Here is a 281,738-nt window from a genome sequence, read left to right on the forward strand (position 1 = left end):
TGTGATCGGAAACGACGGTTCCGTTGTATCCGCAACAAAGGAACACTAAACCGCATTAAAAGTGCCTGGAGGTTCTAGATATCTCAAACGATGCGTGATTCTTTCCATTTTAGCTCTGCACCAGAGTGAGGGGAGCCAAGCGTCCAGCTGGAAGTTTCACCCAGAAAATCCAAAATCCCACCCGCCCAGCTCCCCCTAGAGCTGCACACTTTTTTAAACCACTGTTTACTTCCAGTCCCGAGGACTAGCAACCTGGAGTACGCGTTGTTGGGACTGGGTTAGGTGGTCTTTGGGTAACCTCTGACTCAGTAGCTCTGTGGCACACACACACAACACACACACACACACCCAACACATCGCTGAGCTCAGGTGCTGCCTCCTGTGTGCTGGCTGTCCCCATCACCCGCACCCGGTTCCCTCCCTCCAGTTCCTGGCGTCATTTCTCACTTCTGTTCTTCTGCCAGCTGCTCCAGTCCTTACCCAGAGAGAGGCAGGCAGATGCAACCCCTCTCCGTCCCAATTAACACCTCGGAGAAAGAGGTGGCAAAGGATGGCTCCGCTGGCTGCGCCACCGGTGTGTGGAGACGCATGACGAGGGGGACTCCGTCTTTCAGCTTTCTCCGCCGTTCCCTGGCAGCACACACAATGGGGTCCGTCCCCCCAGCTTCCTCCGAAGAAAACCCCTCTGCTGAGGAAACGAGAGGCAGGTTCGCTGGCTGTGGGCCTGTATCCGAGGGCCTCACAGCTGGATGGAGGACTCGAACTCCTAGCCCTGTGAGGACTCTGGGTGCCTGCCAAGGTCTTTAAACCAGAGCAATACTTAGGTCACAAGGGGTGTCCAAGAGGACTAGGCAAAAGCTAAGACATTCTCCCCACAAGCGATGCCCTCCTGCACCTTCTGTCCCAGTGGTTCCCAAATTTTTTCAGCCCGCTGCCCCTGACTTGGTACCGTGGACCTAACCGTAGAACCTCTACCCTATGAAAAGCATTATCCAGAATAGCAGTTTGCACGACCCGCCGAGGAAGATAACAACGAGCAGTAATGAGCAGTTGCACATTTGCTCAAAATCCGATCCAAACTGTTTAGTTAAATTAAGTCGGGAAATTTAAAGAAATTGATTGAGAAATACCAGCTTTTCAAAGATACATCTCCAACGACTCAGTGCTTCCTGACCCTTGGCATTCCCCGACTGCCCACCTCACCCTCGACCGGAGTTTCTGCCATCTAGTCCTGGCCAAGAAGATCTCAACTGTGGCGTGTAGCGGTTAGTGTGTTGGGGACCAGAACCTCGGGAACCAGGGTTCAAATCCTCTCTCGGCTATGAAACTCGCTGGGTGACCTTGAGGGCCAGTCACAGCCTCTCTCAGCTTAACGTACCTCTTGTGAGGATAAAATTTGGGGGTGGGGGTGGGGGGAGAGAGAGAACTGCGTATGCCACGAGCTCCTGGAAGGAAAGTTTGGATGTAAACGTAACAAAATAAATAAAATAAATAGTATAAACCCCAACAGAAGGTTCCCTTCAGGAGCCTCGGTTTTCCACACGCCCAAATCCAGGCACCTCATTCTCTTTTCTGCAGCAAAGTACACTAGGTTGGGGGGGGGGCGCAGTTCACTTTGAGGGGCCAGATCCCACGGGTAATGCAACGGGGGTCCCTGACGGTGCCCTGCCCCTCACCTGGGCCTTTTGTGAACTGGCGAAATGCGCTCAAATCAATCAATCAACAGATGCGCGGCAATGGCGTATGAAAGCAAAGAGAGCATCTTTTGCCTGCCGCCGAGGCCCTTTTCAAAGCAATTTCCTTGGCTAATTTTGAGTCCCTGTGGTATTTTGGATCTCTTCCCCCGTCACCGTAGCAAAACCCAAATAAGAGATGGTTATTTCTGATCCGTCTGACAAGCAGCTGCCTGACCTTTTGGGGAAACAAACTCGCTTCTGAAATGACAGAAATTCATCAAGATTTTCCCCCCCCTCTCCTCCCCTGCCTCAGAGCTGCGGGGTGGGAAAGAGATGCAGGCTTGGCTCTCGCACAAGTACCCCATAACATCACTTCCCCCAAGTTTGAGGTGGGGGGGGGCCCTGGGGGGAAATGTATTCTGGTGACCCCTTGGCCCTGTCCTTGTACCCTGGTGGGCTTATCTAGCCAAACTCGCAGGGCTAGGCGACTGGGTCTTTCTGAATTACCCACAATGCCCCAGTATTCCCCAACCTGCCACTCTCCAGGTGGTTTGGACTCCAACTCCCATCAGCCCCAAGCCAGCACAGCCGTTTTGGCCTGATGGGAGTTGCAGTCCAAAATAGCTCTGTTGGCCTCGGGGCTGATGGGAGTTGGGGAGTCCCCAATGGCCACACAGGCTGAATTTCTCGGGAGTTATGCTCCAAAATGGCCGCACTGGCGGGGGCTGATGGGAGTTGTAGCTCAAAATGTATTTGCTGCCAAGGAGTGTGGTGGAGTCTCCCCTTCTTTGGAGGTCTTTAAGCGGAGGCTTGACAGGCATCTGTCAAGAATGCTTTGATGGTGTTTCTTGCTTGGCAGGGGGTTGGACCGGATGGCCCTTGTGGTCTCTTCCAACTCTATCAGGGCCGGCTCTACGGCCAGCCTGGGTGGCGCAGGGCGCCACGGTGCCCGCCCGCTAGGGGGGGGCGCCACGCAGCCGTGCCTGCCCGCCCACCCGCCCGTCGCGGAGCAGCGCCCTCGGTGACTGCGCTGCTCGCTGAGCCCGGCCGCCCGGCCGCCTGTCACGCTGGAAAACGGGGCGGCGGAGGGATCCGTCGCACCACGGCGCCAGGGCGTCAAAGGTGCTTAAGACGGCCCTGAACTCTATGATTCTATTCATTCATTTATGAAAAGTGCAGATTGGAAATACTTTGCCAATGCAAATTGATGGTAAAATCAGCAAAAACGTTCCATAAAACATCGTTAAAACATAGTTTAAATGGCTGTGGCGGGGCCTGAGGGGAGTTGTAGTCCAGAACAGGCTGGTGCGCACCAGGCGTGCCCCACAGCAACACAAGGTTAAAAAGAGGGCTCACTCCAGCCGCCCGGTGCTGCTTTGAGTGCCAAGCCAGACAAAAGGGGGGGACCCCACAGTCTCCACCATCAGGGCTCCAGGGCCCTGAGGTGCCCCAAGGCTGGGTGCTGCCGTGAAGCCCACCCAGCCTAGAGAGGTGGTGGTGGCCATGGGTGTGTGTGTGTGTGTGTGTGTGTGTGTGTGTGTGTGTGTTAGGCCTCATATCTGGAACAATTTCCCCCAAAAGAGGTAGAGGACCCCACCACCCTTGGCTTTTAAGCGCCAGGGCAAAATCTTCTACTGATCTTGCTTTTCGTAAGACCTTGGCCTTTGATTGATTGATTGATTGATCGGTTTTTCGACCGATCGTTACTCTATTGGTTTGCTTTCCAAAGGAGCCTGAGTTTTAATGCTTTGCTTTCTCTTCCTTTCTTACGGACGTGCAAAGAATGAATGGTTCCTCCGCTGCGTATTTCTGGCGCGAGCTCGTTCTAAAACAACGACAACAACAGTTGACTCTTTAACACTGTAAATGTTTTATTTTGTTGGTACTTTGTGTGCTTCCCTTTGGCGACATTTGCAGGAAAGCGACTAACGGATGCTGTAAATAAAGCAATGTGAGGTTTCTGTTCAAACACCTACAATGGTGGTCTTCCCCCCCCCCCCCGCTCCATATGCCCCCTTAACTTGGGGGCATCGGGATAAAAAATGCTGCAGCATGCATGGAGTTGTTCCTTTTCCAGGATACTCTATTCCGTGCATCCTGCCACCACCACCCCCAAACAGACACATTTTTCTGTGGCTGCTGAGCATGTTCAGGTCGCATTGGGTTCTCCGCCATCCTGTAGAGTTTTCTCTCTCTCTCAAATCCCCCAAACTTCATGGTTTAGCCACCTGACGTCTCCTCTCTGGCACATGGATGCTGCTAATTTACAGTCATAGAACAGGCACTCCCAAAAGCCATCTAGTCCAACCACTGCAATGCAGGCACCACAGCTAAATCATAGAATCATCGAATCATTGAATCATAGAGTTGGAAGAGACCACAAGGGCCATCCAGTCCAACCCCCTGCCAAGCAGGAACCACCATCAAAGCATTCTTGACATATGGATGTCAAACCTCTGCTTAAAGACCTCCAAAGAAGGAGACTCCACCACACTTCTTGGCAGCAAATTCCACTGCCGAACAGCTCTTACTGTCAGGAAGTTCTTCCTAATGTTTAGGTGGAATCTTCTTTCTTGAAGTTTGAATCCATTGCTCCGTGTCCGCTTCTCTGGAGCAGCAGAAAACAACCTTTCTCCCTCCTCCATATGACATAATCCCTGACAGATGGCCGTCCAACTTCTGCTTAAAAACCTCCAAGGAAGGAGAGTCTTCCACCTTGTGTCCCTCCTGTCCCTATCATAAGAGAGTCCGTTCTCCTGTCAAACAGCTCTTACTGTCAGAAAGTTCCTCCTGATGTTTAATCAGAATCTCCTTTCTTGCAACTTGAAGCCATTGGTTCGAGTCCTACCCTCCAGGGCAGGAGGAAACAAGCTCGCTCCATCTTCCATGGGAACAGCCTTCATGATCTCCTCTCTGTCTCCCTTTTCCCCAGGCTACACATACCCAGCTCCCTCAACAGTTCCTCATCAGGCTTGGTTTCCAGGCCTTTGGCCATCTCAGTCACCTCCTCTCTGCACACCTTCCGGCTTGTCGATATCCGACTTAAATTGTGGCGCCCAGAACTGGGACACAGGATTCCCGGTGTGTTTTGACACCTGGAGGAGAGAGAGCTGCTATCGAGAGCTACTAGCCATTACAGTTCTGCTCTGCTGTCGCAGTCGGAGGCAGCAGCAAATGCTTTTGAATCTCAGTTGCTGGAAACCGCAGGAGGGGAGAAGGCTCTCCTTGCTAGGATCCTGCTTATGGGTTTCCCACGGGCATCTGGCCTGATCCAGCGGGGCTGTTCTGATGTTCTTAGATAGATGGGTGGCTGAATGGATGGCTAGGCAGCTTTGAGCCGGATGGACTTCAACAGAGAGTCTTCCCCACTCCCCATGGCTTACGAAGGCACATCACACTCTAAAACCACGCATCCCCAAGGGATTTCCCCTAACTTGCCTGATCTTCTCTGTCCATTGCTCACTGTAGGTTCCCTCCCGCCCCCCCATCCCAAATCCAGGAATTAAACCTTTACACATAACCATGGGTACCTGCTGTGATCACTGCAGATGGTGACAGCAGTCACGAAATTAAAAGACGCCTGCTTCTTGGGAGAAAAGCAATGGCAAAGCTAGACAGCATCTTAAAAAGCAGAGACATCACCTTGCCGACAAAGGTCCATATAGTTAAAGCTATGGTTTTCCCAGTAGTGATGTATGGAAGTGAGAGCTGGACCATAAAGAAGGCTGATCGCCAAAGAATTGATGCTTTTGAATTATGGTGCTGGAGGAGACTCTTGAGAGTCCCATGGACTGCAAGAAGATCAAACCTATCCATTCTTAAGGAAATCAGCCCTGAGTGCTCCCTGGAAGGACAGATCGTGAAGCTGAGGCTCCAATACTTTGGCCACCTCATGAGAAGAGAAGACTCCCTGGAAAAGACCCTGATGTTGGGAAAGATGGAGGGCACAAGGAGAAGGGGACGACAGAGGACGAGATGGTTGGACAGTGTTCTCGAAGCTACGAACATGAGTTTGACCAAACTGCGGGAGGCAGTGGAAGACAGGAGTGCCTGGCGTGCTATGGTCCATGGGGTCACGAAGAGTCGGATACGACTAAACAACAACATGGGTATCTGCTTCCCTCTCCCCTCCCCTGGGCTGTGGATTCTTAAGCCCGCTTTCTCGCCCAGGGAACCCAGGCGTCCGGGCTGCCCCTCAAGCTTCTCTGCACCTTTCGTTCTATCCCTCTCGCGCCCCCTCTAAGAGGGCAGCCGCGATCCCTGGCGGCTGGGAGGGTGTGAGTTGTGGGGGGAGGCAGCTAGAAAAAACACAGCCACCCTCTTCCTCTCCAAGAGGGAGCCTGGGGGTCAGGGCATCTCGCTTGGCACAGTGTGCTTCCTGTCGCTGGGCAACAGGTTGCCATGGTTACAGTTGCTGTTGCCCAGGGCGATGGCCAGCAATAGGAACACCTCCCCTGTGGGGTGTGGTGGTGGTGAATGGAGATGTAAAATTTCTTAAGAGGGGGTGGGAAGAGATGGAAGCATGTGAGGAAAAACGCTCCCTTTTCTTTGGTCTCTCTTTCTCCTTTCAACGCCCCCACCCCCACCCCCCACTTTCCCTAGGGGGTGAGGGAGATGGGGGGCTGGGGAACCCCAGCGGTGGCGGCTATATAAATAATAATAATAAAATTAAATATTTGGCGTATTTGCTTGGCTCTCCACCTCTCCGCCAGGGTTATAGCTTCCAGGCTCAGAAATAATATCTAAAATGAACCCATCTTGACATTCTGATGTGTGCAAAGGGAAACCAGTGTTTGCAGAGAGGCCAGGGAGGAATTAATATATTCAGGACTTTATTGTGGGAGAAATTTTGTCTCTTTCCCCCTTCCACATTTCCAACCAACAGCATTTCCAGTCTTTCCTCGCCAGACTCTCTCTGTCTCTTTGTCTGCGTGTGTCTCTCTCCCACCCCTTTGTCTAAAAGTCCCGTGCAAAAAAGGAGAAAAAATTGACATGAAAATAAGTATTATTTCCATTGCGTTTCATCTCTATTCTGTATCATAATTTGTGAAGTTGGGGCGCAGGGCGCATGTGAGTGGAGTGCTCCTGTTGGCGTTCTCCCACACACCCCTGCTTCCCCAACCTGGTGCCCTCAAGATGTTTTGGGATGCAACACCCACAAGCCTCTCTCTTTCCCTTAAAGCATTTCCCACCTTCCCCCAACCCCACTCGTTGAAAAACGGGGAAACAAACAAACAAACCTGGAGCCTCAGCACCACACCTGAGTTGGGGGGGGGGCAGGAATGAGCAAACCTCGCCCAGCTCTAACCCTTAGGCCTCGCTCCATCTTTGAGATCCAACGTTGTACCTCAGGGAACCACCAGGGGTCAGTGTGCTGTCACGAGTATTGCCGTGCAGTTCCTGAAGCGGGCACCAGAGGGCGGTGCGTTCATCCCAGGCTTTAGTGTTTGGGGTGGTTGTTGTGGGGAAAGGGGAGGGCCTTTTGGGAAAGGGGGGGTTGCATTGCAGAGGAGGAAGCGTGGGGGAATCCCGCTCCCCCTTGGCTGCTTCAGGCCTACCCTGGCCCATCCCTCTCTCTCTCTCCTCCTTGCATCCTCCAGTCTCCCTGTCCTGGCCCATTCTCTGGTTTAGGGGTGGGCCCCATTGTTCCTCTGCCTCAAAAGCAGACCTGACCCTCCCCAGCTGCAGTGGGGCAGGAGCAAGGCGGAGGGGGACGTTGATTGATGAGGGTCCTTTTTTCCCTCTGACAGCACCGGCCCGGCAGCTGCCGCATGTTCCTTTCGAGAGAGGACCCCCGTCTGTCAGGACAGCAGGGCCCCCTGCTCCCCAACCGCCCCATCATGTGTTTGAGAGGACTGGGAGGCAATGGGAGGGACTGGGAGGCGATGGGAACAGGAGAGTTGACAGGAGGAGGAAGAAGGCTGAGGAGAGGCGATGGACGGGCCGCAGAGACCAACCACGGGCAAAGATGCTCCAACAGAGCAGCTCTCAAACTTCCCTGCTTTCGGTGGCACATGGGTAAAAAATGAGGCAGGGGGTGAAGAAAGGAAGTTGGGGGGGTGCAGCCCCCTTTTGGGTGTCCCCCCCCCAGCCCTTTAAGCTTGGCAGATATTTTAAGAACCTGCAATGCCTACGTATGCTAAACTGTGGTTTTAATATTTTTAAGGGTGCGCCGTGGCGATGTTATACTTTCTTGCGCTCTTGAATTTAGAGAAGTTTTTAAAGTGAGCTGCTTCGAGGGCCAACACTCCCGTAAAAATGAGAGGAAAGTGGGTGAAATGGGTGGAGCAGAGAAAGTGGCACTACCCTCGTTTGCTCTGCAAGGAAATCAGCTGTGGGTCCCCTTAGAAAGCATTGAAAGAGGTTCGTCCGTCCATTCATTATTTTCCATGGAGGATAAGGTTATTATTGACAGCTACTAGTCGTGATGTCTCAATGCTTCCTCCAGGAGGAGAGGGGCGGCCTGTCTCCCAGGAGCTTGGGAGGGCGATGGCATCTGTGACCCACTTGAGAGATTCCCGCCGGCTGCTGTAGACTCTCCATCACGGGGAGTTTTTAACCGGAGGTCGGGTGGCCGTCTGTCAGAGGTTCCTCGGCTGTGATGCAGCAATAAAACCGCCGGCACATTTGCAAAGCTAAGCAGGGTCCGGGGTGGTTTCGAATTGGATGGGGAGCCGCTTGCCGAGATTCCTGCGTTGCAGGGGGTTGGACCAAATGATGCTTGCGGTCCCTTCCATCTTTGTGATTCTAGATACGCGCTTCCTGCTTTGCAGGGGGGTGGACTAGATGACTCTTGGGGCCCACAGAGCCCACCACCAGCCCAACCTAGCAAAGTGAGCCTGTCCGTGGTCGGGAGCCAGTTGCAACCTTTCAGGAGATTCGGCCTGCCAGGGCGGATCTCGTTGTGGAGGAGCCCCCCATAAGCTCTGTGACAGCCCCCCCCCCCAGCCAGCCTGGATTAGTCCGGATCAGATCAGTCTGAAACCCACTAAATTAGAGAGGATGAATCTCTTAATGGCTGCATTAGGAGAAGGCCGCCCTGGAATCAATCTTCAGCGAAGGGCGGTGTGTAAATAATTTTCACAAATGAGCAAGGTAAAATGCACAGAGGACGACGGTAATGCTAGAAAAATGGACAGATGGAGAGGTCAGCAGAACGAGAGCTGTCAGCTCTTTCTTTGGCCCTGCCAGAGTGCAGGCCCCTGGCCGAGGGTGGGGTCCACTGCCCCACACATCAGGCAGGCTTTTGGGATCTACTTTGGGGTTTGTTTCTCTTTTGCTAGAACCAGGGCCAGGCCTGAAAAGAGGGCAGGGCCAGAAACAAAATGGCGGCTGCATGGCCCACGCAGGGAGCAATCGAGGCCTTGGATCACGAGGGAACAGATGTCCCAAGAGCCCAAATTGTGGCATGGCGTTGTGAGGGAGCCTCTCTTTTTTTGCTGCTGCTGTTACACAACCTGGCAAATGCCTGCCTGGAAACCACCCAACCTGTCACTAGGGCGAAGGCAGGGCTGCATCGCGGCAGCAAAGCAGGAGCTTTTGGGCGCGGCACGGAGATGGCGCTGGCAGCCGGATGCCGTCTCCTCTCCGCCCTGCGGGGCCTGCGTGGGAGGAGAGTGACAGGGCCTTGCTCCGTCCCGTCTTGCCCTCCTGCCTGCCTTGTTCCTCCAACAGGCCCTGCGCCTTGTCAGGGACAAAGGGCAGGCGAGGCCCCACCGCCCACGCCAGGGCAGCGCCACGTGGCCGCTGCAAAGGGGCCAGCTCAGGCGCCGTGACCCGTACCCATCTGGGGCAGGCCCAGGAATCCCGCCGGCCTCCGACGGCACAAGCAATCTGGGCGTTTGGGCTCTTTGCTGGAGTGTGACAGGCCAGCCTTTCCCCCCCAAGGTTGACCATCGGTTTAGGCCAAAGGGGCTCCAGGTTGGGGAAGGACGGCACTTGGGACTGTGCTGGCTTTCCTATCCCTTACTCTCAGGCTCCCCCAGACGTATACCACCCAGCAGTTTGCAGAACTATAGCATTGGGCGGGACCCCCAAGAGCCATCTAGTCCAACGCCCTGCAATGAACGAATTGCAGCTGAAGAACCAATGGCAGGTGATTCTCCAATGAAGGAGAATCCACCTTCCGAGGGAACCCGTTCCACTGTTGAGTGGCATGGCGTTGTGAGGGAGCCTCTTGAAAAGGATCTAGGAGTCTTGGTAGACCACAAACTTGACATGAGTCAGCAGTGTGATGCAACAGCTAAAAAAGCCAATGCAATTCTGGGCTGCATCAATAGGAGTATAGCATCTAGATCAAGGGAAGTAATAGTACCACTGTATTCTGCTCTGGACAGACCTCACCTGGAGTACTGTGTCCAGTTCTGGGCACCACAGTTCAAGAAGGATACTGACAAGCTGGAACGTGTCCAGAGGAGGGCAACCAAAATGGTCAAAGGCCTGGAAACGATGCCTTATGAGGAACGGCTTAGGGAGCTGGGTATGTTTAGCCTGGAGAAGAGAAGGTTAAGGGGTGATATGATAGCCATGTTCGAATGTATTAAAGGCTGTCATATAGAGGATGGAGAAAGATTGTTTTCTGCTGCTCCAGAGAAGCGGACACGGAGCAATGGATTCAAGCAACAAGAAAGAAGATTCCACCTAAACATTAGGAAGAACTTCCTGACAGTAAGAGCTGTTCGGCAGTGGAATTTGCTACCAAGGAGTGTGGTGGAGTCTCCTTCTTTGGAGGTCTTTAAGCAGAGGCTTGACAGCCATCTGTCAAGAATGCTTTGATGGTGTTTCCTGCTTGGCAGGGGGTTGGACTGGATGGCCCTCGTGGTCTCTTCCAACTCTATGATTCTACTCTCAGAAAATTCTTCCTAATATTTAGTTGGATTGGCCTTCTTGTATCTTGAGTCGACTGGTTCAGGTCCTCTCCTCCGGAGCAGCAGAAAACAAGCTCACTCCATCTTCCATGTGGCAACCTCTCACTCTCCTCTTCTCCAGCCTAATCATACCCGGCTCCCTCAATTCACTGCTCCTTGTAAGGCTTGGTTTCCAGACCCTTCTGTCGCCTTGGTCGCCTTCCTCTGCACACATTTGACCTTGTCGATATCCAGGAAAGAACTCAGGAGTCCTGGCTGCCTGGTGTTGCTGGTCTGGGAGTCGGGGATGTTACTAACCCAGCTTCAGGCTTTAGGCCGTAAGGCCACCACCCAGAGGACCCAGGCGTCCTGGCCCCCTTCCTTCTTTCCCCTAGCCCCTCAGACAGAGAGCTTCTCCCCCTCCCTTCTTCTTTCTCCAGCCAACTGCCTAGGAGGTCCAGGTGCAGAGGAGAGAATTCTGGCAAATACAGCTTCTCTCTCACCCTGCAACGCTGACAAGCGGCACCTGCCAAATTCTTTTTCTCCCCTAAAGGTATGGGAGAGAGCCATGCAGCAGCTGGTCAGCGATGTGCATGGAGCTCAGGTCGAAAGTTGCGCATGGATGGAGCACAGGATTGAACCCAGGGTGATGGGAGCATCAGCCTGACCCTCTCCACCCCCCCCCCCCAAATTCAGGCCTTATTGTTTCCCATTTCCACTAATAAGGCCGGGATTTAGAGATTTAAGAGAGGCAGCATCGCAGCAGGGATTGCTCTGACCACAAACCAACCCCTGCACTGTTGTTTGCATCTGACAAATTTAGGGCTTCCTCTCCTCTTCCCTCCCCTCCCCTTTTTCCTTTCGTGCCGTGTCTCCCAAGATTGCAAGCCCACAAGCAAATGAACCGTATGCCCAGGCTCCTCTGGGAGCCTTTCTGGGTAAAAATGCTCTAACAAGCCTGTAAATTAATGCGCCCGTCCCATCCTGCGGGGGCCATTTGCCACGGAGAGGCAGCAGCAGCAACGGATTGGTGCCCCCATCTTCTACCTTGTGTGCCAAGTTCCGCCAAGAAGCTTTGTTTTTTTTTTTAAAGCACAAACTACGGCGCAGGTTCTGGGTAGCTGTCTGACTTGTCGCTTACGCTCAGCGGCTGAGAATTGACAGCCGCCCGGGAGCGCAATTCTCTGACCTTAATTTGAGAAGCGCGGCGTGGGCTTCCGCTACTCGGCGGCAAGGTAAGGGCGCTTTGCATATGCTCCGGGGTACTGCGGTGCTCCCTAGTGCAGCACAGCGCTGAACTCCAAATATCAGGCCCTGACCTCCAGCACAACCTGGGGCACCTAAAAGTCTTCATCGCTCCCATCCTTGGGTTCGCCAGCTGTTGCTGAACTACAGCTTCCGTCAGCACCCAACTAGCACAGGGTTACTTTCTAACCGTTCTTGCTTCGAAACATCCAGGCCTGAAGCGTAACCAAGGGGTGTTTTCTTCCTTTTATTGAAAAGGAAAACACAGAGATCTGAGCAAGGCCGCTTTCCCTCCTTTGATATCCCTCCTTCCAGGGGTCCGGTGTGACTCTCAAAAAACCTCCCCAAACTGGAGGGATTCTGGCGAAGGGGGCCTCTTTGATTAATTCCCTTTTGTTGCTGGGAAAGCGGCTCTCCCTTGCCCTTCCTCTGGGCCTCAGCAGAGGTAAACTCGGCGAGAAGCATCTGTGTCCTCCCCCTTTGCCAGCGACCTATTAGGCCACGCTGCCCGTTCCGCCAGGCTAGGATGGAGAGCGCCGTCATCCACTCCCCGTCTCTCCCAACTCCCCCAGTGCAAACTTTATCCAGTCGATCCCACCCACCCCCACCCCAAGACGGGAACCCCACGAAAGCAGCCGCCCTCGTTAGCAGTGCCTCGTTCCAGGAGTGGAGACAGGAGGGAAAAATGTGACCTAATTGGGGAGTGACCCCAGGCGACCCCTGGCTCCCAGCCAAGCGGCTCAGCTCGCTGAGCTAATGGGCTTCGCCCCCTCCTCTCCTGCCCCACCGAACAGTGTGGGCTGTGGTTCCCCCCCCCACTCCTCCTTGGCGCCCGGCACAGGATTTGGGCACAAGAGGCCTTCCCACGGCGGGCTGGGAGCTGGAGTCATGAAAGTCCATTCCATCTCGCCACCCTCGGCCCTTTTCGCCTGACCCCGGAGCAATTTTCCTGCCGGCACCTAAGATCTCGGCATTTGGCAGCGAGGCCCACGGTTTTGCAAACCCACATTTTGGAAAGGCAACAGCTTCTGACCCCGCCAAAGGCCCAGTTCGAAGTCAAACTTCCAAGGCTATTCTTCTTCTTAATTTCCAAACACCAATTTAGCGCCGGAAGCCTGCAGCTCGGAACAAATCTTCAGCTTCGTTGGCAGGCTTTGAAGTGATAACGTCGAGCGTTGACTCGACGCACCTTTATTTTTAAATGCGGTGCGATCCGCGACTCGATAAAAAAATTAAGTGTGTGTGAAAGAAGGCCAAAGCTGGAGCCCGCACCCTATTTTGAAAGCACATTTGACTCATGCTTAAAGCGCATGGCTTCTCCTGAAGGATCCTGGGAACCGTAGTTTACCCGGGCCATTCCAAGCTGCCCTCAGCAAACTACAGCTCCCAGGATCCTTTGAGGGCAAGCAATGTGTGTTCAGGGTGCTTTGAATGTATGGTGTGAACATGAGTCGTGGTAGAGTCGGAAGGGAGCCCCAAGAGTCATCTAGTTCACCCCCTTGCAAGGCAAGAATCCCTGGCACATGGCCACACGACCTCTGCTTAAAAACCCCCAAGGAAAGAGAGTCTGCCACCTTCCAGGAACTTGACCGAGAATGTCTTAGCCTCCAATAAAACCTGTGCCAGCCTGGCCAGGGCTAATGGGAACTATAGTTGGAGCGCACCAGCTTGGCATAAGATGCAGAAGGGCAATTTCTTCAGAGCGCCGCCCTTGTGGGCACTGGCAGAAGTGCCTTCTCCGCACCCTGAAAAGGCTTTCTTTTCCAAAGCAAAAACGAATGGGTTATGCAGCTCTCTGCAATGCACCGGGACGCACCCAGAGATTGGGCTCAGCTTCTCAAGACGCCATCAGTGCCCGCTGCTGCCCCCCACGCTTCCCAGGCCGCTCTCTCTCCCCCCCACCCCCCAGTCCGTCCATGTCGGGGCACGTCAGGGCTGGCGTTTGCTCCTGTTTGCCCTGTCGCCGATTTTGCGCTGCCAGTCCCAGAACAACCTACGCCAGCCGTTGTCTTCTTCTAACAACTGACAAGGTGTCTGGATGTGGCAGGAGGCAGGCCCAGGACACATAGGTCTGAGGTTTCGTTTTGGGGAGGGGGGCGGACGCAAGAGAGAGGGAGGGAGGCAGATTGTGGAGGGGGGGACAGGGGGGGAACCTGTCACTGGTGCAGAATGCGGCCGCCCGCTGTGATCTGAGTGAAGATGAGTGTCGGGAGGGAGGGAGGGAGGGGGCGCCCCACTTTGGAGAGCTGCCTGCTTACGTAGCAAATCTCCTACGGAAACTCTCGCCCCGTTTGGAGCTCCCTTTGGGTGCTGTTTACTTAAGGACTGTGTGTGTGTGTGTGTGTGTGTGTTGCGGGAAGAGTCCTCAATTAGATCTCTGGTACATGGGACAGACACAGCCCTGGGGGTGCTGCAAAGCCTGAACGCTGTCAGACTCCATCAGGGAGAAAAAGCGAGGTTTGCTGATGCAACTGCCCCGAAAAGGGGATGTTGTTTGGTGGGGAGGGGGTTACGCAAGGTCAGGTGTGGGGGGGTACAGCACTGGCAGGCCGGTCCGGACCCGTTCTGGGACAGCAGCAGGAGACAATTAAAGGACAGAGCCTCCGATTCTGCCTGCCCCCCCCCCCAAGCTCAAAGAACTGCTGGCTCCCATTTATAGGATGAGCCGGCTTTGGGGTACGGCGGGGGGCAGTAACAGGATAGGAGGCCAACTCCTACCCCCAGTTTATTTCATTGGAAGTCTTCTGACCTGGAGAATTTATTCCCCCCACTAGCCCCGAGCCTGCTAGGAAGGCTGCTTCCCGGCCCTTGGCCTCTGAGCGCGTACAGAGTGACGTCAGATAACTGAAAACCCACCCTGTGCGATGAGCAGGTGGTGGCCAGCGGTGGCTTTCCCCACATTTTGGGTTGTGGGGGCTTTCTCCTCCCACTGGGTAGCAGGGTGGGCAAACATGTGGCACGTTAGTCACAATCCAACCCGCCCCCCGCCAACCATTGCCACCTCCACAAATATCTCGCAGGCCCCCCCTTTAACGCCCCAATGTATGGCTGTCGACATGCAACCTCCAGCAACCAGCTGGCTTGGTTTGGGTGGGTTTCTCTGGGTGGTTCGGAAGGAAATAAGCACAGACGAGTCCAAAAGCCCAGCTCCACAAGAACTTCTATAATCAACAATGTCCAACAGTAAAATTCCACCGACAAAGCTAAGAAACTCTGATAAAAAAAACAACCACCTCTGTTAAAGCTGAAAAAAGACCACATTTTTTTTTCCTTTTTTTGTTTCGTTTCGTTCCCCTGCCAAACGCAGGAAGGGCCCCGACCACATTCCCCCCAAGTCCAACACACACGAAAAGTCCCTCCTCTCTCGGAGCGCCGTGAAAAAAATCTCCACACAGACAAAATACGCTGCTTCTGAAGGCCAGCCAGATGTTGGCCGTGGAGGGTTGGGGGGGGGGAACCAGTCTTTCAGTTTCCTCCCCAAATGGGGGCAACGTGGAGACCCTCAGAGAACAGTCCCCCAACCTTCTCCCCACCCCACCCCCGCCCTGCCCAGTCTTCATCTCAGATGGGGAAGGGTGGCCATTTTGTGCGACTTTTCTTCTTCTAACAACTAAACAACGAAAAAGCTAACAAAACGGCCCCCGGACGGCTAAGCAACCAGTCCTCTTTCTGAGTAATCCTGAGTCCGATCCGTGGATTCTGCCAGTGTCTCTCTGACCCCCAAACTCCGGCAGAGAAATTGCCTCCTTCATTTTTTTTGTGATCAGCAAAAGTGTATGGGGTTAATGGCCAAGGGGATGAGCATGGGTTTTTTTTGGGGGGGGGGCGGTGTATATGTGATGGCGGGGTCAGAAAGGGAAGGAAGGTTTCCTCATGAGCAATGGCATGACGGTGTCTCCTTAAGCCAGCCTCCCCTTGCCTGGCGCCCTCCAGATGTTTCGAACTACAACTCCCTGTGCTGGCTTGACCCTCGAATTCGTGGACGACCCACGAAGCTGAACATTGGACAGATAAAGTCCCTTCAGGCACAGTCGAACTGTGGAACTCCCTGCCGCAGGAGGCAGTGACGGCCACCAACTTAAGATGGCTTTAAAAAAGCTTTAGGCAAATTCATGGAGGAGTAAGGCTATTATTGGTGGCTCCTAGCCAGGATGGCTGCGCTCTCCCTCTGCAAGTCGGAGGCAGAAGTGCTTCTGGGTACCAGTTGCTGGAAACTACAGGAGGGGAGAGGTCTGCTCTTGAACTCGGCTCCCACTTGCGGCATCCGCTTGGTCCCTGTGAGCCTCAACCCATTCCCTAGCGCAACCTAAAATGGGGGGGGAAGCAAAATGGGACAGGCAAAATGGCTCCCCTACACCTGCCCTGCCGTTGTGCTTTTCTTGGGCGGGCAGAGAGGAGGGTAAACTGACTTTGCCGCTGAATTATTTCCTCACAGAAGCCGAGAGGAACAGGGCAGGTTCTGCAGAGCCAAAAGGTAACTTGGCAGAAGAAACCCTGCAAACCTTCAAGATTCTCAGATTTAATACTTGAAATGTCAGTTTTGAGGGATGTATCCGGGGTGGGAATGGAAAGGTAACTATTAAGTCTCGGTAGGGTGAAATAGCAACAACATTATGCTTTAACCCATTGCTGCTTTGTATCTCCCTTCCCCTCCAAACCATCTGACCACCACAGCATGACCCTTGAGTATGTTGTCAAAAAGAATTTGAAATTGTGCAAGGAAATTTGTGCGTGAATTTCTTTTTTTCTTTTTTTTTTTAAAAAAGAGAAACACCGTCCCACTTTAATTCATTTTGGCTGACGGGTGGATGTTTATAAGTAAGGGCTCGTTCACAATTCCGCTCGTCCTTTGCCTAGAAAGCCTTTCCCTTACTGCATTCCCCTGGGAAAACCCGCTCTTTATTGCTAAATCGGAACAAACAGCCAACTGCAGAAAACACGGTTACCGTTTGTTCCGATTCAGCGCTAAAGATTGGGTTTCCCCGGGGCAAACGGAAGGACGTATGGGCCCTAAGTCACCTTTATTTATCAAACAGGGGTGAGAGATCCGGACTGTGGGGCACACCTCACTCCCAGGATGAGTCCTGGAGCCAGGGGAGAAATGGAGGGGTGTGTGTGTGTGTGTGTGTGTCCCTATCAGGAAAGAAATCAGCCGACGTGGGAGCCCAGTCCTTCCCCCCCTCGCACCCTGCAGTGGGGCGAGAGGGAGTCTTGTCCCTGTTAAGCTCGCTGGCGCCTGGCGGAAAGGGGGTTGGCCTCCCTCGGCCTGTCCATCTGAGCGAGGCCCAAATCCACGGAAAGAGAGGAGGAGGAGAGAGCGAAATAGAGGGTCCTCCCCTCTGGCCAAGTCCAAATCCTGGAAACGCCCCCTGAATGCCGTAGGGGGGGGTCCCCGCAGCTGTGCATGGACCCCAGTATCCAGGGCGGGCCAGAGGGGCGGCAACGTCCCGTCCCCCCAGTCCGTGCCGAGGTTCTTCCCCGCCGTTGGGGGGTGGTGATGGCCGAGGGGCGCAGCCTCCGCCAGGAGGGCGCCGTGCTGCCCACCCCTCCTCATACTTTGTAGTAGATGTTGGCAGGGCTCTGGGGGGGCATCTCCTGCACGATGTAGACCGGGTGGCCGTAGTCCCCGCTGACCTTCTCGTAGTGGGGGCAGAAGGCGCTGTCTGAAGTCCGGAGCGGGATGATGATGTCGCTGGGCTCCGAGCCGTTGTTGTTGCCCCCGCCGCCCCCCCGCTTGGGGCTGGTCAGGGTGCTGAGCGACAGCGGCGGGTGGTGGGATTCGCTGTGCTTGGCCCGCCGGCGCCGGTAGCAGAGGGCGCCCGTCACGGCGGCCGCCACCAGCAGGACGAAGGCGGCCCCTCCGGCGGCCCCCGCGATGATCGGGACGCTGGACTGGGGCAGGGGGCCGTTCTCGCCTCCCACCTTCCCGGTCGCATTTCCGGTCGGGGGTCCTAGGTTTTTTTTGGGGGGGGGAGGAGGAAAAAAAGAAGAAGAGTGTTTAGGGAGACGCTTGTTTACCAAACATCAGTATAAGCAAACGGCTCCCTGCTTGCCCATGGCATCACCTGCCCCACGGACTGAGGTCTCACTGACATTAAAGGTGGCCAGCACCCACCTCTGCAGTCGAGGGCCTCCTCTGTGACGGCCCCCTAACTGTGGAGCTGCCTTCCGACAGAGGTGCGTCGACACAACTCTTGAGCCTGTCCTCTGACTGACCTAAATGTACTTTTGCGGCCACTAAGGTGTTTCCTGTCGTGAGACCCTGGAGCTGAATTTGTAGGGGTCTGTTCCATTCGAATGGTTTGATAATTAACAGAATCCTAGAGTTGGAAGGGGCCCACGAGGGTCATCTAGTCCAACCCCTTGCAACACCGGAAGGTTTAATACACCGTAATTTAATTTCAATTGTGAGTTTTATTTTTATATAAGGCAGGTAAAACATTCAAAAGAAGAGGGCGAAGGGCTGTTTCTAGGTCACAACTTTTGTGTCTGGATTGGCAACCCTACAGAGCGAGTCTTTGGGTCTCTGCAAATGCCCCTTGCTCATCTGAGTGGAGGGGATTTGGGGCAGGTTGGGGCAGTTGTAGAAACTTGCCTAGTGCGCAGAGACAACATCTGCATCAATTGCTCCGCCTACTTTTGTCCTGGCCCCGTCCACCACTGGAAGTGGCCAATGGGTGGCTACCCAGAAGGAAATCTGGCCCCCAGGCTTGAGAAAAAAGATTCCCCAGCTGTGCTTTGGATTATGTCAGGCTGACGGTGGAGGGTTTTTCCGTGGGGAAAGTCTCCCTGCTTGCAGAAATCGAGCATGACAAGGAGATGTCTGGGCTCCTCTATTTTCCCACCAAGCTAGCTTTTTAGTGTATTTCGGGCAGGGGCAGGATCCAGTGCCAAGGGAGAGCCAAGCATGCACCTCGCTCACCCCGCCCCCCCCCACCCTGACATGTTCAATCCAGGAAAAAGCCCTTGATTTTTCTCCTCCGAACTGGCATTTTCCTCCCCTGTGAAAAGGAGATTTTAGTTACACTGTTTGCCTTTCCCCCCTCGCCAGTTTCACCGAAAGTGTTTCTTTAGGGTTATGTTTCCTAAGCCACTTCCTGCCGGCAGCCAAGACAGGCAGGAGGAGATCTGCTTCTTTGGCTTCAACGTGAACCAGGCCATGGAGGGAAGACTCGGCCTTCAAACGAAAGGTGGGGCTCAAGGCTTCTCCCTACAGCGGGCCCCAAGTTCAGCCCCCTGGCACCAGTGAAAAGATTTCTGCGTGGGGAGATGTGGTGGAGCTTGGACTGCGCACACCCCATACATGTGCACAAGACAAAGAACCCTGGGAACTGCAGCTTGCTACTGGCGCTGGGAATTGTAGTTCTGCTAGAGCAGGCATGTCCAACAGGTAGATCGTGATCTACCGGTAGATCACTTGTTGTCTGCAGTAGATCACTGGTAGATCATTGGCTCCCCCCAAAGAAGCTGAACAACTGTGGCTCCCCTAAGAAAAGCTCAACATTTTACCTCCTCCCTGAAAAAACTCAACAACTTTGACCTTGATTCCCCCCCCCCAAATTGGTCTTCCTCCTTCCTAAAAAAAGTTCAACGACTTTGACCTGAACCCCAAAACGGAGGGTAGATCACTGCCAGTTTTTAACTCTGGGAGTAGATCGCAGTCTCTTGGGAGTTGGCCACCCCTGTGCTAGAGGGGAACAGAGGTGCCCAGGACTCTTGGGTGGAGGTCATGTGCCTTAAATGCAGGGTGCGCATGCACCCTTTGGAAAACCTTGGCCGCTCACAGAATGAGATTCCTGCATAATATTATTATAATAATTTATACCCTGCCCATCTGGCTGGGTTTCCCCACCAGCCACTCTGGGCGGCTCCCAACAGAATATTAGGAACACGATAAAACATCAAATATAAAAAACTTCCCTAAACAGGGCTGCCTTCAGATGTCTTCTAAAAGTCAGAGAGTTGTTTTATTTCCTTGACATCTGACGGGAGGGCGTTCCACAGGGCGGGCGCCACCACCGAGAAGGCCCTCTGCCTGGCTCCCTGTTAACCTCACTTCTTGCAAGGAGGGAACCGCCAGAAGGCCCTCAGAGCTGGACCTCAGTGTCCGGGCTGAACAATGGGGGTGGAGACGATCCTTCAGGTATACTGGGCCTTTGAGGCTGTTTAGGGATTTCAAGGTCAGCACCAACACTTTGAACTGTGCTCAGAAACGTCCTGGGAGGCAGTATGTTTCCGAGCATTAACATAATAAAATTATTATTGTTGTTGTTATTGGATGACTCTTCAGGTCCCTTCTGGTTCTAGGAAGAAAGGCAGACCTGGTCCGTTGCCCGATTCAGAGGTTATACTTAGAATCATATAATCATAGAATCGTAGAGTTGGAAGAGACCACAAGGGCCATCCAGTCCAACCCCCTGCCGAGCAGGAAACACCATCAAAGCATTCTTGACATATGGCTGTCAAGCCTCTGCTTAAAGACCTCCAAAGAAGGAGACTCCACCACACTCCTTGGTAGCAAATTCCACTGCCGAACAGCTCTTACTGTCAGGAAGTTGCATGGGAGAAGGGTGGTGCGCGGCCTTGCCAAGGAGTCATGCGCCTCCCTGGCGGCCACACAAGACAGCCCAAGCCTTTATGCGCAGAGCTGCACAATGCACGCAGGAAGGCTTCCGGGCTGCGCAAGGTTCCAGCTTTCAAGGAGGTCTTTCTGCATGCAACTGTGCCTCCCTCGCAGTGGGCACCTGTGCTGTACAGACAGTGGGCACCAAGGGGGTAGGGCTAGCTGGCACGACCATCCAGGGGGGGGGGCTGCCCCACGCAGCCTGGATCATGCCCCAGCCTGCAACTTCCAAAACGGGCCTTCCCATCCTTTTTCAATAATAATAATAATAGTCCGATTCGGTATACGGAGAGCATAAAAATAACTGGAAACCTGTTGGTTGGTGGAGAGCCGCTCAAGTAGCAAAGCGGGCCCTGCCTGGAGAGGGGAAGGTGCTCGTTAGTGTCTGTCGACTCTGGTTAATGGAGCTAATTGCCTCCTCGATACCTCCCCCCAGCCCGGCTCGGCAGGGTTCATTTCAGCCATCACTATCAATAAACCTCAACCCCGGGGGGGCCCCCTCTCGCGGCTTCCAGTTCTGTCCCCGACACGGAAGAGAGGCAGAACAGAACACTTTGCAAGGAGCTAGTCCCCCCCCCGCTGCCGCCCCCCCCCCCAGCCACAAAGCCTCGTCTTCGGTTTCCCCGCCTGGGCCTGTCAGGGCCTGACGTGGAATGATTCCGGGAAGAAGGGGAAAGCGGCGAAGGAGGGTCTGCCACCCCTCCGCCACAAACACTGACCCACAAGGCCCCTGTCCTGGTCTCCTTCCCCAACAACCCCGGCTGACCCCCCCCTCCCCTCTATGCGAGCAGAGCTGGGAGCCAGGACTCCTGGGCTGTCGAGGAGAGGTTGGAAGAGGAGGAGGGGCAGGAGCCAGGACGCCGGGGTTCTCCCAGAAATGGGGCGCAATAAGTCATCTCATTCCATTGCAGCGGAATTGGGAGTTATCAGGTTTTTTTTGGTAATTTATCTGCCTTGTTTCAATTTGCGTAAGCCGGTCCAGGAAAAAGGAATAATAATAATAATAATAATAATAATAATAATAATAATAATAATAATAATAATGGCTGCCCCGCATGCTTTGGACCACAATTCATTCCAACCCCAAGCCTGCCATCTTGAGCTGGATTTTTGTGGGGGAGGAGGGTGCCTGATGCCTTAAAGCAGGGGATTCTGGGAACTAGGACTCCTGGGTCCTCCACCTACTTGCCTGGAGGCTGCAGGCTTCTCTTCCCTTAACAATGGACTTTCTGGGGCAAAGGCCCTTCTCTGCTCAGGCCTCAGAATCCTACACACCTAAAGGAGAAGGCATTTGTGGAACGCAGGATGCCGCCTCGAATCCCGCTGCCCGGACCCTCGAGTCCATGGCAGCCTCTTGGGAAAGGAGGGCACTGGGGCTATTGTGCCTGGTGGTGGGGCAAGAGCAGGCACCCCCCAAACTTGGCCCTCCAGATGTTTTGGGACTACAACTCCCATCATCCCTGACCACTGGCCCTGTTAGCTAGGGATGATGGGAGTTGTAGTCCCAAAACATCTGGAGGGCTGAGTTTGGGGAAGAGGGAGGGAGGGGGTTGGGGAGCGGGAAACGTGGGGGGGGAACATGGGGCAGTGTGTGTGGGGGGGCTGTTAGCCAGGGTTTTGGTGCAGAGGGGCTCCCTCCTCTCGTGACTGTGCTTAGGGGGGCGGGGAGGGAGTTGTAGGGTTGGGGCATACCTGGGTTCACCTCCTTGCTGGGCTCGGCTGCCCCAGACGTCCCTCGCTCCTTCTCGGTAGGCGTGTCTGGAACGGACTTCGGGGTTTTGGAGCCTGTGTTGGGATCTGGGGGGCAAGGGCGCACAGTTAAAACTACGGAACCCGGTTCCCGCGGGGGAGAGGCGGCGGCGGCGGCAGCCACCAGCTTGGAAAGAGGACTAGACAAATTCACGGGGGGGGGGGTGGAGAGGGCTCTCGATGGCTACTAACCGCAATGACTATGATCTGTCTTCCGCACTTGGGGGGGGGGCAGCAATGGATACTAGCAGATGGGCCCCTGTTCTGATCCAGCAAGCTCTTCTCATCTTGTGAAGGGCAGAGAGATGGCAAGTGTGGGGGGGAGCTGGGGGGTGGGGTGGGGTAGGGAAGAGACCCGGCTAGGGGCAAAGGGAGACACATTCAGCCCCCCCCAATTTATGGAACGCTTTAACAGTGTGAAGCGGCAAAAAACAGAGCAAAAACACACAAACTCAAGAATAAAATAATAAAATCAACATGCTCTTTTAACAGTGCGAAGCGGCAAAAACAGAGCAAAACGCACAAACTCAAGAAGAATAAAATGAACATGTTCTTTAAAAACAACAAGAAGGAAATGATCCCCACAGACTCCAGAAACAGTGAAACAATTTTGTCAGATGTCTGCCACCTCCCCGCCCCTCTCCTGCGCCCCGACATGTGGCAATTAGGAAACACAAATGAGGCCGAGTTCCTTTTATGGCGCCACTCTGGGACAGAAGGAGGGTGGATTTTTGGGTTGTCTTTGTTTTCATTATGTATGCTGTGTTTTTAATATTGCAATTTTATTTTGTGAATTGCCCTGAGATCTATGGGTATAGGGCGGTACACAAACTGAGCAAATAAATAAAATAAATAAGCAGGCCAGCTTCCGAGTCACACAGAATTCCGCAACCAGGTGGAGAAGGAACATAGGGAGTTCTGTGTGCTTCAGGTGCCTGCATGCTTCTGCAGCTCAAAAAAATTTATATTGCTGCGGTTAAAAGTAAGGGGGGGGGAAGCGCTTCACATTGTCCTCGGAGTTTTAATCTTGCAAAACAGGAGGGTGTGGGTGGGTGGAAGAAGGAGCCTGCAGTACCACACAGGAACCACTAGGTTGTGCTCTCAACACTGATGCGCAGCAGGAGGTGAGGTCACCTGTGGGCGGAGTCTGAGCTCACACCTGGCGAGGGAGGCAGCCAGGTGGAAGTACCTGCCCAGCCACTGCCAGAAACAGCCAGCTCATCTGCTGCTTTTTGCAAACAACAAGGCTTTTTTAAAAACACCTGCGCTAGGTGGCCTGACATTACGGGGAACCTCCGTGGCTACAGGACAGACCCTGACCTTTCTCTTCCCTCTCCCTCCAAAAGTGAAATTCCTTCCAATCCCATCTCACACACCACTATTTTTTTTTTAGTTCTGCCTTCCCCTGCATCTCCTCTCCCAGTCTTGGCAACGCTCAGTCCCGGGCATCCCTGCCTATTTAATTTAATCTACATTTTAAATCACTTTGTGTCCTTTCCCGCCACAACTTCAGAAACGAGGGCAGTTTAACCTATTCGTTTAAGCTTGTTTTCCTCCCTTTGGGAGTAGGCTGATGAGTCGCCCGGCAGCAGGTTTTTTTTAATGAACCCGAAACTGAATTTCTGAACTGTGGTATTTTAAAATTCAGATTTTTATTATATAGCTAGATAGCAATGGAAGGTTTGGTTTAAAACAGGCATCCCCAAACTGCGGCCCTCCAGATGTTTTGGCCTACAACTCCCATGATCCCTAGCTAAGAGAACCAGTGTTGTTGTTGTTGTTGTTGTTTAGTCGTTTAGTCGTGTCCGACTCTTCGTGACCCCATGGACCATAGCACGCCAGGCACTCCTGTCTTGCACTGCCTCCCGCAGTTTGGTCAAACTCATGTTTGACCAGTAGTCAGAGATTATGGGAATTGTAGTCCAAAACATCTGGAGGGCCGAAGTTTGGGGGTGCCTGGTTTGAAATATCAAGTTAACGAGCAAACGAAACCCTCCCAGATTGGGGGGGGGGTTGCTTGAGAAAACCTCGCCCCCAAATTCATTTCGCTCCTCTGTTTTGGATCTCACAACGGCCCTGCGAGGCGTGCTTAGAGGCTGAGAGAGAGAGAGAACCTTAGCCCCAGGCCACAAGGCAAGGCAGTTTGGTGGCCAAGGAGGTGTTCAAAGTCAGGACTCCCGGCTCCAAACTCCTCCTCCTGCCAGCCTGGATTCCTCACATTTATTCTGCTCGTTTGTGTGATTTAATCTGAGGGGCAGGATCCGTGAGAGGCAGGCTGAGCGACAAGCGGGCATCAAGGGGCACATTTGCCCAGGTAGGACGGGGTGAGAAACAGTCAGGGCTGGGAGGAAAGATGGGGAAAGCGAGGGGGACTGACACTCAGGGGATCATAGGATCAACTCCCCCCTCCCCCTTGCTCCCACCCGTCTCCTCCTGCCCCCCTGTATTTCCATTCACTGGGCGGTCACAAGCTCATCCGAGTTCCAGCAGGGGCTGTGGGCCTGCCACATGCCATGTTCCCAAATCCAGGGGTTTTGCAGAGGGAACAAGGGACGGGTCCAAGTGCCCAGGAGTCCTGGCTGCTGCAGAGGTGGCAGTGAATGGGGTGGGCACAAGCCAGCCACTAGGTCAGTCTTTGCCAACCTGGCACTGCTCAGATGTTTTGGGGCTCCAGCTCCAGATAGCGTACGGTCCAAAACATCTGGAGGGCACCAGGTTGGTGAAGGCCGGCCCTGGCACTCTCCCCCACCCTTCTCCCAGGGGTCTCCTCCTTCCCAGGATTCCCCATCCTAACCCGCGCGACTCCGCTCTCTCTTCCTGAAGAGGTTATGGCTCCCAGAATGCTCTGCTCTCGTGCAATGGACCCCCATTCCCCCACCACCACCACCAGGGACATCTGGGTCATCTCCCCACATCCAACGCACACCCAGATCCCACAAAGATACACTTTCTGGATTCTTCTCTCTCCCCGCCCCCCGGAGACTTACGCTGCCCGACTTTCAAGACGACTTTCATTCCTTTGGAGAGGCAAGCACCGCCCTTCATGTTCTCAAGGCCTTCCTTGGTACCATCTGAAGTTGCTGTGGGGCAGGAGAGAGAGAGAAAAAAAAGAGAAAGAAATTAACCATGGTTATGGGTTAGACTGCTGTAATGTACAGTATGTGGGGCTGCCCTTGGAGACTGTCTAGAAACATCTCCCCATCCTGGCATTTCTAACTTGGGCTATCTCTTCGGAACCAGGACGATTATACCTTTTTTAAAAAAAATTCATTTCCCCAAGTCTTTAATTGCTAGAAACGGTGGCGATGGCTGCCAGGTTGCAGCTGTTTTTATCCTGCCGTTTTATTCCCTTCGAGTTTTGCAACCAACTCGTGACGATGCCTGCTTCTGATTTTCTCGGGCAAGGCGCCCAGAGAATACTGATGGGTGGGCATGGGTGTTCAATAATAAATTCATGGGCCGGCTGCGATGGAGAGCTCTGGTGGCTTTGGACGGAGACCGGAGGAGGTGGGAGATGGGAGACTTTTCCTGCCTGGGGTGCAGGGACAGGGTAGAGAAGGCAGGGACAGGCCCGAGACTTCAAAAAGGGCCATTCTGAATTCCTTTCACTGCCCAAGATGGGCGAAAGCAGACTTTGTGGTATTAAAGAGCCGGTATGGGGGGTTGGGGGGGTCCCCCAACCTTCCTACCCAGCAACCCAGACCCCCCTACCTAACCCTGTAGCCCCCTCAGCGCTCTCAGACACACCCAATGCAGCTCTGCCTTTCCAAAGGATGCTCTGCAGGGTCACTTAATATTTAAACAAGATGTTTAATGTTTGCACAGACAAAAGTTCCCCTCGTGATCCGTTAATAAGCCAGAGGCTGCGGAGAGAAGAGGGGGCCGTTTTGACGCACCTGCTCTGCCAAAGCCTGATGGGGATGCAGAGAAAGAGAGAGAGAGAGAGAGAGAGAGAGAGAGAGAGAGAGAGAGAGAGAGAGAGAGAGAGAGAGAAGCCATCCTGGCAAGCGGGCAGCCTCCCTGGGTGCCCCACAACCACTGGCATGGGGCAGCCAAACCCACAGTTCAGGCTTGCCCAGAATAGCACAAGGAGAAATTAAATTCTGCTCGCGATCCAAGGCGAGCCTCACAAACCTCTCCAATGTTGACAAAAATGCGTCAATTATTGTTTATTGCATTTATATCCCACTCTTTCTTCTCCAAGGAGCGCAAAGTGGTGCTCATGGCTCTCATCCTCCTTATTTACTCCCCACAACAACCCTGCGAGGTAGGCTGAGAGAGGCAGCGATCGGCACCCCCCAAGGTCACCCAGTGAGTTTTGTGGCCAAGTTGGGGGGATTTGAACCCTATTCTCTCTCAGGCCCGAGTCCGACTCTCTAACCACTACACCACACTGTTGTTGTTGTTGTTTAGTCGTTTAGTCGTATCCGACTCTTCGTGACCCCATGGACCATAGCACGCCAGGCACTCCTGTCTTGCACTGCCTCCCACAGTTTGGTCAAACTCATGTTCGTAGCTTCAAGGACACTGTCCAACCATCTCGTCCTCTGTCGTCCCCTTCTCCTAGTGCCCTCCATCTTTCCCAACATCAGGGTCTTTTCCAAGGATTCTTCTCTTCTCATGAGGTGGCCAAAGTATTGGAGCCTCAGCTTCAGGATCTGTCCTTCCAGTGAGCACTCGGGGCTGATTTCCTTCAGAATGGAACCACACTGGGTAATATGCATTTAAAAAAACACATATTGACAGAAAAACAACATACGAAAATATGCTTTATTGGGGTAAATTGCTTGCAAAATTAGTCAAAACTGCATGTGTTTATTTGGAGAAATTCACACAAAAATGCTGGTGGGTTTTCATTAGGTTTTCTTTAAAAAAATTTTTTAAAAAATCAGCAAATTGCTGCAGAAACGTGGAGAACCAGATATGAGATTGGAAGAATGAGAAACAGAGAGAACCGGAACTGACAAATCCATCCGTCTCTCCTCGCAACCGACCCAGATCTGTCCCAATTGCGGAAGAGCATCGTCTTGTTCTTAATAAGTCTGCGTTGAGGATTGCTTTTAATCTTCCAGGCTTGCCTTTTGTGTGCATTTTACGAAAATTGTTTTTTTTCTCTCTCCCTGCGATGGCGATTTTAATTTACGTAAGCCGCCTCAAGTGGGGCATAAGGCCCTGAAAGGCTGAGAAGAAATCTCAGGAACTTTTTTTAAAAAAAAAATAAAAATAAAAAACAGAATTAGATGCGAAGTCCTCCGCTTGAAACTCAGCCCACAAACTCGCTGTTCTGTGAAAAATACCAGTCAAGGGTGCCTGTGTTAGCAAGATAAACCGTGAGAAGGACTGGCAGCTGAAACCTAACTAAATTATCGTGAGGTTAAATCATGCTGTTGTTGTTGTTGTTGTCGCAGGTGAATTCCTCACAGCTTTCCTTTCACAGAATCGCAAGCACGGGAGAAAAACCCAGAGGCCGCCTAGTTCAGCTTTCCCCAGATATTTCGGACTAAAACTTCCACCGGCTGCAGCCAACTGGGCAAAGGAGTTGTAGTCCAAAATATCCAAAGGGCGCCAGGTTGGGGAAAGCTGATTTAGATCGACCCCGCGGCCTCAGTGCCTGGGATGGGGGGAAGACGCCATCTTGCCCTCTGCCTCAGGCGGCAAAATGTCTTGGGCCGGCCCCTATGCAATGTGTGGCTAGGGTTGAACAACGGGCTCCCCCCATTTGTGGGGGGCTCTCCCCAGGGAGGTTTGGCTGGCACCTTCATTATACACCTTTAGGTGCCATACAAAAACGTTCCTCTTCAACCAGGCCTTGGGCTGACTGAAATCCCGATACCGTTTTAAACGTGTCGTTGGTACGGCGGAGGGTTACCGCTTTGCTTCTGTTCCGAGTTTTCATTATGTATTTTGTGTTTTTTTATCTTGGATTTTAATGCTGTGAACAGCCCCGAGATCTACGGATGAAGGGTGACATACAAATATCCTCAATAATGTCAACAACAACAACAACAGGGCCTTCTCGGTAGTGGCGCCGACCCTGTGGAATGCCCTCTCATCCGATGTTGAGTTATTATATAACATTTAGGAAATGTCTGAAGGCAGCCCTGTATAGGGATGCTTTTTAAGGTTTAAGGTTTTTACGGTGTTTTAATATATGCTTGAAGCTGCCTAGAGTGGCGGGGGCAGCTCAGTCAGATGGGCGGGGTACAAATAATGAGTTGTTGTTGTTGTTGTTGTTGTTGTTGTTGTTGTTGTTGTTGTTGTTGCAGGGCCAACCAGCCCCAGGTAGCTGAGCCCAGGAGCCGCCATTTTGATCTCCCAACATGGCGCCAACAGAGCCTCACTCCAAAGCCCTGTGGGAAATTAAAATGGTGGCTGGAGCCCCACAGCCCTGTTACCTGGTGCTACCTGCAGCAACAAAAATAAAATTTAAAAGGGTAGCAAGGTGACTGTCTCAGTGGGTCCTGACTGGGGGGCACATCGGTCGCACAAAAGATGTCACGCTTTGGATGTTGGGGCCGGCAAAATAAAAATAAAAAATTATTTGTTTGTTACATTTCTAGATCACCTTTGCCTTCCAAGCACCTCAAAGCACATGGTTCTCTTGCTCCCCATTTCATCCTCACAACAACCCTGTGAGGTAGGTTAGGCTAAGAGATGGTGACTGAGTCCAAGGTCCAGGGCCGGATTTAGGTTTGATGAGGCCCTAAGCAAGGTAATGGGGCCCTTTATATGTCAACAACAAATTCCCGCTGTTTTTTGTGTTGAATATATGCTATATGGTCATTTATGGACCTCATAGGTATCTCAAGCCATTTGCCCATGTTGCCCTGCAACCAGTCCATGCAGAATGTAGGCACCCTATATAAAGAAAGGAGCAAACCGGGGATATTTTAGGGGGCAGGCTAGCAGGCGGGGGCCATGACTTACACCGTAGGAGCCTACACAACACAAAACGCTATTGCTGTAAGTAGGTTTTATTTTATTTGTTTTTTATCTTATATTTTGGAAATGTGCATCCAGTTTTTCTCCTTTAATTTTTTTTGGGGGGCCCCAAGAGAGTGGGGCCCTAAGCTATAGCTTGTTTAGCTTATACGTAAATCCGACACTGCCAAGGTCACTCAGGGAGCTTCATAGCCAAGTGGGGATTCGAACCCTGCTCTCGCAGGCCTTCGTCCGACACTCTATTTACGCCACATTATGCTCTCTTCCCCAATCCTGCAGTTTCCAGCAACTGGTATAAAGCCACAGGCTCAAGTTCGCCACAAGCAGATCTGTTACTCCTGGACCGGGCCCTCTCACGTGTTCACAGGGTGGGACTTTGCCCACCCTACCGAGACCTGCTGGCGGCTGAAACGGGGACTCTGACCCCTTCGGCCAGTGGGGGCTTTTCCGGAAGGTTCCAAGCTGGCGATGCCATGCGGCATCCTGAAACCTTTGGGTTCTCTCGTTCCGCCTCTGCGAGGGAAATGGGGGAGCCTAATGGGTTTAAAAAGAAGAAAGAGAGAGGTTTTTTTGGGGGGGGGGTTCGCGTGCAGCACACGGTGCGGGACTCTCTCTCGCTGGCAGCTGCCGGGGGCTCTGGGAAGCTGGGCCCGTCGGTTCAGTTTAGACTCGCTCGGCTGAGCCCTCACAAAGAACACGCCTGGCCGGTGGGGGGCCACCCTTCGCAAGGCTGCAGACGCAGGACAGGCATGGGAGACGGCCGTGCCCACCCCCCTCTCGGTGCCCACCTCCCCGTCAAACAACCGGGGTGTGCATGCTTGCCCAAGCCCCTCACCGGAGGGAGACACAAGCTAGTCCACGGGCTCCTGTTTAAAAGGACGACACATCCTATTGACTTTTTACAGCTGCACTCTCCAAAATTAAGAGTTTCAAAAAAGAAAGAAATAAAAAGACAAGCCAGGGTTTGGCCCTCGGTGACCACTGCACTTTTGGCCTGGCGGGTGCCCTTCATCTAATCTTAGGTATATCAGGAGGGGCGGGGTGTGGCCAGCTTTGATATGCATTTAAAAATATTAAATTGCTTTCCCCGATACTCGCCAGGGAATAATATCCGAGCGAACGTAGTGATGTACTTTGCGAAACGTGGGCTGTCCGGGGTGGAGGGGGCTGGGGGCTTGCACCGTCCTGAAGCTGTGCCCTCGGGCTTGTTAGTCCTCAGAGGGAGGAGATTTGTACAGGGCCCCCCCCCCTCGCGCGAGAGATGTGCCCCATTTTCTCATGGCACTGGAAACGTGGCCGTCACGGTTTGATCATTTCTGCCCAAGCTTTCTAGGGAAAGTGATGGGAAAAGGTTGAGGTTTCTGCATTGCGGGGGGTTGGACTGGATGACCCTTGGGGTCCCTTCCAGCTCTGCCCTTCTGTGATTCTACGCTGGGTTCTGTGGTGCCAATTAAGGCGTGCAAAGCGTGCTGAGATGCAGCCACTCTTTTTTTTGGGGGGGTGCTTTAAATGAGTGGCCTGCCATTTCCTCTTCCATCACTTCCTGTCCTAGATGGTGCCACCCCCCATCCCTGCCCCCCAGTCAGCCGATTTCCTTCTTCCCTTCCCTCCTTCCACTCGGCTGTCTCGCGCTCTACCCTCATGCTTGGCTGGGCATAAATTCATTTGGAGGGGGAGGAAAAACTGGGTCAACGACGCCTTGCCACCACCACCGGAAAAAAACCCCACTATGTCCGCCCTGATGCTCCTATCACCTGACTCTGAGAGGGGGGGGAAGTGTCGTGTTTGGGGTGGGGGAAAGTGGTGGAAAAGCTGGTGGCTGTCTTGCCTGGTGGGTAGAGCAATGACCTTGATTTGTGTGTGTGTGTGTATATATATATATATATATATATATATATATATATATATATGTATATGTATATATATATATATAATGGTGAAAGCAACGGCAACTGTAGAGATCTGGATTCCCTCGCCTGCCTCCCCTGGTTGGGCGGAAGAGGAGGAGGAGAAGAAGCAGGGTGGTCACAAGTGGGTTTCTTTCAACATTTGTCTGCTTGCCCAGGGGCGCAACCCAGGCTACAAAGCAGAGAGAACTGAAGAAAAGGCAGAAAGAGGAAGATATCTATATCTATATCTATATCCATATAGATTGTGTGTGTGTGTGTGTCTTTGAGAGGAGAGCGAACTGAAAACCGCTGCCCACCATCCTTGGCAGCCATGCAAACCCGTAGATCTGGGCCCGCGTATGCCCTAACCAACAACCCCACAGATATCCCCCTGGGGTGGGAAACGGGGCTTTGCATTAAACGGGGGGTCCCTGGTGCACAGACACCCCCTCCTTCAGAAACAGTCGCATCTCAGAAATGGTCAACACGGGAGTGGGGAGGGTGCTTTATGCTCGCAAGAGGAAGGGGGGGAGTTGAGTTAGGACCCCCCCCCCCACCATGGAAAGAGGCAGACAAATTGGTGTGTGTCTGGGCTGGGTGTGTGTGTGGAGATTGGCTGGTTACCCCAAAGTGGCTGCTGTGGTATAGCCAAGTGGCTGGCTCATACAGGTTTGCCGGGAGACAGTTGCCATGGCGATGGCTGAAGGGCCACCCCAGGCAGCCGGAGCTGATGAGACAGGGATGCTGAGGGGTGGGGAGAGGAAAGGGGGGGGTTAGAGGACTCGGTCCCTCTCCTCTTCCTTAAAAGAAGATCAGAGGATGCTCACTAGCCGTGCCCCAAAATGTATCCCTCTTCCTTTGCCCCGAGGACTGAGATGGGCTAGAATAGGCCTTAGGACGGCCTAGTCAGCCTCAAATTCACTCCAAAGGCCTAGTTGCCCTCCAGCCCCCTTAAACGCTGGACTCCCAAGCCCCCGTCACACGGTATCATTGATAAACCCTGGGCAACAGGCATACATTGAAGGCGAGGCTGCCCGTGAAAAGGAAAAATATGGCGCTGAAACTATTGCAGTTGCCACATTTCCCTACTTTCTTGGAAGAGGCGCAAAGCCTGCCTTTTCCGTGAAGCTGCCAACAGAATCAGCTCGCCTCCGTGCCCAAGTGGCGCCCTCCAGGTGTTTCGAACTACAACTCCCGTCGGTCCCAGCCAGCCGTAGCCGAAACAAACGCACACATACTTCTCTGCCCTCATCTGCTATTCCCCCTGCCCACCTCTCTCTCCCTTTGTTTCCCTTCTGTCGTTTCCTAGGATGTTTGCCCCTTGGGGGGCAGAGACCTGAGCTCTCATTCTTTGTAATTCACCGTGTACATGATGGTGCTACATCGTCCTCGTCATCAACAGCAGCAGCAGCTACGGATGTTGCGAGTTGTTAAGGAAAAGGTGACCGATTATTCATGGAGTAGGTGTGGGCGCTACTTGGCAGCGATGGACGCATTTAATGTTCCGCTCTCCACCGCTGTGCCAAGGAATAGGCGCCTTCTGCCTTCCTTGGCCAAGAAGCGCACGTTCCCGCTTTTCCCTGCCTCCCACTTCTCCTGCCTCAGGTACGCCCGGGGGCCCATGGGAAACAGGCACTTTAAAAGCATCCCCAACTGTGTCTTGTGGACGTGCCACTTGGACCTTGTGCAAAAACATTGATCCTGTTGTGCGGGCCTGCCTCACAGCTCAGGATGGAAAAAATGTCTCAGTGCTGTGCCCCCCCCCCAGTTGTCCAACCTTGTTTTCAATGCATCCCATTTCTGCCCCCGTTTGTACATTTTTCTTTGCGAATGGTTCACACAAAAATCTGCATGCGTTTTCAGGCACCTAACGCTTGCATTTGGGTACACCTTTTTCTTCTTCTAAGACTTCGGAGCACATTTTTGGGTGGCTGGAGAACAGCGTCGCAATATCCAGAGACACGCAGTTTTTAAGGATGTTTGGGTCTGTTCATCGGCCTCGGCAGTGTGAATTAAGTAAATTCGCTTTCGAATGCAATCCAAACCAATTTCTCCCCCATCTGTTCTTAGGGCATACATGCAAAAGAATTGAGGAGCAAATAAAGGGCTTCTCGTTCATCCCTTGCCACCAACGTCATCGACCTCTGGGTGCAATTCAAAGGACTGGTTGTGCCCGAAAAACAGCCCTATGTGGCCAGGGACAAGAATATCTGAAGGACGGCCGCCATCTCTTCTCTCCCCATATAAACTGAGATCTATCTCTGGTTGATTTGTATCCCACCTTTCCACCAGCAGCAGTGCAAATACAAGGATGCCATAAGATGCAACAACATCAATCTGTTTAGTGTTGTTTTTTTAAACAGGCACCCATGTTGTGCTTTAATTTGGTTTTATTGTTTTTAATTTTTGCCATCTGCCTTCCTCTTGAGTCTGTTGGAAAGTTGCAATGGTAAATAAGCACATTCCACATACTATGCATTAGGTAGAAGCACACAAGCCCTGCTCCCACAGGTCCATACGATAACCCGTAGAGAACATTGGAAACACATTCTTACCCTCAAAGGATTCTGGGGACTGTAGTTTACCCCCTCAAGAGTTCCAATCCCTATCAACCCTCAAACTACAGTGCCCAGAATTCCTTTCGGGAAATAATATACTTTGGATATACTTTAAAGCAGGGTTTCCCAATACTTGGGTCTTCAGCTGTTTGGGGACTACAATTCCCATCATCCCTAACCACTGGTCCTACTAGCTAGGGATGATGGGAGTTGTAGTCCGAAAACGGCTGGTGACCCAAGTTTGGGGAACCTTGCTTTAAAGGCACGATGTTTTATGCAGCCACAATCCCTCTCAGCTACCTCTGATCTGAACATTATTTTTAAGGATATCTTTCACTCTCTCTCTCTCTCTCTCTTTCTCAATATCCTGTGTGGTCCATGGTTTTTTACCACGATTTCCTGTTCCTTCAGCCGCCATCTACCGCCTGCCAGACTGGCGGCGGCACCTATCGACGGCTACAGACATCTCAAGGCCTTGCAATTCTGTGCAAGTGTGGGATTTGGTACACAAAGGAAACATCTCAGCTTTCAGAAAGAAAAGGAAGCCCCCCCCTTTTCCCCAGGGCGTTAAAACTTACTGATGATGTAATAGTCCTGGTTGGTCTTGAACTCGTGGCCCCAGAGGTTGGGGCTGTACTCCTGGAACTTGATTGTGAAGCGCATGTCTTGCTCTGGCCGGTCGCAGGTGAGCAGCAGGTTGGGGGTGCGGAGGATCTCGCAGCGCTCGGCCTGCTCCGTCTGGACCAGGTACAGCTTGTAATATTCATAGTCCTCGGTGGAGAAGGGGCCCAGCGGCACAGAGCGGGGGCAGATGAGGTCCAGGCGGTCGCCAATCTGGGGGTACAAAACGTAGCCCTCCTCGTTCTGGAACCTGCAAGGGCGCAACGGATAAAATCAGCTCGGCAGAACGCACTTGGGAGCAAGGAGCCTGCATTCTTCCAACCAGCCTCCCCCCTTAACAACATCACCCAGCGGCCTCAGCCCCTGGGAGCTTGTTCTCTAGCACCTTGGGTGAAAGGATGCTAAGAACCAGGGTGCCCTAGGGAGAAGGGGACCCCGCGGTGCTTAATTACGAAAGCAAAGCAACAGGTGTTGCTAGCAGAGAGGAGGAAGCTCGAAAACACCGTCGTGTCGGGGGCTGGTTTGTGGAAGGGACGTTTCTCCGCAGAAAGACTTTCTGCAGATGCTCAGAGACATTAGCCTTTTAATGCTCAACGGGCCGAGTCCAGACGTCGGAAGAAACGACTGGTGTTAAATTAAGCCAGGAAGGTTTAAGGCTCTCTGTAACCGGAAATTTGGTGGACACCTTCCAATATAATTGGAAACACGTTAGTTTTCCCACCACACGCCCAGCTGCAAACAGCCTCTCGTGGCAACCGGTGGGGTGAGGCGGTTAAGAGTCTTGGACTAGCACCTGGGAAAGACCAGGGCTCCAGTCCCCATCCAGTCATATGGAGCTTGCCGGATGACTCCTGTCTCTTGGCCTATCCTACCTCGCAAGGCTGTTGTGAGGCTATAATGGGGCTTGAGAGAAGCATTGTTTACATTGGTGTATGCAACATTTGGCAGTGAGAGATTTTACTTTCTTGGGCTCCTTGATCACTGCAGATGATGACAGCAGTCACGAAATTAAAAGACGCCTGCTTCTTGGGAGAAAAGCAATGACAAACCTAGACAGCATCTTAAAAAGCAGAGACATCACCTTGCCGACAAAGGTCCGTATAGTTAAAGCTATGGTTTTCCCAGTAGTGATGTATGGAAGTGAGAGCTGGACCATAAAGAAGGCTGATCGCCGAAGAATTGATGCTTTTGAATTATGGTGCTGGAGGAGACTCTTGAGAGTCCCATGGACTGCAAGAAGATCAAACCTATCCATTCTGAAGGAAATCAGCCCTGAGTGCTCACTGGAAGGACAGATCCTAAAGCTGAGGCTCCAATACTTCGGCCACCTCACGAGAAGAGAAGACTCCCTGGAAAAGACCCTGATGTTGGGAAAGATGGAGGGCACTAGGAGAAGGGGACGACAGAGGACGAGATGGTTGGACAGTGTTCTCGAAGCTACGAACATGAGTTTGACCAAACTGCGGGAGGCAGTGGAAGACAGGAGTGCCTGGCGTGCTATGGTCCATGGGGTCACGAAGAGTCAGACACGACTAAACGACTAAACAATAAATGCAACATTTGCAGATGTCGGCACCTTCCAGATGCTTTGCACTACAATTCACAGCTGGTCCCAGGTTTTGGAAGGCAGGTACACACACACACACACACACACACACACACACACACTACTTTTTTCTTCACTCTCACCACAGGACAAACAGGTGCCATTTCTCAAGAGAACAAAAGCCCTACACCGACTCCGTTCACCAGAGGCACAGGAGGGACCGGTGAATACACCACGAGGACCAGCCATCCCGGCCCACTTTGTGTTTTTGCAAATCTCCTTCTAAAGGTAAAGGTAAAGGGGCCCCTGACCATCAGGTCCATTCGTGTCCGACTCTGGGGTTGCGGCGCTCATCTCGCTCTATAGGCCGAGGGAGCCAGCGTTTGTCCGCAGACAGCTTCCGGGTCATGTGGCCAGCATGACAAAGCTGCTTCTGGCGAACCAGAGCAGCGCACGGAAACGCCGTTTACCTTCCCGCCGGAGCGGTCCCTATTTATCTACTTGCATTTTGATGTGCTTTTGAACTGCTAGGTTGGCAGGAGCTGGGACCGAACAACAGGAGCTCACCCCGTTGCAGGGATTCGAACCGCCAATTCATTGGTTGGTTAAGCTAATCAATTTCAGAAGCCTTTTAAAAGTTTCCTGGGGAAGAACGTCCCCGCAACATGCAGGAAGCATTTGTCCCCAGTGAAAGTGTAAGGAGCTATGTGGATCTGAGCCGCTTTAGGGTTGCTGGTGGGTGAAAAAAATTAATTAAGCAGGTAGGGGCGTAGCATTTTGACTAAAAGTCCTCAGGAGAGCTTTGGGTTGTTTTTGATGTAGTGTGGGGTGTTGTAATCTTTTGCCACCTCTTCCTAGATTGCCCCTGCTTGCCAAAATTGTTTGTATTTTGCAATCAACTGAAAATAACGCCTATATTTGACATGTCATTTTGGCTCACCTGCCAAAATCAGACAAAAAACTGTGCATAGCGATCACCATCTCTACAGAGGCATCTACCACCAGACATTTCAGATATCTGACCAGAAGTCTCTTAAGATAATGTCTGCTATGACAAAATGCAGGGATCGTAAAACACAGACAAGAGACTGTGTTTCTCACTTCAGAACGACTGTTTTTGCCCATATGCAAATTATGCAAATTTAATCAACTGATTAACTGACAAAAACTCCCGCGATTGAAAAACGAAGGTTTCCTCAACTGGGTTGGCAGCCCTAGTTATAAATGTCCTGACATTTGGAGGTGTTTAGCACACCCCTTTAAATAATAATAATATTAATAATAATCACACAAAATCCTATTTTAAAAGCGACTAATTGAAGTTGCCTCAAAGACTGCAAAATATAAAGCCCAGACGTTCTGTGTTCGTCGCACCCTCCGGGGTGAAGTTCTTTGCATCTGTCTTTAATTTGCATTACTTGGTCTCCCCCGCACCATCCTTCTCAAAAAACAGCAGGACACCCCCCCCCCCACTCTCTTTGCTCCATCAGTTGCCCGACATGCTCTCGGAGCATCATGCGCCAGCCCCCCCCCAAAAAAAACACCCATGCAAGGAACCACCAGAGAACCGACAAAGAATTCCAACCCTGTATTCAAACCTGTTGACATTTGACCCCAGAGCCGCCTGTCCCCAGCCCCCTGGGACAGATCAGCTGCCAAATGAGATAATAGCCCAGGCCAGGAGAAGAAGAGGCATAACTGAGGCCTGGCCAGGGGTGGTGGGGTGGTTAGCAGAGCAGCAGATGAAAGACTCCTGGGTCCTATCCCTCGCTCAGAAAAAGGAGGGGAGTGGTGGTCATGGGGATTCCTTCAGCCTTAAGTCATTTGGCCCTGCAAATGCCTCGGCTCGAGGGGTGACCTGGGACAGGGGCAGCTCAGTCTAAGCCAGAGCTTCAGCGAAATCTGCAAAAAAATGTGAATATTAGCCACTTTCCGTGCAGCAGTATTTGAAGAGGGGCAGGATAATGGCCGCAAAGCAGCAATGAAGGCAAGAGCAGAAGTTGGCTTGCAGCTGGGTTTAATTCAGAGGCCAAATGGAGCACTTCCGAGAAGGGCCACGTCACACAAGGACTCGGGATTGCGTTGCCATGCAGCTCACAGGCGGCAGGTACAGGCCCTTCTCAGGTTTGGTTCAAGGATGGCATTATTTAAAGCACCCTAACTCCGTTCCCCAAACACACCCCAAATCAAACATGCGTCTAACAGAACCCAGCCAGTTCCACTAATCCCCCATCTTTGATTCTAAATGCTGAACAGACCGACGCAACCAGAGAAAATACCATGGGAAATTCTGAGCTAGGTGGACCAAGGCGGATTCCCGAGTTTCTAAGCATCCCCCTGAAAAAAAAATCCTATTCTCCCTCCTAGAAAAATGTGATTTCCCCCCAAATAATGCAGAATGCAGTTTGTGAATCGTATGGGGCTGGCACCTACTGGCCAGTGCCAATGCCGCCGCGTTGCTTTTTCTTTTTTGCTTCCTCAAAAGCCTAGCTCGCAAAACTTTTGGAACAAATCAACAGGAAACACCAGCACAGCCGCCCCTTCTGTATCAATGAGGCCCACCACTTTTCCTTCCCCCATACTTTAAAGTCAGCCTTCTCCAACCCGGGCTGCTCTTTGGACCCGCTGATGGGAGTTGTAGTCCAAAACGTCCAGAGCAACCTAGGTTGAAGAAAACTGCTTTTTTTTTTAAGGAGTTCTTTCAAAGCTCATTTGTTTTTCTCGCTTGGGGATGGGTTGCCTCGAGCTAGCACCGACAGAGCACTAAAAATAAAAGTCATTTTTTTCGCTGTGCAGATGAAAATAGGGCCTTTTTTTCACATGATGAAAATAGGGCCTTGACGGAAAAAAATGCGAGCCCCCGCACTCTCCGACAAAGTCACACCTGACAACCTGACATTTCCGCGCTGAAAAACAGGGATGTGGCAAAGTCACTTACACCTGTTAACGGACACATCCTGACCTGGCATTATAACCACACACACTTGGATGGACCTTTGACCAAACGAATACTCAAAACGCATAGGTCCGCTGCACAGCTTCAGCAGGCAGGGAGAGAAAGGCAAAAACTTCAGAAACAGCTGATCTAGCAGCCTTGCATAGCAGCCTCCCACCCCACCCGCCTTGTTCCTGGAGGGCAAGGGCCGCGGCTCCGTGGCGGAGCAGCTGCTCTCTGCATGCAAAAGGTCCCGGGTTCAATTCCCAGCAGCTCCAGGTATGTCCGGAAGCCCTGCCTGAAATCCCAGTGAGCCTCTTGCCAGTCAGTGTAGACATTACAGGGTTAGATGGCTCAAGGATCTGACTTGGCACAGGGCAGAGGCGTATGCTCCTATGCTGGAGAGGAGAGAACCCAGGAGTCCTAGCTCTGGGCTACAATCAGTACACACCTTGTTTCCCTTTTATAGAACGGAGGTGGGGGGGGTGTACGGATGACTTCATTAGGGGGAAACCTGGCTCTCATTCCTGGCTCCCGAGTACTTTCTGTTCCAAAAACGTTAAAGAAGCAAGGACACAAAAACAAACGCAGCACACACCCCCGCTCCGCCCTCACCCCGGAGTGGGACCCAGGCATCCGGGCTCTCCTCAGCTCCCTCTCTCCCACACCCCGGGGAAACCAGCTCCCTAAGAGAATGAAACAGGCTCAGCTGCAATCGCTTCTGAAGGAACCCAGGCGTCCTGACACGAGAAGTGTCGTCCCCTTCGCCCTCCCCAACACAGAACCCTGGAGTCCTGGCTGTGAGGCCTGCTCCAAGCACAGGCCTGATCCCCCCTCCCCCGAGGATCCAAGAGGGATCCTTACCTAAACGGCCTCGGTCCAGTATACCTGAAGGAGCGTCTCCACCTCCATCATTCTGCCCGGACACTGAGGTCCAGCACCGAGGGCCTTCTGGGGGTTCCCTCGTTGCGAGAAGCCAAGTTGCAGGGAACTAGGCAGAGGGCCTTCTCGGTGGTGGCGCCCGCCCTGTGGAACGCCCTCCCATCAGATGTCAAAGAGAGAAACAGCTACCAGATTTTTAGAAGACATCTGAAGGCAGCCCTGTTTAGGGAGGCTTTTAATGTTTAATAGATTACTGTGTTTTATTTTTCTGTTGGAAGCCGCCCAGAGTGGCTGGGGAAACCCAGCCAGATGGGCGGGGTATAAATAATAAATTATTATTATTATTATTATTATTATTATTATTATTATTATTATTATTATTATTATTATACCTGTCTCACATCTCCAAAACTACAACAGCGGCCTATGGGAGGCCCTGTCTCCCAACTCTTTTCCAGAGCTTGCCCCCCCCCATCCCTCAAAAAACAAGCTCAGGCATTGGGCCCCCCCAGTACAATATGCCCCAAGAGCTGCGGCCATGCACCTCTCATCCTAGATTGCCCTCGTGCAAAAACCAAGCCCCAATCCTTTCCTCCAGGTGTGTTCCCAGAAGGTAGGGTACAATGGCTGCCGTTGCTGTGGCAACACAAGCCAACTGGTGATGGAGGGGCCTAGCCTGAACGGGTGCAGGAAGCGGGTGGGCACCCCTCGAGGACCACGAGAGGGGGCAAAGTGTGTGTGTCCGTGTGTGTCCGTGTCCATGAGTGTGCATGCATTTTTTTTGGGGGGGGGGCTCCTCATTCTTTCCAACCAGATGTCACTCTTTTGTGGTCCGGACCAAAACTTGGGGCCGGCGGGTAGCAGGTCTCTCTCTGCCTCGCCCAATTCATGAAAATGGGTCTGGAACCTTCCCCCTGCCTTTTTTTTTTTTTGGCAGTAGGACCTGTTGCTTCTTCTTGCCCCCCTCCCCTCACTTGCCCCCCTCCCCTTTCCCGCTGCCCCTCCTCTCCCCTCCTGTAACGGGGTCATGGGCTCAGCTGGAATTGGGGAGGGCCAGGGCGAGGAGATGGAATGGAAAGTGACAGGTCAGGAAAGGAGCTAACGAGAAAATGGAAAAAGGGGGAGAAAGAGAGGGCGGGAGCGAGAGAGAGGAGAGGGGAGATCCCCCACCCATCGCTGGGAACTCAGGAGTCCTGGAATATAATTCCATGTCTGTGATGACCCAGTGGGCCTCCCCTTCCCCCTAAGCCACTGCAGGGGACCCAGGAGTCCTAGCTCACGGCTATAGTCTCCCTTTCCCCCACCTCTTCCTGGTCAAACTCACTATGATCCAGTCTCCAAAAAAACCCAGAATTCTTGGCTCCCAATGATCTCTCTATCCCACCCCCCTCCCACCCCCTTTGCAGAAACTCTCCCTTCTTGCTTGGCTGCTCCAAGCATTCAAGGTAAAGGTAAAGGGACCCCTGACCATTAGGTCCAGTCGTGACCGACTCTGGGGTTGTGGCGCTCATCTCGCATTATTGGCCGAGGGAGCCGGCGTATAGTTTCCGGGTCATGTGGGCAGCATGACAAAGCCGCTTCTGGCGAACCAGAGCAGCGCACGGAAACGCCGTTTACCTTCCCGTCGGAGCGGTTCCTATTTATCTACTTGCATTTTGATGTGCTTTCGAACTGCTAGGTTGGCAGGAGCTGGGACCGAGCAATGGGAGCTCACCCCGTTGCAGGGATTCGAACCGCCAACCTTCTGATCAGCAAGCCCTAGGCTCAGTGGTTTAACTACAGCGCCACCTGGGTCCCTGTGCTCCAAGCATTGGGAACCCCCAATTCAAGAGAGCCCAGGGCTATGTACACACCACATCTTGAAAAGTGCATTCCCCAACACCAGCACAAAGAATCTTGGGAACTGCGGTAGAGCTACAACGCAAAGCACCATTAAAAAACTACAGTTCCCAGGATATACTTTTTCTTGGGGGTGGGGGAGAGGAATCTGCTTTCAATGTATGGCGTCTATGGTGCCCCATCACCCAGCATGCCCCTCTTTAGCCCCTGTTACTGCCCCCCCTCCTTGTCAAGCAGGAATGTAATCTCTGTACTCCTGGTTAAATATTAGAGACCCCACTGCTCTCCTCCCCTGCTTGTGTGACCCCTGCGGCTTACACGGCATGTCCTGTTCCAGCTCGTTGGAGGGAGAAGCTTTCTGATTCCTATCGGTTTTGGGGGGTGGGGGGTGGCCAGACCTGATTGCCTCGGCCAGCTTCCCCTTAATGAAATAATTAACTCCTCCTGACCTCCCCTGCCCCAATACAGAAAAAGGAAAGGCCCCCATCACACACAGAGTCCCCCTTGTTCAGAGGGGGATACGCAGCTGCCACAACGCGGGTGGGGTGCTGGAGAGGCACCCGCAAAAAGTTGCAGCTGCCCCTGGGGTGGAACAGTTGGTGACGCGCCGACCCTGAGATTGCAGCCACTTCTGGGGAGTTGCTGCCTTTTTGAGTCTCCCACACCTCCCTTTTGCCCCACGGAAGACGTGAATCGCCACTTGTTCCGATTCGGCGTTAAAGAGCGGGTTTTCGCAGGGGCAAAATGAAATTAAAACAAGAAAAAGCGGCCAGACGCAGTGATTTAAAGGGCACACCGCACGTGCTCAGAGGCACACTTACTGCTTCATGTTCCCAGGGCCGAACGGAGTGGCTTTGGAAGCAGACAGATAGGCTTGCGAAGGCAGCAATTTGCTAACATCGCAGGCGTGTTTATACGGCGCCATCAATGTGCATGGCCGGGTTTGCAGCCTAATAGGTAAAAACAGGCAGGCCCCTGCTGCCAGGCGCTTACAATCACCGGCAGGGGTGGGAGTGAACAAAGGAAGAGGCTGGAAGTGGTGGGGGCAAAGGCAGTTAAAACACAGTTAAAATTTGGTTACAGTCCTGAATGCGGGCAGCTGAGGATATACGATTCCTTGCCGGAGGCTCTGCTCCAGCTGCCTCTGGAGAGGAGCACATAAGTGTTTGAAAAAGGAGGGAAGGGAGGGTGACCGAGTGAGTGTGCATGTGTGCATTTTTTTCCAGGACTCCTGGGTCCTCGGAGCTGGAGTTTTCTCCAAGCTGCTTTCAAGTCTCTTCCAAGCCACTGACTTTGGGCCTTGGTGAGGTTTGCATCTTCTGGCAATAATTAACGGGGGTGGGGGGTGGAAATGGAGAGAAAGCCCCGGGTCCTTGGCCCTCCTTTTCCCTGGATGGGAGGAGAAGGATCAAGAATTGACAAGCTGGATGTGGGGAGAGAGGAGGAGAGGGAGGACTCCCTGTTTTTAGTTGACGGGACAAAGGGAAATATTTGCAGCTCTTCTCACCTGGAAGCCAGGAACCAACGTACCAAATAAAACCCCAAGTTAACTTCAAGCTGCTTTAAAATAATTGTAAAAATAATCTTGGACTTTTCCCCAGCATAAACCCAGTACGTATTGCTGCCTCTCTCCTTGAGAACTCCCTATCCTGTCCTGGTTTGCGAATGCACCAGGACTATGAGCGAGGAGTCTTGCGTTCAATTTCGCTCTCTCAGCCTAACCTGCCTCACAAGTTTGTTGCAAAGAGAAAATGAGGAAAGGCAGGGTAGATGAAGGACGAAGCAATAAATAACTCATGGAAGCTGCCGGGACCCTCAAGACACAGGCAAATCCCAATGGTTGTCACAGAGAACCCTAAAATTCTTGGCGTCGACCTCCTGCCTCCCCCAGCCCGACTTAATTCTCTAGGCTGCCCAATGCGCTTCCTCTTCCGATTATTATTTATGGATCGCTTCCTATGAAGTGTCTCAAAGCGATTTCACAATACAATACAAAGACTCTTGTGAGTGCGTGTATATAAAATACAGTGGAACCTCTGTTTATGAACACCTCAGTTTATGAATTTTCGGTTTGCGAACGCCGCGGACCCATCTGGAACGGATTAATTCACTTTCCACTATTTTCAATGGGAAAGTTTGCTTCAGTTTATGAACGCTTCGGTTTATGAGCAGACTTCCGGAACCAATTACACCCATGCTTCGGGTTAAGTACGCTTCAGGTTGAGTACTCCGCGGACCCGTCTGGAACGGATTAATCCACTTTCCATTACTTTCAATGGGAAAGTTCGCTTCAGTTTATGAACGCTTCAGTTTAAGTACTCCGCGGACCGTCTGGAACAGATTAATCCACTTTCCATTACTTTCAATGGGAAAGTTCGCTTCAGTTTATGAACAGACTTCCGGAACCAATTGTGTTCATAAACCGAGGTACCACTGTATATATATATATATATATACAGCTACAGCAATTGCACCTATAAAAAACAAATTGCACAGATTTCAAAAATTACAGATTTATTTTTGTAAAGAAAACCCCCATTGCACAGATTTAAAAACAATTTCAAATAAATTCAGAAGCACCGACTGGGAAAAAAATATATACGGTATATAATCTGCACTTAGAGGACTCGTTATGAAGTCGGAAACACGACACTTCAGCAGTTTCGTTGCCAACTTTTCCTGCGCAGGCTGGGAAGGCCAGTGAATAAAGGGGGGGGGGCGGATAGGAAGATAGCATCACTCCCTTTCTTGCTTTGTTCTTTTGCATATTTTCATATGCTCTGTGTCTCTCTCACACACACGCACGCACAAACGTTCACACCTGCGCTAAATCCCTGGGATTTCCCTAGCCCGAACTTGCCTTCCCCACCTCCGCTCCCGACTCCTCAGGCTACATTCCCAACATTTCTGCTGCGCAAGTTCCCTTATTCCGCAGAGCCTTCGGATGGGAAAGGCAGATGGGCTTAGCTGGCGACTCCTGCACTTGCGCACAGCAGCCCAAAGGTTTTTTTTCTTCCCCTCAACCAACGCCTCCGCCATCGCTGCCACCCTCCCCTCTTACGCCCCGGTTGCACTTTCTTCTCCAAAGCATGCAAAACACACCCTTGCTAGGCAGCTTCCCAAGGCCTCCTCAGCCTTCTCCCTCTGGCGCTCTGGGAAACGGAAAAAAGCAAAATCGCTGGACCACCCAACCCAAAACAAGGGTGCGTCTGAAAGCCACGCAGGACTTGTCCTTGCAGATTCCCCACAGATACATATGCTCTGCCCCATCTCGGAAGCGCAAATGCCTTGGCAAGCATTATTTAACATCTGTAAAACTCCAGCAGGGCGAGGTGCCGTGCAACGAAGGCGGGCGTGGCGTGGATCCGGCCCCAAGGTGTAGGCAGGGACGGCGAGGAGACCGGCACCTGCTCAAAGAGGCAGCAGGCTGGCCAGAATTCTTGCAGGCACGACGTCCACTGGGGCGTCAGGAATCGGCCTGACTGCTGGCGCTCTGCTACCTCAGTATTGTAGACACTGGCTGGCAGCCGCTGTTGTTCTCCAGATGAGGCTACGGGTGTCCTGACTCGGAGCCTGGGCATGGCATTGGACCGGGTGAGGGGTAATAAAACATACAGGTCTCCCACCTTTCCTAAAGGACCAGTTTCACTGTCTAGGGCAGGCAAAGGCAATCTTGGCTCTCCAGATGTTTTGGAACTACAAATCCCATGATCCCTGACCACTGGCCCTGTTAGCTAGGGATCATGGGAGTTGTAGTTCCAAAACATCTGGAGAGCTAAGGTTGCCTATGCCTGGTCTAGGGGATGCTTATTGATCCAGCGCATGCGATGGAGGCTCAGGTGGTCTCTGAGCCTCGAAGCACCTTCTAGCAGCTTCAGCCAATACGCCAGATAGGATACAGCTCCCTGTGCTCCAATTGCTGCCAAATCTGGACTACTGCAGTGCATGGGGCTGCCCTTGAAGGTGGTACAGTTGTTCTTTTTAATTCTTGTGAGCCCTGCCCAGGGCGCAGGGGATTCTGGGCAGTGAAGTTACAGGGAACCAAGCAGAGGGCCTTCTCAGTAGTGGCTTCTGCCCTGTGAAAAGCGCCTTCCCATCAGATGTCAAGGAGATAAACGGCTATATGACATTCAGAAGACATCTGAAGGCAGCCCTGTATAGGGAGGGTTTTTTTTATAATGTTTGACGTGTTACTTTGTTTTTACATTCTGTTGGAAGCTGCCCATGGACGGTGGCAGGGCAACTCAGTCAGATGTTGTTGTTGTTGTTGTTGTTGTTGTTGTTATTACTAGCTGGCCCTGCACGTATTATTATTATTATTATTATTATTATTATTATTATTATTATTATTATTATTATTACTAGCTGGCCCTGCACGCGTTGCTGTGCGTTAGTCTGTGAAATGGAGGGTAATAGCCCCCCTTCAGATACCCCTGAGCCTCAGAATCCCCCTGAGTCGAGGCAAGATACTTTGGAGAGGGCAGGTTTCATCCCTGTGTGCCCCCCCTGTTCTGACCCATTACGTATCCCTGCCCTCTATTCGGCCCCCACCCACCTCCACTTGGCCTAGTCTGGAAAGCGGCCTAGTCTGCAAAGCCGAGGTGAGATATTATGGAGAGGGCAGGTTTCATCCCTGTGTCTCCCCCCACCCTGTTCTGACCCATTACTTATCCCTGCCCTCTATTCGCCCGCCCCCCTACCTCCACTTGGCCTAGTCTGGAAAGCGGCATAGTCTGATAATGGCCACCTTGGTGGTTTCAGTTGCTTGGTTGATGATGTCATTTGGTTTGTGGGTGTGGCTTAGATTTCACAGGAAGGGAGGGGTGGAGGAGGGTACTACGCCACTTGAGGGCGCTGTTTGACTTGGTGGAAAACCAGGTCTACACCTGCCCAGGTGTGTGATTTGAGGGATTTTTGTCCCCAACAACGCTCGGGGAGTGGCCTGGATCGTTGTGTCAAAATTTCAGGACGATCGGTCAAGCGGTTACGGAGAAAAGTGTAGAACGCAGTTTCATGATTTTTACATTTTTATATACTGTATGTAGATTATTATTGGTTTAACAACAGTCCTGTTTATGAACGATTCGGTTTACGAACTCTGCAAAACCGGACATAGCGTCCCAGTTTGAGAACTTTACCTCGGTCTAAGAACAGAATCCGAACAGTGGAAGGGCACCGGCAGCGGGAGGCCTCATTAGGGAAAGCGCGGCTCGATTTAAGAACGGTTTCGGTTTAAGAACGGACTTCCGGAACGGATTAAGTTCGTAAACCGAAGTACCACTGTATTATTATTGCTATTGCCTTCTCACATAAATGCCTACCCTGTGCAAACCTTCAAAGGCTTTGCTCTGTGTGCCTCTGTCCAGTGAAGCAACGCAGGTAGCAACTAAGGAAAGGGCCTTTTTAGTGGTGGCTCCCGAATGATGTAATAGGCTCCCCAGATAGGCTCGCCTGGCCTTTGTAGCAACCAGGTGAAAGACCTTTCTATTCTCCCAATCATTTTCAGTCTCAAAATCGGAGTGTTTGAACACCTGTCGCGGGTTTTTACCTCTTCCTTACATGGGTTAAAGATTTTACTCTGCAATTCTGTTCTATTTTGTGTTTCAACATGGCAGCTTGCTGTTTTAATACTCGCGAGTCCTGCCCGGTGCACAAGGGATGCAGGGCAGCCTAGACCAAGGCAGTAAATAAATAAAAGCCAGAAAGCACTAAGATGTCTTGGCCTGGGCCCCAATTAAAGGAAAGCCTTCGGACAAGAAGCTGGGAGAGAGGCCAGGCAGCACGAAAGGAGCAGCGAGAAGCAATCAAGACGGCTTCAGGGAAATCTTTGCTGAACAAAAATGGGCCCAGATTCAAGTTTGGGAGATTTCCCCTTGCAAAAAAAAAATTAAAAAAGATTCTGGCAATTTTGAGCCCTGGGGAGCAAACCTAAGGTGGATGTGGCTGAAGGCAGCTTGGGTGGCAAGCTCAGCCCGCCCCATTCCTCACTTTCTGTGTGGTTTTAAGCCCTTAAGAGGTTAAAAGCGATGATGAAGGCCTTTGCGGAGGCAAGACTGGGGGTGGGAAGGTAGACAAGCTGGGTCTTGTGAGCAGCAGCAGTAGCAGCAAGCAAGCACATCTCAGGGGCTGAGATGCGATGATAACACTTTGCAAAATGTACAGAGAGTGTCAGGCTGGGAGGGGGGGAAATAAGGCAGTTAGTTCTCCTAGCAACTGGGTGAGAGGGGGGGGGGAGTAGGGAGAGAAGGGAAATGGGGTAACATTGCCCAGAGGCAGAAATGACACTTTGCAAAGCAGAAAAGCTCAAAACACTTGGACCGAACTTCAGACGAGCTCCCAAAATGTAGCCGAGTGCAGAATAATGGAAGAGTTCTCCTCTTCCTTAAAAAAATAAAGAATAAAAAGTAGCTAATTTTCTAGTAATTCTCCAGGGCATCAGAGTTTTCCTTTGAGAAATAAATAAGGGGTGGGTGGCCAGTCCGCTCGCTAAAACCAGCAAATCACAGAATCGCAGAGTCGGAAGGGAACCCCAACGGTCATCTAGTCCAATGGCAGGAATCACAGTGAAATCACTGAAGACATTTCTCCCTTAGGGATCAGAACGTGGCACAGAGCGTGGCAACGTATGCCACCACGAAATGCCCAGCAGATGGGCAGGAAGCTGCGGGTAAAACACTCCACTAAGATATCTAGATTCTGAACTGAAAGCTGAATTCAGCATTTAACAGAATGTTAAGTTAGCTACATTCCCCCCTCCCTACATTGCATATATTTGCAAGTCCTCAAGGCCATCCCTGCGAGTGAAAATGTCTAGAAACTCGTGTGTGTGTGTGTGTGTGTGTGTGTGTGTGTGTGTGTGTGTGTGTGTGTTTTTAAAGGGGAGTGGGCGGAGAGGAAGATTCTCTGGGTGCAAAATAATTGTTAATTCTGCGTCCGTTACCAGACCCGACAGTGTACGCAACACAGAAAGAGAAGATCGGGGTGTCTGTGTGTGCAGACATCTCTGGACGCTGTGCAAAGAAAGTCAAAGCCAGCCCAACACATTTTGCTGCCTGAGGCAAAGGACAAAAAATGGCACAAACACCCGTACCCATTCCAGATAATGTGGCAAATCCTGCTTCAGTACTTGCAACTGCAATGCCCCGAATGATGTCAGAAGGGTAGCTCTAAATGAGGAGAGACAGGGCTGTGATACAAAGCTCTCTTCTCCAAGGAGAGGGCCAGGGAGCTCAAGAGGAAGAGCTAAGGGACGCACCCGCCTCCCAGAATGTGCCGCCTGAGGCAGCCACCTGCCTAATGGCAGGGCCGGCCCTGAACACAGAAACCTGTTTAGAGCTGGGCAGTGGGCAGCCTCTCTCTAGGAGTGGCAAGTTGGCAATTCCCAAAAGCCAGAGGACATTCGAGGGCCACATCCACCTTCTAGTCTGTCAAGAGGCCACACCTGCGCCACACATTCAAAGCATTTCGACAGCCCTTTTAACACCCATTTATTTATCTTATTAAATTTGTATACCACCCTTCATCGCAAGGCGGTTCGCAACATAAAAGTACAAAATGAGAAGACAAAATATGTAATAAAACAAAACAAAGCCAACAATCACAAACAACTATTACCATTGTCAAGTTTCGAACAGGGGCAGATTTCAGCTTTTCACAAATTTCCACATATTCCAAGACTAACATACAAGTCACAAATCAGTGGGGAAATTGCCTTATTATACCGTGAGCTGTTGATTCATTTTCTCTCCGATTGCTTATATTTCACAAAACGGTAGCCGACACAAATCGCAGCCCCAATCCTAAGCACTTAGAAAGCTAGCATATCACACACAAAAGGAATGCTTGCTAAGTCCTAGGCTGTGGCTTGCTCAGGTAAATTAATACACATGATTATTTCATCACCGGATGAAATCAACATTGTAGAATATGCTCGCCTGCAGAATCCCGAGTATGTACATTTGCGCCAGCTTTTTGCCCATATACCATTCTAGGTCATCTTCCACAGCCACGCTGCGCAATAATGTCTGACCAAACATGTCACTTCTAATGATTTTTGAGGGTGAAATATACTTCTATGAGGACTCGCAGGAACCATTCTTAGTGGCGTCCGTTCTAGTTCTCACCTGTGAGCTGTCACCTACCACGGCTTCCCCCAAAGGATTCTGGGAGCTGTAGTTTCGTTAGGGTGCCAAGGGTCGCTCGGAGACCCCCGTATTCTCCTCCCAGAGCTACAATTCCCAGAGCTCCCCATGAAGAGGGACTGGATTGTTAAACCATTCTGGGAATTGTAGCTCAGGGGGTGTCTCAGCACCCTAAACAAACAACTCTCAGCACCCTAAACAAACTACGGCACCCAGAATTCTTCCGGGGGGGGGGGGCTGCTGCGACTGTCTCAAGTAGTTTCATAGCGCTTTAAATGAGAGGCCTCTGACAAACACCTTCAAGTCTGTGTTTATTGCACAAAAGAGGCAGGAAAGTTTTAAACCTGCTGTTACCCTGCTACTTAGGTTTGCAGCTGAAATTGCTCCCATTTGTATTTTAAAATCGTGTTCTTAGTGATTCCTGTGGCATCTCTTATTGCTGTATTGACTTATTAATTTGTTGGGAGCACTGGGCATCTGAAAGGGACATCCATACTAGATATATAACAAAACAGCAGCCATTCCTCCTCAGAGTCTCTCTCTCTCTCTCTCTCTCTCTCTCTCTCTCTCTCTCTCTCTCTCTCTCTCTCTCTCTCTCGGCTGTGCACAAACCCCTTCCTTCTTCCTCCTGAGATCTTCTGAACTATTCAAACTCTGCCAAATTCCAGGGTGGAGGAATGCCGGTTCAGCCCTGGAACAAAAACCGAGGGCTACCGTAGATGTACAGTACTCTCTCTCGTCCCTCCTCCTCCTCCTATTTTTTTTTCCTTTTCCTTTTTGGTAACCTAGAAAAGGTAATTTCTCTTCACCCGCCCTCGGAGGTACCTGAGCGCACAGATCGCTATCGATTCCGCGGGAAAATTATTGGTCACCGCCTGCCCGTTTAAGATAGGTTGTGGGGTGGGGTGGGGGGGCGGAGAGCGAGCGAGATGCCTTTTAGAGTGGAAATAAATGGACCGTTTCAAATCTGTAATCCGAATTCAGAGCTCGGTTTAAGAGAGCGGGTTGTTGGTGAATTCCAATGTGTCCCACCTCTCCCCCCCCCCAAATCCCGCTTTGCCATCATGAACTAGCCCACATGGGTCATTGGGGGAGGCGGGTTCGAATCAGGCCACCTGTCTTGTCCTGGAACAGAAATCAAAAATAAACAAACAAACCCCGCTCCCTTTCTTGCATCGTAGAAGCTTAAGAATTAATATGATTTGCTGTCTTGAGGACCTTGAGGGTCAGGAAGAACGTTGCCCCGCCCCCCCTTTTTGATTGTATTGAACTAAGTCCTACTCCGAGTAAGCCCACTGAAATGAATGAGCCTGCAACAGTCAAGTCTATGAACTTCAGTGGGCCTGTTTTGCACAGGGCCAATGCTGGATACAAACGCCCTTTTGCATTGTGCCGATCTTTCCTTGCATGTGCATTAATTGCTGTCTGCTGCCTTGACCACCATTTGGTGGAAAGGTAGAATACACATTTGATGAATAAAACAAAATAGCACCAATAGTAATAATAATAATAATAATTTATTACTTGTAACCTGGTCCATCTGGCCACGCCTCCCCAGCCACTCTGGGCAGCTTCCAACAGGATATTAAAAACACGATCAAACACCAAACATTAAAAACTTCCCTAAACAGGGCTGCCTTCAGATGCCTTCTAAAAATCAGACACAGTCATACCTCGTGTTGCGTTAGGTTCATGTTGCGTCTTTTCGGCTTGCGAATGCGGCGAAACCAAAAGTGTATATACTTCTGGGTTTCGTTCTGCGCACTTCACACATGCGCAGAAGTGTTCTACTGCGCTCCACGCTTGCGCAGAAGTGCCGCTCTGCTTGCAGACTTTTCGGGTGCGAACCGCACCCCAGAACGGATCGTGTCTGCAACTAGAGGTACCGCTGTAGTTCTTTATCTCCTTGACATCTGATGGGAGGGCGTTCCACAGGGCGGGCGCCACCACCGAGAAGGCCCTCTGCCTGGTTCCCTGCAACCTTGCAGGGAGGGAACCGCCAGAAGGCCCTCAGAGCTGGACCTCAGTGTCCGGGCTGAACGATGGGGGTGGAGACGCTCCTTCAGGTATACTGGGCTGAGGCCATTTAGGGCTTTCAAGGTCAGCACCAACACTTTGAATTGTGCTCAGAAATGTACTGGGAGCCAACGTAGGTCTTTCAAGACCGGTGTTATATGGTCTCGGCGGCCATTCCCAATCCCCAGTCTAGCTGCCACATTCTGGATTAATCGTAGTTTCCGGGTCATTTTCAAAGGTAGAGCCCATTGCAGTAGTCCAAGCAGGAGATAACTAGAGCATGCACCACTCTGGTGAGACAGTCTGCGGGCAGGGAGGGTCTCATCCTGTGTACCAGATGGAGCTGGTAGACAGCTGCCTTGGACACGGAATTGACCTGCGCCTCCAAAATGACTCCCAGGCTGCGCACCTGGTCCATTCAGGACCAGGACTTGGCACCGAGGCCCCTTCCTCTACGAAGAGGGAAACTCCACCCAAAGTATTTCATTGCCCTGTATGTGCCCACTTCGATTGGCAGAACTGGCACTGCTACAGGTCCCAAATAAGACCCTTTCCATTTTTGCAAAAACCCGGTCTTCTAGTGTGGCAGCAGAAATTACACTTTGGAACTCCCTGCCCACTGATATCTGGCAGGCACCTTCGCTGTACTCTGTTTGGCATCTGCTAAAAAACATTTTTGTTTAGACAAGCCCACCCAGATGTTTAGAGAGTTGGTTTTGAGTCTTAATCTGCTTTCAGTCTAATCTATTGTTGTACATTTTTGCTTAGTGGCACTTTACAGTTTCATCTTTTTTGTAAACCGCTTTTCTTTTCTTTTCTTTTCTTTCTTTCTTTCTTTTGACAATCAAGTGTTATATAGATTTTATGAAATAAATAAAATAGAAGACACAATTCCGCAAACAGCCCTACGCTTGCCAACGCAGGCAGCTGCCTTGCTCCGTCTAATGGGATGGCCGGCCCTCCAGGTGGGTAAAGACAAAAAGCACTGCTGGCTGGAGGATCACTCAGTCCAGGGTTGGGTGTACAGCACGTGCAGGATGAGGCCTGCTATTCCTCCTTAAGAGGCAAGTTTGCCTTGATCCCATCTAGAGGCTTTTCAGAGACTCAGGGTTTATCCACATTTAGCTTTTGCCCCGCCCTTTTCAGGCTTTAGCGCCCTTTTTTCCTGCCCTGGAGAAAAACCCGCTCTTGAAAGCTCAATCGGAACAAACATCACTCCAGATTTTCCGTGGATTCCTGTTTGCTCCGACTGAGCTCTAAAGAGTGGGTTTTCGCAGGGAAAGCTCTGGAGCAAAAGAGAAAGTAAGAAAAAGGATGCTCAGACATGGAGCTTTGAATCACAGGGTATTCCTGGAATAGCGGAGAAAAGGTACGCGTGGATAAGCCCTCAGGTAGCAGTTCTGGTGGCTCAAGAGCACATTTTACAAGCTGTGCCCTTTCTTTGGGGCAGACATGGTCATGGTTGTCCATGCGCTAGTAGCCTCCAGGCTGGACTACTGCAACACTTTGCACATGGGGCTGCCTTGGAGAAGACTTAGGGTCTCATCCAGAGGCGAGACTGTTTGCCTGGAACTGTTCAGATGAAGCATGCAAATTGCTCCCCTCTCCATGCCTTTTATACCCTCATTATTGCACCAAATGCTATTACTCGTTTAGGCTAAATGTGCTAGCTAGACTGGTCAAGCCATTTATCCTGCCCTAATACATTCCCTTGTTTCCCATAAATGATGCAAATCGATTGTCAACTGTCTAGCCTAAATTCCTATTATTTTGGCTACAAGCCCAGTACAAACTGTTGACTTCTGCCTTTCAGACTTCTGCTGCCTAGACCACTCGCTTTTTGCTGTACTGCATGACTTGGCTTAGAATAAATGCCTACAATTTTCTGAATTTTACAGTAGCGAGCAATGGGCTCGTCCACGCTTTCGCTTGTCCAGTGCCTAGGAAGCACGGGTCCGAGCGGTTTCCCCCTTGCACCGATCCTTTCCCAGGGAAAACCCACCACTTAGCTTTAAACTGGAACAAACTGCAACCCATGGCAAACCAGATTGCCGTTTGCTCCAAATGAGCACCAAAGAGCGGTTTTCCCCAGGGGGACAGAAGCAGAGCAGGAAGAAGTGTGGATACGTCCTAACTTAGGCCTAACTCATATGTCAAGAAGCTGGAATCAAAGCGTTTCAAACAGAAATCAGACTTAAAACAGCCCTGTGGACTTTATTTTTGGTTCCCATATATATATATGGGGCAACCTAGTATATGAGGTGGGGTACAAATATTGTGGTTGTTGTTATTTGCACTGAAACTTGTTTCCACACAATTGGTAAATTTAAATTCAGGTCCAGTATACCTGAAGGAGCGTCTCCACCCCCATCGTTCTGCCCGGACACTGAGGTCCAGCGCCAAGGGCCTTCTGGCGGTTCCCTCGCTACGAGGAGCCAAGTTACAGGGAACCAGGCAGAGGGCCTTCTCGGTGGTGGCACCCGCCCTGTGGAACGCCCCTCCCACCAGAGGTCAAAGAGAACAACAATGACCAGACCTTTAGAAGGCATCTCAAGGCAGCCCTGTTTAGGAAAGCTTTTAATGTTTGATGGGTTTCTGTATTTTGATATTTTGTTGGAAGCCGCCCAGAGTGGCTGGGGGAACCCAGCCAGATGGACGGGGTATAAATTATAAATAATTATTATTATTATTATTATTATTATTATTATTATTATTATTATTATTATAAAAACCTAACAAACGCTGGTCCTATTTCATCTGTACGCAGTGCTAGTTGTTGCTTTTAAGGTCCTAAATCGATCAAGACTTTGGTACCTAAGGGTCTTCCTCCGAGGGGGGGGGTCTGCTCCCCACTCCTCCCTCCTCCCTTTGCATTCCTGGGATTGATATCTGGGGAGGGTCAAAAATCTGCCACTCAACACCAGACGAAGGTTCAGCTAGTTGAAGAACTAAATGGAGATTTCTTTAGTTTGTTTTTTTAACCGCTGATAAGCTGGGTTTTCCTCGCCAAAACTGCTATCTGTTCTGTCTGCTGATTTTGCCGTACCCTTATTTTGATATTTATTGCTACGCCGCTTGCCTTTAAGAGTTCCCTGCTGGAAGACAAGCGACAGCGGGAGAGAGACATTTTAAAAATAAAAGAATGACAGGAGGCTGATTCTTCGTTTGGTGCACCCTAGAAATTGCACTTCTTTGATGCATTTCATTCTTTATTTTTTATTAAAAAGAAAACCAGTAATTCGAGGATTTATTTCCGTACTTAAGAATTTTGGGGAAGCACGTCCTTGGTCTCCAAAACCGCTGAGGCTCTCTCTCTCTCTGTGTGTGTGTGTGATGCCTATCAGAATACAGTAACATTTTAAAAGTCTATTTCATGGGTAGGCAAACTAAGGCCCGGGGGCCGGATCCGGCCCAATTGCCTTCTCAATCCGGCCTGCAGACAGTCCAGGACATGAGTAGAATGTGTGCTTTTATTTAAAATGCATCTCTGGGTGCATTTGTGGGGCATAGGAATTCGTTCTCCTCCCCCCCCCAAAAAAATATATAGTCCGGCCCCCCACAAGTTCTGAGGGACAGTGGACTGGCCCCCTGCTGAAAAAGTTTGCTGACCCCTGGTATTTGAACTGCTTTTGCTTTTCTGTCTTTTTTAAGGACTGTTAAGTTTAAATAATGGCACCACCACCTATCAAAACCTCTCAAGGCCCTTGATTTTGGTGCCGTGCGCCCTAGAGACCGTAAGAAATAGGTTAGCACCCAAAACAACAACAATTTGGGACCAGGAGGTGTCCAACTCTAGAAGGGGAAAAAAAATAATAACATGCAAAACCACAAACGAATAAACACAAAAGGGGATATCTTTCCTCTAACGGGGAAACATAGCATATAAGGTACAGAATAGAATTGCTGAGATTCACATTTTGTAAGCTCCCCCCCCCCCCTCGTCGAAGAGTTTAAAAACTCCTTTCAAACAGTCTGGGGCATAACGTTATTTTTATTTTAGCATCAAACTGCTCCAAATTGTTCGTGACCTAATTAAGGAGAGCAGCACCAGCTACCGTCGTCGGCTCCTCAGCAAAATAACCTCGGGAACGCTCGCTGCCTAGCCTCCGGCCTAACTCCCGAGGGCGGGCCAGCGCCACAGCCCTGCGTTTCAGTGCCCTAGGGAGAAAATCCAAATAGCAACCCCAAACTCTTAACAAAATGAAGCTGCAGCGGCTGTGAAACCCATCAGCCTTTGCCAACCCGGCGCCCTCCAGCTGCTTTGAACTACAACTCCCGTCGACGGGAGTTGTAGCGCAAAGCAGCTGCAAGGCGCCAGATTGGCAAAGGCTGAGCTAAATGGACATTTTAACAATATTCCCTAAGCATGTCACCTCTCCCCAATAGTAGAGCCAATTCTAGAAAGCAGGAGGTGATTGTTTGTACGCGCGCACACACACCATAGCTGCCAAGTCTCCCGTTTTCCCCGGGAAATCCCCGTTTTTCCAGCTGTTCCTAGCTTTAAAAACGGATTTTTTTTGTTTTTTCCCGCTTTACTCTGGCGCGGCGGCCATTTTGGAACTGGGCGGAGCATGCTCAGAAGCGACTTTTGATGCTGCTCTGCCCAGTTCCAAAATGGCTGCAGTGCGACTTCTGGCGCGGTGGCCATTTTGGAACTGGGCAAAGCAGCATCAAAAGTCACTTCTGAGCATGCTCCGCCCAGTTCCAAAATGGCGGCAGCGCTACTTCCGGTCTGCTATTTCCGGCCCGGTCCCTTATTTCTCTGACAGCAACTTGACAGGTATCACACACACACACACACACACACACACACACACACACACACACAGGATCCAGAATTCAAAGCTGTATAACCAAAACTGATATGTAAAATTCTGGCATTAGAACAGAATTCATTGTGTCTCTGCCAAGCCGCCCCAGCCCAAACCAGGATGGTTGGCGAATCTGCGGCCATGTTTCACAAGTCACGCCTGGTTTGCATTTCATCCCGTCTTGCCATTCAAGGCTGTAAACGGTCAAGGACAAAGATTGCCAGATCAGGGGCACCCCAGATTTCAGGGCCCCAAAGCTGAGACCTAGGGGCGGTTCCTTGTGATGTCATGGGACGGGCCCCGGTGATGTCACAGGGCAGACCCTAGCGATGTCATGAACCACAGTTGCTGAGAGCATGCCATTCAAATAAAAAACCGAGGACTGAGCCATGGAGACGGGGGTTAATTGGGAGAGGGGAGGAGGGGGAAGAGGAGGGCTACCCCTGCCCTCCCAGTTTTATACTATTATTTGCAGCCAGCTCCTGCCGGGCTGAAACTTGAAAGCTGCACGCACAATCTTAATTTAAAAATAACAATAATTAAAGGCACTCTCGCTCGCTGGGAGATTCAGACCCTCCGCCAGGCCAACCCGGAAATGCCAATAAGTGATGCATTGTGGGCAAATTGCTTCCACCTCACTGCTACCTCTGGGTGTGTGTGTGGAAAAGCATCACACTGTTTCCTGTTCCCCGCTCCGAAAAAAGCTCCCTTCCACGCTCACGGTTTCGCAAGGGCACCCATAGATCTGTTGCCGACACTCGCGCAGCCCCGTATAGATTAGTGCGGCAAATTACCCGCCGCCCGAACAGTTGCCTGTTGATTTAACAAGAGGGGACTGATTTTTAAGTGCCTCGGGAACATCGATCGGCGGCTGGGCCTCTGCTCTTTCGCTAGATGCACAGAGCCCAGGTGACACGATGGCACTTCACCAACGAACATCTCCCCCCCCCTTTTTTTTCTCCCTGCTCTGGTTTCCAAGGGGCTCTTGAATCACACAAAGGGCTGGAAGGAGGGGAGAGCAAGAAGTCAAAACAGGAGCCAAAGAAAAGCCAGGAGGAGGAGGAGGAGGGAGAAAAATTATGGCACAAATAAAGGTCTCCTTTCCCACCATTCTACATTCACAATAGATGGTGATTTGACCAATTGGACACAATGCCGAGATGATTTGCCCCCCCCCAAAAAGAATCAAGACCAGGAAAAGTGGAAGGGGCAGGAGCTGGTATTACAGCTAGCTAATCCCCCCCCCCATCACTGTGAGCCGCTGAAGGGTTTAATTTGAGCCACCGCTTTCCACCGGAGTTCTTGGAAATGGACACGATTCAGTTTCTCCCCTTTTCCCTTTCTCGGGAGGGGGGGGTATCGAGAATGGCCAAGACGGGAGCCGCCCTCGCCCAGCCGAGTTTCCCTTCCAGTGGATAACTCCAGCTTAATCCTCCATCAACGAGCTTTCAGATATTATTTTCAGCTTTTAAGGGAAGGCCCTCGGCGGCTGGTCGTGATTGATAACCGCCGTTATCGCGTTGGTTTTAAAAATAACAGCAACATGTACACGGCCTCGTTTCCCCCCTCCCATGCGCGGTGCGTGTGTGTTTTCGGTTGTGCGTTTTGCACTAAAGCAGCACGCAATGGGGGGGGGGGGACAACGCTCCCTTCCGGGGGTGAGGGCTGCCAGGACCTGGGCTCCGGGAAGGAAAATTATTTCCCGAGTCAAATTAGGCGGCGACATAAGACGATAAGAATCGCTGTGCCGGGTCAGAGGGAAGAGCAATGTAGTCTGGCACTCCTGTCGGCTAACAGTGGCCGGCCAGATGTTTCTGGAAAACTCAGGAGCAGGGAAGGCATTGGAGCAACTGCTAGGCCTTCTCCTGCCCCCCACATCTGGCGATCGGGGAGATAGGCTGCCTGGGACAGTGAGAGGTTCCGGAGATGTTCACCATTACCTATCTCCCCCTCCATTTGCCTAATCCGGCCTCCCCGATCCTGGTGCCCCCCTCCAGATGTTCTGATGGGGGGGCCGCAGCCCAGGCCATCTGGTGAGCACCGGGTTGGGGAACCCTCGCCTCATCCTGTTAAAAGCCCGCCCGAGCTCGTGATCCCCTCCGCCCAAACGTGGCAATAAATTTCTGAAGTTAATTGTGTGCAGCCGAGGAGGAATTTCCTTTCCGCCCCCAGCATGTGGCTTTGCTCGCTCGCACCCATAACAGCATTAGGAGAGGTTCCTGGATCAGGCCAGCGAAGGCCCACCTCCTGTTCTCACAGAGGAAAACCAGATGCCCCCATCGGAAACACGCAAGCAGGATCTGAGCACAAGATCAACTCTCCCCTCCCAGCAACTGGTAGCCAAAAGCATCGCTGTCTCTCTGACCACGGATGACCATCATGGCTGCTAGCCACTGGTAGCTTTTTCTCCCAGAATCCTCTTTCAAAGTCAAGTTGGCGGCCATCGCTTCCTGCTTTGGGAGCGAGTTCCATGTGGGCTGCATGAAGAAGCCCTTCCATTTATGTGCCCTGAATCTTCCAACATTCAGCTTCCTTTGTTATGGCCACGAATTCTAGCGTTGCGAGAGAGGGGGACCATCCGTTCCCTCCATGCCACGCGTAAGTCTGCCCACACCTCTAGATACAGGTAGGTAGCCGTGTTGGTCTGCCGTAGTTGAAACAAAATAAAAAAATTCCTTCCAGTAGCACCTTAGAGGCCAACCAAGTTTGTCATTGGTATGAGCTTTCGTGGTGCATGCACACTTCTTCAGATACACTGAAACAGAAGTCACCAGACCTTTATATATAGTGAGAGGATGGGGAGGGGGTATTGGCTGATAGGTGTGGTGAACCTGTTGACGACTGTTAACGACTGCAATTGGTCTTACAGGAAAAAGCAAGCGGTGAGATGTATAATGAAGAAGAGGAGGAGGAGGAGGAGGAGGAGTAGTTTGGATTTGATATCCTGCTTTATGACTATCCGAAGGAGTCTCAAAGCGGCTAACATTCTCCTTTCCCTTCCTCCCCCACAACAAACACTCTGTGAGATGAGTGGGGTTGAGAGACTTCAGAGAAGTGTGACTAGCCCAAGGTCACCCAGTAGCTGCATGTGGAGGAGCGGAGACGCGAACCCTGTTTCCCAGATTACGAGTCTACCACTCTTAACCACTGAGCAAGTTTGCAGATGATACCAAATTGGGAGGCGTGGCTAATGCCCCAGAGGACAGGATCACACTTCAAAATGACCTTAACAGATTAGACAACTGGGCCAAAGCAAACAAGATGAATTTTAACAAGGAGAAATGTAAAGTACTACACTTGGGCAAAAAAAGGAAAGGCACGAATACAGGATGGGTGACACCTGTCTTGAGAGCAGTACACGTGAAAAGGATCTAGGTGTCTTGGTAGACCACAAACTTGACATGAGTCAACAGTGTGATGCAGCAGCTAAAAAAGCCAATGCAATTCTGGGCTGCATCAATAGAAGTATTACAGCTAGATCTAGGGAAGTAATAGTACCACTGTATTCTGCTCTGGTCAGACCTCACCTGGAGTACTGTGTCCAGTTCTGGACACCACAGTTCAAGAAGGATACTGACAAACTGGAACGTGTCCAGAAGAGGGCAACCAAAATGGTCAAAGGCCTGGAAACGATGCCTTATGAGGAACGGCTTAGGGAGATGGGTATGTTTAGCCTGGAGAAGAGAAGGTTAAGGGGTGATATGATAGCCATGTTCAAATATATAAAAGGATGTCATATAGAGGAGGGAGAAAGGTTGTTTTCTGCTGCTCCAGAGAAGCGGATACGGAGCAATGGATTCAAGCTACAAGAAAGAAGATTTCACCTAAACATTAGGAAGAACTTCCTGACAGTAAGAGCTGTTCAGCAGTGGAATTTGCTACCAAGGAGTGTGGTGGAGTCTCCTTCTTTGGAGGTATTTAAGCAGAGGCTTGACAGGCATATGTCAAGAATGCTTTGATGGTGTTTCCTGCTTGGCAGGGGGTTGGACTGGATGGCCCTTGTGGTCTCTTCCAACTCTATGATTCTATGATTCTACACCAGACTGGCTCCAATGTCTCTATTCAGACCAGGTCTCTCCATGGTTTTAAGTTTGGTAATAAGTTGCAATTCAGCAACTTCTCTTTCTGGTCTATTTCTGAAATTCTTTTGAATAAGACGGCTACTTTGAGATCTTGTATAGAATGTCCTGGGAGATTGAAGTGTTCTCCTACTGGTTTCTCTGTCTTGTGATTCCTGATGTCAGATTTATGTCCATTTATCCTTTGGCGTAGGGTTTGGCCTGTTTGTCCAGTATAGAGAGGTGATGGGCCCACACCTCCCCGGATTTTGCAATGCGGTTCTCGAGCCGTGTACCGAAAGGCGATCACAGGGGAAGTGCTTCCCGGCCTAACTGATTCCTCCGCTCACTTGATTTCCTCTGCTGTGGCTGCCTCCTCCTCCTCCTCCTCCTCCTCCTCCATCTCCACCTCCAGGAATGCTGGGATATTCCTGAGGATCTTGTGGCCGCCCAATAGTGTGGGAACATGGTCCAGTGGCTTTAGACCTGCGTCCTTCCTGCTTTTCCCTTTGTTGGTGCCTGGCGCGAGGCATACACAGGACAGACAGGCAGCAAATCCCAGGGATCTGGGCTTCCCAACTTTGTCCCCGTGCCGTGTTTTGTTTTTTTACGTTGCATTACACACAGACAGGGTTTGTTCTCAGGGGGCACTCAAGAATACCGCCACCTTTTTTGTTAAAAAGTGTGGCATTTACTGTAACAACTTCACGGTGTTACACTGCACACACAGAGATTTATCGTTTTGATTTTTGCAAACTTTAGGTGGGCTTTCTCCCTCCTAATCACTTATCACTTCCAGGTTCCTTAATTTGAGCATTATCAGGGATTAAGTCTGGTGCTTTTTTGGGGTTGCGGGAGGTTTTCGGGGGGGGGAGAGGAGATGTTCTGGCATTCCCCCCCCCCAGCTTAGGCAATTTTGGGGACAGACCTTCTGCGGGCTGTCGTTCTGAATAGCGCTTGCCCGCTGGCTTATAAAACAAAAATAAAAATACAGACCATAAAATATAAGTAAGATAGAATCGATTTAACTGTACACATAAATAGCTTTCCTGACAGGGGTTGGGGATTTCATTGAACTGTACAGCCGGCAGTCCTCCGCGTGGGAATACGTTACATTAGTGGCAATTACAGTTTTCATTTTAATTCTCTTGGGGATGGCTTCAACCCGGTTCACTTGGAAAGAAATAAATAAATTTGTATTTTAGTTGAGTCTGATCGATTAGTTGGGCTGCTGATCACTGGGTACCTCGGGGAAACAGATGAAGGAATTTATTTATGGCTATAAATAAAGTTATCTTTCATACGTTTCTGAATTAACTAATGGGCTTGATCAGCAAGTATATTGGGAAAATGAATGAATGAATTCGTATTTAGGAATAAATAAATTCATATTTAATACCTTTTGGAACTAAATGCTTGGTTTGCTGGTCGGCGGGTGCAATGAGGAAATAAAAAAATGTTTACTGCTTTCTTTGACTTTGGCACAGTTGCAAACGAGGTTTTTCGTCGTTGGGTTTTGTTATTTAGCAGCGAAGCCTAAACTAAACAACAATTAGTAAGGCAAGGGTGCTGGGGGTGTTTTCCGTGAAATGTCTTGAGGTTAAAAATGGGTGTATGTACCCATAAAAGTTGGGAGCCGCTACACTAGCATAAAGTGTGCATATAAATGCGTAAATTTGCACCCAAAAAAAGCATACAAATAATACATTATATTGTGATAAAGGGTAGTGCAAAAATGGGCACATTAGGGCAAATGACTCTTATCGGAAGAAATTAGTGCTAAAACACCTCCGTTGAATTTTATTTTATTTTTTTAAGTTGCATACTGATTTGGAAATGTGGAGAACGGAGACTCGGAAACTTAGGAGCCTGAGAGAAACTGAAATTGACCGATCGGCCCATCTTGATCCCCGAGTCAAGACTTTCATTTATTACCAGGAGAGGAGATACCGCTTAGAACCTTGCCTGTCCAACAGCTATGATAAGATCAAATTCAAAGGGGACGGAGACCTGGTACAAGGGAGGTTTCCTTCTTCGGCGGTCCAGCCATTGCTGCATGGCATGAAGGTCACACCGGAGTCCGATTAGGGGCGTGCAATTATTTGCTCCTTAATTTTATCGGGAATTTCGACGTCGTAAGCAGAGAAGTCTTGGGAGACTCCGCCGCAGAAGCAGCTGAGCCTTTCCTGGCTCCAGGACACGGAACTGTCGATTTTAATAAAAGGAGAAAGCGGAGATTTACTGGGCCGCATCAGCAGATATTTAAGTACGAACATGGCAGTGGAAAGGACGTGAGAGATGCTCGCACAAAGGGGAGAAAGACAACCCCCAACCGTTTTTTTTAAAAAAAATCAAACCCAAAACTCTTTGTAGATCTACGGTCATCACAATTTCCATTCGGTACCTAGCCAAAAAAACCCAACAAGAAACAAAAATGTTATCCCCCGTAAACCAAATCTGCACCATGGAACAAGGAAAAAAATAGCATCTGAAAGAACCACAATACAAAAAAGGACCTTGTAGCTTCAAAAAAAAAAACCCAGCCCTTTCTTTTTCTTTTTCTTTTTTGCAAGGGGGTGGGCTGGGGAGGAATTAATGTAATGTGGTTTTCCAAATGGGCAGGAAACCAGTTTTTAAAAGCAGTCCAGGGCCGAACAGGAAGGTGGATTTACGGTCACATGCCGAAGCTTCATGCGCTGTCCTGCAACACCTGTGGACAGATGTGCTCCACCTGAAAAGCGCCTTATTGGTCTCCCCAGCCGTCATTACCACCACGGAGCTCATTGCGCCAAGAGCTTTTAAAAGGTCTCGTTCGGCGGGGGAGCGGTGCGGATTTGCAAGGGGGGGGTTTGCAAACTCGGTTTAGGGGAAGAAGAAGAAGAAAAAGGGGAAGAAACCTAAATTCAGGGGTTTTACAAGAGAGATTCTGGTACTTATCAGGTGCATTCTATGCGCCATCGCAGCTGCGTGTGCCAGAGGGGGAACATCCCTGGTCATACTCCCCCTCTCCCCACCCCCCCAAAAAAGTAGAGGGGGGAGAAGGCAAAGGACCTTTTTCGCAGGAGGAAATGTTGCGCTTGTGAACAGACTTAATGCAATATTACGGCACTGAAGGTTCTTGCCATGCTCTTCTCCGTGGAAGTTTATCACAGACTCACTGGCTAATCCAGATCGTGAAGCTGAGGCTCCAATACTTTGGCCGCCTCATGAGAAGAGAAGAATCTGTGGAAAAGACCCTGATGTTGGGAAAGATGGCGGGCACTGGGAGAAGGGGACGACAGAGGACGAGATGGTTGGACAGTGTTCTCGAAGCTACGAACATGAGTTTGACCAAACTGCGGGAGGCAGTGGAAGACAGGAGTGCCTGGTGTGCTCTGGTCCATGGGGTCACGAAGAGTCGGACACGACTAAACGACTAAACAACAACAACATTGGCTAATCCACAGCTAATGCCCTTTTATAAATGTGTTGCGGCAGTATTAGAATCTCATGTATTTTATTTATTTATTTATTTATTTATTTATTTATTTATTTATTTATTTATACCCCGCCCATCTGGCTGGGTTTCCCCGGCCACTCTTGAGCAGCTTCCAACAAATACCAAAATACATTAAAATATCACAGATTAAAAACGTCCCTAAACAGCACCTTAAATTTAGCTTTCGGCCGCCACAGTGCGCTGTCTAGGCACCGTTTTCTCCCCCCGCCATGAAATTTGTTGTTGTTGTTCATTTCATTTCTAAACCGCTTTATATTTTTTTAAAAAACAAACAAACCTCAAAGCGGTTTGCAACACAGAGCAACACCAAATAAAAGAACACAGAATAAAACAAATTCAAACTTCCAAGGGAAATATATTTCCGATCCTTCTCTTGAGGGACATTTTGCTTTGCCCAGTTGCCAAGCTGGCATCCAGAGATCTCCATGCGGGCGCAAATGGACCCATTCGCCCCTGGAGCCTGGCTAATTTCCATCCCTGGTTGCGGGGTGTGTGTGTTATTGGTTCGTTGTTGCTGCTGCTGCTGCTGCTGTTATTTCTACTATGCATTTTGTGTTTTTTGTTTGGAATTTTAATTGTGAACCACCCTGAGATATACCAATACTGTATAATAATAATAATAATAATAATAATAATAATAATAATAATAATAAGACTGTGCTGCTTATCCACGCAAGTAGTTCCCAATGTCTGCATAACACTGTCCTCATCCGAAGGCCCCATCCTGTATTCTCTGCTCCGCTGCCCTCAGTTTAAACCAGACTGATGGTTTCGGCAGGGCCTTGAGCTTCGTTTCAACTTACTGGATGATTTTCATGGAAGTGGTAGGTAAATGAGAATGAACTGAACTTAGAAAGGAAAAGCGTAATGCTGGCGGTCAACAAAAGAGGTTTAAAGACTCTCTCAAGTCAAATCTTTAAAAATGCAGTATAAACACAGACAATTGGGAAACACTTGACCTGCAGGCGCTTCAACTGGAGAACAGCCTTTGCCAAAGGTGCCGTGGGCTTTGAAAACGCTCGAACCCAGGACGCAAGGGAGAAATGTGCTAAGAGGAAGGAACAGTTTGGCAAATCCACACCATGGTCAACTCCTGCCCGGAAAACTATGGCCCCACTGTGGAAGGACATGTGGATTCAGAATTGGCCTCCACAGTCACTTACGGACTCATTGTTAAAACTGTGTTTATGGAAGACAATCTTACTCGGCTACAAGGGATCGCCAGAGAAGAAATGAGAAGATAACGCAGGTTCGGCATTTGGATGAGCATGGTGCTGCGTAGATGCTGCCCTAAATTTGCATGAAGGAACAGTACCAGGGGTCGTATCCAGTGTTAAACCTGCTCAGAGGATTAACTGGGTTAAACTATTGGAGTCACTCGCACAGGAAGTAGCAACAGGCAACAAACCGGCTCGCTTTAACAGAGAATTTTACAAATTCACGGAAAAGAGGGCTACGGGGGGCTACGCTCTTCTTCCACGACTGGAGGCAGCAATGCTTCCGAACAGCAGTTGCTGGAAACCGCAGGAAGAGAGAGGGATCTTGCGTTCGAATCCTGCTCGTGGGGTTCCCACCATGGAGACCTGGTTGGCCGCTATGAGAGAACAGGATGCTGGACTATGATGGCCTATGATGGCCTGATCCAGCAGGCTCGTCTTACGTTCTTCGAGGTTTATAGCAAAACCGCCGCGTGGAAGCCGCCGCAAAACAACCTGCACGCTTTCCGTGAAAATCCACCAAGCTGATTTGCAAGAAAACAAAAAACAAACAAACCAGAAACCTGCTTTATCTATTGAAAGCAGTAAGAATTTAATGCCGTGAGCCCCCCCCCCGCCCCCCATGAAAAACATCTGCAAAAGACTTGCCCCAGCCAGCAAACGGCCCTCTCCCCCAAGATAAGGCACTCGCTTACGATCCCTTGTGAAAAATAGTGGGGAAGATCCCAGACTCCCCAAAATGCTTTTGCGGCCTGGGGAAGAGAATATCTCGGAAAGATCAAAGGCGCTAGAGCAGTTTAGCTTGGAGTTGGGGAGGCCAAGAGGGAACGCGATAGCAATCTTCGCAAACATGAAAGGTCTCGGCTTAAAAGAAGTTGGCGATGGTCTCCATGTCTGCTGGGTGAAGGATAATGGCAAAAGGCAGCCAACTGCCACCCCCCCCCCAAAAAAAAATCCCCCAAATTTCAGATGGACAAGAGGCAGGACTTTCCAAGGATCTTTTATCAGGAGGCATGGGCAAACTCGGCCCTCCAGATGTTTTGGGACTACAACTCCCATCATCCCTGACCACTGGTCCTGTTAGCTAGGGATGATGGGAGTTGTAGTCCCAAAACATCTGGAGGGCCGAGTTTGCCTATGCCTGATCTTGATGGACCACTTAATGATTTCTCCCCTCTTTCTCAGCTGCCAGATGCTTCCAGGTTTCCGATTGCACTTTCATAGCTTCCTTTTATTGCTTATCCATTGCATTTTATTGCCTTAAGAACAATTCTACGGAATTCAAGCTGCAGGACAGTGAAATGCAACAGATAAGGGGGGGGGAGGGAGAGAGAGAGAAAGGGGAGCAATGAAAATACAATTAAAAATCATACGGCATCAAGATGGAACCGAGACTGGACTTCTGGGTTCCTGGCTCCAGCCAACTTGGCCGCCGATCGCCTTCACTCGTCTTGAAGGCTAACTCCTCCCCATCACTTCTGGCCCATCCTGCTCGCCTAAGAACAATCACAGACACACCTAGATGAAGCTCGGTCCAAAATATAATCAGGATCCTGAGGAATTGCACCTCCTGGGTTTCCTAGCTAGGTGTGTGTGTTTTTTTGTGAGCCTGATGATCAGTCAGAAAGACCAAGAAAGACAACCAGTGGCCTTGTGTACTATAGATCAAAATGACCTTAACAGATTAGACAACTGGGCCAAAGCAAACAAGATGAATTTTAACAAGGAGAAATGTAAAGTACTACACTTGGGCAAAAAAAATTGAAAGGCACAAATACAGGATGGGAGACACCTGGCTTGAGAGCAGTACATGCATAGCTGCCAAGTTCTCCCTTTTTTTAAGGGAAATTCCTTTATTCTGAATAGGCTTCCTCGCGAGAAAAGGGAAAACTTGGCAGCTATGAGTTCATGTGAAAAGGATCTAGGAGTCTTGGTAGACCACAAACTTGACATGAGTCAGCAGTGTGATGCAGCAGCTAAATAAGCCAATGCAATTCTGGGCTGCATCAATAGGCGTAAAGCATCTAGATCAAGGAAAGTAATAGTACCACTGTATTCTGCTCTGGTCAGACCTCACCTGGAGTACTGTGTCCAGTTCTGGGCACCACAGTTCAAGAAGGATACTGACAAGCTGGAACGTGTGCAGAAGAGGGCAACCAAAATGGTCAAAGGCCTGGAAACGATGCCTTATGAGGAACGGCTTAGGGAGCTGGGTATGTTTAGCCTGGAGAAGAGAAGGTTAAGGGGTGATATGATAGCCAGGTTCAAATATATTAAAGGATGTCATATAGAGGAGGGAGAAAGGTTGTTTTCTGCTGCTCCAGAGAAGCGGACACGGAGCAATGGATTCAAACTACAAGAAAGAAGATTCCACCTAAACATTAGGAAGAACTTCCTGACAGTAAGAGCTGTTTGGCAGTGGAATTTGCTACCAAGGAGTGTGGTGGTGGAGTCTCCTTCTTTGGAGGTCTTTAAGCAGAGGCTTGACAGCCGTATGTCAAGAATGCTTTGATGGTGTTTCCTGCTTGGACTGGGTGGCCCTTGTGGTCTCTTCCAACTCTACGATTCTATGATCACTTCCAGAGCCTTGTTTACAACCCATATCACTGTCTGCACAGAAGATGGTCGAACAAGGTGTTTTGCAGGTGTGTAATTTTTTTTAAAGTAAATTTAGGGTTATCTAGCTTTCGAGGAAGAATTAAAGAACCTCTTAATTAGGGTGAAAGAGGAGAGAGCAAAATATGGTCTGAAGCTCAAAACATTTTTTTTAAAAAAACCTAAGATCAAAGCCAGTGGTCCCATCACCTCCTGGCAAAAAAAGGGGAAGAAATGGAGGCAGTGAGAGACTTTACTTTCTTGGGCTCCATGATCACTGCAGAATGCAGATGGTGACAGCAGTCACGAAATTAAAAGAAGCCTGCTTCTTGGGAGGGGGGGGAGCGATGACAAACCTAGACAGCATCTTAAAAAGCAGAGACATCACCTTGCCTACAAAGGTCCGTTCTCTTTGACTAGAGGTCAAAGAGAACAATTACCAGACCTTTAGAAGGCATCTCAAGGCAGCCCTGTTTAGGGAAGCTTTTAATGTTTGATGGATTTCTGTATTTTAGAATTTCTGTTTTTTTGGAAGCCACCCAGAGTGGCTGGGGGAACCCGGCCAGATGGGCGGGGTATAAATAATAAATTATTATTATTATTATTATTATTATTATTATTATTATTATTATTATTAGTATTATAGTTAAAGCTATGATTTTCCCAGTAGTGATGTATGGAAGTGAGAGCTGGACCATAAAGAAGGCTGATCGCCAAAGAATTGATGCTTTTGAATTATGGTGCTGGAGGAGACTCTTGAAAGTCCCATGGACTGCAAGAAGATCAAACCTCTCCATTCTGAAGGAAATCAGCCCTGAGTGCTCACTGGAAGGACAGATCGTGAAGCTGAGGCTCCAATACTTTGGCCACCTCATGAGAAGAGAAGACTCCCTGGAAAAGACCTTGATGTTGGGAAAGATGGAGGGCACTAGGAGAAGGGGACGACAGAGGACGAGATGGTTGGATAGTGTTCTCGAAGCTACGAACATGAGTTTGACCAAACTACGGGAGGCAGTGGAAGACAAGAGTGCCTGGCGTGCTCTGGTCCATGGGGTCACGAAGAGTCGGACATGACTAAACAACAACAACAAAGCTTTTGATTGATTAGCTAATAGAACTATCAGGCAGCAAAGTTTTAACCCGTGATTAAAACATTCGTTGATTAGTCGTACTGCCTCATTGATCAGAGCTGATGAAAAATATCTGGGAATCTGGGTATCAGAATCGGCGATGGGGTGGTGACGGCAGCTACAATCTAAATTCACATGGGTTTCAAGACGGATGGATTTTTCCCCGGGTTGGGGCCGCTGCGCAATCGTTAACACTTTGTTCCAATGTAATATTTGGCAATGGCAGACATGCATACACATACTGGGATCTGCCCCTCAATGTTGCAACCGTTAATAAGCAATGTGGAAATATGAATTTGTAAAAGATGTTTCCTGACGCCTACAACAAAACAGAACCTTCCGGAAGGCACTCTGAGGGCCTGCAAAACAACGGCAACTTTTTCGCCGCATAAACATCTGTGCATCCGCCCCAAAGACGCATTTGAGAGATTCAGTGTCGAAATTCGGGAGATTTGTTTATTTGTCTAAAACGAGGAGGCAGAAAACCACGGTTTCGTTCGGTTTGTTGCTCCAGAGAGAGAAAAACGCATCACTTTAATTTTAAAATATCTCGTTTATCCCAAACGGCCTGAGGGACTTGAAGGCGGCTGTGGCGATGGTGCTGAGGCAGTGGATCTGAAGTGCATTAAAAAAGGGGGAATGGTTTTGGAATAATTCCAGACTTCTGAGAGACAAGAGAGGAAATCAGGCTGGGCTTCACAGCGTTCAACATTATTCCTTGTGGCATCACACGCCGTTCGTGAAAACTAGTCGCGAGGGAAAGGCACTTTGCACATGATCAGAGGGACTCTTGTGCCATCCACCCGCATGGCCTGGGCATCACCCGCAGGCAGAATGGACTTGGTAGCCAGGTTCGAATCCCCGCTCAGCCATAAGGCTCACTGGGCTTATGCACGGCCTCTCAGCCTGACCTGCCTTGCAGGGTTGTTGTGAAGAGGAAACGCAGAGGAGAAAAACCACGTGCACCTCCTTGAGATCCATGGAAGTAAAGGTGGAAGATAGACACACGCACAAAATACCGTTAAAGTGCGCCTTTCCCCCAGGGAATCCTGGAAACTATAGTTCACACCTCACAGAGCTACATTTCCCAAGATTCTTTGCAAAGGAGCAGGGATGTGCTTTAAATGTACGGTGCGTACACACACACACACACAAAAGTATCTCTTTTTTTCCCAAAGGAAGGGAAAAGAAATCACTAGCACGCAATGCCTCCTCTGAAATGATAGGCTTTTGAAGGAAGAGTACTGCGTTAGGCAATTACATGTCTGCAAAAGACCATCAAGGTCATCCAACCGGGCCTCGCCGCAGACGCGAGAGCAGGACCCCTCACGCCCCGAATCCTCTCCACAAGATTACTTGGCGAGACAAAAGAGTATAAAGGCTACAATCAGAAAGAGATTACAGTTTGCCACACGCGGTTCGGCCGGGGCGGGGGTGGGAACCAAGGACCATCAAGGCCAGAAGCCCCCGTGAGGGACAATGTCAAGTGACTTCGGATCGGCTGGTTTTTCATTTGCAAGGAAGGCTAAAACCTGGATGCACCAGTCTAAAAAAAGAGAAAAATCAAAACGGGTGCCAGACTGACTCCACAGAAGCACTCAAGATGTGAGAGTCTTACCTATCACAAATGTCACGTTTTAGGCAAAGGGGTGGCGTTTCCTAGTGGCAAACGGGAAGAATATATTCTTCGTGCCGAATTGCCTGACAGGAGATAAAGACAAAAACGCCTTAAACAATTTGACATCTGTTTGCCAAGGAATCACAGGCAACTCCCCAGGTGTCAAGAGGAAGAAAATATTTTACAAGCAGCCGAGCCATCAAAGCTGCGCCCAGACTGACGGCTGGTTTTTACAGCTGCCAAACCGAAACAGGTAAGCGGATCGCTTTTATTGGGTCAACTTCAGCGAGGCGGCTTGCGGGTTACGCTGCCGGCGGAAGATCTCTGTGCAAAGCTCGCAAGCAGGCTCCTTTACGCGCGGGGAGGTTAGCAAACCTTGCCGGCGTTTGTTTACAGCCCTCGTCGCAAGAGGCAACACCCCTGAGATGAAGGCTGCGGTTGTTTCCTGGTGGGGAAACCAAGGCAAAGGGAACTTGCGCCGCTTCCGCCAGGACATGCCCCAGAGTCCGCGGCGCGGTGCTGCTCGAGTTAGGCCCCCTTGGTATCTGTCCGTGGCACGACGCAAGGATCTCAAGTGTCGGCGTGCATGTGTGAACGTAAGCAGAAAGACCTGCTGGGTCAGGGCAAAGGTCCACCGAGCCCAGCGTCCTGTTCTCATGGCCACCTCTTTGGAAGACTGCAAGCAGGTCTCAGGCCCAGCCGGGCTCTCCCCTCTCAAGGTTTCCAACAAACAGTGGAGGGAAAACACGGCCTAGCAGTCATGGACAGCCTCCAGCCTCCGGGAACCTGTCTAATCCTTTTGCAAAGCCTTCCAAGATGGCGGCTGTCACTTGCAGGACCTTAGCCCATTGTTTGGATGACACGGCGTGAGAAGGACTTTCTTTTGCCTTCCCCTACCCAGCTGCGTCTCCCTGCTTATTTAACTTATATGCAGAATTCATCATGCGAAAGGCTGGACTAGATGAATCCCAAGCCGGAATTAAGATTGCCGGAAGAAATATCAAGAACCTCAGATATGCAGATGACACAACCTTGATGGCAGAAAGTGAGGAGGAATTAAAGAACCTTTTAATGAGGGTGAAAGAGGAGAGCGCAAAATGTGGTCTGAAGCTCAACATCGAAAAAACCAAGATCATGGCCACCGGTCCCATCACCTCCTGGCAAATAGAAGGGGAAGAAATGGAGGCAGTGAGAGATTTTACTTTCTTGGGCTCCTTGATCACTGCAGATGGTGACAGCAGTCATGAAATTAAAAGACGCCTGCTTCTTGGGAGAAAAGCAATGACAAACCTAGACAGCATCTTAAAAAGCAGAGACATCACTTTGCCGACAAAGGTCCGTATATTTAAAGCTATGGTTTTCCCAGTAGCGATGTATGGAAGTGAGAGCTGGACCATCAAGAAGGCTGATCGCCGAAGAATTGATGCCTTTGAATTATGGTGCTGGAGGAGACTCTTGCGAGTCCCATGGAGTGCAAGAAGATCAAACCTATCCATTCTGAAGGAAATCCGCCCTGAGTGCTCACTGGAAGGACAGATCCTGAAGCTGAGGCTCCAAGACTTTCGCCACCTCAAGAGAAGAGAAGACTCCCTGGAAAAGACCCTGATGTTGGGAAAGATGGAGGGCACTAGGAGAAGGGGACGACAGAGGACGAGATGGTTGGACAGTGTTCTCGAAGCTACGAACATGAGTCTGACCAAACTGCGGGAGGCAGTGGAAGACAGGAGTGCCTGGCGTGCTCTGCTCCATGGGGTCACGAAGAGTCGGACACGACTAAACGACTAAACAACAACACCCAGCTGCACCAAACAGCCTTTGGTTCTAGGATTGCAAGAGAGGGAGGAAACTTTTCTCTGGGGTGACCGGAACTATACACGGCATCCCAAACATGGTCACCCCATAGGTTTGCCTGTGACGGCATTATACTCTATTACTGGTTTTATTTGCAGCTCGCGATCCCTCGCGCCAAATTTGCTTCTTCCATAGCTGCTGCCACGCAGAGCGTTGGCGTCTTCACGGAGCTACCCGCTAGGACCCGAAGGCCTCGCACCTCAGCCGCTGCCGCCACTGTGGCTTCCAAACTGCCTTAAAACAGAGATAGACACTGCTCACAATTCACACGGATGGTTATGAGTTATAAATCCTTATCTGGCTTAGGCTCTCACTGTCTGAAGGGCCGTATTCTCCCCTTTGAATCTGCCTGGGCTCTGGGATCTTTGGGGGAAGCCCTCCTCTCGCTCCCGCCACCATCACAGGGATGTGGGGCGGGGCCTTCTTGGTGGTGGCTGCTCCCAGGCAACTTTGGAACTTCCTGCTGAGAGAAGCCAGCCTGGCTCCCTCCTTGCTGTCCTTCCCCTGGCAGGACAACAGAGGACTTTTATTCTGACTGGCTTTGGAGGACTGACCTTTTTTTTTAAGGAAAGGGCTTTTAAAGAGTGCTGTGCTTTTTTTTTTACTATTTGTAGCTCAATAAATTCATTTTTATTTTATTATCGTTTATTTGCCTTTTAACTATTATCTTTTATATATGTTCATAGCCTTCTGTTTTTCATCCATGCTGTTTTAATTTGTGTAAGGCGCCTTGAGTCCCACCCTAAGGCAAGGGCAGGATATAATTAACAACAACAACAACAACAACAACAACAACAACAACAACAACAACAACACACTTCCAGCGGAGATTCATTAGTCATCCTCACCTCTGACTTTTGGGCATCTCGTGAATACCTTTTTATGCCAACGGGCCTGATCTGTTTAATTTTTCTTAAGATTGGCCAGTCAAATGATCATTTGGTACTGTCTAATGTCTGTATGTTAGAGCTATGGTTTTCCCAATAGTGATGTATGGAAGTGAGAGCTGGACCATAAAGAAGGCTGATCGCCAAAGAATTGATGCTTTTGAATTATGGTGCTGGAGGAGACTCTTGAGAGTCCCATGGACTGCAAGAAGATCAAACCTATCCATTCTGAAGGAAATCAGCCCTGAGTGCTCACTGGAAGGACAGATCCTGAAGCTGAGGCTCCAATACTTTGGTCACCTCATGAGAAGAGAAGACTCCCTGGAAAATACCCTGATGTTGGGAAAGATGGAGGGCACTAGGAGAAGGGGACGACAGAGGACGAGATGGTTGGACAGTGTTCTCGAAGCTACGGACATGAGTTTGACCAAACTGCGGGAGGCAGTGGAAGACAGGAGTGCCTGGCGTGCTCTGATCCATGGGGTCACGAAGAGTCGGACATGACTAAACAACAACAACAAAGCTTTTGATTGATTAGCTAATAGAACTATCAGGCAGCAAAGTTTTAACCCGTGATTAAAACATTCGTTGATTAGTCGTACTGCCTCATTGATCAGAGCTGATGAAAAATATCTGGGAATCTGGGTATCAGAATCGGCGATGGGGTGGCGACGGCAGCTACAATCTAAATTCACATGGGTTTCAAGACGGATGGATTTTTCCCCGGGTTGGGGCCGCTGCGCAATCGTTAACACTTTGTTCCAATGTAATATTTGCGGGAGGCAGTGCAAGACAGGAGTGCCTGGCGTGCTATGGTCCATGGTGTCACGAAGAGTCAGACATGACTAAACGACTAAACAACAACAATGTCTGTATGGTATTTTGTTTTTTTTATTATATTTAAGTATCCATTGCCTTATACCCCACTGACATTGTACACGAGATGGCATATAAATACCTTTGTGAATAAATTGAGCGCGCCTGCAGCCGTGCTTATTCTCAGATAACCAACGGGGAGAACACATTTTAATGCAAAATCTCAAATCCTCCCGGATTGTTTGCACATCTACCAATGCCCTCCTATAGGCAAAAAAAAAACAGACTGCGCGTTGGGTCAGGCTAGCAGCCTTTTGCTGTCTGACACTCCGGCTGAATCCATCTGTATGCAACAGATTTCAAAATGGTTCAGGAGTCAGACGTTCTCTCCAGGAAATTGTGCGAAGGAGGCTGAGAATTTCTTTGAGGTCTTGGCACCTCGACCAAAACTACAATTCCCAAGATCCTTTCAGGGAGGGCAGGAATAGAACCAAGCTGGCTAAAACTGGTAATCAAAAACAGATATGCAAGTTTGTTGCGTAGATTAGGGGTGGATAGAATTTAAGTCTGTCAGATTTTTACGGGGACCCAAAGTTCTGCCAAGCAGAGTCGCGTGCAAAAGGCAGAATTCAAGAGCACATTTGAACCTTACAGGAGCTTCCCTTTTATTTAGCATTCATCACAATCTGTTTTCAGGGAGGTTAGACGGCATGGCGTCAGAGCAAATGTTATTATCCGACACTTTCCAGTGCATTTCTCGTATCACTTTCCTTATCGCTAAAAAGTCTGGTCTTCTGGGGAAAAGAGTTTGTTGCACAACACATCCCAGGCAACTGCAACTCTTCGGCCTGAATTTCCAGAATTAAATCCCACCTGGAAATAGCAAGAACTTGGGAGCACATTTGTTTTCAGCACCGGAACAGAACCAAGCTCGCATTACAAAAGTCCACTCTTGGCTCTTCCCAAGTTTTCAATGTTTCAGCAGCTTCGTTTAAGGCAGAAAAAAGGAGTTCCTTGGTTGCTGAGAAGTATTAAACGGGGAGTCTAAAAACCCCGGACGATCTACTATAAATCATTAGGAGATGATTTACCAGTAGATCTTGAACAACCGCCCGCCCGCTTCTGATGTGATAACAGGAGAGAAGAGGGAAGCCAACACAATCTTTTCAGAAAAGAAATATCATTGCCAAATAGGATGAGCTGACCGAACGACTTCTCGGCGTGTACACACTTCTGGGGTGCAGGGTAAAGTTGACGTAACTGAGCCGAGCGTCACGTGAGACCCCCTGGGGCAAGGGGTACAAGGGGTACAACTTTGCTCCTGCAAAGTTTTTAATCCAAATTAGCGCGCCAGAGCTCAGATAATTCCACAGCAACGTACGGCCACCTCTAACGCACATTTTAACTTGCGTGATTTCAACCCTATGTGGCTGGTGGAAACGGCGCAAGTCAAATGCAAGCAGAGCAGAGAGCTTAAAAATTATTTTTGCACGGGCTCCCTCCCCTTGGGTCACCCAGCACAAAAAGAGCTTTTAATTGCTAGACAATTCCCCCTCTATCTCCCCTTCCCAGTTAGCTGCAGGAGAGCTCCAAGATTTCGGGTGCACGCAATTTTCGTGTATGCTGAACTGAACCCATGCGCAGGGTGCGGCCGTACTGTATAAGTTTATCGGGGCTTGCGGCCCAAAAATCCCACACAACTTTCCTCAACAGGGGTGAGAGGGACGTATCAGACAGCTACCCTGTCGCAAAAACACAGCTTGCGACGCAACGTAAAGCAATCGAGCCACGCAACAAATTTCAGAGGCGTACATCCCAAAATAAGCGTGCCCCTCAAGTATTTTTATTTATTGCATTTGTATACTGCCCTTCATCCGCAAATCTCAGGAATCGCCTTCCAACCAGGCCACTTTTCTACGTGGAAAAACTGCCTTATATCCCGAGTTAGACCTTAGCTCAGGGTTTCAGGAAGGGGACCCTCCCAACCCTACCTGCCGGGGACTGAATCCGGCAACTTTTGCAGACGCAAAACAGATGGTCTTCATCAGGGCAAACCCTTCCCTATTGAGCCCAGCGGTCCGCCAGGGTCCTGGACCGAGAAAGCTCTTTTGCATTGCTTGCTTTCTGACCAGCAATGTCAGGGATTTAATATCTGAGCTTTCTGTACTGCCATAGAGCCTGGGTAGGCAAACTAAGGCCCGGGGGCCGGATCCGGCCCAACCGCCTTCTAAATCCAGCCCGCAGACGGCCCAGGAATCAGCGTGTTTTTACATGAGTAGAATGTGCCCTTTTATTTAAAATGCATCTCTGGGTTATCTGTGGGGCATAGGAATTCGTTCATCCCCCCCCCAATAAAATATAGTCCGGCTCCCCACAAGGTCTGAGGGACAGTGGACCGGCCCCCTGCTGAAAAGTTTGCTGACCCCTGGCCATAGAGCCATGGTCTTTCCTATTGCTGCAATCGCAGAATCCGGCTTGTAAAAAAGTGAAGAAGTCTGCAGTTCCCAGGCTGTTCATGCCATCATGTTGTGCCATCAGGGCAGGACTTTTGGGGGTCCCCAAACGCAGCAGAGCGGGGCTCACTGTGTTTTGAAAGAGGTGGAAACAACACCCAGTCTAAAGAGGGGAGCTTTCCATTAAAACAGAACCTTAAAAAAAACTAGTTAACTGCTCTACTGGGTTGTGGGTCGAAACACGGGGAAAGTTGTGGTCACGACAGAGAAATCAACACCAGGACAACTCTGCTTAAAAGCGTTTTGGTAGCGGACATTGATGCGACTAATGTGCTGGTCTCTCACACACACACACACATACACACACACACCCAAAATTTGCCTGCTGCCTTTCAGATCCTAAGGCCACCCGAGGCAGCCCACTTCAATAAATAAAAGAACGAAAGCAATCCTTTTTGGAAAATATAGACACCCGTGGCCCAAACACATCCGAGTCACAGATTAGAACGCCGCGCACAGCCTCGGCCTGCAATGCACACAGAACAACTCTGCGTACTTTCGCCGGCTTAAATATTCATTGTTGGAGCAGCTAAAGGGCTTTTTTCCCACTCACAATGCTCCTATCGCTCACGCTTCCGGGGGCAAGTGAGGGTTTTGATCCATGGAAATGGTGGAGCCACCGAGTTAGTGGACGGTAGCGGAAAGACTAAAATCCTGACCTGAAAAGGGGAGAGGGCGATGGACTTAGAATCACCCGAGGATCCTCTAGTCGAGGCACCCCCAACCTGCGGCCCTCCAGATGTTTTGGCCTACAACTCCCATGATCCCTAGCTAACAGGACCAGTGGTCAGGGATGATGAGAATTGTCGTCCAAAACATCTGGAGGACCGAAGGCTGGGGATGCCTGCTCTAGTCCAACCCCCCCGCGATGCAGGACTGTGCGGCTGTCCCATACGGGGATCGAACCTGCAACCTTGGCGTTGTCTGCACCCCGCTCTAACCAACTGAGCTGTCCAGCCTGACTTCTTTCACGGCTGGGGGATGAAAGCACCTTCCTGTGCAAGGCAAGGAAGCGATGGAGCTTCTCTTGGGATGTTTTCTGGACTGCTAACCCACACCAGCTCCAACAAAGCATGGTTAGCGGTGAGGGATCATGGGAGTTACAGTTCAACGTGATCTGGAAGGTCACACCCCTCGTCCACCCGACACGGAGGCATGCCGTAGGTCTGTGGCCATGTGCGATCGGTATGCACCTCTGATTTGTTGTTCACCCCCGGAGGCACACTCCATTGTCTCTCGAGACAGACGGATGCCAACAAGGTACACCAAGGATGAACATCAAGGGCAGGTGCAGAAACATACCTGATCGAAACCAGGCTGCAGGAGATTCTACATTTAGGGGATTCACACTTTTAAAGGCACATTAACACCTAGAATCATAGAATCACAGAGTTGGAAGAGACCACAAGGGCCATCCAGTCCAACCCCCTGCCAAGCAGGAAACACCATCAAAGCATTCTTGACATATGCCTGTCAAGCCTCTGCTTAAAGACCTCCAAAGAAGGAGACTCCACCACACTCCTTGGTAGCAAATTCCACTGCCGAACAGCTCTTACTGCCAGGAAGTTCTTCCTAATGTTGAGGTGGAATCTTCTTTCTTGAAGTTTGAATCCATTGCTCCGTGTCCGCTTCTCTGGAGCAGCAGAAAACAACCTTTCTCCCTCCTCCATATGACATCCTTTCATATATTTGAACATGGCTATCATATCACCCCTTAACCTTCTCTTCTCCAGGCTAAACACCTGAAAGAGATTAAGGTCCCCTGTCCACATCTCGGCTTAATACGTATCTCCTCCAACTCCTGCTGTCCAACGCTGTCCTGCTACCTAAATCTGGAGATTCTCTATGTTTTGAAAATTCGAATAGGAGAGTGCCACAACGGTTGCATGGTAATCTCTGGATTTAGGGGGAAAGGAAAGTTGTGGGAACAGCAGGATTTCGAGGAGAAAGCCGTGCGAGCGAGGGGGAATTAAAGGAGATACCCGTGGGTTCGCAATCCACAAGGAGATGGAGCGTCGCCGAGACGCCAAGACACTCGAGATCCATCTCAGCCAAGTCTAGGGTGTGGCAGAATTTCAAAGAGCGCTGGGTTGCGAGACGGGAAGAGGACCAACTCGGATCCCTTGGAGGACAAGACATCCCATCTCTCGGGCTAAAATGTTTGCCATCTGATCGCGAAGGCCAAAATGCAAAGCACACTCTCCTTTTTTCACTGGGAAAGAAAGATGATAATAAAGAATAGATGAGCAATTTCAGGGAGGGGAAGATATTGCATCAAACTCTCACATCCTTTTAGACGTACGTTATTTATTTTTTTATTGCCACAATAACCATCACAGATGGGTGCCCCCCCCCTCCACAAACACCCTTCCCCGGTCTTGGCTGAGACAGAGCCCAGGGTGAAAGAATCGCAACCTTTACTTTCGAAAAGGCGCCTCACCTTTTTTTGATAGGGCGGTCAACCAATTTATGGACTCATTAACTCGTCGCATTTAAATAAATTTGCACATGACGGGAACCTCAGCTCGCCGAGATACCGGAGGAAAGCGCAAGGATGCAACTATTTAGAAATCAAAAGCTGTTGCCGGAAGGAAAGCCTGCCTTTAATGTATCTGTGTGACCTTTGCAGCAGTCATTCGCCGGGACCAATATCACCTCCTCACAAACAAAACATGCGCCATTGAGACAGCCGAGGCAGCAGATCAATCAACTTTTTAAAAAAGCTTTCTAAGTTGATTAATCTGTTGCAGCCCTACACATCTCGCTTGGGAGGGGAACCAAACAGCTATCTATGCACAACACACACACACAAACACAAATATTCCGATTCACACCAAACTCGCACGCCAGAAGTGGCGGCTGCAGAAGTCACAAAAAGGATGCGCAACTCATGCTAAACTCTCTCTTTCTTCTGAGGTGAATTAAGAGAGTGTTGGGGGGGGGGGTGAGAGAGAAACCCCCAGCCACAAAATGGATAGGTAAAATATACGCTCAAGCCACAGAGTCTTTGCTGAGTTGGGCAGAACAATTTAAAATGCGATTGCTCTGTGTGTGTTCTCGGGAAACAACAAATTTTCATCTTGAGAAACAACCTTCGCTTGCTTGGTTTTAAACAATCGAGGGCAGCCCACAGGCCAGAGCTTCTGAGGATGTGTCCCCCCCATCTTTGCCCACAATTTTTCCAGCGTTCCCCCTTCCCTATTTTTTTTTTTTACGCAACTCTAACTAACTGAAGCTCCCTGGACCACTCTGTCCTCTGGGCCCATCCTTCCCCTTTCAGACCTAAATCTGCAGGAAAATAATAATAATAATAATAATAATAATAATAATAATAATAATAATGGCACTCCTCCACCCTCCAAAATCCCCGAACAGGAGAGAGTCCAACACCGGGGGGTGGGGGTGGGGATACCTCTGCTGGGACACAAATGGGAATAAATTTTAAAAATTACACAAAAGCAGCAGTTGTATGTTGAATTTTTTTTGCAAAGTTCTGCTGTGAGAGCCCCATTGGCATGAACGTGGCCTTGGGCTGGAGGCAGTCTGTGTTCTTGCCAAACCCATTCATTTCTATGGGGCTTCTACGCTGGAGAAATTTTCCGCCGGATTGTGGCCACCAAATCAGAGAAAAGAGAGAGAGACTGGAGGCCTGCTCTGCTCAGGTTTGCAATTTTTAAATAAGTAAATGTGGAGAACCTGCCCCCCCTCCCTGTTGATTGTTTCCAACAGAGTTTCAATGATCAGATGTGCACATTTATCAAGAAGCGGGAGAGAGGGAAGGGGGGGGGGAAATGTGTGATGTTTTTTAAAAAACGTAATTTTCCCCTCCTCCCTCTGGAGGAGATTTTTAAGGTGAGAGAAAAGGTAGTAAGAAGGAGAAACATGCGCATGCACACACGCACACACCATGATTTAGGCAAATAGGCCTATTAAGTTCTAATATATATTTCTGTTGCTAGGAAGCGTTGCCTCGCATGGCGACAGAGCGCAAATTGTAGCACTTATGAATCACAGGTTTTTTTTCAAGTGTGAGAGAGATTTTTCTGACAAACAACCGCCTTGCTTTCTTCTCTCCCCCACCCCAAATCCCCCCCAATTCCCCAAGGACACTACTGTGGTTTTTTCCCAAAATAAAAAATAAAAATGATGTGATCCCTAATCTCAGTTTTTATGTAAATTTTTCCAATCCAACCTCCTCCTTCCTTAAGGAGGGGGGGGGAAATGTGCAAGGAGGACTAGGGTTTCAGAAGTTATTGGGGGTTTTAGCCACAATTGTTAACAGATGGGGAGTCAGTTTCTGGGACTCAAGCAGCAGTGTGTGTGTGTGTGTGTGTGTGTGTGTGTGTGTGTGTGTTAGGAGAGAGAGGAGAGAGAGAAGTACAGTATTCATCCCATCTCAAGAGCACCTCAACCAGCTCAAGGGGGGAAATGGCCAGATATGGAAGAGAAGCAAGAAATAAAAGTATGTTTTTAGTCTGACCTATTAAAGCTGTGATGTGGAAGGGAGTGAGTGAGTGTGTCTGCCTGCGAGCACATGCATTTCACCAAAATGGGCAGTGCGTAAGAACTTCCTGTCCTGCCCATTCATTTCAATGCACAGCAGAACAACTCCCCAAGCGAGGGAGGGGGTGCCCCCTCCTGCCCCCCCCAAAGGATTTGTGCGTTTTGAACATTTAATCCACACATACGGAAGAGAAAAAGAGACAGGAGTGGATGTGAGCACACAAAAGAGGGCCACAGATAATTCTGCACAGACCCACCCAAATCGCAAAAAAAAGTTGAAAGCACCCCCAACACACCCCAAATGCCTTTTCAACAACCATTATGGAACCAAACATTTAAGTGTGCAGAAAATCTCTTGCAGCAGCTGCTCTGCAAAAACAAAAAAAAGGCCACCGCAGCAACACATACAAGCTCATCATTCAATCTTTAGATTACAGATGAGCATGGTTTATAAATTATCCCTGGCGCACAGAGGGTGCAAGCAAACCCTCCTGGATTGCGGACATTCCATATTTAATTAGGGGAGTTCCACTGAAATTAACTTGCAAGAGCAAATGTGTTTTAGCATCAGGGTGTTAAGGACACAAAACACACACCAACACAGCTGACAACTCTTTGGTAGTGCCATTTTGCAGAGAGGGGTGGGTGGAACTTTCAAACGCAAGTTATCTTTGAAAACCCTGTGGAGCCAGGCATAGCCCTCCCTAACTAGCTGGAGAGTCAGTTATCAAAATAAACTCTCCAGGGCTAAGAGGGGAGGGGGAGAGAGAGAAGGAAACCACACTTGAAGGAGAGGAAGACAGTGGAATCAAAACTTGCTTCACTCTGGATATTTATTTTTAAACAAACAACTCTTGATGCAAACCCAAGAATCAAATTCTCACCCAGTTGCAAGTCTTGTCCTCCTAACCCAGCCGGATGAAACCCACAAGAGTAGGGAATGGAAGATCCAGAAGTTTGCAAAAGGGAAATGTATTAAAAATGTTAAGGGAGCTGGAGCGAAACTGGCGTGAAACTAGAAGGGCTCCGTTGGTCCTTCCCTTGAAATCTGACCACCACAACTACCCGCACCAAAGCACAAGGGATATTATATTTCCCTAGATTCTCTGGTTTTGGAGTCCAGGATTTTGCAAACTCAAGAATCCAAGTAAGATTTTCTTTCTTTTTAAATAATGCACACATCGATTTCTTTCCCCCCCCCCCACCCTGTGCCAAACTTCTGCGCGCACACCCCACCAGGAGAATTTGCACAGTGCAATATCCCACGATATCCCAGCACACAACATATACTTAGTTTGGACCCGGTGCCTAAGCAGGGAACACAACCCATATATATATATACACACACACTCCAAAATACTTACTTTTTGTTCGAGGTGTTCCAATAGATTGGTTCCAAGCTGAGTCCTTCTATAAACCAGAGTTCTAGCAAAGCGAACAGGAGACCTGTATAAAATCCAACCCAGGAGATTCCTGGGGCCATTATTGCAAGAGAGGCACAACTCCTTTTTCCTTTTTTTTTGTGGAGGAAGGGGGGGCACCAAATCTCCTTCAGTCTTTTCTCTCCCCCCCCCTTTTCTCTCTTTCTTCGCCTTTGTTTTCTTTCTTTGACAATCTCTCTCTCGCGCACACACACAAAAATCCAAGAAGGCAGAGAGAGAGAGCGAGAGAGAGCAACACTCCTTTTTTTGCAAACAGACCGGGGCTAAAAGCGCAGACGCACGCAAAAGAGAATACTAATAATATTGTTATTTTGCATGTTTTTTTTAAAAAAAAGAGATCGAGAAAGGAAGAGAGAGAGGAAAGAGAAAAGGATGGGTCTGTCTAAATCCCCTCGGTCAGTAAAGTTTTATAAATCCTCGCCTTGGCACCAGCTTTTCGGCAGATCCGGAAAGTTTGAGGCGCCTGCCCAGATCCAGAGGAGAAGATGGAGAGAATAATCGGGGGAGAAAGAAACGCATCTTTTTTGGAGGGGGTGGGAAGGAAAGAAAGAAGGGGAAAAGGGGGGTGATCGGGGAGGGGGGGAGAAAACACACACACAGAGAGAGGGGGGAGCACACACACATACACACACACCCAAGAATAACAACACAGGAACGCAGGAGAAATCCTATCCACTTCGCCTTTTCCGGATTGCGCGCTGAGCTCCTTTGGTGCTGGAAGGCGCTGGGGGGGAAAGTGTGTGTTGCAAGATAGAAGAAAAGGGGGGCAAAGGAAGAATTCATTTGCAACCAGTAGCCCCCTCTTCTTTTCCTCCTTCTCCTCTTCTTCCTTTTTTGGGGGGGAAATATTTTTTCCTCTTGCTGCGCTTTTCTGCCTGCGCCCCCCCTTCCTCCAGCGCGCCTCCCTCTTTTGCGAAAGCTCAGCAATGAATAACTCCAGCGATGAAGCCGAAATAATGGGAATAAGGAGAGAGGAGGGTGGGATTTTTTTTTCTCTTTTTGAGTGAGTGAGAGAGAGAGAAAAGGGAGGAGAAAAGAATTGGTGAATGTGAAATTCTGGAACGAAGAGACACTCTGAAACGCCAGGCAAGGGAGCCGGAGTCAGGAGATGAAAGAAGATACGGACTCCGGAATCCAATCTTGAACGTTGCCAATGCAAAAAAGAGAAAGAGAAAACCTCCGGGGGGGGGGGGAATAAAGGAGGGAGAAAGAGTAGGAAGGTGAAAAGAGAAAAAATATGCCCCCGGAACGCCACAAAAAGACTCCTTTGAAGAAAGAGGAAATGTTTCGTTCCCCAGTTTCCACTCTCCACACCCCCCAAAATCATCTCCCAAGGTGGAGATTTGCTGACACGTTTCTTTTTCCCCTTGCAGGGTTTGTTTGGTGTGTATTTGTGTGGCTGCTTTAAAAAAGATAAAATGGGAAATGGTAAGAAATATATTTAAAAATCTAATGATGTGGATTTTTTCTCTCTCTCTACCCCCAGGTGGATAGAATTGGAGGTAGATTAATGGAATTGCTGATTTGAAAGGAGTCAGCATAATTATATATAGAAAGGGGGGGGGGGAAGGTTGGCCAAATTTGGGCAAGGTTCAAGGAGGTGGGATGTTGCTCCCCACACATGGGGGGGGGCATTTGGTGAGCTGGTAACGCTGGGCATCTCCAAAGGGTGGCCCAGAGATATATGCCCCACCGTGGGGACAAATCGAGAGAGAAATTGAGACATTAGTAGGAGCTGGGCTGGAGAACTTTTGCGTTCCCAAAACTCATTCAGAAAACAGCCCCTTTGACAGAGGAAGTTTTGGTTGAGAAGATCTGGAGATCACCGAGAGCACCAGAAGAGCACCCAGATGCAGTTTGTTTTAATTTCTAAGGAAAAGATCCCCGGAGAACCCGGCATTCAACAGGGGCAGCAGCCTTCCCCTTCTCTGCATGCCTGGGGGGAAGCCGCACCTGTTGAATGGATGGGTGACACCTGGCTTGAGAGCAGTACATGTGAAAAGGATCTAGGAGTCTTGGTAGACCACAAACTTGACATGAGTCAACAGTGTGATGCAGCAGCTAAAAAAGCCAATGCAATTCTGGGCTGCATCAATAGGAGTATAGCATCTAGATCAAGGGAAGTAATAGTACCACTGTATTCTGCTCTGGTCAGACCTCACCTGGAGTACTGTGTCCAGTTCTGGGCACCACAGTTCAAGAAGGATACTGACAAGCTGGAACGTGTCCAGAAGAGGGCAACCAAAATGGTCAAAGGCCTGGAAACGATGCCTTATGAGGAACGGCTTAGGGAGCTGGGTATGTTTAGCCTGGGGAAGAGAAGGTTAAGGGGTGATATGATAGCCATGTTCAAATATATAAAAGGATGTCATATAGAGGAGGGAGAAAGGTTGTTTTCTGCTGCTCCAGAGAAGCGGACACGGAGCAATGGATTCAAACTTCAAGAAAGAAGATTCCACCTAAACATTAGGAAGAACTTCCTGACAGTAAGAGCTGTTTGGCAGTGGAATTTGCTACCAAGGAGTGTGGTGGAGTCTCCTTCTCTGGAGGTCTTTAAGCAGAGGCTTGACAGGCATATGTCAAGAATGCTTTGATGGTGTTTCCTGCTTGGCAGGGGGTTGGACTGGATGGCCCTTGTGGTCTCTTCCAACTCTTATGATTCTATGAATTTCTGCCTGTCCGGCCAGCTATCCTCCAGTTCGCAAGAACCCTGTGGAGGAAGGCAGGCGCTCAGCCCAGAGAGGCAAAGCTTGCTTGCTTCGAAACCGAGTAGCTGCTGCAAGACAAAGCCAGTTGTGCGGTAGCACGACTGACAGGTTATTAAATAAAAATAACAGATCAACTGACAAAGGCTCGGTTGCAAACAATGCATTGTGGTGTCGGTTGCGCAAGATGGAAGAGGCCGTACTCTGTCAGATGAAGAGATCTGTGATGCCAGTAACTCACACGCTCCTACGCCTTTTGTTTTTCTTTTGCATGTTTTCCAGTTTCACGGAGCTTTTCTCTGGAAAGATAAGAAGTCTTCTTACGAATCTAAATGGTACGAGTGAAGCCGTCTGGGTGAAATTCCAAAACCTCACACTCTCCTTAAGTGACAGCAAAGGCCTAGTTGGGGGACACATTTTCAGTCATTGGGGGGGGGGGTTGCTCAGCCCCAAACCAATAATTATAGAGGCTAGTGTGCCTTTGAGCATACACAGAGTGCTTTCCCGTCTGCGCTGAGAAACCACAGCCTGCTAATCCTGGAAACTGACAGGAAACAGAAAGCCTTCTGGGTGACAGTGAATGACATGTGAGGAATCCTTTGTTTCCAAGCTCAAAGCGCCGCAAAAAATCCCCAGCCAGTGAGAAGGCCTCATTTTTATTAGCCCTTGGGCTTCCTCCACACCAGCTAACAAATACAAATGGAATTTGCCTTATCTCCTCACCACTCACGATAATTAACCAGTGGAACCTCCTACCACAAGATGTTGCAAAACACCACTAAACTAGACCTGAAGAACAACTAAGGTGGTAATGCCGCTACCGGCTTCGAACCAAAACAGCCGGTTGTGGCTTTATTCTCAGAATATACCTCGCCGTTTTTCTTTTGGTTGTAAGATGGAATGTTGCAAAGCGGAAGAGCTCTTAACATTTTGACCTCTGCTTTCTATATTTCTACAAACTTCTAGTCCTCAGCACGGAAGCAAGAAAGTAGTTTCCACCTTCAGAGCTACTTAGGGTTCCTCCAGCCTGGGGCGTTTCATGGTTTTGTGATGCTTCCTCACAAAGCTACCTCATTATTGCCGTCTGGAGTAGCAACTATTGTGCAACAAAGGGGGGGAGGGGGGGAAACTGGAACATTTATGGGATGAAAAAATGGTAGTTTTTCAGGAGGAAGCTACAGGATAAACACCAGTTGGGAGCAAAGAGTACAGCCACCGCAAAACTTTTGCAGGCACAAACAGTATTGAAAACGGGAGGGCGCATAACCGCCCTGATACCATCATGAACACAAAGAATCACAAGCGCACGATAAAATTGATCCTCCGAGGAGCCCCTGGGCTCTGCGATCGTCAGATGGACACCTATATTGTATAAGGCACCTGTACAGGTATGTGAAAAGGAAAACAACCCCACCTGGGCAAGGCTAGGGTAGCTTTTTTGTCCGCAACCAGTGAAGAAAGCGCAAAGAGGAATGGAAGGGGCCACTCATTTCCCGTAAGAAGTCCGTGCCTTCCTAAGGTTTTTTTTTGCTTCCATGAGGGGTGGGGGACCGAACCCAGTTCAGGAGACCAGAAAGTGTGCAGAGGGGGGGCGACCAAGATGATCGAGGGTCTGGAAGCCAAGCCTTGTGAGGAACAGTTGAGGGAGACAAGAGGGGAGCCATTTTCAGATATCTAAAGACCTGTCGCATGGAGGATGGAGCGAGCTTGCTTTCTCCTGCTCCGGAGGGCAGGACCCGAACCCATGACTTCAAGAAAAGAGGTTCTGGCTCAACGTCTGGCAGCAAGAGCCGTCCGACAGTGGAACGGACTCCCTCGGGAGATGGACTCTCATCCGTCGGAGGATTTTAAGCAGATGATCAGGGATGCTTGAGATGAGATTCCTGCATTGCGGGGGGTTGGACTAGATGACCCTTGTGGTCCCTTCCAACTCTGTGAAAGAAAATAGGCTTAATAATAATTTATTATTTATACCCCGCCCATCTGGCTGGGTTTCCCCAGCCACTCTGGGCGGCTTACAACAGAAAAATGAAATAAAATAATCTATTAAACATTAAAAGCCTCCCTAAACAGGGCTGCCTTCAGATGTCTTCTAAAAATCTGGTAGCTGTTTTTTTCTTTCATAGAATCATAGAATCGTAGAGTTGGAAAAGACCACAAGGGCCATCCAGTCCAACCCCCTGCCAAGCAGGAAACACCATCAAAGCATTCTTGACATATGCCTGTCAAGCCTCTGCTTAAAGACCTCCAAAGAAGGAGACTCCACCACACTCCTTGGTAGCAAATTCCACTGCCAAACAGCTCTTACTGTCAGGAAGTTCTTCCTAATGTTTAGATGGAATCTTCTTTCTTGTAGTTTGAATCCATTGCTCCGTGTCCGCTTCTCTGGAGCAGCAGAAAACAACCTTTCTCCCTCCTCTATATGACATCCTTTCATATATTTGAACATGGCTATCACAGTACTCCAGGTGAGGTCTGACCAGAGCAGATGTATTTGACCTCTGGTGGGAGGGCGTTCCACAGGGAGGGCGCCACCACCGAGAAGGCCCTCTGCCTGGCTCCCTGCAACTTGGCTTCTCGTAGCGAGGGAACCGCCAGAAGGCCCTCGGCGCTGGACCTCAGGGTCCGGGCAGAACGATGGGGGTGTAGACGCTCCTTCAGGTATACTGGCTCAAGCAACGTTCAGGCTTCTGGACTGCAGGACAGCCTTTCCCTAGATGAAAACCTTCTAAGACATGACGAGGTTTAAATCTATAGGCAAAAGCTGGAGAAGATTTGTGCTGCTCCCCTTCTTGACCTGGAAGACGGGCAGGTTGACGTTGTATTCTGCTCTGGTCAGACCTCACCTGGAGTACTGTGTCCAGTTCTGGGCACCACAGTTCAAGAAGGATACTGACAAGCTGGAACGTGTCCAGAGGAGGGCAACCAAAATGGTCAAAGGCCTGGAAACGATGCCTTATGAGGAATGGCTTAGGGAGCTGGGTATGTTTAGCCTGGAGAAGATAAGGTTAAGGGGTGATATGATAGCCATGTTCAAATATATAAAAGGATGTCATATAGAGGAGGGAGAAAGGTTGTTTTCTGCTGCTCCAGAGAAGCGGACACGGAGCAATGGATTCAAACTACAAGAAAGAAGATTCCACCTAAACATGAGGAAGAACTTCCTGACAGTAAGAGCTGTTCGGCAGTGGAATTTGCTACCAAGGAGTGTGGTGGAGTCTCCTTCTTTGGAGGTCTTTAAGCAGAGTCTTGACAGGCATATGTCAAGAATGCTTTGATGGTGTTTCCTGCTTGGCAGGGGGTTGGACTGGATGGCCCTTGTGGTCTCTTCCAACTCTACGATTCTATGATTCTATGATTCTAAACCTCCCTGCTCTATTTTTCCAGGTGTTCTGCTTGTTCTTCCTTTCGGAGGTGCGGAAAGGCGAAAGCCCAACCCCACACAGGCTTGCCTCACCTCCGTGGACTTTCCCCTACACACACACACACACACCCTCCTAAATATATAAGCAGCTCATTTGAGCCACTCCTCGGGGAACCAGACTTTCGTTCAACAATGTGCACACTTTAGACTTCTAGCACCCAACACGGCAAGCTGCGGAAACTACGCTAGTAAAGCAAATTTGCACCTCTGCTTATTTGGCGCAATCTGATCGGTTTCCTTGCTGGTCAGGGGAGGAGGAAAGAGGTATGGAAGAATTCCTCCCCTCCACCACCACCCCCCCAAAAATATATGGGAACCTTCTTCCAGCTGCCACACACACACCCCAGTCTACCTCATGAGGTTGCCGCAGGCAACGGCTTCACAAAATTTCAGTTCATTTTAGAATCATGAGGACTAGTAGCGCTGGCGTTTGCATTGCTGCGGCATGATTCTGTGGTCTGGTTTTTTTTATAAAAAAAAAAGAACAATGGGGGGGGAGAAGAAAAATGATTGGTCAAGATGTCCAATTCTGCAAATTATCAAAGCCTTGTTTTGTCCGTCCCCCCCCCCCCCGGGCAAGAAAAACGGTTGTTTTCCGCAGTGGTTTCAGGGGGTTGGAGAGAAAGTGTGGTGTAGTGGTTTTAAGAGTGGTACTCTCGTAATCTGGGGAACCGGGTTCGAGTCTCCGCTCCTCCACATGCAGCTGCTGGGTGACCTTGGGCTAGTCACACTTCTCTGAGTCTCTCAGCCCCACTCACATCACAGAGTGTTTGTTGTGGGGGAGGAAGGGAAAGGAGAATGTTAGCCGCTTTGAGACTCCTTCGGGTAGTGATAAAGCGGGATATCAAATCCAAACTCCTCCTCCTCCTCCTTCTTCTTCTGAATAGGGGTCTCTCTGTTAAAAGTCCAGTTACAAAGGACGACTTTCCTCACCGCTACCAGTCTCCACTGCCCCCCTAGAGGGGAAAAAATGGAGTTTGTTCTAACAGGGCTCTCTCAGTTCACGAGTGAGACTCCAACAGGCCATGAGAAGAGAGTGTGTGCCACTTAAAATATTCCCCCAGAATCATCTGCACCGTCCAGGACAATGGGTGTGGAAAGTATTCCCTGAAGGCCAACACTTTGGAAAATCAATCCTCAGATTGCGTATTTCAAGACTCAAAATCAATATTCCTGCTGCCTACAGGTCCAGGCCTCTATCCCTCCAAAAGGACCCAATATATTGCCTGCATAGATAAGCAGCGTGAGACTCTTAATCTCAGGGTTGTGGGTTCGAGTCCCGCGTTGGGCAAAAGGTTCCTGCGTTTGCAGGGGGCTGGACTAGATGACCCTAGCGGTTCCTTCCAGCTTTACAATTCTGAGATTATATGCTGCCTTAAGCGAAGTTTCTAGACCTCGTGGAAAATTTGAGGGCAAGAGGAAGCGAAAGCGGACAGCAGCGTGGGGAAGAGAGATGATGTTGACTCACCCAGAGCTCTCGAGACAGGGTAGGATAAAATAAAGAAGATCTTTGAAAACCTCTTATTTAAAAGGAATTTGGTGTCTGTTTAGGGTTAGGTCGCTCAGAAAATGTGGCCAGGGATTTTTCAAAGGGGTTGTTTAAGGAGACAGTACTGCAAAAGTGTATTAGCTTTGTTTGTTTGTTTTTTGTGTGTGTGTGTGTTTTTTTTGGGGGGGGGGAGAGGACAGAGTTGCAAGTCCCCAACACACACAAAACCCCACAAAAACTCCACACACAGAGTGTCCTGACCTCCACTTTGCAGGGAATCAAGCTGAGACAAGTTCAAGCAGCAAAACAGCACCATCTAGAGGCGAAGAAGCAAAAAGACACCAGGAAGAAAGATACCGCAGAATTAAACAACAGCTCTGGTCCACAGGGTCACGAAGAGTCGGACACGACTAAACAACAACAACAACGTAATGATTTAATCATATGTGCTCTAATATGTTTTTGAGGCCTGTTCGTCTACTCCTTCCTTCCTTCCTTCTTCCTTTTGTTGTAACCTGTATTTCTTTGACCAGTAAAATCTGATGATATTCAGAATTAAACTCGGCTCGGACCTCTAAATGGACTTTTAACCAAGACTCCTGTTCATAAGAAACCCCTGAAACAACTGCAAAAACCAATAGGTTGTTTTTTTTCCTGCAGAAAAAATGGGGCTTTGACCATGTGCAGAGCGGAATTGGCTCTTCTCCAAACACGCCAAAAACATTTTCTGCTCAGTCATAGAATCATAGAATCATAGAATCGTAGAGTTGGAAGAGACCACAAGGGCCATCCAGTCCAACCCCCTGCCAAGCAGGAAACACCATCAAAGCATTCCTGGCATATGCCTGTCAAGCCTCTGCTTAAAGACCTCCAAAGAAGGAGACTCCACCACACTCCTTGGTAGCAAATTCCACTGCCGAACAGCTCTTACTGTCAGGAAGTTCTTCCTAATGTTTAGGTGGAATCTTCTTTCTAGTAGCTTGAATCCATTGCTCTGTGTCCGCTTCTCTGGAGCAGCAGAAAACAACCTTTCTCCCTCCTCTATATGACATCCTTTGATATATTTGAACATGGCTATCGTATCACCATCATGCTTTGATGGTGCTTCCTGCTTGGCAGGGGGTTGGACTGGATGGCCCTTGTGGTCTCTTCCAACTCTATGATTCTATGATCTACCCTGGATAAGACACAAGTGCCTCTGAACATATACAGAGTGCGTCTCCCTCTCCGCAACGCAAGACCCGAGCCAGCACCTACCAAGAGTTGCAAAGCAGCAATTCTCCTGCTCGTACCCAAGGTCGAACAGCTTGGCAAAGGTTTCTGTTTCCCCGCCCCCTCCATATAATTTTTAGCGAATTTCCTTTTTTTTTTTTACAGAGGTTTCTCGAGCGCCAGAAAAGCCTACCAAATACTGGGCCTGAAACCCCATTGTTTTCAGAAATCCTCTCCTCTCTTTCTCTCCCTCTCTTGTCAACCGAGCTCTGACCATTGGACTCCACTTCCCCTGGCAGGAGGACTGCGAAGCCTCTCCGCCTGGAAAGATAATAACCGGGGAAAGATAATAACCTTGTCCTTTACCTGGGCTCCCCTTAGGAAGCTTGGGCATTTGAATGCAAATAGCCAATGAATATGCTCACAGCCTTGGGCAGGCAAGGCTCCCTGCCGGTTGCCCAGAGCCGAAGACTAAAACCTTCGGGTCCCCACTGGGGAGACAAGAACCCCTCCCAAGAAACACACACACACAGAGCCGGTCCTCCTTCCTCTGGGGCCAGACAGATTCCTGATGGAGAGCAGGAGAGGGGAAGGCAGGTGGCGGGAAAAGAATGTTTAATACATTTCTCTGCGTGCTGAGCAGGGTTGGACAAGAACAGAGAGAGAATCGCTTAGAAGGAGACAGGTGGGCATAGGAAGAGCCTGCTGGATCAGGCCAGTGGCTCATCTAGTCCAGCAGCGCCCTGTTCTCACAGTGGCCAGCCATCATATGCCCCCAAAGGAAACCCAGCAGGATTCGAACGCAAGACCCCTCTCTTCTCTCTCTCTCTGCAACAGGAATTCAGAAGCAGTGTTGCCCCTAACTGCAGACGCAGAGGGCTTTCATTTCTCAGCCCCGAATCTTCCAACATTCACCCTGTGGAACGCCCTCCCATCACACGTCAAAGAAATAAACAATGATCTGACATTTAGAAGGCATCTGAAGGCAGCCCTGTTTAGGGGAGTTTTTAATGACTGATGCTTAAATGTATTTTTAATCTCTTGTTGGAAGCTGCCCAGAGTGGCTGGGGAAACCCAGCCAGAGGGGCGGGGGTATACAAAATAAATTATTATTATTACTATTCTTATTCTTACTATTATGGATCCATGATCTCGTTAGATGGTAAAAAAAATCCATGTTAGATTGCTGTTTTAGGGGTCGTTTTTAAAAGTCTGGAATGGATTAATCCATTTTGCATTACTTTCTATGGGAAAGTGCGCTTTGGTTTTGGAACGCGCTTTAGTTTTGGAACGGACGTCCGGAACGGATTAAGTTTGAGAACCAAGATACCACTGCTCTAGGAGGGATGATTTTAGCACTCCCCACGTTGCCCCATGCAGAGACTAGGCGAGAATCTCTCATGCTCCTGAACGAGGCTGTAGATTTAAGGCGTTGCGTTGGAAGAGGGAAATCCTGCTGGGATCTACAAGCAACAATCCAAATAACAGATTAGCTGGCGCTGTGCTCAGCGCACAATGCACAAAACCCAGGCACCTAGTGTGGCGTGCGCACAAAACTGGATGATTGGGAGAAACGGGGAGGCATGCTCAGCGGCAGAACGCCTGTTTGGCATGCAGAACGCCCCAAGTCCAATCCCATCTCCAGTTATGAGCATCCATTTATGAGGATCAGTTGAGGCGGCTCAGTCGGTAGAGTATGAGACGCTTAACCTCAGGGCCGCGGGTTCGAGCAAGAGATTCCCAGCATTGCAGGGGGTTGGACTAGATGACCCTCTGGACCCTTCCAACTTTGCCATTCTATGATAAGCAGGGGAAGGCAAAGACCTTTCTTCCTCTGCTAAGATAGCTTTCGATAAGAGGAAGGTGGAGGGAGCAGGAGCTAGGAGGTCCCAAACCACTACGTTTGTGACTCCTTCCTGGGTAGAGAAGTTTTCCTCCCTCTCTCCTAACACTAGAACTCCAACGAAGCTGAGTGTTGGGAGATTCAGGAGAGAAAGTCCTTTTTCCCCACACAGCACAAACTATGGAACTCCCTGCCACAGGAGGCAGTGACGGTCACAAACTTAGATGGCTTTAAAAGAGAATTCGACAAACGAATGGAGGAGAGGGCTGTGGATGCCTACTAGCAATGCTTCTGAACACCAGTTGACGGAAACCGCATGCTCAAATCCTGTCTGTTGGAGAGCTGAGGCTTTACACAGCCCTAAAACTGATGGATAACAGTGCTGGAAAACTGGCCTGGGGCAGAGAGATTTTATTGGCCAGAGTGCTGGCGGCGCAGGATCTCATTTACTCCTGCCATCTTCGGGGGAAAACACTCCTTTTCCATCAATCAAAATGGCCATTCTTAAATGATAAAGACGTTGGATTATTTGCCTTGCACGTGGTGTGTTTTGTGGGGTCAAACCTACAACTCAAGAGATGGGATCAAAACGGCCACGTAGCTTTCGAATAACCTTATTTCTGTGACGTGAGGGCGCATATTGTATTTTGAACCTGAAACAATGGCTTGTCGATTAGTTTTACAGATGGCAGAGGGAGACGGAATTATATATCGGATGAAATATTGGACGTCTTGCCCTGTTGTATTAAAACGGTTGCAATCGTTACATGAGGAAAGCACTTTCTGTGTTGTTTTTTCCAGTGACGAGGGAAAGAAACACAGCGAACCACCACAGAACAGAACCAGCAGGAGCCTTAACTGGAGGCACAGCGGTTTTGGATTCTCCCGGAGCTCAAGGGTGCCTGAGTACTTTTAAAAGCAAAATATAAATTTTCTCTATGCCAGAGAACACAAAAGCAAGGTTCCCCAGGTAAAGTCAACGGGGCCCGTAAACAGTGTAGGAAGTACTCCGTGTAATTGACATAAATAACAATACAATATAGGCCAGCGATGGAAACGCGGAGAGACCTTTTCAACAGCCCTACAATACATTACATCTTAGATTCAATTTCACAAGGACATTTATATTTCCAGTCTATTTAGTGGGGAGGGGCCTGGCTCCAGGGTGAGCCTCTTTGACATGGGCTCTTATGTACTGTTTGGCGATAGCACAGAATCGTAGAACTGTAGAGGGGCCTCGGGGGGTCATCTAGTCCAACCCCCTACAAATGGCAGCCCTTTAGATACGGCATGTGGCTATATCTCCTCTCAGTCTCCTCTTTCGGAGGCAAAACATACCCAGCTCCTTTAACCGTTCCTTATCAGGCTTGGTTTCCGGACCCCTCATTCATCTTGGCTGCCCTCCTCTGCTCAATACCCTCCTTAAATTAGGGCGCCCAGAACTGGACACACACGACTCCAGGTGTGGTCTGACCAAGGCAGAATAGATTGGGACTATAAATCAGGCTGGACCATCAAGAAGGCTGATCGCCAAAGAATTGATGCTTTTGAATTATGGTGCTGGAGGAGACTCTTGAGAGTCCCATGGACTGCAAGACCTATCCATTCTTAAGGAAATCAGCCCTGAGTGCTCCCTGGAAGGACAGATCGTGAAGCTGAGGCTCCAATACTTTGGCCACCTCATGAGAAGAGAAGAATCCTTGGAAAAGGCCCTGATGTTGGGAAAGATGGAGGGCACTAGGAGAAGAGGACGACAGAGGACGAGATGGTTGGACAGTGTTCTCAAAGCTACGAACATGAGTTTGACCAAACTGCGGGAGGCAGTGGAAGACAGGAGTGCCTGGCGATCTCTGGTCCATGGGGTCACGAAGAGACGGACACGACTAAACGACTAAACAACAACAACAAACATAAATCAGGCATAGGCAAACTCCGGCCCTCCAGATGTTTTGGGACTACAACTCCCATCATCCCTAGCTAACAGGACCAGTGGTCAGGGATGATGGGAGTTGTAGTCCCAAAACATCTGGAGGGCCGAGTTTGCCTATGCCTGCTATAAATACAAACGTAACCTGCCTTTCCTACCAAAGAAGCCCTGGGTGGCAATATAGTGTGTTAATTTTTCAGTTACAGAAATTGCTTCTTATACTTGCCTGGCGCCTTAGTTATATATCTTTAGGTGCCGGGCAAAAACATCCCTCTTCTCCCAAGCCTTTGGCTAATTAAATCTATGGACTTTTAACTGGAGTTGGGGTGTGTGTGTGTTGTTTTTGTTTGTTCCTATGTTGTGCATTTTTGTGCTTTAATATTGTCAATCAGGGTGTATGGTTTGAGACCCACGGGTCTCAAACCCTCGGCGAGTCAGGGACTCCCCCCTGCGTGCGAAGACAGGCTCTGGCAGATGGGGCGGGCGAGACCAAGAGCTGGGCCCAATGGTCAAGAAGGTGGTTTCTGCCTTTGCTGTAGAGGGAAGTGATGGCCAAATGGGGCTCGCCCGCCTGGGAAGGGAGCCCACCTTGGAAAAGGGAAGCTCTGATCTTCAACCTCCTCTACCTTGCAGGATATCTTCAGGAGAAGAAAAGGCTCAGGGGTTAACCCTACACAAATCCGGAGCGGAGTCCCTGAGGCAGTTGAATGACGCCTTGTACTCCTCCTTCCACCAACTCCTGCAGCCAGGCTGGTGCCAAACGTCTTGCTCTGCTTTCCTTTCGACCACACCTGCAAGGCTGAGATGGGGGTCATAGACCACAGACTTGACATGAGTCAGCAGTGTGATGCAGCAGCTAAAAGAGCCAATGCAATTCTGGGCTGCATCAATAGGAGTATAGCGTCTAGATCTAGGGAAGTAATAGTACCACTGTATTCTGCTCTGGTCAGACCTCACCTGGAGTAACCGTGTCCAGTTTTGGGCACCACAGTTCAAGAAGGATATTGACAAGCTGGAACGTGTCCATAGGAGGGCAACCAAAATGGTCAAAGGCCTGGAAACGATGCCTTATGAGGAACAGCTTAGGGAGCTGGGTATGTTTAGCCTGGAGAAGAGAAGGTTAAAGGGTGATATGATAGCCATGTTCAAATATATGAAAGGATGTCATATAGAGGAGGGTGAAAGGTTGTTTTCTGCTGCTCCAGAGAAGCGGACACGGAGCAATGGATTCAAACTTCAAGAAAGAAGATTCCACCTAAACATTAGGAAGAACTTCCTGACAGTAAGAGCTGTTCGGCAGTGGAATTTGCTACCAAGGAGTGTGGTGGAGTCTCCTTCTTTGGAGGTCTTTAAGCAGAGGCTTGACAGGCATATGTCAAGAATGCTTTGATGGTGTTTCCTGCTTGGCAGGGGGTTGGACTGGATGGCCCTTGTGGTCTCTTCCAACTCTATGATTCTATGATTCTGGGCAGCCCAGCCCCCCCCCCCGACACACTGCCCAGGCTTGCGCCCCAGGAAGGTCACTTCGGTGCAGCAAAAACAAGATAGGAGGCAGCAGTTATGAGTTAGTGGTCTCTGCAGCCGCAGCAGGCGCTGTGATTCTCCAGCGGTTTGACTTCACCCCTGAAAGCGCACTCCGTTGTCTCTCGAGACAGAGAGAGGCCAACAATAGTGTAAACCACCTTATGATCCCCAGATGAAGGCCGCTATAGAAATGTAATTAATACATTTATCATCATCACCCTGCTTGTGGGCTCCCCACAAGCATTTAGTTCAGTGATGGCGAACCTATGACACGCGTGTCAGATGTGACACGCAGAGCCCGCACTCCTGGCATGCGCCCCATCGGCCCATTCGCGCTGTTGTTCCTTTCCCCCCATTTGTTCGCCCGCTCCTCCTCACGCTACAGCTTGTCTCCGTTGTTAAAACCCGGATCCTTTGTTGTTGTTGTTGTTGCTGCTGGTAGCCAGAGATTGGTTTTTAACCCTTTCTGTGCTGTTTTTTTCTGGCGCTTTGGCAGACGATGATTGGGTGTAACATTGTTCGTTTTTAACCCGTTCTGTGCTGGATTTTTTTGCACTTTGCCAGACTATGTCGGCTGCGTGTTAGTTCCAGCGAAGGTATTATTCATCATTCATTTCTGTCCTCCCCTCCCCCAACAAAGTGCAGCAGCTTTGGGGCATGCCCCCCAAAAAAGCAAAGCAACTTTTGCACCCCCCAAAAAAACCTCCAAAACGTTGGCCAGCAGCTCCCCAAAAAAAGCTCAACAAGGGTTTTTTGGTTTGGTTTGGTTAAATAATTAGTTTTTGGTTTATTAAATACAGTTATATATTACAATTATACATTTTTGTTATTTAAACTATAAATATCGTGAAATTATGGTTTTTTTCTCAAAGTGACACACCACCCGAGTTATGCTCGGTTTTTTGGCGAATTTTGACACACCAAGCTCAAAAGGTTGCCCATCACTGATTTAGTTGATCTCTGTAAGAACAAGATGCTGGACTCGTTGGGCAATGAGCCTGCTTCCATCTAAAATCATAGAGCTGGAAGGGGCCCCGATGGTCATCTAGTCCAACCCCCTGCAAAGCAGGAATCTTTTGCCCAACGTGGGACTCGAACCCACAACCTTGAGATCAAAAGTCTCATGCTCTACCACCTGAGCCATCCCAGGCCATTCTTCTGTTCTTACATGCCAGTGCCCCCTTCCCAAAGGAGTGAAACTGCAAGGATGGTCTCCCCCCCCACCCCATTTCAGCAATGAGATTCTCCCCCTCTCTTTCTCACTGGCGTCAGAAGAGGAGAAGCAGGGAATTTCATCCCCCAGCCCCTCTCAAAGGCATGAGAGCCATGTTCGCAGAGGGATAACTGTCAGAAAAATAAATTGCAATCTCGAGAGGAAGAAGGAGTCTTCGTAACGTCTTAGCTAACCCTCGGCGTCCAAAACAGGATGTTCTGTGCTGCGCTTGAGCCTGCCTGAAAAAATCCCCGTAGGAAGGAAATCTCAACATGACCATAACCTGAGACACCTCCAACCTGTTTTAGGTAATCCAGAGTAACTATCGCCCTCTGATTCCGTACCTGTGAGAAGTGAGGACTGGAAATCTAATTCTACCCATAAATGTGCTATTCATACATGGGGGGGGGGGGACAGGTGAACACTCCTGTTAGCAAATATATATATTTGAAAATAGTTGTTAAAAACAGGGGCTAGGGATTCTTTGAGGGATTCTTACTCTCGGTCCCTCCCCTCTCACAGGGACGCAGGGTATTTTAATATTCCCTTTTTAAATTTTTAGTTCTATTTATAGTTCAATGGCCTTTCGAACCATTGTCTTCTATATGTTTTTAGCTTTTTGCATTTTATCCTTGCCGCTTGAATTTGGGCAAACCGCCTCGAGTCCCGGCCAGGTTGTGCAGCTCACCTGTGTATCCAGGTGATCTCACAGAGAGCCAAACATCGAAGCAAAGATTCTCCCCGACTCCTTTTCCAAATAATTATAGAATCATAGAATCGTAGAGTTGGAGAGACCTGGTCTGAATAGAGACATTGGAGCCAGTCTGGTGTAGAATCATAGAGTTGGAAGAGACCACAAGGGCCATCCAGTCCAACCCCCTGCCAAGCAGGAAACACCATCAAAGCATTCTTGACATATGGCTGTCAAGCCTCTGCTTAAAGACCTCCAAAGAAGGAGACTCAGCCACACTCCTTGGTAGCAAATTCCACTGCCGAACAGCTCTTACTGTCAGGAAGTTCTTTCTAATGTTTAGGTGGAATCTTCTTTCTTGTAGCTTGAATCCATTGCTCCGTGCATTGACACGTTCCAGCTTGTCAGTATCCTTCTTGAACTGTGGTGCCCAGAACTGGACACAGTACTCCAGGTGAGGTCTGACCAGAGCAGAATACAGTGGTACTATTACTTCCCTTGATCTAGATGCTATACTCCTATTGATGCAGCCCAGAATTGCATTGGCTTTTTTAGCTGCTGCATCACACTGCTGATTAATGTTGCCTTCTCTGCCCCTGGCACAGGGGTGTTAATGCCCTGGAGCCAGGAAGGCCCTGCTGGGCAGCAAGAAATGTGATTTCGAGGAGGAACAAGCTGAGACAGGGCTGCTGGCGCTGTGGTTGGTGAGGAGAGAGAAAAGCTAAGCCCTTTGCAGGCAGAACAGACTATGGAGAAAGTGGCAGGATCAGACCCAGCCTGCGGCCTTTGCCAAAGCTGGCCACACACAGGCATCCTTATGCAGACCACAGAACTGCATGGAGTTGGAAAAGGTTACGAGGGTCATCTAGTCCAACCCCCTGCAATCGGTGCCAGATTTACGTATAAGCTAATCAAGCTCTAGCTTAGGGCCCCGCTCTCTTGGGGGGCCCCAAAAAAATTTAAAGGGGAAAAAAACACCTGGATGTACATTTCCAAAATATAAGATAAAAAACAAAATAAAACCTACAGACAGCAACAGTGTCTTGTGTTGTGTGTCTTCTTCTTCTTTGGCGATCACTCGTAGCCGAGTAAGGTTGTCTTCCATAAACACGATTTTAACAATGGGTCCGTAAGTGACTGTGGAGGCCAATTCTGGATCCACACGTCCTTCCGCAGTGAGGACATTGGTTTCCGGGCAGGAGTTGATCACGGTGTGGATTTGCCAAGCATGCCTTCCTCTTAGCACGTGGTGTAGTGGTTAAGAGCGGTAGACTTGTAATCTGGGGAACCGGGTTCGCATCTCTGCTCCTCCACATGCAGCTGCTGGGTGACCTTGGGCTAGTCACACTTCTCTGAAGTCTCTCAGCCCCACTCACCTCATAGAGTGTTTGTTGTGGGGGAGGAAGGGAAAGGAGAATGTTAGCCGCTTTGAGACTCCTTCGGGTAGTGATAAAGCGGGATATCAAATCCAGACTCCTCCTCCTCCTCCTCCTCCTCCTCCTCCTCCTCCTCCTCCTCCTCCTCCTCTTCTTCTTCTTCCTTCTTCTTCTTCTTCTTCTTCTTCTTCTTCTTCTTCTTCTTCTTCTTCTTCTTCTTCTTCTTCTTCTTCTTCTTCTTCTTCTTCTTCTTCTTCTTCTTCTTCTTCTTCTCCCTTGCGTCCTGAGATCGAGTTTCTTCAAAGCCCATTACTCCTATGATGTAAGTCATGGGCCCCGCCTGCTAGCCTGCTCCCTAAAATATCACTGGTTTGCTCATTTCTATATATAGGGTGCCTACACACATGTGCATGCACACAAAAGCTCATACCAATAACAAACTTCGTTGGTCTCTAAGGTGCTGCTGGAAGGAATTTTTTTATTTTGTTTCGACTACATAAAATATGTATCTCTTTTGATAAAATACATATTTTGTTATGTGCAAATGGCTTTAGATACCTATGAGGCCCATAAATGACGATATAGCACATATTCAACCCAAAAAAAAACCAGCAACAATTTGTTGTTGACAAAGGACAGCTGGACATATAAAGGGCCCCATTACCTTCAGTAGCTTAGGGCCTCATCAAACCTAAATCTGGAGCTGCCTGCAATGCAGGAATCTCAACTAGATCATGCATGACAGGTGACACACACACCCCAAGCTCTGCTTAGAAACTTCCAAGGAAGGAGAGTCCACCATCTCAAGAGGGAGTCTGTTCCACTGTCAAACAGACCTTAAGTCAGAAAATTCTTCCTGATATTGCTTTGGAATCTCCTTCCTTGTAACTTGAATCCATCGATTTGAGTTCCCCACGAGCGCTGGAAGTGTCCATTTCGAGTACGGTGGCTGCTGGATTATTATCTCACTACCCTCCCAGAGCTTCTTTTCAGTGCTCAGGTATAGGAAGCAGAGAAAGAAATCCAGTTTGGTTCATTTTAATGTTGACTTACACAATTCGCATCCAAAACGCAACACAGCCGTCCTCCTTCTCCAGATTCATGCTTCTCCAGGATTTGCAACCCAAATAACAGGTGCAGGGGGAAAAATGTGTTTGGTCGATGAGAGCGTAAATAAAAGTGGATGCACAAGTGAAAACAACATACAGAAATGAATTATAATGGGGGGAAACGGCATGCAAAAATGCGTGCATTAGGAGGAACAGGTACTTAACGGTTTGGCAGACTTTTGCGGGCATTTGAAATAAATTGCAGAGCGATGCAGAAATGCAGTTTTGAGACTGGAAGGTTGAAGAATGGGGGGGAATGAGAGACTAAGAGAAGCCCACTACCAAAGAGAAGGTTAAGGGGTGATATGATAGCCATGTTCAAATATATGAAAGGATGTCATATAGAGGAGGGAGAAAGGTTGTTTTCTGCTGCTCCAGAGAAGCGGACACGGAGCAATGGATTCAAACTTCAAGAAAGAAGATTCCACCTAAACATTAGGAAGAACTTCCTGACAGTGAGAGCTGTTCGGCAGTGGAATTTGCTGCCAAGAAGTGTGGTGGAGTCTCCTCCTTTGGAGGTCTTTAAGCAGAGGCTTGACAGGCATATGTCAAGAATGCTTTGATGGTGTTTCCTGCTTGGCAGGGGGTTGGACTGGATGGCCCTTGTGGTCTCTTCCAACTCTATGATTCTATGATTCTATGAAATGATTAGCACATCCTTGGGTGCCAGGAAAATAGCCACTTGCCAATCAGCTAACGTTAACGGGTGCTGTTTTGCCAGCACGAATGCGCTGGCAAGGCAGACCCCTTGCCCCGCAGGCCAGCTCTGACAGGTGAGTTTTTTGAGACATCATCACAAAGTATTTTATTGGCAGATGGGTGCCCCTTGCCCACCTCCTCAAGTTGGCTCCCCGGTGGGGGAAGAGATAAAGATCTGGCCTTATCTGAAGGGTTTGTCCCACAGAAGATGGCGCGAACGCCACCCGAACCAACAGATCCGGATTGCAATAAAGGAGATTCTCTTTGTGTCGTAGAAAGCTTTAATGAAAAAACTGTGCAGAAAGGGGGAAGTGAAAGGTGTTGTTTTACAGTGGGACAGGCTCCATCGGAAAGTGGTAGACTACCGTGCAGGGGTGTTGTTGTTGTTTAGTCGTTTAGTCGTGTCCGACTCTTCGTGACCCCATGGACCAGAGCACGCCAGGCACTCCTGTCTTCCACTGCCTCCCGCAGTTTGGTCAAACTCATGTTCGTAGCTTCGAGAACACTGTCCAACCATCTTGTCCCCTGTCGTCCCCTTCTCCTAGTGCCCTCCATCTTTCCCAACATCAGGGTCTTTTCCAGGGAGTCTTCTCTTCTCATGAGGTGGCCAAAGTACTGGAGCCTCAGCTTCAGGATCTGTCCTTCCAGTGAGCACTCAGGGCTGATTCCCTTAAGAATGGATAGGTTTGATCTTCTTGCAGTCCATGGGACTCTCAAGAGTCTCCTCCAGCACCATAATTCAAAAGCATCCATTCTTCGGCGATCAGCCTTCTTTTAGCAGGGGTGTTACGAAGACAAAAAGGAAAGGGGAGAGAAGGGTTTCGGTACTCCTGAGATGAAAAAGGTGGGATGGAAAACAAACAAGACAGTAAAACAGAACCAAACAGTAAAACCAAAAATAAAAGAAAAAATTGTTATATATATATATATATATATATATATATATATATATATATATAATTTTCATTCCAAATTCTTCTTTTTTGACTTCCTTCATCCTGTACACGGTTTTCTATTTTCTCCTTCTCAACTGCCTCTTTTTTGAATTATTTTTACGATTTTCCCAAATTGTAACTTAAGAACCATAAATCTTCCTGTTTTGCTTTTGGGGGGGGGCAAGGGTCGTGGTTTGTTCTGTTTTTGTCGTCCCTGTAATTGATTTATGTTCTAAATAATTTCGATAAAATTAGAAAAATATATATAGAAAAAATAAGAAAAATACGGGACGCAAATAATCAGCATTCTCATTACCAATGCTAACAATACAGGCGGTCGCCAGATTTCCAGTCCTCCTTTTCTGATACGCTCTGGCTGGACAAAGTCAGCCTGCGATCCCCTGCAGAAATGCACCCCGCACATGCTCAGGGGCAGCTTCCTTCCGGCCTGGGAGCCAGGATTAAGCCCAGCCAACCGGCTCGCTGGAGGCATCGCTTGTATGTAGGCCAGGAGGCCTCATCGTGCATCCGAGAAACTGGACCCGTTTGAGACCGTTTTTTATCATTTCGGCCTGGGGGGGGACGGACGCACGGCTGGGCTAGGCCTGGCAAGAGAGGAAATGTCCCCATAGGCAGGCAAGCCACGCTCACCCGCTCACCAGGGCCAGTTGAGTTTACACGGTTGCTGGGCAACCGCCTCTCCGTGCAAGAATTCACTTTGGGCCCATTAACAGGATCTATTTATACCACAATGGCGGGCGGGGGGGGGGGGCGGCAGGGCCAGCAGGATAAGAGGCGAGGAACACTGGGTGTGTACGTGCAAATTCTGCTCACCACCACACACACCCAAAATATTAAAAAAAACCTTTTACCGGCCGGTTTGAAACCTAGTTACGTTCAGGCTGGGTGAAGAAACCGGGATTTATTTTTATTTTTAACAAGCAGGTTTGAAATTAAGCGACATATCATCTCTGGGGAGGTAACCACGGGCTTCTTGAATCGTCCCCCACCCATCCTCGTAAGGAGAGCTATATTGCTTTACGGCGGTAATCAGGGACGGAGAATTAAATTTGCTTTTAATTCACTGGCAGGCCGGTTTTCTTTGAGGCAGATGCGTCCCTCAAAAGCTGCTTGTGCTACAAAAGACCCAACAATAAAAATGTTCAAAATCCTCTTCCACCCCCCCACCCCCCACTAAGGTGCACAGACCAGCACGCCACCAAAGAAAAAAAAATCAGCTAGGTTAAAAGACAACACCTACCGTAATTTGCAGATTTAAATTCGTGCCCAAGGCTGTGGTTTTTTAAAAAGCCTGTTTTGAAGGGCCATTTGGACATCTCTCACATGGAACTGAAATCCATATTTTTGGGGGGCGGGCGGGCAGGGAGATGGCTGAAAGGGGCACTCTGTTCTGGCTAACCTACTCATAGGGTGGTCAAGAGCAGGCACCCCCAAACTGCAGCCCTCCAGATGTTTTAGCCTACAACTCCCATGATCATAGCTGCCAAGTCTCCCGTATTCCCCGGGAAACCCCCGTTTTTCCAGCTGTCCCCAGCAGAAAAAATGGATTTTTTTTGTTTTCCCCCGGTTTATTCTGGCGCGGCGGCCATTTTGGAACTGGGCGGAGCATGCTCAGAAGTGACTTTTGATGCTGCTCTGCCCAGTTCCAAAATGGCTGCAGCGCGACTTCTGGTGCGGCGGCCATTTTGGAACTGGGCACAGCAGCATCAAAAGTCACTTCTGAGCATGCTCCGCCCAGTTCCAAAATGGTGGCAGCGCTACTTCCGGTCCGGTCCCTTATTTTTCAGAGAGGAACTTGGCACGTATGCCCATGATCCCTAGCTGACAGGACCAGTGGTCGGGGAAGCTGGGAATTGTTGTCCAAAACATCTGGAGGGCCAAAGTTTTGGGGGGGTGCCTGGTCAAGAGCACCCCAGACCCTAAGATTTCAAGTCCCAATCCTGAGACCTTGTGATTTCATGGGGACCAGCCCTGGAGATGGAAATTAATTGGGATAGAAGTGCAGGACCCACCCCACAAATGTGCTGAAGGACCTGCCTGACCTCCTATGAACCTCCTCACCTGTGATGATCATCACCTGAACATCTTCTCCAGCTTCCACCATCAGACTTTAGACTGGTGGCCATCCGAGGAGGAGGCCTTTTTTGTGGTGGCTCCTCATCAGCTTCCCGAGGCGAGACCTTCTAGGTTGCCCCAAATGCGCAGAACTGCTTTCCTTCTTGCCCCCACCTCCCATTAATATATTCTGCAAAAAGACACGAGGGGAACTGGGCGATCTGCTCACAGAAATAAAGTCGGGTGGGGTGCGGGAAGGGAACAAACAGGTTTTTTTTCTTGAAATTCCTCAACTGCAACCACAACACCCAACTGTGGAATCTCATCGATTTACAGAAGCAAGAAATCTGTGGGGAGAGGCTGCCCCCTTGTGGTACTAAAGCGAGTCTTGCAGCCCCCTTCCCATAATAGCCCATAAAACAAGAAATTCAAACAATGATTCCTGCTTCTCTGAGATAAAGGACTAGAAATTATTTGCACGCCAAGAATATTCCCCCCTTATCCCATCCACAATGGTCATTTCAAAATGTGGGTAGCTTCAACCTTCATCCCTTGTGTGACCTATTTCCATGGAAAAGTGAGGGCCAAGATTTGCAGCGATCACAAGCTCCAAATTCTCCCCACCCCGACAGAAACCCATGCAACTTGAAAGCCTGTATTTAAAAATGCACCGCAAGTTCTCTGCATTAACTTACCTTGCAGGATTAAATGTACATTTTTACAGTTGATGTTTGCACGAAACAAGGTTCTTTGCTTTTAAGATTAAAAAATAAAAATAAAAATCCTAATTTAAGAATAGGCACTCTTAGACATTTTAAAGTACAGTGGTACTTCTAGTTGGGTTCACCTCCTTTGGGATACATACACAGCAAACCCGGACAAATTTTTCCAGGTTTTGCTGCATGCGCATGCGCAAAAAATACTAAACCACACCGTGCGCATGCGCAAAAGCACCACCTCTGGTTGCGAATTCCTGGGGATGCGGCCAGACCTCTGGAACGGATCCCATTCGCAACCAGAGGTACCACTGTACTTGTATTAGGTAAAGGTAAAGGGACCCCTGAGCATTAGGTCCAGTCATGACCAACTCTGGGGTTGCGCGCTCATCTCGCATTATTGGCCGAGGGAGCCGGCGTATAGCTTCCAGGTCATGTGGCCAGCATGACAAAGCCGCTTCTGGCGAACCAGAGCAGCGCACGGAAACGCCGTTTACCTTCCCGCTGTAGCGGTTCCTATTTATCTACTTGCATTTTGACGTGCTTTCGAACTGCTAGGTTGGCAGGAGCTGGGACCAAGCAACAGGAGCTCAGCCCGTCACAGGGATTCGAACCGCCGACCTTCTGATCAGCAAGCCCTAAACTCTGTGGTTTAACCACAGCGCCACTTGTATTATATCATTTATAAAACGGAAGGCAGCAAACCACTCTCGGGAGGAATTTCTACTCCACCTCTGCATCTTTTTGTAATCCTGCGTCAGAATTCGCACCAACGCCCTCCCCCTTCAGAAAGGCGACGACTTAGAAAAAACAAGAGCTACGATCGTAATAAACTTTTATTAATCATCTTCATCACTTACTTGCCAACGAGAGGATGTATTCTTTAGCCAGAAAATGGCAACTGGTGACCAACATTCACGAACCCCACCACAACAGCCCTCCCCCAAGCGAAAACTATTTACATAGCACAGAAAAGTGGGGGGGGGCAATGGAAAAATCCCAAAAGAAGCAAACATTCTCCCCTTATATAAAAAAGCAAGCACACACACACACACACACACACACACACACACATACTTACACAAGTCTCAGATTCACACACACAGATGCCCCGAAATCTTTCCCTATGTGCAGCTAGTGCTTCCGCTGGTCCTCTGGGGCCAGGAGAGATTCCTTCCCCCTCAGTGAACAGCTCGTGCCCCCGGACCCATATGGGCACAGCGACAACTCTGACCCCACATCTCTCCAGAGCATGCACAAGATCTAGCCCCTTCCCCAGAACGGCAGCACTCCATTCTCTCAGAAACGCGCTGTTTTCAAACGTCCCCTCGCACGACGCACATTCTCTCTTTGGTACAAAAGCGTCACACGTAGAAACATAAAAACACGGCGACATTCGTGGGCCGGGGAGCACCCTCGGCATGCCAGGGGTCCCGTGGCAGTTTCGAGCATTGGCGCTGGGCTCCCTCGCAAACCGCAGCAGGCACAAGGAAGATGGTCGGGGCTACGGGTGGGCCTGCGGCTTCTCCTCTGCCCCGGCGTCCGGGGAGCACCACCACAGCTGGAGAGAGTTGTCGCCGCGGTCTTGATAGCGAGAGGACGGCCTTCTCCCTGTCTCCTGCTCGTCCTCCTCGCTGTCCCACGGGTCGGGGAATTTGCGCTGGCCGGAGGCCGTGGCCAGAAGGGGCAGGCTGGGGTGGAGGCTAAGAGAAGGAGGCAGAAAGTCAGGGGGTGTCAGGCTTCAGGGAATCTGATCCCCCCTCCCTCACCGCTGGGAAAACAAGAAGTTCTCACCATGGTATTTTATCCAATACTAGCTGGCCCTGCACGCATTGCTGTGTGTTATTCTGTGAAATGGAGGGTAATAGCCCCCCTTCAGATCCCTCTGAGCCTCAGAGTCCCCCTGAGTCAAGGCGAGACACTGTGGAGAGGGCAGGTTTCATGCCTGTGCCCCCCCCCCCTGTTCTGACCCATTACGTATCCCTGCCCTCTATTCGCCCCCCCCCCCACCTCCATTTGGCCTAGTCTGGAAAGCTGCCTAGTCTGTCTGATAATGGCCCCCTTGGTGGTTTCATTCAGTTGCTTGGTTGATGATGTCATTTGGTTTGTGGGTGTGGCTTAGATTTCACAGGAAGGGAGGGGGTCGAGGAGGGTACTACGCCACTTGAGGGCACTGTTTGACTTGGTGGAAAACCAGGTCTACACCTGCCCAGGTATGTGATTTGAGGGATTTTTGCCCCCAACAACGCTCGGGGAGTGGCCTGGATCGTTGTGTCAAAATTTCAGGACGATCGGTCAAGCGGTTACGGAGAAAAGTGTAGAACGCAGTTTCACGATTTTTACATTTTTATATACTGTATATAGATTCACAGAGAGACGTATGGTGCCGGCTCTCTGATCATGGCAGTGCTCTGTGTAAAGTCCCACCCCCCTCCATCTCTCCTGTTATATATCATCCTTACGCCGGATGACCTGAGCTTCCTGCCTCTGAGCTTTCTGTTCCCCTCCTCTCTCTCTCTCTCTCTCTCTCTCTCTCTCTCTCTCTCTCTCTCTTAAAGATTCTTTTATTACAAAACAATTTACATAGAACGTAGACAAAAAGAAAAACAACATAAACAGACCATACATAGACACTGACTACCAACACCTCATTTGACATTACATACCCTTTAACTTCCGATTCACCTCATTCTGCTTTTTAGACCTTACTCGTCTATATACGCGTTCATTTTTATCATTCTTTTCAGTTAATTACCAGGAAAAAAATTACTTTACCATTTCCTTAAACTCCAAGATTCAATCCAAATCTGTCAGGAGATTTGTGTTATTACAGTACTTTTTAAGATATTATTTGAACATTGTCCAATCTTTACTAAATTTGTGGTTAGAATTTCCTCTTATTCTCCCAGTCACCCTTGCAAGTTCCAAATATTCTATCATCTTTGCTTGCCAATCGGTTTTTGTGGGGATTACATCACCTTTCAAATTTTTTGCTATGAAAATCCTCGCTGCTGTGGCTGCGTACATAAAGAGGGTTATGTACACAAAGTGGGGTTTTTTTTGTGTATCAGTGGACATAATGCGTAACGAAAAGGCTTCAGGTTTTGTTTTTTTTTGAAACGAGAATTGAAAGATCTTTTTGAATTCATTGTATATTGTATGCCCAACAATTCTCTTATCTTCACACAGTCCCACCACATGTGCATAAAGGTTCTGCTCTCCTACTCTCAATGCCTGCCGGGTTTTGGGAGAAGCGAGGGGGGGGGATCTGGAATGCTTTCTAAAGACACAGTTTGTCAGCTGTCTCTCCCCTGGTGGTGGTGCTTCTTCCTGCTGCTCCCCTCCCAATATTTCCCAGCTTCTCCCCTCTGCAGCCTCTGGACTATGCCCTTCTGCAAACCACTGTTCTAAATCTATACTGTCCCACCTACTTTCAGCAACCAGAAACACCATAACTGGAGAGACCTGTCAGGAGTAAGCATGGACCAATGGTACCAAATAGTATGGGAAACAGCCTTACTAGAAAAATTAACCAATAAGCTGAAACTGACAGGGGGACAAATAGAAGAAGACGGCTTCACCCCGGTATGGCTCCCCTTTATCACATACACAGCCCAACAAGACAATGACAAGAATCCACCAACAGCATACAAATCAATATGGCCAACCTGATCCAAAACACCCACCCACCCCGCTCACACACGAAACAGAGACCACCACAGCCAACCACAAATGAACAACCATACCCTAGGCCAACCCCAACATCTCTCACCACCAAAGAAACACAAGCGAACAGCAGAGAACTTGCACAAGCAACGCCGACAGAAAACCCCACATATATTAAGTAAAATAGAAACATCGTCACCCAACCCCAACCCCCCCATCTCTCCCCCATCTACCTCTTTCCCACTTTTCTCCCCAATGTCTCAACAAATGAAACTGATTTGTAAAAATGTTACGAGAGACATTGCACTATAAACCAAGAAAATCTTTAATATTTTTTTAAAAAAAAAATCTATACCAGGCATGCCCAAACTGCGGCCCTCCAGATGTTTTGACCTACAACTCCCATGATCCCTAGCTAACAGGACCAGTGGTTGGGGAAGATGGGAATTGTAGTCCAAAACATCTGGAGGGCCGAAGTTTGGGCATGCCTGATCTATACAGTGGTGCCTCACAAGACTCGTTCCGCGAGTTAATTCAACTTGCGAAAAATTCGCCTTGCGAATCGCGGTTTCCCATAGGAATGCATTGGAATTTCTTTTCTTTTTTTGCCCATAGAAACACATTAATTAAATTTCAATGCATTCCTATGGGAAACCGCGATTCGCAAGACAAATTTTTCGCAAGACGAATTCGTCTTGCGAGTCGCCAACAGATCGCGAGACACGTTCGTCTTGCGAAAAAATTGTCTTGCAGGGCATTCGTCTTGCGAGGTACCACTGTACTGTCTGCCTCTTCTCTGGGAAGTGCAGGAGGAGGAGGCGACGGTCCCCACCATTCCCCTTCAGTCTAGTCCCTGACATCGGGTGGGAAAGTAAGGGGGGGAAATGCCACCCGCCCACCCTCAGTGCCAGTCCCTCAACAGGCCCCAGGAGGAATGGCTGACCGAGTTGGGCATGCTTCGCCTGGAGGAGACTGAGAGGAGATGAGGGCCATCTTCAAATATCTGCAATAACCCCAACCCTCAGGGGTCCTGAAACCCCGCTTCCACCTCCAAATTAAGGGCAGGGCCTCAACACACACACACACACACACACCACAATAAGTACCTGATCCCGTTGACACAGTCGCTCAGAGCCTGGAACTGCAAGATGGGCTCCAGCAGGGGGTGAGCCAGGTTGTTGCTGCCACTGGGGGGCCGAGCCGTGTCCCAGACACTGATCAGTCCGTCTGTGTCGCCGCTCAGGAGAAATCTCCCACTCCTGCGGAGGAAAAAGCACCACGGGCCAAGCTGCGAGGTCGTCCCGGGGAGACGAAGTTGGTGGGCCAGGCCTGGAGGTGCCCCCAAAGGGCACCCGGAAGACCCACCAGATCCCAGAAGGGGCTGAATCCAGGGGTCTCCTTCTATGGCCCTTTCCTTGTAGCCTGGGTGCATGTTTTTGAAAACTTGCAGCTGGCCAGCAACTCCAGGCAAGAAGCAAAAGGAAGACAACCCCGTTAAGAAAGGGTGTTTACGAGCGGGAAGGTGTGCAGAGGAGGGGGGCCCGAGAAAATAAAGGGTCTGGAAACCAAGCCTGATGAGGAATGGTTCATAGAATCATAGAATCATAGAGTTGGAAGATACCACAAGGGCCATCCAGTCCAACCCCCTGCCGAGCCACACTCCTTGGTAGCAAATTCCAGTGCCGAACAGCTCTTACTGTCAGGTTCTTTCTAATGTTTAGGTGGAATCTTCTTTCTTGAAGTTTGAATCCATTGCTCCGTGTCCGCTTCTCTGGAGCAGCAGAAAACAACCTTTCTCCCTCCTCTATATGACATCCTTTTATATATTTGAACATGGCTATCATATCACCCCTTAACCTTCTCTTCTCCAGGCTAAACATACCCAGCTCCCTAAGCCGTTCATCATAAGGAATCGTTTCCAGGCCTTTGACCATTTTGGTTGCCCTCTTCTGGACACGCTCCAGCTTGTCAGTATCCTTCTTGAACTGTGGTGCCCAGAACTGGACACAGTACTCCAGGTGAGGTCTGACCAGGGCGCGGAATACAGTGGTACTATTACTTCCCTGGATCTAGATGCTATATTCCTATTGATACAGCCCAGAATTGCATTGGCTTTTTTAGCTGCTGCATCACACTGCTGACTCATGTCAAGTTTGTGGTCTACCAAGACTCCTAGATCCTTTTCACATGTACTGCTCTCAAGCCAGGTGTCTCCCTGATAGTCTCAGGAGATGACAACCAGGGCTTTGAAAAGCTGCCATAATTGGACCAAGTTCATCCGCTTTGTGGAATTAATGGAAATAAATAGTTTTAATGGGATTTGGAATAAATGCGCAATTAATTGTTTAGGTTTTTGACCAGAGCCGACCTCTGGAGTACGTATTTGTTTTCAATGTTTTTGGATTGTTTTCAATCTTTTCTTTCTCCCCCGCCCCCTGTATTATATAAACAAAAAGAAAGAAAGAAAGAAAGAAAGAAAGAAAGAAAGAAAGAAAGAAAGAAAGAAAGAAAGAAAGAAAAGGATATAATCTTGCAGGGGTGGGGGGGTGCACTCACAGATCTAAGTCGAAATAGAGCCTCTGATTGGTGGCAACTGTCCGAGACACAGAAAACAGGACCTCGCCCGGCTGTCGAAGGTCCCAGCAGAGGATCTCAGTATCCTGAAAAATAAAGGCAACAGAACGCCCCCATCAGAGGCCGCTTCCCCCAGGCCGGCCTTCCCCAAACTGGCGCCCCTCCAGCTGGTTCTGGTCTGTGCTGGTTGGGGCTGATGGGACCAATAGGCAAAAACAGCTTGGGGGCACCGGGTTGGGGAATGCTATCGCGGACCTCAAGGGAGATGGTAAAACCTGAAGGCTCTCTCCTGTTCCCCCACATATTCCCAGAAAAGAGAGGGGGAAAGTCCACACTCGCCGGAAATAGCTGAAGGTTGGGCGAACGAAGCATTTTGCGCTGGTGTTAAACTGCGGAACTCGCTCCCGCAGGACGGCCACCGACCCGGATGGCTTTAAGAGGATGCCCTGGCGTTCAAATCTTGCTTGCTAGTTTCCCACAGGCATCTGTGAGAACAAGGTGCTGGACTAGATGGGCCACTGGCCTGATCCAGCAAGCTCTTTTAGGCTCTGAAAACCCGCAAAGGAGGAAAAGGCTACCTCCGGCCGCTAGCCAGGATTCTCCCTCCGCTGTCAGAGGCAGCGATGCTTCTGGGCTAGATCAGTTGGTAGAGACTCTTACTCTCAGGGTTGTGGGTTCGAGTCTCAGGTTGGGCAAAAGATTCCCGCATTGCAGGGGGTTGGACTAAATGACCCTCTTGTTCCCTGCCAATGGCACAGTTCTATGGTTCTGAATGCCCGTGGGCGGAAAGCAAAGGAGCGGAGGCCACTAACCATGAGCTCAGGTCCTGCTTGCCAGCTTCTGTTTGGAGTATCTGCTGCCCATGGAGAGGTAGGTCAATTCTGTGTCCAGGGCAGCTGTTTACCAGCTTCGTCTGGTACGCAGGATGAGACCCTCCCTGCCCGCAGAATGTCTCGCCAGAGTGGCACATGCTCTGGTTATCTCCTGCTTGGACTACTGCAATGCGCTCTACGTGGGGCTACCTTTGAAGGCGACCCGGAAACTACAACTAATCCAGAATGTGGCAGCTAGGGAGTGGCTGGGAGTGGCCGCCGAGACCACGTAACACCGGTCCTGAAAGGCCTACATTGGCTCCCAGTATGTTTCCAAGCGAGCGACCCAGGTGGCGCTGTGGGTTAAACCACAGAGCCTAGGGCTTGCTGATCAGAAGGTCAGCGGTTCGAATCCCTGTGACGGGGTGAGCTCCCGTTGCTTGGTCCCAGCTCCTGCCCACCTAGCAGTTCGAAAGCACATCAAAGTGCAAGTAGATAAATAGGGACTGCTCCGGCGGGAAGGTAAACGGCGTTTCCGTGAGCTGCTCTGATTCGCCAGAAGCAGCTTTGTCATGCTGGCCACATGACCCAGAAGCTGTCTGCGGACAAACGCCGGCTCCCTCGGCCTATAGAGCGAGATGAGCGTCGCAACCCCAGAGTCGGACATGACTGGACCTGATGGTCAGGGGCCCCTTTACCCTTTACCTTTATGTTTCCGAGCACAATTCAAAGTGTTTAAAGCCCTAAATGGCCTTGACTCAGAATACCTGAAGAAGCGTCTCCACCCCGATCGTTCAACCCAGGCACTGAGGTCCAGCTCCGAGGGCCTTCTGGCCGTTCCCTCCCTGTGAGAAGTGAGGTTGCAGGGAACCAGGCAGAGGGCCTTCTCGGTGGTGGCACCCACCCTGTGGAGCACCCTCCCATCAGGTGTTAAGGAAATAAACAACTTAGAAGACATCAGAAGGCAGCCCTGTTTGGGGAAGTTTTCAATGACTGATGTTTTAATGTATTTTTAATCTTTTGTTGGAAGCTGCCCAGAGTGGCTGGGGAAACCCAGCCAGATGGGTGGGGTATGTATAAATAAATAAATAAATAAATAAATAAATAAATAAATAAATAGCCACTGTGAGAACAGGATGGGTTCTTAAGGGCCCGGCCCACAATGCCCCTCTCCCCTGTGCCCAGTCCTCAGTTCCCACCTCCCACAGGTAAGCTCTCACCTTGCGCCCCCCGGTGAAGAGGTGGAAGCCGTCCGGGGAGAAGAGGGCATGGGTGACGCCCCCCTGGTGCCCGTGCAGCATGGTGAGGGGAGCGCCCTCCGCTTGGGAGTAGAGGCCTACTGTCTTCGAGTAGGAGGTGCAGGCGTAGATGGGCTGCGTTGGGCTGAAGGCAATGCAAGAGATGATCCCGCTCTGGCCCTGCTTCTTCACTGGGAGACCAGAGTGGGGAGAGGTTAGAGGAGAGAAAGAGCTGCTTCACACAGAAGCAGGGGGGCTCTTGCGCTCGGATCCTGCTCGTTGGGTTTCCCACAGGTTGGTCGCTCTGCGAGAACAGGATGTTGGGACCAGGTGAGCCGTCGGCCTGATCCAACAGACGGTTCTTGTGCTCGGGAGTGCAGGGGCAGATGCAGGGCGGAGCGGGGCCTTTTCTGCAATTGCCCCCGAGGTTATGGGACAACTTTCCAGAGGAGGCGCATCGACCCTGTTCTAAGAATTCTAAGGTCTCAAATGTAAATTAAATGTTCATAAATGTACAAAGGCAAACACATACATAAGTATATAAACCATGTATCTGAAGAAGTGTGCATGCACACGAAAGCTCATACCAAAATAAAAACTTAGTTGGTCTTTAAGGTGCTACTGAAGGAATTTTTTTATTTTATATAAACCACGTGTCTGAAATAGTACAGGAGAGCAATCCTGAAGCCATTTTGACTCTCCCAAATTGACCTCAATATATTTCTCTGCAAGGAGGGAGGAAATGGGGAAAGCCTTCCCATTGTCTCTATGCTCACAAATCCTGTCTTAAGGGTGTATTTGTGTATGACTAGAGTGAGCCTGTGACCTGGATTCAGGAACGAAAGTATTAACCATCACAAAAGAATGGCCAGGCTGCCCAGGTAATACAATCAGTGACCATTATCAGGTATCCTGGCAGACAGGATTTCTGCTGTAGACTGCCTCCTTCTGTGATGTATGTATGATGCTTTGGGGGGTGGTCTTGGGCTACAGAGTGGGCAATTTCAAGTCAATATAAAGGCTTGTTCTCTCCTGCATGGGGTGAGTGGGGGACCCTGTTGCAACAGTTTAATAAAGATCAGGCTTACTAGCTGCTTTGCCTTTCAATATACTCTGGTTGGCCTCTGTTTTTTTCTCCGACCGATAGGGAGCCCACTTAAGGACTCCATATGGGCTCCATATAGGGAAAGGAAACAGTTTTTTTCTTATAGCAACGCAGACTCAGAACTGTTAGGCTTCCCAAAGCGGTGCAACAGCCATTTCCCTCATTTAAAAAGACACACATCTGATTTGAGCCAAGGTTTCTAAGGTTATGACTGGCTGCTGTTGGCACTGGGATTGATTAGTATCCTAGCTTCTTTCTTCGAAGGAGCTCGTGGTACGCCCCCTCCTCATTTAATCCCAACGACAGCCCAGCGAGGTAGGCAAGGCTGAGGAAAGCAGGGACTGCCCCCCCCAAGTCATCACCCAGTGATCTTTATGGGTCAAAGGAGATTTGAACTCTGGTCTCACGGGTCGTAGGCCAAACACTCCGACTACGACACCACACTGCCCAGATCCCTCCCTCCCTGTCTCTGCCGTTTTGCTGCTGGCCCCATCGAGACACGCCAACGGGTCCCTCACCCCCAAAGCACCTGAGAAGGGGGAGATGTTGCCTCGCCCGGAAATTCCCCGTATGGAAGCGAAGCCGACTCACCGAGGGTGGGCCTGTTCTCGCACATGCGCCCGGGCCGCGCCGTGTCAAACACCCTCACGATCTTGTCGAAGCCGCAGAAGAGCTGGGAGCCGTCCGGGGTGAAGCACAGGGAGTGGGCGGCCGTGAGCTCATCCTGGCAAGAGAATGGGAGGGTCAGCAGGAACCAATTGCAGGAGTAATAATAATAATTTATTATTTATACCCCGCCCATCTGGCTGGGTTTCCCCAGCCACTCTGGGCGGCTTCCAACAGAAAAATAAAACACAATAATCTATTAAACATTAAAAGCCTCCCTGAACAGGGCTGCCTTCAGATTTCTTCTAAAAGTCCGGTAGTTGTTTTCCTCTTTGACATCTGTTGGGAGGGCGTTCCACAGGGCAGGCGCCACCACCGAGAAGGCCCTCTGCCTGGTTCCCTGCAACTTGGCTTCTCGCAACGAGGGAACCGCCAGAAGGCCCTCGGTGCTGGACCTCAGTGTCCGGGCAGAATGATGGAGGTGGAGACGCTCCTTCAGGTATACTGGACCGAGGCCGTTTAGGGCTTTAAAGGTCAGCACCAACACTTTGAATTGTGCTCAGAAACGTACTGGGAGCCAATGTAGATCTTTCAAGACCAGTGTTATGTGGTCTCAGCGGCTGCTCCCAGTCACCAGTCTAGCTGCCTGGTGGGATTGTGGGATTGTGGAGGAGGAGGGATTGTGTCATGTTCAGAGGCGGCAACGCAGCCGGCAGCTGGGGAGGAGCAGCAGTTGAGACAACTGCAAAGCAGGCCAAACTTTTGCTACCTTCTCCTCCCTGTTTTGCTTTGCTACCGCTACCCCTGGAAGGGAGAAGGGAGGTGCCAGACCGTCCTTGCAGGGGGACCTGGACGCAGCTCCAAGTGATGTACAGGGGTACCTTGGTTCTCAAACTTACTCCATTCCAGAAGCCCGTTTCAAAACCAAAGCATTCCAAAACCAAGGCGCGCTTTCCCATAGAAAGTAATGCAAAACGGATCAATCCGTTCCAGACCTTTAAAAAGCAACCCCTAAAACAGCACTTTAACATGGATTTTACTATCTAACGAGATCATGGATTCATAAAATGAAAGCAATAAACAATGTACTGCGGTCACACAATCAATCAGTAGCTGTACTGGGTTCTACACTGTCACAAAATCAAAACCAAAAAGCAACAAAAACGCAAAATAAATAGCAAAAACAGACAGAGCCCAGCGTAACACTCAAATCGGAAGCGTAACACTCAAAATGGAGCATGTTCAGCTTCCGAACAAAGTTCGCAAACTGGAACACTTACTTCCGGGTTTGCAGTGTTTGGGTTCCAAGTTGTTTGAGTACCAAGGCATTTGAGAACCAAGGTACCACTGTACATGGTTCTCAAGGGAGTGCCATTTCAGGGACCAAAACTTAGTTTTTGCATATCTATTCAATGGGTCCTTAAAAACATGCTTTTGGCTTGTGAGGAATTCAAATCTGCTATTGTTCTTGCAATTGGACAACATTTACCTCTACATTTGACGAAGAAGCACATTAACTGCTTTTGGAAAAACCGAATAATTTTAAATTTTGCCTTCCGAAAATGTCAGATAATGCTAAATAATCATGATAAATAGCATTAGTATTAATAAAGGATACAAGCACAAGCATTTGGCAACCGTTTTCAACAGATTCTTTGCCATTTTACACACAACTCACTTACAACACAAAACTCAAATAAATAATTTAACCCAAATATCGTTTGAATTCCCAAGTCGCGTTACAACATTTCACAGCCCTTCTTATTTCGTAGAATTTGAAAGCTGGAAAAGCCAACACGCCCATATAGTTCTCCCCCTCCTGTTCCTCATTTAATCCCCCCAACAACCCTGTGAGGGAGTTTAGGCCGAGAGAGGCAGCGTCTGGCCTCAATGTCACCCAGTGAGCTTCGTGCCCCAGTGGGAGGATTTGAACCCAGGCCACTCTCAGTCTGACACTCTAACCACAATTTTAGCACATTGCCCACACCATGTCTGCCAGGCATAGCTGGCCACACACACACACTGGTGAACATGCTCACCAAGTGATTGTAGGGCCGAAAGGTGGCACGCAGGTCTCCGTAGAAAGCATCCCATATGTGGATGGGGTTGTCCCGGCTGCTGCTGGCGACACTGCAAGGGGTGGGGGGAGAGAAAAGCAGAAGGAGGGCCAGTGAGGGGCAGCCAGGGGGCCGGGTGAGCTAGAAAGAGGCAGGCAAAGGGGTGGGCAGCACTCGCTCACTTCCCAGCGCCACCTCGCATCTGGGCATAACCTTACCTTCCAAGTCCCGGACTGCAGAATCCGGGACCGGCAGCCGTGTGCCACCGGAAGTTGCGTCGACGTAACTTCTGGTGTCGCTTTGCCCTTCTATGGGCACCAAAAATGGCCGCCGCTGGCTTCAAAAGTAGCTTCTACGCATGACTGGAAGTGCGTCGACGCAACTTTCGGTGTCGGCCCGCCCATCTATGGGCACCAAAAATGGCCGCCCCCAACACCGGAAGTCGCGTCTACGCACTTCCGGTCATGCGCAGATGCGACTTTTGAAGCCGGCGGCGGCCATTTTTGTGCCCATAGAAGGGCAAATCAGAAGAAAATAAATGGCCGCCTGCAGGAGAAAATAACGGATAAAAACGGGAGACGAAGTGATACGGGGGACCACCGGGAAAAGGTAAGTAAAAACGGGGGGTTTCCCGGGGAAAACGGGGTACTTGGCAGCTATGGCATAAACGCCAAGGACGCACCCTGAATGAGCCCTGGCAAATTCACGGAGGAGAGGGCTAGCGATAGCGGCTTTGCCTTGCCTCCACAGCTGGAGGGAGCGATGCTTCTGAATTAACAATTGCTGGAAACCGCAGGGAGGGCTCTTGCACTGAGGGGTCCTGCTTGGAGGTTTAACACCTGATCCCACTGTGAATGGTTCACTTTGAGAGCCATTATTATCTGTGATGGTTGCGGTTGACATTCACAAATTTGTCTGGGCAGCCCATTTTCAGAAGGGCACTACGATTTAGTGTCAAAAGCCTTAGTCAGGTCAATAAACACCATATACAGGGGTTGGTTTTGCTCTCTGCATTTTTCTTGAAGCTGTCTAGCGGTGAAAATCACGTCCACTGTCCCCCTAGAAGGCCGAAATCCATTTTGGGATTCAAGGAGGGTCACCTCGGATATTGTTAAGATACGGTTTGCTAAGATCCTTGCAAGAATTTTGCTGGCCGCAGCTAATGACTTTGAGAAGTCATGAGGTAGTTGAGAGGAGAGTTCAGGGATAGTTGTTTTGTTTTTTTGTTTTAAATAATTTTAGAAGTTGTGTGTCTTTGTTTCTTTTGTATGATTTGCGGTATTTTATGTATTGTGATTTGCTGCAATTTTAATCAATTATAGAGGAGCACTGTAATTCTTGATTGTAACTGATAAGTGTAAACTTTCGAATTATTACCCGCCCACCTGTCAAACCACAACGGCAAGGCAGGGGGCATGCAGATTCCAGCTCCCTGGCCCTTGTCTACAGCCCCGCCTTTCTAATTAGGCGGTGGTTAATTTCAATTCAGTTAATTTAATTAAGGCAGCATTCAATTATTTCGGCAATTGGCTTCTCTGGACGCCTCTCCTGAGGCTGTTCAAAGCTCGAGCCTTCTCCTGCTACTTGGCAAAAAAAAATTCTTTCTTTTTTTTCCCCACCAGCAACTGGGGAAGAAGAGGAAGGCAGGGGGAAAGAGGGGGGGAAATGGATTTACAAACAAGTCTGCGGGTCGGAGGAGCTCATCATCGGGAACCAGCAATAATCGTAGACGGTGTCTCCTTCTGCCATGCGCAAGACAGGACTCTGGTGAGAGACAGAGAGAAAAATGAGCACCCTGTCTGGAGCAGAGATCGCGACAAAGGTTGCCACCTTCGCGGGAATATTTCCTGTGTTAAGTCTGGAAGACTGGCCCCCATCCAGCCTTTGCTGCCCACACTCTTTTACGTTCCCAACAAAGGGAGATTTGCGCCTGGGAAAGCGACGCAAGGTCTTTCCCAGAATCCTCCTCTGTTCTGCGCTCTAGGGAAGAGCACGGTTGGCGAGACCTTTCACAGCTCCACAAAATCCCTTTCTGAGGCAAGGAGACCAGAACCGTATTCCAAACAAAGTGTTTTGTTTTTGTTTTAACTATTTATCCTGTGCTTTTATCCTGAGATTTTGTCCTGTGAACCACCCTGAGATCTTCAGATGAAGGGTGGTATATAAATCTAAATTATTATTATTATTATTATTATTATTATTATTATTATTATTATTATTATTATATTATTTGTGTAACAGCTTTACGCTTTACGGGACGCAGGTGGCGCTGTGGGTTAAACCACAAAGTCTAGGGCTTGCTGAACAGAAGGTCTGCGGTTCGAATCCCTGGAACGGGGTGAGCTTCCATTGCTCGGTCCCAGCTCCTGCCCACCTAGCAGTTCGAAAGCACGTCAAAGTGCAAGTAGATCAATAGGGACCGCTCCGGAAGGAAGGTAAACGGCGTTTCCGTGCGCTGCTCTGGTTCGCCAGAAGCAGCTTTGTCATGCTGGCCACATGACCCGGAAGCTGTCTGTGGACAAACGCCGGCTCCCTCGGCCTATAGAGCGAGATGAGCGCCGCAACCCCAGAGTCGGACACGATTGGACCTGATGGTCAGGGGCCCCTTTACCTTTACCTTTACGCTATCAGCAGTTTTGTTTCCAGTTCCTTCCCTCATGGTCACAGAATCTTCCTTATTTTCACAGCTTGCACACTGCTGAATGCTGGGTCGATATCTTCACGGAGTGATCTGCTACCACCCCTCACTCCTGGCCAGTCATGCCAGTTCAGACCCATGGATGTCAGGAACATTTTTTGCCCCTGCATGCACTGCTTGGCACCTGTTCTCGCTGAACTGCCTATGTCCCTTTACCACGCAACTTCGCTAACTTTGGAGAGGTCCTTTCGGAGCTCAACCCCGTCTCGTTTCAAGGGCCCTGAACCGTTTAGCATCGTCGGCGAACTCGGGAATCTCACCGCTCGACCCCAATGCGGAACCTACAGCCCTCTGGGTATTTCTGGGGCTGCAATTCCCCATCACCACCACACCACCACCACCGCCCCCCCAAGCGCTGCTAATGGTTTGGGATGATGGGAGGGGGGAGTCCAGCAACTTTGGGAGGACCAGAGCGCCCCCCCCCGATTCCTGCCGCAGGAGAATTTGGCTCTTCTGCTCCCCACGCAAATATGCGCTGGCTGGCAGGCAAGATGCACACTTGGCGCTCATACCACTACCAACCATTTCAGAGATGGTCCCCCATTCCTCCGCGTACAGCTCGGCAGGGAGGTTGTAGATCCGCAGGGTGTTGTCAGCACTGTTGGTGAGCAAGCACGTCCCGTCAGGAGCCCTGGGGAGAGGGGGGAGGGGCACACTGTTAGTGAGCAGAGTGGCAACTTGTTCCCTGTCTGCTGGGATACCTGATAATGGTCCCTGATTGCTTTACCTGGGCAGCCTGGCCATTCTTTTGTGATGGTTAATACCAGAGGTCAGCAAACTTTTTCAGCAGGGGGCCGGTCCCCTGTCACTCAGAACTTGTGGGGGGCCGGGCTATTTTTTTTGGGGGGGGGAATGAACGAATTCCTATGCCCCACAAATAACCCAGAGATGCATTTTAAATCAAAGCACACATTCTACTCATATAAAAACACCAGGCAGGCCCCACAAATAACCCAGAGATGCATTTTAAAGAAAAGGACACATTCTGCTCATGTAAAAACCATCCACAGGCCAGATCCGGACCATCCGCGGGCTGGATTTAGAAGGCGATTGGGCCGGATCTGGCCCCCAGGCCTTAGTTTGCCTCCCCATGGTCCAGACTATGACAGACCATGAGGCCCAAACAATCGTTTTGAGGATCAGGGAAGCCAAGTTACACAGCAAGAGGGGAAAGAGATTCCCAAATATGGTTACCCCATCCCCAAATATGGTTACCCCATCCCCATCTTTCCCTGCTCCCTCCCGCTTCTAAAGGAACGGCCCATTGCTGTCCATCAAGAGTTCCCAAACTCGGGAACGTTATTTCATATGTGGTGGACTTCTAAAAGGGTAAAAGAGTACTGGGAAATAATCCATAATGAACTGGGGGGAAAGCATTTAAAAGTCCTTTTCAAAAAAAACAACAAAAAAACCAGAGTCCTTTGGGTTGGGGATAATTTAGATGGAAATTCCAAGGTGTCAAAAAGGGTTATTTACGTCTGCCACTACTGCGGCCCGCGTTTTGTTAGCCCAAAAATGGAAAAAGAGGGAGGCCCCAACCAAAGAAGAATGGCAACTTAAGTTGACAGAATATGTGTAGCATGCGGACTTAACATATAGAATAAGAGAACAAGAAGAACATATGTTTAAAGAAATTGGAAAATATTTGTTGAATACAGTATATGGGGGGTGTGTGGAATTGTGTACACTTGAAAACGCTGACAGCATTAAGATAAATTCAACAGTGTTTGACAGTGAAACGGTCTCCCTCGGGAGGTTGGGGACTCTCATTTCTTGGAGGGTTTTAAGGAGAGGTCGGGTGGCCATCCATCAGGGGTTCTTCGGCCACGATTCAGGGGGTTGGACTAGATGACCCTAGGGGTCCCTTCCAAGTCTACAGTTTTATGATTCCAGCCCACTCACCATTTGCAGCCTTTAAGGAAATTCTCCGGTATGTGGCTGTACTCCACCCAAGAGCCTGTCAGAGGTTTGGGGGCCTGCGAAAAATTGTAGGTCGGGAAGCTAGAAGGGGAAGGAAAAGGAGAGTCATGCCGTGCTAAGCTAGGAACACCCAGCCAGCCCCTTACGAAGCTTGCTATCATCCCATTCCCCTCCCGGGATTCAGCCTGAAAGGAAGGGCAGGAGCTTCTATAGGAATACTGCAACGGATACAGGAGACCACCCCCTTCGCTCAGAAACGCTGGGGTCTCACCCTCAGAAAGAGAACTCTGAAATCCAGCCTCCCTGCGATTTATGGTGGATCCAAGTATCGATATACACAGTGGAATAAGCAGTAAGAGTAAGACTGAAGAGAACAGTGAATGAAAGGATGGTGTAAGGCAGGCATCCCCAAAGTGCGGCCCTCCAGATGTTTTGGCCTACAACTCCCATGATCCCTAGCTAACAGGACCAGTGGTCAGGGATGATGGTAATTGTAGTCCGAAACATCTGGAGGGCCGAAGTTTGGGAGTGCTTGGTGTAAGGGTTTCAAGCTGCCTGTGAAGATGAGTGAGGGATTTTTCTAGCACTGATAGATCAATTTATGGCTTTGCTTTCACTCAAGGCCGTGCCTACAATGCTACTTTTGCTCTTCGGACAAGGCCGTTGCAACTCTGCTTATCATGCGGCTTAATTTCTATGCATGCGTAGAGGCGATGGAATTCCTAAACCTGCGTAACTTAAAGGTCCGTGAAGCTGGCTTCTGTGGTTTCCCGGTAGCCGCTGTTGTTCTGGCCTTGCGCGTTAAACACCACAACTGGTATGGCTGAGTACAAGGAAAGTGAAGTTAAGCAAACCTGTTTGTAACGTTAAGGATTGAGAGCCTGCAAGCCTTAACTGTGCAAAGCCTTACAAGTAGCCAAGTGATCTTGGCTTGTGCAACTGAACTTGCTTTTATTTGTGTGGCCAGATTTATAATACTGCAAAAGGAGCCATCGCACTAAGGCTCGTGCCTGCAAGAGGGCAAAGGCTAAGTTTACTTCTTCTTTTAAGTAAATCTCGAACCCTACCACAAAGAAAGTTATGAAACAAAATGTGCAGGCACCTTTCTAAGCAATTTCAGTGAGATAGGCCACGCTGGCAGCTCATGCCTTTAAGTGCTTTTAGCCAATGCTGTGTTTAATAGTATAGCAATTGCATTAAAAAAAAAGCTATTGTGATTATTGTGAGACGCTTTGAGCTCAACATTTGCTGCTGGGAAAGCGGAATACAAATATTAAATCAGTAATTTAAAAAATCATCTTTCCCTTTCCTGAACTGGGCAAAGGACCCATCTGAGCTGGACCTCCACCCATCTGCCTGCAAGCCAACACCCAACACTTACTAATATTCTCCTTCCTCTGCCAAGACTTCTCCATCATTTGCATCTTCTTCCCTTTCTTCCTTGAGGTGATGCGCTGTCTCCCCGATCTCGGGTTCTTCCTTCAGGGGAAGTGCCTCGGCAGCAGTCCCCTCGCCTTCCTGGCCCCCATTTATCCTTGGCACCTTTGCCGTAGGTCCAGAAATGGCCCTGGGGTCCACCTTGCTGTCGTCTGGTTGCCCTAGCTCCAGCATAACCTGATGGTCAAGGGGCGGCTCGGCATCCATCGCACAAGCCTCAGAGGGTCTCCTCGAGCCCTGCTCCTAAGAGGCACTACCGCTGCTACTACTACTAAGAGGACAGTGTTTATGTAAGCCTCTGTCCTGGATCCAGCCAGACCACCAGGGAAAGCTTGAGTGTACCGCAGTGCCGGGTGCTTCATTCATCCCAACGTGAGGAGGTGGAGGTTGCCGAGAGGGAGGGAGGTTTCTGCATGGAAAGGGGAAAGTTGCAAAATAAATAAGAATGCCCAGACTGATACCCAAATATTCCGGTGATCATTAGGGCTGAACGTATTCTGCTGCAACCACAGAATACAGTAGCCTGCCAGTCTCAGCTTTTCTCAAAAGTAACAAAACGAAATCAAGTTGCTAGTCCCCATGATAGGGAACTGCTGAGTAGGATTTCCCATTGGCACAGGTGCACTGCCAGCCTTTTTTTTTTTACCCACCTCATGACTAAGAGAAACCCAAGGACGTCCTCAGGGGAATGAATCTGGGGTGGGGAAAAAAGAATTTCGACGAGGGGTGGGAGTAGACTTCTAAAACTCAAGAATCAATTTGCTGCTGGGTCAAGCTCTCTTTTTTTGTTATTTTATGTATTAAAATATTCACATACCTCTATTCCTAGAAAAAAATACCAGAGCGGTTTACAAGATTTACACATAAAGCCAAACAAAAAACGTCAAAATCAGAAATGATACAGATGACTGTATTGTGGAAGATGTACTCTTAATTGCCGGAGTAAGACTGAAGGAACAGAAAAGTTTCCAGCAGGTTTTTTAAAGTCACCATGTGCTAAGTTTTAGTGTTTAAGCTACTTGGGGCCGGGGGAGACCCTGCACTCCGGTTGCTCCCCAGCCCACTGAGGGTGCTGTAAATAATAACTGTGAAGAAAGGCTAGTCGTGAAGAGTGCTGAACTAGGACCTAGGAGAGAGACCAGGGTTCAAATTCCCCCACTCGGCTACATGAAGCAGCTCACTGGGTGGTGTGAGTTTGGGGGCCAGTGAGTCACTGCCTCTCTCCTTCTAACTTACCCCACAGAAGGGTTGTTGGGGATTAAATGACATGGAGAACCACATACTCCTTCGAGCAGAAAAGCTGGAATATTAATTATTTCATAATATTCATAATATTATTTTTTCATTCTTTTACTACATATGCTGTTTTAAATGTGCATTTTATATTAGACTTCCTTTAGTAATGTTTTCTTTTGAAACATTTATAATTTTTTTGTTAACTTTGCTGCATTAAATGCACATTCTGTACTTGACCTCCTTTGTAATGTTTTATTTTGAAATCTGTCAAGATAACATTTCAGTTTTCTGCTAATTATGTTGCTTCGAACGCATACTTTATACTTGACTTTCTTCTGTGTTGTTTCATTCTGTGATGTTTTACTTGGATGTTTTAATGTGGGCTTTGTGTTTTTATATTGTATTTTTAATGAACTGACCCACCCTGAGGCGGTATACAAATTTAATATATAAAAAGCTTGCAAACCGCTTTGAGATCCCCCCCCAAACACATAAAAAGAGAAAGTGGCCTCAAAAGGAAAGTAATAATAATGGATGTATTGATCGTAACGAAAGGAAACAAACCTCAAAGCCATTCACAAAAAGTGATAAACTCAGAGAAAGTGAAATGAACAAACCTCAACTTGCTTCAGGAAAAGGAAGAGCAATAAAATCGAGGGAGGGAAAGATCAGACCTACTTTAAAACATACGAAAGTGAAAACATTAAAGCAGATCAAGATTCACACCAACTTTCCAAGCAGCCTTGTGTGAACATGAATGTTTTGGGCTTTTAAAAAAAGAGAACAGCGAACTCTAGATGTCAACAGGCAGGGTCGTTTCAAAGTGCAGGCGCAATAGAAGAGAGGCAGATGAAAATGATGGACTTAGCGGAAGTGGCGAAGCTGATGTGAAAAATATCTGAAACCAGTTGGATCAAGTATTCCAAAAAGATTGGACTAAATTTATACAATAGTTGAAAGAACATTGTAAGCAGTAGGGTTGCCTGAAGACTTGTAATGAGAAATGTTTTTCCTTTTCACGTTTATTTAAATTTTGAGGTACCTTGTAACGAGTTTAATTAGAATTGAAAATGTATTAAATGCTATGATGTTGTTGTTTAGTCGTTTAGTCATGTCCGACTCTTCATGACCCCATGGACCAGAGCACGCCAGGCACTCCTGTCTTGCACTGCCTCCCGCAGTTTGGTCAAACTCATGTTCGTAGCTTCGAGAACACTGTCCAACCATCTCATCCTCTGTCGTCCCCTTCTCCTAGTGCCCTCCATCTTTCCCAACATCAGGGTCTTTTCTAAGGATTCTTCTCTTCTCATGAGGTGGCCAAAGTATTGGAGCCTCAGCTTCAGGATCTGTCCTTCCAGTGAGCACTCAGGGCTGATTTCCTTCAGAACGGATAGGCGTGATCTTCTTGCAGTCCATGGGACTCTCAAGAGTCTCCTCCAGCACCATAATTCAAAAGCGTCAATTCTTCAGCGATCAGCCTTCTTTATGGTCCAGCTCTCACTTCCATACATCACTACTGGGAAAACCATAGCTTTAACTATACGGACCTTTGTCGGCAAGGTGATGTCTCTGCTTTTTAAGATGCTGTCTAGGTTTGTCATTGCTTTTCTCCCAAGAAGCAGGCGTCTTTTAATTTCGTGACTGCTGTCACCATCTGCAGTGATCAAGGAGCCCAAGAAAGTAAAATCTCTCACTGCCTCCATTTCTTCCCCTTCTATTTGCCAGGAGGTGATGGGAACAGTGGCTATGACAGAAAGGTCAATTTTGGAAGCCACGAGGCAAGAGGGAAGGAAGTCCATAAGCTCTAAAGAGCCATGGAAGTAAAGTGGTTAATAATGATATGGTTATATATTATTAAATGGAAAATTAATAAAAGTTATATTTTTTAAAAAAACACAAAGTGCAGGCGCAATAAATAAAAGCAAATAAATTACCTATTTTAAGGGAAGGGGCTGGAGGGTGGGGGGTGCTAGCATAGAAAAAGCCCCCCCCCAATCTCCACCTCTGTTGTCCCCCCCCCCCGCCCAGAGAACAGGAGCGCCCGTTTACCTCCCAGCAGCTCCCCAACGGCAACTCATGGGCAGCCACTGGAGGCGGCCATGACACCCGCCGGCTCCGCCCACTCGGCGCCTCTCCGCCCCGCCCACTCGCGTCTCGCGAGAGCTGGAAGGCTCGGGCTCCCTCTCACGAGACGCCCCCCCCCAATCCTACTCATAGAGATACGGAAAGCTAATAGAGTAGCGCCTCGCCTCCTCGGTGTTTGGAGGGGGAGGTTCCGGGTTTGCAACGGGGTAGGCGGGATGGGGGATGAAATCCGCGAGTTTCGCCAGAGCCGTGTGAATGGGAAGTCGCGTGTCCGAACAAAAAAAGTAGCAGGAGGAGGGTGCCGGGGTCGGCCAAGGGCAATGCAAAATAAAAAAAGCAAGTCTGTGGCTAACAGGGGGGCTTACAACAGCTCTGCAGTGTAGTACGCTGTTTTTACTGCGGGTTAGGAGGTGGGGGCGAGCCATTTACGGAATTCTTTTAATGTTTGATGTTTTATCGTGTTTTTAATATTCACCAGATTGGCGGGGTACAAATTGTTGTTGTTGTTGTTGTTGTTGTTGTTGTTGTTGTTGATTTTCAGGCAAAACAAACAAACCCAAACATTCCCGAGTTTGCAGCAACCCACGGAGTATTTTTGTGTGGATAAATTTACATAACCCTCCGTTTCCTCTCCCTCTGTTTCCATCCTTCTCCACTTTATTTTATTTATTTATTTCTTACATTTGCATTTTTTTTAAAAAAGTATGCTTATCCCGCTTTTCTTCCAAGGAGCTCAAGGCAGCATGTAGTTCTCCCCCAACTCTCTCCCTTATTATTATTATTATTATTACTACTACTACTACTACTACTACTACTACTATTTTGATAACATTTTATTTATTTTCCAATGTTCTATAATTTTCTATAACACCAACAATAACAGAACAAAACAAAACAGAAAAAACAGCAATTCAATAATAATAATAATAATAATAATAATAATAATAATAATAATAATAATAATAATAACCACATTTTTAAACCATCATTTTTTTGTCGACTTCCCTCAACTCTCCCTCTTGGCTCCATTATAATACTGTATACTTGTTTATGCGCGTCCATACAACCTATATATTTAACAATCCAATTTTAAAACCTTTTTCATCTTATTACAAGTGACCTCTAAAAGTTATACTAATGTAAAAATCTATAGACAAAGCTTAACAAATATGCATTACACAGTTGCCCCTTTTTTGTACTAATTTGTCCTGCAAAGTTCAATAATTTATTTAGCCATTCTTTTTCTTTAACTTCTTCTTTACTGTATCTTCTTTGGCTGAGGTTTCTTCCTTCCATGGCCTGGCGCCTAGTCTTGCTCAAACAGTCCATCAAGTCCTGTCCATCTCAATATCATAATTTCAATTTTTTTAAACCATCATTTCCCACATTTTCTTCAGATCTTTGTATGTCTTTTCCCAGGCCACCCAACTATCTCCCTTTTTATACCCTCACGACAACCCTGTGAGGTAGGTTGGGCTGAGAGGCACCTACTGGGCTGGCCCCCAAGGTCACTCCCTCCCAGTGAGCTTCACCGGCTGGGTGGAGATTTGAACTCTGGTCCCTCCCAGGTCCTCACTTGCCCAACCCTCTCTAACCACCACGTCATCGGTTCCAAAACTCTTGATTGCCACAGATTGCTTGAAAACTGCCAAGGGTCTTTTGGCAGACCCCTTAGTCATTTTTCTGCCCATTGTCATGTTTTGGGGGGTCCTAGGCCCCTGTTCCTGGGGTGACCTCAAATGTCAATAAAACTGCAGCCAGGGTAGAAAGTTGGAAGAAGTTTATTTGGGGGCTTAAGCATGAAGACACACCAGGAAGCTCATGCTTATAGGTTTTTCTACAAAGTTTCACATGGACACTCCACGTTATGAATGTGCATAGAATCATAGAATCGTAGAGTTGGAAGAGACCACAAGGGCCATCCAGTCCAACCCCCTGCCAAGCAGGAAACACCATCAAAGCATTCTTGACATATGCCTCTCAAGCCTCTGCTTGAAGACCTCCAAAGAAGGAGACTCCACCACACTCCTTGGTAGCAAATCCCACTGCCGAACAGCTCTTACTGTCAGGAAGTTCTTCCTAATGTTTAGGTGGAATCTTCTTTCTTGTAGTTTGAATCCATTGCTCCGTGTCCGCTTCTTTGGAGCAGCAGACAACAACCTTTCACCCTCCTCTATATGACATCCTTTAATATATTTGAACATGGCTATCATATCACCCCTTAACCTTCTCTTCTCCAGGCTAAACATACCCAGCTCCCTAAGCCGTTCCTCATAAGGCATCGTTTCCAGGCCTTTGACCATTTTGGTTGCCAACCTAGCATAAATTACTGGAGGCATGATCAGCGCATAGGTACATTTCAGAGAGTTACAGAAACATGCTCCTATCTCCATTCAGCAATGCCATGACCATGGGGAACTTTAAGCAAAGTTGCCAATTTAACTGGTCCTGCTGTCCATCTCAGCAAGCTGTGGCCTTCCCTTCTTAAATTTACCACTGTCTTTGAGTTCCTTTGAAGTTCCCTTGTATTCTTCTGAAGGTCAGCGGATTCTCACTGCAACACGCCAAATGATAAGGACGGGGGGGGCGGCCCAAAGATGTGCGCTGTACATAGAAAATGCAGTTTCTATGCTCAGATTTGAGGTCTGTGTGTGTGTGTGCGCGCGCACGCCCGCACGCGCGCAAGGACCAATGAAAAACCAGTTTGGGCAATGAGGGGGAAAGGCCCCAATTCGCATCAGTAGCAACTGCGGCTGATTTGCAATCGTATTTTCACAAGCATGCCACAACAGACCACCTAAATCACAATTCGGCTTTCAAGAGGGGCCGACATCCGTACGTGACTTTTTGGCCTCCCTCCTCTCCTGCTTGAACTTCTGCCTCCGATTCTGGACTTCTCTCTGCCACAGACTCTCCCAGCTCACTAAACCACCAGTCCCTGACCTCTGAGCCTCCTTCCCTGGGCTCTGCGCTCAACCAGCCCATGGCAACCACAGAGCTAAAGCCCTTCCCCTGGGGGTGCCCTCCGTGCGCTTTGAACTATAACTCCCGACAGCTTGCAGCCACAACATTCAGAAGGCACTAAGCTGGTGACGCGGGTGGCGCTGTGGTCTAAACCACTGAGCCTAGGGGCTTGCCAATTGGAAGGTCAGCGGTTCGAATCCCCGTGACGGGGTGAGCTCCTGTTGCTCGGTCCCTGCTCCTGCCAACCTAGCAGTTCGAAAGCACATCAAGTGCAAGTAGATAAATAGGGACCGCTCCGGCGGGAAGGTAAACGGCGTTTCCATGCGCTGCCTCTGGTTCCTCCAGAAGCAGCTTAGTCATGCTGGCCACATGACCTGGAAAAACTGTCTGCGGACAAACGTCAGCTCCCTCGGCCAGTAAAGCGAGATGAGCGCCGCAACCCCAGAGTCATTCACGACTAGACCTAACGGTCAGGCGTCCTTTACCTTTACCTTTTTAAGCTGGTGAGGGCTGATTTGGACTCAGCAATGCACATGACAGATGCTCACAGCTGAAGAATTTGGGGCAAAGACTCAAGCAGGTGCAGGGCACACGATTTAAGGTTCACCAGCTGAGATTTCCGCATTGCAGGGGGTTGGACTAGATTACTCTTGGTGCCCCCTTCCAACTGTGATTCTATGATGCCCCGTTTTGCCAGCTTGCCAAAGGCGTTTCCTGGCAGAAGTGCCATGTCCATCCGTAGAGCAACACAACTTGCTCTTTTCGAATGCTGAGAAAACGGCTCTTGCTTGCATGGGATGTCCAAAAATATATTCCTTTTGCATGTCCGGAATGTAACCTCTGACCACTTTTCCATCTGTCCCTGCCCATGGCTGGCTTGCGATGCCCCCCCCTCCCATCTAACCGACCAAAACCCTCACGCTAAGTGACCTCCTGGATTGCTTGGGTCAAGACTGCTTCAAGGCAGGGGTGAAAGTGATGCAGGCTCGTGCCAAAAGAAGTTAATTTTCACCAGGGGAGGGAAGAACCTTGTCACCTGTTTATGGGTCAGGGTTTGCAAACCTGCACAGCTCCCCAAGAAACCAGCTGACCGTCAGCTAATTGAGATGGCCTAGTGACCCAACTCCAGCCTTGGGGGGGGGGAGGGAGGGACCCCTCCCATTGTCAAATCCAGTGAAGCAGGAAAAAAGAGAGACCGTCCCTTCAGTGGATCAGAGTCCAGGACAGGAGAGCAGAGAGCAAGGATCTCGGAGGAGCCAGGATGAGTTACATTATACGCCCCTGGGTTGCAGGAGACCTTAAGGCCGTCATGCGACTTATTAGGGTAAGAGATTTGGGGGTGGGTATGATTGAGGATTGGGAAAAATTATGGCAAGAGAATATCAAATTCACTGCGTGTAGTTTGCTTAGAGAAAACATAATGAAAATGATGCACAGATGGTATCTTACACCAGTGAAATTAGCTAAGATTTATTATAATCATGATAATAAATGTTGGAGATGCAAGAAAGATGAGGGCTCCTTTTACCACATGTGGTGGACATGTCCACTGGTGAGTGACTTCTGGGACAAGATTTATAATGAACTGAAGAAAGTGTTGAAAAACACATTTGTTAAGAAACCAGAAGCATTCCTAGTGGGCATTGTCGGTAAGGAGATTTCGAAGAAAAATGTACCATTTTTAATGTATGCCACGACAGCGGCGAGAATTCTAATAGCCAAGAACTGGAAATCACATGTATTACCAACGATTGATGACTGGCAGATGAAGATGATGGAGTTTATGGAATTGGCTGAGATGACCGGAAGAATCCGCAACCGGGGGGAGGAAGCGACAGAAGAAGAATGGAAAGATTTTAAGTTATATTTTAAAAAATATGCAAAAGTGACATATTAGGATCAGAATTAGGCTGAAAATAAACTGTGGAATTTATGAATATGTTAAGTGAAATGATAAAATAAGATTATATAAGGTGATTAAAATGGAATAGAGATTGCTAAAGTATAAATTTGCCAAAGAACCACAGGGGAAGGGAACCCGAGGGGGTCCCTATATACAATGTGAAGCAAAAAAGGAATAAGTAATCTGATCCTTTGTTTTTAATTTTTGTGTTTTGTTATTGTTGTAGTGTTTTCTTTTTGTGTTTTTCTTTTTTTGTATTTTGAAAAACTGTAATAAAAATTATTATTTAAAAAAAAGAGATTGGGGGGGGAGGAGAGCGCCCAGAAAGCAGAAGATTTGGGGACAGGGAGTGCCTTAGACCCAGAGCTGGATTTCTGCCCACCCCATTTATTGTTGGGGTGTTTGGGGCGTTCGGAGAGGGGAAGTACCGGTACCTCTGTTGGGAGTTGTAGTCCAAAAATGATGGATGATGGGAGTTGTAGTCCAAAAACAGCTGGAGGCACAAGGTTGGGAAACACTGGGCTAGGCCAGGCATAGGCAAACTCGGCCCTCCAGATGTTTTGGGACTACAATTCCATAATCCCTGACCACTGGTCCTGTTAGCTAGGGATGATGGGAGTTGTAGTCCCAAAACGTCCGGAGGGCCAAGTTTGCCTATGCCTGGGCTAGGCTAAGGAGAGAGCGACTGGCTGAGTGGAGGATTTGAACCCTGCTCTCCCGGGTCCTAGGCCAATGCAGTAACCACTATGCCGCACTCAGATGGGCAGGGGTGAAATCCTTGAGAGATGCTCCTGCCATTCAGTGTAGGCAATGCTGAGCTGGACGGACCAATGGTCGGAGTCGGTAGAAGTCAGTTTCCTAGGGTATGTCCCTACGATGCGGCTGGCAGGCGGGTGCTCCTGGGAATCTGAGCTCCCTGGGAAGCCAGGAGACATCTTGTACTCCAAGGGCCTTGCGTGACTCATACACAAAATTTTGCTTCTTTCAGGAATCTGCAGCTTTCCACAAAGCTTTGACCCAGCTGACAACCACCCCAGAAAGTAAGGAAAATTCTGCCGCGACAGCAGCAGCATTTCGTATTTAAATGGATTTCAGCTGGCATGCTTCCCTGCCTCCTTGAGGGCTGGTATTTCCCCCCCCCCCACCCGACCGCCTCCTTGACAGTGGCCTTGGGTGCTTCCATACTGTCACCTGTTTTTGGAAGGTGATTCCCCCGAAAGATCAGAGTTGTTTTTTTTCTTCCAATAAGGAAAGTGATGGGGAAATGCAGGGGGAAAGTATGAGATTAGATTCACTTTGATAAACTGCTGTCTAACCTCCCTGCCAACAAATCAAGATAAATGCTCTATAAATGGGGTGCCTGTAGGATAGGAGTATTCACAGCCTCCCCCACCCCCCACCCCAATTTCTGAATCCTGCCTTTTGCAAGACCTTTGGATTCTAGTAGAAAGCAAAATGGCTCTCACAAACTGGGATTCGGTTCACCACGATCTCCATAACAAATATCAATCTATCAATCTATTTATCTATCATCTATCTATCATCTGTCTGTCTGTCTATCTATCTACAGTGGTACCTTGGTTTACGAACTTAATCCGTTCCGGAAGTCCGTTCTTAAACCGAAACCGTTCTTAAACCGAGGCGTGCTTTCCCTAATGAAGCCTCCTGCCACCAGTGCCCTTCCACCATTCGGCTTCCGTTCTTAGACCGAGGTAAAGTTTGCAAACCAGGACACTACTTCCGGTTTTGCGGAGTTCGTAAACCGAATCATTCTTAAACAGGACTGTTCTTAAACTGAGGTAGCACTGTATCTATCATCTATCTATCTATCTATCTATCTATCTATCTATCTATCTATCTATCTATCATCTATCTATCTATCTATCTGTCATCTATCTATCTATCTAGAAAAGGATCTAGGAGTCTTGGTAGACCACAAACTTGACATGAATCAACAGTGTGATGCAGCAGCTAAAAAAGCCAATGCAATTCTGGGCTGCATCAAGAGGAGTATAGCATCTAGATCTAGGGAAGTAATAGTACCACTGTATTCTGCTCTGGTCAGACCTCACCTGGAGTACTGTGTCCAGTTCTGGGCACCACAGTTCAAGAAGGATACTGTCAAGCTGGAACATGTCCAGAGGAGGGCAGCCTAAATGGTCAAAGGCCTGGAAACAATGCCTTATGAGGAACGGCTTAGGGAGCTGGGTATGTTTAGCCTGGAGAAGAGAAGGTTAAGGGGTGATATGATAGCCATGTTCAAATATATAAAAGGATGTCATATAGAGGAGGGTGAAAGGTTGTTTTCTGCTGCTCCAGAGAAGCGGACACGGAGCAATGGATTCAAACTACAAGAAAGAAGATTCCACCTAAACATTAGAAAGAACTTCCTGACAGTAAGAGCTGTTCGGCAGTGGAATTTGCTACCAAGGAGTGTGGTGGAGTCTCCTTCTTTGGAGGTCTTTAAGCAGAGGCTTGACAGGCATATGTCAAGAATGCTTTGATGGTGTTTCCTGCTCAGCAGGGGGTTGGACTGGATGGCCCTTGTGGTCTCTTCCAACTCTGTGATTCTATGATTCTATTCTATCTATCATCTATCTGTCATTCATCTACAGTCTATCTATCTATCTATCTATCTATCTATCTATCATCTATCTATCTATCTATCTATCATCTATCATCTCTCTGTTATTTTATAGCCAGTTTTAACCATTTTCATCCTCTCCCTGTCCCCCAAAGGATATTGGGAATTGTAGTTTGTGGGACAGTTTGTGAGATAACGCTCAGGGCAGTCTCGAGCAGGTCGGGCACCCTGGAGCTGAGGGGCGGAGATCGCTCCGGCGCCCCCGCCCTTGCAGGGCGCAGCATGGCTTCTGGCGGCTTTGGCACGCAGCCCCCCACCTACCGGCCCTGCGCCCCGCGCCCCGCGCCACCGGGACTCTACCTAGAGCCGGCCCTGATAACACTTGCTCAATGCCATGCCATCTAGCCTCTCCGCAAACCAACTGGTAAAGGTAAAGGGACCCCTGACCATTAGGTCCATTCGTGACCGACTCTGGGGTTGCGCGCTCATCTCGCATTATTGGCCAAGGGAGCCGGCGTATAGCTTCCAGGTCATGTGGCCAGCATGACAAAGCCGCTTCTGGCGAACCAGAGCAGCGCACGGAAACGCCGTTTACCTTCCCGCTGTAGATGTACCTATTTATCTACTTGCACTTTGACGTGCTTTCGAACTGGAACGTTCAATAAACAGCTGGCCTCTCTCTCTCTCTCTCTGGCAGCGTTGAAATAAGTAAAACAAAAACAAAACAAAACCATTCGTGTGTGGTGCTTATACAGACAGGCAGATTCAAGGACAGGAACATTTCACGGGCTGAATTTCTGCTCGCTGTGCAGTTGCAGAAAGCCAACGGACCTCCCGTTTTGAAAGGGGTGGAGAGGCTCCCCCATTTTCTTCCAGCCCTGGTTCTCTGCCCAGTTGAAGCAGCCTCCTCTTTCTTTCTGCAGACCGGTCTCCCATGCCACACACTTGAAGACTTTGACAGGGCTTGGATGTTGGGTTAGAAAGGATAGAAGGGGTTTATTCTTGTGTCCTCTTCTTTAAGGGGCTTCTGATAGTTTAAAGCAGAAGGGAGATCATGGCCTGCCAGGATGGGGTAGAAAGCAAGCCTCCTTGCATCAGCTCTGCTGGAGGACCCATCCTTCAGGCACCTGCTGCCCCCAAACTGCACCAAGCTGGCCATAGTAGAAATTGGTGCCTGAGTTTTGATTCTTCCTCTTCCCTCCTGGTCCCTTTCCCCTTGTGTGTCGTGTGTGCGCTTTTTTTTTTTTTAGATCATAAGTCTCTAACTAGGGGCATCCTTGTTTTGGTCGTATGTAAGCCTGTCTGGAAGCCCTTTTGGATACAAATACTCTTGAGGCAGACTTTGGTCTGGTCCGGAAAAGAAGGCATTTTGGAGGCTTGGGATAACTTCACACCGATTAGCTAATGCCCTCTCGACCACGTCAGTCTGCAGAACCGGCCCTGTTACAGGTGCCAGATAATATCCATCCCGTAAGATCTTTGTAAGAAGTTGATCTTTTAGTGTGGAACTTTTTAGAATGCCAATTTTTTAGAATGCCAATTTTTGCATTTTTAGCTTGTTGCTGGTTTTAATTTATTGAATGCTTTTACTTTGTGGGCATCCGTCTGTCCTGGGAGACGATGGAGGAATGTGCCTTTGGGGGTGAGGTCAAGCTGTTGGCAGGTCACAGTGCCTTCTGTGGTTGTAGAGACCGATGTGCGATATACATGTTTTGTTGCAACGGGGCAGATGAAGGTGTCCAATTGTGCTATTGCAGAAGCTCCATGGCATTTCTTCTCTTTGTGTCACATCTGCAGATAATAATAATAATAATAATAATAATAATAATAATAATAATAATAATAATTGTTACAGGTAGGTAGCCGTGTTGGTCTGACGCAGTCAAAATAAAAATAAAAAATCCTTCCAGTAGCACCTTAGAGACCAACTAAGTTTGTCATAGGTATGAGCTTTCGTGTGCATGCACACTTCTTCAGATACACTGAAACAGAATCAACCAGACCCTTATTTATATTCAGAGGGTGGGGGTGGGTGGGGGGGTGGGAATGGGTGATGGGCTGATAGGAGTGGTGAACCTGTTGAAAAGCAAGGCACAAAAGAAAGCTAGATCATGCATAATGAGATAAGAATCTGATATCTCTGTTCATCCCAGGTGGCTCCGTGGTTTTAAGCTTGGTAATGAGTCCCAATTCAGCAATTTCTCTTTCTTGTCTGTTTCTGAAATTTTTCTGTAAGAAAACAGCTGCTTTGAGATCTTGTATAGAATGTCCTGGGAGATTGAAGTGTTCTCCTACTGGTTTTTCAGTCTTATGGTTCCTGATGTCAGATTTATGTCCATTTATCCTTTGGCGTAGGGTTAGGCCTGTTTGTCCAATATAGAGAGCTGAAGGGCACTGTTGGCATTTGATGGCATACACAATGTTAGAAGATGAGCAATTGAATAGTCCTGAGATGGTATGTTGGATGTTGTTGGGGCCAGTAATGATGTTGTCCGGGTGTATGTGGCAGCAAAGTTGGCATCTGGGTTTATTGCAGGCTCTGGTACCAGTGTCCATGTTAAGTCTGGTGGTGGTATTATTGTGGGTGAGGAGTTGTTTAAGATTGGGTGGCTGTCTGTAGGCAATGAAAGGTCTTCCTCCCAGAGCTTGAAACAGTCGTTAACAGTCATCAGCAGGTTTATCACCCATTCCCATCACCCCCCCCCACCCTCTGACTATACATAAGGGTCTGGTAACTTCTGTTTCAATGTATCTGAAGAAGTGTGCATGCACACGAAAGCTCATACCTATGACAAACTTAGTTGGTCTCTAAGGTGCTACTGGAAGGATTTTTTAATAATAATAATAATAATAATAATAATAATAATAATAATAATAATAATAATAGATTTATACCCCGCCCATCTGGCTGGGTTTCCCCAGCCACTCTGGGTGGCTTCCAGCAAAATACTAAAATACAATAATTCCTCAAGTATTAAAAGCTTCCTTAAACAGCGCGTCTTTGTAACGCAGAGTTGGTCTGACTAATAACCTTAGCAATGTTTTGTTCTTTTCGTTACCAACCCCTTGAGGTTGTTGCCGTTTTGTAGCCATAAAGTGGTATTACAAATTTTGCGAAGTAAATAAGATAATAATGAGTAACATCTTACGAAATGAAATATTTCCACCAATCTTCAGGAGGTCGCCGGTACACGGCTTTTGCTTTGAAAAAATAGAAAACATGTTAACGAAGGACGGAGAGATCTTGCGAAACTTCATCTCCCCCTCTCCAAAACAAACAAACAAGCAAAATGTAAGCCATCTGTGTTTGAAAAGGGCAACTCTCATTGTGGAACATCTCGGGGCGTTTGCAGAATCTAAAGCCCTACGCGGTTTGCAATTTTGGTCTTGAAAAGAAGTGATTTCCCAATGCAATATTTGCCAAGTGGGTGCCCTCCAGCTGGAAGAGGCTGATGGGGGTTGTCGTCCCGAAACAGCTGCAGGGCACCCAGTTGGTGAGAGCTGCCTTAGCTGTTTCCATGCAGTGTTTTCAATAAATCTGTCCCGTTCTTCCTAGTTCTCAGGAAAGACGGGTTTGAGAAAGATTCCACCTTTGGATGCCTTGTAGCGGAGCTGCCCCCGGAACAGAAGAGCAAAGATGGTAAGCGAAAGAGTCAGGCTGAGCCTTGCAAGGGAAGCTGCTAAAGTCTTTTTGGTGTGGATGGGAGAGTGGAGCAGTGTTGCCTAGTGGGTGGGGAAGCAAAGGAAACTGGCATATATATATCTTTGGACCCAGGTGGCGCTGTGGGTTAAACCACAGAGTCTAGGGCTTGCCGATCAGAAGGTCGGCGGTTCGAATCCCTGCGACGGGGTGAGCTCCCGTTGCTCGGTCCCAGCTCCTGCCCACCTAGCAGTTCGAAAGCACATCAAAGTGCAAGTAGATAAATAGGGACCACTCCGGCGCAGGACGGTAAACAGCGTTCCCGTGCGCTGCTCTGGTTCGCCAGAAGCGGCTTTGTCCTGCTGGCCACATGACCCGGAAGCTGTCTGCGGACAAACGCCGGCTCCCTCGGCCTATAGAGCGAGATGAGCGCCGCAACCCCAGAGTCAGCCAGCCGGGAGCTGGGACATTTACGCAGCTGAGGAGCCTCCCTGGCCGGCACGAGCTGCTTTCTTATAAATCCGGGGAATTTACGGGATATTTTGCAATTCGGGATCACAGCGGGAAACGGATTTAAATACGGGGGTTTCCCGCGAAAAACGGGAGAGTTGACAGCTATGGACAGGAATACAAAACCGGGATGATTATATGGTTGGGGTTGTCGATTTATTGCATGATATGCTGTGGAGTGAATGGAGGTGGGGATGGCCTCTAAGCTGGAGGGCTTTAAAAGAGAATTAAGCAAATTCATGGAGAAGGAAAGGGCTGTTTATGGCTAATAGCCAGGATGGCTCTGCCCTGCCTCCAACACTTCTGAACGCCAGTTGCTGGAAACCACAGGAGCGGGAGAGTGTTGATCCTGTGTTCGAATCCCGCTTGCGGGTTTCCTGTTAAGGCAGGAGTGTTCAAACTTGAAGTTGTTGACCTTCTTTTGGGATTTTACCCCAGGAAATAAACTGCCACAGGGGCTGGATTAAAGTGGCCGGTGGGCCGGATTAGGCCCTCGGACTGGACTTTGGGCAAGATGCATTAGGGCATCTGGTTGGCCACTGTGAGAACAGGATGCTGGACTAAACGGGGCCGTCGGCCTGATCCAGCAGGTTCTTCTTATATTCTCATGTGAGTTAAAACTCACAAAAACGATGGCAAATCTGCTGCTTCTTGTGCCCCCACAATAAAACAACTGGACCCTAAAACACCCAGCGAATCGTTTTGAAGGAGGTGTTCCTGGTTACGGCGACTCTCGGGTTCCTCTCCCTTCCGGCACCCCAAGGGAGGGATCCAGAGATCGCTTATCCCCAATGCGGCTTAGAGCATCAGACCAGCACCTGGGAGCGAACGGACTTGGACCTATCGCTGCCTCCCTCACAGGGTTGTTGTTGTGGGGCTTAGTTGACCTCCCCGGAGGGAATGGTGAGATAGAAACATGATGAATTAAATGAGTGGAATTATGGGAATTGCACCGGGCAATATCTGGAGGACTCGTAGAAGTCCCGTCCGTCCGTCCCCCAAAAAACCTTTGACCTGGATGCTCGCAGCCACTAGAATAGTTATAGCCTTTTCTGCAGTGGCTCCCCGTTTGTGGGGTGCTCTTGCCGGGGAGACAACTTTAGGCGCCAGGCGAAAACTTTCCTATACAACCCAGCCTTTGTCTAGTTAACATCCTATATATCCATTAAATAGTTTTGTGGGAGGTTAGGTTATTGGTTTGGTTTGTTCTTGCTTTTTGTTATGTATGTATTTTGTGTTTCTATCTTGTATTTTGATGCTGTGAACCGCCCTGAGATCTACAGATGATTATTTAATCTACAAATATTAATTTGCATTAATTTAATTATTGAATAATAATAATAATAATAATAATAATAATAATAAACTACCATATTTTTCCGTGTATAAGACTAGGTTTTCCCCCTAAAACATAATGTCCAAAATTTGGGGGCATCTTATGCACGGGGGCCACCTCCCCCCATTTTCTTAAATCCGAGTCCCCAAAAATAGGGGGCATCTTATATACGGAAAAATACGGTAATCATAAAACTGGGGGTGAAGTGATTTGGGCTTCCGCTGGAGGCGGGAATTGTATCTCCCATTCCCTTTTCATATGCTGTTTAATTCTGCTCCTCCTCTCTCCTCTCCAGGTCGCACAATCATCGGGTACCAGTTCCATTACCTGTCCTACTGCACGTGGGACGGCGGAATCCTCTTCGGCGAAGATCTCTACGTCGTGCCAGAATTTCGAGGTACTCGGGAAGTTGGGTGCCCCTGAGCATGTGCAGAGTGCACCCCTCTCTCTCCTCACTGAGCGCACACAGATGATAATCAGCAAACTAGGATGAGGAATAGTGAAGGATCGGAGGGGCAGATAAGCGGGGAAAGACTTCATAGCCTTTTTTGGGTCCATTTTATGGGTTTGCTGGGCGGGTCTAGCTGGTGGGGATGTGGTTGTTGCAGTTGCAATAAAAGTGTCTGGAGAGTTGCCTGCCATACTGTAAAGATTATTTCACCCAGTTTTGCCTCTGGCCCTGCCCATCTCTGGTATGTGGCCCCCAGAAGGTTGTGTGCATCAGAATCTGGCCCTCAGACTAAAATAAGTGTTCGCACTGCAACTTTTTTCCCTTTTCTTTTTTAAAGTCCTCAGCCACAATTTGGCAATATTATCTGAACCAAGCAGACCTTTTTAAACTGAGAAAACGCTCAAACCCTAGTTCAAAATGTCTACAGCTAAAAATGAAGTGTGATTAACTTGTTTATTTATTCATTTTCCCCCCATTTTCCCAACCAGGCAAAGGTATTGGCACAAGCTTAATGAATAAAGTGGCAAAGGTGAGGCTGAACAGGGGCGAGGGGGGGTGTTGTTGTTGGGAAGGAGCCTGGCCAGCCACTCCAGGGCTATGCAGGGTCCCTGACTGATCCAGGCCAGAGTGTGAACGGAGTATTTATCTGTTTCTTACATTTATACCACACCTCCTCCTCCAAGGAGCTCAAGGTGGGGTACATAGTTCTCCCCCTCCTCGTCATATCCTTGCAACAACCCTGCGAGGTAGGTCAGGCTGAGATGGAGTGACTGGCCCAACCAGGGTCACCCAGTGAGCGTCGTGGCCGAGAGAGGATTCGAACCCAGGTCAGGTCCTAGTCCAATACTCTGGCCCAGGGGTCAGCAACCTTTTTCAGCCGTGGGCCGATCCGCTGTCCCTCAGACCATGTGGGGCACCGGACTATATTCTGGGGAGGAAAAAAATGAACGAATTCCAATGCCCCACCAATAACCCACAGATGCATTTTAAATAAAAGGACACATTCTACTCATGTAAAAACACACTGATTCCCAGACCGTCCGCGGGCCGGATTGAGAAGGCGATTGGGCTGCATCCGGACCCCGGGCCTTAGGTTACCTACCCCTGCTCTGGCCACTGCACTGCACTACCTTTTAACTCTTGATTGTGTACGCACTACTGTATACCTTCAAAGCCCATTTCTCTGCTGAAAGAATGATTTAGCCGCCTCCGTTTGCTAAAGGTTACCGGGGATTGTAACTACGGTACCCGAAATTCTTTCAGGAAAATGTTCTTAAGGTTGTACACTGCCCTGAGATCCTTTGATAAAGGGCAGTTTTATTCCTGTTTAGACGCACCCACCTGGATGCTTAGAACAGGCACCCCCAAACTGCAGCCCTCCAGATGTTTTGGCCCACAACTCCTGTCATGAGACTGTATACATTTCTATCTTTGGTTCCTGCGAAGCATTGTGGGAGCGTGCAGGGTCTGATGGGACACTGGCCCTGGCTGGGAACCTCAACTTTTGAACTCAAGAAGGAAGGGTTTTTTCTAATCCTTCCTACCCCTTTTGATGTAGTGGGAAGGCTCTCACTTTGTGAGCTGTAAATTCTGGCATTCCTGCGATAAGCAATTTAGGGAGGATGGTTCTCTCTGAGAAGCCTGAGAGTCGGGAAGTTAATTGCTCTCTGGTGTGAGTAATGAGTTAACGAGGGGCACCTGCGTAATATCACTAATTGATGAATGAAGTCCATGATGGTCAATCCATTGATTGGGCTGTTTGAATAAAAATCAATGATGATTGGGTATCTATCTGTAATCCCCACGTGGGACTAAGGTGTGCCTCAGGGATATGAACCCCCAGAGAGAGAGTGGTCGTTGTTCAACAACATGGACGGGAAATCTTTGTCTATGCTGTTTGTTCCACCAGCCAGCTGATTCTCTAAGTTGCGTCTGCCTGAGGGAGAGATGTAACTTTGATTCAATTTCTCTAAGTAAGTTAGTTGTTTCTTGTTTTAACTTTGTAATTCCTTTTATGAGAACTGCTTTTACTTTGTTATACTTTGTAACACTTTGTCAGACGTGTTTGCTTAACTATTCTTATTAATAAAGAGTTAAAAAGGATTTCTGTTCAGTTTGTTCTTTCCTGAGCCGCAGTACTAAATCTGGTTCCTACGCTGCTTGGTTACCTACCAGGCCTGTGTTTAAGTGATAAGTTGCAATTTGCTGGTAAAGGCAATTGCTGGTGGCAGCTACCGTTAGTTTGATTCCGCGGTTAGCCCACCCGGTCATAGCTTAGTCGTCCTAAGACAGGGGTGCCGGTCCAACTCTGGAGGGAGGCGGGCGACACCGGGTAGAGGACAGACGAAAGGTGGCTGGGGGCTAACATGACAACTCCCATGATCCCTAGCTAACAGGACCAGTGGTCAGGGATGACGGGAATTGTAGTCCAAAACATCTGGAGGGCCGAAGTTTGGGGGTGCCTGGCTTAGAAGGTTGAGGTAATGCTAATCTGCTGTTAGTATTTTAACTGCCGTGTGTTTTAAAGTTGAGTTGCAGATTTTACTTGATTTCCTTGCGTTTATCCTTTTTTTGTGTGTAAACTACTTTGAGGGTTCCCCCCCACATACACAATGAAGCAGTGGATAACAAGCATCCCCAAACTTTGGCCCTCCAGATATTTTGGAGTACAATTCCCATCTTCCCCAACCACTGGTCCTGTTAGCTAGGGATCATGGGAGTTGCAGGCCAAAACATCTGGAGGGCCGCAGTTTGAGGATGCCTGGTGGATATTTTTTTTTTTCTGAAATAAAATGAATAAAGAACAGTCTCCAATTCTGCCCCCACCCCCTCAGATCGCGTTGGAGAAAGGCTGCTCCGAGTTCCGCTTCATCTCCGCCCGGTGGAACCAGCCAGCGATGGATTTCTACGCCAAGTTGGGAGCCGTGAACGTTACGACTCGGGACCACTGGCACCTCTGCCACATTGAAGGGCAGCATGTCCGGAAGCTGGCAGAGCAAGCGAGGAAATAGGAGCCGAGATATATTGGCAGTACAGTGGTACCTTGGTTCTCAAACGTAATCTGTTCTGGAAGTCCGTTCCAAAACCAAAGCGTTCCAAAACCAAGGCGTGCCTTCCCCTAGAAAGTAATGCAAAACAGATTAATCTGTTCTAGACTTTTAAAAACAACCCCATAAAATAGCCATTTAACATTGATTTTACTATCTCATGGGACCATTGAACCATAAAATGAAAGCAATAATCAATGTACTGTACTATAAAATAAATAAGACAGTATTGTAGATGATGCCTGTTGTCTTTGTCCATGGAGTTTTCTTGGCAGGGATACTGGAGTGGCTTGCCGGTTCCTTCTCCAGGCGGATCACATTTGGTCAAAACATAACTTCTCTAAGTTATTTAAGCCCCTTCACCACGACAATCCATGAAGGGGACCCTGATGTTGGAAAAGATTGAGGGCACTAGAAGAAGGGGACGACAGAGGACGGGATGGCTGGACAATGTTCTCGAAGCTACCAACATGAGTTTGACCAAACTGCGGGAGGCAGTGGAAGACAGGAGTGCCTGGCGTGCTATGGTCCATGGGGTCACAAAGAGTCGGACACGACTAAACAACAACAACTTGCCAATCTTCTTTAGCTGGGGCACTTTCTACAACAACAATTGTAGATGATAAAAATAAAAAATAATTTTTTTCCTTACCTGCACTGATGATAGTCATTGTTTGGATGGGGGGCTTTTATCCATTTCCGCAGTCACACAATCAATCAATAAATCAGAAGCTGAACTGGGTTCCACACAGTCACAAAAACAAATTAACCGAAAAACCCTCAAAAACAAAAATGCAAAATAAATAGCAAAAACAAAAGCGCCAAACGTAATCCGTTCCGGAAGTCCGTTTGACTTCCGAAATGTTTGAAAACCAAGGCACGGCTTCTGATTGTTGCAGGCGCCCCATAAACAATAGCCGACAGCCGCATCAGATGTTTTGCTCACGAAATACGTTCGAAAAACGGAACACTTATTTCTGGGTTTTCGGCGTTTGAGAACCAAGGCGTTTGAGAACCAAGATACCATTGTACTTTTTGGCCCAGGGAATACAGGATCCATTTTCGTGCCCCTGGCTCCAAGCCCTAGAGGCCATTTTGGCAAAGGTTGTGCTACATCCCGAACGTCTCTCTCTGTCTCTGTCTCTGTCTCTGTCTCTGTCTCTCTCTCTCTCAGGAGCCCCAGAGAGGGTTCCTTAGGCTTTCTTCTGTCCCCACGAATCCTAGTTTTCTTTTCTTTTCTTTGATAATTTTTTTTTATTTTCCAAAAATAACATATATAAAAGCAACAATACAAATTGAAAACAAATCAAGTTGACTTCCCCCTAGTTCCTTCCTTGGTTCCATTATTACTCAACATACTGCATGTCCATTGTTAGATTTAAAAACCATATAAATTACCTATTATCCATTCATATCCAAATTACAAGTACTGTAGTCCTAAAACCCTGTTAATGCATTAACCTGGGTACAATGCTTCTGTATATATGCAATAAACATTGCCTATTCTTCTTTAAATTATATTGTATGCTATTATAAACCAATGTGCCTTTTATGAGATTTGTTGGCTTAATGGAGTTATGCAAAGGATTTAGAAAGTAAGAAATGTTAGATTCTTATGTTAGATTCTTATGACTCCTGGGTGTGTGGGAATGCACATCCAGGCTTTTGTTTAGATAGAATTTATTACCATAACCATCTGTTTTAATCATTTTGTTTTAGCCATTTGTTTTGGAATGCAAGGGCAAAGGTGATCTGGTAATTAAGGTTCCTTGTTTAGGCAAATATAAAGATATATGACTACTTGTCTGCCATTTATGATAGAAGGAAATATAGCTCTTTGTCTCCCATAAAAGGTAATAGGAAATGGGTGTATCTTTTATTATTGGCTCTAGCACACAGCCAATAGGAATTTCCACCAAGCTGATTGGACAGAGGCAGCCAAAAGGAGGAGCAAGGGAGCTGGGCTGAGGGAATATAAGTGCTGACCAGCAGGGCTAGAGCAGGCAGAGCTTTTTGGTAACTATACCACTGTGCCTCTCATTTATTTGTCTGACAAATAAATTATTATTTTAATTTCTCTATTGCTGCGTTGAATATTTCATTCCAGCTAAGTGTCAACCACAAGCAGGGTGCTACACTAGGAGAAGGGGACGACAGAGGACGAGATGGTTGGACAGTGTTCTCAAAGCTACGAACATGAGTTTGACCAAACTGCGGGAGGCAGTGGAAGACAGGAGGGCCTGGTTTGCTCTAGTCCATGGGATCACGAAGAGTCGGACGCGACTAAACGACTAAACAACTTGCCAATCTTCTTTAGCTTCTTCTTTCCAATTTTGTGCTAACAGTGTCTGTGCGGCCGTAGTTGCATACATAAATAAGTCATTTTGTGATCTTGGTATGTCTGCTCCTGTAATACCTAATAGAAAAGCTTCTGGGTTTTTTTTAAAAAAACAAAGGCTATTTTAAACTTCTTCATTTCATTGTAAATCATTTCCCATTATTTCTTTATGATTTTACCATCCCACCACATGTGAAAGAAAGTCCCCTCTGTTACTTTAGCAAATCCTGCTTTTCAAATTGCATTCTCCCCCCCCCCCTCATCTTAGAAGGTCCAGGTGTATTTCCTGAGACCTAAGGTCCCGATCCGAAACCATGCATTTGAAGCACTCCCGCCCCACTTTGAGAGAGTCGCAGCTCTCCATAAAGGATCCTGGGAACCGTAGTTTCCTAAGGGTGCTGAGAGTTGCCACAAGATCTTTCATAAAACTACAGTTCTCCTCGCCCTGTCAAAGCAAGGAATTTGCAAGGCGTAAATCTGAAACCTTATCCCCAATTATTCTGTTCACTGATGCACACAAAATTTGTCTTTGATCTTTGCACAACATTGATTTTGTTGGGGTGCGCCCCCCCCTTCTACTTCTGGAACGACCCAAAGAAATGTTTGAATCCCGTTCAGTCCTGTTTTCCAAACTCTTCTTCCGTGGTTTCTTTCTTACACAAAATCAAAACAGGGTCGGAAGGAACCAGGAAGTTTCTATTAAAAAGAAGGACGCTGCTCTACTCTTTTTGTAACTCTTTGTTCGTATCCTGCGGCGGCTTGTGGGGACTCTCCGCTTGTTTCGGCTCGGATCTCGCGAGAGCGCGACGTCCGATCTCGCCGAACGCTTCACGCCTGCCTTCAATCGCGCGAAATTATAACCTCAAGTCTCGCGAGATCCTGTTTCAGGCTCCTCCTTTGGAGACCCAGGGTAAAACTTTGTGCGCAGCCCAGTATTCTGTCTCCAACAGTGGTCAGCCATTGTGCTTCTCCCCCCCCCCTTTGCTAGAAAGGGATTGTTTTTTAATTGCGCTCTATTTTCTTTCTGCTTTGGGGGTATTTTGTGTTTAAATTTGTTGTGTGTTTGGTTTACAGCCCTTTGCTTTAAATATTGCTTTGTAAATTGCACCGGGTTGGCGCTGGCAACGGGAAACGGGGTGCAAATAATTAGTAAAGTTTGTGCGGTTCAATTCATTTCTATACCGCTGTATATTTTCCAGGAAATAAAATCTCAGAGCTGTTTGCAGCACTTTAAAACATCCAATAAAAAGGATCAGATTGAGAAACAAAAGACACAATTTATTTCTTTGCAAAATTTAATCCCCGAGCTCCTTTTATTCTAGAAAGTAATTCATAAAACTATGCCCGGCACAGAGGAAGTGTTTAGAGAAAAGTTTCTCTTCCATCTCTCGCAACACCAGAACATGCGGACAGCTGGCGAAGCTGAATGTTGGAAGGTTCAGGGCAGAAAAATGGAAGGATGTACTTATTTGAGCAGCGCGTGGTTAAAACTACGGAACTCCCTGCCTCAGGAGGCAGCGATGGCCACCAACCTGGGTGGCTTTAAAAGAGCAGTGGAGGAAAATGGATTCCAGCCACAATGGCTACGCTCTGGCACCATCGGCAGAGGCAGAAATGTGCCTGAACACCAATTGCTGGCAACCACAGGAGGGCAGGGGGCTCTTGGGCTCGGGGCAAGGCCTGATTTTGATGAATTGAGGCCCTCAGCTACTCCACTTGTGAGGCCCCTCCCAACCCCCCCACCCTCATGACTAGAAGAAAATGGAATAGTGTTATAAACAAAATTGAGTGAAGCCAAGGATGACGACAGGTATTTAAAATTCTGCAATTCCCAATTTCTCCTCTAAAGGACATCAAAAAAACTTCATCAAAATTTTGTTTCTCTAAGTTTGTCACTTTCATTGTACGGTGGTACCTTGGTTTGCAACCATTTTGGATTACAAACCCGGAAGTGTGTATCCCTTTTTTTGGATTACAACCCTTTTTAAAAAAGAAAAAAAAGCGTGTCTTGGGTTACAACCTGTTTAGGTTTACAACCGGACCTCCGGAATGGATTATGGTTGTAAACCAAGGTATCACTGTACAGAATGTGTATCTGAAGAAGTGTGCATGCACACGAAAGCTCATACCAAAATAAAACTTAGTTGGTCTTTAAGGTGCTACTGAAGGATTTTTTTTCTATTTTGCTTCTCGACTCAGACCAACACGGCTACCTACCTGTAACTAGAACTGTACAGAATGCTCAGTGTGGACCACCTCTCTTGAGACATCCTGGCCCTTAATTCATTTTTAATTCTTTTGAGTCTTGAAATCAACTCTTCTCTCCCGAGCAGTTAGTGACCATAAAGCTAAGAATTAGCTGCAAGATTGCTTCCTTCCACATTAGGAGATACCATCAGAATTTTTAAAATATATAATTTGATAAAGGTCTGCATGAGACAGAGAGTGCTCTGCTGTATTGCTGTAAGCTTATATAGGGCTTTGTCTCACGTACAGGTGAAAGTGCAGAAGTTCATCAATAAGCTTCAGGTCAGTATCTTCTGGGTATGCTTCCATCAATAGTTCAACACCTTGCTGAATTTCTTGCTTAGATGCTACCAGAATAGCAAGAATGGAAAAACAATTGTGCGACACCACTGTACACAGCACTTCTTTTTAGATTGGCTTCAAGTGCATCTAATATAGAAATAGAGGATTTTATCCTAAAATCTCTTGAAGAAAGGGCATCTAAGGCCCTAGGCTTCAGCCTACTTAGCCTATACAGTGGTACCTCTACTTACGAATTTAATGTGTTCCGAACGCACATTTGTAAGTTGAAAAAAATTGTAAGTCGAACCCCATAGGAATGCATTGGGAGAAAAAAATTGTAAGTTGAAGCAACCCTATCTAAAAATTCGTAAGTAGAAAAAATCCTATCTAAACCACATCCAAGATGGCGGACGGAGCTCCATTCGTAAGTAGAAACATTTGTAAGTCGAGTCATTCGTAAGTAGAGGTACCACTGTATGTACCACTGTACATAAATCCCTTTTGGGGTATCCTACAGGGACAGGCAGAGACATCACCTTGCCGACAAAGGTCCGTATAGTTAAAGCTATGGTTTTCCCAGTAGCCAGTAGTGATGTATGGAAGTGAGAGCTGGACCATAAAGACGGCTGATCCCTGAAGAATTGACGCTTTTGAATTATGGTGCTGGAGGAGACTCTTGAGAGTCCCATGGACCGCAAGAAGATCAAACCTCTCCATTCTGAAGGAAATCAGCCCTGAGCTGAAGCTCAGATCCTGAAGCTGAGGCTCCAATACTTTGGCCACCTCATGAGAAGAGAAGACTCCCTGGAAAAGACCTGGTGTTGGGAAAAGATGGAGGGCACTAGGAGAAGGGGACGACAGAGGACGAGATGGTTGGATAGTGTTCTCGAGGCTACGAACATGAGTTTGACCAAACTGCGGGAGGCAGTGGAAGACAGGAGTGCCTGGCGTGCTCTGGTCCATGGGGTCACGAAGAGTCGGACACGACTAAACGACAACACAGGGACAGGAAGCTGGACTAGATTGGCCTGATCCAGCAGGCTTGACTTTTCTTTTTAAGGCTGCATACCCACAAGCAGTCTCCACTATTCAGAAGGCGCGTGCGGTTCTCCTCTGGCGGATCTATCCTGTTCCTGCCTCTCTGGGGTCAGCAAGGTCTCTGCCGAGTGGGAACATTACCCGGGATGAAGAGCTTTAACCTGTCATAGCTAATAGCCACCCATGAATTTGAAGCCTTGGCTTGAGAAGCTGATTTGCACTGAAAGCCATAACCGCATTTTAGGACAACGGATACATTGAGTCAATTGTGCCTCGAATAATATACCCTTTGTTTGTCCCGATTCTTTGCAGCCTGTCGGTTTCTTTCGATGACATGGACTTCTAGCGTTTAGAGAACGAAAGTATTTTAATATTTTGCTGGAAGCCGCACAGAGTGACTGGGGAAACCCAGCCATATTGGGGGGGGGGTATACATATATTATTATTATTATTATTAGTAGTAGTAGTAGTAGTATTGGCTTTCCTCTGCTGGAGCAACAAAGCGAGAGCATTTCTGAGTTTGCACTGAGTGCTGTTCCTTGTTACCAGTCAGCCCTCAAAGTTTCCTGCTCTATGTACAAAGAGGCTATAGAAGCAAAAGTTTCAAGAGAAAGGATCTAGTTTTATAGTTTAAAATATAAGAATTACAGTTTATAAGTATAGATTCATAGTAAGAAATTGGTTGTTAATAGTTATAAGGATTTTGGTTTTAGAAAAAGTTAAAGAGTGATGAAGACGAGAGCACTGTAATAGTTATTAATAGAGGCGTGGAAGGGGGGGAGGGAGGAAGTCACAGGTTTAAGAATTATACTAGTACTGTAAATGTTAAATGAATTTTTTCTTTTTATATATCTTTTTTATTTTTGTGTATTTCTTTTTTGTGAATCTTTATCTTTGTTTTGTATTTTTTCTTTACATTTGTTATAAAACCAATAAAATATAATTAAAAAAACAACAACAACACAAAGTTTCCTGCTCTATAGCCAGAGAGTCTGGGTTCAAGTCAGTACCTCTCTGCTTCAACCAGCATTTCTTATACCTATTTTAAAAGTTGCCCCCCTGTCCCACAAATATGTTCCCAAGGAGGCCTCCAATAAAAGATTTAATGAAATAGAATATTAAAATAGTTTAGCAAACTGGAAACAGCTCCCTCCAAAACTGGCGAGAGACGGCCTTATAAAATATTATTTCACAATAGTACAATTACATGGACACCTTCTCAGCTTACAAGGCTGTTGTTTCCTGCAGAAGAATATTCCAAACTGGGGAGAAGGAGGAGCAATTCCACAGCATTTTTCTACAAGGGCAATTGCATCAGAAGCTAGTAGAGGCAAAGCTGCAATCCCTGCCCCCCCCTCTCCCAGGTGTGTGGCAGGTAAAACTCAACCGTTACAGCCCTTTCTTTCTGTGCTAGGAGAAAGGCTGTAATAATAATAATAATAATAATTTATTATTTATACCCCGCCCACCTGGTTGGGTTTCCCCAGCCACTCTGGGCGGCTTCCAACCAAATATTAAAACAGTACAGCATTAAACATTAAAAACTTCCCTAAACAGGGCCGCCTTCAGTTGTCTTCTAAAGGTAAAATAGTTACTTATTGCCTTGACATCTGCTGGGAGGGCGTTCCACAGGGCGGGTGCCACTACCGAGAAGGCCCTCTGTCTGGTTCCCTGTAACCTCACTTCTCGCAATGAGGGAACCGCCAGAAGGCCCTCGGTGCTGGACCTCAGTGTCCGGGCTGAATGATGGGGGTGGAGATGCTCCTTCAGGTATACAGGACCAAGGCCGTTTAGGGCTTTAAAGGTCAGTACCAACACTTTAATTGTGCTCGGAAACATACTGGGAGTCAGTGTAGATCTCTCAGGACCGGTGTTATGTGGTCCCGGCGGTCACTCCCAGTCACCAGTCTAGCTGCCGCATTCTGGATTAATTGCAGTTTCCGGGTCACCTTCAAAGGTAGCCCCACATAGAGCGCATTGCAGTAGTCCAAGCGGGAGATAACCAGAGCATGCACCACTCTGGCGAGACAGTCTGCGTACCAGATGGAGCTAGTAGACAGCCACCCTGGGCACAGAATTGACCTGTGCCTCCATGGACAGCTGTGAGTCCAAAATGACTCCTAGGCTGCGCATCTGGTCCTTCAGGGGCACAGTTACCCCATTCAGGACCAGGGAGTCCTCCACACCTGCCCGCCTCCTGTCCCCCAAAAATAGTACTTCTGTCAGGATTCAACTTCAATCCGTTAGCCGCCATCCATCCTCCAACTGCCTCCAGACACTCACACAGGACCTTCACCAGCTTCACTGGTTCTGATTTAAAAGAGAGGTAGAGCTGTACCACTAGCTCGTGATCAGTGATGTGGCTTTTCTTGAAAATTCTTAATTGTATCTCCCCCCCCCCCAAATGTTCCTATGCAAATCACAAAAAAAATCTGGTGCCCTAGAGAGTGGTTTAATCTAGCGTTGTATTTAGTAAACAAAGAAGAAGAAGAAGAAGCTGAAACTGCCAGGTTTTTGCCTATTTGAATTTGGCAGCTGTTTGTGGTTACCAGTGTACTTGCAAAACAGAAAACAAAAGCGTTAGGAAACCTTCGACTCCTCATCGCTACTCAAAATACAAGGAACTGCTTGGGGGCGGGGGACAGAGTAGCAAACCTGTTGTAATAAACAATCCTTCATAAAAGAGATTGCATTACATTCTTCATTAAATTATCTTTCCATTGATATATATAGTTTTATGGTATTACTCCCCAAAAAGCGGTGTTATGAGCCATGATTACCACAACAAGATAACACCTGATTGGGTCTCTAAACTCTCATTTTCCTGGTTATTTGGCTATAACTTTTGATAGAATACATATAATTGAGCGAACCTTGTTGCATTACACTCTTCATTAAGTTATCTTTCCACTGATATATAATTTTATGGTGTTACTCCAAAAGAAAGTGGGGTTATGAGCCTTCAAACTTCGGAAATACCCTTTCTCCAAAAGGTTTCCACAATTTTGACCACTAGCACAGAGCAGAACTGTGGAACTCCCTGCTGCAGGAGGCAGGGATGGTTACCAACTTGGGCAGCTTTGAAAGAGGATGGGACAAATTCATTGAGGAGGAGAGGGCTATGGGCGATTCTTCTGAATATCAATTGCTGGAAACCACAGGAAGGGAGAGCGGTCTTGTGTTCAGGTCCTGCACCGGACTGATCCAGCAGGTTCTTCTTATGTTCTTAAATCAGCCTTCACCAAACTGGTGTCCGCCATGTTTTGGACTACAAAACCCATCAGAGCCAGGGAGTTGGGCTGCGCTCCTTCGGGATCATGGGAATTGTAGTCCAAAACATGGAGGACGCCGTTTGTGTGTGCTTTGGAATCGTACTTTAATTGAAAAATTAATCGGCAGGGGAAAGGGGGGGCAGGGGGAGAAAAACCCCTCTGTAAGCTCACTTTAAACAGAACAATAACCAACATTGCAGTATATCCATCTTAGTTTACAAGTCAGTATACGCCATCCAAATGTCTGAAAAGGTATCCAAAGGGAAATGGTGTTTATAGAAAGTGCATTCCAATGCAGGCAGGCGTTGAGGTCTTTAGGCTGCTGCGTGATAGATGCTGGGTATTTTATCCTTCCAAGCTCGAAGTAGTGACCATAAGGGCTCGGAAAATCCATTTTTGTTCTTGGCGGACACCAGACTGTCAAAGAACGTGCTGTTGCTCTTTTAATCATTAGGAAGAACTTCCTGACGGTAAGAGCTGACAGTAAGAGCTGTTCGGCAGTGGAATTTGCTACCAAGGAGTGTGGTGGAGTCTCCTTCTTTGGAGGTCTTTAAGCAGAGGCTTGAGAGGCATATGTCAAGAATGCTTTGATGGTGTTTCCTGCTTGGCAGGGGGTTGGACTAGATGGGCCTTGTGGTCTCTTCCAACTCTATGATTCTATGATAATCCCGGGTGCCTTGTGCTCTCACTGCAGGCCAGGAAAGACTCTGGCATCTTGGGAAAAGGAGGGTCAGAGACGTTCTCGAGCAGCTCAGCTTGGCCTAAGCTCTTCACCTCGCTTCCTGCGGCAAATACCAGCTCACCCCACCCCCCTGGTCCCCAGAGAGTCTCCCCCATCAGCCCCTCGAAGCTCGGAGCAGAACGGAGAAGTCTTTGATTGCCGGTCACCGGCGCAGCCTTTCTCCCACCTTCTGGACCCTCTCGGAGGTGTGGGGTACCTGGGTCAAACACCGTCCGCACTCGTGTCCTGACACTTTGGCCCCGATGTCTCTCGTGGTGCCCCCCCTGAGAAGCCCACTATAGACGGAGAAACCCCAGGAAGGTCCCATGGCCAGTCAGGTCAAACGATGCGTTGAAACGAGGGATGCGGAGGTTCAGCCGGTCTCCAGGCTGCAGGTGGAAAATCCCTAAGAGGAGGAGGAGGAAGAGGGTCAGGCGGAGACACAGCGGGGCGGAAACCCCTTCCTCTCAAGGGCCCCTGGTTCCCCTGGCACCGGCTCCTGACAGGGCCTCATCCTGCTGAATTCTGCACTAGCAAATTGTCTCGTAGGACTGGTAGGGATAGGGGCTTCGGAGTAAGAAGAGAAGAAGAATGCCCTTTTCCCTTAAACCATCTGCTTATATACATTATTTACACAATGGGCTTTGCGTGATTGGCTACTTCAGGGCTACACCTGTGGGCCAATCAGTTTGTGGATTGACTTCTGCCAGCAACCTGATTGGCTGCTCCTGCAGGCCAATCAGGTTGCGGATTCACTTCTGCCAGCTGCCTGATTGGCTGCTCCTGCAGGCCAATCAGGTTGCGGATTCACTTCCACCTGGAGTTGGATTGGGTGGCTCCTGCGGACCAATCAGACTGCTGATTCTGAATCCTATTGTTCTATGATTCAGCTCAGTACATAACACCGCGCCATTAATTCCCGTGGAATATACAAAGGTTGCCCCTGCTTCCCGTCCCCCCCACCCCGTCCCCAGTCTGGCCTTTGACAGCTGACTAACTTGCCGAGGTTCAACAGGTGGAGCTCCAGTCCAGCAAGAAGGTTTCAGTTTGCCCAGGAGAGAGGCGGCAACCTGAATCCTTTCAACGCCAACACCCCAAGTGCCCTCACCAAATCCCACTCCCCTTTGTTATAAGAATTCTAAGGTCTCAAATATAAATTAAATGTTCATGAGTGTATATAAACCGTGTGTCTGAAATAGTACAGGAGAGCAATCCTGAAGCCATTTTGACTCTCCCAATGGCCTCAAATATTCCTCTGCAGGAAGGGAGGCAAATGGGGAAAGCCTTCCCATGGTCTTTTCGCTTGCAAATCCTGTCTTAAGGGCGCATTTGGGTATGAATGGGGTAAGCTTGTGACCTGGATTCAGGAACGAAAGCAGGCATCCCCAATTTTTTTTGGGGTAGTCTTGGGCTACAGGGTGGGCAATTTCTAATCTAGATTCTATATAAGTCCAGTATACCTGAAGGAGCGTCTCCACCCCCACCGTTCTGCCCGGACACTGAGGTCCAGCGCCGAGGGCCTTCTGGCGGTTCCCTCGCTACGAGAAGCCAAGTTACAGGGAACCAGGCAGAGGGCCTTCTCGGTAGTGGCACCCACCCTGTGGAATACCCTCCCACCAGAGGTCAAAGAGAACAACAATTACCAGACCTTTAGAAGGCATCTTAAGGCAGCCCTGTTTAGGGAAGCTTTTAATGTTTGATGGATTTCTGTATTTTAATATTTTGTTGGAAGCCGCCCAGAGTGGCTGGGGGAACCCGGCCAGATGGGAGGTGTATAAATATTATTATTATTATTATTATTAGGACTTGCACACCATTGTTCGGGGTTCCTTCTCCCTCCTGCGTGTGGGGAGCTGGGGACCCTGTTGCAATCCTATATAATAATGTCCATGTTGTCCCTGCGTCCAGATGTCCCGTGTGTCCCTGGGTCACTGCGCATGTGCCCCAGGGATACAGGGATTGGACAGCAGAGACTGCGCGCGCGCACTCTCCCCCCACTCTGCCTCCTCCAACCGCCGCTCCCGCCGGGGTGGAGGCCGGCGAAGGCCTCCTCACAACCCTCCCTGGCCGTGAGGAGCAGCGGTTGGAGGAGGCGGGGGGGGGGGGGAGAGTGCGCGCGTCCTTCCTGTCGGCGGCTGGGGGAGAGGAAGGAAGGAGGAGAAAGCGCCGCTTTCTCCTCCTCCGTTCCTGTCCCCCTGCCGCCGACAGCAAGGACGGGTCCCAGGGTTCGGAGAAGCGCTGCGCAAGCGCTTCTCCGAACCCTGGGATGTCTGCTTCCTGTCGGCGGCTGCGGGAGAGGAACGGAGAAGGAGAAAGCAGCGCTTTCTCCTCCTCCGTTCCTGTCCCCCTGCCGCCGACAGCAATGACAGGTCCCAGGGTTCGGAGAAGCGCTGCGCAAGCGCTTCTCCGAACCCTGGGATGTCTGCTTCCTGTCGGCGGCTGCGGGAGAGGAACGGAGAAGGAGAAAGCAGCGCTTTCTCCTCCTCCGTTCCTGTCCCCCTGCCGCCGACAGCAATGACAGGTCCCAGGGTTCGGAGAAGCGCTGCGCAAGCGCTTCTCCGAACCCTGGGATGTCTGCTTCCTGTCGGCGGCTGCGGGAGAGGAACGGAGAAGGAGAAAGCAGCGCTTTCTCCTCCTCCGTTCCTGTCCCCCTGCCGCCGACAGCAAGGACGGGTCCCAGGGTTCGGAGAAGCGCTGCGCAAGCGCTTCTCCGAACCCTGGGATGTCTGCTTCCTGTCGGCGGCTGCGGGAGAGGAACGGAGAAGGAGAAAGCAGCGCTTTCTCCTCCTCCGTTCCTGTCCCCCTGCCGCCGACAGCAAGGACGGGTCCCAGGGTTCGGAGAAGCGCTGCGCAAGCGCTTCTCCGAACCCTGGGATATCTGCTTCCTGTCGGCGGCTGCGGGAGAGGAACGGAGAAGGAAAAAGCAGCGCTTTCTCCTCCTCCGTTCCTGTCCCCCTGCCGCCGACAGCAAGGACAGGTCCCAGGGTTCGGAGAAGCGCTGCGCAAGCGCTTCTCCGAACCCCAGGATTCTAGCGCCCGTTATTGAACGGGCTGAAAACCACTAGTAGTTAATAAAGATCAGGCTTTGCTTCTCAATATAATCTGGTTGGCCTCTGTTATTTCCGCCTACCAATAGGAGGGCTCCGAAATACTCCATAAATGAAAGGGAGCAGTTTTTTTCTTATAACAATGTCCTTGAGTACCATAAAGTCTTGTGGAATACCCCCACCCCTCCATCCCCAGTCTGGCCTTTGACAGCTGACTGACTTGCGGAGGTTCAACAGGTGAAGCCCCAGCCCGGGAAGAAAATGCCGGGGGGGGGATTTCTGCCCAGGTTAGAGGCAGCAACCCGAAACTATTCAACGCCGCAACACCCCAACCGAAATCCCACTCCCCTTGCAAGGGAACCCAGGTGTCCTGGATAGCAGCTCTCCCAGGTCTGCACCGTGGGCCCTGCTTCTCCTCTCACCTCCACTATAGCAGCTGTTGAAGGCCTTTTCTGGGTTTGGGGGCATGCTCTGGACGCAGCGGAACAGGATTTGGCCGGGCTTCCCAGGAGCTTCCCGCCACAGCACCTGCCCCATAGTAAAGGTGGGGTCATGGAACAGCACCTAAGGGGAAGAATCATAGAATCATAGAGTTGGAAGAGACCACAAGGGCCATCCAGTCCAACCCCCTGCCGAGCAGGAAACACCATCAAAGCATTCTTGACATATGCCTGTCAAGCCTCTGCTTAAAGACCTCCAAAGAAGGAGACTCCACCACACTCCTTGGCAGCAAATTCCACTGTCGAATAGCTCTTACTGTCAGGAAGTTCTGGGTGGCCCCCACCACTGGCAGACTCGGGCCAGGGCCAGTATCCTGCCCTGCCCTCTTAAAGGTAAAGGGGCCCCTGACCATCAGGTCCAATCATGTCCAACACTGGGGTTGCGGCGCTCATCTCGCTCTATAGGCTGAGGGAGCCGGCGTTTGTCCACAGACAGCTTCCGAGTCATGTGGCCAGCATGACAAAGCTGCTTCTGGCGAACCAGAGCAGCGCATGGAAACGCCGTTTACCTTCCCGCCGGAGTGGTCCCTATTTATCTACTTGCACTTTGATGTGCTTTTGAACTGCTAGGTGGGCAGGAGCTGGGACCGAGCAATGGGAGCTCACCCCGTTGCAGGGATTCAAACCGCCGACCTTCTGATCAGCAAGCCCTAGACTCTGTGGTTTAACCCACAGCGCCACCTGGGTCCCTTGCCCTGCCCTCTTACCTGGCTGTAAATGAAGTAAAGCCCCGTGTGCCTCACCATCACGTCCCGTCCGCTCAGCTCCAGGGCTCGGCCTTGGTGGAGGAAAGGCTTCCACCATATTTCTGTGGCAAATCCATCTTCTAAAATGCAGACGACAGGGAAAGGACAATTACACTACCGTCCCGTTTAAAGCTCACCTGTGGCGGTCCGTCCCCCCAAAAGATCATAGAATCATAGAGTTGGAAGAGACCACAAGGGCCATACAGTCCAACCCCCTGCCAAGCAGGAAACACCATCAAAGCATTCTTGACATAAAAGCTAAGAATGTCCTGAAAGACTATTTTCACTGGAATTTACATAAAGACACTGGACTTGACATGGTATGGGACGCAAGTAAAGCAGTGATGAGAGGTTTTCTAATACAGCAAAACAGTTTCCTGAAACGAAAGAAAGAAAAGAAGAAGGAGGAAATTTTGAAATGTCTCATGGAAAATGAGAAAAACCTGATAGATAAACCAGAGAATCAACAAATTAAAAATAATATAAAGATGTTACAGACACAATTCTCTATGTTGATCAATCAGGAGATAGAGTGGAAGATAAAGCAGATGAGACAAAAAAAATTCGAATCAGCTAATAAAACAGGAAAACTGTTGGCTTGGCAATTAAGGAAACGTCAAAACCAAAACATAATAACTAAGATAAATATGGAGGGAAGAGTGACTGAGGAACCAAAGGAAATTAAGAAAGCCTTTCAAAAATTTTATAAAGAGTTGTATTGTAAAAAGAAAGAAGAGGAGAAGAAGATCAGTGATTACTTAAGAAAATATGGACTGAAACAAATTCCTGAAGAGGCTTGACATATGCCTGTCAAGCCTCTGCTTAAAGACCTCCAAAGAAGGAGACTCCGCCACGCTTTGCAGCATTCTGAATTTGGTCAGGCATTCATAGAATCATAGAGTTGGAAGAGACCACAAGGGCCATCCAGTCCAACCCCCTGCCAAGCAGGAAACACCATCAAAGTATTCTTGGCATATGCCTGTCAAGCCTCTGCTTAAAGACCTCCAAAGAAGGAGACTCCACCACACTCCTTGGCAGCAAATTCCACTGCCGAATAGCTCTTACTGTCAGGAAGTTCTTCCTAATGTTTAGGTGGAATCTTCTTTCTTGTAGCTTGAATCCATTGCTCCGTGTCCGCTTCTCTGGAGCAGCAGAAAACAACCTTTCTCCCTCTTCTATATGACATCCTTTTATATATTTGAACATGGCTATCATATCACCCCTTTAACCTTCTCTTCTCCAGGCTAAACATACCTAGCTCCCTAAGCCGTTCCTTATAAGGCATCGTTTTCAGGCCTTTGACCATTTTGGTTGCCCTCCTCTGGACACGTTCCAGCTTGTCAGTATCCTTCTTGAACTGTGGTGCCCAGAACTGGACACAGTACTCCAGGTGAGGTCTGACCAGAGCAGAATACAGTGGTACTATTACTTCCCTTGATCTAGACGCTATACAGACTCCTATTGATGCAGCCCAGAATTGCATTGGCTTTTTTAGCTGCTGCATCACACTGCTGACTCATGTCAAGTTTGTGGTCTACCAGGACTCCTAGATCCTTTTCACATGTACTGCTCTCAAGCCAGGTGTCTCCCATCCTGTATTTGTGCCTTTCATTTTTTTTGCCCAAGTGTAGTACTTTACATTCATAGATGAGTTGCCAACCTTTCGTTTTCCTTTATGCACGACGCCTGGGTCGCTTCACAAGCCAGGCAGACATTCAAAAGGTAAAGCCACACAGATCTTAACAACAGTCGGAAGACTGAATGACGAAGCCACAGAGCTCCACGGAAGAGAGCGACCGAAACTCACCACTGTTGGAATGTCGGAGGGGAGCCAAATGCAGGACGGACTGCTTTCCTGGCAGGTAATAATTAATAAAATAAATAAATAAATGAATAAATAAATAAATGAAATTTTTTACTCTTTATATGCCGCCTGTCTGACTGGATTTCCCCAGCCATTCTGGGCAGCTTCCAGCAAATTTTAAAAACACGATAAAGCATCAAAAATTTAAAACATCTCTGTACAAGGCTGCCTTCAAACATCTACAGAAGGTTTGTCCTTGACAGCTGACGGGAGGGCGTTCCACAGGGCGGGCGCCACCACCGAGAAGGTCCTCTGCTTGGCTCCCTGTAACTTCATTTCTCGCAGGGAGGGAACCACCAGAAGGCCCTCGGAGCTGGACCTCAGTGTCTGGGCTGAACGATTGGGGGGTGGAGACGCTCCTTCAGGTATACAGGGCAAAATGTACACACCGCTTGATTGTAAGAAAAATAACCACATACGTTGAAGCGGTTTACAAAAAGATTGCAACCGTGCTTTAAAGGACAGAGAAGTAATAATGCTAAAACTGATTAAAATCAGCTCCGCCTTCTAAGCTTGTCTAGATGGGAATGTTTTTAAAGTTAAAGGGACCCCTGACCATTAGGTCCAGTCGTGACCGACTCTGGGGTTGCGTGCTCATCTCGCTTTACTGGCCGAGGGAGCCGGCGTACAGCTTCCAGGTCATGTGGCCAGCATGACAAAGCCGCTTCTGGCAAACCAGAGCAGCACATGGAAACGCCGTTTACCTTCCCGCTATAGCGGTTCCTATTTATCTACTTGCATTTTTGACGTGCTTTCGAACTGCTGGGTTGGCAGGAGCTGGGACCAAGCAACGGGAGCTCACCCCGTCACAGGGATTCGAACCGCTGACCTTCTGATCAACAAGCCCTAGGCTCAGTGGTTTAACCCACAGCGCCACCTGGGTCCATGCTATCGTAGCTGGGGCCAAAAATACACCAAATTTGGCATCAGGCGAAAATCTCTGCCCAACGTCAAGGGCCCTGTAGCCAGGAGGGCCCTCTCTCTGCTCAGCCACGTATCCTCAGGAGGGTGCTCCGGATCAAGGAGCTGGCTTTGCATAGGCCTACTCAGGTGTTTTATTTAAATATCACTTTCACTTCCCCTCCAACTTCCCTTGTGCTTCCTCTCCATCCTTCCTCTCCTCGCTCTGGGGGCCCCCGAGAGCAAGAAACAGGAGGGGGGGAGGCCCAACTTGCCCACCCGTCTAACTGGCAGAGTGCGCCGTGCGCCGGAAGGAAGTATTATAAGAATTTTAAAGTCTCAAATATAGAGGAAATATTCATAAATGCACACTTATCTAAATATATGAACCATGTGTCTGAAATAGTACAGGAGAGCAATCCTGGAGCCATTTGGACTCTCCCAATGGCCTCAAATATTCCTCTGCAGTAAGGAAGGCAAAGGGGGAAAGCCTTCCCATTGTCTTTTCGCTTGGAAATCCTGTCTTAAGGGTGTGTTTGCACATGAATAGGATGGGCCAGTGACCTGGACTCAGGAACTAACCATCACAAAAGAAGGGCCAGGCTGCCCAGGTAATGCAGTCAGTGACCATTATCAGGTATCCTGGCAGGCAGGTTTTCTGTTGTAGATGCCTCCTCCTGTGATGTATGCATGATGGGGTTTTTTTGGGGGGTGGTAGTGGGCTACCGGGTGGGCAATTTCAAAAGTCCATATAAGGGCTTGCACACCATTGTTCTCCCTCCTGTGTATAAGTCCTTGCTTATTCTGTTTTCCTCCATCGGGAGTGGTTTCAGGGGAGGCAAATGGTGTCTCACAATGGCCTACTCACTGCGGGGACGTGGCCGTGGCGAGTCCTGGGGGGTTCTTCCAGTATCCCTCCTCCTCCTTTCCAGCTGTGTGGGAGACCTCTCTGGAAGATTTCCAAGACTCTGAAACCAGACCAGAGAGGAATGGCGTTAACCTGGGTCCTTGGCTTAGAAAGAGTGCCGTCTCGCCTTCAACCACCCCATCGGTTCCCACGGCCGTGTCCTTTTCGGCCTTTGGAAGCAAAGGGTGTGGTGGTGTTCAGGTGAGGAGCAAATGGAAAGAGGGGTGTAGCAATGGGGACCACCCACTGAAAGGTCACCACACGAGGGACCTCCAGGTCTGACATGACGTCTCTAGGTTTGGGGTGATAATAACAATAACAATAATACTGTAAGGTCATGCATGCATCTCATAGAATCACAGAGTTGGAAGAGACCACAAGGGCCATCCAGTCCAACCCCCTGCCGAGCAGGAAACACCATCAAAGCATTCTTGACATATGCCTGTCAAGCCTCTGCTTAAAGACCTCCAAAGAAGGAGACTCCACCACACTCCTTGGTAGCAAATTCCACTGTAGAACAGCTCTTACTGTCAGGAAGTTCTTCCTAATGTTTAGGTGGAATCTTCTTTCTTGTAGTTTGAATCCATTGCTCCGTGTCCGCTTCTCTGGAGCAGCAGAAAACAACCCTTCTCCCTCCTCTATATGACATCCTTTTATATATTTGAACATGGCTATCATATCACCCCTTAACCTTATCTTCTCCAGGCTAAACATACCCAGCTCCCTAAGCCGTTCCTCATAAGGCATCGTTTCCAGGCCTTTGACCATTTTCGTTGCCCTCCTCTGGACACGTTCCAGCTTGTCAGTATCCTTCTTGAACTGTGGTGCTCAGAATTGGACACAGTACTCCAGGTGAGGTCTGACCAGAGCAGAATACAGTGGTACTATTACTTCCCTTGATCTAGATGCTATACTCCTATTGATGCAGCCCAGAATTGCATTGGCTTTTTTAGCTGCTGCATCACACTGTTGACTCATGTCAAGTTTGTGGTCTACCAGGACTCCTAGATCCTTTTCACATGTACTGCTCTCAAGCCAGGTGTCTCCCATCCTGTATTCGTGCCTTTCAAAAAAAATTTGCCCAAGTGTAGTACTTTACATTTCTCCCTGTTAAAATTCATCTTGTTTGCTTTGGCCCAGTTGTCTAATCTGTTAAGGTCATTTTGAAGTGTGATCCTGTCCTCTGGGGTATTAGCCACCCCTCCCAATTTGGTGTCATCTGCAAATTTGCTCAGGATGCCCTCAAGCCCATCATCCAAGTCATTGATAAAGATGTTGAATAAGACTGGGCCCAAGACGGCACCCCAGCCAGGCATGAAATTATACTACAGTGGTACATTGGTTTATGAACTTAATCCGTTCCGGAAGTCCGTTCTTAAACCAAAACCGTTCTTAAACCGAGGCGCGCTTTCCCTAATGAGGCCTCCTGCTGCCGATGCCCTTCCACCGTTTAGCTTCCCTTCTTAGACAGAGGTAAAGTTCACGAACCAGGACGCTACTTTCAGTTTTGCAGAGTTCATAAACCAAATAGTTCTTAAACAGGGCTGTTCTTAAACCGAGGTACCACTGTACAGACATTCTGGGCAGGTCTGCCCTCCTTCCCAATTAACCTCCATCTCCAGGACCTGTTGATCAGTTTTGGGCCCTGAAATCTCAGGGTCTGGGATGATCCGTCCTGACTTGGCGATCCTATCGGCTTCCTTCAGCAGTCCATCTGTTCCCCCGCACAAAAATAAATAAAATAAAATATCCAGGTGAGATAAGGCAAACCCTTTCTAATTTTAAAACAGGTCTTAAAAACTGGCTTAAAAAAACACAATAACACATAGCCTTTAGGAGCTAATTAAGTTTTGCAAAGTGGCCGTTGTATTTTCCCCAGCTGGATTGTGCCTTTTCTTCTGTAGCATGCCAGTTTTTGCAAAGACACACTGCGGGGTCACCTCCCAATTAACCTCCATCTCCAGATGCCGCCCCCAATGACATCACCCATCCCCACCACAAAAGCGCCAACATTACTGCTTCCACATCGGCAGTGACCGTGGATGTGTAATGTGTTGCTTTTTTCTCAAAGGGTTTCCCCGCAGCAAGAGGGAATCCGGATTACGGTAAATAAAAAGTACAGGCTGGCATCTTGAGGGCGACAAAGGCAAAACGAAATAAAAGCACTATGCATGAGCAACACAGATACCACAATAAGACTCTGTCTGCCAGGGACCTTCCTTCCTCCCCCGCAGCAACCAAACAAGGCTTTTTAAAAGCACATTTTACAAAGCGGCCGCCATATTTCGAAGAGCAAAAAAAAGAGGACACATTTGCCGACTTCTACCATTAACTACTTTAAAGGCTTTTGACTATGCAGAAGCCTTTGACTGTGTCGACCACAGCAAACTATGGCAAGTTCTTAAAGAAATGGGAGTGCCTGATCACCTCATCTGTCTCCTGAGAAATCTCTATGTGGGACAAGAAGCTACAGTTAGAACTGGATATGGAACAACTGAGTGGTTCAAAATTGGGAAAGGAGTACGACAAGGTTGTATATTGTCTACCTGCTTATTTAACTTATATGCAGAATTCATCATGCGAAAGGCTGGACTAGATGAATCCCAAGCCGGAATTAAGATTGCCGGAAGAAATATCAACAACCTCAGATATGCAGATGACACAACCTTGATGGCAGAAAGTGAGGAGGAATTAAAGAACCTTTTAATGAGAGTGAAAGAGGAGAGCGCAAAATATGGTCTGAAGCTCAACATCAAAAAAACCAAGATCATGGCCACTGCTCCCATCACCTCCTGGCAAATAGAAGGGGAAGAAATGGAGGCAGTGAGAGATTTTACTTTCTTGGGCTCCTTGATCACTGCAGATGGTGACAGCAGTCACGAAATTAAAAGACGCCTGCTTCTTGGGAGAAAAGCAATGACAAACCTAGACAGCATCTTAAAAAGCAGAGACATCACCTTGCCGACAAAGGTCCGTATAGTTAAAGCTATGGTTTTCCCAGTAGTGATGTATGGAAGTGAGAGCTGGACCATAAAGAAGGCTGATCGCCGAAGAATTGATGCTTTTGAATTCTGGTGCTGGAGGAGACTCTTGAGAGTCCCATGGACTGCAAGAAGATCAAACCTCTCCATTCTGAAGGAAATCAGCCCTGAGTGCTCACTGGAAGGACAGATCCTGAAGCTGAGGCTCCGATACTTTGGCCACCTCATGAGAAGAGAAGAATCCTTGGAAAAGACCTTGATGTTGGGAAAGATGGAGGGCACTAGAAGAAGGGGATGACAGAGGACGAGATGGTTGTACAGTGTTCTCGAAGCTACCAACATGAGTCTGACCAAACTGCGGGAGGTAGTCCAAGACAGGAGTGCCTGGCGTGCTATGGTCCATGGGGTCACGAAGAGTCGGACACGACTAAACGACTAAACAACAACAACAACTTTTAACTACGGATCGCAACGATGACTCTCGTCATGGAAAAGAGGACACGTCCTGGAAAAAGAGGACGTTTGGCAATCCTAAGTTTGCAGACTCGCTTGAGAGAAGGGTTGCCAGCTTCCCGCCCCGCTTCACCGGCTATGCTCCTGTGCTTTTCGCAACACTCCGACATGCAAAAGAGATTAGCTTGTGCAATTTCCCCAAGCGTGCAGATGATGGAAGGGCAGGTGAATTTCCTTAATTTCTGCGTGTCGGGGTTTGGATAAGAGCGCAGCAGCAGGACCAGTAGGGGAAAGTTGGCAACCTGCTTTAGAGGAGGCACACCTAAGAGCAGTTTCCTGGTCTCAGGATGGGAGGGAGAGGCAACGGGTGGGGGGCAGGGGGACTTGTAGCCTTCAGGTTACAGGAACACCTGCTTCCGTCTTCACACAGATAATGTGTGTGTGTGTGTGTGTGTGTTTATTCCCGCTTTTTCCAGAGAACTAGTGAACAGGAAGTTCAAAAGGGAAGGAGGTAAGCTGCGATAAGGGATGGGGTGAGAAGGCAAGCCTACCCAATCTGTACTTTCTGCAACAATACTGTATGCACACCCTCTGAAATTCGGGCCTCCCTCCCTCTCCAAATTTTGCAGAGCAGTTCTCCAGCCCAAGGGAATGTTTGCAAAAATGCATCTACTGGGGTAAAGTGTGCGTAAAAACAGGTATAATTTGGTGAGAATCACATGCAAAAATGCATGGGAAAATAATTTACACTCAATGCACTCTCCCCTTTGTCCTGACTTCTCTTGACCCTTGAGGTGTATATTTTTACGACCCACCTTGTTTTTGCGAGCTGTTACCGTAAGTTGCTTTAAACTGTTTCTAGCATTGTGTTCTAATGGTGTGAGCCGCCCGGGGACCTTATGTTGAAGGGCAGCTACTTAATAATAAGAATAAACGATAGCAATAATGATAATAATAACAGCATCGTTATAATTCTTGATGACTCTCCACGAGGACTAAAATAAATAAGTCGCAGACTGATGTGGGAATGGAACTTAAGACTTGAAACATGAAAAACTGAAAGAAACAGAATGGATAAAATTCCTCATCTCTGCCCCCACCCCCAGCCAAGAGGAGAATCTAGGGGGGTGGGGAGGTGACTGGAAGACCGGACTCCTGGGTCCTCTCCGCAAGTTTGCAGCCAGTGTCAGTCACGGAGGCCAAGCCCCAAAGCCAATCCTGAAATATGTGACAGAACAACAACAACAACAGTGCCCTTGAGCATGTGCAGAGTGCATTCTCCTCACCCACCCACACACATTAGGAGGCAGGCCACCTACAGCTTGTGAGGCCACCTGCAGCTTGGAAGAAAGAACTGAAGGCCTGACTCTGTATATGCTCAGAGGGATCTTTCCCTTTTTATTTACTTCTGACGGTAAGAGCTGTTCCTATAATTCACATATTCCAGGAGGGTTATTCTATCTTCCCTTTCCCTTTCCCCAGAATCAGGCATGTCCAAAGTCCGTTTCAGGGGCTTAAATCGGCCCTTCACTTCCTCAAATCTGGCCCTCTTTGGAAAAAAGTTTGGACACCACTGCGCAGTTTCTGGGAATGTGTGCCTTCATTCCTGCCCAAACTGGATTTGCGCCCAGCTGGGATTTGGGGGAAACCCCACCAGAAGAAAATGTAAACTTTTGCTGGAAAAAAGAAAGAAATCTGGAATGGAAGGGGGGCGGGGAACAGGAGGGAAAGGAAGGTTTGGGGGAAGGTTTCCATTTTTAAAAACTCAATTCAATAAATCCACACCATTTTGCAGGGTGGGGTGGAAAGTTGGTTCTTGGAGGCCGGGGAACTCCGAAGTTCCCGAAATTGCACAAGGCCATTGTAACACAGAGCCTTTTCATTCTCTCTTTTATATTTTATATATATATATATATATATATATATATTTAAATTTTCTGTTTAGCAATTTAAAATACACATTTTTAACATCCTTATAATATCAACAACTTCCCTTCTTCTCTTTCCATGGTTCATTTTGCATATCATAAATCCCTGCATATTTTACAAAAACTAAACCATTCAATATTCCATTATTACAGCCACATAATAATAATAATAATAATAATAATAATAATAATAATAATATAATAATAATAATACATTTTATTTATACCCCGCCCTTCCCAGTTTAGAAACCGGGCTCAGGGCGGCTAACAAATATAAAACATTGATTAAAAATGACTTTAAATACAAAAACTTATTTATGCTGTTGAATTTATCTTAATGCTACCAACTTTTTCAGGTGTACACAAATTTCACCCATATAGTCAATAAACATTTTCCAAACTCTTTCATACTCCTTCCTCCTACCCTCAAGCAGGAATCCCTCTTGCCCTCATCCTGTTAAGATGCTCTGCCTTAAAAGATTTCGGCAGAGATCACAGAATTGTAGAGTTGAAAGGGGGTCCTGGGGGTCATCTAGTCCAACCCCCTGCAAGGCAGGAATATGCAGCTGCCCCCTTAAGGGAATCAAACCCACAACCTTAGCACCACCCTCTAAACAACAGAGCTCTCCAGAATTCAAATATATCACATCACTTCTGGCCTTCCACTGGCCTCGACTCTTGTCCAGACATTTAGGCCAGAGACAAACATACAAAACCAAGCCAGCGATAGCCTTTAATGGTGTGGGGGAGGCACTCTGCCTGTTCTCAGAAGAACTCTTTGCTCCTTGGCGGTTTTCCAGGCACGGAGAAATTTGCTCCTTAAGCTGAAAATAGGAACATATCCTGGGGAGAGCTTGGTCAGTGGAGCACAGGACTCTTGACTCTTGGGGTTGTGGGTTTGAATCTCACACCGGGCAAAAAGATTCATGCATTGCAAGGGGGCTGGACTAGATGACTCCCAGGGTCCCTTCCAACTCTACAATCCTATGATCCTGTATCCATTTCCCCTCGTGGCCAGTACCCCCCTCTTACCTCCCTTCTTGCTGTGCCCCCTTTCCGGCTCCCCCCTGCACCCGTCTCGACTCCTCCTGCTTACCTGGCATGGTCTGGGGGCGTCCTGGCCCCCCACCGTCGTCCCGTGCATTGCGGATCTCACCTCCCTTCGCAGCTGGGACAGCTCTCCGCGTAGCGCTTCCAGGCGGCATTGGGTGGAGATCAAAATGAGTAGGCAGGCCAGGAAGACCGTCCCCAGGATGAACCCGCTCACCCAGATGGCGGCCGGCAGAGAGGACCCCCGCCGTGGGCTGGTCTTTGCCATATGGGGGGGCCTGGAATAGCAGCCGGACCGCCGTCCCTGCTCTCCAAAAACGGCCTGGCAGCTCCAAAATTGGCAAAAAAAACCCTTGCAGGATTCCTGCACCCAGATTCTCAGGGCCGAGGACCCAGGAAATCTGCACCCTCGACTTCTTCTTTCCTTGGAGAACCTGGGCTGGCCTTTGGGGAAAACGCACAAAAAACACCCCTCCTCTTAAGGAGACCCTTTTTGCTTGCTAGGGTCCCCTGGGCACAGAAACACCCCCATTGCATGACCGCCAAACCCAATACACCCCCCCCCTGGTCTGCTGCCCGAGGTTCTTCCTTGCCAAAGGACACCTGCTGGTTCAGGCCGAAACTCAGCCTGGAATCTCTCTGCCCATCTGATGTGCTGCACCCGAATTCTGAGGATCTGGGCGACGGGGTGCCGATCCTCCACACACACACACACACCCAGCCTCCCTACCTCCGGCAGCGCTGGCATGCGTCTGGCTTTGGCCGTCCCTGCCTCTCGTTCCGCCTGGCGGGATCTGAACCCGTGCCAAGAACAGCAAGAGAAGGTTGTGCAAGATTTCGAGGAAGCAGGCTCACAGGCGGACCACTAAGGCTGCCTTCGCCCGCCCAGCGTGGAGAGAGGCCAAGAGGCAGACCTTCTCCGTGTCGTCCGGCACCCAGATCTCGGAGAAGGAAAGCCCACTGCCCTCCACCGCTGCTTGGCACCCTGCCATGCCAGCTTCTAGAAGGGACTCCTTTTCTTTGCAAGGAGCCTCACGGCAACCCTGCGAGGTAGGCCACATTGGCACCATGCATTTAAAGCGCTGTGGTGCCAGCTGAAACAGTCACGGCTAGCTCTGGGAGCTGTAGTTTGTCGAAGGGTGCTGTTAGACAGAGGGGTGCCCCCTGCTTCCTCTCACAGAGCTACAATTCCCAGGGCGCTTTGACAACAAGTCCCGCTTCTTCCACCTAAACATTAGAAAGAACTTCCTGACAGTAAGAGCTGTTCGGCAGTGGAATTTGCTGCCAAGGAGTGTGGTGGAGTCTCCTTCTTTGGAGGTCTTTAAGCAGAGGCTTGACAGGCATATGTCAAGAATGCTTTGATGGTGTTTCCTGCTCGGCAGGGGGTTGGACTGGATGGCCCTTGTGGTCTCTTCCAACTCTACGATTCTATGATTCTCCAGAAACTCTGGGAACTGTAGTTCCATGAGGGGGAACGACGGGGGTCTCCTAAAAACTGCGGCACCCTCAACAAAACTACGGCTCCCAGGATTCCTTGGGAGAACCGTTTTAACAGTCAGCTCCCAGGGAACTCTGGGAGCTGTTGCTCTGTTGGGGGGGGGAAAGGGTCTCCTCCCAATTCTTAGCACCCTCATTAAACTACAACTCCCATAATTCTTTGTGGCGTTTAAAGGCACCGAATGTGGGGTTTGAATGCGGCCTCTGAGAGAGCGAGGGGCTCAATGGAAGGGATAAGGTGGGTGGGGAGGGACAGGGTGAATGTTGCCCCGCGAAGGGTTGGGCCCAGACGAAATTAATAAACGCCTGTTATTAGGCGGGCAGAAAATCCTGTGGCAATGAAAGAGGAAAGTGAAAGGAAAGGTAGAGAAGAGGAAGAGGAGAGGAGGTAGTTTTACTTGACGGAGCCTCTGGGAGGCAAGACCCTACAGAGACCCTCCTGGGTGCAATGATCAGCAGAAGAGGCCCTCTTGTAGATGCAGCTCAGAACAGGGCCTTCTCTTTAAAAAATAAATAAATATTGGTTTTCCATATACTGTAATCACATTATGTACCAGTAACATCATATCCTCTTATTTTATCTTTTTGGCTCCCCTCCCGTCCGATGGTTTACAAAATTAAACTTTGCATCTTTACATTTCGCTTTGTTTCCTATCCTTCTTATATCACTACCTAAAATATTGTATTTCTCAACCTGGATAGGTAGCAATTTCATCTTACAAATCTTCAGATAACCCTGCTAATGATGCTTAATTGCTTACAGTTGTCTTTCAAATATAATATAAATTTGTTCCAGTCCTTTTGGAAAGCTTGGTCTCGCTGGTTCCGGATTCTTCCCGTCAGTTTCGCCAGTTCGCCAGTATCTCCTCTACCCACTGTCCCCAATAAAAAAGTGTGTTTTTTTTTAACAAAGGGGTTTTAAAACATTTTCTTTAGCTCATTAGATATCATTTCCCATAAAGCTTTCACCTCTTTACATGTCCACCACATGTGGTAGAAAGTACCTGCCTTTTCCTTACATTTCCAACATTCATTTTTTGTTCTATACGGTTTGGCCAATTGAACTGGTGTAAAATACCACCTGTACGTCATTTTCATAACATTCTCTTTACATACCAGAACAGGGCCTTCTCAGTGGCGGCCCCTAAGCTTCAAAACTCCCTCCCCTCAGAGATGCGCCTAGCACCATCACTGCTCAGGATTTGGCGAAGGATGAAGGCCTTTCCACCTTGGCCTTTGACCCCTGAGATGCTCAGCCCTTTCCTTCTACTCGTGGACCCAGCCAGGATGGCTAATGAAGGCTTCCGAATCTGCTGGGTAGATGCCACCCCTTAAGAGCACACAAACCACACTCACCTGCAAAGAATTGTGGGTGCTTCAATTTACTCCTTGCAGAGCTACGATCCCCAGCACCTTAAACTACAGCTCCCAGTATTTTGTGTGTGGAGTATGCTTGAAATTTACGATGCCGGTGCAGCTGTAAAGGATTCTCCCGGGACAGCTCCTTTGACCTGAAACACCCTTAACCCCACCCCAAGGAGTTCCTTTGCTGTGAAGGATGCTGGGTGATCAGTGAGCAGGAGAAAAAAACAACCCTGTTAGGTAGTGTTGTTGTTGTTTAGTCATTGAGTCGTGTCTGACTCTTCGCGACCCCATGGACCAGAGCACGCCAGGCACTCCTGTCTTCCACTGCCTCCCGCAGTTTGAGTTACAGGTAGGTAGCCGTGTTGGTCTGAGTCGAAGCAAAATAAAAAAATTCCTTCAGTAAACTTAGTTGGTCTTCAAGGTGCTACTGAAGGAATTTTTTTATTTTGTTCCCGCAGTTTGGTCAAACTCACGTTCGTAGCTTCGAGAACACTGTCCAACCATCTCGTCCTCTGTCGTCCCCTTCTCCTAGTGCCCTCAATCTTTCCCAACATCAGGGTCTTTTCCAGGGAGTCTTCTCATGAGGTGGCCAAAGTATTGGAGCCTCAGCTTCAGGATCTGTCCTTCCAGTGAGCACTCAGGGCTGATTTCTTTCAGAATGGATAGGTTTGATCTTCTTGCAGTCCATGGGACTCTCAAGAGTCTCCTCCAGCACCATAATTCAAAAGTATCAATTCTTCGGCGATCAGCCTTCTTTATGGTCCAGCTCTCACTTCCATACATCACTACTGGGAAAACCCTAGCTTTAACTATACGGACCTTTGTAGGCAAGGTGATGTCTCTGCTTTTTAAGATGCTGTCTAGGTTTGTCATTGCTTTTCCCCCAAGAAGCAGGCGTCTTTTAATTTCGTGACTGCTGTCACCATCTGCAGTGATCAAGGAGCCCCTTCATGGATCAATGCCTTGTCGTGGCGAAGGGGCTTGAATAACTCAGAGAAGCTATGAGCTATGCCATGCAGGGCCACCCAAGATGGACAGGTCATAGTGGAGAGTTTTGACTAAATGTGATCCACCTGGAGAAGGAACTGGCAAGCCACTCCAGTATCCCTGCCAAGAAAACTCCATGGACAAAGTTGGGTAGTACCGCCAAGTAAATCCTACGAAAATCTGGAGCGGAGTACCTAAGGGGGTTGGATGGGGCCTTGTACGCCTCCTTCCGGCAGCTCCAAGCCAAGCTGGTGCCAAACGGCTTGCTCTGCTTTCCTTTGGGCCACATCAGTGAGGCCAAGACGACGGGGGTCTAGTCATCTGGGCAGCCCAGGACCTCCACACACACTGCCCAGGCTTGGGGCCCCAGGAAAGTCACTTTGGGGCCGCTTGTTCGACTTCACCCCTGGAGGCGCACTCCATTGTGTCTCGAGATGGATGCGAATAAGCTTGGCACCGAGTTCCTACGTTTACAACCTCCTCAATAAAGCACTGTGTTTATCCTGGTGTGGCTTCTTGGAATCAACCTGGCACTGAATCAGGGACCCAAGTGCTTGGTTCTTCAAAATTGGGAAAGGGGTATGACAAGGTATATTGTCTCCCTGCTTATTTAACTTATATGCAGAATTCATCATGCGAAAGGCTAGACTAGATGAATCCCAAACCGGAATTAAGATTGCCGGAAGAAATATCAACAACCTCAGATATGCAGATGACACAACCTTGATGGCAGAAAGCGAGGAGGAATTAAAGAACCTTTTAATGAGGGTGAAAGAGGAGAGCGCAAAATGTGGTCTGAAGCTCAACATCAAAAAAACCAAGATCATGGCCACTGGTCCCATCGCCTCCTGGCAAATAGAAGGGGAAGAAATGGAGGCAGGGAGAGATTTTACTTTCTTGGGCTCTATGATCACTGCAGATGGTGACAGCAGTCACGAAATTAAAAGACGCCTGCTTCTTGGGAGAAAAGCAATGACAAACCTAGACAGCATCTTAAAAAGCAGAGATATCACCTTGCCGACAAAGGTCCGTATAGTTAAAGCTATGGTTTTCCCAGTAGTGATGTATGGAAGTGAGAGCTGGACCATAAAGAAGGCTGGTCGCCAAAGAATGGATGCTTTTGAATTATGGTGCTGGAGGAGACTCTTGAGAGTCCCATGGACTGCAAGAAGATCAAACCTATCCATTCTGAAGGAAATCAGCCCTGAGTGCTCACTGGAAGGACAGATCCTGAAGCTGAGGCTCCAAGACTTTGGCCACCTCATGAGAAGAGAAGACTCCCTGGAAAAGACCCTGATGTTGGGAAAGATTGAGGGCACTAGGAGAAGGGGACGACAGAGGACAATATGGTTAGACAGTGTTCTCGAAGCTACGAACATGAGTTTGACCAAACTGCGGGAGGCAGTGCAAGACAGGAGTCCCTGGCGTGCTCTGGTCCATGGGGTCACGAAGAGTCGGACACGACTAAACGACTAAACAACAACAACCACCATTAGGCTGTAGGGGTCTTGCAATCTCCTGGGTTCATCCTTTCAGGGTGGAAGAGGGGGGCTTTGTAGGGAAAGGAGCAGCGGGGCTGTGATGGACCCCAGGAATGGGGCAGGCGGCTGGGTTGGTGCTTCTTGCCTTCTGGTCCCCGATAAACTGAGAGGGACCTGGCTGATAAAAAGGGCAGAGCGAGCGAGGGGTCTTGGTTTCACAGCACGGTAGAGATGGAAGGGACCCCAAAGGGTCCTCTACTCCAACCCCTTGCAAGGCGGCCCCTTCAGAAACGATTGCTTTGGCCTCCCAGAATGCACCCTGCCCGGGAGTTGTAGAACTTGAGGACAGCAATTGCTATTGTTTGGAAAGCAGCTGGCCTTCCTTGCAAGACAGTTGTGCTGTGCATAAGTCTCCCCACATCCTTTACAGGTGAGTAGAGAGAGGGCTGAGCTGGCTGCAGAGTGTTACAAGAATGTTAACGTCTCGAATATAGAATAAATATTCATAAATGTGCACATATCTAAATATACGAACCATGTGTCTGAAATAGTACGGGAGAGCAATCCTGAAGCCATTTGGACTCTCCCAATGACCTCAAATATTCCTTTGCAGTAAGGGAGGCAAATGGGGAAAGCCTTCCCATTGTCTTTTTGCTTTCAAATCCTGTCTTAAGGGCGTGTTTGTGTAGGAATAGGGTGAGCCTGTGACCTGGATTCAGGAACTAAAGTATTAACCATCACAAAAGAATGGCCAGACTTCCCAGGTAATGCAATCAGTGACCATTATCAGGTGTCCTGGCAGATAGGATTTCTGCTGTAGACCACCTCCTTCTGTGATGCATGTATGATGTTTTGGGGGGTGGTCTTAGGATTTCTGCTGTAGACCACCTCCTTCTGTGATGCATGTATGATGTTTTTGGGGGTGGTCTTGGGCTACCGGGTGGGCAATTTCAAAAGTCTATATAAGGGCTTATGCACCATTGTTCAGGGTTCTCCTCCCTCCTGCGTGTGGTGAGTGGGGACCCTGTTGCAACAGTTCCTTGAATGAAGATCAAGACTTACTAGCTGCTTTGCTTCTCAATATTCTCTGTTTGACCTCTGTTGTTTTCTCCTACTGATAGGGAACTCATTTAAGGACTCTATACGGGCTCTTGGGTACCCCAAAAGGGAAAGCGAGTAGTTTTTTTCTTTTAACAAGAATAAATAACGCATACAGGTCTACAAAAAAATCCAGTCTGAGACCCTGTATGTTAGAGATCTTTGTTTCCCTTGAAGTAAATAAGAGATGTAATCAAGGTTTAGAAACGTTTAAGGGGTTTGTGTTTAAAAATTGGCCACAACACCCACAGACTGCCTTTCTTAAGTGTGCATTGTTTAAAACTGCAAGCTTGCTTCAATTTTTTAGTTTAAAGAAACCATGTTGGACCTGATCAACTTAAACATGGCATGTTTTTAACACTCGATTAGGAGCCAGCCAGAGTGGCTGGGGATCTCAGCCAGATGGACTGAGTCCACCTCCATCATTCTGCCCGGACACTGAGGTCCAGCACATAGGGCCTTCTGGCGGTTCCCTCGTTGCGAGAAGCCAAGTTGCAGGGAACTAGGCAGAGGGCCTTCTCGGTGGTGGCGCCTGCCCTGTGGAACGCCCTCCCAACAGATGTCAAAGAGGAAAACAGATACCAGACTTTTAGAAGACATCTGAAGGCAGCCCTGTTCAGGGAGGCTTTTAATGTTTAATAGATTACTGTGTTTTATTTTTCTGTTGGAAGCCGCCCAGAGTGGCTGGGGAAACCCAGCCAGATGGGTGGGGTATGAATAAAAATTAATTATTATTATTATTATTATTATTATTATTATTATTATTATTATTCCTTTCCCCACACTTATGGAACAAAGATGGGGTATTCCACCCCTTCAACAACCTCCAAACTGCCATCGCCATCGGGGCGGTTTAACAACTAAGAAATAAGGCATCACCTGGCAGGACAGAGTCTCAAACAAGGAGTTTCAAAGAAAGGTGTGCTCTCCCGAGCCCATGTTCTCAGCATGTTCCTACAGAATGGAAGGTGGCGAGATCTCCACCGAAGTGCTCTATGGAGAGCTGGCTTCAGACGCCAGGCCTGTTGCCAGACCAACTCCGCGTTGCAAAGATTTCTGCAAATGGGACAGCGATGGCCGGAAACATCAAGCCCTCTGCGTGGGAATCCCTTGCGGACGACTGGAGACATTCAGCCATGAATCCTCCCTGTGTGTCTCTCTCCCCCCCCCCGAAACGTGGGGCTTTGTAATGAGGGGGCAACATGGAATTGCAGCGTTGGAAGGGCCCCCAGAGCACCATCTATGCCCTCTGCGCATGCTTCATAGCACTTGGAAGCTCCAAATTTTTGTGTGGGTCTGAGGCATCCTATTGGGGTGTGTGTGTGTGTGGGGTCTGGCTGGAAAAGGCAGGGAGCAAGGCCGAGTTAGAGCTGAGCTAACTCCTAATGTCCACCTAAACATTAGAAAGAACTTCCTGACAGTAAGAGCTGTTCGGCAGTGGAATTTGCTGCCAAGGAGTGTGGTGGAGTCTCCTTCTTTGGAGGTCTTTAAGCAGAGGCTTGACAGCCATATGTCTGGAATGCTTTGATGGTGTTTCCTGCTTGGCAGGGGGTTGGACTGGATGGCCCTTGTGGTCTTTTCCAACTCTACGATTCTATGATTCTATGTGTGTTTGTGTGCCCCACTTTGCGACTGAAAAGGAAATAAACATGCTCGTGTTTTTGTTTTTGTTTAACAAGCCTGTTCTTCTGTTATTAACAGGTCATTAAAACCCCAACCCCTCCCTCTGCCCCAGGTATGAACAGGTAATGTAACAGCAGCATCTCTTTCCCTCCAACAGGATCAGGCCCTCCTCCCCTATCCAAGTCCGACACTGGCTAGCAGAGATTATACTGTTTATCTATCTGCAGGGACAGAGACGTCAGCCTATGGGTTGTCCTTTGAAAAATCCCCTTTTGCTCTCCGCGGCCAATGGGAAGCGTCTTTGAATCCCATTGGCCCTCAACTGGCTGGAATGGGCGGGATCCACCAAAGCTTCCTGTTCCCGTGGGTGTCTTTGTCGCCTCCTGCTGGCTGCTACCCGAACTGCAGTCTCTATGTACAAGATGTGCCTCTAAACTTTTGTGTTATATACTGCGCTTGGCATGAAGCAGGAGGGGGCTGTCAGCGGCGGGCTGAGGCTGGGAGGGTCATCTAGTCCAACCCACGGGCAAATGTCCAGCAGCTTTCAAGAAACAAAATGAAAAACAAAGCAGAATAACGCAGGAAACATGAGGCGTTGTAAATTTAGGACGGCACAGATCCCGGCAGAGGCAGAAGTGTAGCAGCGAAAAATACAATTCCCAGAAGGAAATGCAGCAACCGTCTAGAGAGCCCATGCAAATGACCCAGTTCCTCTTTTCTTCCTCTCTCTTTTTGGTTTGTGGCTTCTGTTTTTCATTGTTGGAAGGGGCCCCGAGGGTCATCCAGTCCAACCCCCTGCAATGCAACACAGGAATCACAAATCGCAAGGGCTGAGGCCCACAACGGGATCCCAAGCCTGAGATTGGGTGGCAAGGCGGCTTCTGGCTGCAGCGGAGCAAGAACACGGAGGGGCCATGGCAACCTTTCCCCGCCACAAAAAAATGGACCAAGGCGTCTTTAGCGGGACCAAAACGGGAAGTTCAAGATTGGAAGCGGAGGGGGAACGAATCATCGGCGCTGGTCCGATCTGGTGCACCTGGGAGCCGGGAAGGCCGCAATACTGAATGCAGGGAGTCCTAGAACCGTAGAAGTGGAAGGGACCCCGAGGGTCATCCAGTCCAGCCCCCTGCAATGCAAGAATCGAGTCCGTAGTGGCTCCTGCCCCCCTCTTCTCTGAACCCCCCACATCCAGCTCCCCAAAGGGCGCAGTCGCGCCATCCAGCTCCTCCCTCTCGACGGATCCCCAGCGCCCTTCGTCTCAGTGGACTTGGAAGAGACCGAAGTAGGTGAGGTAACGGTCAGCCTTGAGGCGGACGTTGGCAATGGTGCGGACCCGGATGGACTCGTCGGGCCGGAGCAGGACCAGGCCGGAGACCTGGCAGACGCGAAGTTCGGGGTCCTGGGGTCCCGAGCTGGTGGGGGGGAACTGCTCCAGGCAGCGCAGGGCCAGCTCTCCGTCTAACATGATGTCCAGCTTCATGTAGATCGTCTTCCCTTCGTTGAAATGGACCTGGGGGTGGGGCGGGTAACACGGAGAATAAGCTTAGAATCACAGAGTTGGCGATCTGGAAGGGACCCCCAAAGGGCATCCAGCCCAACCCCCCTGCGATCCAGAAATCTCCACTAAAGAATCCCTCGCAGGCGGCCGCCTGAACTCTTGTTTCCCAAACCTCTGAGTTCGGCTGGCCCCTCGATTGGCTCAACCTAAACCTATCGCTGGCCCCAACCCAAATCCTCGCAAACTCGCAAATAAAAAGAAGTCTCGAAATGTCAGTATTTACAATTCACATTAATCACTCGTCGCCGTTAGCTAGCAATCATAAAATGTATATTTTAAAAAGGAAGTACAATAGGTCAAAATAATGATGACGCCGTCTTTTTTTATCTCACCTAAAGAGATGGAGTATGGAGGTTCCTCGTCGGCGAGGGAGTCGCACTCTGCACATGCTCGTGCCCTTTATTGCTGAGACGTGCAAATCCCTTTTTGGCCTCTGGACGTTTATTCGCCCCCTACACAGCCCCACCGACCTTGGGAGATCAATACTGACCACTTGTTGTTTCTCCCTCTTGCCTCCAGAAGAACCAAAGTTCATCATTTCCCAGGATGCCTTGCTCTTTTTACCCACAAGTCTCTGCTTCCTCCCCCGCCCTGAGAACCCCAAAACCACATGGGCCCTCCCTGGCTCCAGATTACCTTTCACGCCCTCACCTGGCAGTACAGGTAATACAGGCCCCTCTTGGCCACCGTGAACTCGCCCCGGCTGCTGTCGTAACGGAGGGGGCTCGTCGTGTTGAGTTTAGCTTCCACCCACCCGCGGATGGTCCCGTCGGCATCTATGGGGCGGGGTGGGGGAGAAGGAAACGGTTGAGGAGTGAGTGGTTTGCAAAGCATCCCTCTAAATTACCCCCCCCCCTTTTGCCTCGCTACCCCGGTTAGATTACCCAACAGGGTCCTGCTTTTGAAAATTTTGATAAAAGATCTACAGTAGTTTTTGTTACGTGAATGGTGCCATATACTGTATATACATATGTATGCAACAACTGCATATATAAAAAACAGCTAAAGCATTTGTGAATATTTAAAAAACTAAGGTAAAGGTAAAGGGACCCCTGACCATTAGGTCCAGTCGTGACCGACTCTGGGGTTGCGCGCTCATCTCGCATTTTTTTTTTTTTTTTAGATTTTAAAATAGACTTTATTAGAAAATTTTAAAAGATGTACAGACACCAAAAAAAAAAAAATTGAAGTAACTTAATAACATAAAATAACTTGGCAACTTAAATACTATAGTATATCAAGTAATATAAATAACATAACTACATATTTAAGCCACCCAACGTAACTTAATCAACATAAGTAAACAAATCAAGGTTGGTCTAAATAAATTAAATCCATCAGACTACAAATAATATACAAAATCAACTTAGGCAAACCTGTCATAATATAACATAATATAACATAACATAACATAACATAACATAACATAACATAACATAACATGATGATATAACATAACATAACATAACGAAAAGGGAAAGAAAAAAAAAAGGAAAAGGGAAAAAAGAAAAAAGAAAAAAAAAGGAAAATTAGCCCCAGCTTAGATCTTAACACATGGGCCTATCTCCATAAAATCCATTCATTTTAAATTAAAATTGGCTTCCAATCGCCAACATATCGCTTCTCTTGCTATTATTTCCCTCTTTAGTTTGCTTTCCCTCTTGTTAAATCCAACTAAGTTTTTCCTACGTTTTCTCTATTCCAGACAAATCACTAGCTCTGTTTTTATATTTTCTTTTTTGAAAAACTCTTCTACGTATCTCCATTCTGTTATTATTCTCTGTTTTGGTATATTCCTAATTGCCGCCGTCATTCTTGCTAAATTCATAAACTCTACTACTTTAATTTGCCACTCTTGGATTGTTGGCGTTTCTGTTCCTTTCCATTTCTGAGCTAGTACTAATCTCGCCGCGGCACACGCATATAAGAAAATATTAATTCTATCTTTAGGTATACTTTCTGGGATTAAACTTAATAGAAAATATTCAGGTTTCTTTTCAAACGTAATTTTTATCATTTTCTTCATTTTTTCATATATCTCACTCCAGAATTTATATATTTTCTTACATTCCCACCAACAGTGAAAATACGTACCAGTTTTTTCCTGGCACTTCCAGCATTCTTTTGTTTCTGTCTTATAGATTTTAGCTAGCCTTTCTGGCGTCAGGTGCCATCTATATACGAGCTTCATCATATTTTCTTTAATTCCTGAACACGCTGTAAATCTCATTGTCGATCTCCACAATTTATCCCATTGTACTTTATAGATTGGTCTTCCTACATCCTGAGCCCATTTTATCATTACAGATTTTATCTCCTCATCTTTTAATTCCCACTCTAATAAAAATTTATACATCTTAGACAGTGGTTTAGCCGTATTATCAATCAAAATTTCCTGTAATTTAGATTTGCCCTCATTGAATCCTATTTCTTTATGTTTTTTAAATAAGCTTTGTATTTGTAAATAATGTAGCCAACTTGTACAATGATGTTTAATTTCTTCATATGGCTTTAATATAAGTTGATCCCCTTCTTTTACTGTTAATTCCTGGTAGGTTGGCCATTTTCTATTTTTACCTCGGCCACTCATCGTTGTCATTTCTAATGGTGACGCCCACCAGGGCGTCTTTGCTTCTAATAGGTTTTTATACTCCTCCCAGATTTTAAATACCGATTTTTTAATTATATGATCTATAAAACTTTTATCTTTTCCTTTGTTTTCTTGCAATAGGTACGCGTGCCATCCTTTATTATTCCTAAACCCTTCCAATTCCAAGAGTTCACAATTTTCTAGTACTATCCATTCCCTCATCCAGCAAAAACATGCGGAGGCATAATATAATCTGAGATCCGGGACCCCCCAGCCACCTCTCTCCTTGCTGTCTGTTAACAATTTATATTGTATTCTCGCTTTTTTCCCTAGCCAGATGAACTTGCTTAGGTCTTTTCTCCACGAATCAAAAATTTCTTTCTTTCCTATGATAGGTAACATTTGAAACAAAAACAGGATCTTCGGCAACACTGACATTTTGATCACTGCTATCCTTCCTGATAGGGACAAGTTTAATTCTTTCCAACGGTCTAAATCTTTTTTAATCTCCCTCCATACTCTAAGATAATTGTTCTCATACAAATTTATATTATTGGGGGTAACAACAATTCCTAAATATCTAATTTTATTAACTATTTCCCAATTTGTAATCTTCTCCAAATCCATTATTTCTTTCTTCCCTATATTTTTGACTATCATCTTGGTCTTTCCCATATTAACTCTAAAGCCTGACACTTCCCCATATTTTTGCAATTTCTCCTTTAAATTAATTATCGAATCCAATGGTTCTTCCAACATTAAAATCACGTCGTCAGCAAAGGCTTTAATTTTATAAATATTCTTCCCCAATGTTATCCCCTTGATGTTTTTGTCTCCTTGGATGTCTTTTAACAGAAATTCGATTGACAAAATGAATAACAAAGGAGATAAAGGGCATCCCTGACGGGTACCCTTTTGGATTTCAAATTCTTCCATTATTTCTCCATTTAATATCAATCTTGCCTTCTGTTCGCTGTAAATTGCGTTTATCCCCTCTATAAATTTGCCCCCTATTCCAATTTTCCCCAATGATTTTTTCATAAATTCCCATGTCAAGTTATCGAAGGCTTTTTCGGCATCCAAGAAGATAAAAGCTGCTTTTTTGCTAGGCATCCAATCTAGATATTCAATTAAATCTAGGAAAATTCTCATATTATTTGACATTTTTCTCCCTGGTAAAAAGCCTTGTTGGTCATGCCCAATGAGCCTGTTTAATATCTTTTTTAATCTTCCGGCTAGGATATCACTGAAGATTTTATAGTCGACATTAAGTAGAGAGATCGGCCTGAAGGATCCCACCTGGTCGTTCTCTCCCTCCTTCTTTGGTATTAATGTTATAAATGTTTCTCGCCATGATTTTGGAAACACTCCCTTTTCTAAAATTTCGTTCACTAACAATTGGTACACACCACCTATCTCCTCCCAAAACAATTTATAATGCCGGCTTGATAGACCATCTGTTCCGGGTGACTTACCCAATTTCAATCTATTAACAGCCTCATACATTTCTTGTCTTGATATCGGTTTGTTAAGTAACTCCTTTTCTTCTTCATTAATTTGACCTATATCACATTTGGTAAAATAGTTTCCCAATTTTTCTCCATCACTATTCTCTTTTTTATACAGATTTTTATAGAATTTGACAAAACATTTCTGTATATCCTCTCTATTATTCAACCTTTTCCCTTTATCTACTATACTTGTAATCATTCTTTCACTCTGCCTCTTACGTATCTGCCATGCTAGAAGCCTTCCTGCTTTCCCCCCATGTTCGAATGTCTTCTGTTTCATCCATTTTATTTTGTTCTCAATTTCGTGGCTCGTCAATGTGGATAATTTATTTTGTAGGAGTCTAATCTGCATTACCAAATTCCTATCGTCTGGTTTTTTAGCTAACTCCTTTTCCTTCTCCTCCATTTCTCTCCTAACATCTTCCATATTTTTTTCTCTCTCTCTTTTAACCCTATTTTTTTGTTGAAGATATATGCCCCGAATAAAGGCTTTGCTTGCATCCCATGTTGTTGTCAAATCTATTTCTTCTGAAATATTATTTTTAAAGAATTCTTTCAACAAACCTTTAACCTTTTCAACAAATACTTCATCATTTAAAATTCTCTCATCCAATCGCCATCTTCTAATCAATCTGTTATATTCTCTTATTCTCACCATAACCGGGTTGTGGTCCGTTATAGATTTTGCTAGTATTTCACATTTTATTACCTTAGACATTAATTTAGATGACACCCAGATCATGTCAATCCTTGACGCCGACTTCTTAGCCCCAGAATAATATGTAAATTTCTCTTCTTCGGGATTTCTTACTCTCCATCCATCCTTTAATTCATAATTACTTATTATATTGAAAAAAAACGTCCGGTAATTTACCTCTATTTTTCCCTTTTCCTTTTGTTCTATCCAGTTGCGGTAATACAACTCCATTAAAATCCCCTAGTAAGATTACCTCTTCCTCATCTATATATTCTTCCATCTTCTTCCCTAATTTCTTGAAAAAATCCAATTTACATCCATTTGGTACATAAATATTAATTATTGTCACATTCCCTGTCGGCAACGTCAAGCGCACTCCCAACATCCTTCCTTCCTTATCCTGGAATATCTTTTCGGCCTTTATACTAGATTTCACATACGTAACCACCCCCCTTTTCTTTTTCACGTCGGATGATATAAATTCTGTACCTAACCTCTTATTAATTAATACCCTTTCATGATCTTTGGATACATGCGTTTCCTGAAGACATATAATGTCCCAGGAATCTTTTTTCAATATATGCTCCGTCTTATTTCTTTTAATTTTATCATTTAGTCCATTAATATTCCATGAAATAATTTTTAAATTCATAACTTTATTATGTCACTCCAGTTGTAGGCTATCAATGCCGGCTTAATTTTTAAAAGACTCTTAAGGATAAGAAAAGGAGAAAAAAAAAAGAAAAGAAAAGAAAGGGGGGAAGGGGGGAGAGAGGGATAGGAGCAACCAAAAGGGAGGAGGAAGGAAGAAGAAGAAGAAGAAAAAGGGGGGGAGGGGGAAGGGAAAGGGAGGGTGAAGAGAAGAGGGGGGAAGGGAAAGGGGGAAGGGAGGGATTAAAGATAAAAAGGGGAAGGGGAGAAATTATGTGTGGGGGGGAAGCAATAAGGGTGGGCAACTATTGTTTACAATTCCATCATGTACACGAGAAATAAATCAAAAATTGGTAACTAAATTATCCGCCTTTGTAAATTAGAGTCAGTTCGTCTTAATTCTCTTCTTCTTCCCCAAACAGTTCTTTCTTTTGTCTGTTATAGAATCTTTCCGCTTCTTCCGCCGATCTGATCGTTTTCCTTTTACCTTTGAATGTAAACGTGAGCCCTTCTGGGAACTCCCAGACATACCACATGTTCTGCTTCGATAGGGCATCCGTCAATACTTTATAATTCTGTCTTTTCTGCCGAATCCTCTTGGGAATTTCTTTATATATAGAGATGATTTTCCCGTCTATTATCAGACTTTCTTGTTTTTTCTTTTGCAGTATTTTGTCTCTGAGTAGCATTGAGTTAAAAAAAACCATGCAATCCCCGGGGCCTCTGATGTTCTTTGACCGGTCTAATCTGATTCGGTAGATCTTATCCACATCCATCAATAACTCCTCCTCATTGACGCTCAACCATTTTGACAATTCCTTAATTATTTTTTCTTCTATTTGCTCATTTGCTGACTCAGGAATGCCCCTCATCCGTAGAATCGTGGACTTCTGTTTCATCTCAAGTAATGAAAGTTGGTCTGCTAGGTCTTCTTGTGCCTTCTTTATTTTTTTATTTTCCTCCTCTTCTTTCTCCTTTGTCCTCCTTAATTCTCTATTTTCCACTGTCATTTTCTTAATTACTTCTTCTTGCTTAATTACTTTGGCATTTAGATCTTTAACCGATTTCTCAAGTTCTTTGTTTTTACAATGTAGATCTTTTATTTGTCCTGTCAAATCAGCAATCATTTTAGAATTTCCTTCAATCTTTGAGTCCAATTTTTCAATTTTTGAGTCCACTGTATCCAACTTCTCATTTAATGCTTTGTTCATTTCAGTTATCAGCTCTTTTAAGTCAGCCAGAGCATCATTTTCATTATTCATTGATTGTCTTCTTGGTTGGTTACCTGCTGTCACTGTTGAGTTTGTTGCATTCTGTCGTCTGCCTGCCATTTTCACTTTATATGTTCTCTTTGTGTTTCAATTCTCTTTAATTCTCTTTAATTTCTTCAATCCGGATACCTTGTTTCCCCTTTTAATTGGGAGTTCCCTTATGTTCTTCCTTAAATGGGTCTCATCTCTCTCTCTCTTTTTTTTTTAAATAAAGGAAATAAAATTTGAGTGGGTATTTGTCTTATAGCTGTCTCATACACAGTTTGCAAAATGTCTTTAAATGAGAGCAGCAAAGAAGAAAGAAGGAGCCTCAGTTACCACTTCAATCCACTGGGTGTCGCTGTGTATCTTTTCAGAGATTAACTCTGCTGGTCTCTCCTCTCACCCCTTCTATTGCTGCTGTTCCTTTATCTTCACTTCCGCAATGACGCCGGAAAGGAACACACCGACATGAGTCAGCTACTGGCAAGTCTCCATCTTTAATGACAATTCTTATCTGTCCTTGCAGCGTCTATTTTAATTTTCTCTCACTAATATTCCACCACGCTGTCTTGGTGATTGCCTCCCTTCTCAAAATTTCTCCCCACACGCAGGGCTTTCAAAGCAAGTCTATCAGCGATATATTAAGCGTTCCTTCGGCTTAACCGCCCGCCCGGAGTCTGTTTTAAAAGTCCAATAAAAGCAATCTCAACACTCACGGGTCGGTAGCTCTTGTTTAATCTCCAAGCCGAAGAGCTCTGGTGCTCGCCAGGCAGGGTCTAGGGCGCCGCTGCAGCGTCGTCTGTTCTTTATTTTGCGCTGGCTCCTCTCCGTAGTTCCACCATTCAAAGCGGTGCCGCTACGCAGTTCCGCCGTTTCGCGCCGCTTTTTCACTATATTAGCGGGAGACCCGTACTCCCGCTTTTTTCGGGGGGGTGTTTAGCGCCACTCCCCCCCCTCGAAGACAAACGCTATCGAATTTAACGCTCCAAGTTGAGCGGAGCGTCTTAAACGCAGCCTGCTTCTGGCGCACCTTCACCGGAAGTCCGCGCGCTCATCTCGCATTATTGGCCGAGGGAGCTGGTGTACAGCTTCCAGGTCATGTGGCCAGCATGACAAAGCTGCTTCTGGCAAACCAGAGCAGCACATGGAAACGCCGTTTACCTTCCCGCTGTAGCGGTTCCTATTTATCTTCTTGCATTTTGACGTGCTTTCGAACTGCTAGGCTGGCAGGAGCTGGGACCAAGCAACGGGAGCTCACCCCGTCACAGGGATTCGAACCGCCGACCTTCTGATCAGCGAGCCCTAGGCTCAGTGGTTTAACCACAGCGCCACCTGTGGTTTGTGTGTGTGTGTAGTTTAAAAAACTACACACACACAAACATTCACAGCCGTACATTTAAATTGCCTTGATACCCCTCTGAATGGCTTCCCCCACAGAACCCTGGGAGTTGTAGTTTGCTAAAGGTGCTGAGATACAATTCTCAGAGAGGTTTAGCAGCTAATCCCTCTTCCCAGGGAATTATAGCTCTGCGAGGGGAACAGGGTCTCCTATCAACTCTCAGCATCCTTAGCAAACTACAGTTCCCAGGGTTCCCTGGGGGGGGGAACCTTGATTACTTGGTGCAGATGGATCGATCCTGCGCTACAAATCCCCACTTTGGAGGTCTTGTTGAAATATTACCTAGGCCCCATTTTCACTACCCATTTAAAGCAGTACGATACCACATTAAACACCCCTGGCTTCCCCCGAAGGATTCTGGGAGCTGTAGTTTGTTATGGCGCTGAAAGCTGTTAAGAGGCTGCATTCCACTCCCTGACCTACGTTTCCCAGAATTCCCTGCGAAGAGGGATCAGTTGTTAAACCGCTCTGGGAACTGTAGCTCTGTGAGGGGAGAAGGGGGGCCTCCCGACAACTCTCAGCACCCTTAACAAACTACAGCTCCCAGAATCCTTTGGGGGAAGCCATGACTGTTTAAAGGGGCCTGGACGCTGCGTGCAGACAGGATCTTAGAAGCCTTCCCCTCTTCTCCCCTCCCCACCCAGCCATGGAAGAAGCCCCGGCTCAAGAAGTGTTACCTGCCTGGATCCCAGCCCGTCCTTCGGTCGGCTGCACTGAAATAATAAAAATAAAAGACGGGGGTCAAGCAGTCTCCAGGGGATCGCGAGCGGGTTCCTGAGGGCGCGACAAGCGCTGTGCACGTTTGGCGAGAAAGAAGACCCCCCCCAAAAAAACCAAAGCAGTCCCTTCCAAATAAAAGCAGGGGGAGCTGTGGGGAGGGTCCCTGCTTTCTTCCCCCGACAGGTGGGCTGGGTGGGGCCAGATCTGGGCGCAAGGGAGCGTGCCATAGTTCCTCTCACCTTCGTAGTGCGCAGCTGAGACGGTGCTGGGTCTCCGAGGCCGGGAGCGCTTGCCTTTGGCGGCTGTGAAACGGGGGAGAAAGCCTTGCTAGGTCAATAAGGCACAGCTGTGAGTGCAGGATTCCAGCCAGCGCCTAGCTATAGGGTGGCGGGGAGAGTTAAGGAGTCCCACCTTGCTCCGGGCATGGCCTCCCTTGCACTGCACATTGAAAGCACTGCAACGCCACTTTAAACACCCATGACTTTATAATAATAATATTATAATAATTTATTATTTGGGTGTGATAAGGGGGACATTGGACGGACTCTGTATATAGTGACTGCTGGAGGCTGCAGCGCCACATGTGTTACACAGACCTGGCTGCGACGCGCATCACCTTGGCCCACACTTCCTTGATTTTAATTTTATTTTGAGTTTGTTTACCAAGACGAGTGCAAGCAAAAGTCAGGACAGACGCAGCTACCTCCATCAAGATCCTTTTAATACAAAAACTGACTGGGGCATGGAGGATATTGATCATGTTTTCCCAAAGGAGGATTATCGCACTCTTACCAATTACAAGGCTTTTAGCCAATTTGTCAGGCCACTTATTGCTGCTAAGAATCCCAAAATTGCTGTCTCAAAAATGAGTCTCCCCAGCCACTCTGGGCGGCTCCCAATCGAATATTAAAACAATACAGTATTAAATATTTAAAAACTTCCCTAAACAGGGCTGCCTTCAGATGGCTTTTAAAAATAAATAGGAAAGCTGCTTATTCCCTTGACATCCGTTGGAAGGGCGTTCCACAGGGCGGGTGCCACTACCGAGAAGGCCCTCTGCCTGGTTCCCTGTAATCTCACTTCTCGGAATGAGGGAACCGCTAGAAGGCCCTCGGTGCTGGATCTCAGTGTCCGGGCAGAACGATGGGGGAGGAGACGCTCCTTCAGGTATACAGGACAGAAGCCTTTTAGGACTTTGAAGGTCAACACCAACACTTTGAATTGTGCTCGGAAACGTACTGGGAGCCAATGTAGATCTCTCAGGACCGGTGTTATGTGGTTCCGGAGTCCACTCCCAGTCCTCTGTCTAGCTGCCACATTCTGGATTAATTGCAGTTTCCGGGTCACCTTCAAAGGTAGCCCCACATAGAGCGCATTGCAGTAATCCAAGCGGGAGATAACTAGAGCATGCACCACTCTGGCGAGACAGTCCGCGGGCAGGTAGGGTCTCAGCCTGCGTATCAGATGGAGCTGGTAGACAGCCGCCCTGGACACAGAATTAACCTGCGCCTCCATGGACAGCTGTGAGTCCAGAATGACTCCCAGGCTGCGCACCTGGTCCTTCAGGGACACAGTTACCCTGTTCAGGATCAGGGAGTCCCCAACACCTGCCTGCCCCCTGTCCCCCAAAAACAGTACTTCTGTCTTGTCAGGATTCAACCTCAATCTGTTAGCCGCCATCCATCCTCCTACCGCCTCCAGACACTCACACAGGACATTCATGGCCTTCACTGGTTCTGATTTAAAAGAGAGATAGAGCTGGGTGTCATCCGCATACTGATGAACACCCAGCCCAAACTCCCTGATGCTCTCTCCCAGCGGCTGCATATAGATATTAAAAAGCTTTCCCCTGAAAGGATTCTGGGAGCTGTAGTTTGCAAACTACATCTCCCAGGATTCTGGGGGGGGGGAGGTCGGGGAGTCCTGGCTGTTTAAAGTGGCATGGTGCTGCTTCAGAAGTCCAGTGTGAATGTGGCCTAGGTCAGCCTTCGCCCTCCCGTGTCCCCTTGACTTCACCCCCCGAGGTGCACTCCATTGTTTTTCAAGACAGGTGGGTTGGAGACCCGTCGCCGACCCTCGCCTGGTTCCGCTGGCCAGTTGAAGCCGTTCCTGGGATGTGAAGGCTTTGCACCCGAACCCCCTCCAGCCCCAGATGCCCAGCCATGTTGGACTACAACTCCCATCGTCATTGCACGGCGGTGCTAGCTGGGCATTGCAGTCCGAAACATTCTAGAGGGTGGGAGGCTATACTGGGCAATCACAGCCATCCTTTCGCAAACAGGTGCAAGGAACCCTCTGGCCTTCTGGGGGCGCTGCTGAACTACAACTCCCATATTCCCTGGCCTATCAGGTGCCTCGCCTGCTCCCCTCCCCGTCCACTCCATTGAGGGGGAGGCAGCAACACTCACCCTGTCTCCTCTGCCGCAGCGCCCCCTGCTGGGCAAAATGGTGCAGGAACTTGCCTTGGCTGCTCCAGCCGGTAGACAGCACCACCTAGAGGGTGAGAGGGACATTGCAAGACACAGAGGGCAGGCAAAATTACAGGTTGGTTCTCAAAAGCTTTGGTTCTCAAACTCCGAAAAAGCAAGTGTTCCGGTTTTCGAACGTTTTTCAGAAGCCGAACATCCGATACGGCTGTCGGCTATTGTTTCCAGGGCGCCTGCACCAATCAGAAGCCGTGCCTTGGTTTTCAAACATTTCAGAAGTCAAACAGACTTCCGGAACGGATTAAGTTTGGCGCTTTTTTTTTTTTGCTATTAATTTTGCATTTGTGTTTTTGAGGCTTTTTCGGTTAATTTGTTCTTTGTGACTGTGTGGAACCCAGTCCAGCTACTGATTGATTGATTGTGTGACTGCGGAAATGGATAAAAGCCCCCCATCCAAACAATGACTATCATCACTGCAGGTAAGGGGAAAAAATTAATATAGATTTTTATCATCTACAATACTGTCTTATTTATTTTATAGTACAGTGCATTGACTATTGCTTTCATTTTATGGATCCATGGTCTCGTTCGATAGTAAAATTCATGTTAAATGGCTGTTTTAGGGGTTGTTTTTAAAAGGCTGGAGCAGATTAATCCGTTTGGCGTTGCTTTCCACGCCTTGGTTTTGGACCGCTTTGGTTTTGGAACGGACTTCTGGAACGGATTAAGTTTGAGAATCAAGGTACCACTGTATTTGGGTTCTCCATAAAAAGTGAACCCCCAAAGGATGGCAATGCTAGGCTCACCTGGGGGCATGAGCCTGCTGTCCCATTACCAGGTAATATTTGGATCAAACATTTTCTTTTCCAAAAGCAGCAGCACCCCCCCACCCCCAAGGCAATCTATCCATCCATCCCTCTGCTATTGTAGAGTTGGGAGGGGCAGGGAAAGAGCATCCAAAATGAGAGGGGGGGTGGAGCAGCTGCCTCACAGATAAAGGTTACAGTGTTCGGGAATTTTCAGCTTGCGGAAAAGGCAAGGGAGGCGACACAACAGGAGTGTATAAAACGTAGAAAGTGGATAGAAAAATGCTTTCCCCCCTCTCCCATGACGCGAGAATTCATGAACACCTAACAACACTGAACGTTGGAAGATTCAGCCGTAGCTGAACTATGGAACTCCCTGCCACAGGACGCAGCCAAAAGAGGTTTAAATAAATCCACGCAGGAGGAAAGAGCCACTAGCCAGGATGGCTGTTCTCTGCCTCCACTGTCGGAGACATTAAGTATTTAATGTTTAATGTTCTCTTGTGTTTTTATATTTTCCTGGAAGGCGCCAGATGGATGGCAGCATTATTATTATTATTATTATTATTATTATTATTATTATTATTATTATTATTTATGTCTCTGAATACCAATTTATGGGAACCGCAAGAGGGGAGAGGGCTCATGGGCTTGGATCCTGCTTGTGGGTTTCCGAATTGGGGCATCTGGGTGGCCGCTGTGAGAACAGGGTGCTAGACCAGATGGGCCGTTGGCCTGATCCAGCAGGCTCCGTGGCCCTTGTACCAGGGATGCCCAGATCTTCTTGGACTCCAGTTCCCATCAGCCCCTGCTGGCGTGGCCCATGGTGGGGGGTGATGGGAGCTGGGGTCTGTCCAGGAAACATCCAGAGAGGGCATACTGGCTCCTCCCTGTGGCCTTAGACCCGGCATCCCCAAATTGTGGCCCTCCAGATGTTTTGGCCTACAACTCCCATGATCCTTAGCTAACAGGATCAGTGGTCAGGGATGATGGGAATTGTAGTCCAAAACATCTGGAGGGCTGAAGTTTGGGGATGCCTGCCTTAGACAATCTGTTCTCCTGGAGAAACCGCTGCAGAGGAGAAGGGGGTTTCTGGAATCCGTGTTCCAGATCTGTTCCAAAACATGCAGCGAAATGGACAGACATACACCCCTCGTGCAGGCAGCAGTTCAACCGGGCCAGACCCCTGGGAGAGAGCCACGTACCGGGTCCAGCTCTTCGGCGTCATCCTCGGACAGCAGCTCCTGAGGACCAACAGGAAAGAAGAGGATCAGACCCTCCTTCAAACAGAGAGGCCCAAGAGCAGGCACCCCCAAACTTCAGCCCTCCAGATGTTTTGGACTACATTTCCCATCTTCCCCGGCCACTGGTCCTGTTAGATCGTATAAGCCAAATGCCACCTTAAACCTGGGTTATGGTCGGCACAAAGGAATGTCCAGGCGCCGTTTTCCCCTTGTGAAATTTATGGTTGTTAATTCTTTGCGACTGGCGTGGGTCCAGTTGCAGCCCTGTGGAGATCTCTGGATGCCGGGTTGGCGATAGACATCTCTGCCTGGCTTCCTTAAGCAGGGGATTTGAACCCTCATCTCCCAGGTCCCAGCCTGACACTCTAACCACTACACCCCACTGCCTTCCTGGTGTCCTTCTGCCATGGGGAAGCTGTATCAATTAACTAGGTAAACAAATTTGGGGAAAGCAAGATGTCACTCAGAGAAGGATCAGGAATATTTTCCTTGAAGCTTGCATCTGCTGCTCCAGAGAAGCGGACACGGAGCAATGGATTCAAACTACAAGAAAGAAGATTCCACCTAAACATTAGGAAGAACTTCCTGACAGTAAGAGCTGTTCGGCAGTGGAATTTGCTACCAAGGAGTGTGGTGGAGTCTCCTTCTTTGGAGGTCTTTAAGCAGAGGCTTGACAGCCATCTGTCAGGAATGCTTTGATGGTGTTTCCTGCTTGGCAAGGGGTTGGACTGGATGGCCCTTGTGGTCTCTTCCAACTCTATGATTCTATGGTTTATTCCAGAATTGGTTTCATACGATGTCTCAATGTCAACCACTCTGAGATTGGAAGCGGCATAGAACTGAAATGAAAAATAATAATACCTTTCGCTGCAACAAGAAATCGTGGCCTGGACATTCTGGAACCTAAGTTTCAGGTGCCTTTTGGCAATCAGCTTATATATCTGAGTTTCTAACACTGGCTTCATCAAGGGCAAAATATTGCGGAGAGGTTTGAAGCACGCTAAGAAATATATATATATATATATAACCCTGCAGATTTAGCTCAGGGATGTTAACAAGATAACAATGCAAAGTTCCAGGCTGATTTATTGCTCCGTACCTGTGGGAGAGGAAGGTTTTGGGAAGGGTTCAAAAATGCGGCCCTGAGATATACTTTTTTTTTAGAGAGGGGGGAGGGAGATGGTTGCTCCGGAAACCCAGAAAACATGTATCTCCGAACATCCTAGCTGCTAACGCCTTTCTTATTTCTGATCCTCCTCTCTGCTGTCAGGGGGAACATCAGGAAGGGGGAAAATAGCAGGGTGGGGAGTACATTCGAGGGAGAGGAGGTGTGAGAACGGCCAGGCACCATATCGGGAACATAGGAAACCATCTTATATTGAGCTCAGCGCTGTCGAGTCTGCAGAACAGACTCGCTCAAATTTAAGGGACCTAACTCAGGAAGGCCTGTTGATTTTACTCTGAGCAGGGCGAGCATTGGCGGCACCCCAAATTTCCGAAGCGGGGGTCTTGCGCAGCCCACACCTGTCGCCACTCAGCCCTCAGGGCACGCTCAGAGGTACCCTTGCAAGCACTAATGCCACGATTTGCCCAAGGGAATCTTAGCGTCAAAAGCAGCATCGGTCAATGAATGAAAACGTTTCTGCTCTAGTTACAGGTAGGTAGCCGTGTTGGTCTGAGTCGAAGCAAAATAAAAAAAATTCCTTCAGTAGCACCTTAAAGACCAACTAAGTTTTTATTTTGGTATGAGCTTTCGTGTGCATGCACACTTCATCAGATACACTGAACAGTGTAGGAATTTTTTTATTTCTGCTCCAGTATAGCTAGATAAAAACCAAAGAAAAGGCAAGCACTGTGTAAAATGTATGTTTTCCTATTGCATCCACCCAAACCTGTACCTGCCCCTCTTAATTTCCAGAATGTAGATTTATCTTCATCGCAATAGAAAAAGGAAGTTTCCAAAGAACTAGCCAATTACATTAACTCAGTAAGTCATTTTTGCAAAGAACTCCCAGATGAGGCTTAATGGGATGTGACCTTTGACCTGGAGAAGCCTCCCCCCCCCCAATATCATGGGCGGATAAAAGCCAGGATGCAATTGCTCCATTTTAAATGAAAACCACTCTGTGCATGCTCAGAAGCTCTCTCTCTTTTACCATCACACATCATGCACAGAGAAAACAGAGAAGAGAAAACATTAAACAATGCATTTGAGGTGCTCGTTTTATCATCTGTTCAGTTAAACTATCGGGATTCCAAGAGGCAGGGACGACCACCAACTTAGAATGGGAGAATGGGAGAGCTGGAAGGGAACCTGGGGGTCATCTAGTCCAACCCCCTGCGATGCGGGAATGTCAACATAAGCATCCATGACAGATGGTCACCCCACCTCTGCTTAAAAACCTCCAAGGAAGGAGAGAGCCCACCACATTGCGAAGGAATCCATCCCACTGTCAAACGGCTCTTGCTGTTGGGAAGTTCTTCCTGGCGTTTAGTCGGAATCTCATTTCTTGTGAATTGGGTGGATTTAAAAAGAGGATCAGGCAAATTCTTGGAGAAGGCTGGGGGGGGGCGCGGGTTTCCGGGCCCCACTGTGGAAGGCAGCAATCATTTTGCATACTAGTTGCCTGTGGAAACCGCAGGAGGGAAGAGAGTTCGAATCCTGCTTACGGGTTTCCCACAACAGGCATCTGGTGGGCCGCTGTAAGAACAGGATGCTGGACCAGATGGGCCTCTGGTCTGATCCTGTAGTCAGGCTATTTGCATGTGTAGACAGGTTGGAGGGCTGCAAAGGAGGCCTGGGGCTTCAGCACGGCCTACTCTATTGGGCCTCGTTCGCATCTAACAGATGTGAGCACTCAGCGATGGCTTTTTTGTTTTTATTTGCAAAGGCCTGGGAAGGGGGAGATCGGGAGGTTGCTATGGAGAGGCAGCCAGGACAGGCCGGCCTCCAGCCTCTGCGGGGCCAGCCCAGCTGTTGGGTGTGTGGGTCCAGAGGGTGGGGTGGGCTTCACCTCTGAACCACACGCCGCCCCCCCTCCAAATAAAAGGGTCCATTTGCACAAAACCGCTGCTCTAACCCAGCCTGGCTGCTTTTTTACTAGTACAGGACAGAACCATCTGGAGGGCACGAGGACGGCAAAGGATGCAGGCCGCTTCAAAGAGAGGCGCGCCAGCTCGGGGTCAAGGATCCACTCGGAGAAAGAGCAGAGGCTTCCAGAGCACGCACTTCTGGCAAGATCCAGGTTCGAGTGTCGGGCCAACGACTGAGTCACTTGGGTGGGCTTGGCCAAGCTGGGAAGGCTCTCCGGTTTCCCCACCTGAAAGGCAGGCTGGGGCTGGGGAGATCTCTCTCGGGCGACCTCTCCCCACCCGAATCCGACCCCACCCTCCCGCTCGGCAGCTGGGACGGCCTCAGGATTCATCTGCAGCAAAACCCCTCCTGAACGCAGCCTCGCAGCAGGCAGAGTTAAAACAGAGCCATTTGCCCAGGGAAAGACGAATGGGTGGCGTTGAGATTTGCACCTGGAACCCTGGTCTCTCCCAGGCCCTAGTCCAGTACTCTAACCACTGCCCCACCCTGGCTCTCTAAGTAAATGGACCTGTTGTTTCAAACATGGTATGTTAAAGGGGGTCCTCTGCCTTCGCCTGGTGTCTCTCCCCAACGCACCAGCATGCTGCGGAGAGACTGCACCGGCTGAATTCCCGCCTGCTGCGCAGCAGTCGCTCAAAGGTGCCGGGAACGTGACCCACTCCGAGCTATTTAAAGGACTTGGGAGGAAGTGTTATGCCCACTCTGCAGACCATAATAACTACTGGGCTGCTTCCCACAGCCCAGGGCTCAGCAGGGGTTGGCAGGCATGTGGCGGTCTGTGGTCGAGCGCTGCATGCCCGCAAGGCGGCAAACAGTGCGCTTTGCCTCAGGGGTCTAGGAATGTTTCCCAGCAATGCAGAGCTTTGCACTGTTTACTGGCTGGGTACGGACCAGCCTGCTCTGCCCCAACCCATCTGGAGGGCTGGGCGCCTGCTTGGCAAAGGCTGGTCTAGACCTTATGCCCATTGTTCTGCTGTGACCCTGGAGGTGCGGGCAGCCTCCTGCACCATTTCCAGAGGAATCCGCTGCAGAGGGACCCGTTAGTGCCCGGGGGGGGGGCTTCCAAAATGGGCAGAACCCCCCCCCCCCGTGTGGGCGGCAGTGGGATTGCCATGGGGTAAGGGGGCAGGCGTGGGGCACTGGGGTTGTAAATGACTTCCACAAGCTGGAATCGCTGGGTCAAATTCCATCACCGCTGTTCAATCAAACTAAGAGTTTTAATTGGGTTGCAGTTAATCGTTGCTGTTTGGAATCTGAGAATTGCAGAGTTGGGAGGCAATGCCCCCCCCCAAAAAAAGTTTGGTACCCACTGAGTTAATTTCTTGCTCTCCCACGACAGGATTGGAAATAGCAGGGCCAAGCTAAGAAAGAAAGTCGTGCCTTATCGCTTGCTGTCAAATGCTTATCTTGGGCATATTTGAGTTTGCATTTGAGCTCTTGCCTCGCCTGGCCTCTTGGCCTCACTGTTTACAATCTCCCTCCTCCCTTCCATTTATTTATATATAGGGCTGTAGAGTTGGAAGGGACTCCCAAGGGTCATCTAGCTCAACCCTCTGCAATGCCTGTTCAGAATCACGCTTTGTGCATGTGATTAAGTTCCTGCAACCATAAATTTGCTCACCTCCAAAGTGTCACACGTGTGTGTGTGTGTTGTTGTTGTTGGCAGATAATGTACCTTGCAAGGCAGGCGCCCCTCCCCCTGCCTCGGGTCTCCTGCAGGTGGCCGGATTATTGGCTACTTAAAGTGCGCCCAGCTGAGCGCATTCCTCAGCCCTCCCGGACGCACGCCCTGAGCTGCGTTCGCCCAGCCCTGGGTGCGCCTTATGGGTGCTGCTGGCTGCCCCTTAGGGTGCCTTCCCTCCCGCTACTCCTCGCCCGTCTGCCTCGGTGCCCCCCGTGCGAATCTCTCTGCAACTCTGCGATCCAGGGGTCCCCGAGTTGGGTCCCCCCCTCCTCCTCCCCAAGGACCTTTCCGCGCGCCTCGCTGGCATTGCGCGCGGCTAGAGCTTGCGCGCTCGCCGTGCGCCCCTCACCTGTGGCACCGCGGCGGCGGCGGGCGGCGCTTCTTGCTGGGCGGCGCGGGCGCTGGATCGGGGCCAGGCGGCCAGCAGGAGGCTGAGCGAGGCCAGCAGCAACGCCGAGCCGGAGGCCAGCGCCAGCGCCAGCAGCACCAGGCGGGCGGGAGGCTCCCGGGCCCGGCGGCGCCTCCCCATGGCCGGGGCAGGAGCGGGCGGACGAGGCCGGCGGCGGCGAGTGGCGGCTGCTGCAAGCGCGGAAGCGGCCGGGTGCGGAGAGGCGCCGGGAAGGAGGCGCCGGAGGACGAGCAGGAGGCGGCGGCGGCGGCGGCAGCAACAGCGAGGCCGTCGAGGGGAGGCCGCGCTCGGCCGCCTGCCAGCAGCAGCCCCGGCGGCGAGAGGCCGAGGCGGAGCAGCAGCACCAAAACAGCAGCATCCGGACAGGAAACGCCCGCCGGAGCTGCGGCGCGCCGAGGGCGGAGCAGGCCCGGCCGGGGGCGCCGGCACAGGAAGCCGCGGCCGCCGCCTTACAGCTCCAGCGCGCGAGGTAGAGCCTCCACCTTCAGAGGCAGTCTATCTCAGGGAATGGCCACGAAGCAGGGCCGCTGGTGGTGAACTATTGACTGCTTGCCTGGCTGCTTTCCCGGCCCAGCTTGGCAGCTTCTGGATAGCCGAAGCTGATGGGCTCGAATGAGCTGCTGGGGGGGTCACCCAGCAGGGAGTTCCGTAGGTTCACACGTCCCGAAGAAGGAGCGCGCGCGCGCCGCCCTGTTGGTTGAGTGTGTAACCCCTGCATCTCGCCCCAACACATACTTAAATTGCCTGGGGGTGGTTTGCGGGGATGCAGCTTCACACGTTACGGTGTTGTTTTTTTAGCGGCCGGGATGGGACGTAAAATAAACAAACCCGGAGTATCTGCTAGTCCCAAGATTTGGGAATCAACGATTGAGCCTTTCCCCGCTCCACTTTTTTTCAAGCTATAGTTTTGAGGTTGAGGCGTCGACACGTGTTAGCCATGGGCGTGTGAGCGTCGCGAAATAAAGCACGGGTCACATCGGAAACAGCAAGGAGTCTTCTGGCACCTTGAAGGAGGAACCGCTTAGTGGTGGCAATAACTCTCGAGGAATACAGCCCGTCCCATGCGGGAAGTGTTATCCTGTGATACTACGTGTTTACACACACACACGTGTGGCATTGGGGGTGGAGGTGGTCAACAGAGGGGGATGAAATGAAATGCCGTGACACGAACCCGATTACGTCACTTTCCTATAGTATACATCCTGCGAAGTGAGGATTTTTAGTTTGGAGTTGCAAACGTTACAAAATATCCTACTACTCAGTTTAATCTTTCTCTGGGGGCGGAAAGCGTGGAAAAAATAATTCATTTTAAAAAATGCTTTTATTTCGGGGTGTTTTTTTAAAATGCACAATTCCTGCGCTAGCACGAACCGAACCCGGGTCATCCAGCGGCTCCGTTCAGACGACCATCAACGTTTGCGGGTCCACCCAGGAGAGCGCTCCCCAGTTTTAAAAGGGGCAAAATAAAATAAAATAAACCAGGCAATTTATTCCTTTCACTTCTGCCCGCCAACTCCAGCAAAAAGACGGCGACGTCCCGTGCAAAGGGAGCTTGCAGAAAAACGTTTTCTGCTCCGGATGTTGCAAATGGTTATAAAAAAAAATTAATACCCCGCAGTTTCGCCTTTCTTTGCTCAGCGTGTAAAGGAAGGAAGTGAGTCCGGTTTCCTCGCACGGCATCTCTGTCTGGAAAGAGCGGGGGCATCGGGGGGGGGGTCAACACGTGTCGGGGGTTCACACGTGTTTAGGTGCATCTTATTGTACTTTTAAAAACCGCTTTTGTGATTTCGTCTCCCTTTACCCTCCCCCCACCCACCAGTTAAGGTAGCGTGGCCGAGCGGTCTAAGGCGCTGGATTTAGGCTCCAGTCTCTCCGGGGACGTGGGTTCGAATCCCACCGCTGCCAGATGTTTTTCGCAGAGGCGCAGGGTTTTGCTGAGTCGGCGGCGCTTCCCAGGCTTGGGGGGAAAAAAGGCAACTCGCTGTTTTCCCGGCTGGCTCCTCCTTCCTCCACCCCCGCCACATTCTTTCTTTTCCCCTTCTGCAAAAGAAAAGAAAAGGAAAAAAAGCACAGGCAATCCTTCCTTCCATTTCTGGCTCCCGGCAGCCTACTTAATCCCAACAAGCGTTGGTGGTATAGTGGTGAGCATAGCTGCCTTCCAAGCAGTTGACCCGGGTTCGATTCCCGGCCAACGCAAAATATTTTTAAATTTTTATTTATTTCGGGGTTTTTTTTAATTCCACTGCTCCCGCGCCCGTAACGTTGGGGCTGATTTGTTGAAAAAGGCAAACGCCCCCCCCCATCCTCCCGCTTCCCGAGATGCAAACAAGGATGGTCGGGGATTTCTCCAACGCTCCCCACACGCTTCAATCCAACAATTTGGGGTGTGTGTGTGATTATCTATTGTTAAGGAAATGCAAAAAAACCCCACCCCTCTTCCAATCCCACCCGCAGACCCCCTGATGTATCAGGACTAAGCTCATTTTGCAGCTTGCAAAAAAGGTGCACGCACCGTGCAGCCCAATATTATGATTGCAGTTGGAAGGGACACCCAGGGTCATCTAGTCCAACCCCGTGCAAAGCAGGAATCTCAACTAGACCATCCATGATTAATCTCAACTAGACCATCTCTGCTTAAAAAATCTCCAAGGAATGAGAATTCTCCATCAGTCTGCTCCACTGTCCAGCAGCTATTCACTGGCAGAAAGGTCTTCCTGTCATTTAGTCGCCTTTCTTGCAACTTGAATTAAGAAAGGAAAACATTGGGCACAAGAGCATTTCAGAGTGCAGAAAGGACTCTGCCCTCGGGAGCTTACAATCTGCAGTTCCACAGGGGAGACTGCAGAGCAGGAATCAGTTGGGAACCGGCTGGAGCGATAGACCATTTGTTGGACTTCAGCGGCCACCAGCCGCAGCCAGCATGGCCAATGGTTAGGGGGTTGTTGCCCATGGATGTCCACAAATCCCTTCCTGGGGTCATTTATGGACCTCATAGGTATCTAGATCAGGCACCCCCAACCTGTGGCCCTCCAGATGTTTTGGACTACAATTCCCATCAACCCTGACTATTGGTCCTCTTAGCTAGGGATCATGGGAGTTGTAGGCCAAAACATCTGGAGGGCCACAGGTTGGGGGTGCCTGATCTAAAGCCATTTGCACATAACAAAATATGTATTTTATCAAAGTAATTATTGAAATGAAATACAATCAAGAAGTATATTACAGTAATACTGAAATAATGACTAAGCTGTAACTCTAAATGGTTTTTTATTCATAACCAACTTAATGCAAACACATTGCCATTTGGCAATAACAAAAGTTCTTTTAGAAACACAATTTGCAAAGACTCATAATCATAGCTGCCAAGTTCTCCCTTTTTTTAAGGGAAATTCCCTTATGCTGAATAGGCTTCCTCGTGAGAAAAGGGAAAACTTGGCAGCTATGCTCATAATCTAGTCTCTAGAAACTTGTTATAACATGAAATAATAAGAGGTGTAAATATATGATGCAAACTACCAGCAATTACAAATAGCAGAATGTAGGCACCCTATATAAAGGAGCAAACTAGTGATATTTTAGGGAGCAGGCGAGGCCCCTGGCTTGCATCACAGGAGCCTACACAACACAAAACACCGTTGCTGTCTGTAGGTTTGATTTTATTTGTTGTTTATCTTATATTTTAGAAATGTACATCCAGTTTTTTTTAATCCTTTAATTTTTTGGGGGCCCCCAAGAGAGTGGGGCCCTAAGCTATAGCTTGTTTCGCTTATATGTAAATCTGGTACTGGTTAAAGATATGCAGATGAAAATGGCCAGTTTACTTCCCTATTCCAGGGAAAAAACTCTCTCCCCTCCTCCCGCCACAAAGAGTACAGCACTCCAGGGAAGATGTTTCAAGGAAACTGGGGAAGACTTGATCGTCGGTCTCCAGAACACGAGAGATAGTTCCGCTTCTTGGTCGCGAGGCTTGCCGTGCTCAGCAGAAATAAGCTTGCCATGCCACCCACCTACCCCAAAACACTTCCTCTTCCTTCGAACAGGGATGATCTCAAGAGATGCAGGGCATATTATGCACCCTTCCCTCTCCCCCTTCTACTTTTAGGCAGATCACGAGTTAACCGTTGCGTACATTGACCTCCTGAGCCTTAAAATAGGACAATGTGCCTTGGGCTTGGAAGCAAGTCGTCGGAAAAAGGCTAGAGAAATGCCAGCATGGGGTTTTTTTTGGGGGGGGGGCGCAGTATCAAACCACAGAAGCTGGACATCCCCCCAAACACACACACTCAACTTGAACGCTAAAACCTAAAAAATATCCTAGATGCCACAGCAGGTAGGCCCGCAATCATGTTTTGGGCTGCAATTTTCCCTCCTCTAGTTATTAAAAGTGCAGAAGTGGGAGGGTGAGGGATCGGGAACTTGTGATACTTCAGGTGTTGGAAGACTACAACTCTCATCATCCTCGGGCACTGGCCCCTGTTGGCCGGAGTTGATACATGGACATTTTTTATCATGCTTGGTGGAAGCATAAAAAAAGCTTTAAAAAATGTTGGGCACAAATACATTCATTGACATAGGAGATTTTGTAGGTTAATGTTGCAACGGAAACGAGATCTCTTCCTGTTGGGACTAATGGATATACAACTAGAAAAAGAATATGGAAGGTTATTGCAAGATATGATCAGAGAGGCGAGATGGTAGAGTTATTTCCCATATATTCAATAAACGTTTTCCAATCTTCTTTAAATGTACATGTTTTTCTTGTTCTCTTATTCTATGTGTTAAGTCTGCGAGTTGTGTATTCTGTCAACTTAAAGTTGCCATTGGCACCTTGCTCATTTTCCATTTCTGGCCTAACAAAACAAGAGCCACAGTTGTTGCAGACATAAATAACCTTTTCTGACACCTTGGGATTTCATTCTGAATTATCCCCCAGCAAAAAGGACTTAAGGGTTGCCATACGCCCAGAATTGCTTCTTTTTCTTTTAAAGCTGTACAAGCTGATGGCCATCCCCTCCTCTTGTGGGAGGGAGCGCTCTAGTTTTAACTATTTGCTATGCGAAGAAGTCTTTCCTTCCTTTCTGTCCTAAATCTTTCCATGCTCAGCTTCACTGAACTTCCGTGATATTCTAGTGTTAAGACATGAGACGGCCTGCTGCTCTAACAACTAGAATCTAGAGCAGGCATCCCCAAACTGTGGCCCTCCAGATGTTTTTACCTACAACTCCCATGATCCCTAGCTAACAGGACCAGTGGTCGGGGAAGATGGGAATTGTAGCCCAAAACATCTGGAGGGCCGAAGTTTGGGGATGCCTGATCTAGAGGAACAGTGTATTTGATCCTGGAGGCTGGATTTAAGAGTTGCCGTGACCAGCGAGGCAAAACACAGGCAAATCTTGCAAGCAGGCGGATAATAACCTCCCCTTTAAAAACCTGCCTTAACTTGGTGGTTGTCTCCCCAGCTTGCAGCCGGGCTTGCCATGTGTCTTACCAAATACAAGATGGTACTTTTAAAAGTTAAGATTCAGAAGCAATACAAATTCAAGTGGTGAAAAGATTGCAGACTTTATTCCAAACAGCAAGCGGTACAGTCATACCTCGGGTTATGTACACTTTGGGTTGTGTACTCACTTTTGGGTTATGAATGCGGTGGACCCGGAAGTGTTTACTTCCAGGTCGTTGCGTCGCATTGCGCAGAAATGTTCTGCGCATGTGCAAAAGCACTGTTCGGGTTACGTACTTTTGGGGTTGCAAACGGCACCTCAGAACAGGTACATAACCCGAGGTACCACTGTATATACATTACCAAGCAAGCACGTCACTCTACCACGGGGAAGCCCTGAACGAGTGGCGAGGTGTGTGTCTCCCCCCCTCCCAAGATAGTCTCGGTCCATAGCACTGTGGCCAAACAGTCTATGAGGAAGCCTTCTGCCTGACATGCTCCAAAGCCAGATTTTTTTTAATAGACCTGTGTCCTACTGGACCAACACAGGCTAAAGCAGAGCTACTCTACAGCCAAAGACAAAAAAAATGCCAGGCTATACATCAAAGGCTCTGCTGACCAGTGTCATCAACACATCAAAGGCCGTTTCACAAGGGATATTGAAAGCAATAAAACACAGAAACCAGTCAGGAAGAGATAACCAGATAATAAATAATAAAACCTCGCCATCACCAGGGAGCAGGTCGCCCCAACACTAGGCCTCTCCCCATGGATCCCTGCCCACACCATAGATCAGACCCGATCCGCGATCCCCGCCATAAGATCTCGCCACCAACAGGGAACAGGCCACCCCGACACTAGACCTCTCCCCATAGGCCGACCCGGCAGTACCCTCTCCCCAGGGATCGCCTCCTACCCCCTAAGGACCCTCCCCTCTCCTCAACCCTCCCCCAAATACCAGGACCACCCAAGGATCAGCACCTCCCCTGGGTGGGGGTTGACGGGGTATAGGAAATTGGGGGATTCACAGAGATAACCCCAGGGGTGGGGGAACGAACAGAATAGGTCATGGATCAAGACACCCTGGGGACACTCACAGGGATTAACCACTCAGAATCCCGCCCCACCACAAACCCCCTCCCTACACAACCCTCAACCCCCAAGACCCCCCCCAAGGAACCTCCCCTCTCCTCAACCCTCCCCTCCACCCCCAATACTGTACCAGGACCAACCAAGGAAACACACCTCCCCTGTGTGGGGGTTGGGGGAAGAGGGAATTGGGGGGATTCACAGGGATAAACCGAGGTGGGGGGGAGAAACAGAATACCTCATAGAGCGTGACAAACTGGAGACACTCACAGGGATTAGCCACTGCAACGCATGGCTGGGTCAGCTAATAATAATAATAATAATAATAATAATAATAATAATATATTTATACCCCGCCCATCTGGCTGGGTTTCCCCAGCCACTCTCCAGTCCAACAAAATATTAAAATACAATAGTCTGTCAAACGTTAAAAGCTTCCCTAAACAGGGCTGCCTTCAGATGTCTTCTAAAAGTCTGATACCCTGTTTCCCCTATTTTAAGACGTAGTCATAAAATAAGCCATAGCAGGATTTTTAAGCATTCAAGGAATATAAGCCATAACCTGGAAATAAGACATAGTGATAGGCGCAGCAGCAATGCCGGCCGCGGCAGGAGGAAAAAAAATAAGCCATCCCCTAAAAATAAGCCATGGTGTTTTTTTTTTCAGGAAAAATAAATATAAGACGGTGTCTTATTTTCGGAGAAACACGGTAGTTGTTTTTCTCTTTGACTTCTGGTAGGAGGGCATTGGAAGCTGACCATGTCAGATCATTATCTCCTTGAGATTACAATCATTCTTCCCTAATATCCCATGCACCATGCAGCTCTACGCGTGAAGAAGCCTGTGAAAATGCATGCAACTTAAAAAAGAATTTGTCAAAGGCACAAGGTTGGGAGTTTTTAAAAATTATTTTATTTTTATTTTCTTTCAGAAAGTTACATACAGAGTTTTGCGCTCACAGAAAAAGCAAGGATTCCAAAACACCCAACAAAATGACATCGGTTTAATTGTCCTGGCCCCGCTCGGCCCCACTGCTGAGGGATGCGCGACAAGGATGCCCCCCTCAAGGAGCTCTCAAGCCCCCCCAACAAGCCGAGCCGAGCCAGGGAACAGTTCTGAACTTCCAAACATGCTTTGAAAAAGGGAGGGAAGTATCAGCCCCCCCCCCCCCGACAAAAGTATAAGACTTAAAAACAATTTCTCTCCAGAGCTTCTTATTTATCGGACGTTCCCCTCCCCTCGACCCCCCCCCCGGCAGAAAAGTGAACACATTAATGCAACGCACCTTAATCAAGAAACTTTCTCTAAGGTTTTTAAACATAAATAATTTCTGACAGACACGTACGGAAAAAGGTACTGTATCGTTGAAGCTGGAAAGCTGGCAGGGAGTTATCGCAGCTTCCGAATCTCACGTTTCCCGAAAAACGGTTTGCGAGAGGTCGCAGGATGGGCTCCGTCTCGCTGGGGGGGGGGGAGAGACTGCGCCCCCAAACCTCCCTTCATGCGCATGTGAGCTACTCCCCCTTCCCCCCCAAACAGGGTCCGTGTTTGCTGATTTCACTAGGTAGTCTATACGATTATTTACAGTGTTTTCTTTTTAAAGATAAAAACGACAGGAGAACGGAGATCAAAACGTTCTCTGTGGGTTTGCAGGATGGAAAGAGAAAGAGTGAAAGAGATAGGTATTAGCATTGCAGAATTGCCTTCTGCGCCTGCGTTTTTTTCCAGGCCCCTTGCAAACAGGAGGGTGCCAGGAGCTACCGGAGATTTCGCCGCCTCCCGAAAGGTTCCGAACGTTTCATCCAATCGCGCCGCCCGGAGGTCACCCGCCCACCGGTCTCCGTGGCGACAGGCGCCGCCCGCTCTCAGTTGTCCTCGTCGCTGTCGTCTGGGCTGATGGCCGGGCTGGTGAGGCTGTAGGTGGGCGACGTGGGGCTGTAGCCGGGGGAGGTGGGCGAGTAGGTGGAGCCCTTCGGGGAGGTGGGCGAGTAGGTGGGCGATGTCGGGCTGTACTTCGGGGAGGTGGGCGAGTAGGTGGGCGATGTAGGGCTGTACTTGGGCGAGGTCGGGGTGTAGACGGGCGAGGTGGGCGAGTAGGTGGGGCTGGTGGGGCTGTACTTGGGGGTGGTGGGGCTGTAGGTGGGCGATGTCGGGCTGTACTTGGGCGATGTCGGGCTGTACTTGGGCGAGGTGGGGCTGTACTTGGGGCTGGTTGGGGTGTACTCCGGGGAGCTGGGGCTGTAGGACGGGCTGGTTGGGGTGTACTTGGGGCTGGTGGGGCTGTAGCTGGGCGAGCTGGGGCTGTAGCTGGGCGACGAGGGGGTGTACGTCGGCGACTGCGGGGTGTAACGGGGGCTGGAGGGGGAGTAGCTGGGGGAGGTGGGGCTGTAGGAGGGGCTGGTCGGAGAGTAGCTGGGCGAAGTGGGGCTGTAGTTTGGAGACGTCGGGGTGTAGTTCGGAGACGTGGGGCTGTAGCTGGGCGAGGTGGGGCTGTAGCTGGGCGAAGTCGGGGTGTAGTTTGGAGACGTCGGGCTGTAGTTGGGGCTGGTCGGAGAGTAGCTGGGCGATGTTGGGCTGTAGCTGGGCGACGTGGGGCTGTAGCTGGGGCTGGTCGGAGAGTAACTGGGGGACGTGGGGCTGTAGCTGGGGCTAGTCGGAGAATAGCTAGGGGACGTGGGGCTGTAGCTGGGGCTGGTCGGAGAGTAACTGGGCGATGTAGGGCTGTAGCTGGGGCTGGTTGGAGAATAGCTAGGCGACGTGGGGCTGTAGCTGGGGCTGGTGGGGCTGTAGCTGGGCGACGTGGGGCTGTAGCTGGGGCTAGTTGGAGAGTAACTGGGCGACGTGGGGCTGTAGCTGGGGCTGGTGGGGCTGTAATTGGGGCTGGTGGGGGAGTATGACGGAGAGGTTGGGCTGTAGGAAGGCGATGTGGGGCTGTAGCTGGGGCTCTGCGGTGTGTACGCTCCTGGGGAACGAGGCTCATAGGCAGGAGAGGTCGGGGAGTAGCTGGGAGACATAGCCCCACCTAGAGGAAGGGAAGAGGAACAGCTGTCAGTCCAGGATTCCGGCCTGTTGGTTTTCCCAGCAGCGCCCTGAATGAATGAATGCTCTTGCTCACCTGGCGATGGGATGTACGGGCTGGAGGGTCCTGGAGACCCCGGGGACCCTGGGGTGGGCGACCAGGCTGGAGAATAGCCGGGGCTGAAGCCGCTGGCGTCGGAGGCGGCGCTGGGTGAAAAGCCGGCTGCCCCCGGAGTCATTCCGCTACCTACATAGCCGGTGAAGGAAAAAGGCAGTAAGAAACAGGTCCCATGTTGGAGGGAAAAGCTGCGGCAAAAAGCTCAGGTCTGGGGCAACTTGTACTACTGCAAAAGTCCCGAGTAACTGCTGGCAGCGGTGGCAATTATTGCAACCCGCTTTGGAAACTGAAGTGGCAAACGCAGCCTATAAACGGAAATAATACAATAAGGAACTGCGTGGTTTCACCGGCCCCCCCTTGCCTGGGTTTTGACGCAATTAGCAGATGGAGTTTGTCTTCAAAGGCCGAACTGCAGTGTGTGTGCAACTGTTGATCGGGACTATTCATCATTTGCTGTACATAATAACATCCCCAACAGCCTGTACACACATGACATTTCCTGCAGGTTACTTCCCTGCCTTTTGCAGTTGGGGGTGCAAGGCCACGCGATGCATGTATGCAGCCGAGGAACCGAATCTCCAGTTTTAAGAGCCCAGCAAATGTTTGGAAAGCAAGGAAAGGTCAAACCTGCAGAGTTCATCTATGTGCTTTTTTCACATTTGGCAGGAGAAAGAGCACGCCAAGAAACCCAGAAAACCTCTTGGGAGAATATGCAGATCTCCTTACTTCCCCTAGTTTGTGATTTCCCACGGCACGGTCCCAGAGATCCTGGGAAGGTGAGATCCCAAGGCAGGAAAGATTTAGCATCGTGGGCTGGGAGGACTGGGCGAGGGCCAGAGACACCTGGGTTCAAATCCCCAATTCAAGCCATGAAAGCTTACTGGCCAACGACCTGGCCTACACAACAGGGACGTTGGGAGGGTAAAACTGGTGCATGTAAAAAACACATGCATGTTACTGTTGAGCAACTTGGAACGGAAAGTAATATTCCAACCAGCTGGGTGAAACTCAAGCCTGCAGCAAATATATCCCAAGAGGGGGCATTTGCCTAGGCAGAAGACCCCCCACCCCCACCCCACAATACGTACCAACGCTAGGAGACCATGCCACATATGCTGGCGTGGCGCCTTGGTTCCAGGGGGTCATGGCGGGCGACATTCCACCCATGGGGCTGGGAGCAGACCCAAAGAACATGCCAGTAGCTGTAAGGAATGGAATGGAGTTAGAGAGGAGAGGAAATTGGCCCCAACAGAGACCCTCAGCTTCCACTTACCTAAATCTACTGCCCTAAACCCTCGCCTTCCTGCCCTTTGCTTTATAATCTGCTGAATCCTTTCAAACAGATTTCTAAAAGGAAAACACCCCCCCTTTCCTCGACATTCAGCCTCACGAGCCTGAGCTCCTTGCCCCAAAGGAAACGGGAACGGCTGTGAAGCAAAGCGTGGCATGCTTTTAGCTGCCGAGACGCGGGCGTCTGTTTCAGGGGAGCGGAGAATTCAAGGGAGGAAAGGGTCGCTCGGAGTCACCCGCCCATGTCCGCCTCGCTTCTCTCTACTTAAGCCCGCTGGGGTGCTTGGGCATGCCCTGTTGCGCCAACTCCCAGAATCCCCTGCTCCGCCCCCACAAAACCTGCTTCTTCCCTCTCAAGAAGACCCAGATTTCCAGGCCTGCCGCTGCCTCCTTGCTCCCGGACCGGCAAGCGCAGCAGGTGACTTACGTCCCCCCACGCCGAGCCCCGGGATGTTGGTGGGGATCTCCATGCCGTATTTGCACTTCTCGGCGTCCAAGAGGAGGTCGAAGCAGCCGGTGCCTGCCGGCGCCAGCTGGCCCAGCATGATGTTCTCCGAGACGCCCTTCATAGGGTCACTTTCCCCGTGGGCGGCCGCTTCCATCAGCACGTCAACCTGCAGGGGGGCAGAGCGGGTCAAAGGGTGGCCTGCTAGCTCCCCCCCCCCAAAAAAAGTGGCAGGACGGGGGAAATTCCTGGCCCTTTCTCTTCCCCAGAAAACTCACCGTCTCTTCGAAGGAGCACTTCATGAGGGGCCCCGTGTCTTGGCGGTTGACGCCGTGCCGGGTGATGGCCATCAAGTGGCCGCGGCACGTCATGGTGTCGCACAGCAGCGCCAAGTGGCGGTAGTTGACGTAGGAGCCGTCGAAGGAGATGACGTGGTACAGCTCCCTCTCCAGGGCCTTCCTGACGGCCTCGATGCCCAGCACCTGCAAGGGCGAAGAGGAGCAGGCTGCCACAGTCGCAAAGGGGAGGGCCCACTAGATCCCCTCCCTTAAATCTTCTCACACAAACACGAGATCGCCTTGGCCCATTATGAGCCCACTCGGCCACTTCAATCGGTGGAACTGGCGCTGCTGCTGGTGGCACCCGATAACCCGTTCCACGTGCGCAAAAGAACCATCTTTTAGTGCGCTTCGGAACTCCCTGCCTTTGGACGCCGGGCAGGGCCTTTCCCTGTACTGCCTTCCAAAAGCGTTCCAGTTTAGACAACCCTAGCCAGAAAGCCGATGCGAGCGTAAATCTGCTTTCGGTCCATTGTCGTTTTAAATACCTTAAATTACTGTATAATTTTGCTCTGCAATAATGTCACCGTTGCATCTTTTCTGTAAACCGCTTTTGAAGTTGCTATTGTTGCTTTTGCAGTCAAGTGGTTGTTATGAGAATTTTGATATAGGATATTCTCAATAAATAGTCTCAAATATATCATAAATATTCGTTAATGCACACATATCTAAATATATGAACCATGTGTCTGAAACAGTATGGGAGAGCAATCCTGAAGCCGTTTTGATTTCTCCCAATGACCTCAGATATTCCTATGCAGTAAAGGAGGCAAATGGGGAAAGCCTTCCCATTGTCTTTTCTCTTGCAAATGCTGTCTTAAGGGCGTGTTTGTGTATGAATAGGATGAGCCAGTGACCTGGACCCAGGAACTAAAGTATGAACCATCACAAAAGAAAGACCAGACTGCCCAGGTAATGCAATCAGTGACCATTATCAGGTCTCCCGACAGGCAGGATTTCTGCTGTAGACCGCCGCCTCCTGTGATGTATGCATGTTTGGGGGGGGGGTGGTCTTGAGCTACAGGGCGGCAATTTCAAGAGTCTATATAAGGTCTTGTGCACCATTGTTCAGGGTTCTCCTCCCTCCTGCGTGTGGTGAGTGAGGACCCTGTTGCAACAGTTCCTTGAATGAAGATCAGGCTTACTAGCCGCTTTGCTTCTCAATATAATCTGGTTGGCCTCTGTTATTTCCTCCTACTGATAGGGAACCCTCAAGGACTCTATATGGGCTCCAAAATACCCCGTAAGGGAAAAGGAGCAGTTTTTTCTTATAACACACTGTATGCATCATATAAAATTAATACAAACAAACAAACATGTCCTATCGCAGAAGAAGGGCTGCTCCCCTCTCAACCCTTGCATGGTAGAGGGAAACCCCAGAACGCGCCCCCTCCTGGCCGTAGATCCCCCCGCACCCTGGGTACCCACCGTGAAGATCTCCACAATGTCGTTGGAGGTCGTGCGCACGGGGTCCACGTCCTTCTCACTCAGCACCCGCATGAGGCTCACGCCGTCCGTCTCCAGAATCCACTCCTGCAAGGCCTTGAACTCCCCGTCCTCTGTAATTATGATCTTCTTCTTGTTGTCCGTCTGGGGCAGGTGCATGTAGACCTGGGGTGTGTGTGTGTGTGCAAAAAAAGTGTGTCAGGGTGCGCTCGGAGGGAGCCCCTAGGCAGGGAGGCAATCGTGGGACCTAGCCAGAAGCTCCCGAGTGCGAATCCCGCAAATCCCCCGGGCCCAGGCTCACCTTGCTGATCTGCTCGATACCCTGCAGCGTCATGTCCGTCAGCATGTTAGACTCAATGCAGCGGAGGAAGACGTCGTCATCCATCTTGTCCACAACTTCCTCCTCCTAGAAGCCGCGCAAGAGGGAGGGGAGGAGGCAGGAAGTGCATTTTTCAGGAGCTGTCTCGGGGTGTGTTTTTTGCCCCCAAAGCAGCATATCAAAATAGAGTAACAGCGACAGGTGTGCCCTCCCTTCTCCCCCTTGCCAGATCTAGGCCTCGCAGGCCATGGCGTGGCAGAGACGCTGCCATTTGCTGCTGGAGTGGCTAGGAGGTGACTCTGGAGAAGGGAAATCTCCTGAACCGGCCCGTGGGATAAACTTAGGACCACATGGCCCATGGCGTGCCACCAGCCTTTACAGATACATGTATTTCTGGTTATGTAAATGGGCATTCTGTGGCTTTCTCATTTTCCTCAACCAGAGGTCTGCTTCCTGCCTGCTATCCTCAATAGGCTTCATTCATTCTTTGATTGTGGGTGGCTCTCTAGTAGTATTAACTAGATAAAGGGACGCGGGAGGCACTGTGGTCAAAACCACTGAGCCTCTCGGGCTTGCCAATCGGAAGGTCTAGCGGTTCGAATCTGCTCTACGGGGCTGAGCTCCCATTGCTCTGTCCCAGCTCCTGCCAACTTAGCAGTTTGAAAGCACACCAGTGCAAGTAGATAAATAGGGACAGCTGCGGCGGGAAGGTAAACGGCGTTTCTGTATGCTCTGGTTTCCATCACAGCGTTCCGTGATACCATAAGCGGTTAAGTCATGCTGGCCACATAACCTGGAAAGCTTTCTGTGGACAACTGCCGGCTCCCTCACCCTGAAGAGAGATGAGCGCCGCAACCCCACAGTCGCCTTTGAATGGACTTAACCGTCCAGGGGTCCCTTTACTTTTTACCTATTAACTAGATGTCTTAACATCTAAAAATAGGTATTTGTGATGAATGAAGATATGTACAGGAAGCAGTCAGAGAGAAAAGGAAGGGGCCTGCTTGAGAGGCAGGTCAGAGTGGTTTTTCTCATGGTGTGAGACCGATTAAGGGGAAGCTCTCCCAGGTGGGAGGTTTCAACTCTCTGTATGTGTGAAGATTAAGATAAACGATGATTGAGGGCTACATAGATATATTTATAATTTTGTGTTTTATGAGGATCAGATGATGATTAAAGCATCTTACTTTTTCTCTTTTTTCTGTTTGATATATTAGATAAAGGTGTCTGACTCTGGCGTTGCGGCGCTCATCTCGCTCTATAGGCCGAGGGAGCCGACGTTTGTCCGCAGACAGCTTCCGGGTCATGTGGCCAGCATGACAAAGCCGCTTCTGGCGAACCAGAGCAGTGCACGGAAACGCCGTTTACCTTCCCACCGGAGCGGTCCCTATTTATCTACTTGCACTTTGATGTGCTTTCGAACTGCTAGGTGGGCAGGAGCTGGGACCGAGCAACGGGAGCTTACCCCGTTGCAGGGATTCGAACCGCTGACCTTCTGATCAGCAAGCCCTAGGCTCTGTGGTTTAACCCACAGCGCCACCTGGGTCCCTTGATATATTATTTTTCATTATTCTATTGAGCTTAGTTTTAGTTTGAAAACCTTTGATAAAGCAGTTTGTTTTTTTTAAAAAAAGGCTTTATTCAAAGGCACCTTCTCCCAGGACTGCCCTCCCTCACCTCTTGCATCTTATTCTCATCGCTGTTCATGATCCGGATCCGCAGCACCAACTTCTCCGCGTTGTCGTCGTTGAAAATGCAGTTGAGGTCATCCCCAAAGCCTGCAAAGGGAGGAGGGAAGGAAGGAAGGTTGACCTCCTGGGCTGAAAAGCAAACCGCAGCACCTCCTCTAGAATGGTTCTGGGGCGGGGGGGGGGGGACCCGATCCCAACCCTGCCCCTCCCCCTCACCAGCATTGATCTTCTCGGCAATCTGCTCCATGGTGAGCTTGCGGTCGGTCATGTGCTTGCGGTCCAGCTCCACGCGCAGCAGCCAGGGGGAAATGCGGGTCACGTCAAAGTCGGGCATCTCGTAGTAGACGTTCACCCACTCCTGGTCCTCGGCCACCACCGTGTTCTGCGGGTTGGGGTCGTAGTAGATGGCGGTGTTGGCGGTCACCTTGCGGAGGGTCGTGTGCTCCAGGCGGCAAAGGATGTCCTGGGAAGGAGGCAGACCCCCGGGAGAGTAGGGGGGAGGGGAAAGAATGGGGTGAAGAAGCCCAGCCACGAGAGAGACAAGTCTTCCCTCTTCCCCCTCCTGCCAACCACAGAGCTGCCCCTTTCCACTCAATTCATTTTTTGAAATAAATAATAATAATAATAATTCATTATTTATACGCCGCCCATCTGGCTGGGTTTCCCCAGCCACTCTGGGCGGCTTCCAACAGAAACATTAAAATACACTAATTTCTTAAACATTAAAAGCCTCCCTAAAAAGGGCTGCCTTCTAAAAATCTGGTAGCTGTTTTCCTTCTGATGGGAGGGCGTTGCAGGGACATCTGATGGGAGGGCGTTCCACAGGGCGGGCACCACCGCCGAGAAGGCCCTCCGCCTGGTTCCCTGCAACTTGGCTTCTTGCAATGAAGGAACCGCCAGAAGGCCCTCGGAGCTGGACCTCAGTGTCCGGGCAGAACGATGGGGGTGGAGACGTTCCTTTAGCTATACCGGGCAGAACGATGGGGGTGGAGACGTTCCTTTAGCTATACTGGATGCGCGTCATAAGCTACACCTGGCAAAGTAAGCTAAACTTTGGCCGTCTCCTGCAATCCATCGGTCACCCTGCTGGGGTCTGAGAGTGAGGGATCAGGCACATAGGGAAGCCTCGCTGTCCATGAAACAGCAAATGGATACAAGAGACTGCACAGAGCTTAAGTGATGGTTTGAAATCCTTTGTGTTTAAGATGAGCACCCACAGAAATAAACTCGTTACCAATAATAAAAACACATTCTATTTTATTGGGCCATTTTGGAATGATTTTCCCCAACCCTGCTTCTTTCTCTGCTTATGGTACAATGTATTTCCATCTGTAATGTGAATTTAACCCCATAGGAGTACATTTTTATTGATGTAGACCAGGGGTAGGCAACCTAAGGCCTGTGGGCCAGATGTGGCCCAGTCGCCTTCTAAATCCGGCCCATGGACGCTCTGGGAATCAGCGTGTTTTTACATGAGTAGAATGTGTCCTTTTATTTAAAATGTATCTCTGGGTTATTTGTGGGGCATAGGAATTCGTTCATTCCCCCCCAAGCTATAGTCCGGCCCCCCACATGGTCTGAAGGACAGTGGACCGGCCCCCTGCTGAGTTTGCTGACCCCTGATGTGGACCATTAAAAAAAATATTTTTTTTGATGACACAGTAGTACTAAAAAGTTTCAGTAACTACTAAACGAGCAGGAAGATTGACAGCTTCTGCTGGAAAGCGACTCAGAAGCAGAAAGAAAATATCATGAATGTATGGACTCGTTTGAGAAAAAAGCTTTTGGAGAGGCTACAAGGTATGGGGAAAAGTTTCAGCCAACAGGCAGTCTCCTTTTGCTCCACCCCACTCCTTTCCTGCCTTTTCTCCTCTCCCCCCCCTTACCTTGGCCCTCTCGGCATCTCGGGCAGACTGCCCCAGCAGGAAGACGGTCAGCGAGGGCGTCTTGGGTTTCTTGGAGATGTTGATCAGCTCCTTGAGTCGGGGCACGCCCAGCGTCACGTTCTTGGCCGAGACACCGGCGTAGTGGAAGGTGTTCAGGGTCATCTGAGTGGCCGGCTCGCCCAGGGACTGGGCAGCCAGCGCCCCCACCATCTCGCCAGGGTGAGCCTATGGGGGAGGATGGGCAAAGAGGGAATGAGCAGCCGCTGACCTCAAGGGGCTGCCCAGCCGTGGCTTTATACAGTAAGCCAGTTTGGAAGTCAGGACCTGGCGAACCAGGGTTCCCATCCCCGCCCAGCCAAGAAGCCCATTGGGTGGACTTGGGCCAGTCACTCACTCTCACCTTGACCTACCTTCTAGGGTTGTTGTGCGGATAAAATGGAGAGGAGAACCAAACAGTGATATTCTTATGGTGTGGCCACATGGAGACTCTTTCTGCTCTTGTTTTTGATTAACCACAGTTTAGGTTAACCATGGGTTTAGGGTTTAGGTCAGGTTTCCCCAAACTAAGGCCCGGGGGCCGGATGCGGCCTGCGAGGCTCTTTTATGTGGCCCCTGGCGAACCCCACTGCCCGCTCTTAACGGCACGGCTGCCCACTTCCGGGTTGTCGGAGTGACAGAAATAGCTTGTGCGCATGCGTAAGCATTATTTCTGGCGCACTTCCATGCCGGAGGATGCGCATGCGCACAAGCTATTTCCGGTGTTCCAGCGACCCGGAAGTGCACCGGAAATCGCGTGTGTGCAGATGTATGGGAGCGTGCTCCCGCACGCTCCGGCCCGCAGCGCAATCGGCGCTGGTGGCACCGGCCCTCGGCAACGTAATTTTGGGGACCCCTGGTTTAGGTGTGCCACTAAACTATGTTAAAACTAGCTGCAAAGCAGGGTGGATAAAATTCATGGTTTTAAAACAACAAACTGGATTTAAAAAATTTAAATTAAATGCTTTTGGAGGGAAAATGTTTCTAAAGATAGTTTTCTATTTAAGTTACATTACACAGTAGTCCAAAGACTATTCATCAGGAAATAAGGATTTGTTTTAAGTTTTTCATGTGTGCTAAAACTCAGTCTAAGTTTTTTTATTTTTATGTTTAACCACATCAGTTAGTAAACATGGATACATGCGCTATAATGTTATTGTTTTAGTTAAATAAATTGTTTAAATTGTTATTAAGGAAATGATTATTTTTCTCCTTCCAATAAAGTACAGCAGAAAAGTTGTCCAAATATAAACAGTTAACTTATTAAACCTCACAATAACTTCATAATTATCTGTCTATGTATTTCTAATAGTATAACCAAATCAGTAATTTTGGATAGAAGTGCCAAAACTACTCTGAAAATTTATTATTCCAAAAGTGAAACCTTCATCTGGTTGTAAATATTCTGATTATACCAGCAAGAATGAGTGTAAAAAAAATGATTTCAATCAAGTCTTACTGACTAGTGCAGGTATCCCCAAACTTCGGCCCTCCAGATGTTTTGGACTACAATTCCCATCATCCCTGACCACTGGTCCTCTTAGCTAGGGATCATGGGAGTTGTAGGCCAAAACACCTGGAGGGCTGCGGTTTGGGGATGCCTGGACTAGTGATTTAAATTGTAATTTAAATCATGATTTAAATCACATCCACCCTGCTGCAAAGTCTTGAATTTCAAACATAGTTTGGCTATAAAATTTGAAAATGATCTTGTTCAACTGGTTTGGGTTATGTCCCTTAAAAACATAATTTAAGTGATTTAGCCTGGAGGGAGCCAAACATCCAGGGCGGTACTCTCCACCTCCCCCATCCCTGGCCAGGTACTCACAATAGCCTGGTTGAATTTGGACTCAATCTCGCCCAGCAGCCAGTCAAAGGCTTCCCCGCTCAGGCGGAACTCCTCGATCATCCGCCGGCTGCAGAGCGTGGAGCGCAGGTGGATGTTGAAGAGGAGCGTGGCGTTCTCCTGCGCCTGCTTGCTGAGGGGGTCGTCCCCATTGACAATCACCAGTTTCTTGCTGAGCTCCTTCACGCCTGTTGCAGGGGGCAGAGAAGGGCAGGAGGGGCTGAGCTGAGAGATTGCGGCCAACGCGGCTCGCTTGTTCTCGGCAAGTTAATATATCCCGGCCTTGTTCCAGCCACCTTCTACATCTTTTCCCTCCTCCCGGGAGACCCGACTGAATTATGCACAGCGGCAAGAAAGCCCAGCCGCAGGCTGGTGTGTGTGTGTGTGTGTGATCCTCCCCTCCCCTGCTCTCGCCACCCGTTTCTGCCCCTCCCTGCCAAACTCACCGTCCACCACCTTGATAGGGTGCAGGTCGGAGGGCAGGCGCGTGTTGATGTGGAAAATCTTCTGCGCGTTCCAAATCATGCGCAGCAGGTTGCATGGGAGAACCACCTGTGCGGGAATGGAAAGTGTGTGGCATCTTAGGAGCTGGGCACTGCCGGCGGGGGACACCGACCAACGCTGCCCCCTCCATCACCAGCAAGACTCCACCTTTTAACCCCTCATTGCTTTTGCAGCAGGGCATATCCTATGCCACCAAGCTTATGATGGCATTTCATAAATTCTCAACAAACAGATAACAATGAAAATGTCGTACAGTCGTACCTCAGCTCCCGAATGCCTTGGGAGTCAAACGTTTCAGCTCCTGAACGATTGAAAACCGGAAGTGACTGTTCCAGTTTTCAAACGTTCTTTTGGATGCCGAACGTCCAACAGGGCTTCCGCTGTTTTCGATTGGCTGCAGGAGCTTCCTGCAGCTAATCAGAAGCCGTGTTTTGGTTTCCAAACGTTTTGGAAGTCGAACGGACTTCCGGAATGGATTCCGTTTGACTTCCGAAAGTACCGTACGACAGTACTGCCAATACGTAAGTGGATCTCCAAGTTAATTTTTTTCTATGGTTTTTGTTGTACGGTTTTCTCTGTGCGATTGCTGTACACCATATCCTGGATTTTTTTTAAAAAAATAAAATAAATTGTAGTATATTGATTTTTCTAAAAATAAAATAAAATGAATAAATAAATATTCCAGGGCAAAGAGAAAGATCAAACCAAAATGGGTTGATTTATTTTGCTATGGGTTTATGAAGAAAGGGTGGTTTGGGGGTGAGGAGAGGGGCATGAGTTAGAAAACCCTAATTAGGTCCAGCAATCCTTGCATCTTTGAGCATTACAATTTATTACATGCCTTCACCCTAAGGTCCTGGGGTAGGTCACAGCCATTAAATCGCAGCATTAGTACTGAAACACAATTATTAAAAACAGCTTGAAACAACTTAAAATTAGTGCAGTGGTTCTCAAACATTTTTCTCGCCTTCAAAATAAAGATTTGCTTGTGCCACACTTTTTTTTTTATTTTTTTACTGGTAAGAAATATATTGGGAAACGCAACTAGGATGGTCCCCGCTATCCCTTGATCCTCTAGCTCTCATTTTGAAAAGGTATCTTATCTGTATTATGCAAATAAATAAAGTTATTTTGATGCTAGGCTACGTGACACTGAAATGTTCAAATGCTGCTTTGATTGCCCTTGAATCTTCCTGCCACGCCAAGGTGGCAGACCACACCCTTTGAGAACCACTGAATTAGCGCAACCGGGAAGCGGAGTCCACACATGCAGGGTTGCGTTTGGGAGAGGGGGCATCAAAAACAAACACCCTGCTGGACCAGACCAGAAGCACCATCTGGACTAGGAGTCTCCAAGCGTCTCTTCTTGCCCAGCCAGCCGCCTGGAGGCGAAGACAAGGCCGGACTAGCCTCACCTTGCTGTCTCCCGTAGGGAAGATGACCCTCAACACCTCCCGGTCGGCCTTCATCTTCTCGAACTCCCTCTCCAGCTCGTTCTGGATGTGGGCGTTGCTGAGGATGTCCTTCACCATCTCCTCCTGCAGGGTGCGCCGCAGAGCCCGCTCGTTGGTGTAGTCGAATTTGAACCTGGGAGGGGGGAGATGAAGGAGAGGAGACCTTCAAGAGGACCGCTGCGGCGTGTTTGTTTCGCCAGCTGAAAAGAATTCCCTGCATGTGTCTGGCTGTTGCAGCCCATCTGAGATTGCAGTAAGGAAAGACAGAATTTCTGGAGAACCTTGAGAGGCGTCCTATTAACTTTGCCTTCCCCAACCTGGTGCCCTCCCTCCCATCAGCTCTTCTCCTCGACAGGCGACTCTACTGACGTAGCTGTTTGCATTGAGCTCCCTCGTTGCCCAGCGCAGATCAGGATTCCCCAGCCCCATATGCAAGGGTGGGGGGAGAGAGCAAATCCCGTGCAACGTGGGAGCAACAGAATAAAGTATTTTTTTTTGGGGGGGGGAACTCATTCATGCACGTAGAAAGGAAGCCCAGAGCCAAGACTCACTTCTTCTCAAAGGCCTTGTTGGAAGGCTTGAGCGTGGCCAGGTTCTGGAACTCCACACTCTCCCCTGCTAGACCGTCCTCACCGTAGCGCAGCTGCACCACCTGGTTGATGGAATTGCGCACTGTGGCGTCGTACTTCACCATCACGGACTCCATGGACTTGATCAGCCGCCGCTGGATGTAACCTGGCCATGGGGCAGAGGAGATTAGCAGGAACCCTGGTGCGCCCCACAGATCGTCCCTCCCTCCCTATCATTTTTATTACGTTTTCTGTTTTACAATTTAAAACACTCATTTAAACATCCTTAAAATATCAGCCACTTCCCTTCTTCTCTTTCCATGGTTCATTTTGCATATCGTAAATCTCTGCATTATTTTACAAAAACTAAACCATTCGGTATTCCATTATTGCACCCATCAAAACTCATCTACACTGTTGAATTTATCTTTATGCTGCCAACATTTTCAAGTGTACACCATTCAATAAACGTTTTCCAATCTGCTCTAAATGTATGTTTTTCTTGTTCTCTTATTCTGTATGTTAAGTCTACAAGCTGCGCATATTCCATCATATTGCTATTCTTCTTTAGTTGGGACCTCGCTCGCTTTCAATTTTGGGGCTAACAAAACACAGGCAACAGTAGTGGCATACATAAAGATAAAGGGACCCCTGACCATCAGGTCCAGTCGTGACCAACTCTGGGGTTGCGGCGCTCATCTCGCATTATTGGCCGAGGGAGCTGGCGTATAGCTTCCAGGTCATGTGGCCAGCATGACAAAGCCGCTTCTGGCGAACCAGAGCAGCACACAGAAACGCCGTTTACCTTCCCGCTGGAGCGATTCCTATTTATCAACTTGCATTTTGACGTGCTTTTGAACTGCTAGGTTGGCAGGAGCTGGGACCGAGCAACGGGAGCTCACCCCGTCACAGGGATTCGAACCGCTGACCTTCTGATCAGCAAGCCCTAGGCTCAGTGGTTTAACCCACAGTGCCACCTGGCCACATGACCTGGAAGCTATACGCCGGCTCCCTCGGCCAATAATGCGAGATGAGCGCGCAACCCCAGAGTTGGTCATGACTGGACCTAATCGTCAGGGGTCCCTTTACCTTTTTATCAATCATAATAATAATAATAATACCTTTATTGTCAATGTACAGCCTGTGTACAATGAAATTAACCGAGCCTCCCCACCCCCAAACACTCAAACTCATTGCACTCTGTGTGCTTGTTGCACTATATTATTTTCCGTTCAGCAGCCTAACAGCCCACGAATAGAAACTGTTTTTTAGCCTGTTGGTACGACTGATTATACAGTGGTACCTCTACTTACGAATTCAATGCGTTCCGAACGCACGTTGGTAAGTAAAAAAAAATGTAATTCGAATCCCATAGGAATGCATTGGGAGAAAAAAATTGTAAGTCGAAGCAACCCTATCAAAAAAATTCGTAAGTAGAAAAAAATCCTATCTAAACCGCATTCAAGATGGCGGACGGAGCTCCGTTCGTAAGTAGAAGTACCACTGTACTTCTATATCTCCTGCCTGAGGGTAGAAGATTAAAGAGGTGCTGGCCGGGGTGTGAATTGTCCCCGCTCTCCTAAGGCAACGATCCCTTGCGATGTCATCTAGCTGGCTCACCACCCTCTGTAAAGACTTTCTGCTTTCTGTCCGTGGCTGTCAAGCCAACATATCACATTGTGATACAATTTGAGAAGACACTTTCTATTGTGGACCAGTAGAAGGAGGTCATCAATTGTTGTTTAACATTGTTCTTTCGCAAGACCCTGAGGAAATGGAGTCTCTGTTGGGCCTTCCTAACCACCTGAGTTATATTGTTTTTCCAAGTGAGGTCTTCACTAAGGTAAACTCCCAGGAATTTAAAGGAAGAGACTCTCTCCACACAGCCCCCCTCCCCCCCGATATACAACGGTCCAAGTGGAGCCATGTGCCCCTCTCTCTTCTCCCCCCTCCCCCCAAACCCACCTGTTTCAGCTGTTTTGACAGCCGTGTCGATCAGCCCCTCTCGGCCTCCCATGGCGTGGAAGAAGAACTCGGTTGGGGTGAGACCGGCCAGGTAGGAATTCTCCACGAAGCCCCTGCTCTCGGGGCCGTAGTCGTCCTTGATGAAGTGGGGCAGTGTCCGGTGCTTGAAGCCAAAGGGGATGCGCTTCCCTTCCACGTTCTGCTGCCCCACCACGGCGATGACCTGTGGGGAGCAGAGGGGAGAAGCGGGGCAGTCACCCCAAGTGCCTGGCGTCCAGCGGAACAGGAAGGCCGGCTGCCATGCCTGGGGTCTGTCTGTCTGCCCACCCACCGGGTTGCTGGAAGCGGAGGGGCGAGGCCTACCTGCGAGATGTTGATCTTGGAGCCCTTGGCTCCCGACACCACCATGGACTTGAAGTTGTTGTACTCGGAGAGAGACTTCTGGGCGGAGGAGCCGGTCTTGTCTCGGGCGTCGTTCAGGATCCTGTTGACCTGGTTCTCAAAGGTCTGGCGCAGCGTGTTGCCGGGGGTGGGCTCTAGCTCGTTGTTGTGGGCCTTCTCAATCACCTGGAGTCGGGTAGGAAAAAGGGGAGGGAGTCTCAGAACGGGCCCCTTCCCCCAGGACAAAGCCTAGGGCAGGCATCCCCAAACTTCGCCCCTCCAGATGTTTTGGACTACAATTCCCATCATCCCTGACCACTGGTCCTCTTAGCTAGGGATCATGGGAGTTGTAGGCCAAAACATCTGGAGGGCCGCAGTTTGGGGGTGCCTGGCCTAGGGGATTGCTCTCCCCTTCCCTCTCCATCCTACCCAAACTCAACCCTCCCTTCCCTTGCCAGTGTGGTGTAGTGTTCAGTGTCGGACCAGGGTTCAAATCTCCACTCAGGTGAGAAGCTCACAGGGTGGGCCTTGGGCCTGTCACTGCCTCCCTCAACCTAACCTACCTCAGAGGGTTGTTGTGAGGGAGAGGAGGGCTAGGTAAGCCACTCTAAGGTCCTTGGTGGGATACAGATACAATGAATAAACAAACCCATCTTTGCTGGATCCCACATAGCTCTGTGAAAACCATCTCTATAAGGAACAGACAGTATTCCCCTAACTCCATCCTGACGCACCCCTTGGAAAATTGCCGATGGTCTTGGTGAACCACCTGACAGTTTTTCTATCTGCTGTAGGAATTGTGTGTGTGCTTTGCTAGGTGCTGTGTTGTTTCAGGTGGATTCAGAAGGAAGCACGCCATGGCCTTGAGCTCAGGCCCTTGACTGCTATGGTGAAATAAGTGCCGGTGGTGAACCCCCACCCACTCTGCCCTCTTTCCCTGAGAGCCCCTATCCCCCTCTCCCTATGTTCATCCCTTTTGGTGAAGAGTTCTGCTCCCCTCCGGCTCGTACCTCTATGACATCCTGCTTGGCCTTCTTGATGGTGTTCTGAATGTCTTGGTAGGTCTTGGCATCAGCAATGGAGTCCCCGATCCCAATGGTGTGGCCTGCCAAAGAGGGGGAAGAGGTTCAACACCAGAAAGGGAGCACAAGAAAGCTGGAGTGGCCTAGTGGTTAGCGTCAGGCTACAGCCTGGGAGACGAGGGTTCAAATACTTGCTCAGCCATGAAGCTCACAGGGTGACTCACAGCCTAACCTACCTCACAGGGCTGCGGGGATTAAATGAGGGAGGAGTACCAAGTAGGCCACTTTGAGCCCCTCAGAGAAACAGCAAGGCTATACGGGCTAAATCAGGTTTTCCAAAACTCGGGCCTTTATCTGCTCTTGAACTACCTGGTTCTGAATGGGGTATTTGAGCCACTGAAGGACCAGGTGCGTGGCCTGGTCATGGAGGCACAGGTTAATTCTGTATCCAGGGCAGCTGTTTATCAGCTCCATCTGGTACGCAGGCTGAGACCCTACCTGCCTGTGGACTGTCTCGCCAGAGTGGCGCATGCTCTAGTTATCTCTCACTTGGACTATTGCAATGCGCTCTATGTGGGGCAACCTTTGAAGGTGACCCGGAAACTACAACTAATCCAGAATGCGGCAGCTAGACTGGTGACTGGGAGTGGCCGCCAAGACCATATAACACCAGTCCTGAAAGACCTACATTGGCTCCCAGTACGTTTCCGAGCACAATTCAAAGTCTTGGTGCTGTTTAAAGCCCTAAACGGCCTCGGTCCAGTATACCTGAAGGAGCGTCTCCACCTCCATCGTTCTGCCCGGACACTAAGGTCCAGTGCCGAGGGCCTTTTGGCGGTTCCCTTGCTGTGAGAAGCCAAGTTACAGGGAACCAGGCAGAGGGCCTTCTTGGTAGTGGCACCTGCCCTGTGGAACGCCCTCCCACCAGATGTCAAAGAGAAAAACATCTACCAGACTTTTATAAGATATCTGAAGGCAGCCCTGTTTCGGGAAGCTTTTAATGTTTAACAGACCATTGTATTTTAATATTTTGTTGGAAGCCGCCCAGAGTGGCTGGGGAAACCCAGCCAGATGGGCGGGGTATAAATAATAAATTATTCTTATTATAGCTTGGAATTGTAGTCCAAAATCAGCTTGAGAATTGCTGCATTTCAGCCTCTGACAGTGGAGTCAGAGCACATAACCCTTGGATGTGACTTTTGAGTTGCAATGAAATAAATAACGATGATGCAGGGAACCAGCTCATGCCTAACTGAGGAGGCCCGAGGTGGGTCTAGTTGAGCAAGTAATGAGTTAAATCAGAACCCTAACGCTGCAACTGCCAGACTCCTCTAGAGGAAGAAGAAACCATGGGGAGGACACCCCCCCACCAAAAGCACCAAGTGGCACCATCCAGCTCACCTTCGATCAGCAGCCAGTTGTTGATAACCGTCTGGATGTTGCTGTAAAAGAGGCGGGTGACATCGTGGCCCATCTCCAGGTAGGAGATGTGGACCAGGGAGCCGGCAGAGGTGCCCAGCGACTTCTTGCAGAGGATGCCCATGATCAGCTCCCCGTTCTCCACGATGACCTGAGGAAGAGATGGGAAAGGAGAGCGACAGGGGAGCGTGAGGCTAGCAAATCTGGCCACAGGCAGGAAACTAGGGAAACCAGGCTGTAGAGACATTGGGGGGGGGGCGCTGTTGCAACTCTGCATCTCCATCCACCGGCCTGCCACCCTTTGAGCTGTGCAATGTTTGACTCGCAGCAGGAGTGGGATCTTCTGGTTTGCTCAGTGTGTTGCACCGCAATGTCCCGTCCCCCCCTTCTTGTCTGTTAGTTCCAGCTAGTGCAGTGATGGCGAACCTATGACACGCGTATCGGACGTGACACGCAGAGCCCTCACTGCTGGCACACGCCCAATCGGCCCAATAGCGCTGTTGTTTCTTTCCCATTTGTTCTCCCGCTCCTCCTCACGCTACAGCTTGTCTCCGCTGTTAAAACCCGGATCCTTTTTTTGTTGCTGTTGCTGCTGGTAGCCAGAGATTGGTTTTTAACCCATTCTGTGCTGTTTTTTTCTGGCGCTTTGGCAGACAATGATTGGGTGTAACAGTGTTTGTTTTTTAACCCGTTCTGTGCTGGGTTTTTTTGCGCTTTGGCAGACTATGTCGGCTGCGTGTTAGTTCCAGCGAAGGTATTATTGATCATTCATTTCTGTTCTCTTTACCCCCCAAAAGTGCAGCAGCTTTGGGGCATCCCCCCAAAAAGCAAAGCAACTTTTGCACCCCTCCAAAACTTTGGTCAGCAGCTCCCCCAAAAAAGCTCAACAACTCTGGGCACTTTGTGTTAAATAAGGGTTTTTTTGGTTTGGTTTGGTTAAATAATTAGTTTTTGGTTTATTAAATACAGTTATATATTACAATTATACATTTTTGTTATTTAAACTATAAATATCGTGGAATTTATGGGTTTTTTTCTCGAAGTGACACACCACCCGAGTTATGTTCGGTTTTTTGGCAAATTTTGACACACCAAGCTCAAAAGGTTGCCCATCACTGAGCTAGTGCAAGAGGGGGGTTGAGGATCAGGTGGCATGGAGGGGAGGTTTTAGGATTAGTGTGCCTCTTGTGTGGGGAAGTGGGGGGGGGGCACTGCTGCTTTTTTCAATGCTCAACTCAAGAAACAAAAAAACTCTGCCTTTGCAAGGAATGAACCGGACGTACAGTCATGCCTTGGAAGTTGAACAGAATCCATCCCGGAAGTCTGCTCGACTTCTAAAATGTTCGGAAACCAAAGCGTGGCTTCCGATTGGCTGCAGGAAGCTCCTGCAGCCAATTGGAAGGCATGTAAGCCCCAACGGACGCTCAGGTTTGCGGCGTCCGGGAGCCAAAACCTTCAAGAACTAAGCTGCTTGAAAACTGTATTTATTCTTGATGGCCAAAGAGTATCTCAGGCCATGTGCTGGATTTTTGCATGTGTTTCGTTTATAATAATACAAAATAACTTTATTATTCATACCTGACCCACCTGGCTGGGTTTCCCCACTTTAAAATACCTAAATATCCCCTGCCTTTCTGTGCGAGACCACAGTTCACAAAAGGTGAAAATGAATTCATGGTAAGGCATAATCAGCACCTTTGGAATTAAGAGCGCAGAAGTCGTCCTGAGTTGGTAAGAGCACGAGACTCTTAATTTCAGGGCTCTGGGTTCGAGTCCCGTGTTGGGCAAACAGATTCCTGCGTTGCAGGGGGTTGGACTAGATGAGCCTTCCAACTCTGGAATTCTGTGAAACTCCATGAGACCCCACTGCGGTGTGCTGGCTGGGGGCTTGTGGTTCAAAACATGTGGAGGAGGCCAGGCTGGTGGAGGCGGCCTTCCACCTCCTCCCCCACCCCCACCCCCGAGGCCTGCCCCACCAACAGTACCTTGGTATCTCCGGGAGAGATGTGCTTGTAGGGGCCGCTGTCCTCATCGTCCGGGTGGGTGCTGTGCGTACGGATGCAGTTAATGTGTCCTGGGATGATGAGGGAGAAGATCTGCTTCCCGGTCCAGAGAGGGCGAGGCTTGAGGATGGCCGGCTGGGGCACTTTGCCGTCCCAGGTGGAGAGGAACATCAGCAGGTTCATCACCTCACCCTGAAGGGGAGCGTGGGAGAAGGGAAGCGGAGTGGTGATCGCCTGGCTTTCCCCCATGAAATGGGAACATCCCAACATCTTCCCTCCCTCAAACCACCAAGCCTTACTAAAAGCAGGGCTTGCTACAAGTACAGGAAAAGGGGGGAGAGCGAAATTGCCCCTCTTGGTGCAGAAAAATTTGATAAAACATACGGGATGGATCTAGTTCCGCCGCTAAAACCCGCCGGAAGATTCAGGACGGGTCACAATAAAACTCTGCTTTACACAGTGCTAAGTCAAACTATGGAACTCCCTGCCACAGGGAGCAGGGATGGCCAACTTGGATGGCTTTAAAATACAGTGGTGCCTCGCTAGATGAATTTAATTCGTTCCACGGGTCTTTTCTTATAACGAAAAAATTCGTCTAGCGAATCCCATAGGAATGCATTGAATTTTTTTTTTTTGCCCATAGGAACGCATTAATTGAATTTCAATGCATTCCTATGGGAAACCGCGATTCGCTAGACGAAAATGAATTCGTCTGGCGAGGCAACCTCCGCTAGAAAAAACATTTCGTTAAGCGAAAATTTCGTTAAGCAGGGCATTCGTTAAGCGAGGCACCACTGTAAAGGTAAAGGGGCCCCTGACCATCAGGTCCAGTCGTGTCCGACTCTGGGGTTGCGGCGCTCATCTCGCTCTATAGGCCGAGGGAGCCGGCGTTTGTCCACAGACAGCTTCCGGGTCATGTGGCCAGCATGACAAAGCTGGCGAACCAGAGCAGCGCACGGAAACACCATTTACCTTCCCGCCGGAGCGGTCCCTATTTATCTACTTGCACTTTGACGTGCTTTCGAACTGCTAGGTGGGCAGGAGCTGGGACCAAGCAATGGGAGCTCAACCCATCGCTGACCTTCTGATCGGCAAGCCCTAGGCTCTGTGGTTTAACCCACAGCGCCACCTGGGTCCCTAAAAATAGGATTAGACAAATTCACAGAGGATGAGAGGGTTATTGAAGGCTGTGCTCTGCCTCAACCTGTTGCTGGAAACTACAGGAGTGGGAGAAGGTGGTCTGGTGATGCTGGCAGGTCTCCCTGCAGGCCCCTGGTTGGCCACTGTGAGAACAGGATGCTGGGCTGGATTGGCTCTTAAGCCATGCCTAAGGAAGGCTTGCCTCCGCAGAACCTGCCCTCACCCTCTCTAGGAAGACGTCTCTCTTGGTGAACTTGCGGACCGCCGTCAGGGTGTCCTGCACGATGCCCATGACGGGCCTGTTGGACTGAGGCGTGACAATCATACGGGGCACCATGGCCAGTTCTTGGATCTCCGCCCGCGTCTCCAGGGACTGGGGGAGGTGCAGGTTCATCTCGTCGCCGTCAAAGTCGGCATTGTACGGGGTGGTCACACTGGTGGAGAGAGAGAGAGTGAGAACAATGGAGGGCAGCGCTCAGGCCAAGGACCAAGAAGGAAACTGTACAGATGCCTGTCTGAGTTTGCAGAGAGGGAAAACTAGGGTTGGGGAGCAGCTGGGTCAGGCGGCCTCGGAATCTCTTTCCAAAAAGTAAGCCGATCCTCCCCCCTCTCCCTTTTCAAGCCTGCCCCTTATCCACACACACAGAGAACCGCGCCTCCTTCCCCACCTGAGATTGAGGCGAAAGGTGGACCACGGCAGGATGCGCACTCTGTGCCCCATCATGGACATCTTGTGCAGCGTCGGCTGTCGATTGAAAATGACGATGTCGCCGTCACACATGTGCCGTTCTACCTGGAAGGGGAGATCAAGCAGGAGGAGAACTGTTGGTTTGCTACCTCGAAGGATGAGCAGGGGGAGGAAGATAGCAAAATGCACGTGGAATTTTCTGCAGCCAAACTAATTCAAATAGTGAATCCGCATCAGCACGAATTCTGAAAACTTTTACCATTTGCATAGATGCACGTTGACATCGCGTGAGGAAGCACCAGTGAAATAGGACACAACCCAGCTTCGAGAAGCCTGCATATTTATCATATAATGCAGCGAAGGGGAAATATTTTTTCAGACTGAGGGCCATATTCCTTTCTGGATGAACTCCCAGGGGCCGCATGCCAGGGGCAGGCAGGGCCAGAGAAAAACTGGCAAACAACAAATTTAAGTATTTACTTTTTTAAGGCTATGCTAGTTTCTATGCTCACTCACTCATCACTCTTTATCCTCTCTCCGTGCAAGAAAGAGGCATTATCAGAGCTCAAGGGCACATCCCAGCAAGGCAAAAAGATCCAAGAAGCGTGAGAGGGAAGGTCAGTGACGGGGCAGCCTGAGCAGAGTCCCGCGTGCGTGCGAGACACCTGGCCAACTCTCGATATAAAGCACAGTATGTCCACTCTGCTCGCTGAAATGATTTCTAGCTTACTACATAATAATGCTAAGGAGAGCCTTGATTCTGGATCAGGCCAAGGGCCACCCAAGCTCAGCGGTCTGTTCTCACGGTAGCCAACCAATGCCATTTATTTATTTAATGATTACGATTATTAAAATCTGCATTCCGCCCTTGATATGTAGATCCAGGGGTGCAAACCTGAATAAAATATTGGGAGGGCCCAGGCAAGCCCCACCCCACATAATTTATCACACCACCATTTGAATGGAAATATGCCTATCAACTTGGGGGGGGGCGGGCTGGCCCCCTCAAATATTTTATGGGGGGAGGGGCCATAGGGACCATCAGCTCCTAGAATTATGCTCCTATGGCGCAGATCACAGGGTGGTTCACAAAACATTAAAATACAATATAGAAAACACAAGGCACATAATAAAAAAGGGAACGAGAACCAACAACCCCCTCCCAAAACACATTTAAAAGGGCATCGGATGTTAATCAGCCAAAGGCCTGGTTGAAAAGGAATGTTTTTTGCCAGGCGCTTAATGTTAATGAAGTCGCCAGATGAGCCTCCCAGGGGAGAGAGGAGGAGTTTGAGGAGGAGTTTGGATTTGATATCCCGCTTTATCACTACCCTAAGGAGTCTCAAAGCGGCTAACATTCTCCTTTCCCTTCCTCCCCCACAACAAACACTCTGTGAGGTGAGTGGGGCTGAGAGACTTCAGAGAAGTGTGACTAGCCCAAGGTCACCCAGCAGCTGCATGTGGAGGAGCGGAGACACGAACCCGGTTCCCCAGATTAGGAGTCTGCCGTTCTTAACCACTACACCACACTGGCTCTCAAGAGAGCATTTCCTTACCCTGCCTGCCCCACATGGAAAGGTTTGCAAAGAGCGATATGCCCCCCCCCCAAAAAAAACCTTTGGTCTCCCTCTCCCTGGCATTTCCCAACTGTCCCATTTGCTCGAATTTGTCCCAACTTTAAAGGAATGCTTGGCGTGGTCACTTAAAAAAAGCCCACCTGAGTCTATCGGAACGGAAGAGGCTACAAGATCTGCAGCTCACACAATGCCTTTCTTTTAATGCTAGCGGACGAATCAAAGAATTGTAAGGTTCTGCTGGCGGAACAAGCAAGAGGGCTCCCCAAATCCTTCTTTGGTTTACTTACTCCGGTGTGGGAGGGGGCTGTGATTCTCCTACCCAACTTTGTCCCGTTCCCCCACAGACCAAGCTTCCTGCCAGCGCCCCCAGCGGAACTGACCTTGTACCCTATCTGCAGGTGGAGGTCGCTGGGCTTGGGGTGGAAGCGGAGGTCAATCCTGTCGCCGTTGTCCCGGATAATGTACTTGGCTCCGGGGTACTGGCTGTTCCCTCTGCGCACCAGCTCCTGCAGCCTGGCGGAGGCGGAGAGGGGTTAAGCCGGCATTCGGGGGCGCGAGGGACCTGAGCACACCAGGCGTGGGGTGGGGGGTGGGGAAAGGGGGCTCACCTGTCAATGTTGAAGGGCGTCACTATCTCGGCGAAGGTCATGTTGGCCGCGATGGAGCGGGGCACGCCCACCTGGTCGATGGAGAGGTTGGGATCCGGGGTGATGACCGTCCGGGCCGAGAAGTCCACTCGCTTTCCCATCAGGTTCCCTCGCACGCGCCCCTCTTTCCCCTTCAGCCTCTGCTTCAGGGACTTCAGGGGCCTCCCCGATTTCTGCATGGCCTGGAAATCAAAGAGGTTGGAGGAAGCAAAGCATTATTCTCTTACAAAAGCTGGTGGGGGAAATGAAGGTGCAAAGAATGGCTTCCTTTTGCCTGTGGAGCAAGCAGGAGTGTCCCACTCTGGACCCTTGCCCTCCACTGACTGGGAACCGCTCTTAAGACTTCTAAGTAAGGGAAACTGGTCAACTTTCTAATCTAATTCAAGGCAGGGCAATCCGATGGATTTAAGAACAGAGTGAAACTCTGCTATCCTGCCCAACAGGTGTGTGATTTTGCGTGTCTCTGTGTATCAATCTCTCTCCTAGTCCACTCAATGTATTTTTGTGTCTCGGGAGACAATGGAAGGGTTCTGCCTTCAGGGGTGAAGACAAACTTTTGGAGTTACAGTGCTGCTGAATTACAACTCCATACCAACAGGGGCTGATGGGAGTTGTAGTCCAGAGCGCTGGGAGGGCCAGCCAAGCAGGTGAAGGCTGCTCTAAAGGAGCCTATTTGCTCCTAATGAAATGTGAATAAATAGCAACCAAATTGAGAGAACTTTTGGGTTTCCACTCCCCATTTCTGTCCAAACCATGGAAAGGGGACCCCCCCCCCACAGAAAGTCTCTTGTAATCAGAATGAAGGCAAATATAGCTCCAGACCAACAGACCTGGGGAGGCCTCCCCCCAAAATCAGCTTAACCGCCTGAACTCACCAATATAGGTTTGCCTGTGGAGGGAGGAGGCATCGCGGCCTAGCTATGGCTCGCTGGCTCCTCTGCAAAAGAGGGGCGGGCTGCAGATTTCTACCCTGCTAGGGGCAGGCAGAGGCCCCCCTGAGCACTTACACGGGGCAGCCCAGGCAGCTCGTTGTCCACCATGGTGGCCACGTGGAACTGCAGCAGCTTGACGTCTTCGGCGATGACGTGGGCGGCTGCGCCGTTCTGCTCATTCCTCCGCAGCTGGTTGTTGATCTTCACAATGTCGGCCAGCTTGTGAGTCAAGTCGTCCTGAGTGGGGAGAGGAAGGAAACAGCCTGTCGGGGCAGGCAAAAGGAGCCAACCTGGACCGCGCCATCCTCGCCGGAGGCGCTTCTTCGTGGGCTCCCTTCCGCAGGAAGTCTGGAGGGTGGCCCCCACAACAGCAGGGCCTTTTCAGTGGTGGCTCCCTGCTTATTGAACGCTCTCCCCAGGGAGGCTCACCCGGCATGATCATTACGTATCTCCAGGTGGCAGGCAAAAACATTTCTTTCTGCTAGGCCTTTGGCTTTCATATACGGTCTCTTTTAAGTGAGTTGGATGTTTTAATCCAGCTTTTTAAACCATAGAATTGTCTTTTTCTTTTCTTTTCTTTTCTTTTCTTTTCCCCAGTTTTAATAAATCTGGCTGTTTTTGTTTGCTTAACATTTCACATTGCTTAAGAGCTACTTCATATCTAAAAAAAAGTAACTACTAACTGCCAAAGACGATAGCAGAGGGAGGTTGGCCCTTTGATATGTTTTCATTGCAAGCCATTGGGCTAAACATCATTTGAATGGCTGCGTATGACATACGAAAAAAGGACCCTGCAGGATCAGGGCCAATGGCCCATCTAGTCCAGCATCCTGTTCTTACAATTGCCAGCAAGATGCCTGTGGGAGACCTGCATGCAGGATTCGAGCACAGGAGGCATCTCCCGCTCCTGTGGTTTCCAGCAAGCAGTATTGAGAAGAATTACTGCAGTTTTTTCCCAAACTTAGGTCCCCAGCTATTGCTGGACTACAACTCCCTTCATGCCTAGCTAGCAGGATGATGGGAGCAAGAGCCGAGGAACCAAAGTTGCATTTCTGCCTATGGCAGTGTGACTTTTGAGTTGGAAGAAAGCTTGCCCCCCCCCAAAGTCCACCCTTGGCCCATACCTGATTCCTGGCAGAGCCTTGCATGACAACAGCGGGGCGGACAGACAGTGGCGGGACCGGGAGCACCGTGCAAATCATCCACTCGGGCCTGGCGAACTTGGGGTCCATGCCAAGGATGAAGCACTCCTCGTCCGAGATGCGCTTGAAGATCTCGTGCACCCGTTCGGGGCTCAGCAGAATCTTCTTCTCCTGAGAGTCCTCGTTCACGTGTTTCCACTCGGCGTAGAGCTCCAGGCCCGACCGTCGGATCCTCGGCTGGTAGCGCCCGCAGCCGCCATGACCCTGGATAAAGAGGCAGCAATGGGACAAAGGCTGTCAGGTCAATCGGGGGTTCCCTCCAACTGCCGTGGGCCTAGGGCAGTATTCCTCAAAACTGGGTCTCTTGCTGTTGTCGGACCAGAACTCCCATCATCCCTGGTCAGGGGTGCTGGGAGCTGTAGTCCAGCAACAGTAGGAGAGACCCACTGCCCTATTTGAAACTCCTAAGGAACCGTCGGAGGTGGTCCCTTCGAACTCTACAATTCTGGGATGCTATGATCTGGGAGAGCGTCCACAATGGTCCAGAAGGCAGAAAAGAAAAGTGAGTGTTAAGATAAGAGGCTGACGTGCAACATCTTACAAGCTGAACCAACCCCGCTGGGCTTGCGCAGCCGATTTGCGGTCCTGACCTTTTCCTTTGTGATGTCTTCATCGCCTTGGTCCTGCTCCACTCCAAACTTGTTGTCCATCTCCTCCCCACCTTCGCAGATGTTCTTGCCTTTGCAAAGGTCGTAGACGTGGGTCAAACGCTTCTTCGGTTGCCCTTTGGATTTGGCCAGGATGTCTTTGATCTTCGGATTGTTCTGCAGCAAAAATAAGAACGGGGCGTTCCCCCCAAATAATAAAAGGTGTGATTAACCGTGCCAGATTTGGGGTTCTTTTGAATGACCACCCCACCCCAACATCCTCAATACTACGGGGTAATAGAAGAAGTCATTTTACACCTAGTGCAATTGTAAGTTGGACTACAACTCCCATTATCCACGACTACCAGCAAATGTGAGAATACCCCACTATCTGCCATAGCTCTTGGGAAGTAGGCCTCACATCAGAGGGGACATGGGCAGGCTGGGGAGGGATGCAACAGGCCTTTCTTGCTGCAATGACAAGAACACTCCACAAATACCAGTACAGTGGTGCCTCGCTAGACGAATTTAATTCGTTCCACGGGTCTTTTCTTATAACGAAAAATTCGTCTAGCAAATCCCATAGGAATGCATTGAAGTTTTTTGCCCATAGGAACGCATTAATTGAATTTCAATGCATTTCTATGGGAAACCGTGATTCGCTAGACGAATTTTTCGTAAAACGAATTCGTCTAGCAAGGCAACCTCCGCTAGAAAAAACCTTTCATTAAGCGGAAATTTCGTTAAGCAGGGCATTCGTTAAGCGAGGCACCACTGTATTCTGTTCTCTTAGGATGAATCCATATTATTCTGCCTTCCTGAGCGGTTCAATGTGGGGGGTTCGTACAGTCAAAGTGTTTGGAGTCAGAATCAGGGGAAACAGAAGACCTTTGAACTCAAGCTGAACAAAGGGAAGGGGAGGGCTGACACAAACAGGGCCTTCTTGGGAGTGGCACCTATTCACCTTGTGCCATAATGGCTCATTTTTCAGAACTAGATTAAAAACATGTTTTTATTTCCCCTAGTTCTTGTTGTCAGTGGCTACCAACACTGGTTATTTCAAGTAACCCTTAAGATTTCTGTAGCTGATGGAATTGCTTTTTGAGTTGTAGGTTGGGTGCTGTGAGGCAGCTTAAGAATTCTATACTGTACTGAAAGGCGAGATTAAAAACAAAAATGGATGGTTGCCCACAAAGAAGCCACACAAGGCTTTGACTCACAGGCAGGTATCACCGAGAGCAGAATGTAGAGTTAGAAGGAAAATATATTGGTCAACCCTAAGGGCTTGTCAACGCACTCACCTGGTCACCTGTGGCAAGTAACCACGAGCCAACAAGACGGGAAATTGTTTGTGGACAGAAAATTAGATTATTTCTCTTCTTTGAAAAGCCACAGGGGAGCACAGCCAGGAAAGCTGTGGCGCCCAGAACTGGACAAAGTATTCCCAGTGTGGTCTGACCAAGGCAAAATAGAGTGGGACGATTACTTCCCTTGATCTGGACCAGACTTCTGTGGATGCAGCCTAGAATGGCATCAGCTTTTTTTTTTTTTTTGCTGCTGCTGCATCACACAATGGACTCATGTTTAGTTTGTGGTCCAATCAGACCCCTGGATCTTTTCACATCTACTGCTAGTAAGCCAGTTGTCCCCCATCCTATATTTGTGAAGCTGGTTCTTCCCAAGTGCATAGCCTGAAATGTTTCTGATTGAAATTCATTTTGTTACTTTGGGCGCAGCTCTCCAATCTGTCAAGGTCATTTTGAATCCCGATTCTGCCTTCCGCGACATTAGCTAGTAGTTAGGTGTCACCTGCAAATTCAACAAGCATCCCCATAATTCCTTTATCACTTCTATTGATGAACAACGACAGGCCCAGGACGGAACCCTGCAGCACCCCACTTGTCACTCCCCACCCCCCAGGATGACAAGGAACCATGGGTTTGGTCAGCCAACCAGCTACAAAATCCACCGAACAGTTCCCTCGTCCAGCCCACATTTCGCCAGCTTCCTTGTAAGAATATCACGGGAGACTTGGTGAAAAAAACCATGCTGTTTTCGACTATTCACTGGTCAGAGCTTGTTTCTAAGGCGGTCCAATAGCTCCTGTCGTTACTCACAGAGTCAACCAGCAGCTTGGAGCAGAAAAAGCAGACGCAACGTAGAACCTTCATCGTCTTGCCCAAGAAGCCGACGTGGAAGACAGGCTTGGCTAGCTCAATGTGTCCGAAATGGCCAGGGCATTCTGTCATGTTGCCTGCCGGAGAAGAGAAGGATGGGGAAATCATGAGCCCTCCCGGATTCCGAGACTGGCCCCATCACCCCCTTTCCCAAGAACCAGTTTTCCTAGCGAGGCCACAGCACCGTCTCCCCTAGCCTGGTACCGTGGCTGGGGCTGCTGGGAGTTGTAGTACAAAACGCATGGCGCACTGCCCTAAGAACCCACCTGCACAGGTCTGACACCGTCCTGTCCTTTCAATGACACCCTGCCGAGGGTCCATCAGGCCCCCCAGTTTGGGGCGGCCCCCTTCTGTTGTCTCAGGGTATTTGATCCCCCCTTCCGTCACTGACATCCGTTTCTAGAAAAAAAGAAAGCAGAATCATTACTGTACCAGCCAAGTCACCAGAAGAAAAGAATGATATCTAGGTTGGGAGATACAAGGAACAGAAGTGCATAGGGCTTTTTATTATTATGTCACTTCCGTAATGGTCCTCTAAAAACCATTACCAAGAAAACAAAGCGTTTTTAAGTGAGTGAAGACTATCAGAAGGACACCTTCCATTCAGGAGAGAATTTACTGCGGGTATAAAACGGCTTCACAAACTTTACAGCCTGCCCTAGCTCTCCACGTCAACAAGATTACAGGCAAAAATGAAAGAAGGCAGAGAAGCTCTACTACTGTACGTACAGTACAGTAAGACCCACTTCATTGATTTTCTCTCCCCACACAGAAGGGGCTTGCTGAGATTTTAATGGAAGACAAGCAACAAATGCTACTTAAAATGCAGGATCTGTGAGCAAGTTTTAAGGAGAGAGCCCAAAGGCCAGCTCATCAATCAAAACTTACTTGCTGTGTGTTTTATAATAAATAAAAACCGCAAAGTTCTTTCAAAATGCAGTTTTGGAGTCAGTGGAGCAAATGTGTGCATGAATGTAATATTCTTCAGCATAAAGATGCCAACATGGACTGTGCTGCCATTCCTTTGAAAACAAATCGGGATCTTTGGTGGTATATAAATCAAATAATAAAAGTCCCAGCAGCAAAATTATTCAAAGATTATATAACCCTAACGAAAAAATGATAAGGAAATCCACTCAGGCATCCCGGGGTGTCCAAGGAACAGCTTTGTGGCACTTTTAACATTTGCAAATTGGTGGGAAAATTTGTCTTGCAGGAGCGAGCACGCTTTTGGCTGCCTTCCTGCAAACCAACATTTTTTGGGGTAGGGGGAGAGAACACTGTGCTCCCCCCCCCCGGAAGGTGCAATCGATCTCCCTTTCCCGCATAGGAAAGCCAAGCACATCCGCATTTTCTTCTTCTTTATTTCAGCATTGCCCTTCCAAAATCCCAATGCGATAAAAGTCTGGAGAAAGTTCTTTAAAGACCCCACCACCCGGCCTCTTATTTTTCGCACCACCACCTTCTTTAAATAATAAAAATTATATTAAAAACAGAGCGGCGCGCCACCCACCATCTCATCCGGGCTCAGGATGCCGAATTGCACGCGCTTGATGGTGCGCAGCGGGCACGCGCTGTCCCCGGACGGCGCTCCCCCGTGCATCTTTGCACACTTTTTTTTCCGCCTCTCTCCGCCTTTTTGGGTGTCACGTGACGCAGACGCGGCGCTGCCTCCGCCTCAGTCGGCAGCCAGGAAGCAACAGCGGCCCCTCCCCCACACACTCCGGTTTCCACCGAGGCCCAGGGCCTACCGAGCTCGCCGCGGGTTCGGGGGTCTCCCTCGCCGCCCGCGGACCGTGAGTCGGGGAGGTGTCGGCAGACTCAGCCGCGTCCCCCAACTCCGCCCCACCCGCGCGCGCGCCCTCGCGACCACGTCCGGCCGCCTAACCCCTTCCCTCCCGTCTTCTCCCTCCGCGCTCTAAAGCGCGACTGAGCCAGCAGGCTCTCAGGCGCCGCCTTATATAGATTCTCCCCCCTGCACGGGGCTACAGTAGCAGAACGGCAAGGGCGAGGACGCGGAAGTGGGCGGCGCCGCGGCCTGCGTCCCCCTCCGAGCGGAGGAGAGGCGGAAGGGGGCGTGGCTAGACCGAAGTTGTTTGGAGAAGAAAAAAGCGGGCAGGGAGGCGGCGCAATAGAGGGGGGTGCGGCCATACCAATTGAGTAAAAGGGGGAAATTGAGGCTCGCCTCGACCAAAGTCAATCAGGATTTGTTGCAAATGTCAGCCTGAGCGCGTGACAGCAGGGTTTTGCACTCGAAGAAGGGTTCTGTGTCACACAGAAGCCTGTCACTTGTTAATGCTTTTTGTTTCCGAAAATAAATGCAAAGCGTTTGCAAAACAAATAAAAGAACAATCAGGTTCCACAATTTTGAAACCTTGCTGCTTCCAACAGTGGTATACGGTTTAAATCTGATCTTACTGAGAAAGCTTTGTATGCGCAACCTTATCCTTTGCGTCGGAATTGATTTCAATGGGACATGCTCCTAAATCGGATTGCAAATCCGCAATATACCTTTTCTTACCGAATTACTCTCTCCTTTTCTCTCCCCCCCCGCCGCTTCTTGCTAATGGTTCGGTCTGCAAAGAAGGCGGAACCTCGCCCCAGTTCCGGCTGGTTTCGCGAGGGACTCCGCGTTCCTCATTGACTATTCATAAGCCGGGGAGGGAGGGAAAAATAAAAGAAGTGGGTGTGGTCATGCTCCGAAACTCGCCGAAAATGGCCGAAGGTGACCGAGGGTGGAGGAGCGGGGTTTCTCTCAGAGCCAGCTTTTGTCGAGAGCGAAGGGGAGGCGGATGGAACGCTCCGGGGAGTGGCCTTCAAAGCGCCGGGCTCGCGCATTTCACTTGGCCGGAAGGCGGCTCCAGGCTGCCTCGCCGCTCTCCCTTGGAAAGCCCGCGGCTTCGGGGCCTACCTCCGGAACTGAGGCCTTCGTGGGGGAGGCACCTAAAGCAGAATTTGGGGGTACGGAAGGCTAGAATTTACGTCGATTACGGGGGCGGGGGGGTTAGGATCACGGAATTTTTTTCCTGCCTAGATGTTGGATAGGGGGGTTCATATTTGGGATCGTGGGATTGAGTGGGGGGGTTTACTTACGAGGGGGGCCCTTTAGCGGCATGGGGGGGGAAGCCTGCCCCTCGGGGGTCGGTGTGTGCTGGTGAGTGGTTTAGATTCGGTGTGTAGGAGTGAAAAAGGGGGGGAAATAATTGACCGGTCGTGTTTTTTGGGGGGGTCTTGTGTTTTGGGGGACCTTGGGAGAGCGAGGGGTGGATCTTTTATGCGTGTGGGGGGTCAGGTAAATGTTTAAGAGCTTAAGTTTTTTATTAGGGGACGAAGCAGTATCTGGAGATACTTGTGGGGGGAATAGGGTGAGAAAATGAGCAAATTCGGGAGGGGGGAGGAGAAATATTGGGGGGCAGGGAGGGGGGAAATAAGGCAATTCTTCTGTGTTGGTGTCCAAGAAGACTTAAAATTTGGCATTTTGGACTGAGGAAAGTAAGACGAATTCATTAGATTCCTGGGCCCTTTTTTGGTGGGGGGGGGGTAGGTAGGTAGCAATATGGGGATTTGTGGCTTTTAATGGGGAAAATACTTGGACAGTGATTGGGAAGGGTTGATGTGTGGGTATTAAAAGAGTTCAGGTTGGCGAGGTTTTCGGTCTGGAAGCCAGCTTGCTTTTGGAGGCTGATGCTGCCCCCCCCCAAAAAAAAAATCAGAAGAAGGTGAGGTTTCATTGGTAGGGGAATGTACCTGTGGGTGGTGGTGCGAGAATGGCCTTGTAAGTTAAAAAGGCTCCCTTGAAAGTTAAAGGTGTGTCGTTTTGGGGGGGAAGCCAGCTGCGTAAATGGGGATTTTGGAGACAAAAGCTGTGTGTGTAGGAAGCAGATTAAGAACCGCTTGGTGTTTTCGGTGCTGGGAGTGAGTGGAGGAGGGGATATTGGCTGAACATTTTGGATGGGAAGTAAAGTGAGCTCTGTTGGCACCGCTAAGAGGAAATTCTCAGCACCCACATCAAGTTTATTTTGATTTAAAGGATTATATTCCACCCTTCAGCAGAGGTGCCTGGGCAGGTTACAAAACTGATAAAATATCACGTTGTTTTGTGGGGGTTTTTAATAAAAAAATTCCAACAACAACCCCATACACATTCTGAAAGCCTGGAAGATTTAATAACCCCTTTTTGCATGAAACAGTGTTGGCAGTAGATGAGACTCACTGAATGGGGCATCGCGTCTGAGAAGGTGGTCTGTGGGCAACTGGAGGAGCGGGGAGATGACCTGAATGTACAGACAGGTTAGTAAAGGGGAGCAGGTTTTCCTTCAGGCACTTGGTTCCTAAGCCGGTTTACCTGAAAGAGTAAATGTTTACAGAACGGAGAAAACACTTCACATTGTCTGTTGGTGGTAAATCTTTATAATCCTGGCTGATCTTCTAGCTAGAACGTGTCTGGGTTTGGGGGGGGGGAGGAACTTGTGGCTAACATACTGAGAATCAAAAGAAGTGGGTTGGTGTTGATGAAACTGGAATTAAATATCTGGAGAGCAGAGAGACCAGAGGGAACCGGAAGTAAAAGACAGGTCAGTGGTTGTTTAACTGGGTGACTTTGGTGTGAGTGTTAGAAGGTGGGACTACAGATGAGGTAGGAAGAGGACAGTTAAGAATGTGGAATGCAGGTGATAGCAGCACTATCTACTATAAGATGCTACAAGTCTTTATTGTTGCTCTAACTTCAAGGGCTTGTTTCCCTGTGGTTCCTGCACTGCAGGGTGTTTGAACTGGAGGGTGGGTTCCTTCCAACGCCACTATTTTATGAATGTGACTGCTCTTCTGGAAGAGTTTGCCATCAACTTGCACCCCCGCAGGTTGTGTTCACGCAGAACACTTGCCCTTCCCAGGTGCCAGACAGTGCAGGCTAGGAGCCTTGCTTGGCACACAAATCTTCATTGGGGGGAAAATGGAGACGAACACTCCTTCCCCTCCACATGTCCTCCTTTAATCTGGAGGGTGGTGTCCTACAAATGTGGTTGGACTCTGTCTCCCATCATGGAGAGGGCACCACGTTAATTTCCCCTCCAATGCAGCAGTGGGCTTAAAGGATGTTATTAATTGTAAGCCACCTTGAGTATATTACCCGGGGTAAGAAACAATGGATGGGGCATGCTGACGGGCAGCAGAGTGGCTTGGATGTGGTGGCAGGGAGTGTGGTGACAAGGAGGCAGTAGGAGGCATAGCTGCCAAGTTTTCCCTTTTCTCGCGAGGAAGCCTATTCAGCATAATGGAATTTCCCTTTAAAAAAGGGATAACTTGGCAGCTATGGTAGGAGGACTTGAGGTAGGAAGGGAGAAACTGAGGTCCCAGCTGGATGAAGTGTTTGTGGAGCCTTGAACACAGGAGCTGCTTTAGTTGGGGAGGTTGGGATACAGCTAGGAAGCTTGCTTTGCTTTGAGCAAAGTGGAAATAGTTATGTCTGTGGTGCAGAAGGGGGGGGGGCTAGGGAACAGGTGGCAGTCCGTGAGTCTTTGTGATGATGTCAGGGCACTGAGTTGGCCGTCGACTTCCTTTCTGCCAGGCACCTCCCGCGCATGCTGCTGTCCGCTAGGTGGCGCAGCTGCACCGCTTCGCCTCCCTGCTGTGCTCGCGGCCATCCCATCCAGATTGGGATTTGAGCCAGCGAAGCCAACACTGGAAATGGCTGCAAGGCCTTGGGCCTGCCTCGGCAAAAAGCAGGGGGCCGGGCTTCCTCCTTGCCCGAGTGACACAAGCGCCTCCTTTTCTCTCCCAGGCTGCCTTCATGTAGGCCACTGGTAACTCCCCCAGCTGGCACTGGGCCTGGGTGCCAGCTGTTTGGTAACGCTAGGCCGCCGGTGGGGGCGTGTGGAGGCATGCGCAAACGGGGAGGAGGCTAAACAAGCAAGTAGATCCACAGGGCGGGGCGAGAGCTCTCGGGCTGCAGAGGACTTGCTGAAAGTCAGAAAAGGAAAAGGTTGCTTGGAATGGGGAATGTCCATGTGAATGTGAATGCGTTTTAAGAAAAACCCTGTTTGGCGTAACATGCGCATGTTATGTGGGGGTGGTGGGGAGTTGTACCTGCTGTAAAAAAATGAAATTGGCTGTTCAGCTCTGGAGGGTGAATTCCAGTTCCCTGGACTAGCAGGGTTCTCCCCCCCAACTCCCCCCCTCCTAATAAAAGAAGCAATGACATCACAGGTAAGCTCTGTGAAGCGGGCAGTCCCCATGCCCTGTTACGTGCCCTTTAAATTAAAGAGGGAGTGGCTAACCTGTGGCCCCTCCAGACACGGGCAGATTCCAACACAACAGTCAGGGATGTCATCCAGCAACACTTGGGTTCTCTCCCCATTCCCGACTTACAGGTGAATTCTGCAAAGGCTGAATGCCTTTTTGTTCCCTTGAGCAAACTCCCCCCCCCTTCTCCATGCAAACTCTTCCATTCTCCTGAGGAGCCGAGTCTGATTTGGGCTCATAAATACAAACGCCATCTGGTTGTCACCGAAGTCTGATGCCTTAAAGTGCCTCTGATTACATTTGCATTTTAATGAGCTGATTGGAGCACGAGAGCCTTCTTCTGGGGCTCCCGCGGCGGTAAAGCCCACTTTGCAGTTGCCCCACCTGTGTCGGAGTCTGTTTTTATAATCAAATATTGTGAATAAATTACCTTTAAAAAGGAAAAAAACTGACTTAAGCCTCTTGTGGTGTTTTTGCTTGCAAGTGTGTTTTTGCAGCAGAGGGTGTCAGCTTCCTGGATCACACCCTCGGGGTGCTGCTGTGTAAGCGGCCATTGTAAACAGGCCCTTGAGGTTTCTGGTCCTCATGCCGGAAAAACGGTATTGCATGAGGCTTTTGCCATAAGTTTAGTTCCAGAGGACGGGGGAAATGGAGGGCAACTGGAAGCCTTCAGATTCTGTGTTGTGTTGTTTTCCAGGTCTGAGCTGCTGAGTCACTGCTTAGGAATTTAGAAATATCAGCACTTGTGGTCAGCTCAGCTGCTGAAAGCGAGGCTGTTTGCACTGTGCAACCTGCCAAGAATTGTCTCTCAAAACTGGAAAAACCGCACACGATTTGCGGTGTTCTTAAGGTCTGTGTGGACTCTCAAGCGACCAAAGATGGAAGGGAGCCTTTGTCAGACTGCCCTCTTCAGCAAGCGTCAGGGGGCTCTGAGTGAAAGTGGGGGGGGGAGATGCCTTTCACCCCAACAACCGCTGCACCCATAGAAGCTAGCCTCAGGTAGCAGTCAGGAGGGTGAGCTGAGCACTCCTCTGTTCAAACCTTGCTATAGACAGCCTTAGGCAAGCCAGTTAGACACAAGAGCTCTGCGGCTGCATCAGGTCAGTAGCCCATCCTGTTCTCACAGCGGCCAACCAAATAAGCCCCATGTAAAGTCTGAAAGCAGGACCTGAGCACAACAGCTTTCTCCCCACTTGTGGTTCCCGGGCAGCCGCTGTTCAGAGGCCATTTCCCCGCCCCCTTCCAATCCCAAGAGTAAAACCATAGCAGTAGCCATTGACAGCCTTGTCCTCTGTGATTTTGCCCATCCCCTATTGAAGCCATCCACAGTTTAACTATGCACTGTATGAATAAGTTTCTTTCAAACTTGTTTTCTTCTGCTCTGGAGGGTGGGACCTGAGCCAAGGGATTAAAACTACAGGGAAGGAGATTCTGACAGCAAGGAAGAACTTTCAGACGGCAAGAGCAGTTCGAGCGGTTCGTGGGAGGAACGGTCTCCCTCAGGAAGTGGTGGGTTCTCCTCCTTTGGAGGTTTCAAAGCAGAGGTTCGATGGCCCTCCGTTATATGATCTGTTTGGGATTCCTGCATTGCAGCGGTTAGAAAAGGTTCCTTCCAACTCTATAATTCAATGATCTGTCCTGAATCTTCCAACATTCTACCTAGTGTGATGCCCCGAGTTCTGGTGCTAGTTTTAATACTCTGGTCCTCTTTATTTTATTACATTTATATACCACTTTTTATCTTCCGAGGATCTAAGTGTGTACGTGGTTCTCTTGCTCCCCATTTCACCCTCGCAGCAACCCTGTGAGGTAACCACGGAGAGACCTGGATTGAATAAAGACATTGGATTCTTATCTCATACATGATGAAGCTGGAAGGAATTCTCACCCCTTGCTAACAGCTATCAGTCTGTCAATCACCCACTCTCTCCACCCTTCTGAGTAATACCTCCCCCCCCCCACCATCTGACTATATATAAGCGTCTGGGGACTTCTGCTTCAGTGTATCTGAAGAAGTGTGCATGCACACGAAAGCTCATACCTATGACAAATGGACATAAATCTGACATCAGGAATTACAAGACAGAGAAACTACCGGTAGTAGGAGAACACTTCAATCTCCCAGGACATTCTATACAAGATCTCAAAGTAGCTGTCTTACAACAAAAGAATTTCAGAAATCGACTGGAAAGAGAAGTTGCTGAATTGCAACTTATCACCAAGCTTAAAACCATGGAGAGATCTAGTTTGAACAGAGACATTGGATTCTTATCTCATTATACATGATAAAGCGATCTTCAGCCATTTCACCCCTTGCTTTTTCATGCAAGACCATTTGCAGTCGTTCACAGTCAACAGCTATCAGTCAGTCCATCACCCATTTCCACCACCCTTCTGAGTGATACCCCTCCCCCCCTTCTCTATATATAAGCATCTGGGGACTTCTATTTAAGTGTATCTGAAGAAGTGTGCATGCACACGAAAGCTCATACCAAAATAAAAAACTTAGTTGGTCTTTAAGGTGCTGCTGGAAGGAATTTTTTTATTTTGTTTCGCCTGTGAGGTAAGTTAGGCTAAGAGATGGTAACTGGCCCAAGGTCACCTAGTGAGCTTCATGGCCGAGGGGGGGATTCAAACCGTGCTCTCCAAGCTCCTAGGAACCCAGCTGTTATAAGAATTTTAAGGTCTTCAATATATAATAAATGTTCATAAATGTGCAATGTAAACACACATAAATAAATATATACAGTAAACTAATGACTGAAAACAGTACAGGAAGACAGTCCTGAAACCATTTTGACTCCCAAACTGACCAAATGTTTCTCTGCAAGGAGGGAGGGGGGGAGCGAACCTTCCCATTGTCTCAGGCATTAATTACCATCTCAAAGGAATGACCAGAATACCAGGAAAGGCAATTAGATAAGGCACTCCTGCCCAGACAGGAAAAACATTCAAATTTATGTTGTAGACCGCATTTTCTGTGATGTAGGTATGATGTATCTGGGGGGGTGGTCTTGGGCTACATCCCTTCTGTGATGTAGGTATGATGTATGGAGGGGTGGTTGAGCTCCAGGGCAGGGAATTTCAAAATGTCCATATAAGGGTAGGCACACCTTTGTTTTGGGTCCTCCTCCTTTCTCCTGCCTGTGAGGGGGCACCCTGTTGCAACAGTTCAATAAAGATCAGGCTTACTAGCCGCTTTGCTTCTCAATATTCTCTGTTTGGCCTCTGTTTTTTTCTCCTACCGATGGAGAACCTACAAAGGACTCTATAAGGGCAGATTGTGTTTACAACACAGCGATCGACCATGATCTACCAAAACCTCCCGGGGATCTACCAGTAGATTGCAATCGACCTGTTGGACATCCTTGTCCTAGTCCAATACTCCAACCCTTATGCCACACTGGCACTCTAAACTAAAAAGCCCCAGACATTTGTTCTCAGTCTGTAATATGGGGATACACCGACCTCCTTTAAAGAAGATGCAGAGGGCTTTGAGCCAACCAAATGGGATAATCTGCATGTTCACCCCTTTAGCTAGGAGCATTTCGTGCCGTGGAAACAGGAAGTAACTTTTCCCGAAGTTGCTAGAAAGGAAAAGCAGGCAATGTTTCCTGCTGAGATAAGCCTACCTTACATAGACCTGTACCCTAACGTGAGACAAAGCTGCTCTTTTAAGGTCCAAATTACACTCTTCAGCCCTGCAGCTCTCACCCCTGGTGGGCAGTGGCTCTTCAGAGTCTTGGGTGGTGGTTGGGCTAAATGACCCCCAGGGGTCCCTTCTCTTGACAATTCTATCACTTAACTGATTAAAAGAACTGGCAGAGGTGATTTCAGAACCACTGGCAATAATCTTTGAAAATTCCTGGAGAACAGGCGAAGTTCCAGCAGACTGGAGGAGGGCAAATGTTGTCCCTATTTTCAAAAAGGGGAAAAGAGAGGACCCAAACAATTACCGCCCAGTCAGCCTGACATCAATACCAGGAAAGATTCTAGAGCAGATCATTAAGCAAACAGTCTGTGAGCACCTAGAAAGAAACTCTGTGATCACTAAAAGTCAGCATGGGTTCCTGAAAAATAAGTCATGTCAGACTAATCTGATCTCATTTTTTGACAGAATTACAAGCCTGGTAGATGAAGGGAACGCTGTGGATGTAGCCTATCTTGATTTCAGCAAGGCCTTTGACAAGGTGCCCCATGATATTCTTGTAAAGAAGCTGGTAAAATGTGGGCTAGACAATGCTACCATTCAGTGGATTTGTAACTGGCTTACTGACCGAACCCAAAGGGTGCTCATCAATGGCTCCTCATCCTGGAGAGTAGTGACTAGTGGGGTGCCACAGGGTTCTGTCTTGGGCCCAGTCTTGTTCAACATCTTTATCAATGACTTGGATGATGGGCTTGAGGGCATCCTGAGCAAGTTTGCAGATGACACCAAATTGGGAGGGGTGGCTAACACCCCAGAGGACAGGATCACACTTCAGAATGACCTTAACAGATTAGACAACTGGGCCAAAGCAAACAAGATGAATTTTAACAAGGAGAAATGTAAAGTACTACACTTGGGCAAAAAAAAAATGAAAGGCACAAATACAGGATGGGAGACACCTGGCTTGAGAGCAGTACATGTGAAAAGGATCTAGGAGTCTTGGTAGACCACAAACTTGACATGAGTCAGCAGTGTGATGCAGCAGCTAAAAAAGCCAATGCAATTCTGGGCTGTATCAATAGGAGTATAGCATCTAGATCAAGGGAAGTAATAGTACCACTGTATTCTGCTCTGGTCAGACCTCACCTGGAGTACTGTGTCCAGTTCTGGGCACCACAGTTCAAGAAGGATACTGATAAGCTGGAACGTGTCCAGAAGAGGGCAACCAAAATGGTCAAAGGCCTGGAAACGATGCCTTATGAGGAACGGCTTAGGGAGCTGGGTATGTTTAGCCTGGAGAAGAGAAGGTTAAGGGGTGATATGATAACCATGTTCAAATATATAAAAGGATGTCATATAGAGGAGGGAGAAAGGTTGTTTTCTGCTGCTCCAGAGAAGCGGACACGGAGCAACGGATTCAAACTACAAGAAAGAAAATTCCACCTATACATTAGGAAGAACTTCCTGACAGTAAGAGCTGTTCGGCAGTGGAATTTGCTGCCAAGGAGTGTGGTGGAGTCTCCTTCTTTGGAGGTCTTTAAGCAGAGGCTTGACAGCCATCGGTCAGGAATGCTTTGATGGTGTTTCCTGCTTGGCAGGGGGTTGGACTGGATGGCCCTTGTGGTCTCTTCCAACTCTATGATTCTATGATTCTATGATTCTAACTGGATGCCTATGGGAAGCAGGCAAACAGCACTTGGGCGCAACGGCTTTCTTCCCGTTTGAGTTCCTCCGCAACTGGTTCTCGAAGGCCTTTTCTCTTGAAGATATCCCTCAAAGCAGTGGAGGTTTAGGGTCAGTTTTTTTCTTCTCTGACATGGGTGACCTTCCCATGTGGACAAGCCCCATCCGCTCCTCATTTCACTCTACAGCAGGTGCAGAAACTGCCTTCTTGACCCACTCTTGGGCTCCTCTGCTCCAGCCGCTGGAGCCTGCCTTTGCATGCAGAGTCCTTAGCTCCCTGAGGGTTTGAAACCCATCGGCTCCCCTCACCTGGTTTAGCCGGCCAGCGGAAGCCGTTTCCATGGTGTGGCTGCTGCCGCACGCTGACAGCTTCTACAAGCTACAGGTTAGAGCTGAGGGCTGATCAATTACAGAGATGTGGATAGTGGAAGCGAGAAAGGTAAGGATGGAAGGGAGGAGGAGACTGGCAGGAGCAGCAAGTGTGGCCTGGTGGTTATAGATTGTCAGAGAGACCAGGGTTTGACTCCCCATGTAGCTCGTAGCTCATGCCGTCTGATCTTGGGGCCGGTTGCTGCCCTTCTGAGCCTAGCCTGCCTCACAGGGTTGTCGTGAGGCTACAACCGGAAGGGGAAGACCTGTGTGCGCCACTGAGTAGAGGCAGGATCTAAATAATAATAATAATTATTATTATTTATTATTTATACCCCGCCCATCTGGCCGGGTTCCCCCAGCGGCTTCCAACAAAATATTAAAACACAGAAATCCATCAAACATTAAAAGCTTCCCTAAACAGGGCTGCCTTGAGATGCCTTCTAAAGGTCTGGTAGTTGTTGTTCTCTTTGACCTCTGGTGGGAGGGCATTCCACAGGGTGGGTGCCACTACTGAGAAGGCCCTCTGCCTGGTTCCCTGTAACTTGGCTTCTCGTAGCGAGGGAACCGCCAGAAGACCCTCGGTGCTGGACCTCAGTGTCCGGGCAGAACGATGGAGGAGGAGACGCTCCTTCAGGTATACTGGACCGAGGCCGTTTAGGGCTTTAAAGGTCAGCACCAACACTTTGAATTGTGCTTGGAAACGTACTGGGAGCCAATGTAGGTCTTTCAGGACCGGTGTTATGTGGTCTCGGCGGCCGCTCCCAGTTAACAGTCTAGCTGCCGCATTCTGGGTTGTAGTTTCCGGGTCACCTTCAAAGGTAGCCCCATGTAGAGCGCATTGCAGTAGTCCAAGCGAGAGATAACTAGAGCATGCACCACTTTGGCGAGACAGTCTGCGGGCAGGTAGGGTCTCAGCCTGCGTACCAGATGGAGCTGATAAACAGCTGCCCTGGACACAGAATTGACCTGCGCCTCCATGGACAGCTGTGAGTCCAGAATGACTCCCAGGCTGCGCACCTGGTCCTTCAGGGGCACAGTTACCCCATTCAGGACCAGGGAGTCCTCCACACCTGCCTGCCTCCTGTCCCCCACGAACAGTACTTCTGTCTTGTCAGGATTCAACCTCAATAGAAAAACATAGCAAAAGCTGTGCGTGTAGCCGAACGCCTTGCAATGAACCAAGTGCCCTTGAGAGAGAGTAAAACTAGGCCTGCACATCCCATTCTCCGCCCCCTTGCTCAGAATCCGGATGCTTTTGCAGGACACCGACAGGAAAATGCCAGCGAGCTCGGCAAGGCAGGCAGGGGTGGGTGGGTGGGTGGGTGTCCTGCCTTGCAAGCTTCCAGGCCTTGGCCTGGCATGGTCACTGAGGAGGGGAGCCCCTTCCTGTCCTGGCAAGTCCTGCTTCAGCCAGCGAGCCGCCAGAGGGCAGAATGGCGGCGAGGCCTGAGCTGAAGGCGGGGATCCATTTGCATGCAGCTGCCGCTGTGCCAAAAGCAGAGCTGCCTCAGCTCTCCCTCTGCTAAAAGTCGGCCTTAACATTCGGAGAGGGAAGTCAAGGGGCCGAGCCGCTTGCGTGGGTTTTGCTGCATGGCACAGGTGACACTTTGCCTTAGAATCTTAGAATCATAGAGTTGGAAGAGACCACAAAGGCCATCCAGTCCAACCCCCTGCCAAGCAGGAAACACCATCAAAGCATTCTTGACATATGCCTGTCAAGCCTCTGCTTAAAGACCTCCAAAGAAGGAGACTCCACCACACTCCTTGGCAGCAAATTCCACTGTCGAACAGCTCTTACTGTCAGGAAGTTCTTCCTAATGTTGAGGTGGAGTCTTCTTTCTTGTAGTTTGAATCCATTGCTCCGTGTCCGCTTCTCTGGAGCAGCAGAAAACAACCTTTCTCCCTCCTCTATATGACACCCTTTTATATATTTGAACATGGCTATCATATCACCCCTTAACCTTCTCTTCTCCAGGCTAAACATACCCAGCTCCCTAGGCCGTTCCTCATAAGGCATAATTTCCAGGCCTTTGACCATTTTGGTTGCCCTCTTCTGGATACGTTCCAGTTTGTCAGTATCCTTCTTGAACTGTGGTGCCCAGAACTGGACACAGTACTCCAGGTGAGGTCTGACCAGAGCAGAATACAGTGGTACTATTACTCCCCTAGATCTAGATGCTATACTCCTATTGATGCAGCCCAGAATTGCACTGGCTTTTTTAGCTGCTGCATTCACACTGCTGCCTTGTCTGGGGTGTGCGATGGGGGAGCCCTGGTTGGGTTGGGGCTGCTGCGAAATCTTCCTTATTCTCTGGAGCCAGCCAGTCGTTCCTTTTTCACTTGTCAGCCGTGTCGGCAAAGGTTTGTTTTCTCCTCCTTTCTGCATCCTTACAGTTTCCTGTTTTGCTTTTCAGGTTGTCAGAAAAAGCACACAGGCAGCTGGCAAAACAGTGCAAATACCCCCCCCCAAAAAAAACACCTCCCCAAGTCACACTTCTGTGGTCCCACGTGAATCGGGATGCGAGCTTGTTTTGCATCGCCCGTTCCCCCCCTTGCTGGCAGAACAGGACAGTGGCAGAAATGAGAGGGCGTGCTTTGCTAACCTGGTGCCCTTGGGCTGCTTCAGATTCCCAACTGAGCTCAGCCCCGGCAGGGAGCAGCCTTTTGGGCTTGCTGTCGGAAGCATCCCCAAGGGCACCCGAGCTGAAGGCAGATCTGCAGTATCAGTTTTGGGGTGGCGGAGCAGGGGAGTCGATTATGGATGCCTCCCTCCGATGGAATGAGTCAGCAGTGTGATGCAGCAGCTAAAAAAGCCAATGCAATTCTGGGCTGCCTCAATAGGAGTATAGCATCTAGATCTAGGGAAGTAATAGTACCACTGTATTCTGCTCTGGTCAGACCTCACCTGGAGTACTGTGTCCAGTTCTGGGCACCACAGTTCAAGAAGGATACTGACAAGCTGGAACGTGTCCAGAAGAGGGCAACCAAAATGGTCAAAGGCCTGGAAACGATGCCTTATGAGGAACGGCTTAGGGAGCTGGGTATGTTTAGCCTGGAGAAGAGAAGGTTAAGGGGGGATATGATAGCCATGTTCAAATATATGAAAGGCTGTCATATGGAGGAGGGAGAAAGATTGTTTTCTGCTGCTCCAGAGAAGCGGACACGGAGCAATGGATTCAAACTACAAGAAAGAAGATTCCACCTAAACATTAGGAAGAACTTTCTGACAGTAAGAGCTCTTCGGCAGTGGAATTTGCTGCCAAGGAGTGTGGTGGAGTCTCCTTCTTTGGAGGTCTTTAAGCAGAGGCTTGACAGGCATATGCCAAGAATACTTTGATGGTGTTTCCTGCTTGGCAGGGGGTTGGACTGGATGGCCCTTGTGGTCTCTTCCAACTCTATGATTCTATGAATGCCTGACCAAATTCAGAATGCTGCAAAGCGTGGAGTTGGGAGGGACCCCCAAATGTCATCCATCCAACCCCCCCCCCGCAATGCAGGAATGGGAGCTACGGAATCCCTGACCCAGTGCTGCCCAACCTCTGCTTAAAAGTCTCCAGTGAAGGAGTCTCGCACCTCCGAACCGCTCTTGCTGCCCAAAAGTCCTTCCGAATGTTCAGTTGGAATCTCCTTTCTTGTACAGTGGTACCTTGGCACTCGAACGGCTTGCCTCCCCGAACACCGCAAACCCAGAAGTGTTCCGGTTTGCAAACGTTTTCCGGAAGCCGGGCGTCCCGACACGGCTTACGCTCGAGTGCAGGAAGCTCCTGCAGCCAATCAGAAGCCGCCCCTTGGTTTTCGAATGGTTTCAGAAGTCGGAACAGACTCCCAGAACGGATTAAGTTTGAGAACCAAGGTACCACTGTAATTTGAATCTGTTGGTTTGGGTCCCGCCCTACGAAGGTAGCTTCTGCCGTTTCCTTGTTCAGCTCCGGGATGAGAAGTTTGTGGCCTGGGTGCTGCAGAGTCCGTTTAATGACGTGGCCTCGGCTAGAGTTCCAGACTAATTTATAGACTGTTGGGCTAGGTGGACCCAGACCTGGTCAAGCCATGCCCAAACTGTGTTCTTACCACTTATTTGGGTGGCAACTCCCATCAGTGACAATAACATATAAGATGTTTGCAGCCAGATCAGGCCAAGGGGACCCCACTCTGGTCCTGCACTGTGTTCTCTTAGTGGCCAACCAGATGCCCGCCAAAGCCCACAAGCAAGACCGGAGCACAAAACAATTGGCATGCCCATGTGTGGTGCCTGGAAAGTGGTGTTATTCAGGGGCACATGCCCTTCGAAGCCACATCAATGGGTGCCCGTCGCTACAATCATGTGGGAGGGAGTTCCGCAGTTTAACGCTGTGTGTGACGATGTCCTTCCTTTTGCCTCTCCTGTATTGTCCACCATTTTCCACCCTACAAATTCATACAGGGATGGTGAACCTTTTAGAGACCGAGTGCCCAAACTGCAACCCAAAACCCACTTATTTATCGCAAAGTGCCAACACGGCAATTTAACCTGAATATCTCATTTTTTTCTGTGCGTTTCACGTTTCTTCTTTATGACTGCTGTTGTAATAGATAATCCTACATAAAAAGTTATTGCATTACACTCGTCATTAAATTATCTTTCCATTGATACCAAATTTTATGGTATAACTCAGTGCTTTTTTTTTCCTTAAAAAATGTTTAGGGGTACTCTCATTTTGACTGAAGAAAATTGCCACCAGGGAAAAAGAAACACAGTTCAAATCGGGGGCGGGTGGGAATACAGTGAATTTCTTCTCCTGTTAAATTCACAAAAGGTTTAGGAGTATGCGTCCCCCCCTGAGTCCCCACGGAAAAAAAAACACTGGGATTACTCCAAAACAAAGTGGTGGTATGAGCCATCAAACCTTGAAAATACTTTTTTTTCCCCAGAAGGTTCCACAATTTTGGCCACTAGTGTACACTGGAGGGCTGTACTAAGAGCCACCCTCTCCCAAATTTTTAATATGAGATAAGAATAATTGTCTCCGCACATGCAGATAAATATAAAGAAATAAATAAACCAGCCAGATGGGGCGCGATTGGCTCTTTCTTCCGCTGCCATTTGATCGCAGCCTCCACGGAATGAATTTCTCTGTTGGCTTCCAGGGAAAAGCCCAGCGAACACGCAAACCCAGCAGCCCCTTCTTAGGTCGCCATCTTTATATGCTTCCTGACCTGGGAGTTAAGGCCTGCTGAACTCGAGGCGGCTTACTCCCGAGTAAGAAAAACAGGCTGGTGGGAGGCCCTGCCGCATCAAAAGTCAGTCAATGCCTGTTCAGCCCCTCAATTCTCGCCAGGCGCTGAACCCGCTTTCTGAGATGCAGGTGGACCCCAATAGTTGTCCCAGCCAAGTTATCTAGTGTCCATTGGCCTTTCCTTAGAAAAGGTCATTGGGTTGTGGGGCCGTTTTTCACACATGTCCAAAAGGCAACGAACGGCTACCTTGTCCGAAGCCTCACCACCATCTTATCAGTTGCAATGCCCTCCCTGGCTGGACATTTGGACGTCCCCTGCTTCCGGTCCCACCTCCTGCAGTCTGGAGTCTCTCGAAGCTCCTGCCCTGCCTCAGCTATTTGCCGTCCTTCAGCTGGACGATGGTCTCCTCCTCGTCTTCGGCCGCGTCACAGCTGATGTTCTGGGCCGTGATGATCACTATGCTCCCGAGGATGACCCCCGCCCCCATGATGTCAAAGGGCGTGACGGCCTCGCGCAGGACGTAGTACTGGACCGCCAGCGTCACCACCACCTCGGAGTGCAGCACGGCGCACACCAGGGCCGGGTGCGCCTTGGTCACGGCGTAGCTGGCGCACAGGAAGGAGACCAACGCCAGAAAGCTGATGGCCGCCACGCAAGTCCAGGTCAAGGGGTCCAGGGGCATGACGGGCTGCTGCAGGAGGAACATGGCCGGTGAGCACACCAGGCTTCCCACCACGCCGAAGAGGAAGGCCACCGTCATCAGCTTGGCCGGGAACTCCAGGGCCCGGAAGATGACCAGGCCGAGGGCCAGCGCCATCCCTCCGAGGCAGGCCAAGGCGTAGCCGAAGGTGTCGTACAGCTGGGTGCTCTTGTCGAGGTCCAGCAGGTCGGGCACCACCATGATGATCAGGCCCAGGGTGCTGCCCAGCAGCCCGAACCAGTCGTACCCCGTCAGGCTGCCGTTCTCGATGCAGAGCGCCAGCAGGACGGAACAGATGGTCGATGAGCCCTTGCGGACGGTGGCGGCGTTCCCGCTGGGCACCACCATGAAGGAGCTGTAGGCGCAGCCAATGGAGATGACATTGATTGAGGCGTGGAGGAGCGTCCGCTGGCGGGCCTCCGGCGGCCCGAAGCAAGGGGCCTTCTGGCAGCGCAGGTAGCACGCAAAGAGGAGGTGCAGGATGCAGCGGAAGAGGAGGATCTCCAGCGAAGGGATGCCTGAGGCCTCGTTGGCCATGCGCGTGAAGGGCGCCACGAAGCCGGCCGGCACGCCGCCCCCCAACAGCGCCACCAGCAGGCCCTTCATGCTGTCGGACAGGCGGTAGCGGTTCCAGGGCGGGCGTCGTGGCGGGGGCGGCGGGGAGCAGGGCGGGGGAGAGAAGCGCAGGAGGTCGGCCACCGTCCAGGCTGCTCGGCCGGAGGGCCCCGGGGGAGACGCCATGGGCAGGAGTGCCTAAAGATGGCTGGGAGCCAGCGGGTACCTGCAGGAGAGGGTGGGGAAACAGAGGGAGGTTGTTTATCAGCTCCATCTGGTACGCAGGCTGAGACCCTACCTGCCTGCAGACTGTCTCGCCAGAGTGGTGCATGGTCTAGTTATCACCCGCTTGGACTACTGCAATGCGCTCTATGTGGGGCTACCTTTGAAGGTGACTCGGAAACTACAACTAATCCAGAATGCGGCAGCTAGACTGTTGACTGGGAGCGGCCGCCGGGACCACATAACACCGGTCCTGAAAGACCTACATTGGCTCCCAGTACGTTTCCGAGCACAATTCAAAGTGTTGGTGCTGACCTTTAAAGCCCTAAACGGCCTCGGTCCAGTATACCTGAAGGAGCGTCTCCAACCCCATCGTTCTGCCCGGACACTGAGGTCCAGCGCCAAGGGCCTTCTGGCGGTTCCCTCGCTACGAGAAGCCAAGTTACAGGGAACCAGGCAGAGGGCCTTCTCGGTAGTGGCACCCGCCCTGTGGAACACCCTCCCACCAAAGGTCAAAGAGAACAACAATTACCAGACCTTTAGAAGGCATCTCAAGGCAGCCCTGTTTAGGGAAGCTTTTAATGTTTGATGGATTTCTGTATTTTAATATTTTGTTGGAAGCCACCCAGGGTGGCTGGGGGAACCTGGCCAGATGAGTGGGGTATAAATAAATTATTATTATTATTATTATTATTATTATTATTATTATTATTAAGCGAGGCCAGGTGTCTCTGTCCGAGTGGCACACCTCTGCCGCTAGCTTTTATGCACCTGCCCAGTTTCTAAACAAGCCCGCCTCGGGGGAGTGTTGTGAGGCCAGAAATAAGTTGCAAGTAAGGAGAGACGGGGGCTGTTTTAAGTGAAAACTTATTTCCCAACCATCAATTTAGGGTTTTAAGCCAGATTCCCCAACTTGTAGTCTGATGAAACTCCAAACCCGCCTGCTTGTCTACTCAGACGGGCAGTGAGTCTCAGAAATGGAGTCTTAAGTTAACCAAGCAGTGGCGTAGCCACGGGGATGGTTGCCCTGGGTGCAAAGATCTTAGGGGCACAAAATTTCCAAAGGGAAAAAAGAGATAATAGTAATAATAACTAAAAAATAGCATGCCCTCCCCCTCACACAGAAAATCTCCCAATATTTGTGAGGGCAGAATGAGGAGTGGATTTGGGCAACAGTCAGGTGCGAGGGCGCCCTCTGCATGGGCTTACCCGCTCCCAAACAACCCCTTGTCCTGTTCCCCCACTGTACTCAACCCTCACAGGTGCTGCGGCTGCCACTTGTGCAGGCCGCAGAGTTATTGCCCCTTTTGTAGCAGCAGCTGAGGATCCTTGCCTTGCCCCGGGCCCAGGCAACCCACGCTATGCCACTGTAACTGAATGTGAAATTAAAACTTTTTATGTAGTTAGGAGAGTTGAGAGGACCGTTTTCAAATATTAAGAGCGTAAGAACGGCCTTCTGGATCAAGCCAATAACCCATTTAGTCCAGCATCCTGTTCCCACAGTGGCTATCCTGTGGGAAACCCGCAACCAGGATTCGAACGCAAGAGTCCTTTGCTCTCCTGCGTTTTCCAGCAAATGGCATTCAGAAGCATGGCTGCCTTAAGTTTTGGAGGCAGAGCACAGGAGCTCCCAATAGCCTTACTCCTCCAGGAACTTGCCCATTCCTCTTCTGATGGGTGGCCATCACTGCCTCCTGTGGCAGGGAGTTCCAGTTTAACTGCACCCTGCTAGGGTTTTTGGGATAGATTGTGAATTCTGCAACCAGTTCCCCAATGCTGTGCCTGGGCTAGGACTGGACCATTGGACCAGCTTTCTCATTTGCTTTCCATCCATGACCACCAAATTGTCTGCTATCTGCCCTCTTCCTTGTTTCCCCTTATAATCTGTTTTTGTTCTTAATAGTTTTCTTTATTCAATCCATTTACATACCACCCTTTCTCAAGGTGGTGTGCATCGTTCTCCTGCCCATTTTATCACCCAACAACTTTAGATTCATAGAATTGTAAGAGTTGGAAGGGACCCCATGAGTCATCTAGCTCAACCGCCTGCAACATTGTCAGGTAGGTTAGACTGAGAGATGGGGACAGACCCCCAGGTCACCCAGTGAGCTTCACGACCAAGAGGGATTCAAACCCTGGTCTCCCAAGCCACAGTCTGACACCCTAACCATTATGCCGCATACCCAGTGATTCTCTTTGAAGTCTACCTTTCCTTTCTTGAGCTCAACCACCTGCCTAATATTCCTGGGGTGGGTGGGTGGAGCAGTGAGCCAAGGGCATCCCGTGATCTTCCACAGGGCAGGGATTTTCTCACGGAGAAAGCTGCCCGAATCGGACCACAGTGGTCTGTCCAGCTCAAGTGTTGTCCCTGCCGAGTGGTAAGATTTCAGAGAGGCTTCACCCCCAGCCCTACCTTGTCATGCCGTCGGAGTCTGAACCCAGTGACTTCTGCATTCAACGCAGGTATACCAAAGAACCGGGGCTCTTCCTCCATGTTTCCTAGGGTCAGGAGTGCGGGGTGACTGTAAGCCACCCCTTTCTCTCCCACACCGATCTGATCCTACCTCCCCTCCTACACTGTCTGTTGTCAGGGCGTCTGGGTTCTATGCCTGGATTCTAGAAGGGTGGGAATCTAGTGCTCTGGGTGCCATGGAGCTGTGCGGGGGGGGGGGGCAGAGGCAGCATTTCTGAAGTCCTCTCCCCCCCCCCGTGACTCGGGGAGCAGGGATGGAAAAGAGAAAAGAGCGGGGCTTGTAGAAGGAGCCCTCCCCAACTCTCCCAGCCCCCACCTACCTTCACAAACACAACACCTCCTCAAATCGCCTAGCCTGGCTCCCTTGCCTGGAAGAAATTGTGATGTCATCCTGCCTGCCTGCGCCACTATGACATCATGCCCTCAGGGCCTCTTCCCCCAGGCTGGAGTCACTTCCTTGGCATCTGTAAGGAATGAACAGGTCTACCCCAAAGGAAGTTAAATGGGATGATGGATGGGTGGTGGTGGTTTTTTTCTTCCCCTCCAGGGTTCTGCAACCCAACGCCCTCCAGGTGTTTTTGGAATATAAGGCTGTGCTTGCCGGAGCTGTGGCCCAAAACATCAGCAGAGCACTAGGCTGGGGGAAGCTGTTGGAGAGGCTCTCTAGCAATGGCCTCGGTCCAGTATACCTGAAGGAGCGTCTCCACCTCCATCGTTCTGCCCGGACACTGAGGTCCAACACCAAGGGCCTTCTGGCGGTTCCCTCGTTGCGAGAAGCCAAGTTGCAGGGAACTAGGCAGAGGGCCTTCTCGGTGGTGGCGCCTCCCCTGTGGAACGCCCTCCCAACAGATGTCAAAGAGGAAAACAACTACCAGACTTTTAGAAGACATCTGAAGGCAGCCCCGTTCAGGGAGGCTTTTAATGTTTAATAGATTACTGTGTTTTATTTTCTGTTGGAAGCCGCCCAGAGTGGCTGGGGAAACCCAGCCAGATGGGCGGGGTATAAATAAATTATTATTGTTATTGTTATTGTTGTTGTTGTTGTTGTTGTTATTATTATTATTATTATTATTATTATTATTAAAGAAACCACCTGAGTTAATTCGCTCCAGTCTGTAGGCCTCTGGAATCTGTGCTCCTAGGCCTGAAATATTCAAGTGAGGACTAGAGTGCCTTAAAACATATGCAGAATGCCTTTTGCTCCTCTCTGTTGTTGTTGGCATCTGTCTGTCTGTCTCCAGAAATACTGTAATGGAGTGCACCTTCAGGGGTGAAGTCAAACCGCTGCATTAGCAGCACTGAATGACCTCTCTGGGGCACAAGCCTGGGCAGTGTGTGGGGAGGTCCTGGGCTGCCCTGAAGACCTCTGGAGCTCGCTGATGTGGTCCAAAGGAAAGCAGAGCAAGACGTTTGACACCAGCTTGGCTGCAGGATCCTGCCGGAAGGAGGCATGCAAGGCGCCATCCAACCATTTTAGGGACTCCATTCCAGGAGGGTTTACCCCTGAGCCTTTTCTTCTCCCAAAGATATCCTGCAAGGCAGTGGAGATTGAGGACCAGAGTTTTCCTTCTCCGAGGTGGGCTCCCTTCCCAGGCCCCACCTGCCCCTCGCTTCCCTCTACATCAGGGGTAGGCAACCTAAGGCCCGAGGGCCAGATGCGGCCCAATGGCGGCCTCAATCATAGAATCATAGAGTTGGAAGAGACCACAAGGGCCATCCAGTCCAACCCCCTGCCAAGCAGGAAACACCATCAAAGCATTCTTGACATAATGGCTGTCAAGCCTCTGCTTAAAGACCTCCAAAGAAGGAGACTCCACCACACTTCTTGGCAGCAAATTCCACTGCCGAACAGCTCTTACTATCAGGAAGTTCTTCCTAATGTTTAGGTGGAATCTTCTTTCTTGTAGTTTGAATCCATTGTTCCATGTCCGCTTCTCTGGAGCAGCAGAAAACACAACCTTTCACCCTCCTCTATATGACATCCTTTTACAGTATATATTTGAACATGGCTATCATATCACCCCTTAACCTTCTCTTCTCCAGGCTAAACATACCCAGCTCCCTAAGCCGTTCCTCATAAGGCATCGTTTCCAGGCCTTTGACCATTTTGATTGCCCTCTTCTGGACACGTTCCAGCTTGTCAGTATCCTTCTTGAACTGTGGTGCCCAGAACTGGACACAGTACTCCAGGTGAGGTCTGACCAGAGCAGAATACAGTGGTACTATTACTTCCCTGATGCTTTTGAATTATGGTGCTGGAGGAGACTCTTGAGAGTCCCATGGACTGCTAGAAGATCAAACCTATCCATTCTTAAGGAAATCAGCCCTGAGTGCTCCCTGGAAGGACAGATCGTGAAGCTGAGGCTCCAATACTTTGGCCACCTCATGAGAAGAGAAGAATCCTTGGAAAAGACCCTGATGTTGGGAAAGATTGAGGGCACTAGGAGAAGGGGACGACAGAGGACAAGATGGTTGGACAGTGTTCTCGAAGCTACGAACATGAGTTTGACCAAACTGCGGGAGGCAGTGCAAGACAGGAGTGCCTGGCGTGCTATGGTCCATGGGGTCACGAAGAGTCGGACACGACTAAACGACTAAACAACATTACTTCCCTGCCTGCAGATGGTCCGGGAATCAGCATGTTTTTACATGAGTAGAATGTGTCCTTTTATTTAAAATGCGTCTTTGGGTTATTTGTGGGGCATAGGAATTCGTTCACCATCCCCCCCCCAAAAGTCTGCCCCCCCCCACAAGGTATGAGGGACAGGACCGGCCCAGGGCTGAAAAAGGTCGCTGACCCTGCTCTACAGCACATTCAGAAACTGCCCTTTTGACCCACACTTGGTCTCGCCCGCTCAATCACAGCTTATGTACAGCTGGGATAAGAATAAAACAACGATAAGAATAAATCCATGCTTGAGGGTAGATAATTGTGGTACAGTGGTTAAGGTTGTTTGGCCAGGACCTGGGAGACCAGGGTTCAAATCACTTGTGGGTCATGAAGCTCAGTGGGTGAACTTTGGGAACATCTGTGTCTCCCAGTCTGTCCAACCTACTGTTGTTGTGGAGTTATTAAATGAGGAGGGGAGAAGCTTGCCCAACACCTTGAGCTTCTTGAATGAAAAAAATGTGGGATATAAATGCAAATAATAATAAGAATAGACTTAGAATCATAGAATCATAGAAACAGAGTTGGAAGAGACCACAAGGGCCATCCAGTCCAACCCCCTGCCAAGCAGGAAACACCATCAAAGCATTCCTGACATATGCCTGTCAAGCCTGTCAAGACTTTGACCTCTGAATTTCTCTTGTAAGACATTTGCACTTTGAGGCTGCAGTTTTATACATGGGAAGAAGCCCCATTGAAGGTTGTGTAGGTGGCTCAGTTTTCCTTGAGGTAGACCCGCAACTGCCCCTATTCATTTCAGTGTGCCCATCTGAGTAGAACTGACGTTTGATACACCCCCAAGGGGCCTTGTTTGCAGAGGGCTGCCCTAGAGAAGGGGCGGCAGCTTCCAGAAAACCGACTTACTTCCGAGGAAGCCCAATTCTACAATTACCCTGTTTCTTTTCCTTTGTATCTGCATACACCAGTCAAGAGTTTGTGTCGTCCTGGCGCGTGAAGGCGGAAAGGAACTCTGCACATGCTCAGTGGCACCTCCCAGAAGCCCTGCTTGCTTCCGAGTAAGCCCCAATTCACAGTATATTTGCCCCCTCTCCCTCTTCTTTTGTTGGCATCGAGAGGTGTATGCGTTGTAAGGTTACGCGCAAGGCGGGGGCGAAAAGTCACTCTGCACATGATCGGTGACACCTTCCAGAAACCCTACCTGCTTCCGAGTAAGCCCCGTCTCACAGTATCTCCCGCCCCGCTCTCCCCTTTATTCCGTTGCCATCCCCCGAGTGCGTTGTGCTTACGCGCGAGGGCGAAAAGGCGCTCTGCACATGATCAGAGGCGCCTCCCTTTGCAGGGACGAACGCGGGGGGAGGGTTACGCGTGATTCGAAACCGCGTGTCTTCTCTTCCCGCACCCCGCACCGCAGCCTCCCCAGACCCTGCCTGGATGTAGGCAAGCTCTCCCGACGTGCGCACTCGCTCGCTGGCTTCTCCTGGGGGGCGTCCCGGGGGCCGGAGGGCTGGCCCGCACCGAGGGCGAAGTTGCGTGCGGCTGCCGCGGCGGCGCCGAGGCTGAGCCGCTCCGACTCGGCTGAGCCTGCGATGATGTCAGAGGGGGAGGCAGCGGCGGCGGCGGCTGCGGGCTGAGCGGAGCGCCGGAGCCAGTGGAGAGCGCGGAGCGGCGGCGGCGAGCGAGGGGAGCGGCGTCCCGTGCCAAGCAGGCTGCGAGCATGAATGGCGGGGCGAGAAGACTCCATCTTGGGCTGCCTCGCCGCGTCGCTGCAGCAGCAGCAGCAGACACGCAGGTAGGGGGCTCGCCGACCCGACGGGGGGAGCCTCCTACCCGAGGCGCCCCGGTCCCGTGCGCTCCCCTCGGGGCGCGCAAAACAAGGACGAGGCTGCCCGCGGGCGCCCGGAGAGGGCCCCAGCCAAGCGCCCTTACCCAAGGCGGCCTGCTCCCCTGGATCGCCAGCTGGGGTGGGGTTGGGGTCGGTCGGGGATCGTCCCGGGGCCCCGCGATGTTTGGGGAGGGGTGTCCTAATGGGGCGCACGGCGACGGCACTTTTCTCCCCGCGACGCGCGCCAAGATCGCCGCCGGGGCGCGCCGCTCTCCAGCCAGCTGCGTAATTGGGCATCCGGATCTCCGGAGCTGGGGAGGGAGGGGGTTCGCGCCAGTCCCGGGAAAGAACCGAGGGACATCCCACCCCCCAACAAACAGACCCAACCACCCAAGAAAGGGAAAGTTTTTTCCTCCTGTCAGGGCGGGGGTTCTAGAACTCTCCAGGCGCTCGGAAAGAGGTCGGCCCGGGGATTCAGGAACAGGGGGTGCGGGTTGGGGAGAGCCTGCTTGGCTGGGTGTGTGTTTTTCGGGGGGGGGAGCGGTGCAGCGAAAGAGGAGGCGAATCTGCGCATTTAGCATCCTCACCACGAATTGCATGTTTCGATCTCTCTCTTTTGGAAGGGGGCGGGAGGAATGGACGGGAGAGACCTTGAAGGGTCTCCGCCCCCCCCCCTTATTCCGGAAATGACCCCTGGGCGATCCGGGATATTTTTTGGACCCCTGGGCCGAAAATTCGGGCCTGTGGTAGTGGATCTGGCTTTCTTAATTTTAATTCTGGAAGGTACCCTGATATATATATACATAGAGAGAGAGAGGATTCCGCGGCTTTTCTGCAGCCATCCTATACACTGGATCTGGGATCCTAGCGAGCGGAGCTGCGCACTTGTGCGCGCGGGGTGGAGGCGAGCAGCGGTAGGTGCCTCCGGTGGCTTCGGGCGATTCTCTTCGGCTGCTGGGATGGCACGAGGCTCACGCACTCCTGTGCTTCTCATGGGTTAAAAGAGAGGCGTTGGATCTCGGCGGGGGATCCTTTTTTGGAAGTGTTCGGGGCGACCTGGATATTTGGGGGTTAGAAAAGGGATCTCCGCTTGCATGGAGTTTTTTTTTGTGTGTGCAAAAATATTGGCAAAGGGCGAGTTTTGAAGAGGATATGTGTTTGGGAATGGGGATGGGCACCCTCGAACAGCACCCCACCCCAACATGAAGGGCAGCGGGAGGGGGGGAGAGGCTGTGAGGGTGACCTCATTAGAAGGGATCCTGGCTCAGCCTTCATCTCTTCACCTGGTCTTCTCCTCCGTTCTCTCTTCTGCAAGGAACGCGGAGGGTTAACGTGGCTGAGGCTCTGGTTGTTTTCCTGACCCGACAGCGCTCACCCTAAGCCCAAAACAGCGCAGGCTTGGTGCACCTCAGAAGTTTGCCTCCCGCCGATCGCCCACAGCGGCCGTGGTCCCAGCTTTTCAGGCGCTGATCAACCTGCCTCACGTACATCCCCATGTGCCGTTTCTCAGACCTCCCTTTGCCAATCCGGTGCCTCCCGGAGGTTTTGGACGACTGCTCCCACCAGCCCCCGCACTGCCCTCAAACCCCCGGAGGGCACCAGGTTGGCAGAGCCTGCCTTAGATCCCTGCATTGCAGGGCGTTGGGCTAGAAGACCCTCGGGGGTCCCTTCCAATCCTACCATTCCGTCAGGAAAAACACTGCCTGTTATTGACACTGACTCCTTCCTTCGTAATCTGTTTACCTCCAAAAAAACATCTCGCGTGTCTTGGGTGTGCGTGTCACTCTCCGGTGCCGTCCCGTTCCTCACGACAACCTCGCCACACACCTGTCGGAGCCTTGTGCTCACCGTGTTCAGCAGACCCTTTGTGTTTACCGTTATGCCCTCTCGCTTCGCCTGCCTTTCTTGTATGTGCCTCAGACCTGTTTTCCCTATCTCCCACTCCTGTGACAAATACGTGCCGAATCCTAAACAGAAACCTCCGAGCCATTTTTCTAGGCCTGAGGCAGAAAATCCAAACTGGGTGTCACGCCAAACCTAGCTAACATCAGCACCCTCCATTCATGTTGTTATTAATTCATTCGTATTTCGTCTTTCCTCCAAGGTGGCGTACACCGGCCCCTCCCTTTTGTCCTCACAACAACCCTGCGAGGTGTGCTAGCCTGGGAACAGACAAATGTCCCAAGGTCACCCAGCAGCGAGCCTTGTGACTTAGTAGGGAGTTGAACCCGGCCGTCTCAGGCCTTAGTCCATTACTCTAACCACTATGCTGCACTGCGGGCATCTCTGCCTTGTGTGAGGGCCCTGCTCTTTGCAACCGGCCTGCTCTCCGTTCCTCCTCAGTCATGCCCTCCCCAGCCAGGGTTGGGGAAAATATTTCACATTTTTGGTGGCCGATCTCAACTTTCAGCGGGAAGTAAGAGGGAAGATCAGGGTCACATCCAGATTCCTTTTAGCGGCGCTGTTATGAAACCCTGAGGCTGGGGATTTCCCCCCTCTCAAACTGGCTTTATTAACCCCATATTCCTTAGGCCATCATTGCAGCGTCATTTCCACACACACACACACATCTTGCACGTAAGCTTACATACAAAATTATTCCCGTCTGGTATCTTCTCTTTGCCACCAAACACACCCTCTCGACACGCCCCCTGCCCTCATTTCACTCACATTTATTTCTTTTGGTTTTTTCCTTTTTTCCACCCCACCTTTCCTTCCAAGGAGCTTAAGCGCATGGTCTTTCACCTCCCCAGTTTATTCTTACAACACCCCTGCAAGGTAGGCTGGGCTGAGAGAGGCAGCGGTTGGCCCCAAGGTCGAACCCGGTGAGCTTTGTGGCTGTGGGGGGCAGGGGAGGATTTGAACCCTGGCCTCTTAGCCCGACACTCCTAACCCAGGCTTCCTCAACCTCGGCCCTCCAGATGTTTTTGGCCTACAACTCCCCTGATCCCTAGCTAGCGGGACCAGTGGTCAGGGATGATGGGAATTGTAGTCTCAAAACATCTGGAGGAAGCCTGCTCTAACCACTGCACCACACTGTTTGTAAGCATCGTCCTCACCCGCGTTCCCCTCTCGCTGGCACCCTCTCCTGCCGCAAACCCTTAACGCTCTTCTCTGGCCCTATTAGATGCCCCTGCCTGCACCCCTCACTTAACGCTTTCTCCTCTCACAACCTGGCCACCTCTTTCGCACTCGGGGCTCCGTGCAGGTGCAGAGCGAGAGGCCGTCAAATGCACGGCCGCATGAGGTGACACGTATGAGGATGTGTGTCCCCCCCCCTCGATCCCATAAGAGCAGCCCTGCGCGTGCAGGAGAATGTGGCTGTGAGCGGATGTCCGTGCCGAGTGCGTAGCCGAGAGGCTTGTTTTGTTTTGTGGATGCGCAGAGCTCTCTGGTGCGCACATGCTTACGAACGACGGTGTGCCTTTCTCCCCTGCCCAAAAACGGCCGACCCCAGCTTCTGTGTTTGTCTGTGAGCTTTTGAAGGGTCTGCGACGCAATGGGGGAAGATGGATGCGTGCAAATCTACACCCCCCCCTTAAAAAAAACACCAAACAAGCACTTTGGGTTAGCTTCTTGGGATATCGGTAAAGGGTAGAAAACAGCCACTTGCTTTCCTGCGTTTGAAGGGACCTGTTTTTAAGAAGCATGTTTTGAGACCTGTTTGCCTTTTTTTTCTGGGGGAGGCGGGTGGCCCCTGCAGCCCTGCTCCTAGCCCGAGTGTGGCCCCCACTCCCCGGAGGACCGCAGGGCTGGCGCAGGCCAAGCAGTGAGGAAAGGTTTGCCAAGGCCAGGCAGCTCGGCCGCGAAGCTCGCCGGGTGACCTTGGGCCCGTCCCTCACTCTCGGGCTAACCTGTCTCTCAGGGTCGTGGCAAGGATGTCACTAAGAAGAGCTGCGTTTGCCAGCTTGAGCTCTTTAGAGGAAAGATGGGATCTAGAGAGACTAAAGAATAGAATTGCAGAGTTGGGAGGGACCCCCAAGGGTCATCTAGCCCAACCCCCTGCAATGCAGGACACTTTTGCCCAATGCGGGGCTCGAACCCACGACCCTGAGATTAAGTGTCTCGTGCTCAACTGACTGAGCTATCCCAGGACAGAAAATACACAAACCTGACACAGCCCCTTTGCAGCCCTTCGGGTTCAGTATGTCGTTCTTTCCCATTCCCCTTGCATGTTGGAGATTTTAACATTTTTTTAAAAAAATCATTTTAAAATAGGGGAAAGTATGCTTTAAAAATAAAGTACCGTGCTATAATTCGCGTGAAAATGTTGCTGAACCAAACGGGTGCACATGTGGGGTAAATCGCTATTATCCCTCTTCCCCACCCACCCCCATTTTACAGGTGGGCGGAGTGAGGACCGAGAGAGAAGGGTTGGCCTGACGCCCCCTCTGAGTTCATGGAAGAGGTGAGGTTTGAACCCAGGACTTCATGATCGTGGCTCAGTCGGTCACTTAGCCACTAAACCGGGGAAAGGATGGTGGGTGCCAAGCAAGCTGGCCTAGTGAGGGGCGTGGCCTGGAGAAAGGGGGTGTGGCCTTTGGAGCGTTTCGTGGGCCGTATAGGAGGACTGGAGGGCCGCGTTCGAAGGGCAGCGCTCTCATTTTCCATCTGTTTTAACACCAGTATTTTGGAGCCAAACAAGGCCGTAGGAAACCCGGCAATCTGACCAGTGTGTGTGTGAATATTGCGTAGGAAGAATAGGCCGGGCCCCACGAGATTTTGCCTGTGGTTTCCATTTTACACGGACGCCCTCCCTGCGAGGGGCTCTTGCGTGGCCAGCCGGCAGCCATCTTGTCCCGGTGCCAGCCCTGGCGGAGGGCATTTCCAGGGGACACTGTGGCTGGGCTGGGCTGTGTTTTCCCTGGAGGGCTTCCAACCTCCTTCTGATCTCCATTGTTACGCTGGCTTCTTGTTGTTTTTCTCCTCTGCCGTCGGGTTTTGTGCTGCCTCATTGCTGCGTGAGCCCGGCCGGCCTCCCCCTTGCTTGTTTGCTCGCTAGCTAGCAGGAAGACGTTCTGCCTCTCTCCGAAAAGGTCATTCTTCCAGGCAAAGCATTTCCAGGCCTTCACTCAAAACCAAAACGTTGCATGACAGGCCCCTAGCTAGGACATGGAACACAACTTTAAAGCTGGGTGTTAAAGAGGCTTTGACGCAGATAAGGCACTCCCGAACCGTCCTCCGTGCTCCTGAATCTAGGGGCTTCTGAATCGGAGCACCCACTCCCGGATTCGCTGCAGGGTTGGAATTTGGGGTCCGGCGGGTCATCTAGTCCAGCCCCCTGCAATGCAACATCGTTTTCCCCCGGGAATGTGCCGCTCTTCCACACGCACACCCTGGTTACTCTGAAGAAATTATTTTAAAGGGGTTGGGTTTCACACACATACCCCTCCTGTCATCCGTGTGTTTTTTTCCCCGAGGAGGGTTTGGGGTTCAGAATGGCGAATCTGCTTGCAGGCTTCCCGTAGGCTAGAGGTTTTGGGGAGACTGTGGCCCCCCCTGACTATGGACAGTGCCCCACAACCAGGGTTAGAAATCAGCCAGGTGTGTTCTCCCACTGGCGTGGGTCTAATTCAGGCCCGTGGAGATCTCTGGGTGCCAGGTTGACGACGGACATCCCCCTCCGGCTGGCGCCTCCAGCTTTCTTAAGCAGGTGAGCAGAAGAGCTCATTTACTGTCGCCGTTCCCCCCCCCCCGCTCAGTTAATCCCCACAACAACCCTGAAAGGTAGGCGAAGAGGCTGCGACTGAGTCCCAGGTCCCCCAGGGAGCCTCGTGACTGAGTGGGGTTTTGAACCCTCATCTCCCTGGTCCCAGTCCGACACTCTAACCCAGCCTTCCTCAACCTCGGCCCTCCAGATGTTTTGAGACTACAATTCCCATCATCCCTGTCCACGGGTCCTGCCTGCTAGGGATCATGGGAGTTTTAGGCCCAAAACACCTGGAGGGTCGAGGTTGAGGAAGCCTGCTCTAACCCATGGGTAGGCAGACTAAGGCCCGGGGGCCGGATCCAGCCCATGGATGGTCCGGGAATCAGCGTGTTTTTACATGAGTAGAATATGTCCCTTTATTTAAAACTAGCTGGCCCTGCACGCGTTGCTGTGCGTTAGTCTGTGAAATGGAGGGTAATAGCCCCCCTTCAGATCCCCCTGAGTCGAGGCGAGATACTTTGGAGAGGGCAGGTTTCATCCCTGTGTCTCCCCCCACCCTGTTCTGACCCATTACGTATCCCTGCTCCCTATTGCCCCCCCCCACATCCCCTCCAGGCAGGCCCCTACCTCCACTTGGCAATGTTGGTTATTTGGTGGGGGCCTAGGGGTCTGATAATGGCCGCCTTGGTGGTTTCAGTTGCTTGGTTGATGATGTCATTTGGTTTGTGGGTGTGGCTTAGATTTCACAGGAAGGGAGGGGTGGAGGAGGGTACTACGCCACTTGAGGGTGCTGTTTGACTTGGTGGAAAACCAGGTCTATACCTGCCCAGGTGTGTGATTTGAGGGATTTTTGTCCCCAACAACGCTCGGGGAGTGGCCTGGATTGTTGTGTCAAAATTTCAGGACGATTGGTCAAGCAGTTACGAAGAAAAGTGGAAAACGCAGTTTCACGATTTTTACATTTTTATATATATAGATGCATCTCTGGGTTATTTGTGGGGCCTGCCTGGTGCTTTTACATGAGTAGAATGTGTGCTTTTATTTAAATGCATCTCTGGGTTAGTTGTAGAGGATAGGAATTCGTTCCTTTTTTTTCCCCCTTCAAAATATAGTCCGGCCTCCCTCAAGCTCTGAGGGACCGTGGACCGTCCCCCTGCTTAAAAAGTTTACTGACCTCTGCTCTAACCACTACACCCCACTGCCTTCCTAGAGTCCTTCTGCTATGGGGCAGCTCTATAAATTAAGTAGGTAAATGAATATGCGGAAAGCAAAATGCCACTTAGAAAAGATCTGGAATATTTTCCTTGACGCTTGCATTTGCTTCATTCCAGATGGTTTTATTTGATGTTTAATGTGTCGCAAACCGCTTTGAGGTCGTTTCTTTAAACAATGCAGCAGTATAGAAAATAGAATAAAAATAAAAAATAACAACAACAAAAATAGCATTGCTTTGGGGCTTCTGTTTGTGTGTTTATCTTTAAAGATTGCCACGCTGCTTTAGTGGCTCTCAAAAGAACGAGGAGAACGACGACGTGTCTACTCAGAGTAGCCCCATATAAATTACTAAACCCAAGCTAGCATTGTCCCTTAATTTCGGCAGGCGTGTTCCAAGAAGCACTGGCTGCCACCCAAAAATACAGAATGAAACAAGTCATTTTTTACTTTAAAAACAACCTCTGTTTACAAAACAACATGCTTTGTTTCTCGTAGCTGTAGTTGTTAATTGCGCATACTCCTTGCTCAGAGGGGGCAATTCGGCGCATTATTGAGTTGTGTATTTTGGCCAGGGGTGTATGTATGTGTGTAACCTGGTCTGGAGGGAGCAGGCGACGATATTCATAGAATCATAGAGTTGGAAGAGACCACAAGGGGCATCCAGTCCAACCCCCTGCCAAGCAGGAAACACCATCAAAGCATTCTTGACATACGCCTGTCAAGCCTCTGCTTAAAGACCTCCAAAGAAGGAGACTCCACCACATTCCTTGGCAGCAAATCCCACTGCCGAACAGCTCTTACTGTCAGGAAGTTCTTCCTAATGCTTAGGTGGAATCTTCTTTCTTGTAGTTTGAATCCATTGCTCCGTGTCCGCTTCTCTGGAGCAGCAGAAAACAATCTTTCTCCCTCCTCTATATGACATCCTTTCATATATTTGAACATGGCTGTCATATCACCCCTTAACCTTCTCTTCTCCAGGCTAAACATACCCAGCTCCCTAAGATTTTGCTTGAGGGGTGTGTGGTCTTTGCTATTTCAAGGCCCACCCCCCACCCTACCCCCGCATCTGGTTGCAGGAGCATTTTTGGGTCACACTCCTTCCCTTTATTCCCACGCCCAATGATGGAATGCATGTGCTGTGCTAGCGCATTGCCGCTGGGTTAAGATTTTGGGCGCTGCAAGCATCTTGAGACATCCCAGTACACGACAGCATCATCTGCGGGTGCTCGGAAGACTTTTTTTGTGCCAGAGAGATCTTGCAATAACTGGGGGGTTATTATTTTTATTATCTTCGCACATTTGCATTGGGTTCACTGTGGGGATTGCCTGTGGAAATGTGCAAACAGGCCTATTGGTGCGATTTTTATTTTTAAGACTGTGCGCATCTGCAGAACGCCGAGTGTTTTTTTCTTAGGCGGTTTTTCTTTAGTCCCTGTAAAAAACGGGGGCCGTGGTGGCGTGTTGCGTTGGAGGAGATGAAGGAACCGGCATGACGTCATGGCTGACTTGACCAATTGCAGCTCGGAATCTGTTCCGTGCCTTTGCTCGCCGACATACCAATTGGCTACGGTTGTCACGAGTCTCCACTTCCCCCAGATAAGCAGTTGTGTCAATATCCTCGGCCCGGGATAATAGATGGGAGCCTTCCCTCCCTTTTTCCAGGACCCGAGTTCAAGATCTTGCAGCTTGCTCTGCAGCAGGACCTTTCCTGACCCCTCTCAGAGCTGCTGGATGGAGCTGGCTGTTGCCCAGGAGGACTCCAAGCCTCCGTCATTGGGGTCTTAAGCGACTTCCTTTGCCGATGGCTTGGCCAAGGAAAGGGAGCCGAAGTGTTTGATGTTTCTATGGCGACGCCTGGTGTTGTTTTTCGGTTAATGATTTGCGAGCGCTTGGCTACTTCCTTTGGCTTTGGAAGGGATTTTCTTGTCTTTGCTTGAAAGGGAAAAATAATCCGTCAAGAGTTATTTATTAGCTCCATAACGGCATCGGCTGGACACCGCCTGACGCACAGTTACGTCAGGCGGCGGCTGTCCGTCAACACCCCCCTTCCACCTTAACTACAGCTGACTTGCACCCCTTGTTGTGATTTCCCCTCTCCTCGGAGCTTCGCCAGAATTGTACCCGACTGCACCACTTAGCACGTGCCCTAACAGTATTTCTGAACCCTTGCCCTCTGGACTGCAATGATCTTAGGCTCTGCCTAAGACGTCTCCCATCAGACTGCGGCTGTAAGATGCGCAGAGAAAGCTCCCCGGCTGCCTTCTTTTTGCGCGGCTCCGATGATGCACATAGCGCCATTATATTTCAGATTTCCTGCAAAATCGACGCAGGGTGCACCCTGTCACCCTCCTCTTTTCCTCCGGTCCCCAGAAGCACACCCTCTTGAGACATCGGCCTCCACTCGACACACTCCAACCCGGCCGTCGTCATCTCGCGCTCCTGACCACCTTGCCCGTTCTGGAATCGCATCATGCCTCCCGCATGTCAGACGCAGAAACCCACTTCCTTCGCCGCTGCCGAGGGCTCCCCGCACAGGCCGAATCCAATTGGGTGACGCCTCTTGGCCTCTCGGCCTGACCCACATACCGAAACAGCGTCCGGCTTGCTCCTGACGGACACATAACACCCGCCGTTTTGCAGAGGAATGCGGACCCACGCGGACCCCTTCTGCAGCTGACACCCAAGACACCTGAAGCCCATTTCGGCCCGACGGTGTCGGTGTGGCGGATCGCGTCCCCGTCTTTGGTTACGCCCGTCTGTAACACCCGACAACACGCGTGCAACAGGCTGCAGATCCCAGCACACACACGCTGACGCAGGCCTATCACAGCGATCCTGGCGCCCCGGCCTGTTGCGCAGCAAAAGTTACGCTGCCTGGACCGTCAGGCAATGACTCTTGGAGGCTGTGGCCTCTCTGGCAGCCAGGAAGGGCTTTTTAATTCTCCTCTCCTCTCCTCTTCCGCCCCCTCTGCCCTCCTGCCTTGCTGCATTCTTCTAGTGCTCAGCTTGGGAGGAGGATGTTAACACAAGGCCGTCTGCGCTGCTGGCTCTCCGGAAATGGCAGGGGATTGGGTTCCTTTGGCTGTGCAAGCTCGGCGGCTCAGCTCTCCCCACCGCTCGCGGGGAAAGCTTCGATTCAGGGAGGGGAAATCCGCGGGGTAGGGTCTTGGGATATTCCTCGACTTTGGGGTTTTCTGAAAGCAGAGCAGGCGGTTGTCTGGTGGGAAGGGAGCCAGGCCTTGAGGTCCCGTGGCGAGAGGGTTATGGCATCTCGTGCTTAGAAGCAGAATTGAACCCAAGCCTGCTGGAGTCGCAGCAAGGCCTTCTGAGTGTTCTGGATTCGAATCCAGGACTTGGTTTTAGAGGGGCAGGCAGGTGGTTTGTGGCCCAAAGCTAGTGGTGCCCCCTCCTATGTGAATGATGCGCAGAAGAGGCAGCCAGCAAGACGGGGAAAGGGAGAACCGATTTTCCCCACTCTGAGCCGCACAACCTTTTTTTAAAAAAGTCTGCAAATCTGTGCTCAAAGGGGAACCGAAATAGCAACTCGGCAGGCTGGTGACATCCTTTATTTTATTTTAAGGTTTCTCGATTTTTCAGGAGGAAAATTGAGGCTTCGAGCCTCTCTCGCTGTTCGCTCCCAGCATCTGCCATTTAATATGTGACTCTTTTTTTTGTAATCTAAATGTACTGAAACCTGTAAGTTTGGGCTGGAAGGTGTTAATCACAAAGTCCTTTTTACTGTGCGAAAGGGGCAAATTTTCCATGATGTACATATGAGGAACGGATACAACTTTTCTGCCGAAATGGCGGGCAAGCGTTCAGGGAAAGGTGATGAAAGCAATGGTTGGTTGTTGTTTTTATTTAAAAAAAAGAGTGACGCTGTGGAAAAACACGAGCGTTTAAAATATTTTTAAATGCAGTGGGTATTGTTTCCGATCTTATTTCTCTCTTCAGTCAGAAGTAACAGGCACATTAAAAAAAGATAAATCCTGGTTGATGCTTTCTGTCATATTTGACAGAGGGGAAACGGAGAATTTCAGACCTTCGTAAGCTTTTTCTTCCTTGGAAGGCTAGCCAGTCACCCACTCGGTTTTTTTATTTTTTAAAAATAAAGCAAGTTTCTAGTTCTGATGAATGGGAGGGGGGGATATATTTGATTCATTCCTGCGCCTTATAGAATCAAAGAATCGCAGCTAGATTGAGGGGTGGGTGTGTTTGAGGCCTGGAATCCTGTTTCTGACCCAAAATGCAACACAGCTTCAACTCTGCCCGCCATTTGACCATTTCTGCCTTCTTCTTTTTTAAAAAATCCAAAACTGAAACAAAAAGGGTTTTAATGGCTTGGCTACGGAAGGTTCCTTTTCTTGCGGCAGAATTTAAAGTGTGTCGGGCACAGGGATAACAAAACCGTTTAAATTTGGGGTAACACGCCGTCTCTTTCTTCTCCCCCCCCCAGAGGATCCTGCTCAGACAGATTTGGAGACAGCATCTTGAGCAACAGGGACACAGACACCCAATAGATGTGGTCTCCTCGTGTAGGTAAGGCTGATGTCCATCACCCTTCCTTTCCACTGGGTCTCCTTGGGGCGCTGCCAAGAGGGAAAGAGGGGGCTGCTGGGAATTGTAGTCCAAACCACCTGGAGGGCGCCAGGTTTGGGGAAGGAGGCCTGCCGTGGGTCTCCATGGAAACGCCACCCCGTTTCCCTGTTCCGGTCGCCATAGCGACAGCGGCTGGATCTAGGCCAGTCACCACCCCATCTGTGTCTCCGCGGCAACGGTGCCTGGATCTAGGCCAGCCCCTACTTCTAGCTCTGGTCCCCATGGCAACCGCCGTCGGGTTGCCATGACTCGGCTCGGCCTCTTTCTAGAGCCCTCGCCTTGGCTCGTTGCCTCCTTCTAGAACGTTCCGTTGGGCTCGCCATTTTCAACCCATGGGTTTGTTTCCAAGTCCTCCCGGTCTGAAGGTTGCCTTGCAAAACAGCCGCACCAAAAGTCTCCTTGGCTGGGTGGTCTAGGCCAGAGAACTGGCTCTGCACATCATGCCGGACGCCATCTTCCGGGGCTGCACTCCCGCAGGAGTCATGCGACTCGCATTTTGTGACGCCGTGCTTTTTCCATGCGCTGAAATCGCGGGAGAGCACGGTGCCCAAAACGAGCCTCTGTGCTCTCGCCAATAGTTAGCAAAGATGGGCACTGGAGTCCAGCCATATCTGTAGGCCACACATTCGCCTCTGGTTTAGAAGCATTTGCTTCTGGAGATTGGCTGAGCCATATTTGGATTAACGCAGTCCTACCTATCCCCATGCAGGCATCTAGCCCCTAATATATTTCCAGCATTGGGACCCCTCAACCCTTTTTGCTGGCTTTCATATTTCCACACAGACTTGAATTGTCTGGTTCTTCGTTGAACTCTGAATCGCTCACAGTTTTAATAATAATAATAATAATAATAATAATAATAATAATAATAATAATTTATTATTTATACCCCACCCAACTGGCCGGGTTCCCCCAGCCACTCTGGGCGTCTTCCAACAAAATATTAAAATACAGAAATCCATCAAACATTAAACGCTTCCCTAAACAGGGCTGCCTTGAGATGCCTTCTAAAGGTCTGGTAATTGTTGTTCTCTTTGACCTCTGATGGGAGGGCATTCCACAGGGTGGGTGCCGCTACCGAGAAGGCCTAGTCCCCTGTAACTTGGCTTCTCGCAGGGAGGGAACCGCCAGAAGGCCCTCGGAGCTGGACCTCAGTGTCCGGGCAGAACGATGTGGGTGGAGACACTCCTTCAAGTATACTGGACCGAGTCCATTTAGGGCTTTCAAGGTCAGCACCAACACTTTGAATTGTGCTCGGAAACACAGTCTAGCTGCCGCATTCTGGGTTAGTTGTAGTTTCCGGGTCACCTTCAAAGGTGAGCTCATTGCAGTAGTCCAAGCGAGAGATAACTAGAGCATGCACCACTCTGGTGAGACAGTCGGCGGGCAGGTAGGGTCTCAGCCTGCGTACCAGATGGAGCTGATAGACAGCTGCCCTGGACACAGAATTGACCTGCGCCTCCATGGACAGCTGTGAGTCCAAAATGACTCCCAGGCTGCGCACCTGGTCCTTCAGGGGCACAGTTACCCCATTCAGGACCAGGAAGTCCTCCACACCTGCCCGCCTCCTGTCCCCCACAAACAGTACTTCTGTCTTGTCAGGATTCAACCTCAATCTGTTAGCCGCCATCCATCCTCCAACCGCCTCCAGACACTCACACAGGACCTTCACTGGTTCTGATTTGAAAGAGAGGTAGAGCTGGGTTTTAGGGTTTTTTGAAGAAAAGGATGAGGAGTAAAAGTGCCTTTACTGCTTTTCTGTGCCCTTTAATTGCTCAGGCATAGAATCCTAGAATTGGAAGGGACCCCGAGGGTCATCTAGCCCAACCCCCGTGCAATGCAGGAATTCTGCCCACAGTAGTCCCTGGGTGGGCTCGAACCACCAACCATCTGATTAACAGCCAGATGCTCTGACCCACTACACCACAGGTTTTTTTTTTTGTTTGTTTCTCTGCCCTAGAGGGTCCCCACCCCGAGTTTGCAGCCTCTTAATATTTTCCCAGCCCCATCAGCATACAAGCCTGGTCTGTTACAGTAGCATAGATCCCTTTCCTCCCGGAGCTAAATTACAAACAGAAATAGACTTTAACGGCAGGAACCTTTACAATTTAAATGTTTCGCGTGGGACCTAGTGAGCAGCAAAGATTGTTTTCTGCTGCTCCAGAGAAGCGGACACGGAGCAATGGATTCAAACTTCAAGAAAGAAGATTCCACCTAAACATTAGGAAGAACTTTCTGACAGTAAGAGCTGTTCGGCAGTGGAATTTGCTGCCAAGGAGTGTGGTGGAGTCTCCTTCTCTGGAGGTCTTTAAGCAGAGGCTTGACAGCCATCTGTGAGGAATGCTTTGATGGTGTTTCCTGCTTGGCAGGGGGTTGGACTGGATGGCCCTTGTGGTCTCTTCCAACTCTAGGATTCTAGGATTCTATGATTCTATGTCCACAGGCTCTGACTCCAGTCTCAGGGTTCCTGTCTTGATGAGACGTATGGCCGTTTGGCAGCCGTTTTTATTGATCTGTTTTGGTTGCCGTGTGGTTGGCTGCAGGGTGGCGATAGCCATCCCATCCCTTCCCAATTGCACGAAGAGCTTACCTTTCCCTTTTTTAAAAAAAGAACAAGACCTCGTTGCTTTTGGGAGGATTTGTCTGTTTTTCAATGGGGAAAACTGAGGCAGAGAGTGGAGGGAGGGGGAATGAATTTTGAGGCAGCAGCAGCAGCAGCGGCGGGAACTTGCCCGAAAGGCTCTTGAATTTACCACCTCCTAAGGCTGCAGGGCGGCTTGTGAACAGGGCCTCTGAGCATGTGTGAATTGCATTTCTCATTACAACAAGCCTGGAATTTTTCATTACAACAAGCCTGGAACAATTTCCCCCCCCTGTTTCGTCCTTGCAACTTCCCTGCACGGCAAGCTTGGCAGAGAGAGAGAGAGAGAGAGTCCCTAAGTGGCTGAGGGTCACTAAGTGGGGGTTTCAAACCAGGCTCAAGAACCCAACATTTTAGGAGATTAAAATTTGAGCAGAGACTCAAGTCTCAAAATCCCTCGGAACCTGCGGCAAAACGTAGGAACTTCTGGGTTGTCCAGGCTCGGGACAGAGCGCTTCCCCCTGCCTCTTGCCCCACTGAGCAGGGTGACTTTGGTAGGTTTTCAGAAACCCGCACGCAAGTCGGGAAGGCAGATTTGCCAACTCGGTGCTCATTGCGGGTTTCAGACTGCAAGTCCCAGCCAGCACAGTGGACGAGAGTCACGGTCCCAAAATATCTGGAGGGCACTAGGTGGGCAAAGGTTGCAGCAGTAGGCTGGTCCAAGTGAGGGTCTTTTTTCTGGCCTCTCTCTCTCTCTCCAGTGCACAAACCCAACATTGCAGTCCCCCTCTTCCCCCCCCCCCCGGCCTCTTCCAGGCTGCTGTGCCGTTCCCTGCAATCTGCTGACCTCAGCCTTCGTGACTCAGGCCTGCAGAAATCCATCCTGCCTCGCATCTTGTTTACGATTCGCCATCCTTCTTCTCTCCCCACCGTTTCAGAGCCGGCAAGTTTTTTTGCTCCCCGCTTCCCTTCCTGCGACCGTTCCATTGGGGGAGGGACGCATTCATTTCCACATTCGGGGCAAATGCAGTGTCCGTGGAAAGGTCTGCAACAGTTGCCCTCCGGATAGCCTGGTCACGGGGACCCTACCCAACCCCACGGAATATATGGACTTTTTTCTCCTCTGCCTTTCTCTCTCTCTCTGATGTATTTACTGTACAGATATTCTCGAAACTTCAGGTCTCAGGCTCTGGCAATATAATGGCGTGTTCCGACAGGCATGTGCAGAGTGTATTTCAGCCCTGAAGGCAAAGCCTCCCTGTTACTGTTGTTGTTGTTGTTGTTGTTGTTTCCTGCCCATCTGGGGTGGCTTCAAGCACGTATTTTTGTTGCTGTTTAGTCGTTTAGCCGTGTCCGACTCTTCGTGACCCCATGGACCAGAGCACGCCAGGCACTCCTGTCTTCCACTGCCTCCCGCAGTTTGGTCAAACTCATGTTCGTAGCTTCGAGAACACTGTCCAACCATCTCGTCCTCTGTCGTCCCCTTCTCCTAGTGCCCTCAATCTTTCCCAACATCAGGGTCTTTTCCAGGGAGTCTTCTCTTCTCATGCGGTGGCCAAAGTATTGGAGCCTCAGCTTCAGGATCTGTCCTTCCAGGGAGCACTCAGGGCTGATTTCCTTCAGAATGGATAGGTTTGATCTTCTTGCAGTCCATGGGACTCTCGAGAGTCTCCTCCAGCACCAGAATTCAAAAGCATCCATTCTTCGGCGATCAGCCTTCTTGATGGTCCAGCTCTCACTTCCATACATCACTACTGGGAAAACCATAGCTTTAACTATACGGACCAAGCACGTATAAAGAACATAATAAAACATCAAACCTTAAAAACCTCCCAAATTCATAATAATTTTAAGACCCAGGGTGCAATTTTGACGCCATTTGGGGACCCGCTTCTGAAGCTTTGCCCACATATACCGTATTTGCCAGGTGTTCCAGTGCTCTCAGTTGAAGGTGGGGATCAGGTTTCCCCAAGATTCATAGAATCATAGAATCATAGAGTTGGAAGAGACCACAAGGGCCATCCAGTCCAACCCCCTGCCAAGCAGGAAACACCATCAAAGCATTCATGACATATGCCTGTCAAGCCTCTGCTTAAAGACCTCCAAAGAAGGAGACTCCGCCACACTCCTTGGCAGCAAATTCCACTGCCGAACAGCTCTTACTGTCAGGAAGTTCTTCCTAATGTTTAGGTGGAATCTTCTTTCTTGTAGTTTGAATGAGGAACAAGCTCCTTGAGAGGATCCCTCTGGGATCTTTCCTTAGGTGCTGGGGTACAGCGGGATAGATCCGAGACAGCTATTTTGGCCCCGGTGCCAGATAGAAAGCGGGGTTAGAGCCAGCCTGAAGAGGAGGCTCAAGAGATGGGGGTGAAGGGGGACGCCTAAGGACGTCTGGATGACCGCAGTGCAGGTCCAGGTGGGGGTACAGGATCTCCTGGCTAGAGAGAGATCCCGGGTGCTGAACCTGTTGGAACTCCATTGAGTGTATTCTCCTTCCCCCCCATGCTCCGTCTCTGCGTTTACCCACATTCAGCCGGTCCCACACGTCTTCCCCCCTCCTCAAATTCTTGCTCTGTGCCACCACCGCAGAGCGCTGCCTCTTCCTTCTTCCTTCTCCCTCCCTTCCCTCCCCTGCTCTTTTTCTCTCCCTCCGTCATCCAGGCTGGTTTCCATAGAAACTCCCTTTCCGTTTGGGTACTCCTGTCGCAGCCGGGAAGGGAGTTTATAGATGTGTGCTTGCACGAGAAAGAGAGACCCTCCAGGAATTGTGGCCGTCGTATTATATGCACGCATGCACACTCGCCGTGCTTGCATGCAGGCACAAGCCCCATTCGCACACCCCGTGGCCTGAAATTGCGCCTGGGTTGATGTCGTCGGGATGGTCCCAGCCAGGTCGAGGGTGGAGGGAAGTTTGTGAAAGACAGGCTTTGAAGAAAAGAGGGTGGACATCCCTATTGTTCTCTCTCTCTCACACACACACACACAAACACCACAAGATTTTCTCCCACGCCTCTGCATCTCTGCAGCGGGGAGAGGGCCGAGCATGCCTTCGGGGGCCAGCCCTTGACACGAGGGGGGCCGTCCGGGCCAAAGGAGGCGCCTGAGCGTCTGGGGGCAACGAGGCGAGCCTCTTGGAGCGGCTTCCGCACTGAGCTCCGGGAGAGCGGGCCGGGCCAACGCATCAGCTGCTTAATCCGAGCTGGCACCGGGAATTTGTTTCCTTCAGCCATTTTAGGCTTGCCAGCTGGAGGAACGAGCTCCTTGAGCAAAATGGCTCCCAAATGGGTGGAGTGGGGAGGGGTGGGGTGGGCGTCCGGGTGGGTGCTGCAAGCGTTGAGCTGGGCCCTGTGGGGAGGAGGAGCGGGGTGGGAGCTTCTCCGCTCAAGCCAAACAGGCCCTGGGCTTTGGCCTGTCCATGCCAGCTTCAAGCCTGCTGCTTCCCTTGGTGTGACTCACGTCAACGGCAGCCAAGTGACTTTTTGGGACTGACGGGAAGCAGAGCCTTGTGGTTCTCCTGCCTGCCGGGGGCCTGGGGGCCTTCTCACAGCCCTTCCTACATGTGGGTTCCAATCCCCACTCGCTGGGGGGTCTCGGGCCAGTCGCTCGCTCGCTCGCTCGCTCTCAGCCTGACCTGCCTCGCAGGGTTGTTGTGGAGCTGATAACAGGGAGAAGCAGGAACTATGCCTGCCACCTTGAACTCTGGGGAGGAAGAGGTGGGATTTGAATGTAATAAATAGAGAAGGCGTTCCTAACCTGCAGGCAGACCCCCTCCTGAGACCTCTCCCCCCAGCTGTGGCGCCCCTCTTCTCTTCTGTACGTTTCCAAGCACAATTCAAAGTGTCGGTGCTGACCTTGAAAGCCCTAAACAGCCTCGGCCCAGTATACATGAAGGAGCGTCTCCACCCCCATCATTCAGCCCGGACACGGAGGTCCAGCGCCGAGGGCCTTCTGGCGGTTCCCTCCCTGTGAGAAGTGAGGTTGCAGGGAACCAGGCAGAGGGCCTTCTCGGTGGTGGCGCCCGCCCTGTGGAACGCCCTCCCACCAGATGTCAAGGAAATAAACTATCTGACCTTTAGAAGACATCTGAAGGCAGGCCTGTATCGGGAAGTTTTAGTGTTTGATGTTTTAGTACAGGCATCCCCAAAGTTCGGCCCTCCAGATGTTTTGGACTACAATTCCCATCTTCCCCGACCATTGGTCCTGTTAGCTAGGGATCATGGGAGTTGTAGGCCAAAACATCTGGAGGGCCGCAGCTTGGGGATGCCTGTTTTAGTATGTGCTGTGAACTACCCAGAGTGGCTGGGGAAACCCATCCAGATGGGTGGGCTATAAATAAATAAATTATGATGATGATTATGATTATGATGATCAGCTCTGTTGGTTGGTTAGAGCATGGCGCTCACCATGCCAAGGGTGGCAGGTTCGATCCCCGTATGGGACAGCTGCCGATTCCTGCTTTGGATGAGATGAGCCTCCGAGCCCCTTCCAATTCTACAATTCCAGTGCTTCTATGCTCTGCTTCCACACCTGCGGGGCAGCGATGCTTCTGAACGCCACTTGCTGGGAGCTGTGCTTTCCAAAGATCATCATCCAGACACAATCTGCGTCTCAAAGCAATCCATTCATTGAGGTGTTTGTCCTATTGCCTATCCATTGTTCAAAGGGGGGCCAACAGTAGCATCTTTCCAATGAATCAATACCACTCTTTTGACTACATGGAGCAGTTGTCAGACCCCCGTATAATTGGTATGTGGTTCGGGATAATCAATTAATAATAATAATCCAACCCCCTGCAGTGCAAGAATAATATGCAGGTGGCCCATATGGGAATTGAACCTTGGTGTTACCAGCACCATGTGCCAACTAACTGAGCTGGCTAAACTTTAACCCCCCCCCAAAAAAAAATCATAAGTGTCGGACATTGCGTAAACACATGTTTCAAAGAGGCAGTCTCTAAATTGAATTATTATTAATAATAATAACAACAATAACAGCAGCAGCAACAACTAAGCCTGCATGTTCCCCCTCTTTGTTGAGAACCACAGGCATGAGTGAGAGACTTCCGATGTCCTTCTACCGAGGTTCCGTAGAGAGCGTTCTTACATACTGTTATCTGTGCTTGGTTTCCCAGCTGCACAGTCATGGATAGGAAAGTGTTCGAACCACAGGCCCGAAAGATTATCGGTCATCCTCTCCCATCTCTGGAAGAACTATACAAGTCCCGTCGCCTTAAAAAAGCAAATAGTATTATACAGGATTCATCTCATTCTGGATATAGTCTTTTTGCACCCACCGCTGCCTTCGGGCAAGAGATACAGAACAATTAAATCAAGAACGAATAGATTAAAAAACAGTTCCAACCAAGAGCTATAACCATCTTAAATGCTGTAACTAAATAATACGATCTTGGGGAGTTGTGATGGGTGTGTGTGTGTGTGTGTGTGTGGCTGTAATTGTGTTTTTGTTTTGTTTTCGTTGTACTATATTGTTGTTGTTGTCATTTAGTTGTGTCCGACTCAGAGCACGCCAGGCACTCCTGTCTTCCACTGCCTCCCGCAGTTTGGTCAAACTCATGTTGGTAGCTTCCATAACACTGTCCAACCATCTCGTCCTCTGTTGTCCCCTTCTCCTTGTGCCCTCCATCTTTCCCAGCATCAGGGTCTTTTCCAGGGAGTCTTCTCTTCTCATGAGGTGGCCAAAGTATTGGAGCCTCAGCTTCACGATCTGTCCTTCCAGTGAGCACTCAGGGCTGATTTCCTTAAGAATGGATAGGTTTGATCTTCTTGCAGTCCATGGGACTCTCAAGAGTCTCCTCCAGCACCATAATTCAAAAGCATCAATTCTTCGGCGATCGGCCTTCTTTATGGTCCAGCTCTCACTTCCATACATCACTACTGGGAAAACCATAGCTTTAACTATACGGACCTTTGTAGGCAAGGTGATGTCTCTGCTTTTTAAGATGCTGTCTAGGTTTGCCATCGCTTTTCTCCCAAGAAGCAGGCGTCTTTTAATTTCGTGACTGCTGTCACCATCTGCAGTGATCAAGGAGCCCAAGAAAGTAAAATCTCTCACTGCCTCCATTTCTTCCCCTTCTATTTGCCAGGAGGTGATGGGACCAGTGGCCATGATCTTGTTTTTTTTGATATTGATACTATATACAATGACAATAAAGTATCTATCATCTATCTATCTATCTATCTATCTATCTATCTATCTATCTATCAATCATCTATCTATTACTACCCCCTTTTCTCTCTCTCTCGCAGGTCTGAGGCCGCTGAATGGCTGCAGCAATGGAGCTCACGGACACTGGCCACTCCAGCTCCCTCCTGGTCCAGCTGAACGAGCAGCGCCTCCGCGGTCAGTTCTGCGACATCACCATCATTGCCGAAGACACCAAGTTCAAGGCCCACAAGAACGTCCTCGCGGCCTCCAGCCCGTACTTTAAGGAGGTGCTGTCGGAGGAATCCACCTGCCAGCAGCCCGGCCAGATCCTGGAGCTCCCCGACATCCAAGCGGAAGTCTTCTCCGACGTCCTCAACTTCATCTACAACTCCCGACTCTCCGTGCCCAGCCCGGCCGCCGCCAAGGAGATCGGGGCCGTTGGCCGCCGCCTCGGCATCTCCCGCCTCGAGGACCTGGACGACCCCAAGATGGACGACTCGAGCGGGGCCTCTTCCAGGCTGTGCAGCTCGCCGATTGACCTCACCTGCCCTTCCCGCTCGGCGGAGCCTTCCAGCCCCCTCAGCTTCCACGATTTGGCCAAAGCCTCCAGCCCGGCGAGCGACGGCCAGCCCGACCCCGAAACAGAGACCGCCAAGATCCTGTACAACCTCAGCTCGGTCGCCGCCGTGCCACCATCCCAGCCAGACCTGGCTTACGTGCTGAAGGGAGGCGTCAGCTGGGACCACGATGATTCCCCCGGAAACCCCTCCACCGCCAACGGCGAGGCGGACCACCAAGGGCCGGCCTCCTCTCGCTCGCCCCCGTCCGGAGCTTCCTACCCGGCCACCAGCTCCTTCTGTTGCGGAAGCTGTGGCCGCTCCTTTACCACGTCGTCGGCGCTCAGCCTGCACATGAAACTGCACCGGACACGCCGTTCTCTCTCGTGCCAGCACTGCGGCAAGAGCTTCATCCACATCAAGCGGCTGCAGACGCACGAGGTCTTGTGCAAGGAGACGGAGAAGGCTGAGGAGGGAGCCCCCGCGGGCGAGGCGCTGCCCAGTCCCGGATTGCCTCCCAAGCCACCACTGCCATCTTCCAAGAAGAGCGTGCTGTTCCGCCACCGCGGGCTGCAGCGCATGGACTACATCTCGGACCAAGACCACTTTGTCAAAGTGGTCGACGGGCACATCATCTACTTCTGCACCGTCTGCGAGCGCTCGTACATGACGCTCTCGAGTCTCAAGCGCCACTCCAATGTCCACTCGTGGCGGAGGAAGTACCCCTGCCGCTACTGCGACAAAGTCTTTGCTCTGGCTGAGTACCGCACCAAGCACGAGGTGTGGCATACGGGCGAGCGCCGATACCAGTGCATCTTCTGCTGGGAAACCTTCGTCACCTACTACAACTTGAAGACCCACCAGAAAGCCTTCCACGGGATCAACCCCGGCCTGATCTCTTCCGAGAAGACGCCCAACGGAGGCTACAAGCCCAAGCTCAACGCCCTCAAGCTCTACCGCCTCCTGCCCATGCGCTCCCAAAAGAGGCCCTACAAGACCTACAGCCAAGGCCTGGTGCCCGAGAACCTCCTGCTCCCAGCTCAGCCCATCCCCATGGCGCTGGGCGACGGGGACTCCTTGGACGGCAACCTGGTCTCCTCGCTGGGCAACGGCGACATTGCTTCCGTCTTCACCGCCAATGGCGGCTCCCTGGAGATGCCCGAGCCGGAACACTTTCCACGGCCGCAGGAAACTGCGGCGGGCCCAGAGATCCCAGGGCTCCCATCCGCAGGCGAGAACACTCCTTCGGACAAGAGGCCGGGGCCTCTGAGTGCAGAGGCCGCCTCTGTCATCGCCTATGGGCGGCCCACCTCCTCGGTCATCGTCCACAGCACGTCGGTGTTGTCGCAGACGCCCTCTGTGATTACCTACAACAGCAAGTCTTCGGAGGCAGGGCCTCTGGCGCCGACACAGGTGCCATCTTCCGCCGTGGCCAGGCCTATCAAGAAGCAAGTGCTGAAGGAGTACATCCAATCGCAGAAGGCAGACGAGCGGGCTCCGGAAGAAAGCGGCGAGCCCAGGGCCAGGGGGCCGCGGTCTGGGCGGACCATGACGTACATGGCCAAGCCGGCGTACGTCGGGGCTGCCTCCGAAAGCCGTGCTGCGCCGCTCTGCCAGATCACGGTGCGCATCGGCGAGGAAGCCATTGTCAAGCGGCGGATCTCTGAGACGGACCTCATGCTGGACAAGGGCGGCCGTGTCGGGGGCAAGCGCTTTGATTTTGGCAGGGAGCTGAGCAGTGGGAAGGAGGCGGCGCCGGAAGCCCCCCACGGCAAGCACACCAGCCGGGGGTACGCCAACGAGAGCGGTGAGGAGGAGAGCGACCGGGGCGACGCCGAAGACCAGCTGTGGCGGCCCTACTACAGCTACAAGCCCAAGCGGAAGTCTGGCGCCGGCGCCAACACGCTGCCCAAGTTGAAAAAGTCCCGGTGGCACCGCAAGCTCCGCTCTCTGCGCTGGATGAAAAGGACGGAGAAGGCCGGGGAGGAAGAAGAGGAGGAGGAGGAAGAGGAGGAGGAGCAGGGTGTGGGGACCAGCGAGTCGGTGCCGGTGGAAGTCGGGGCCACCTCTGAAATTGAGGGGCCGAGCCAGCCTCCCAAAGCAGGGCGCGGCTCCGAGTGGAAGCACGAGTGCGGGGCCTGCGGCAAGCTGTTCTCCGCACTCAAGAAGCTGCGGAAGCACGAGCGGGTGCACGGACGCCTCGCCAAGGACAACCCGCCCCTGGCGCCCTCGCAGGCTCACCGTGTAGGCCGCAAACCCCTGGTCAAGTTCACCTGCACCCGCTGCGCCAAGGTGTGCAAGACGGCGGCGGCCCTCAGCCGCCACATGAAGCGCCACGAGGGCGAGCCGCCCGAGCCGCCGCCCTTGCCGGCCCTCACCACCGTCATCGCCTACTCCAAGAAGGCGGCGGAGGCTCCTCCCGCGGCTGCCGTGCCGGCACCTGTCATCAAAGAGGAGACCATGCAGGAGATGCAGGTCTCGTCCTCCAGCGGCGAAGCGCCCTTGTGCCCGCAAGAGGTCCCCGGGGAGGGGGAGGGGGAGGAAGGGCCTGCGGTGGCG

General features: G+C 49.6%; 8 protein-coding genes and 3 non-coding genes across 24 annotated transcripts in view; 4 read left to right on the forward strand and 7 right to left on the reverse strand.

Annotated features, from left to right (window-relative positions):
• Nucleotides 1–16,530: 16,530 nt before the first annotated feature.
• EFNB3 (ephrin B3) lies at nt 16,531–104,868 on the reverse strand. Of its 3 annotated transcripts, none has more exons than XM_088656262.1 (5): nt 104,678–104,868; nt 34,107–34,399; nt 25,127–25,219; nt 22,083–22,187; nt 16,531–17,718 (listed from the first exon to the last, which is right to left on the reverse strand). In XM_088656262.1, exons 1-5 carry the CDS (start codon nt 104,740–104,742, stop codon nt 17,318–17,320), a joined length of 957 nt encoding a protein of 318 aa, XP_088512388.1. In that variant the 5' UTR covers nt 104,743–104,868; the 3' UTR covers nt 16,531–17,317. The 3 variants fall into 3 exon arrangements, with proteins under 3 accessions (XP_088512388.1, XP_034991776.1, XP_088512389.1); XM_035135885.3 differs by lacking the exon at nt 104,678–104,868 and adding an exon at nt 82,371–82,537; XM_088656263.1 differs by lacking the exons at nt 22,083–22,187; nt 104,678–104,868 and adding an exon at nt 82,371–82,537.
• TRNAK-UUU (transfer RNA lysine (anticodon UUU)) lies at nt 97,650–97,723 on the reverse strand. Its single transcript has one exon. It is a non-coding gene; the product is annotated as a tRNA-Lys (tRNA).
• A 1,337-nt stretch (nt 104,869–106,205) lies between the features above and the next one.
• On the reverse strand, nt 106,206–126,869 carry WRAP53 (WD repeat containing antisense to TP53). 3 transcript variants are annotated; one of them, XM_035136527.3, is made up of 11 exons: nt 126,786–126,869; nt 123,445–123,909; nt 122,046–122,144; nt 120,666–120,774; nt 119,121–119,209; nt 117,428–117,518; nt 115,374–115,506; nt 113,660–113,868; nt 111,610–111,713; nt 110,160–110,312; nt 106,206–107,090 (listed from the first exon to the last, which is right to left on the reverse strand). In XM_035136527.3, the coding sequence occupies exons 2-11, from the start codon at nt 123,705–123,707 to the stop codon at nt 106,892–106,894; spliced, it is 1,449 nt and encodes a 482-aa protein (XP_034992418.2). In that variant the 5' UTR covers nt 123,708–123,909; nt 126,786–126,869; the 3' UTR covers nt 106,206–106,891. The 3 variants fall into 3 exon arrangements, with proteins under 3 accessions (XP_034992418.2, XP_034992419.2, XP_088512387.1); XM_035136528.3 differs by having other exon boundaries at nt 126,671–126,869; XM_088656261.1 differs by lacking the exon at nt 126,786–126,869 and adding an exon at nt 125,354–126,390.
• A 3,568-nt stretch (nt 126,870–130,437) lies between these two features.
• LOC118095759 (thialysine N-epsilon-acetyltransferase-like) lies at nt 130,438–143,490 on the forward strand. Of its 2 annotated transcripts, XM_088656264.1 has the most exons (6): nt 130,442–131,109; nt 132,677–132,728; nt 137,829–137,912; nt 140,054–140,155; nt 140,698–140,738; nt 143,044–143,490. In XM_088656264.1, exons 1-6 carry the CDS (start codon nt 131,047–131,049, stop codon nt 143,218–143,220), a joined length of 519 nt encoding a protein of 172 aa, XP_088512390.1. In that variant the 5' UTR covers nt 130,442–131,046; the 3' UTR covers nt 143,221–143,490. The 2 variants fall into 2 exon arrangements, with proteins under 2 accessions (XP_088512391.1, XP_088512390.1); XM_088656265.1 differs by lacking the exon at nt 140,698–140,738 and having other exon boundaries at nt 130,438–131,109.
• An 8,396-nt stretch (nt 143,491–151,886) lies between these two features.
• Nucleotides 151,887–168,320, reverse strand: TNFSF13 (TNF superfamily member 13). 3 transcript variants are annotated; one of them, XM_088654592.1, is made up of 6 exons: nt 167,577–168,320; nt 161,080–161,179; nt 159,255–159,302; nt 157,445–157,527; nt 156,624–156,765; nt 151,887–153,560 (listed from the first exon to the last, which is right to left on the reverse strand). In XM_088654592.1, exons 1-6 carry the CDS (start codon nt 167,796–167,798, stop codon nt 153,451–153,453), a joined length of 705 nt encoding a protein of 234 aa, XP_088510718.1. In that variant the 5' UTR covers nt 167,799–168,320; the 3' UTR covers nt 151,887–153,450. The 3 variants fall into 3 exon arrangements, with proteins under 3 accessions (XP_088510718.1, XP_034992022.3, XP_088510719.1); XM_035136131.3 differs by having other exon boundaries at nt 157,409–157,527; nt 167,577–168,317; XM_088654593.1 differs by having other exon boundaries at nt 157,409–157,527; nt 168,261–168,313.
• A 7,296-nt stretch (nt 168,321–175,616) lies between these two features.
• Nucleotides 175,617–196,283, reverse strand: TNFSF12 (TNF superfamily member 12). 5 transcript variants are annotated; one of them, XM_035136130.3, is made up of 7 exons: nt 195,564–196,271; nt 190,398–190,436; nt 188,369–188,453; nt 186,200–186,262; nt 185,918–185,953; nt 177,791–177,915; nt 175,617–177,091 (listed from the first exon to the last, which is right to left on the reverse strand). In XM_035136130.3, exons 1-7 carry the CDS (start codon nt 195,741–195,743, stop codon nt 176,840–176,842), a joined length of 780 nt encoding a protein of 259 aa, XP_034992021.1. In that variant the 5' UTR covers nt 195,744–196,271; the 3' UTR covers nt 175,617–176,839. The 5 variants fall into 5 exon arrangements, 4 of the variants coding, with proteins under 4 accessions (XP_034992021.1, XP_088510715.1, XP_088510716.1 ...); XM_088654589.1 differs by lacking the exon at nt 190,398–190,436 and having other exon boundaries at nt 185,922–185,953; nt 195,564–196,279; XM_088654590.1 differs by lacking the exon at nt 190,398–190,436 and having other exon boundaries at nt 195,564–196,273.
• Nucleotides 196,284–197,446: 1,163 nt separating this feature from the next.
• Nucleotides 197,447–197,528, forward strand: TRNAL-UAG (transfer RNA leucine (anticodon UAG)). Its single transcript has one exon. It is a non-coding gene; the product is annotated as a tRNA-Leu (tRNA).
• Nucleotides 197,529–197,747: 219 nt separating this feature from the next.
• Nucleotides 197,748–197,819, forward strand: TRNAG-UCC (transfer RNA glycine (anticodon UCC)). The gene has a single exon. It is a non-coding gene; the product is annotated as a tRNA-Gly (tRNA).
• A 5,223-nt stretch (nt 197,820–203,042) lies between these two features.
• POLR2A (RNA polymerase II subunit A) lies at nt 203,043–234,789 on the reverse strand. Its single transcript, XM_035134644.3, has 29 exons — nt 234,367–234,789; nt 233,120–233,252; nt 232,794–232,930; nt 230,680–230,853; nt 230,012–230,293; nt 228,963–229,124; nt 227,917–228,137; nt 227,689–227,821; nt 225,712–225,836; nt 225,267–225,477; nt 223,886–224,095; nt 221,883–222,051; nt 220,470–220,564; nt 219,442–219,645; nt 219,079–219,301; nt 217,096–217,279; nt 216,506–216,677; nt 215,033–215,138; nt 214,569–214,774; nt 212,705–212,929; nt 211,035–211,281; nt 210,805–210,905; nt 209,110–209,214; nt 208,791–208,973; nt 207,303–207,506; nt 207,007–207,193; nt 206,378–206,491; nt 205,269–205,418; nt 203,043–205,175 (listed from the first exon to the last, which is right to left on the reverse strand). The coding sequence occupies exons 1-29, from the start codon at nt 234,454–234,456 to the stop codon at nt 204,019–204,021; spliced, it is 5,910 nt and encodes a 1,969-aa protein (XP_034990535.1). The 5' UTR covers nt 234,457–234,789; the 3' UTR covers nt 203,043–204,018.
• Nucleotides 234,790–236,677: 1,888 nt separating this feature from the next.
• Nucleotides 236,678–281,738, forward strand: part of ZBTB4 (zinc finger and BTB domain containing 4) — a 50,865-nt gene continuing 5,804 nt past the window's right edge. Inside the window, exons 1-3 of one of the 3 annotated variants that reach the window (XM_035134648.3) lie at nt 236,678–237,143; nt 269,734–269,816; nt 278,724–281,738. The exon at nt 278,724–281,738 is cut by the window's right edge and continues 5,804 nt beyond it. In XM_035134648.3, coding sequence (XP_034990539.1) covers nt 278,739–281,738 — 3,000 coding nt within the window. In that variant the 5' untranslated portion in view covers nt 236,678–237,143; nt 269,734–269,816; nt 278,724–278,738. Of the gene's footprint in view, nt 237,144–257,979; nt 258,380–268,413; nt 268,436–269,733; nt 269,817–278,723 lie in introns of those variants that run through there. The other 2 variants (XM_035134646.3, XM_060281905.2) reach the window with 2 other exon arrangements.
• On the reverse strand, nt 249,733–260,282 carry SLC35G6 (solute carrier family 35 member G6). The gene is made up of 2 exons (XM_035134649.2): nt 260,156–260,282; nt 249,733–251,492 (listed from the first exon to the last, which is right to left on the reverse strand). The coding sequence occupies exon 2, from the start codon at nt 251,450–251,452 to the stop codon at nt 250,385–250,387; it is 1,068 nt and encodes a 355-aa protein (XP_034990540.1). The 5' UTR covers nt 251,453–251,492; nt 260,156–260,282; the 3' UTR covers nt 249,733–250,384.

The sequence above is a fragment of the Zootoca vivipara genome, chromosome 12, assembly GCF_965207765.1.
Source record: "Zootoca vivipara chromosome 12, rZooViv2.hap1.1, whole genome shotgun sequence".
NCBI classification, from domain to species: domain Eukaryota; kingdom Metazoa; phylum Chordata; class Lepidosauria; order Squamata; family Lacertidae; genus Zootoca; species Zootoca vivipara.

Bases quoted from the DNA above. Each gene is read 5' to 3' on its own strand.
- TNFSF12 (XM_088654589.1), bottom strand. From the start codon at position 195,981: ATGCTGCTGTTTTGGTGCTGCTGCTCCGCCTCGGCCTCTCGCCGCCGG. The intron at 188,454-195,563 runs GTGAGGGGCGCA...CTCACCCTCTAG, and splicing joins CCGCCGCCGCGGTGCCACAG to GTGGTGCTGTCTACCGGCTG. The intron at 186,263-188,368 runs GTGAGTGTTGCT...CCCGTTTCACAG, and splicing joins GCTGCGGCAGAGGAGACAGG to CCGCCAAAGGCAAGCGCTCC.
- POLR2A (XM_035134644.3), bottom strand. From the start codon at position 234,456: ATGCACGGGGGAGCGCCGTCCGGGGACAGCGCGTGCCCGCTGCGCACC. The intron at 225,478-225,711 runs GTGGGGAAGGAG...TCTCTCCACCAG, and splicing joins ACCTTTCGCCTCAATCTCAG to TGTGACCACCCCGTACAATG. The intron at 211,282-212,704 runs GTAAGGGGGGGG...CCTCCTTCCCAG, and splicing joins GAGATGCCGAGAGGGCCAAG to GACATCCTTTGCCGCCTGGA.
- WRAP53 (XM_035136527.3), bottom strand. From the start codon at position 123,707: ATGGATGCCGAGCCGCCCCTTGACCATCAGGTTATGCTGGAGCTAGGG. The intron at 120,775-122,045 runs GTGAGTGGGCTG...CCCTCTCCCCAG, and splicing joins TTCCTTAAAGGCTGCAAATG to GGCTCCTGACGGGACGTGCT. The intron at 111,714-113,659 runs GTGAGAGCTTAC...TTTATTTTTCAG, and splicing joins TCTTCACCGGGGGGCGCAAG to GATACTGAGATCCTCTGCTG.
- TNFSF13 (XM_035136131.3), bottom strand. From the start codon at position 167,798: ATGGCAAAGACCAGCCCACGGCGGGGGTCCTCTCTGCCGGCCGCCATC. The intron at 159,303-161,079 runs GTGAGTAGGCCA...ATTACCTGCCAG, and splicing joins GCCACGGCCACGTCCCCGCA to GAAAGCAGTCCGTCCTGCAT. The intron at 153,561-156,623 runs GTGAGAGGAGAA...TCCTCCTCTTAG, and splicing joins CAACAGCTGCTATAGTGGAG to GGATTTTCCACCTGCAGCCT.
- EFNB3 (XM_035135885.3), bottom strand. From the start codon at position 82,489: ATGGCCCCAGGAATCTCCTGGGTTGGATTTTATACAGGTCTCCTGTTC. The intron at 34,400-82,370 runs GTAAGTATTTTG...GCGCCCTTGCAG, and splicing joins TGGAACACCTCGAACAAAAA to GTTCCAGAACGAGGAGGGCT. The intron at 17,719-22,082 runs GTATGCCCCAAC...AAAAAAACCTAG, and splicing joins CAGCAAGGAGGTGAACCCAG to GACCCCCGACCGGAAATGCG.
- SLC35G6 (XM_035134649.2), bottom strand. From the start codon at position 251,452: ATGGCGTCTCCCCCGGGGCCCTCCGGCCGAGCAGCCTGGACGGTGGCC.
- LOC118095759 (XM_088656264.1), top strand. From the start codon at position 131,047: ATGAGTTACATTATACGCCCCTGGGTTGCAGGAGACCTTAAGGCCGTC. The intron at 140,156-140,697 runs GTACTCGGGAAG...TTTCCCAACCAG, and splicing joins CGTCGTGCCAGAATTTCGAG to GCAAAGGTATTGGCACAAGC. The intron at 140,739-143,043 runs GTGAGGCTGAAC...CCACCCCCTCAG, and splicing joins TAATGAATAAAGTGGCAAAG to ATCGCGTTGGAGAAAGGCTG.